The sequence below is a fragment of the Salmo trutta genome, chromosome 12 (assembly GCF_901001165.1).
Source record: "Salmo trutta chromosome 12, fSalTru1.1, whole genome shotgun sequence".
Lineage (NCBI taxonomy): Eukaryota > Metazoa > Chordata > Actinopteri > Salmoniformes > Salmonidae > Salmo > Salmo trutta.
In genome coordinates, this window is record NC_042968.1 from 16,012,576 (window position 1) to 16,245,221 (window position 232,646).

The 232,646-nt window shown below is 44.5% G+C and overlaps 4 protein-coding genes across 18 annotated transcripts; 1 reads left to right on the top strand and 3 right to left on the bottom strand.

The window, feature by feature from the left end:
* Positions 1-9,090: 9,090 nt before the first annotated feature.
* On the bottom strand, positions 9,091-85,924 carry LOC115203013 (CD276 antigen). Of its 3 annotated transcripts, XM_029767266.1 has the most exons (7): positions 85,683-85,924; positions 78,687-78,782; positions 67,853-68,203; positions 63,649-63,945; positions 38,109-38,243; positions 32,082-32,135; positions 9,091-11,894 (listed from the first exon to the last, which is right to left on the bottom strand). In XM_029767266.1, the coding sequence occupies exons 2-7, from the start codon at positions 78,730-78,732 to the stop codon at positions 11,863-11,865; spliced, it is 915 nt and encodes a 304-aa protein (XP_029623126.1). In that variant the 5' UTR covers positions 78,733-78,782; positions 85,683-85,924; the 3' UTR covers positions 9,091-11,862. The 3 variants fall into 3 exon arrangements, with proteins under 3 accessions (XP_029623126.1, XP_029623127.1, XP_029623125.1); XM_029767267.1 differs by lacking the exons at positions 78,687-78,782; positions 85,683-85,924 and adding an exon at positions 24,368-24,406 and having other exon boundaries at positions 67,853-68,267; XM_029767265.1 differs by lacking the exons at positions 78,687-78,782; positions 85,683-85,924 and having other exon boundaries at positions 67,853-68,267.
* Positions 85,925-86,753: 829 nt separating this feature from the next.
* On the top strand, positions 86,754-92,424 carry LOC115203012 (ubiquitin-like protein 7). Of its 3 annotated transcripts, none has more exons than XM_029767262.1 (11): positions 86,754-86,998; positions 87,313-87,493; positions 87,599-87,718; positions 87,847-87,929; positions 89,980-90,064; positions 90,164-90,221; positions 90,345-90,478; positions 90,724-90,773; positions 90,856-91,032; positions 91,142-91,255; positions 91,579-92,424. In XM_029767262.1, the coding sequence occupies exons 1-11, from the start codon at positions 86,891-86,893 to the stop codon at positions 91,717-91,719; spliced, it is 1,251 nt and encodes a 416-aa protein (XP_029623122.1). In that variant the 5' UTR covers positions 86,754-86,890; the 3' UTR covers positions 91,720-92,424. The 3 variants fall into 3 exon arrangements, with proteins under 3 accessions (XP_029623122.1, XP_029623123.1, XP_029623124.1); XM_029767263.1 differs by having other exon boundaries at positions 91,145-91,255; XM_029767264.1 differs by having other exon boundaries at positions 86,781-86,998; positions 87,319-87,493.
* Positions 92,425-99,684: 7,260 nt separating this feature from the next.
* LOC115203014 (SH2 domain-containing adapter protein F-like) lies at positions 99,685-212,032 on the bottom strand. 7 transcript variants are annotated; one of them, XM_029767269.1, is made up of 8 exons: positions 211,427-212,032; positions 190,536-190,677; positions 133,725-133,940; positions 130,223-130,321; positions 121,638-121,802; positions 111,246-111,423; positions 110,919-111,038; positions 99,685-101,796 (listed from the first exon to the last, which is right to left on the bottom strand). In XM_029767269.1, the coding sequence occupies exons 1-8, from the start codon at positions 211,823-211,825 to the stop codon at positions 101,610-101,612; spliced, it is 1,506 nt and encodes a 501-aa protein (XP_029623129.1). In that variant the 5' UTR covers positions 211,826-212,032; the 3' UTR covers positions 99,685-101,609. The 7 variants fall into 7 exon arrangements, with proteins under 7 accessions (XP_029623129.1, XP_029623128.1, XP_029623132.1 ...); XM_029767268.1 differs by having other exon boundaries at positions 133,713-133,940; XM_029767272.1 differs by lacking the exon at positions 130,223-130,321.
* A 1,692-nt stretch (positions 212,033-213,724) lies between these two features.
* LOC115203015 (G2/mitotic-specific cyclin-B1) lies at positions 213,725-217,507 on the bottom strand. 5 transcript variants are annotated; one of them, XM_029767278.1, is made up of 11 exons: positions 217,392-217,507; positions 217,200-217,234; positions 216,408-216,554; positions 215,887-216,015; positions 215,685-215,792; positions 215,298-215,489; positions 214,967-215,125; positions 214,642-214,878; positions 214,286-214,435; positions 213,995-214,105; positions 213,725-213,906 (listed from the first exon to the last, which is right to left on the bottom strand). In XM_029767278.1, the coding sequence occupies exons 3-11, from the start codon at positions 216,489-216,491 to the stop codon at positions 213,793-213,795; spliced, it is 1,284 nt and encodes a 427-aa protein (XP_029623138.1). In that variant the 5' UTR covers positions 216,492-216,554; positions 217,200-217,234; positions 217,392-217,507; the 3' UTR covers positions 213,725-213,792. The 5 variants fall into 5 exon arrangements, with proteins under 5 accessions (XP_029623138.1, XP_029623137.1, XP_029623136.1 ...); XM_029767277.1 differs by having other exon boundaries at positions 216,408-216,565; XM_029767276.1 differs by lacking the exon at positions 217,392-217,507 and having other exon boundaries at positions 217,200-217,381.
* Positions 217,508-232,646: the final 15,139 nt, after the last annotated feature.

Sequence of the window (232,646 nt, forward strand, 5' to 3'; positions counted from 1 at the left end):
CGAACCAGGGACCCTTGCACACATCAACAACTGACACCCTACGAAGCATCGTTACCCATCGCGCCACAAAAGCCACGGCCCTTGCAACGCAAGGGGAAACCCTACTTCAAGTCTCAGAGACAGTGACGTCACTGATTGAAACGCTATTAGCACGCACCACCGCTAACTAACTAGCCATTTCACATCGGTTACACTCACCCCCCTTTCACCGCAGCAACCAATGATCCGGGTCAACAGCATCAATGTAACAGTGTAGGTTCCGTCCCTCTCTTCGCCCCAACCTGGGCTCGAACCAGGGACCTTTGCACACATCAACAGCTGACACCCCACGAAGCATCGTTACCCATCGCGCCACAAAAGCCAATTGAAATGCTATTAGCGCGCACCACCGCTAACTAACTAGCCATTTCACATCGGTTACACCTGTGTGTTTTTTTTCCCGAGTTCCCACCATAAATCCAGAGAATGCCTTTGATGACAAAGTTTGATAACAAAATTTGCCCTCAAAGGACCACCGTGCCACCTTCATGTTTAAGTGAGCACATCACAAGCCAAGGTGAGTCCAAAAATGTCTTGTATGCTGCTGCATAAATTATGTAAAATGCAAGAGAGATATGTATACAGTAGCCAAGAAAGTAATAGTAAGTGTTTGTTGTGTAGTAAGCTGTTAGTAGCCCATGTACCTCACCCTAATAATTTGGGCTATTTTCACCTCTTAATTTCACCTAACGTTACTGTTCTGACTTGGTGGTGCTGCACATGTAGCCTATAACCTGTTTTTGAGAAATGTCATCATCTAATATTGGAAGACGTTTCATTGTCTGCTTATATGCCCCCTTTATTTATCCTACGGTTCTGACTTGGTGTACAGGGAGAATACTGTAAGAGCAGCCCATGTTCTGCATTCTGTTGCTGTACATTTCAAAAGTGCTGAACACAGTTATATTGACTACGTCCATCTTACTGTAGCTCGCTCATGAATCTCTTCATTGAAATTAAGGAACGCCTCATTCGCTCATCGTTCCCTTATGCCATAGTTTGTACATCTCAATTGTCAGTAAAACCACATTTGTTTAAGCAAGTCAGCCATATCAGCTATGCTTTTTTAAAGTCAGTAAATGAGGCTGAATGAACTGTTTCACTGCCAGACAAGGCTCTGCTGAATGCCAGGTGTAGCGGTGGTAAGGATTCACTCCATTGTGCTGGAAAGAAAGCTCTGCTGTTGGGACAGCTTTATGTAGTTCCTAACAGTTTTTGGGCACCACTTGTCACCGTTATAGTGCAATTAATGTATTGTTTAGTGTTGAGAGTCTTGTTTAGAGTCTTTGTTGGCATGCATCTAAAAATAATGTGTTGGAGTTTGCCCCACCAACATTGACATGCTAAAATCGTCACTGGGTTCTGGTACTCATTTTGGGTGTTTATATTTAGGTGCAGGAGCAACACAATACTTTTTAGCTAATATTCTATTAAAGGAATAGAAGCTCAAGCAGTAGAACATTTGAGGTGCCGGTATTCAGCTCCGGTGAGCTCCTGCCCAAGTCAAGCACTTGAATAGTCACCTGTACATATTGTTGCAGATTGATTAAAAAGTAATATCTAAATCACTGTTAAAGGCCAATCTTAAAGGCCAATCTTATAAACTAATCCTTGAATGAACCCACCTGAACTGACTAATTGCTGCAGACAACATAGACAACAACATTTAATTTCACTCCTTATTAGCAGTACCCCTTTAAAACCACCTCTATCAAATCATAAGACCTGATGTTGACAACTACTATCTTAAGGTTAAATAATAACTGTACAACTAGAGGAGAACTATCTGATTCATTTATTGAAATGGCACTAGGGAAACTAGACTAGAAGGGTGGCGATAACAAATACACAACCTCCGGAGGATAGAGACATTTAGATTGATATATGCATATTTGGCAGACAATTCCCATGTCAGAAAACAAATTAACCCCCAATCTTTTTTTGCAGACAAAAGATAACCTTGGGTCGACTCAGAGACCCCCTATTTCAGCAGCATTCAAGATAGTTCTATTCCAATTATTAGACGGTTGGTGAAGCATGATAAAACAATGAACCATTAATCATGGCCCGGTTCAGATATGACCAAGAACTACATCCAAGTGGGATATTGAACTAGGATACAACATTAACTTATCAGTTGGGGTTCGCTCTGTATCCTGTGGGAAAATATCCCCTCTGTATGCCAGAGAAGTATAGGCCTTCCACAAAAAAAGGTCGATTAACTATAAAATATGAACAGTCTACATTTCCCCTTTCAATTATATATATGCAGTGCATTCGGAAAGTATTCAGCCCCCTTGACTTTTTCCACATTTTGTTACGTTACAGCCTTATTCTAAAATGTATTACATAGTTTTTCCCCCCTCATCAATCTACACACAATACCCCAGAATGACAAGCAAAAACAGGGTTTTAGAAATGTTTGCAAATGTATTAAAACAAAAAAACTGAAATATTACATTTACATAAGTATTCAGATGCTTTACTCAGTACTTTGTTGAAGCACTTTGGGCAGCAATTACAGCCTCAAGTCTTCTTGGGTATGACGCTGCAAGTTTGGCACACCTGTATTTGAGTTTCACATCTGTATTGGAGTTTCTCCCATTTTTCTCTGCAGATCCTCTCAAGCTTTGTCAGGTTGGATGGAGAGCGTTGCTGCACAGCTATTTTCAGGTCTCTCCAGAGATGTTTGATCGGGTTCATGTGCAGGCTCTGGCTGGGCCACTCAAGGACATTCAGAGACTTGTCCCGAAGCCACTCCTGCATTGTCTTGGCTGTGTGCTTAGGGTCGTTGTCCTATTGGAAGGTGAACCTTTGCCCCAGTCTGAGGTCCTGAGCGCTCTGGAGCAGGTTTTCATCAAGGATCTCTCTGTACTTTGCTCCGTTTATCTTTCCCTCGATCCTGACTAGTCTCCCAGTCCTTGCTGCTGAAAAACATCACCACAGCATGATGCTGCCATTACCATGCTTCACTGAAGAGATGGTGCCAGGTTTCCTCCAGACGTGACGCTTGGCATTAATTTATTTTATTTAACCTCTCTAGGGTAGGGGGCAGTATTTTCACGGCCGGATGAAAAACGTACCTAAATTAAACGGCCTACTACTCGGGCCCAGGAACTAGAATATGCATATTATTAGTAGATTTGGATAGAAATCACTCTGAAGTTTCTACAACTGTTTGAATGATGTCTGTGAGTATAACAGAACTCATATGGCAGGCAAAAACCTGAGAAAAATCTAAACAGGAAGTGGGAATTCTGGTGCTTGTAATCCTTTCAAGTCATTGCCTATCGAACACACGGTGACTTAGGGTTCATTTTGGACTTCCTAAGGCTTCCACTAGATGTCAACAGTCTTTAGAAAGTTGTTTGAGGCGTCTATGATGAACAGAGAGCGAACAGAAGAAGTTGGAATTTGTTGACTCAGGAAGGTACTGGCGTTCATTGGCGCACATTCACGTGAGAGGTAGCTGTGTTCCAAAACATTTTTCAAGACACTGGAATCGTCCGGTTGGAATATTATTGAAGTTCTAAGTGATAAAGGCCCTAAAGATTGATGCTATACAACGTTTGACATGTTTGAACGAACGTAAATATAACTTTTTTTACTTTTCGTCGTGACGTTTTGGCCGCGCTTCCTACATTTGGAGTAGCTAACTGAACGCGCTAACAACAAGGAGTTATTTGGACATAAATGATGGACTTTATCGAACAAAACAACATTTATTGTGGACCTGGGATTCCTGGAAGTGCCTTCTGATGAAGATCATCAAAGGTAAGTGAATATTTATAATGCTACTTATGATTTTAGATGACTCCAAAATGGCGGGTATCTGTATTGCCTAGTGTATTTTTCTGAGCGCTAGCGTCCCACCTGCCCAAGAAAGGTTAACTAGGCAAGTCACTGCTTTTACTGAGGGGTGGCTTCCGTCGGGCCACTCTACCTTAAAAGGCCTGATTGGTGGAGGGCTGCAGAGATGGTTGTCCTCCTGGAAGGTTCTCCCATCTCCACATTGGAACTCTGGAGCACTCTCAGAGTGACCATCTGGTTCTTGGTCACGTCCCTGACCAAGGCTCTTCTCCCCCGATTACTCAGTTTGGCCGGGCGGCCAGCTCTAGGGAGAGTCTTGTTGGTTCCAAACTTCTTTCATTTAAGAATGATGTAGGTCACTGTGTTCTTGGGGACCGTCAATGCTGCAGAAATGTTTCGGTACCCTTCCCCAGATCTGTGCCTCGACATGAACCTGTCTCGGAACTCTACGGACAATTCCTTCAACCTCATCGCTTGGTTTTTGCTCTGACATGCACTGTCAACTGTGGAACCTTATATAGACAGGTGTGTGCATTTCCAAATCATGTCCAATCAAATGGATTTACCACAGGTGGACTCCAATCTAGTTGTAAAAACATCTCAAGGATGATCAATGGAAACAGGATGCACCTGAGCTCAATAGCAAAGGGTCTGAATACTTATGTAAATACGTTTTTTTTTTTTATGAATTTGAATTTTTTTTAATTTTTTAACTGTTTTCACTTTGTCATTATGGGGTATTGTGTGTAGATTGGTGAGGAAAATGTTTTATTTAATCCATTTTAGAATAAGGCTGTTACGTAACAAAATGTATATAAATAGCTAATTGTCATTTTCTGAGAACTTTCCTTTTCCACCTCAGTGCAAGATAGAAAAGCTATCATCTGAAAACAAATGGGCAAGATGTGGGATGGCACTAGAGGCAAATGGTTCTGAGGTTTGACAGCCCTGTGGCAATTTGTCAGTGTCATTTCCCACAAGCGTCTCTATGCTGTCCCAACAAACATTTCACACAGGAAATAATTCATCTGCATCCAGAAGAAAGGGTAAGGGAGCGCCATCGCTGAATTAGCTATGAGTTATCTCCTCTAACTTCTAATCAGACTGCTGCCGTTTCCTCCACTGTAAACAAAAGTAATTACAGTAGATGTGATGGAGGGAGAGAAGGAGACAGCTTCTGCATGCTCAGGACCAGTGTCGAGCTAGCTGGCGCTGTAGAGCTGAACACTTTAATTAGGGCCAGACTAGCCCAGCACTACTGAATCAGCCTGACAATAGCAGATGCTTCACTTTCTAAAATAAGGCCTGCTATGCTGCAGTTGTTACTTTTCTTTCTCATTTTCTCCCCAACCAATATCGGTCTTGAGATTCACTTCAACGAAAATGGAGAAACGCTGTTTGGGGAAAGGCTTGGAATCCTGTATCTTACCTGGTTCGATGTGATCATGATGAAGGTAAAGTAGTTGATACCAATTACTATTATTTACAAATTCAGTTCCAACTACACAACAATAACAAAATAGAACATTTACAAACAAAAAGCAAGTTGAAATAGGAAAAATATGATTGTTCATTGTTCAAATAGGGAGGACCAGTGAGTTGAAGTTTACTGGTGGCTACTGTAGTTGAACCAGTTTAGAGGTGCTGGGTGAATCGATGGCTCCTGTCTGAGTAGGGAGTACTCAGCTGAAGATGAATACAACACACATCCTATTCAGAGACCAATTTATTTGTGTTACTAAGATCTTCAGTGGAGTCATAGCCTCACTGAGAATGATGCAATACATCCTGATCTAAAACCAGCGGAGCATTTCTATGGATATGGAGAAAAGTAGTCGTTGCAATTGATCAAAATGTCCCGGCCATACATTGTGTTAGGAAAACAACTCGCCAGCCTACAAATAAGTCGACTTGGGTTTTAGGCCTGTCTAGCTGTTCCATACCCTGTCTGAATGACTATTTAACATGGAAGTAAGCATAAGTGATTAGGGTGTTGTACTGTATGCACGTGTCTAGCCCTTCTCATGACTCCAAATGCTACAGCATTGGAGTCATTCTACGTCCTTTTTGAATACCTGATGTAATTATTCAAGTGTGAAATACTCAATCTATAAACAATTCATCCCTGATTCTGATACGTTTTTGGAAACCTTGAACACTCAACTTAACCTAATTATCATCCAAAAATAACTTTCCAAATACAAAAGATACACTTACTGTTTTACCACATATTTCCACTGATGTTTTTTTTGTGTAACAGGTTCGAGCCACAGGTTTTTTTTTGTTCCCTCCCAAGTTTCTATTAGCTCAGGAAGTGCAACGCAGTGACTTGAAAGTAGAGTTTTCAATGTTCCCGAAACCGTATTGCACGCGGTTATTAGACACGGTTAGACGCAGTCGGGATAGCTCTACACATTGGTTACCCGCTGTGGTCAATTGTTAAACTGAGAACCCTATGGCTATATGGCCTTGGGTTCTCAAGAGCTGGCATGTTCCTAAGAAGACATCTTACTTACCAGGATCCAGGGCGAGCTCTGTCCTGACTCTCTAGTCCGCCAGCGAAAGCAGGTTGCAATGTTCCTAGATGGTGACCAAAATAATATTAATATATACAAAAAAACAAAAAGGAATTCCATAACAAAAAGGTATCAAACAAATAAGGGAAGACCCTGCTAGGCCAGAAGGCTCCTCAATCCACCTCTCCCTCTGCCATCACCTGCCAATCCCTAGTCTCTCACTAGACAGATGTGCCTCCCACAATGTACCAATCTTCTGGTTTACATGCCCCTGCCTACGTCACTGATTTATCCGCTTGTTGCTCACATCCCCTGGACACAAAATAGTAGCTAGCAAGATGATCACAGAGGTTATTTTTAATGAGTGCATTCTGCAAGCGGCTAGTTTGCATCATCTACCTTCACTAAAACAACTGCAAAGAACTTGCCTGCGAACTTCGGTTGCAAATTGCGATGTTCTGGCATGTCTGCCTCGTGATTTGTTGGGGGAGTTGTCTGTCTGAAGAGGACCTTCCCCGGAACAATTTTTTCAAAATTTACCAAGAGTCTGTCATTAATCCCAGATCCTAGTTACTGCTGTTGCCTAGGGTCTGGGTTTCAGGGATTTGCCAATACCCAACACATTAACAATCATCACGTCCTGGCTCTCTCAGCACCTTCCCTGGTTGCTGCTGCACCCTTGGGATGGGAGGTGTTCAGTGGTCTACGTAGGGCCTTCAATGCTTACTGCTTCTCTATCTCCGTGTGGTGTTAGTAACCCAGTTTTATCAGGATCAACAATCCTTTAATATCTTACATAAAGACTTAGAAACAGTCACAGAATATCTGGTATGGTTCTGGCATTGAGAAACTGATGAAGTTGTTTTTGGACATACTGACAAGAAAACAAAGGCATGAAATAAAACAAAAGCTTTTGATCTTTACATTTACTGGGATTGAGAGGGACAGTAAAAACACATGACAAAATCATACACTTTAAAGGATTTCTCATGGGTGTACTGCTTGGTAGCTAGAGACGAGTGACAGTAATACATTATTTTGATGCTGGATGAAATTGCATGCTTGACTCAATTATGATATGACATTAACAGTAAAATATCTAGGAAAAGCTTTGATGCATTTATAAAAATAAAAGATACATCAAAGGTAAATAAAGACAAGCAAATCATCCTATGATTGACAACTCTGCATTCCTTATGCTTACTTTATCCATGACATGCAATGTGCATTGATAAGGAGTCAAAGTTGGCGTATGTCGGCCTTTATAAATATGACCTTGCGCCCCTGGTCGTGTTCCTAATGTAACATAGCTACAAACTTTTATGTTGATACATGAATAAGCTCTTATTTAATTAGAAGCCAAACATGCTCAATGGAACATGGGCCTATTTTACAAATTAGCTGATACAATTGTTTGAAGTTCAAATATATATGAAGGTTTTTAAATGTTGAAAAAAACACTTATGCATGAGTACAGATTCAGAACGAGTGAGACACATTTCATACGAACCGATATTTATTGGCCAACTGGAAACAGTATAACGTGTTCATTGGCATAGTTTTTGCTGAGCATGTAAAACCCCTGACAGCTGAAATCTGTCACTTAACTCCCTCTTAGAATGGCTGTCTTTACAGACTTTGGAACATGAATGCCACAACAAATCGGGACATTATTACGATTCCACATCTTTGTCAGAGAGCAAATGCCGCATTTCACAATACTCTCAGATCAAAATGCCAAATCAAATTAAATAATGGCAGTTTTGCCGCATTTAACAATTGTCATCTCTGTGGTGCTTCTTCCTTCCATCCCTGTCCTCTAAAAATGAGGCTCTGTCATCTGTCTTCTGTAAAGCCTAGTGTCAACAGCACACGTCCAGTAAGCCTGCTTACCATTCAGAGGGGAACAGAGTAGTGTTAGCGATTCACAGGTGCTTTCAAACTTTTTTTCCTTCCCAGCATGATTACATACTCTTGAGGAATTTTTATCTGAGCCTCTATTGAAACGGTTTTGTCCTTCAAGATATCCTGGTCCGGAGGTAAAACACTAAGAAAGAACAAACTTTCCCTTTTGAAAATGGAAACAATAACAGCCTCTCTTCTATGTGAGCGTTCGGTAAACTGTGGAGTACCAATCTATCCCTTGAGTGACCTGATCACCTTTCAAATGACAACAACATTGATCTACTGTGACAGTACAATTCAGGGGGAAACGTTGCAACATAAACATGCTTTCAAACCTTGTTTTCATGTTTTGATTGATGAGCAGCGTTTTCGATTTGGTATTTTTCCCATCTGTTCCTCAGAGCTGTCAATGTCTTGACAATCCTGACAGTTTTCTCCATGCTGACTTATTTCCTAAAAGATGTAGAGGTCCAAAGGACGTTGATGGGTACTGTTTTTCCTTTTAAAGTCCTATAACACTTTTTAATAAATGTTACTCTCTGTCATAAATAATTACCCAGAAAATCAAAAGTATCAAATCAAATTAAATCATAACTATTAAGTCTGTCCAAAAACACAGGATTAAACTATGACTGGATAGTCAACATTGGCTTTTGGAAATGAATCCTCACAAATAGTTGAATCGTGTGTTTTTCTCTGTCTAGCAGTGGGTATAACACCCTGGAGCATGGCTGCTGCCAGTAGTTCTTCATCTATTATTGACTATATTGCACTTTTTAAGCACCATGTGCTAAAGTTTCAAAGACACTTCTCTCGTCCCTTGGTTACCAATGGTTGTTTTATTGATAGCTTTCTTTCTCCATACTAAATACACAACTCAACCCCCCTGGCGAGAAGAGAACTATACAGTTTCAAATGTCTGCTGTGAGTTTTACTCCATTGCTCAACAAACTGTGATATTCAGGTTAGACACTTATTCCAAACAACACAATAGAACAAACAATCTGGCTACAGACTCCAGACTCTAGAATAGCATTTGACGCAAATATGTATACAGAGAGTAATGTTGATTTGAAAGTGTCTCTACAGTACAGTACCCTCTGGGCACAGACATCAGTTCAACATCTAGCTTTGATTTACATTTGGTTGAGTTGTTAACTAATTGGAATTCAATGTGAAATCGACAACAAAAAAATCACCATGTCATTCTATTTCTGTTAAAAATTGGGTTATGTGACGACTTTTTACTAATCTAATTAGTTGTCCACGTTGATTCAACGTCATCACTTTGATTCATTCGGTTGAAATGACATGGAAACAACGTTGGTTCAACCAGTTTTTGTTCTCTGTTGGCACATTCAAAGAAACCTACTTCCCAATGAAAAGAGGCCATAATCTGACATGATGAGTTATATACTTGAGGACTGGGAATCTACATCAATACGAAGGGAAGTGGATCGTTTATAGGGCTAACAAGCCATTCTGATTGCCAAAAATCACAGAACCTACAGAGTGGAAGTGAAAGTGATTTGAAATTACAGCATTGTGCTATGCGTGACAGTCTTCCAAAGGAATGAGGGCTCAGTGTTTGGTCCACTTGTCTCGCTAGGATGATTTTTCAATCTCAAGGTGCAGCAACAGTGTCTGAAGAAGCAGTCAGTGACAGGACCAGTCTTTGAGTCTGGTGTAGAGTTCATGCTCCATCTCAGCTTGATGGAATTGATGGGAGAAGGCCAAACTTACAGAGACATTGAAGTCTGAAGACGTTTGTATGACATATATTTAAAAAAATGTATGAGTTTGGTTTCAGTTTCCCTTGTTCGTTACTCATTCTAGCACAGTAATCCCCACATGCCATCTGCCCCCTATTCCTCACCTGTAAGATTTAGAACTCCTTGCAGACATCCTGAATTTAGGGAGGCCAGGCAACATAGTATAGACTTTGAAGTAGAAACTGTTTCAAGGCTGGCATTTTCTTTCTTAAATCCCATGACATTTCCTCCCTGCTCCTGAATGGGAGAATGAGAGTGACACGGAGAGGGGGCAACCAAATAAACCCTTCCTAGGGGCCGAAGCCACTAATCTGTCATTTAATTTCAAGCGGGTGTCTGGGCCATGAGGACACATGGCAAGGTCAAGGGCTACTGTACAGAGAGGGATAGAGAGCGAGAGATGTGGATTTGGAAGCACAGCCTTGGGTTTGATCAACAGCTTCATCCAGCTTAGAGGGAATAGTGATGGGCTTGGGGTGGGGGTTGAGGTGGGGTGGCTTCTCAGAGAAAGCCAGCCTGTCTTTTACACCAACCCAACCGCAGCCACTTATTTCACACACGGCAGTAACAAATACTCCTGGAGGAAATTCATTATTCAAAACAACTAAGATGTTTGGGATGAATAAGCATCTGCAAGTCCCTAAGAACGTGAGAGCGTAACTGGAAATTTAACACGTCTGGCTAGATCTGCATGTAAATGGAAGATTTGTATTACTTTTCACCATTATTCTTGTTTTCGTCATTATGTAGAGGAGTGTAGTCTGCAGATAAATCAGCTTGAATGGAAAAGTGGAGGTATGAATTGTGAGCAGTGTGGCTAATCCCATGGGTAAGGAGATATGTGTAATAATAGAGTGGACCTTGTTCTCCATGAACACACATGCAGTGGCCCTGGAAATGGACGCAATAATTACCAGTGACCGCTCGGGAACATTTTCACCATGTCTCTTTAATGCGAATCGGCACTGGGTTATTTTATGGACGGCTTTGGCATTGATACGCACATGGACATTTGGCACAAGGACTTGGCACAAGGACTCCAGTACCTGTATACTGTAACAGAACCTATACCATCACCCACCCACCCTCCATCTTGAATTCATAAAACATTCCACCTTGGCAGTTAAGAGTATCTGAGAAGAGTCCATGTTCATTAAAAACCTTACATTTAACGCTGCTGTCAGGTCACTGAGAGAACCAGGGTGTATCCCATGCACCATTTGCAGTTTGTTCGAGCTTAGCTGGCATTCAATTTCAATTCCTCCAAGTTATTGAATATACGAGAGCGGTAGACACTGACAGGTACAAGTTACTCCACGGGCAACCATTAATTAGTGAGTCAAGGAGTAAATGGAGAGGTACACAGCTACACTCCGTCTCTGGCAGGCAGACAGCTAGGGAGACACCGATGGCAGCCTCAGCTGGGTCATCTCTTAAGCTGCTCACTTCCTATTAGAAATGAGATCCTGGGTCTCTCAAACTTCCTACCTCGATACACAGGGAGCCTGTCAAATCCAATGGCGTTCAAGTGGAGTTTCTCTCTAGCATATTGCATAGAAATGAATACGACTCCACATCAGCATTCATATACTGCAGCAGTCTTCGTTAACTGAAAGAGTAGCAGGGGCAGGGAAATGCATAGTGCTGTAATAGGATATGATGGGTTTATGTCTTTTTGAAACCCAGGAGGAAGTGGTCCTGTAGGGATGGGTATGATGGACTCATCGTCAGCTCAGTAAGGACTGGACACTGTGTGGGTAGGAGACAGTGGAACCAGTCTCTCCGTTGATGGATAGGTGTAGTGGGATTAAATACCAGACTCATCGCTGTCTCACAGTCTGCCTCCTCACTCCTGAAAAGAAAAAAAGATTGTGTTAGAGAGAGGGAGGTTGTCAGACCAAAACCTTATGGGGAATTGAGCTATGGAGAAAAAACATTACAGAGACACTTTCTTATTCCAACAGGACAATATTACGGTTTGTTCCTTTTGATTAGACTGCAACATCTGTCTTTATCCAGTTGACCTGTTTTCCATATTACAGCTAACTCTTCTAAACTTTTAAGGAAGTCTGCCCACTCCGGTCCCAATAGACCCCTCCACACCACTGCTAATGCTACCACAGCAAATGAAACTGCTCTCCCTGACTCATTAAACTGGTTGGAAAATTAACTCAGACACACAGGGTTTAATGTCACACATGAAGCTCTCCTAGTTTAAAATTTTAAAAAGCAATATAGCAGGGTATAACCGTAGAGGTTCAGGTTAGATATGTAATTATAGTGCATCACCCATAGCTACCTGAAACCTACTGCTCTGGACTTACAATTGAAAAGAAAATATAAAAAATATATATATAATGTTTTAATTTTTCAGTAAAATAATAATTTAAAGATGTACGTGAAAGGAAATATATTAAAACACAAAGTTTGAGGTAGAGGAATACTTTATGCATTATGACATTTTGCAGTAGCCTACATGCTCTGTGTTCCAGAAAGGCTTCATCTCTACTTCCTGTCCAAACCTGTCATGCTTATAAAGCTCCGTTTGATTCTGATCTGACTCGAAGGACTGAGATTGCAGACCGTCAGCAGATGCAATATTCTCAAGCGTGTGGTGAATGCTGTCTTGGTCACTTTGGCTGCTGCCACTGTATGGAAACCTCTCTATCACTTCTTAATCATTACATCTTGTCCCCTTACTGGATCTGTGGCACGTGAGATACAGTTGAAGTCGGAAGTTTACATACACCTTAGCCAAATACATTTAAAATCAGCTTTTCACAATTCTTGACATTTAATCCTAGTAAAAATTCCCTGTCGTAGGTCAATTAGAATCACAACTTTATTTTAAGAACGTGAAATGTCAGAATAATAGTAGAGAGAATGATTTATTTCAGCATTTATTTCTTTCATCACATTCCCAGTGGGTCAGAAGTTTACATACACTCAATTAGTATTTGGTAGCATTGTCTTTAAATTGTTTAACTTGGGTCAAATGTTTCGGGTAGCCTTCCACAAGCTTCCAACAATAAGTTGGATGAATTTTGGCCCATTCCTCCTGACAGAGCTGGTGTAACTGAGTCAGGTTTGTAGGCCTCCTTTCTCGCACAGGCCTTTTCAGTTCTGCCAACAAATTGTCTATAGGATTGAGGTCAGGGCTTTGTGATGACCACTCCAATACCTTGACTTTGTTGTCCTTAAGCCATTTTGCCATAACTTTGGAAGTATGCTTGGGGTCATTGTTCATTTGGAAGACCCATTTGATTTAACTTCTTGACTGATGTCTTGAGATGTTGCTTCAATATATCCACATAATTTCCCATCCTCATGATGCCATCTATTTTGTGAAGTGCACCAGTCCCTCCTGCAGCAAAGCACACCCACAACACGATGCTGCCACCCCCGTGCTTCACGGTTGGAATGGTGTTCTTCGGTTTGCAAGCCTCCCCCTTTTTCCTCCAAACATAACGCTGGTCATTATGGCCAAACAGTCCTATTTTTGTTTCATCAGACCAGAGGACATTTCTCCAAAAAGTACGATCTTTGTCCCATGTGCAGCTGTAAACCGTAGTCTGGCTTTTTTATGGTGGTTTTGGAGCAGTGGCTTCTTCCTTGCTGAGCGACCTTTCAGGTTATGTCGATATAGGACTCGTTTTACTATGGATATAGATACTTTTGTACCTGTTTCCTCCAGCATCTTCACAAGGTCCTTTGCTGTTGTTCTGGGATTGATTTGCACTTTTCACACCAAAGTACGTTCATCTCTAGGAGACAGAATGAGTCTCCTTCCTGAGCGTTGTGACGGTTGAGTGGTCCCATGGTGTTTATACTTGCTTACTATTGTTTGTACAGACGAACTTCATACCTTCAGGCTTTTGGAAATTTCTCCCAAGGATGAACCAGACTTGTGGAGGTCTACCATTTTTTTCCTGAGGTCTTGGCTGATTTATTTTGATTTTCCCATGATGTCAAGCAAAGAGGCACTGTGTTTGAAGGTAGGCCTTGAAATACATCCACAGGTACACCTCCAATTGACGTCAATTAGCCTATAAGAAGCTTCGAAAGCCATGACATAATTTTCTGGAATTTTCCAAGCTGTTTAAAGTCACAGTCAACTTAGTGTATGTAAACTTCTGATCCACTGGAATTGTGATACAGCGACCTGTAAGTGAAATAATCTGTCTTGTAAACAATTGTTGGAAAAATGACTTGTGTCATGCACAAAGTAGATGTCCTAACCGACTTGTCAAAACTATAGTTTGTTAACAATACATGTGTGGAGTGGTTAAAAAACGAGTTTTAATGACTCCAACTTAAGTGTATGGAAACTTCCGACTTCAACTGTATCTCTATAAAGTGGAGAAACTGTAAATAAAACAACAGAGACAACTTGATGAATTATATAAGTCAAAAGAAGTCAGACTGAGTCCTGACAGTTTCCTAGAGGTCTCTGTAAACTCGCTGGCTCTGGATTTCCATATGTATCAAACAGAAGCAATCCATTTGAAAACTAACTCCAGTTCCCACTTTCCTTGCCTCCTCTCAGAGGGCAGTGCAGCTGTGCCTCCTAATCCATCAAACAAATGAACACAACACAATATTTTCACACCTGCATGCTCTCATCGGATTCAAATCTACTTCTGGATATTCCCAATTTGGAAATGCATGATGTGTGTGTTCAAACAGGGGGTCATTCTTACTGAGTCCAGGACAGCAGCGTCCTGAAATGAATTTCAGAAATGAAAGACCACCCCAGACCTTTACCAAAGGCTATAGAGATTGTTCGGCTGTACAGTTGAAGTCGGAAGTTTACATACACCTTAGCCAAATACATTTAAACTCAGTTTTTCACAATTCTTGACATGCAATCCTAGTAAAAATTCCCCGTCTTAGGTCAATTAGGATCACCACTTTATTTTAAGAATGTGAAATGTCAGAATAATAGTAGAGAGAATGATTTATTTCAGCTTTTATTTCTTTCATCAAATTCCCACTGGGTCAGAAGTTTACATACACTCAATTAGTATTTGGTAGCATTGTTTTTAAATTGTTTAACTTGGGTCAAACATTTCGGGTAGCCTTCCACAAGCTTCCCACAATAAGTTGGGTGCATTTTGGCCCATTCCTCCTGACAGAGCTGGTGTAACTGAGTCAGGTTTGTATGCCTCCTTGCTCGCACAAGCTTTTCAGTTCTGCCCATAAATTTTCTATAGGATTGAGGTCAGGGTTTTGTGATGGCCACTCCAATACGTTGACTGTGTTGTCCTTAAGCCATTTTGCCACAACTTTGGTAGCATGCTTGGGGTCATTGTCCATTTGAAAGACCCATTTGCGACCAAGCTTTAACTTCTTGACTGATGTCTTGAGATGTTGCTTCAATATGTGCACACAATTTTCCTCCCTCATGATGCCATCTATTTTGTGAAGCGCACTAGTCCCTCCTACAGCAAAGCACCCCCACAACATGATGCTGCCACTCCCGTGCTTCACGTTTGGGATGGTGTTCTTCGGCTTGCAAGCCTCCCCCTTTTTCCTCCAAACATAATGATGGTCATTATGGCCAAACAGTCCTATTTTTGTTTCATCAGACCAGAGGACATTTCTCCAAAAAGTACGATCTTTGTCCCCATGTGCAGTTGTAAACCGTAGTCTGGCTTTTTTATGGTGGTTTTGGAGCAGTGGCTTCTTCCTAGCTGAGCGGCCTTTCAGGTTATGTCGATATAGGACTCGTTTTACTGTGGATATAGATACTTTTGTACCTGTTTCCTCCAGCATCTTCACAAGGTCTTTTGCTGATGTTCTGGGATTGATTTGCACTTTTCGCACCAAAGTACGTTCATCTCTAGGAGACAGAGCGCGTCTCCTTCCTGAGCGGTATGACTGCTGCCTAGTCCTGTGGTGTTTATACTTGCGTACTATTTTTTGTACAGACGAAAGTGGTACCTTCAGGCGTTTGGAAATTGCTTCCAGGGATGAACCAGACTTGTGGTGGTCTACAATTGTTTTTCTGAGGTCTTGGCTGATTTCTTTTGATTTTCACATGATGTCAAGCAAAGAGGCACTGAGTTTGAAAGTAGGCCTTGAAATACATCCACAGGTACACCTCGAATTGACTCAAATTATGTCAATTAGCCTATCAGAAGCTTCTAAAGCCATGACATAATTTTCTGGAATTTTCCAAGCTGTTTAAAGTCACAGTCAACTTAGTGCATGTAAACTTCTGACCCACTGGAATTGTGATACAGTGAATTTTAAGTGAAGTCATCTGTATGTAAACAATTGTTGGAAAAATGACTTGTGCCATGCACAAAGTAGATGTCCTAACCGACTTGCCAAAACTATAGTTTGTTAACAAGAAATGAGTTTCAATGACTCCAACCTAAGTGTATGTAAACTACCGACTTCAACTGTATATGCGACACACATACACTAAAAAACCCTCATATCTTCACGTCAGACTCCTGACTGAATAGACTGGGAAGTAACACAGACTATCCAAACTTGAAGAAAACTTTCTCTCTATCCAAGAGCTCCAGCAGACAGACATCAGGAGGACAGAACCATTCCATCCCACTTCTTCTTAGCAGGTTGAGATGCTGCATGCTGACGGACAGTTTCATTTACAGCCAGTGCAGGGGATTGCACACTAATTTACTCAGGTTATAGGAGACTTTTCCTTTAGAGCAGCAGAGTGCCGGGGTTCGTTCTAATGAACCACTGTAAATCCACACTGCACTCATTTCAGTCCTCATTTGCATTGAAATGGAAGTGCCATATTTCATTCTCTTCCTTGGTAACCTTCCACCACTTATTTATATATTTGGAGAACCCTGTACTGGGAGCCACGGGCACACTGTTTTCAGACATTGACATAAATGACAACAATCTGAGTCATTATCAGAGAACAACTCCAGGTGGGGGATGCTGACATCAAAACAGACATTTCCAGAAGTCAATATGCAGCCTACGCAGCTTTGGAGAGAACTTAAAACTGACAAGGTAAGACAGGTTACCCATAAGGCATTATGAAATACACAGAGTCCTTATAAAGATGCTCTACCTAGGTCTTATCTACTTCATTTATTGAACACTTCATTTGTATCATTTGTATAAATGCATGTGGTATATGCATTATAACATTGGTGGCAAGCACACCACAATGAATTATTACAAACATGACAATGATAAATAATACTCAGAGAAAACCATTCCGTCATACCCTCTGAGACGTCACAGTCACAGCTTCAGTGACTGTCACCTCAATGCAGCGTCATACATCACACACACGCCACATAAATGTCATATGTACATTTCCCCATATTTTATTATGTGGTGTGATTTCCCCCCTCCAATTTCCTCCAAGCCCCCCTGGTGTTAATTATCAGGCTTCTTTCCCCTAGAGCAGCCTTAGCTGTGGAAGTGCATTAATCTTGATTCTCCACTCCAGTACAAAGCCTTGTTTGTAGAGACTCCTGTGGTAAGCCCCAAAGGCGGAGTGATTCAGAGTCAGAAGAAGAGAGAGGAGAGGGAGAAAAGAAAAGAGTTGCAGATCTCTCTGTGTTTACACTGGGAAACTTGGCCGCCTGGCAAAGCAGCATGCAAACCATTCATCCCATTCTTCCTCAGTGTTATAATCATCATCTGTATGATGAATATCAAGCTGTGCATCTGTGATGACATCACAAGGGACCATGGGCTGTTATGATTTATTGATTTGGCCTGTGGTGGAATAATGAGGTCACTTTCATGTCATCATCCCATTCCCACTCAGTGGACTGATGGTGTTCTGGGGACTAACTAGGAGCTCTACAATTAAATGTGACCCCATTCTATGTTCCAAATTTTCTCTCCATCCATGTAATTTAATGGTCTGCTCTCATTGCTGTAGTGTAATTACAAGGTTTTCAAAACATGTTCCTTCGTTAAAAATGTAGTATATAGTGAGCCTTGGATCCTGTGCAGCTAGTAATTGGTGGCGAATCAATGTTAGTGAATTTTTTAGGCTACTATACTGTTCTGCAGCTGCTGGTTTGCTGTTGGCTGGTCACTCTGCTCTCTCTCATCTAATATGTCATCCACATCACTGCACAGATACAGACAGAGACAGCAGCACACTCTCTGACAGACACATCTATCGCCCTCACCAAGGATTTTATCTTTAATTAACACAGGTCAATCCAGATATTTCCGCCAACGGAAAGACAGAGATTGTATTATGATTTCCATGACAGGAAGTTGTTTTAAGCCTGCGCCGGGTCGAATAATCATTAATTGCACTGTCATCACTGTGGCTGAGTGGCAGAATTCATGAGAGCTCATTCATTTAAACAGTCGCAGTGTCTAGGTTGAGGAAGGTGCTCCTTTTGAAACCTTCTAGAACTGGAATTCAGAGGGCTTTTAATGGCAAAAAATGTTATGCCCTTGATTTCTTGTAAATCGTTAGTCCTCAGTTCTAGAATAGTTTCTCATTATGAAATCTTGTTCAACAGCATTGAGGCACTAAGCCCAGTTTGTCAACACAGTGTTACACATCTTTCAGCCCAGACGCCTTCCATTTGGAGCCATGTATTTTCTCACTGAGATTTATAACAGTGACTCACATAAAAAGACATCTTAGGCTGTGTTTACACAGGCAACCCAATTCTGATCTTTTTTCACTAATTGGTATTTTGACCAATCAGATCAGCTCTGAAAAAGATCTGATGTGAAACGATCTGATGTGATTGGTCAAAAGACCAATTAGTGGAAAAAATATAACAATTGGGCTGACTGTAAACACAGCCTTACCGTCTGCAAATCCAGCGTATTTGTGCCTATTCCCATTTGGGTATGCTAACTTCTCTGTATTTACATTTCTGCCTTCTGTAATTCTCTTGATGTTCTCAACACACACCTTTCCTTTTCTGACAATAGTTTAGCAGTATGTAATTAATTTAGTCAATTTAAAAGAACAGTGTTTCAACACAATGTTACCAGCTCATATTTGAGATGACATTTGTGAAAGGTGTAAACAAGTCTGAAGGTGTGCGCTACTGTGTACTGTATGCCAGTGGAGGCCTCTATAAAAGTCCCAACCCCAGTTGGACAACTCATGTGGCCAATGAGAGAAGAGACAACAGTGCAGGCGCCAGGCTCCCGGCCCTCTGCCCCGGCGGGGGTGATGGAGGACATGATGAATGCTCTGGAGGAGTGTCTCTCCATCCATGTAATGCAGGGGGATTGGACAGTCATGCCAGGCCAGGGGCATCAGGACAGCAGCAGCGACAAAGACCCTGAGCCAGGTATATTAAGTGTTGCTGACAGCCAGGTGACACCAGAGCTCTGTGATGTGTTGACTGCACATGACTCAGTACCATGTCACCATGATGGAGTGATAAACAGCCTTGAGGATCCATAGATCACCTGAGACGCTCTATATGTAATGTGTATATGTGCCGCTGCATGCATACCGCAGCCCACCGCACTGAACTGTCAAGGGGCCCCAAGGCAGTGGGTTGTAGGGAGGGAGGAGGGAAGGTGAGTGGTCTCCATGCTGTGTATTACATACCCAGGCTCTCATCTGGATTATGAGTAATCTATGCTAGTTAATTGAGCCCAGAGGCAGTTGGCTTCAATGAAGCCTCCTGTATTTTTTTGGTGCAAAATAGAAGAAAAATAGCTCTCAGAGGAGCGGGGCTCTCTGTCGAGAGGCAAACAGAGCAGAACTCCTGCCGTGTTCATTAGCTGTCATTGATCAGTGATTCAGTCCCCACACTCCCACTGCCTGCCACTGCACACTGATATTACCCGTTTCTTGTCATGAAAATCGTTATTAAGGTAAAAAAAAAAACAAGTGCAGCCAGCCCAGCAACTTTGGTCCTTATATTTTATTTTTCACTGCACTATTCTGATGCGTATGGCTCTGCGCCAAACCTCCCCAAGCAAAGCTACAAAATACTATGCAGTCAGTGATATTCTGAGCAGCAGAACTATCCATCCTAGACCATCCTCCAATATCAATATGATGCAGTTTTTTTGCACATCTCTTTATTGGCTTTTCCTCATCTTCCAGTAGCTGGTGCTTCTGTACAGTACAGTATTATATGGCTGCAGACTCATTATCCTGATAAATGGCTGAGACAATAAGCTAAATAATGCACATAGCCAACACCTCCCGGGAGAGCTCTAGCCCAGCGTAAGTGTCCTGTCTGACATCATCAACATCAGACGAGCCTCGCCGCGGCGCTGAGACAACAGTAACCCGAGGAGCCGCGTCGCCGCCTGGCGCCTGCCCTCTCCCCAGAAACACCCAAAGGTCCCAAAGACACGCCAGGCGGAGCTTATTCCTCACCTCACGCCAGCTCTCTTGCTCTCGGTGTCTCTCTCTCTCAACGACTAGCCACGGCACAGCAGCTATACTTTAAATGCTCTAGGAACAATTTCCCATTTTTATATCTCACTTTATTTCTTCCAGTTATCTCTTCCTCATTCTTATAAAAAAAGAGAAGAGTGGGGCTCCTCAAAGTGATGCGTCGTCTCTGCTCGCTAAAACAGGACAGAGACAGAATAAGCCCTTCGGCCAACACTGTAAAACATAACAATGAGATAGATTCTTAGAATGACAGTCCAGAGTTTAAGTGGATATACAGGGGAAAATTAAAATCAATATTTTAGAGCTCTAGTAGAAAAGAGGGTGGAGAGGGCCATTATGTAGAGCTAATTGTACCTATAGGGCCTGTCCTATTAGACGTATTAATATCTACTCTCTCATTGGAATTCAATTGTGGTACTGGCTGTTGCTGGATGACTAGGCCATATCTGTCTCTCTGCCTCTCCTCTCTCACATTCACACAGGATTTCCTTTATTCTCTTTGTGTCTGGCCTTGACAATACCTCCTCCTTCCATTGGCAGATATAATATCAGGGCATGTGTGCTGCAGCTCCCAGTACAATGGGATTCGGAGGTTCTCTTTGCATGACTCATTTGGAGTAATATGTCCTCCTGATTAACGTGGATCATTAAATTGTGTCAAACGTACACGTTTATACTGCATATCTCACCATGCTATAGCCGATAACAAACGCAATCGGGCTGTCTATTAGCCTTTCAGGTAAAAGCCTACTGGCAGACAAGGTGAGAGTCCTCCACTATGAATGACACTTCCCTCAAGGACACACAGTCCTCTGTGAGGAATTACAGGAGATGCTTCACCATTGTTCAATGTTTCAGCGAGCACTCACTACGGCTAATTATTAACCATGGCAACAGCTCTGGATGTGAACACAGTATGGACACGCAAAGTGAGTGAATTGCATACCCAGTGGCCTGCAGTTGTTGTATGAAAGATAAGAATAGAAAACAATAATGGATCACTTCTAAACAGATATATCAAGAAGGTAAAAGGTTTTATGAAAACAAAACGTCCCATGACACTAAAACAAGATAATCAGATGCACTGAACTTCCGTTATTTAATAAGACATGCTGCACTCTGCATAAATGAGGTAATCGATAAAAAAAATGGCCACAGAAATATTAAAATAATTGATTGGTGGTGATTCAGCAGGAGAATATGGTTTACAGGATATTGGCCTGCGACAGTGTTAGGACTGAATGTGAAGGTCAGGGCGTAGTAATGACAGATAACCTCCCAGACAGTGGCTCAAATGGCACCCTATCCCCTATATAGTGCCCTACTTTTGAGCAGGGCTTATAGGATTCTATAGGAAATAGGGTGCCGTTTTGGACTCAGACAGTGACTTGGTGCCTCTGCTTTATTTGGGGTAGTTAGAGGAAATGAGTTCCTCCACCCTCTGTCATCATGGTTGACCCTCTCAGCAAATTATATTTTTATGACTTGATCCAATCACTGTATAATAAAAACATACTGCGACCGTATATAAACGCACAATAAAGATATTGATATCACTGTCTTGACACCAAATAACTTTGCGTTATTACAGCAAGAGAAACATCTGTATTATTTGCATAGTAACATAATATGTGTGAGTTGACAAAGTGTGGTGGTGAAATGCAGTGTCAGCTCCTTCACTCCAGCTGGCCCTCGTGATTATTCTCCAAATGGGATGAATAGAATTATAGGGAAACTATCCCATCCTCTTATTAACACATCCATGTCTAGAACCCCTAAACCTGCCCAATGAAATCCAGCTATTTTATGGATGGAAGGAAAATAAAGAGGAGGCTCCCACACTGCTTCCTTTAATGTGACAGGTTCAATCTTAGTCTGGTCAAAATTGATGGAAAGCTTCTGAAACGCCTCTAAAAATATCCACGAGCAATATCAAACATGCTCATCATAATGAAAGAGGAAAATATAGATTTCACAGAAAAAGCTGTGGTGACAAAAATGTGCTTGGCCTTCACGGCTTTAACCTCCCTCTGTCAGCTAGTGAAGCTTTCCTAAAATAGCCACAACACGGTTCCCAACCTGGGCTTCCTGGCCTGGGCAGTCCTCTTCCCCAGGCCTAGGTAGGAAGGGTCGGACCAGGGGAGTGAGGCGGAGCCTGACACAGCCTCCCAATGCTTGGCCTGCCGATGGGCCAGCCCATCCCTCTCTCCAGACAGGCAGCAGACCAGGGGCCTCAGAGGCCAGGCTCCAGTCACCGGGTGATGGATGAGGCCTCACAGTCTGCCACTGCATTACTGCTGCTGTCTGTGCATGGTCCACCTGACCCTCACGACAGACAGACAGACAGACAGACAGACAGACAGACAGACAGACAGACAGACAGACAGACAGACAGACAGACAGACAGACAGACAGACAGACAGACAGACAGACAGATTATACTGCACTGGGCTGTTCTGGGAGAGGGAACACACCACACCATCCAAACACTCCATAAGTCTCTCTAGACAGTGTCGTTACACAGCTGCATGGTAGGCAACCATACTGTACATCCTCTTCAGATAGCAAGCTGAATACTAGAGACTGAACGTCAGAGATATTTCTCCAATAGTTAGATAGCTAGTTATTTAGTGGCTTGCTTTTTGAGCAAGCCATATGGCTACATGGCAGACAGGGTTCGGTAGGTTATTTTCTAAATGTAACCCGTTACAGTTACTATTTACCTGTCCAAAATGGTAATCAGTAAAGTACATTTTGGATTACCCAAACTCAGTAGTATAATTGGATTACTTTCAGTTACTTTTGGATTACTTTCCCCTTAAGATACATCACAAGAAGGCAAACAGGATCCATCAAATGCATTTGGTGGTCTCTGACTTGTAGTCAGAGAAAAAACTTATTTTGCGTATTTTCTCAATGCTGAATTGAATGTCATAACACAGAAAGGTGTCATAATGATTTTTTTCTTTTTCTCGCAAACAGCCTTTCTGGATTTTAACATAATCCAATAAGTAATCATCTAGTTTTTCAAAAGTATCTGTAATCGGATTACTGTTTAGAGTAAACAAATTGTAATCAGATTACATGTAACTGATTACATGTAATCATCAGTTACTCACCAACCCTGAAGGAAGTGTACTGTATGTCGGTGGGCTGAGCCGACAAGCATCATCCCTCTAAATGATTTATGCAGTCAAATTCCTCTCTTTTTTTTACATGTTAAATAAATACCGTGAGCAAAAGATTGGCGTAGTCAAATCCACTAAAGGGAGCAAATACACTGTAAGAAACAGATTATAAATAGAGTGACTTGTTGAGGTGACGGAGACTATTATCAACACCTACGTGTCTGTCTGGCTGGGAGAGAGAGAGAGAGAGAGAGAGAGAGAGAGAGAGAGAGAGAGAGAGAGAGAGAGAGAGAGAATGAGCGAGAGAGAGAACGAGAGAGAGAAAGTTGATGCTTCTCACTTTACAACCAGCCTCTTTTTTTAACCTCCTCCTGTAATTCTGGTGTCACTCCCGTCTCCCAAAGAGACACACAAACACACCTGGTGCTGGAAGCTTAATGAGTCATCGCTCCAATGATTAAAGGTCTAATGCGGACGTTTTTTTTTATCTCAATATCAAATCATAACATGCTATAATTGAGGAAAATCATGTGTTTGATGGCACTGGGCCTTTAACATTAATTGGACTTTAAGGGGGGTTAGGAAGGAGCTGGAATATTCAAAACCCACTTCTAATGACATTGCACAGAAATACATTTGTCATAGCAACCAATGACCCAAGACATTCCCAAATTCCTGATTGTCCTTCACAGAATGAATGCAGCCTGAGGCTCATTACAGAAGCAGTTACCCACAGCCTCTGCAGACCTTGGGGCCTCGAGAGCACTTACTGAAAATGACACACACAAACGCGCGCACACACACACATGAAGGATGTGTAATGATGTCATATTATGTGATTCCTACCTGTGTTCTATTGGCTTTAGCTTTTCAGGGGGGTCATGGCTGAAAGACAGAACAACAGAGAAATATGAGCTTCGTAATGCCAGTAAGACAATTAGGATGATAGAACAATACAACATTGTACAGTAGAACTGTTGGCTATTTGCAGCTGAAAGTGGTTCCCAGTAGCATGAGATGTGAACATGTATGTAGCCAGCCTTCATACCATCTTTGTAATCTGCTGGTAGGGCTGTTGCGGTGACTGTATTACCGCCACACATGAGCCACGTGACCGTTGAGTCACCGTAATCTCCTCTTATGCACTCTGGACATGCATTAGTAGTACCCAACTCACTAATGACCATCAGGTCGCTAATGGCCTGGTACTCAGGGCTCTATTGTCCCTCTAACCACTCTGACATTAATGCAAATGAAATAGAAAATCACATCAAACACATCAAACAGTATGTGCTTTTAAAACTCACCTCACTGTGATTGATACATTTGAAGAAAAAGGTTCAACAACAGGTTGAAACTGAGTGGAAAACATGGTCATTGTGGATGTTGTTTCAAAGTCTAACACAATGAAATGGTTTGTAAGGTGATGATTAATTCAAAACACCAATATGCATATTCGAGTTTATGCATACGCATTGGCTTGTGAGCCCTACACCACCCCCCTAAAAAAAAACTAAATTAAAAGAATGATTTGCCGTTTCTAGTAATCACCTTTGAGAGTGGACTGCATTATTATGCACACTGGATGGACTGTTTACCTTATGCTACACTCCAAACTTTATATCCATGAGCCTGGGAAAGAACTTATAGGCCTACGCAATGAGGTTGGTAAATTGATTGTGCAGGGCGGCTAAGCCTATATTTTCATAATTAATAGGCTGACACATTACCTTTAGCTACAGCATATCTCACCACCGTGCATTTCCACCTCCTCCTCTCTCCTTCATTACTTTCACGCAGAGAGAGGGGCTGTCAACAGTTTAATGAAATAGGTTTCGGTGTGAATACATGTTACTATCGATGTTCCTGATCAGATTTCACGAGGTTTCCCAAATGAAACACTTGGTAGCTGTAGGAACAGGGTTGGAGAGCCCATGGCATACAGAGTTTGGGTGGAATATCACCTGCATGCTCCTCAAACAGTGATTGATGCTTGGAGTGAAATAACCAGAGTGGCCTGAAAAACGAACCAGCAGGAAAGAGGCCTCCATTCATTATTAGAGTGCATATGGATGACCTGTCTTTTTCCCTCTGTCCCTGTTCCTACCCATTTAATAATGGGCTTTTCTAAATCAAAACAAATGTTACATATTAGTAAAGACGAGATTAAATTGAGAATAGTGAACAGCATGTGAAGCCTGAGGAAAGGAACAGAGCGCAAGATTTCTTTTACTACCTTCTCAAACATCAATAGCCTATAGCCAGTCGCATAATTTTGATTTCTAAGACATTCTAAGGTTTGTATCATTCACAACTAAAGTTGCCAAATAACTCTAAATCTAGTGTATCTGACCTGTTTCAAATCACTTTTACGACCAACATAGCCCCTTCATATGCGCACTCGCTCCGGAATGGGAAAAATATCCTTTCAATTTGATTCAGCAAAGTTAAATTATATTATTCTTACTATAAAATCATATAATATAAAATAAGGGCACAGGACTTATAAGCATATCTTGTAGCTAAATGAACAAGCCTACAGCCTATGGCATAGATAGGATAACATACAGTAGGACAACTCATATTCTGTTCTTCTGAAATAAAATGTCTTCATATCATAATGTTTCTTTAGACATGCCTAAAATAAACAACAGAATTATTGTGATGGTGTATATTACATTTTTTTTAAATATTTTTTTCCATGTAAACTCAGCAAAAAAAGAAATGTCCTCTCACTGTCAACTGCGTTTATTTTCAGCAAACTTAACGTGTAAATATTTGTATGAACATAAGATTCAACAACTGAGACATAAACTGAACAAGTTCCACAGGCATGTGACTAACATAAATGGAATAATGTGTCCCTAAACAAAGTGGGGGGGGGTAAACCGCTCATTTCTTCGACCATAAATGCAAATCCGACCATCACCCCCGACCATCACCCCTAGCACTTTTTGCCAGTCCTGTCTTGTCCAGCGACGGTGGGTTTGTGCCCATAGGCAACATTGTTGCTGGTGATGTCTGGTAAGGACCTGCCTTACAACAGGCCTACAAGCCCTCAGTCCAGCCTCTCTTAACCTATTGCGGACAGTCTGAGCACTGATGGAGGGATTGTGCGTTCCTGGTGTAACTCAAAGCAGTTGTTGTTGCCATCCTGTACCTGTCCCGCAGGTGTGATGTTCGGATGTACCAATCCTGTGCAGGTGTTGTTACATGTGGTCTGCCACTGCGAAGATGATCAGCTGTCTGTCCTGTCTCACTGTAGCACTGTCTTAGGTGTCTCACAGTACGTACATTGCAATTTATTGCCCTGGCCACATCTGCAGTCTTCATGCCTTCTTGTAGCATGCCCAAGGCACGTTCATGCAGATGAGCAGGGACCCTGGGCATCTTTCTTTTGGTGTTTTTCAGAGTCAGTAGAAAGGCCTCTTTAGTATCCGACGTTTTCATAACTCTGACCTTAATTGCCTACCATCTGTAAGCTGTTACTGTCTTAATGACCGTTCCACAGGTGCACGTTCATTCATTGTTTATGGTTCATTGAACAAGCATGGGAAACAGTGTTTGAACCCTTTACAATGAAGATCTGTGGATTTTTACGAATTATATTTGAAAGACAGGGTCCTGAAAAAGGGCCGTTTCTTTTTTTGCTGAGTTTAGATGTTCCAAAAGCACGCATCAGCGGCTTGGATGCATGGAGGCCTGGAGAAGCTAAACGTGTTTATGTTCATTAGCGGTCAAATTACCGTGAGACCAGCATTTTTTTGCATGACAATAACCGGCTGACAAAATTTCATGAACGCCACAGCCCTATCTGTGGGGTTATAGGTCCAAAACATCAGACCACTCTGGAGGCTCTCACATTGGTTTACAGTATTTACCCAACCTTATCATGACTCTCCCAAATGAACGAATGAGGCGGGATTACAATCTAACGGTTGTCTCTCTCTTTAACCCCCACCCCCCCACCCCCTGTCCCTCCCTCCCTCTCTCCTCTCCTGTGTGTGTGTGTGTGTGTGTGTGTGTGTGTGTGTGTGTGTGTGCACCAACCTTGCCCAGGCTAACAGGAAGCAGAGGGCACAGTGCTTTATTTAATTAGCCACTGCAGCGGAGTGCTCATGTGGAACCGACGCGAGGCCCTGGAACACGAAGGGGAGGCAGATCAGGGGAGTGAGATGGATTGACGACATGTCGCCTCCCCCCATGGGGGCTTCACTGGGCTGCAGGGGTACGGGTCACACGACAGGGAAGGGGGGGACAGATGACGTTTATGTACAGGAATTCATCCTGGGAATGCTTGTTGCTGTCCCCTAAACCCTGCTCGACTAATGGAGGGCCCTGCCCCTGGGTGTACAGTATACCTCTTCTCCCAAAGACACATCCGTCCTGCAAGCTCTTTGCAATGACTTTATCTAATATTCTGCTCAGTGCTACGTGACCTCAGTGGGCCTCCATGTTGTTGTGATGCAGAATGCTGCTGACTGCTTTCATTAGGTCTGACAGCGCTCATTATTCCACATGATTTAGGAGCAGCTATCCCTCCGCTATCTCTCTTATATTGTGACAAAGATCTGCTGGCCTTCTCTTCCCGGACCAACAGATAACCCTTGAGAAGAGGCTAAACCCTGCTCAGTACGCAAAGCACATGCCATTAACAGTTCAAAGAGGAGAGAGGGAAACCTTCTAGCAACACACTACCTAACAGGATCTGGCCCAGTAGTACGGTAATATATGAAAAGCCAATGAAATATCCAACACTGTAGGGACACAATTAGCAGAGTCAGGTGCTGGTCTTCTCATGTGTTTTGATTATAGGAAAGGTCCCACCCACAAATTATGCGTGAAAGTAGAACAGAACATGAACATGCCTGAATATTACAGTCCTCATTCTGATGCAATTGGCTTTTTACACCAAAACCCCATTCTCAGGGTGCAGTTTGATAGTGTTGAAGTAAACTCCCTCTTGAGGAAGGAGTGTACTGTACTATACTAGTGAGGAACACAAGCAGAAGCATACGAGTTATGCAGAGGAACACTTAGCCATGGAGCACAGGGACGTCTGTTAATTAGCTCTCCTAAAGTTCCTTCTGTGGCCCACATCCACTAATGAAGGAATCATAACGACTGTATTTACATATCTTTAAGCAGTATTATGTGACACGCTGGGACAGCACATGAGAAGAGGAGCACCGCAGACTACACTGGCTGCAGTGGCTGTGTAAAGAGAGGCCTGTCGGGCTTGACTGTGGCTGGGGAGAGAGGCTTACACTGGGGAGAGAGGATGGGGCTGGGGAGAGAGACTGGGACTAGGGAGAGAGGCTGGGGCTGGGGAGAGAGGCTGGGGCTGGGGAGAGAGGCTGGGGCTGGGGATAGAGGGTGGGACTGGGGAGAGAGGCTGGGGCTGGGGAGAGAGGCTGGGGAGAGAGGCTGGGGAGAGAGGGTGGGGCTGGGGAGAGAGGCTGGGGAGAGAGGCTGGGGTGAGAGGCTAGGGAGAGAGGCTGGGGAGAGAGGGTGGGGCTGGGGAGAGAGGCTGGGGAGAGAGGGTGGGGCTGGGGAGAGAGGCTGGGGAGAGAGGGTGGGGCTGGGGAGAGAGGGTGGGGCTGGGGAGAGAGGCTGGGGAGAGAGGGTGGGGCTGGGGAGAGAGGCTGGGGAGAGAGGCTGGGGAGAGAGGGTGGGGCTGGGGAGAGAGGGTGGGGCTGGGGAAAGAGGCTGGGGAGAGAGGCTGGGGAGAGAGGCTGGGGAGAGAGGGTGGGGCTGGGGAGAGAGGCTAGGGAGAGAGGCTGGGGAGAGAGGCTGGGGAGAGAGGGTGGGGCTGGGGAGAGAGGGTGGGGCTGGGGAGAGAGGCTGGGGAGAGAGGCTGGGGAGAGAGGGTGGGGCTGGGGAGAGAGGGTGGGGCTGGGGAGAGAGGGTGGGGCTGGGGAGAGAGGCTGGGGAGAGAGGGTGGGGCTGGGGAGAGAGGCTGGGGAGAGAGGCTGGGGAGAGAGGCTGGGGAGAGAGGGTGGGGCTGGGGAGAGAGGGAGGGGCTGGGGAGAGAGGGAGGGGCTGGGGAGAGAGGGAGGGGCTTGGGGGAGAGGCTGGGGAGAGAGGCTGGGGAGAGAGGGTGGGGCTGGGGAGAGAGGGAGGGGCTGGGGCTTGGGAGAGAGGCTGGGGCTTGGGAGAGAGGCTGGGGAGAGAGGGTGGGGAGAGAGGCTGGGGAGAGAGGGTGGGGAGAGAGGGTGGGGCTGGGGAGAGAGGGTGGGGCTGGGGAGAGAGGGTGGGGAGAGAGGCTGGGGAGAGAGGGTGGGGCTGGGGAGAGAGGCTGGGGAGAGAGGGTGGGGCTGGGGAGAGAGGCTGGGGAGAGAGGCTGGGGAGAGAGGGTGGGGCTGGGGAGAGGGTGGGTCTGGCTCTCCTCTAGACTCCTCTCACCTTCTCCTCATCAGTAGTACTGAGTAGATTGCAGCTGGACATTTTTCAGGACTTTGTGGTTCTACTAATACCTATGGTCATGGGAATATGACTATTTCATGAAAGGACACAAAACAATGTGTAATGTGTAATCTTGGTTCCCTGAGAAAAGGGAGGAAGATGTAAGCCTAACGTGAGAGATGGAGATGTGAGAGTTTCTCTATAAATAACGTGGTCATGCCTTTTCCCTTTCGTGACGTGGTCGTTGAACTTTACTTTTCAGGGTTGTCACGGTTGAAGAGATTAAACAGCTATCCCACTGAATTGTGGAGGCTATTATAAACACTGCTATGGGAATACACCAATACACCAACTCTGATGTGACTGAGTCTGAGGCAGCTACCCTAGCCGTTTCCTGTGCAGTGTATTAAAATCATCAAGATATTTAGGTTGATGAGCTATTGCACCTGACGCTCTAATGCGATTCAAGCAACCGTTATCCATCTTTCAGCTGTTGCCTTGGAGGATGGGTGACGTGGTCTCACTCTATGGTATCAGCATTATGGAGCATGACACTAGCTTGTCTTCAACCTTGACGGCACCTTGTCTCTGCAAGCCAGGTAGGAGGGTTAATTCACCTCACAAAGCGGAGACCATTTTCATTTCTCTCTGCCTCTTTCGGAGGGTGCTCAAATTGTTCTTTCTGATGTTGTTTCCCTCATGAAAGAACTGGGTCACGACGATGCACACTCTGCCAGTGCCCTGTTTCTAGGGCCTAGGCTAACTCCACAGAGCCCAGGATGCAGAGAGAGCAGAGAGACAGACAGGGGCTAGTGGGGCAAAGAGAGAGATTGCAGCCCACTCCAAACAGTGTGCTGCTCTGGGATTACTGCAGCTAACTCTAAACTGTGCATCACGCTCAGATTACAAAACTCATTTCAGAAAAGAGGTGAGGGTTGGGGAGTGGGGAGTGTGTGTGTGTGTACTGTATGTGGAAAGAGAGAAAGGGGAATGGTGCTGTTGGCTCACAAAGCAGCAAGCACATCAAGGATTTCAGGTCAGGCATCTTGTTTGTAAAGCGGTACCCTGCTAGCTAGCTGCTGTAACGCCCGGTGAGGGGAACACCTCCCTTTCCAAACGCAGAAGCCCAGGATGAGCCCAGGATGAGCCCAGGATGAGCCCAGGCTCCCAGTTATCACTGGTTATTGTTCTAATCAGGCTGGCTTTGAAAAGGGAGGCACGCTCTCCTCCGGACAGCTCATTAAGATAACACACAAATGCAGCTCCCCCCGTCATCCTGCATTTATTAAAGTGGCCTTCATTTCAGCTCCTTTGTCTCACACAGGAACCTCTCCCCTTGTCAGCGCAATTGGAGCCAGATGGCAAAACAAAGCCGCTGTCTGGAGTGTTTAAAAGAGATACCTCAGACGGCAGAAGAATGAGCCGCTGAGCCCCTCTTCAGCTCACGCCCACCACCGTACGCATGCGCACCACCGCCCGCACAGGTGTGGCTTTCAAGGAAAAGAGAAAGGTGAGGGGGTTGTTGAGGAGTCAGGAGAAAACAGTGGGTTGAGGTGGAGGGTCTTGGAGGTCTTCCTCCTCCTAGCTGCACCTGTAGGTATGGGGGCCACTATGGGTTGCTCCTGCCACTGGGCTGCAGAGTTCACTTCGAAACATTCACGAGACATGCATTAGGGAAAGGAGCCATTGTCCACTCTGCCCAGAGACCTTCCTTCACCTCTCGGCTTATTAAAATCACATAGCATTAACTGTGGTGTTCACAGGGAGGCTAAATAATTCAATCGCACTAAAAGAAGAGTCAAATGAATAACTTGAAAGACTAACGCTGGAGGGAGAGTCGTTCAGGCCTATACCTGGTATCCACCACGGCCTTGACTCAGAGCACAGAACTTGCTCTGCTTGCTAATTAAACAATTCAATCAGGACACAATATTAAGTAGTATCACACAATTGTGCTGAAAAACGTGCTCACTGACCAAACATTAGTACTGCATTTAGACATTGCCCAGGATGAAGCAGAAATCCATTCCATCTAAGTTCTTTGCAATTCAATTAAAAATGGAATTAGAATGGGGTATGCATTGAGGAGTAATTAGCCTGTAAGTGCATGGTGTAAAAATGTGTTGATGGTTGTTCCAGATGTGCCTTGGCTGACCTGTCTTAGACTGCTCCTCTTCCTGCAGTTCTTTGGCCTCTTCAAGCTCCTTGGCTGTGGAGAGAGAAGAGAAGCCATCAGACCATTAAACAGAAAAGACACAGGCACGCAATGCACTGTTCCTCTGGATTTCATAAGGCAGCAGCTCATTTAAACCTACGGTGTGCTCATGCTTCACGGCTCAGTCGGAGGCTGAGGCTGCATGTGGCACTGGACCACAGCTGCCCCCCTGGCCTGGCCCACTCACAAAGACAGTAATCACATTAAGCTACGGCCACTGGCCCTCCTCTCTGGAAACATACTGTCAACTGGGCCAGGCTGACAGAAACCACAGTGATGGGCACACACGTGCGCGTGGGCACACGGAGGCAGTAACAAACGTGCACACACACACACACATACACACAAGCGCACCTACACACACGCACGCACACTCCAAAAATAGACCAGGAACAGAGGACGGCTGATTTGAATTTCCTGACACCATCCTCAGCTCCATTGTGTTAGAGAGAGAGTCTGCATTTAGTGTCAGACACTTACTGCACGCCCAGATTCAACTGATCATTGGACCAAATTAAACGTGAAAGCAACAATATTGTCTCTGAGTTTTTTTGTATGTGTGCTGCAATTTACAAGACTGACAGAGAGAGAAAATCCTTGCAAAATAACAAAAAGAATTGCAGCAGTAAAAAGGTTGGTATGTTTCATTTAAAATATATATGCCGCTTATATTGTAGTATCCACAGTCCATCATACATCACACTATTCCATTTCCGTTCCACATTCCTTCAAGTCTATTTTGAAAACACCACACTCAGACAGTATGTGTATGCCTACAGGTTATAATTTCTCAGAGTGATTCATTCAAATCTCCAGCTTTTCAAGTGAGTTGTTTTCCCCCTTTCTTCGCATGGCATACCTACCTATTTCTGGATCCCTCCTCAGAATGATTATCTGGGAGGATTTCACAGGAATCCATTTGAGAAGGTCACATATTTGAGCAGCTGTCCTCCTCTAAATTCTGGTGCCAAAGGGACATTTAGTTTAAACAAACATTCACTAGAAACCTTTACAGCATTTGTGTTTTTTGTGATGAAGACAGAGGGAATAGAATCACCGACCTCCTCTCTCTCTCTCGCTCTCTCTCTCTGTCTCTCTCTCTCTGTCTCTCTCTCTCTCTGTCTCTCTCTCTCTCTCTCTCTCTCTCTCTCTGTGTGTCTCTCTCTCTCTCTGTCTCTCTCTGTCTCTCTCTCTCTCGCTCTCTCTCTGTCTGTCTCTCTCTCTGTCTGTCTCTCTCTCTCTCTGTGTGTGTCTCTCTCTCTCTCTGTCTCTCTCTATCTCTCTATGTCTCTCTCTATGTCTCTCTCTATGTCTCTCTCTATGTCTCTCTGTGTATGTGTCTCTCTGTGTGTCTCTCTGTGTGTCTCTCTCTCTCTGTCTCTCTCTCTCTCTCTCTGTGTCTCCCTTTACCTCAGCACTATGACGTCACACTCTAGCTCTAAAAGTTGGTTAGAAAATATGAATAATGAATGTGGAGTGTAAATGTTCTGTGAGAGACCTTGAGCCGCCTCTCCTCAGTTAACAGCCAACACTTCCTGTCCTGATGCAACAACCTCTGACACTATGGGAAGAACAGCCTCCAGGGACACTTCTACAGTACCAGGATGAACCAGGCAGCCTCTATGTCAAAGTCAAAATGGTGGCTGCCATCCACAGAGTTTGAGTGAAAACTGCTCTGGCAAGGGGAAGCGGCCATCATAAAACTCTGAGATGGATTTCAGAGTTTAGGTCCAATATAAGAAGGTTATTTAAGTGATTAGTTACATCCCATACGCATGCAGGGACAAAAACAAGTGAGTGCAGCAGCTGGATGAAGCACCTGGAAGACAGAAGCTCACAGAAGACAGATATTCCCTGTACCCAGGGGAGTGATCTGAATCATCCATGTCCCCACGATGACCTTCATCTATCAGAGGGCCATTCGTCCCATGTCACCTCCACATAACACACTCCACATAACACACTCCGAGGGTACGTCTGATTAAATCACAAGCTCATTTAAATGTAAAAGGAGCTTCAGGAATATGGTACACTGGTCCATTTACAGAATATGTTGGACATGTATGGTATACACATTCATTAGGCAAGAAAGAACGGAAGGATGAAAGGAAGGAAGGAAGGAAGGAAGGAAGGAAGGAAGGAAGGAAGGAAAAAAAGGAAGTAAGGAAGAAAGATGTGTACTGCAACAAATACTAGTATAAATTGAGCTTTCATCTCCCAGACTCCAATCCCACTTGCTGCTCTGCCCGGTTAGGATACACATCCACTGCTCCATATACATTATGACAGGGAAGAAAAATGGCTTACTATGTTTTGGACTAGTTTTGACCCCTCTACCCTCACTACCCAGAGTTTCAGAGGAGAGCGTCAACTTCAATCTGGCCAAACCCAAGAACACCATTAAAAGATAAGACAGCCTCAATTAGGTTGCACTTTCCTGCTTCCTGCAGTTCCAACAGCTGTGAATGTGCACTTCAACACATCTCCACATCTGTATTCATACGGTATCAATTTATCTGGGTGTGCGAGTCTGCGTGCTACTCGGCAAACAGGGATCATAAAGAACTTGGAAACATTCACAGACAGGGAACAGAATGAGACTTAACCTCTCATTTAGCTGAGTGGTGCACCGCCAGTTAATCAACCCTCTCTCTCCACTACTACTGGAGGAGCAGCCTGCTCCTCCTGGTTACTGGAGAACAGGTCTGAGACCCCACAAGACCTTTTGCTCATGGTATAGAATCAGTGTTTCCCCTAGGGTTCTTTTCAGCAGCAGCGGGGGGCAGAAAAATAAATATATTATACTTTTATTTGCATGTTTTATATTTTGCAGTATATATGAAATGAATATAAGGGAAACACTGGGAATGTATTGTAATACTCTCTCCCTCTCTCTTTCCGTTTCATTTTGATTTCATATGTTCCATCGAGCTATAATTATTCTTGCCTGTGCATGTGTGTCAGTTCCAGATATATTTTTAAACCCCAGGGACCAGTGCAGACACTGGCTGACCTTTATTTAAATGTCTCCTCCACTCGGAGCACATCTCATTACAGCCAGGCCACCGGCTCCCCACCATACATCTCAGCTCAAAACTTTAGTTCTCTCAGTCACTCCCTACTCTGCTTGCAAGCCGTCCACAGCTATTCAGTAGTGCTAATTATCAGACTCTTCTAAATGAACTTCCTGCAGACAGACGGGGTCACAGCATCTCTCCACAGCAGCAGATAATCATATATACATACAAACACTGTCTGGGTGTTAAGATTCGATTTTTAACCAGCTGTCCAAGACACTGGCACCTCATGTTAACATGTCATCACTGGTAACCACCACTCTCCTCCCGCTGTCATCCCTGGTAAACACCACTCTCCTCCCGCTGTCATCCCTGGTAAACACCACTCTCCGCCCGCTGTCATCCCTGGTAACCACCACTCTCCTCCCGCTGTCATCCCTGGTAACCACCACTCTCCTCCCGCTGTCATCCCTGGTAAACACCACTCTCCTCCTGTTGTCATCACTGGTAACCACCACTCTCCTCCTGCTGTCATCCCTGGTAACCACCACTCTCCTCCCGCTGTCATCCCTGGTAAACACCACTCTCCTCCCGCTGTCATCACTGGTAACCACCACTCTCCTCCTGCTGTCATCCCTGGTAACCACCACTCTCCTCCCGCTGTCATCCCTGGTAAACACCACTCTCCTCCTGCTGTCATCCCTGGTAACCACCACTCTCCTCCCGCTGTCATCCCTGGTAAACACCACTCTCCTCCTGCTGTCATCTCTGGTAACCACCACTCTCCTCCTGCTGCCACTCTCCTCCCGCTGTCATCACTGGTATCAACCACTCTCCTCCCACTGTCATCCCTGGTAACCACCACTCTCCTCCCGCTGTCATCCCTGGTAACCACCACTCTCCTCCTGCTGTCATCCCTGGTAACCACCACTCTCCTCCCGCTGTCATCCCTGGTAACCACCACTCTCCTCCCGCTGTCATCACTGGTGACCACCACTCTCCTCCCGCTGTCATCCCTGGTAACCACCACTCTCCTCCTGTTGTCATCTCTGGTAACCACCACTCTCCTCCCACTGTCATCCCTGGTAACCACCACTCTCCTCCTGCTGTCATCCCTGGTAACCACCACTCTCCTCCCGCTGTCATCCCTGGTAACCACCACTCTCCTCCCGCTGTCATCACTGGTGACCACCACTCTCCTCCCGCTGTCATCCCTGGTAACCACCACTCTCCTCCTGTTGTCATCACTGGTAACCACCACTCTCCTCCTGCTGTCATCACTGGTAACCACCACTCTCCTCCCGCTGTCATCACTGGTAACCACCACTCTCCTCCCACTGTCATCACTGGTAACCACCACTCTCCACCTGCTGTCATCACTGGTAACCACCACTCTCCTCCCACTGTCATCACTGGTAACCACCACTCTCCACCTGCTGTCATCACTGGTAACCACCACTCTCCTCCCACTGTCATCACTGGTAACCACCACTCTCCACCTGCTGTCATCCCTGGTAACAACCACTCTCCTCCCGCTGTCATCTCTGGTAACCACCACTCTCCACCTGCTGTCATCACTGGTAACCACCACTCTCCTCCCACTGTCATCACTGGTAACCACCACTCTCCTCCCGCTGTCATCACTGGTAACAACCACTCTCCTCCCGCTGTCATCCCTGGTATCAACCACTCTCCTCCCGCTGCCATCTCTGGTAACCACCACTCTCCTCCTGCTGCCACTCTCCTCCCGCTGTCATCACTGGTATCAACCACTCTCCTCCCACTGTCATCCCTGGTATCAACCACTCTCCTCCCGCTGCCACTCTCCTCCCGCTGTCATCACTGGTAACCACCACTCTCCTCCCGCTGTCATCCCTGGTAACCACCACTCTCCTCCCGCTGTCATCCCTGGTAACCACCACTCTCCACCTGCTGTCATCTCTGGTAACCACCACTTTCCTCCCGCTGTCATCTCTGGTAACCACCAGTCTCCTCCTGCTGTCATCCCTGGTAACCACCACTCTCCTCCCACTGTCATCACTGGTAACCACCAGTCTCCTCCTGCTGTCATCCCTGGTAACCACCACTCTCCTCCCGCTGTCATCCCTGGTAACCACCACCCTCCTCCCGCTGCCACTCTCCTCCCGCTGTCATCACTGGTATCAACCACTCTCCACCCGCTGTCATCACTGGTATCAACCACTCTCCACCCGCTGTCATCACTGGTAACCACCACGCTCCTCCCGCTGTCATCTCTGGTGACCACCACTCTCCTCCCGCAGTCATCCCTGGTAACCACCAGTCTCCTCCTGCTGTCATCCCTGGCAACCATCACTCTCCTCCTGCTGTGTCTTCCACATAATCTGGGCTCCAGTTTCACTATTATACAGATCATCTGCAGGCCTACTCTGAGGGTTTGGGAAAATCATTGGGACAGCCATTTTGCATTTGAACTAGTGTCCTCAGAAGGGTCTGAAAGCAGCACGGGTTGTGTACATTATTCACCTCAATCAATTCCTCACACAATAGAACAATAAAAAACACACCTCTATAATAATCTCTATTTTAATGTCCAGCGGTATTATATCATCAATGTTTCTCTCTCACTTTCATCACTTTTGGCTCTAATAACGTTTTCTCTAATGTTATACTGTTATGCTTATGCAAAGACGAAACAAAGCACCCAATCACACCCTTCTTTAACCTTGGAAGATTAATGTGGGATTTTGGGAGTTGTTTCTTAAGAAACATTGAAATGGGTGTTCAAGTGTAGTCTCTGCATGTGTTTATGGAACGGCTCAGTGTGTTCCTGTGAAAAGTGTTGTTCAGAAAGACAACAGAGCTGTTGGTGCAGTTGAGACAGACTGCAGAGTTGAGTGGACCTGCTTTATCCTCCTCACAGTTGTTCAGACAGACAGAGAGACAGACAGACAGGCAGACAGACAGGTACCTGCTCTGTCCTCCTCACAGCTCTCCTTGATCTTCCTACGGCAGACTGCAGCCAGGGCGATGAGCAGACCCAGCAGACACACAGCCAGGCCCACCGTCAGCCACAGAGCCACCGGGGGAAACACCATGTTCTGACCTGGGAGACGGGGAGAGAGAGATCGAGAAAGGGGGAGGGAGGAAGATAGAGAAAGGGAGACAGATACAGTTAGTAGAGAGGAGGCCACTCAACATGGTCATCACCATGACTACCCCATCATCACCACTGCTATGGCTGCCTATTACCATTCCCATAACCATCACCATCATTTCACCATCATACAGTTGAAGTCAGAAGATTACATGCACAGGTTGGAGTCAATAAAACTCGTTTTTCAACCACTCCACAAATTTCTTGTTAACAAACTATAGTTTTGGCAAGTCGGTTAGGACATCTACTTGGTGCATGACACAAGTCATATTTCCAACAATTGGTTACAGGCAGATTATTTCACTTATAATTCACTGTATCACAATTCCAGTGGGTCAGAAGTTTACATACACTAAGTTGACTGTGCCTTTAATTAAACAGCAAGGAAAATTCCAGAAAATTATGTCATGGCTTTCAAAGCTTTTGATAGGCTAATTGACATCATTTGAGTCCATTGGAGGTGTACCTGTGGATGTATTTCAAGGCCTACCTTCAAACTCTTTGCTTGACATCATGGGAAAATCAAAAGAAATCAGCCAAGACCACGTTCGTCTGTACAAACAATAGTACACAAGTATAAACACCATGGGACCACGCAGCCATCATACCGCTCAGGAAGGAGACAAGTTCTGTCTCCTAGAGATTAACGTACTTTGGTGCGAAACGTGCAAATCAATCCCAGAACAACAGCAAAGGACCTGATGAAGATGCTGGAGGAAACAGGTACAAAAGTATCTATATCCACAGTAAAACGAGTCCTATATCGACATAACCTGAAAGGCCGCTCAGCAAGGAAGAAGCCACTGCTCCAAAACCGCCATAAAAAAGCCAAACTACGGTTTGCAACTGCACATGGGGACAAAATTGTAATTTTTGGAGAAATGCCCTCTGGTCTGATGAAACAAACATAGAACTGTTTGGCCATAATGACCATCGTTATGTTTGGAGGAGAAAGGGGGAGGCTTGCAAGCCGAAGAACACCATCCCAACTGTGAAGCACGGGGGTGGCAGCATCATGTTGGGGGGGGTGCTTTGCTGCAGGAGGGACTGGTGCACTTCACAAAATAGATGGCATCATAAGGCTGGAAAATTATGTGGATATATTAAAGCAACATCTCAAGACATCAGTCAAGAAGTTAAAGCTTGGTCGCAAATGGGTCTCCAAATGGACAATGACCCCAAGCATACTTCCAAAGTTGTGGGAAAATGGCTTAAGGACAGCAAAGTCAAGGTATTGGAGTGGCCATCACAAAGCCCTCACCTCAATTATATAGGACATTTGCGGGTAGAACTGAAAAAGCATGTGCGAGCAAGGAGGCCTACAAACCTGACTCAGATACACCAGCTCTGTCAGGAGGAATGGGCCAAAATTCCCCCAACTTATTGTTGGAAACTTGTGGAAGGCTACTCGAAACGTTTGACCCAAGTTAAACAATTTAATGGCAATGCTACCAAATACTAATTGAGTGTATGTAAACTTCTGACACACTGGGAATGTGATTAAAGAAATAGAAGCTGAAATAAATCATTCTCTCTACTATTATTCTGACATTTCACATTCTTAAAATAAAGTGGTGATCCTAACTGACCTAAAACAGGGAATTTTTACTTGGATTAAATGTCAGGAATTGTGAAAAACGGAGTTTAAATGTATTTGGCTAAGGTGTATGTAAACTTCCGACTTCAACTGTATGTGCCCTAACCACATCATTATTGTCACCATATTACAGATTATCATCACCATCATCATCACCCTCCTTATATCATGCTTGTATCATCTGGATGTTAAGGAACATTTTCTTTATTTGAAATGAACAAGATGTGGTGATTCATCGAGATCCATTTAACAAACACTTGAGTGTTAAAAACATGGCCAGATGGCAGAAATAACTCAGCAGTTGGAGTACTTTGTGTTGTCTTTTTCTACCCAACAGCCTTGGCACTGCGAAAGAGGATGTGGGCACTAGGTATCCTCATGCCTTCTGCTGCGTTCACTATCTGTCATCTGGAGTAATGATGCCCAATGACATCACTCGGTTTTATCCTATTAATCAGAAATAGAAATAAAATATGATGTTGTATTTGTGTAATTCTGATGTTACACTGCCAACGTAAAAAAAAAAAAACAGAGGCGGAGCATTCTGACGGCTGTGAGGATGACTGTCTGTCAGACAGCTTAGCACACAATTCACTCTAGAGAGACAATGAAATATCAAAGTGAGAGACGGCTTCTTGACAAGATAAAACCAACAAAAATCTGGTCAGCAAGACAAAGATACTGCAGACGTCCCCAAATTTCCCCAGGGCATTCCAATGTAACGGAATAAAGCAGAGAAGGAAAAACAGCTTGAGACACTAAATAGCTTGAAGGCTGGCTATAATACAAACTGGCCTCCTTCAGAGAACCCACTCTGGGAAGATAATTGTAAAAAGTCTCGAAATTGACTAGCGTTGGGATGGAGAAATGACCAAGCATCTGTAAGGACTTGGCACAGGACAAACAGAGAGGACAGAGACACACTATTGCACAGCCAAGATGGAGGTCGATAGGAAGCCTCTCTCAGTATGCGGCCATGTGAGCCTTCATACGTATGTGATTATTGGAACACATTATGGGAAGCAAGATTATGCTTAACCACGTAATCCTATTTATGATTAACCACATTACATGGCTATTGTATGATATGCCATAAAGAATCATACACTATAAATATTTTGGCATATATTTAGGAGGGCTTATGATGCGATCCTGGTGCTATATTCAATCAAAAACAATTGGTTTTCAGAGGGACTGATAATGTTTAACATAAGGGTGTTTGGGCGGACCATAATCATCATTGAAACGTGACAGAAGTGGATGTGCAGGATGTGTTACTACAGATTGGCTTCTAATAAACTCTGTTCCAGCCCAAACCGATATCAACAGCAACTTGTCATATAGAGAAAGGAGAAAACCTAGATAGTCCATCTTGTCATTTTGACAAAGCAGTATATAGTTCCTTGGGCCATGACTGATGGGCTCCACTGTCTCTCTATAGAGCTCTTTGCTCTGTGCTATTTAAAGGATGACCACAGTAACCTTGTTAATACCAAATGCAAAGGCCAAATTACAGATGAATGTTAGGTAGTACGGTGCTCTGCTCGCTGTACGCTCTGATTCGTGCATGAAGTGTCCACATAGAGCTATAATAAGACAGAGAAGTAATGAATGTGTCTGGCACTTTGAAGCAGAGCAGAGCTGTGCTCTCAGCTTCTCCCTCTCTCTCACCCCTCCCTCCATTTTCTCAATCCCTAAGGGCAGGCTGATCAAGACAAATGTCGTAGTCGGCTATCATTTCAGCGCTGGGGCCCCAAAGGGCTGCAGGATCATATTTTTCTTTTTCTCTTGTTTGATGATGTGATTTTGTTTTCTTCAGAAAGAGATTTGTCTCTAATGGCTCTGTTTACCTATCGTCTCCTTCCCCTCCTCCCATTCCTTCTCTACTGGGGTGAGGATGGAGTGTTTTGGGCTGCCTGTCACATCATTGAAAGTCGGGAGACTGCAGAGCTGCAGTAATGGGGCCACAGAGGTGCAACTTCTGGGCTCTGCACTGAACTCAACACATACAGTTTTTAGAAGCAAAACACAGGTCTATTGATGTAAACATCACTTTACAGTAATTACAGTGAGATAAGACTTGGAGGTTGGACTGGACTACAGCCCTTAAATATTATCAGGCAGGTCGACTTGAGTGTAGGTGACGAAAGGAAGCGAAATAAAAAGGTAAAAATATATTTTTTTATGAGAGTGAATGGTAGTATGATTAAACACCACCTAGATATGGACTCTTACTCTTACCAAAAAATACATTTAACTTCCCAATCATTCTATAAGACACATAGGGGGCCTCACGCGGGCCAAGCTGTAGGTAAAATCCCAGATTGGCATTCATTTTCCTGGAGCCAGAGTGTTTTAAGTTCAGCCAGTGCCTACAGTGGAATAAAGTGCTCAGTCCTGGCCTGTCGTATCAGATTGTCTCAGTTCTACATCGTCATGACAGAGGAAGGATCAAAGCTGCTTTCTCTATCTGCGGGTGTCAGCTGAGTTTTACATTTACACGGGACAAAAAAACACCTCCTTAACTGGGACCGAAGGAGAATAATGTCCCCTGACAGACAGACAGACAGACAGAGAGAGAGAGACAGAGCGACACCCCACCACAGGCTAACAGAAGCCCCAGGGCTCATTCCAGGCAGGCTGGGGAATGAGGAGGAGCATAGAGGGGGTCAATAAGCTGCCTCTTTCATTGTGAGGCTAAACCAAAGGCCTGGCAGCCCCGGCCTTCAGAGCTGCTCAGGGCTGGTGTGATGTGAGAGGATCAGGGGACAGACGGTGGTTCAGTGGGGATGACAGGGAGGCAGGGTGGACTGGAGGATAGCCCTAGGGTGGAGGGACACTGAGGCCCAACCCTGCTGGAGGGTCTAGTATCCCCCATGGCCCAGGAGAAGAAGTCAAGGCCACACTGCAGAGAGGAAGAACAGGCATGAGAGAATGGACAGAGAGAGAGAGAAGACCCGCCTGTGCGTTAGGACTGAAAATAAAGAGACAGACAGAAAGACAGAAAGAGAGACAGAGAGTGAGTGCGAGAGAGAGAGAGAGCGCGCGAGAGCGAGAAACGAGAAAGAGAGAGGTCCACAGGACTGTTAAAAAGCATTCTGCATCTCTGCAATGATGAGTGATGAGTCAGTTAAAGGGGCAGGAGAAATTCATTGTGTGATTACACAGTATAACACAAGAGACAACGAAGCCGAGATGAACGCACGTAAAACCCATTGGGACAATAGACGAACGCACGTAAAACCCATTGGGACACTAGACGAACGCATGTAAAACCCATTGGGACAATAGACGAACGCACGTAAAACTCATTAGGACAATAGCAGCCAGTCGACCTAAATCACATTCACAACCCAGTCTGCTGTGTTCACACCTCTCTGGGAACAACAGCTCTGCAATCACCAATCAACAATCAATCAATCAACAATAAGCTGTCTGGTGATTTAAAGCTTTATTTCCTTCCCTTCATTTAGCAGTTGTGAGATCTGGGAGGACTGTGATAGGCTGGCAGTCATAATAACAACCGTGAAGGAAACAAGAAGCCAGAGCAGTGTCCGAGGTCAAGGCTCGGCCAGACTAGAAGACAGACAGAGAGAAGACATGATTTCTTTTTTTTCTATTTGGGAGAATAATTGAATTTAATGGCCGACTTTGCGTTTGTTTCAGACTCACACCCATTGTCACACTTCATCACGGTCAGAGAAGGTGATCAAAACCTTGCCTCCGCCTACAGCATGAAAGGGCTAGCTGCTAGAGGTAGCGCTGCCTCTCTGCCGTCTGTCCTCTGACTGTCCCCGGGTGCATATCTCACAGAAAGGGAGGACAAGGAGGAGCTCACCTCACCGGGAGAGGAAAAACTTGGCAAACTGAGATGGATGAGCACAGCTTTTTGTCCTGTCAGCAGCTTTGCACTGAGCATTCTCCCCCATTTCTTGCATTTGAATGAATTGCTTTTCGGCTAGATACCACAGAGCTGTCTTATTGGCATGCAGGGAGGGTATAACCGCCTCTCTAGGACAACCCAGCTCACATTTACTTATACAATTTGTTTGACATTATTGCCCTGATTTGATGCCGTGGTCTTGAGGAAAACACAAAAATATTATGTGCACGTGGGTGCATTTAAGACAGAATAGTGACTCTGCAGTTATTGGAAGAAAGTTTTCTAACCACACTTCTTTTCACAGTGGAACCCATAAAAGCCAGCTGGAGGTGGTGGGCGGTGTTTCGTGTGTGTGTGTGTGTGTGTGTGCACATGTGTATGTGTATGCCTCTGTGCATGTGTGTGTGTTGTTTGTTGTGGGTGTGTGTGACTGGGCTGCGATAGGAATAAGGCCTGCATGCAGTACCATTAGCCCACTCTCAAACTCTAAGCTGTCTTTCATGCACACCAGGAAGTAGCTTGTGACCGTTCTCCTGGGATGGATGCTTGGCTCTAGGTTCCCTGCCTTTACTTCACCATTTAGCACAACGCTGCTGAGAGTTTAGAATAGTGAGTTGCAGTGGGAGGTCACCTGCTCGCCTCAATGAGTTTGACTACTGATGTGATCGATTCAGACGTGAATACCAGTCCAGTGGTTCCTCCGACCAACCCTGCAGCCTTGCACCTCAATGGTCACGTTCCCTTGAGACAGCCTGGATTGAACATGGAATGGCCGGGTTAGGGGAACAATTGTCTGGTATTGGCTGTACTGAGCTAGACCTAGTCTCCAAGCGTAGGCAAGTCACACATATTGAGACATCGTCCCTATGGTCCTCTAGATTAACTTCTCACTAAGACACTAGTGTTTCACCCTGCATAAAGACTAACCTACAGACAGAGACAGAGCACTCACAATAATAAAAATGTACTTTCATCTCCAATCCGTTTCACTATAATTCAATACAATCTCTTTAAAAAAATCCCTCCAGATAAATATCCAAAATGTCTGACTGTGCTATAAAAAATTGCTTACAAATATAAAAAATAGAGCCATAAAGAAATTCCCAATCTTATCTAGTGTCTAGTGAAAACAAACTGTCGGCATCAGAGGTTTTGGTTTAATACTCTCACAGCTAGGAATAGTTTTCAGTGTAACACATCCATATAAATACTGATTTGGCCGTGCATTTAAACAGTGCGTGGGGAATCTAATCCTCAGGTAAATTCACTGGGGTGATTTCAAATCTCATTCCAGCAAGGGTAACACGATTTTCTCATCCTTAGTTTACAGTGTACCAGAAATCAGACTGTATACCCAGTATGTCGGCTAATTAAGCATGTTAGCATCCTAAGCATGTTTCAAACTGAGGGAGGGAATGAATGTGTGGCGGTGGAGTTGATAAAAATCAAATCAAATGTATTTGTCACATACACATGGTTAGCAGATGTTAATGCGAGTGTAGCGAAATGCTTGTGCTTCTAGTTCCGACCATGCAGTAATATCTAACAAGTAATCTACCAATTCCACAACAACTACCTTATACACACAAGTGTAAAGGAATGAATACGAATATGTACATAAAAATATATAAATGAGTGATGGCCGAACGGCATAGGCAAGATGTAATAGATGGTATGGAGTACAGTATATACATATGAGATGAGTATTGTAGGGTATGAAAACATATAAAGCAGCATTGTTTAAGGTGGCTAGTGATACATTACATCAGGATGGCAAGATGCAGTAGATGGTATAGAGTACAGTACATACATATGAGATGAGTAATATAGGTTATGAAAACATTATGTAAAGTGGCATTGTTTAAAGTGGCTAGTGATACCTCTAATTACATCAAGATGGCAAGATGCAGTAGATGGTATGGCGTACAGTATATACATATGAGGTGAATAATGTAGGTTATGTAAACATTATCTAATATAAATACTATAAAGTGGCAAGTGATAAATTGATTACATCAATTTTCCCATTATTAAAGTGGCTTGAGTTGAGTCAGTATGTTGGCAGCAGCCACTCAATGTTAGTGGTGGCTGTTTAACAGTCTGATGGCCTTGAGATAGAAGCTGTTTTTCAGTCTCTTGGTTCCAGCTTTGATGCACCTGTACTGACCTCGCCTTCTGGATGATAGCGGGGTGAACAGGCAGTGACTCGGGTGGTTGTTGTCCTTGATGATCTTTTTGGCCTTCCTGTGACATCGGGTGGTGTAGGTGTCCTGGAGGGCAGGTAGTTTGCACCCGTTGATGCGTTGTGCAGACCTGACTACCCTCTGGAGAGCCTTCCGGTTATGGGCGGAGCAGCTGCCGTACAAGGCGGTGATACAGCCCGACAGGTTGCTCTCGATTGTGCATCTGTAAAAGTTTGTGAGCGTTTTTGGTGACAAGCCAAATTTCTTCAGCCTCCTGAGGTTGAAGAGGCGCTGCTGCGCCTTCTTCACCACGCTGTCTGTGTGGGTGGACCATTTCAGTTTGTCCGTGATGTGTACGCCGAGGAACTTAAAACTCTCCACCCTCTCCACTACTGTCCCGTCAATGTAGATAGGGGGCTGCTCCCTCTGCTGTTTCCTGAAGTCCACGATCATCTCCTTTGTTTTGTTGACATTGAGTGCGAGGTTATTTTCCTGACACCACACTCCGAGGGCCCTCACCTCCTCCTTGTAGGCCGTCTCGTCGTTGTTGGTAATCAAGCCTACCACTGTAGTGTCGTCTTCAAACTTGATGATTGAGTTGGATGCGTGCATGGCCACATTCACTAGCCTAGTATGAGAAGAAGTGGGACTGGAACCACAGCGTCTCGTCCAGTCATACCCCTGCTGGCCAGTCTATCCCCCACCTCGACCAGCCCTCCTCAGCTCCTCGCTGCTTGTCAGCTCTGCCGAGACCTCCATTAAAAACTGCTCTGACGTCTCCTGTAGCTGACAGAGACTCCATCACTTCAGCATGCCCTCCTCTCAGGAGAGACTGGCATTAAGATGTCGGAAGAGGCAGAGTGGACTATCGATTTCTCACCACATCCATTTCGTTCCTCCTCCGGCCGTAACAGCTGAGGCAAACTTTAGGTTGCAATAATCAGTTTAACAAGTCTTGTTCTCTAAATTTTTAATTCGTTTTTCAAACAAGGGTCTGACTACAAGACGGCAGAAGATGTGTAGGAGGGAATCGCTAGTGACAGCTATCAGCATCTCTGCCGACAATCTGCCGGGCTGATCGTGTCTGATATGAGTGGATAGGCTGAGAGCAAATAGACAAGGCCGCACTGCAGAGAGGAAGAGCAGGCAGGAGAGAGAGAGGGAGACCATTTGAATGGCTACTGTCAAGTACAGCCCTAATCCTAACTCTATAGCCTCAATGTTTTACGGGAATAAACACTACCAACAGCCCCTCTGATTGGCTCTTGGGCATGCGAGTTCTTTACCAGGATCTATTTGAAGGTGTGAGAGTTAACACGCGACAGAGGTGACACCCCCAGAGAATATCATCATCATCACAGGCTCCACTATCTGATATAGTATAGCATGAAAGGTTGATGTGTTTACCACCCCCCCCCCCCCACCCCCCGCCTCTCAGCAATATCAACATTTGTAGACACCCACAACATTAAAGATCTTCTTGCATCCATCCTAAACCCTCAGTTGAGTGAGTTTGTTCTTTAGTATGCCTTCTCCTCTCTGCAGTATCACTAGGAGAATATATAATGACAGAATTTCTTAAAAAGACATGCCTCTGTATATCTTTGCCTAAAGCTCTCATTATAAAACAACATTTCTCATTTTGCTCTGCTGCAGTCTTTGGTGGTTACTGAAGAGATGAATATTCTTAGAGCACTCAGGAGCAGCTGGCTACGACCCTGCCACTGCCTCTGTATCAGGTCAGCTCTGTCTCCACCAACCACACAGCTGCACATCTCTAGGAGACTGCTACATATTCTCACATTCACTATAAAAATAGTCTTAATAAGAATGATTTAAACGCAAATATAGTGGGGCAATCAGTTGTTTCTTGTTTCCATAGAAATGCAAAGCAATGCTTTGGAGTAAAACATGCTAATTGGTGACTTCTACTGCATGAGTAATTTCCTGGTCTTAAGTACAGATTTTTGGGTGGGTGGTGATAATATGGATGTTTTCCTAACATAATGTAGCTGACAGGGACATAAGGTCCAAATAAGGTAGATAACAGAAGCCCCAGTTTGTCAAATTTACTTAAATTAAATTTGTATGTGCGTATGAGAGAGAGAAAGAGAGAGAGAGACAGAGAAAGAGAGAGAGAGAGACTTTAACTGCTTGGCAATTGCCATGCAGTTTGGCTGTGGATGTGACTTACTGGAGCCTCCTCTCAACTCAGATGGCAGAGTAAGGTGGAGGAGGTCTGTAACCTCCACTTCCACTCAGAGCATTACTACACTCACTTCTCCTTCACCCGACCTTCACTTAAAGAGCATGATGCTCCAGGCTGCTGCATTAGAAGAGACCACAGTATGGATACCAACGTCAAGCTAAATGTATTTTAACACTCTCCAACATTTTAACTTTAAGACCGTATGCCATGAGACTGCCCTGGATTTAAGGGCTCGGACACACCAATAACGTTTGCACTTCTAATTTGCGAACCGAGAGCACGCCGATTTTACATGTAGAATCGTGCAAAAATGTTGTCAGCTAGCCGTCCACCAGCGGGTGGTCTATAAAACACAGCGTGCCGAACGATTGGCAGACGAACACCAGATCAACATATGGTGCGATGTGTGCGAGCCTTAATGAGGCCTTTTTCTCTGTCATACTGAACAAGAACCAATACTTTAATTCAAGAACAGACATTAGAAGCATACGGCAATATGGCAAATATATGGCAATGTGAAATCTGCTCAACACAAAATCCCATTGACCATTATATTATGACTATGATGGTGAATTCTTGATTACTTCATGGTGATAAGTACGCAATAAAAGAAAGTATTGCAGGGCCATAACAGCCAATCATATTGCTGAGGCTTACAATGTGAGGGCAAATCTTAAATAGTGTGCTCCTGCTATTAAAAAAATCTGTTTTTCAGCAACATTACCACAGTGTCTGATCATTAGGCTACTGTATGGCTTCTGGGAATCAGGGCCCCAGGCCTTTGAAACCACTGGGAGGTGTTTTTTCTCTCTCTCTCGCTCGCTCTCTCGCTCTCTCTCGCTCTCTCTCGCTCTCTCTCTCTTGCTCTCTCTCTCTCTGCACTTCTCTAAATAGAAATTAACTGTGTCTTATGCGATGTTCCATCTTAAACACACACCCTCCAAATCCTTCATTAGCTATATAAATACCACACTGCTCCTTACTGTTGCATTAACTACAAAATATACATGGTTGATCTACTATTACCATACCCAGGGGCGCAACTTTCACTTGGGATGGTGGGGTCATGTCCCCCCCACATTCTGAAATTGCATTTTTGTCCGGCTGGATTTAGGACCGCGGACATCACAGAGTGGGCTAACAGGCTGCGTGAAGGCAAAGCTTCTGGAAGGCTGGCTGGCTGGACCAGCACGGGAGAGTTGAACATAGTTCAGTATGTATGTGTTGTGCTTTTTCACTGAGTTGTAAAAGCAATCAAAGTAGAAACTGGCTACTCTTTAGTTTGCTGATGTTAGCTGGCAAGGTAACTGCTGTTTAACTTAACAGAAACAAACTTGTGTTTATTCACAGTGCTGAGCTAGTATTGTAACTGACATGTAATATTAGCTAATGTTTCATCCCCTCTCAACTGAGGTGAATGAATTAGCTACGCTAGCTAGTAGCAACCACAGCCAGGTTAGCTCTAGCCTCTAGCTATCTGTCAGATAGCGATATGAGGTGGCTATTATTACTATCTAACAGCAGTTGTTTGTATAGAAATGTTTTGTAGCCTTTGTTTCAACAGAAGTAAATTAACTTGGCTAGCTTTCGCCAGTTGATGTACCAATAGAGAGAGCTGGCCAAAAGTTGGCTAACGTTAGCTATTCTTTTCGCCTGAATCAGACTAGACCTGAATCACATGATGAAACCATAAGCCAAACGATGTAAGATTAATATTCTGAATGTTTTCACTGCAATGTGTGTTTTTATTAGTCAGTATGGCAATTTAACGTCACAGTCTTCACTGTCAAGGTGCACAGTAGAGGTCTGGTGGGACCAATTTTGTCATCCCGCTACCACCCGCATCTGCAGCTTTTCATATCGCACTCCGCCCACACCCGCTGGCTTTCTGTCTGACTCCCACCCGCTACCGCAAGAACTGGTTCCAAACCCAACCGTAGTCCCACAATGTTAGTTTAGGTGTATGTGATGCAGCTCACATGCCAGCCATGGTCCCAGCAATTTTGCTCCCTATAGGCAATATCAAACGCACAAGCATAACTTAGGAAATTGTTTAAATTACCAGAGATTCTCATATGGCCCTTATATTAGGCTATCTGTATTACTGGGCTATATCAAACAATATGATAGATGTAGTTTGTAGAGAGCAGAGTAGGAGAGACTTGCACTTTCTCTTGAGCTATTTCTATAGCCTACCTTTAAGGAGTGGGAAGATGGGTGATCAATATCTAGGCCTATTTCCAGGCAATATAGTAAAGTATTTAGGTAGGACATTTCCTTGGAAAGATAACTGTCCAGTGCTTCTCCGCCCATGCATAGGCTATAGCCTACTCTATTTAATTGAGACCACACGCGCACCTGATCTCGCAGGTATGACAACTGAACTTGAAGCAGCAAGAATGACGACAGCGACACTTCCTATGTTTTGCATAGGCCTATAGGATATAGCCTACCTTTTAGGAGGACGATTTGCTGGCAGAGACAAATAAATGGGTTATCAATACTTATTGAAAATGAGAAGGCGCAACGCTCGCTCACCATAGTAGCCTAACCTATGCGCGCGTTGAGCCTTTTCCTTTCCAATGATGATTAAAGTTCTTGATTGCATTTCGACTCACGTTGGTTGAGCGCCCTCCACTTCTATCCATTATTTAATTTATTTCACCTTTATTTAACCAGGTAGGCTAGTTGAGAACAAGTTCTCATTTGCGACTGCGACCTGGCCAAGATAAAGCGTAGCAATTCGACACATACAACAACACAGAGTTACACTTGGAATAAACAAAACATACAGTCAATAATACAGTAGAACAAAAGAAAACAAAAAGTCTATATACAGTGAGTGCAAATGAGGTAAGTTAAGGCAATAAATAGGCCATAGTGGTGAAGTAATTACAATATATCAATTAAACACTGGAATGGTAGATGTGCAGAAGATGAATGTGCAAGTAGAGATACTGGGGTGCAAAGGAGCAAGATAAATAAATAAATACAGTATGGGGATGAAGTAGGTAGATAGATGGGCTGTTTACAGATGGGCTATGTACAGGTGCAGTGATCTGTGTGCTGCTCTGACAGCTGGTGCTTAAAGCTAGTGAGGGAGATAAGTGTTTCCAGTTTCAGAGATTTTTGCAGTTCATTCCAGTCATTGGCAGCAGAGAACGGAAAGAAAGACGACCAAAGGAAGAATTGGCTTTGGGGGTGACCAGTGAGATATACATGCTGGAGCGCGTGCTACAGGTGGGTGCTGCTATGGTGACCAGTGAGCTGAGATAAGGCGGGGCTTTACCTAGCAGAGACTTGTAGATAACCTGTAGCCAGTGGGTTTGGCGATGAGTATGAAGCGATGGCCAACCAACGAGAGCGAACAGGTCGCAATTGTGGGTAGTGTATGGGGCTTTGGTGACAAAACGGATTGCACTGTGATAGACTGCATCCAATTTGTTGAGTAGTGTTGGAGGCTATTTTATTGATGACATCACCGAAGTCGAGGATTGGTAGGATAGTCAGTTTTACGAGGGTATGTTTGGCAGCATGAGTGAAGGATGCTTTGTTGCGATATAGGAAGCCGATTCTAGATTTAATTTTGGATTGGTGATGCTTAATGTGAGTCTGGAAGGAGAGTTTACAGTCTAACCAGACACCCAGGTATTTGTAGTTGTCCACGCATTCTAAGTCAGAGCCGTCCAGAGTAGTGATGCTGGACGGGCTGGCAGGTGCGGGCAGTGATCGATTGAATAGCATGCATTTAGTTTTACTTTCATTTAAGAGCAGTTGGAGGCCACGGAAGGAGAGTTGTATGGCATTGAAGCTCGTCTGGAGGTTAGTTAACACAGTGTCCAAAGAGGGGCCAGAAGTATACAGAATGGTGTCATCTGCGTAGAGGTGGATCAGAGAATCACCAGCAGCAAGAGCAACAATTATCAATAGCCTATTTATTTACAGACACTGTAGTAAACTAGTCTAATCATATCTAAATTAATTTCATATGCATAAATATTTCATAAAGTGATTCTCCGCCCACGTAGGCAGCCTACTCTATTTCAACGAGACCACACTTGATCTCTCACGCCCAACCAGGAGAGGTAGGCTACTGATGTTGAAGCAGCGAATTGTGTGAGCGAATTGTGCTTTTAAAACAATAGGTAGGCTAACGCATAGAAGGCAATCTGTGGGACAACAAAAATGTTTTACATCCCGAAGTCGTCTGCCTGACCGCCCACAGCATGAAAAATGCCGGCCGCGCCACAATGATCTCTGTCGGGACCTGCTGGCTTCCCGCAGGAATGCAGCCCTCTAGTGCACAGTCAGTACACAACACTGCTCATCATGTCTTATGGTGACAGTGGTCCCAGCAGGGTCAGACAGCCAGGGAAGACCAGTCTACGGAGCTCAGGTGAATTTTGCAGTATATTAACAATATCAGTGAATGATTCAAAGTTCCATCTTGAATTGATGGGTAGACCTACAGTAGCTACAAGACAGCAGTTTAAGTTTAACGCTACAGTCTGGGATCTGGGAATAATGTTCATTTCAATTATTGAACCATTGATTCTATTCTTGGATAATATAATGTATAAATGTACACCAAGATAATTCTTTGTCATGCCTCATCTCAGGAGGATCAGATGGTGACAGGGGTCTCAGCAGGGTCAGGCAGCCAGGGAAGACCAGTCTGTGATGGAGCTGAGGTGAATTTTTGCAGATACAACACTTTATTATCTCTGCGCAGCAAACACTGGACAAGACAGATGCTATTTTAAGGCAGTCTGACAAACCTTCAAAGTTGATGTCCAAACTGTATCAAGGGTTGATAGAGGCTTCTCCAAATGACACAAAACATGTCAAATAAAAATGTGAGAAAGACCTATTGATGATGATGATAACTGGATACATATATGTTAGAATGCCCCATCATGTTCATATCATCTCAGAATGAAATTACTGCAGTTTAAGACCATCCAGTGAAACTGAATATCATGCACTCAGAAATGCATTCCTCTGCTTGAGGTGTAAAACACAAAAGGGTACATATTTGCATATGTTTTGGTCTTGTGAAGGCTGGCTGACTTCTGGCAAAGAGTATGTACTTTTATTTCAGCATGTCTACTGATTCTCCCTTCTCCCTGTTTTTGTTTGCTTGTAAATGTTGATACTGGTGGCTGTTATCTGAAGAACCTGTGTAACGAAGCTGTGTAGCTCAGTTGGTAGAGCATGGTGCTTGCAACGCCAGGGTCGTGGGTTTGATTCCCATGGGGAACCAGTATGAAAATGTATACACTCACTACTGTAAATCACTCTGGACAAGAGCAGCTGTAAAATGTGAAACATTTATAGTGGCTAAGAAATGTATTGCCATTCATTGGAAGGTTGGTGTTATCCTCCCACAATGTCAAGTTATCTATCATTTCATTTATTACAAGATTAAGGGTATACTGGGCAACTTTCAAAAGGTATGGATGCCTTATATGGAATACAATGTGACTAAAGGAGACTATATTGAAAACATGCCCACGTCTGGGGAGATACCTATTTAGGCAATCCCTGGCTGCGCATTCCTGGCCCTGGGGGTCTGCCTTCCTGTGGGTTGTCACTCTGGCCTTGGCGTAACGCACCCAAAACCAATAATGAATGTTTCACTAAGATCCTAAAGCTTAGTGGGATATGTTAGAATGTGACACTGCAGGGTGGTGGACACCTAGGGACAGGACGAGGTGACCCAGCTATATTGTTTACAAGTGGGGTGTATTAGACTGTACTATTAGGCCTATGACATTAATTATATGGAGGATGTACTGTTTCTGTTTGTTAATGTATATTTGAGGTGTATGTGTTTTTTTGTGTTTTTTTTTGTTGTTTCCAAACCTTTCTCTTGGGAATTAAAAAAAATTAAGGTGGGAACTGGGAAGGAAATTGTGTTGGGAGAGAGTTGAGTTATTGACTATAATGGTGGGGTCAGGCGTGCAGGCAGCTCGGGCGTTTTTGATATAAAGACAATTTGATATAAAGACAATCAAAAGTCTTAGTTTTGCTAGTCTATTGGTTATTGGTGCAACACAATATTTATTATTGAATTACCTTTGATCTAGTTCAGTCTTATTAATCATTTAAACATATTTAATAATGATAACTTACCTAGCTTAATGACTGTGGGCATTTTTGCTTACTTTTTGTTCTAAATAGAGACGGCATATTGGATTGTGTAAAAATGCAGGAAATTAGCTTTAGATGCCCCAAAGAATTATGGGGGAGGACCCCCAGACCCCCCCCGCCAGGTTATGTCCCCCCACTTCTAAAACCAAAGTGGCCCCCCTGACCATACCCCTCAGGTATTTTGAATCAAAAGGAAATGTTTCCATGTCCAAGTTAGTATAGCGTAGCCATACTATAACTATCACTGCCTCAGTCTCAGGCAATATCATGGTTGCAGATGCATGAAATGATGCATTTGTCTCCTGAAGGTAGAAGTGTATCACCACTGCAGCCAGGACCTTCACCAAGACTACACTGAGTGTACAAAACATTAAGGACACCTGCTCTTTCCATGACAAATACTTACCAGGTGAACAGGTGAAAGCTATGATCCCTTATTGATGTCACTTGTTAAATCCACTTCAATCAGTGTAGATGAAGGGGAGGAGACAGGTTAAAGAATACTTTTTTAGCCTTCAAACAATTGACATGGATTGTGTATGAGTGCCATTCAGAGGGTGAATGGGCATGACAAAAGTTTGAAGTGCGTTTGAACGGGGTATGGTAGTAGGTGCCAGGTGCACCGGTTTGTGTCAAGAACTGCAATACTGCTCACAGTTTCCCGTGTGTATCAAGAATGGACCACCACCCAAAGCACATTCAGCTAACTTGACACAACTGTGGGAAGCATTGGATGTCAACATGGGACAGCATCCCTGTGGAAAGCTTTCGACACCGTGTAGAGTCCATGCCCAAAAGGGGGGGATGCGACTCAATATTAGGAAGGTGTTCCTAATATTTGGTATACTCAGTATATGTGGCCATAATGTTGTATGCGCTTCCATTGGCTGCTGTGATATAATGAACAGAGAGGGCCTCAGTCTTTACCCAGAAGTAATTTAGCAGGTATGAACCTGGGGCCCTATAGGGGCCTCTAATCCTCTGACCTTCTTAGTGTGCTCCATTCGCTACTAGTCATTTATCTCATCCCCATCTCTATATCCAGCCAGCTAGCCAGCCAGGAGTCTAACAGAAGGCACAGCCTTTGGCTAAAGCGCAAAGGACTTGACTTGGTTAGCATTTAGCTTAGTTGGCATAGGGATCAGATATACACTGGTGGCTCTGGAAAGTCTATCAGGAAATTGTCATGCTCTCTGTATCTAATGTAGGATCATGCTGGAGCAGCAGTTTGAAATTCAAATGAAGTTGTATTAGTCCTTAAGCCTCGGGTCGGTTACGTACCATATGTTTTGTTACCATAGATATTAAACTACCTATCTTATTATGGATTTCATTTTATCTTGCTATTTCTCTCAAAGCCATTTCTGCTCCGGATGCCCGTGGTAATGTTTCTAAGGCAAACATAATGGAATTGCATCTTATTTGATAACGAGGGACATCTACAGTACACGGTTGAGGCCCCAAATAACCACAGACGTAACACTAACAATAGCATCAGAAACCTTCACTACAGCAGTAGACTACAGCTTTGCTGCTCATCCCCCAGCAGTACAGCAAGTGGCTGGAAGTAGGCAGACATACATTATAGATATGACAGGCAGTATAAGTCTGGGTCACTGAGATGTCTTGTGGCGTTGACGGAGATTTGCACTTACTGCAGACACATCCATGGAGGAGGACCCCCCCCCCCATCTGATGAAATTAAACACAGTTGACGAAATTAACAATGTGAAAGGATGGATTGAGTTCATTTCCCTGTGGACAGTTTGTCTGTTAATGTGACCTAAAGGAGATCCCAGCCCTCACAGCTTCCCTCTATCCACGCCAGTCACATTTGGCTATGTCAAAGATGGCTGCCATGTTCTAATCAATGCTTTCATCACAAATGTAGGAGCATAATATTTGGTTTCGAGAGTTAAAGGGCTGTGATGACACTGTCCCTGCAGATGAAGGCAGATGACTCAGACTGACTGCAGTACTAAATCCTGAGTCAAGTTGAGTCATTTCAGTCACATTTACAGACAGTAAACAAACTCTTTTGAGTGGTTTAAGTCCATGCTGCAGGGAGGTAAGTACAAAGAGTCCTGGGCCAGTAACACACCTCTACAGGGAGACGGCCACACTAGCTCCATGCTTAACTTTCATTAATTTCACACCTTGTAATCAATTACTGGTCTCTAGAGCTATCAGTGAGGCGAGCTACCTTTTCCAGGAACGGGCCCAAGTCTCTCAGCGCCTCCTAATTGAAAAGACATATCACCGCTAGACAATAGTCTTTGTGTATGGGCGGCCATTGATATGGGCTGTTTCAAGGCACCAGAACAAAGCGATTTACGGAGGTTGCAAACATCTTTTGTGGGACAACAATGCATGGTCTTATCTGGTTTAAGAGAGTTTAAGCATAAAATAAATGGATATGAATAATTAAACGACCAAGCCTTTGAAGGTATGCCCAACCGTTTTCTCTGGGCTACTCTCCGCCCAATGTCTCTCAAAAGGCTGCACCTAATATGATTTGAAATCGTAAAGCAGAGGCTGACGCCAGGCCTCCAGAAACCAATCCCTCTTACAGGATAAAACAGCAACTGTGTGAAATGTACACTGCAGGCCCCTTGGCTCAACCCCACTGATTTCCAGTCCCCCCTCACTGTGACTCTGGGAGGGAAAATAAAAAAATGAGCTTGATCAGTGACAAAATAGGGCTTTTGCACTTTTACTGCAGTCATAAATATAATCTGTCTTGAAGAAGAAAGAAAGCAGGAGAGGAGTGCAGGGCTTAAAGAGAGAGGTTCCCTTCAGGCTCTGTGCAGGCATAAAGATGTCACAGTACTCCACAGTGTGGAGAGGAGAGGAGAGGAGGCCAGGACGTGCCCGATGCCATGCCATGGTGGCCTGGGACTGGGGCCGTGGACACTTATAGAGTCATGTACTGGTGATGGCTCCCCTGTGGTGAGGGGGAGGACAGGACAGGACCACACAGCAGGCCCAAGCCCACACACCCACACAGACTACCAGACAGCCACTCACAATAGAGGTGTTCAGGCCGCAACGCTCCAACATTGTATTTTCAACTGCAGACATAAAATACATTTTGACATTCAGCCATCGCAAAGACCTTTTATGCCAAAAGGAGACAGTGAAGATGACAACAGTGAACAGGAACAGGAAGGCATAAATCCCCAACACAATGAGAGGGAGCTCATTTTATCGCTGTGATTGTTGAGATGCTATAAGAGCAATGCAGTGAGCAGGAACCGGCCCGGCCCTAATCCCTCATTCAACCCAACAATCCCTCAGAGCTGCAAACGGCAAGACTGAGAGCAAAATAATTCCGTGAAGCCATAATACAGGGATAAAACGTCCCCATGTTGAAGGCAAGGGAGGGAGGGAGGACATTCAAACAACTTAACAACTCAACATGGCAGTGACAGGAGCAAGTGGCCCCAGTTCAGAATCCTGAGAGGAAATAATGTGCTTACAAAGACTGCCATTGGCCTACCTGAATTTAGTTTAGACTGCTCCCTCCATTACTCCATCTCTCTATTTGGTTGTTGTTGTGCTAGGGGGTTGTTATAAGACAGTGTGTATTCAGGGAGGGATGTAAAGAGAGAGAGAGAGAGAGAGAGAGAGAGAGAGAGAGAGAGAGAGAGAGAGAGAGAGAGAGAGAGAGAGAGAGAGAGAGAGAAAGACCCGTCTGTGCGCTTGGACAATAATTAATAGTGTTCCATCTGGGGAACTGCCTGCTCGCTTCTCTACTGACAGCGGATTCATTTATACTGCTGTTTTCCTCTTTTTCCAAAGGCTTCCTTAATTGTATTTAAAGTAGCCCTGTAAAAAAGTTGAGTAGAGAACAAGGAGTAATACAGTGTTTTGTTTTTAGCTTGCTTTCGTTTGCTTACTTGTTTTTTTAGGCTTGCGTAAGCTTGGCGAGCAGGGCACTGGCAGGTACCAATTTAAACGGCAACACATGTCAGGAACAAGCCCCCAGAACAGATAATAACACCGTCAGGGAAAAAGGGAAGAGGCTAGCACAAACGTAATGAAGGAAAAACACAGCAAAGCTTTATGCTGTCTGCTCCAAATGGAATATATACTGTATATCAATTTTTTTTAAACCTTTATTTAACTAGGCAAGTCAGTTAAGAACAAATTCTTGACGGCCTACCCCGGCCAAAACCAGACGACGCTGGGCCAATTGTGCGCCGCCCTATGGGACTCCCAATCACAGACGCATGTGATACAGCCAGGATTTGAACCAGGGACTGTAGTGACGCCTCTTGCACCGAGAAGCCGTGCCTTAGACCGCTGCGCCACTCAGGAGTCCTGAAAAGGCAGTGCTAGGACTGCCCATTAGCACCTTTGTGACACTGTCTCTCCTGCCTATTAAGAGTAATGTTGGAGTGTGCATGGAGCTATTGAGGCGTGGATGTGAGTGTGAAAGGGAGCGAGATGTAAAGTGTGTGTTTGAGAGAGGAAGAGAGAGGGGGGTAGATAGAGAGGGAGAGGCTGAGAGAGAGAAAAACATGGAGAGCGCGAGAGCGAGAGAGAGAGAGAGAGAGAAAGAGAGAGAAACAGTGAGAGAGGAGGGGAGAAACATGGAGAGAGAGCGATGTATTGTAAAAAAATAAATATATATATATATATATATATAAATAATTCTGGTGGAGTGAGTTGGTCCTTTCGGAGCAGGGGATGAGGCGAGCAAAGCAGATTGGACGAGCTCAGCAGCACAGCTTGGGCGATCTCCCTCTGTCACCCTCTCTTCCTCTGTCTCCCTCACTTCATCCATTTACAATACCTTTACATTTGAGTCATTTAGCAGACTTTCTTATGCAGAACAACTTAGAGTAAGTGCATTCATCTTAAGATAGCTAGGTGGGACAGCTACATATCTCAGTCATAGTAAGTTAATTTTCTTCTCAATAAAGTAGCTATCAGCAAAGTCAGAGCTAGTAGGGGGAAAAAGTCAAGTTGAGAGTGTTAGTCCCTCCCTCCCTGTCAGTGACTCCATCTCCCTGCCTGCCTGTCAGGCCCTGGTGCCACGGCTCAGAGCTTAGCAAACACTCTCTGCTCTCGTCTCCATCTCCCTCTCTGTCATCAGCCCAACCCTCACTCCCCCTCTCCCTCTGTCCTCTCTATCTCCATCTTATCCTGCTGCTGGGAGCTGTGAGTGCTGTGCCAGCAGTGGAGTCGGGCGGAGAGACAATGGTGCTCTCATCCGCTGAGCAGAGAGACAGAGGGCCTGGGCAGTGACAGGCCTAAAGCCCCCACCGCCACCACAGCCATCTCTCATCTCTCATCTCCCACAGTAGGGATCTAAAGCTCTGCATTCTGCCAGCAGCGGTAAAAATGATATTAGACAGACAGCATGTCCATAAAGCTCAAAGGGCATTATTATTTTTTGAGGATAGCAAAGTGGCTGAGAGGGTGGGCAGGGAGGGGGAGCAGAGGTGGGATTTAGTCTGAGACTGAGCTGCTCAAACTGCCTCTGCTGCTTTCAGCCAGGAGGATGGTAGTATAGCCAAGCAGGCTAGGGAGGCAGAGGAGGAAGAGGAGGGAGAGGAGGCAAAGAAGGGAGAGGAGGCTGAGGAGGGAGAGAGGAGGTTGAGAGGAGGCTGAGGAGGGAGAGGAGGCTGAGGAGGGAGAGAGGAGGTTGAGGAGGGAGAGAGGAGGCTGAGGAGGGAGAGGAGGCTGAGGAGGCTGAGGAGGGAGATGAGGCTGAGGAGGGAGAGAGGAGACTGAGGAGGCAGAGAGGAGGCTGAGGAGGGAGAGAGGAGGTTAAGGAGGGAGAGGAGGAAGAGGAGGCTGAGGAGGGAGAGAGGAGGTTAAGGAGGGAGAGGAGGAAGAGGAGGCTGAGGAGGGAGAGAGGAGGGAGAGGAGGCTGAGGAGGCAGAGAGGAGGGAGAGGAGGCTGAGGAGGCAGAGAGGACGCTGAGGAGGGAGAGGAGGCTGAGGAAGGAGATGAGGGAGAGGAGGCTGAGGAAGCTGAGGGGGCAGAGAGGGGGCTGAGGAGGCAGAGAGGAGGGAGAGGAGGCAGAGAGGAGGCTGAGGAGGGAGTCAGCCTGCCTGGGTTCATACAAGGGCTGCTGCAGCTGCTGCCTCTTGTCATCGTCCATGGACGCTGGATGCCAGGCATCTCTTTGTGTCTGTTCCAAGTTGGATCCTACTGTATCCTGTTGCTACATCCATCAATATCCTACTACCAACACACATTGTTGTCTCTCTCCCAACAACTGTTGAACCAACACATCATACGGTCATTTAGGGCTCAAGCCTGACATGACCTCTTCTAACCTGCACTGAGATATTTCAGTTGTAAATGGCAGTATTGTGTATGTAGTATTCAGCCAGGCAGGTGTTGTGTCATGGGGGAGGTACTACTATTGACAGTGGTGCTAATGATGATGTCATGGTTCACAAGCATAACTTCTTAACCCATACCGTCTCAACACATGGCTTCACACGCGCCCCACACACCGTTCCGTACAGTTAGGGGTTCATTTTCTCCAAATTAACCTTGTCAAACTATTTCTTTTCCCAGGGGGAGAGTTGTATTACTATTGTAATTTTTCAATCAGAGATTGAGGAAAGTGTGAAATTTTAATGTGCTCTCTCTCTCTCTCTCTCTCTCTCTCTCTCTCTCTCTCTCTCTCTCTCTCTCTCTCTCTCTCTCTCTCTCTCTCTCTCTCTCTCTCTCTCTCTCTCTCTCTCTCTCTCTCTCTCTCTCTCTCTCTCTCTCTCTCTCTCTCTCTCTCTCTCTCTCTCTCTCTCTCTCTCTCTCTCTCTCTCTCTCTCTCTCTCTCTCTCTCTCTCTCTCTCTCTCTCTCTCTCTCTCTCTCTCTTCTCTCTCTCTCTCTCTCTTCTCTCTCTCTCTCTCTCTCTCTCTCTCTCTCTCTCTCTCTCTCTCTCTCTCTCTCTCTCTCTCTCTCCTATTGGGTGGGGAATAGTCCATTTGGAATCTTAAGCAGATTTCACCCCTCCCTGTAATAGGATTCTCAGCCTACCTCAGTCTGGTGTGTGGTAGGTGCAGTGCTGTGATCATCCAGTATATTTAGTATATAAACTCTGCTGGGCACACACTCAGAACAATTCTGCTAGGTCAAAATTAATTACAGAAGTTGTTAAGCATACAGCAGCTGTTGTAAACAAATGCAAATACATTTTCATATCAAACAAGCCCCTTGTATCTCGGCACACAAAAATAAATCTGCCACTTGTTTACTAACAAGTTAGGCCATCATCAAGCTGTGCTGGTTAGAGTAAGATAAATGAATATTCTCCAACTAGCCCCAGAGTGCTCAGATCCTGGCCACTCCATGGCTTTAATCAAAAGCTTTGCAGCTTTGTCTCTGGGTTTGTTCCATCCTTTCTCTCTCTCTCTCCATCTCTCAATCTCTCTCTCATTCCTCGGCCTCTCTTTCTTCTTGGCTGGTCTATTCTCTTTCATAGGTTGCCTCTGTTATTCTCCGTAGCCTGGTTTTTCTCTAGGACGGCATCAGAGCGTGGGTATTTCCTTTATTTCCACTGAGCTGAACAGATCACTTTTCGTTATCAGCGGGTTCCTGCGCTCGGCACAAACTGTCTCTCTGTGGAGAACAAAGGCTTTCCACTAGTCTAACAGAGCAGGTGTTCTGCTGGGTTCCGGGTTGGATGAGGAAGAAGTGCTCAGTCTGAGAGGAACTCTTCCTTGACACACCGACTGACGAAGATCACAACCATACCCAGTTCTCAGTTCTTTCATACTGCTTCAGATCATCGGTCCTATGTCCATTTCCTCGTCTGCTCTGTCAGGATTCACCTCCATCTTCTCCATCACCTCTATAGATCTGGACCACTGAAATAACTCTATGATCTGAAACAGTTAACCACCTGAGGCAACATCTAGAATGCCTTAGACAGGTACCTAATCAGCCTTACGTTCTCTATAAAAACAGATAGCATATAAGCATATCTATGTCCTTTACTAAAACTACAAGATGCAATAGTCTCCAGTAGTTCCACTTTTCTAAAGTCTACGGCAACATGTGAACAGTAATCGTACTGTGGGCTTAACAGCAACACTTGTTTACTCCTTCATGTCATGTCTCTTCCTACTGTGGATTTAGCAACATTGTAATACACCAGAGGCCTTGTCATGACTGTAGAGTGTGGAGCTGTGGAACAGGCCATCAGGCTCAGGGCCCTGCCGGCCCCAGCAGCACGGAAACAGCAGTCATTTCCCAGCCCAGCGGAGCAGCACTCACTGACCTGACACACACAACACACAGACTAACACACACACACACACACACACACACACAGACTAACACACACACACACACACACACACACACACACACACACACACACACACACACACACACACACACACACACACACACACACACACACACACACACACACACACACACACACACACACACTCCCTGACCCGGGCGTAGGGTGACCTCCCCCTCCCTAGCTCTGCTCCAGTAGGTCCCGGCCACCTCTTCTTATTTATGAGCCATTTCACACAGCCCTGCTCCCATTAGAGAGCCAGTCTTGGCCCGTCAGACACACTAAACACTCCACACGCTAAACATCACATACACCAGTAAGGCAGCCAGGGGACAGGGGGTCAGGGACTGGGGATGGGACAGAGGGGCCACCACACAAGGCCACCACCCACACATCCCAGGAAGAGATTACACCACTCACCCAAAAAGAGCAATGTCTGAAGATGACAACCATACCTAGCTACAGCCAATGTCTGCCAACCAGGAAGTGGGTCACACTTCCTGGTTGGCAGACATTGGCTGTAGCTTCAGCGGAGTGGCAAGCTAGCGCTAGGAGTCTGCTCTGTAGGCTCTACAGCTGCTGCACCACCATTTCTTCCACTTAGCTGTAATATTACTGTATATCCTTTATCACCTTCTAGCATTACCAAATGTCAGATGAGTAGTTATTTTAGTTTCATAGGAATCATCTGGGAAATAATTACCCACTGATGTGATTTAACGATGTGCGGAAACTGATGCTTATTGGAGCATAATTGAACATTTCATTGTTTTCCCTTCAGTTCTGTGGAGCTCTGAACAGCTGAATATTCAAGGCATAACATTTGACTGACGGATTGATTTACAAATGCATACAAGACTTTAATAGGCAGCCGTGCTCCTGTGTGACTGAAAACAAGATTATCCTGAACAGGCAACATTAAAACACGGAGGGAAGTCTCTGAATGTTAGCTGGTTTACTTTCCAGAGGCTAGAGCCTTTGTCAGGGAAGACAGACAGCAATGGGGAACACAGACACACAGATTGACATAGACACACACATAGACACACACACCTGTGATGGTGACGGAGGCGTGGCCATCCTCGCCCAATAATGGGTTGGTCAGTCTGCAGCTGTAAGTGCTATTGGGCTCCAGGGTGACAGTCAGGACACTGCGCATGCTGAACAGCCCCTCCTCATTGGCCACCAGGGAGGTGGTGACGTTGTCCGTCAGGTTGTGCCCGCCCCCGTTCTGCCACAGTACATCAGCCTCAGGGTAGCCACCGTACGCCACGCAGGTCAGCGCCACCTCGTCACCCGGCCGCAGGTTGGAGTCCGGCTCCAGGGTCACCAGAGGCTTGGAATAGGGGGCTGAGGGGGGGAGAAAGGAGGGGAGAAGAACAGACACACACAGAGTTTTAGCGAAGTCGCCAGAAGCTTGGAGTAGGGGGCTGAAGGGGTAGGGGGGAGCAAAGACATACAGAGTTTTAGTCAGATTATCAGCAGTGAGGGACACCCAGGGAACTGTTTGACATGATTCCCATTAAATTGTTAATTACATTTAGGGAGCTTAGCATAACATCAAGCTTAAGATCCCAGAGACATCATCTGCAGCATATCCTGGTGCTCCCTTCTGTCCTCCTTCATCTCCTCCCTGGAGGGAGCCATGGCTCTGAGCCAAGCCGCCTCACAATACAACGCAACCACCACAGCCTGGCCCGGCCCGGATGGGGGGCCTGGGGGAAATAGGCAAAGCTCAGAGAATTTGGGACTGCTGTGCTCTGTACAGGGGTTTGGCAGGAGGGGGCGGGCGGTGAGGAGGTGAGGGGGGTGAAGCCTCAGCCTGGAATGAATTCACTGCTCTCCAATCCCCTGAGCGAAAACACAACCAGAGAGGCGGCGGGCAGAGAGAGGAGGCTGTATTCCCTGAGCCAATCATAACACAGCAAACAATGGGGAGGACAGGGAGGGAGAAGAAGGAGATTAAATAACTTCATGCGAGTTGCCTTTTGAAAAGTGGGCTCTCTCGCTCTCTCTCTCAGCACTAAGACGGAATGTCAGCCTGCCACTAACCTCCCTGGCTATCCATTTGACTGACAGGCAGATTTCCACAGAGACCCGTCATTTTCTCAGAGCACTGTGGGAAGGGAGCTCTATGATGTTAACTGTAAATGCCAGCTAAAAATAATACATCTATGAATGGAATGCATGAAAAGGGGCCAATTTGTCAATGTTTGAGCTACTGTGTCATTTTTTTCCTTTTCTCTACCCAGACTAGCCAGCCAAGAGGAAAACTGTCGAACGTTAACGCTGCTTAATGCACATACATCCTTAGACAGGAAAGGACAAATTTAACAACAAAACGTGGAAATTAGTGGTGAGGGAGGGAAGGAGGAGTTCACCAACACTGTGTGTGAAATCATAAAGAATAATTATAACTAAAAGTGCAATCAGTTGTGATGATGGTCCTCTGATGGAACAACCAGCTTCATCACCGAGCTGCTAGTAACAATCAGTCTTGTCAGGAACCAATAATCAAAGCCAGTGATTGACCACAACCAGAGGACCACAATCAGGAAGTCTCGACCAAACATGTTATTGTGCATCCCTGACGGAACTAAGTGTTTTATGACCAATTTCTGTGTTGTGTTAGGATCCTAAAGGTCTCGCATGATTATCAAAGAAGGGCCTGTGATGTGTGACCAAATTGCCCTCTAGTGGCCTCATGGGTGGAATTATTTCATAATTGATGAACACGAATAAAAAAAATTAAAAAAGGAAATATTAAACGGTTTTGTTATAATTCAGTCTTCTGGACAGTCGTGGCCAAAAGTTTTGAGAATTAAACAAATATTAATTTCCACAATGTTTGCTGCTTCCGTGTCTTTAGATATTTTTGTCAGATGTTACTATGGAATACTGAAGTATAATTACAAGCATTTCATAAGTGTCAGAGGCTTTTATTGACAATTACATGAAGTTGATGCAGAGTCAATGTTTGCAGTGTTGACCCTTTTTCAAGACCACTGCAATCCACCCTGGCATGCTGTCAATTAACTTCTGGGCCACATCCTGACTGATGGCAGCCCATTCTTGCATAATCAATGCTTAGAGTTTGTCAGAATTTGTGGGTTTTTGTTTGTCCACCCGCCTCTTGAGGATTGACCACAAGTTCTTAATGGGATTAAGGTCTGGTGAGTTTCCTGGCCATGGACCTAAAATATCGATGTTTTGTTCCCCGATCCACTTAGTTATCACTTTTGCCTTATGGCAAGGTGCTCCATCATGCTGGAAAAGGCATTGTTCGTCACCAAACTGTTCCTGGATGGTTGGGAGAAGTTGCTCTCGGAGGATGTGTTGGTACCATTCTTTATTCAAGGCTGTGATCTTAGGCAAAATTGTGAGTAAGCGCACTCCCTTGACTGAGAAGCAACCCCACAAATGAATGGTCTCAGGATGCTTTACTGTTGGCACGACACAGGACTGATGGTAGCGCTCACCTTGCCTTCTCCGGACAAGCTTTTTTCCGGATGCCCCAAACAATCGGAAAGGGGATTCATCAGAGAAAATGACTTTACCCCAGTCCTCAACAGTCCAATCCCTGTACTTTTTGCAGAATATCAGTCTGTCCCTGATGTTTTTCCTGGAGAGAAGTGGCTTCTTTGCTGCCCTTCTTGACACCAGGCCATCTTCCAAAAGTCATCGCCTCACTGTGCATGCAGATGCACTCACACCTGCCTGCTGCCATTCCTGAGCAAGCTCTGTACTGGTGGTGCCCCGATCCCACAGCTGAATCAACTTTAGGAGACGGTCCTGGCGCTTGCTGGACTTTCTTGGGCGCCCTAAAGCCTTCTTCACAACAATTGAACCGCTCTCCTTGAAGTTCTTGGTGATCCGACAGCAATATCCTTGCCTGTGAAGCCTTTTTTGTGCAAAGCAATGATGACGGCACGTGTTTCCTTGCAGGTAACCATGGTTGACAGAGGAAGAACAATGATTCCAAGCACCACCCTCCTTTTGAAGCTTCCAGTCTGTTATTTGAACTCAATCAGCATGACAGAGTGATCTCCAGCCTTGTCCTCGACAACACTTACACCTGTGTTAATGAGAGAATCACTGACATGATGTCAGCTGGTCCTTTTGTGGCAGGGCTGAAATGCAGTGAAAACGTTTTTGGGGGATTCAGTTCATTTGCATGGCAAAGAGGGACTTTGCAATTAATTGCAATTCATCTGATCACTCTTCATAACATTCTGGAGTATATGCAAATTGCCATCATACAAACTGAGGAAGCAGACTGTAAAAATGTATATTTGTGTCATTCTCAAAACTTTTGGCCATGACTGTATATAAAGTGTAATATTGGGATGCAAACTCAAAATGTAATACATTTCAAGTCTATATCTGACATGGTACAGGTGTCTTCTTTTTTTTAAGCCCATAACCATGTGTGTGAGGTGTATACTTTCGTTTCAAAATAGATTTGTTTAAGACTACCAAGAAACACTCTGTGTGATCCTCATTTAGCCCACTGCAGTAAAAGGTTAAAGAGGGGACTCTACTTCTTGTATGTGAAGCCCTTCAGGTGTCTCCTTCTCCTCACCTCCTTCTCAACCGTATTGGAGGAGACAAACCAAGATCCTGATCCTCTGACCCTCTTCTCCAATGTATTTTGAGACAGGATTCGAGGAAAAATGTATCGAGAAAGATGTGGTAGCTGCAGGCCAAGCAGACCTATTTGTCCCTCTCTAACTTTAAGCACCAGTTGTCAGAGCAGGTCACAGATCACTGCACCTGTACATAGCCCATCTGTAAATAGCCCATCCAACTACCTCATCCCCATACTGTTATATTTATTTTGCTCCTTTGCACCCCAGTATCTCTACTTGCACATTCATCTTCTGCACATCTATCACTCCAGTGTTTAATTGCTAAATTGTAATTATTTCACCACTATAGCCTATTTATTGCCTTAACTTACCTCATTTGCACTCACTGTATATAGACTTTTTTTCTATTGTGTTATTGACTGTATGTATGTTTATTCCATGTGTAACTCTGTGTTGTTGTTTGTGTCGCACTGCTTTTCTTTATCTTAGCCAGGTCGCAGTTGTAAATGAGAGCTTGTTCTCAACTGGCCTACCTGGTTAAATAAAGGTGAAATAAATAAAAAATGGTTCAGCTTTCCCAGTCTGAAGTCGTTATTGTAAAACATAAAAGAGAATGTGTTCTCAATGACTTACCCGGTTAAATAAAGGTAATAAATGAACAGACTCACCTGCCACCTGGAGCAGTAGGGCTGCACTACCGTAGGCCTCCACCCTGACGAAGCAGGTGTAGCTACCCTCGTCGGCCACCCGGACCCCCCTCAGGAGGAGCGAGGTGTTGCCCGCGCCCAGCTGGGAGGGGTAGAGGCTGGTGCGGTTGGCGTAGCGCTCTCCCTGGTCTGCCAGCTGGTCCTGGCTGGCCCAGTAGCTGTGCACGCTGCTCTTGGTGTCCGTCAGCTGCCAGAAGACACTGAGGTCAGACAGGTTGAAGGGAGAGGCGTGGCTGAAGGAACAGTTGAGGGTGGTGTCCATGCCGTACAGCGCCACCACTGGCAGCTCTGGGACCTGCACTTCTAGGACAGCTAGAAAGGAGAGAGGAGAGAGAGTGAGTATGTCAATAACAGCAAACATAGACCTGTGTGTTTAGCCATGTGGTGGAGAGAGATGTCTAAATAAGCTTTAGGGAGATGAATGAACTGCAATAAAAAGGTAGCGCCTAAATATCCACTTGTAGCCAGTGGTGAGTTAATAATCTAGACAGTGGTCTGTCTGGTGAGAAAGAACACTCTCCATCTCTCTCCAGAGTGTACTGTCTCCCTCAACACAACACGGGGCTAAGCTGCTCAATGGTGAGTGTGATTTGTTTTGTTTTAAAGCGGAAACCCTCCTTAAGGCATCTGATCTCCACATTGCTTGTCTAGACTGGATGCTTCTCTTCTCTCCTCTTCTCTCCTCTTCTCTCCTTTCCTCTCCTCTCCTCTCCTCCCCTCCCCTCCCATGTCCTCTCTGCAGCCAAAAGCAGGCTTTGCATAATCATTCTGGCTTAGTAGCCATCTCAGACACCACAGAGAGAGGAGGCTATAGCTAAACCATTCACAATTTATTCCTCTCTCCACTTCTACAGGTCTGGTTGTGTGATGAACATCAGGACAGAAAATGCCATTCCAACACCTGGAATCCCAGTGAATCTAGTGTGATGCATCCTATACTAGACTGCTGCTATTCTTTATGAGAACCTCTTCTGTACTCGTGTCTTTCAGATTTAATAACAATCACACACTTCTGCATGAAATAGTTGTGATTGAGGTGTAACAATTGATTTCCCAATTATCAACAAACAACACTTTCATCCAAGTGCAATCTGTGGATGAGGACGCTCAGTCAAGGCAAAGATATTTTGGTAGACACATAGCCAAACCTCACAGGAGAGAGACCCCACATTCACCAATATTCCCCTGCTCATCTATAGGCACACTGCCACCTGCTGGATCTTCATGTAACTACAGGCCAGAGGAAAACAGGGCAAAATAGACAATTTGCCAACACCTCAACATCCAAAAATATACCATCCACCACATCTAGAAAACCATGGAAACAGAAGAACAACAAGCCCCAGTAACTAACAAACACAAGAATGTCATTCTAGGTGATGCACTGCCAACCCCAGTGAAAATCACTAAGCAGCTTTTTAATTTACTGACAACACAGTGGTGTGATGTTTTTCTATAGCCCCATAATGTGACTACACTTCCTCTGCTGTGCCACAGCACAGTCGACAATCCAATCCAGTAATCATGGCATACCATTACAGTAGCAGGATTTATTGTAGGGCTGTATGGCTGTCTACCAGACTAACGTTCTAGTAGTTTGTGTGCGTGAGTGTTTTTGTAGTGCTTTCTGGGTTAATGAATAGGCAACAGGCACTTTGGTAGGACTGGAGCGGAAGTGACGGCCCCCACAGAGGCATGCACACGGAGGAGGGAGGAGACACAGCAATTAGATCACTCCCAGAGCAGACCGGAATGACTCACTCCAATGGGTTCACAGAGGAGAGAGTGGAGGGAGGGAAGTAGGGGAGAGAATAGGAGAGGGGAGAGATGGGGAGAGAGGGAAGAGAGGGCAGAGAGGGGGGAAATGATGGAAGAGAGGAGAGAGGAAGGAGAGTAAGAGGGCAGCTTTGAGCGTGCACTTAAAGATAATATCAGGAAACAAGCCAGGAGGGGAGAGCACTGCAGCCCATCGCTAATCCCCTAACTCAGGACAGGGCCCAAGTCAGGGAAGAGATAAGTACTCATCCCTCTCTCCTTCGATCTCTTTCTCCCACCTTCTCTAACCAGTGACCCTCTTCTTGGTGCCAGTCTGGTGAGGGTGCAGCGGGACATTGGGGCAGCATGTTAACACACTGACAGACATACACAGACAGACCGAGAGCAGCAGGAGAGCACAGCGTTTCACATCCACTTCACTGCACCCAGAGGGGAGGGGCTGTTAGCTCTGACGTCATGGAAACTGTGAGTAAGCATCTGATGTCCTATTCCTTCAGAGGTGAAACACGGAGGAGGCAAACTGCTATTGTTTCTGCTTTTAACCTCTAGATATCTCCAACAAACACAACAACATACTGTAGTATTTGTGATAACTCCTTTGGTCTAGGGGGTTGTGGTTGAAAAAGTGTATTGTGAGAGGTGGTGTCTCCCTGTTTGAGGGAGGAGGGCTAAGGGCTCTCCCCGGCCCCTGAGAGGCGATAAAGAGATGCTCAGAGTAGAGAGTGGTGGAGGGAGGGACAGCAGGGCAGATTTACACCCTGCACTTTGTGTTTATGGGCCCGGCTCTGTTTGAGTGCCTGTGAGAGAGAGACAGAGCCGTGCACTTTCACAGCCGACATGAAATAAACTCATTAAAGCTCCATGAGCGCTGGCTGGCACTCTTCCCTCAGACTCCCTTCCCTCAGAGCGAAGCGCCACGCAGGCAGACACGCAGGCAGGGAGGCAGACATGGAGGGAGACAGATACGCAGACAGACAGACAGACAGACAGACAGACAGACAGACAGACAGACAGACAGGGAGGGAGGGAGGGAGGGAGGGAGGGAGGGAGGGAGGGAGGGAGGGAGAAAGAGGCAGGGAGGGAGGCAGGCAGGCAGCAGGCAGGGAGGCAGGCAGCAGGGAGGGAGGCAGCAGGGAGGGAGGCAGGCAGGCAGGGGGGAAGGGAGGGAGGGAGGGAGGGAGGGAGGGAGGGAGGGAGGGAGGGAGGGAGGGAGGGAGGGAGGGGCAGGCAGGCAGGCAGGCAGGCAGGCAGGCAGGTAGGCAGGGCAAGCCTGCAATGGCCCTGTCGAATATTTACATTGCTCACTCCACTCATCCCCTCCACTCCCATAATCCCTGGGCTGTCTTTTCAACCCCTACCTCAACTCAACATAACAGTGATGCTGTCACTGGGCCCTGTCTAGCCTAGTGCTAAGTTCACTAGTACAGATGCAGCCTCAAGCAGAGTGATGGGGGGGGGAGAATCTATACAGATTCATATCAGGATAGTAGTGTTTTCAGCACTTTTATTTCAAAACTATTTTTCACATGGCCCTCTCTCATCCCTCTGCAGCAGACACATGGTGAGCAATATGTTTGGACCATGGAATCATAATAAAATCACAGTATTGAATCGCAATACATATAGAATTGTGAGAATCGCAATACATATTTTATCGGCAGCTAAGTATCGAGATAATATCGTATCGTGAGGTCACTGGCAACTCCCAGCCCTACTCGAGAGCCACCGTGAACTTGTGAGCTTAGATGAATGGTTCGCTGCACGGATATCCCTGCTAGTACATATTAGCCCCGGCTAGTGCTAAGCTAATGTATACAGATGAGTGGAGCAGAGGGGCTGAGGGGCCTGCTGAGTGTGAAGCAGCATGGCAGGCATGGCAGGCAGCAGGCTGACAGGGGCTGGGAGGAGAACCACAGGCCTCATACATAGGCAGCTGACAAGGTGACACAACATGGCACTTGGTAAACAAATTCCTTAGCCACAGCGGCAGTGACATCTCACCTCAGTCCTCCAGACGCACCCATGCACACACGCACACACACACAGTCACACATGCACACACACACAGTCACACACGCACACAACCAGGCAAATGCAGACACACACACACACACACACACACACACACACACACACATACACACACACACACACACACACACACACACACACACACACACACACACACACACACACACACACACACACACACACAGGGCATTGTTATTCAGCTCAGTCCTGGCTCCCGACAGCTCCACAGCACTGTGAGAGTCAGTCTGAGACACAGGGCATTCTGACACTACAATATCCACTGTCATAGTACTGCTACACAACAGTCAGGTCCCAATCACCGTGTTCAGTGACACCCACACACACACCTACACGCAGGCACGAACAAACACATTAACATCTCACTCTGCTTGCGAGGTTCAATAGAATGTACCCCCGTATCCGCATCTAGTAGAATGCAATACATAGCCTACACATTCAGTGTTGATGTTCCATTCCCGTTCAGCTGACCCTGGTCAATGGGACACAACCCTAAACAGAAATACCTAAACCTCTAATAACCGGATCCCTTTAATAACCTGGGCTGTTAAACACAAGGACTTCAATAAGACCACAGCTTCCATCTCCCTCCAGCTCCAGAAGCAATAACCCACACTGTTCAATAACCCTGGTTCATAACAGCTTCTCCAATAACAAACACAGAATAGAACTCGGCTTCAAATGAACTGTGCTTAATAACAGTGAACATCACCCACTAGGCCAATAGGCACCTTACACAGAGGTTAAATTACCCCTGCTCGATAACAGACGGCAGAGCTACCAGTCGTATTGTTCATTAGAAGACGTTAGATACACATGTTCAGAGATATGGTAAAGTCGAACACGGCATAAAGGAACAGCCATGATAAGGGTGCACAGACATACATACACTGGAAGGCAAATTGCGGCGGTAATATTGACTTAACTAAGTAAACACACACAGGCAGTGTAGTTAGTGTTCTGTTAGTGACCTGCTTAAAAAGCTGTGGCAATAATGCCCCCATCGGGTGGTCAAAAGTACTGCAGCTCCAGACATGTTGGTCTTTGCATGAATGACCCACCTGAATATCTAACGAACAGGAAGTTCACAGATGCTTAGTGCCCTTTCACAACAGCTATTCTTTCAGTAAATGTCGTTGTTCAAATACGCCAACTGAAGCCTTTCTTTAAAGCGTTCCCAAGCCCAAAACCTTTCGAATAAGTCCAGGGGAACACAAATAAAATGCAACATCTGGAATACATCGAGAGATGTAGTGGTAGTTTCGACATGGTCAGCTTAACACTGCTCGGAATTAGCCCTCGCGACACATACAGAATCTATTCTAAAGCTGAGCCTTTCCTCCCGTCCTGCTCCTGAAAGAGAGACACAAAATGGAGGGGATTATGTAGGTCTCTGAGCCTTGAATAATGGGGTCACTCATGACATTTACCAATTTAACACTGTCTCTCCATATCTGGGCTACAGTCATCATAGAGTGAAAGCCATCTCTGTCTGTGAGAGATATATGAGGTGCAGGTAGCTAGTGGAGCAGACAGGAGCTCCGGTTGCTTATTTTCAGCAACGTAATAAATCAAGATGCACCACGCTTCCTTTCTCCTGACTCTGTCTGTCTATCTCTCTCTCTCCCGCTCTCATTTGTTGTTTATGCTCTCCCCATCTTCTTCTCTCCGCAGACAAGGCGGGCGGGTGCTTTATCAGGGGTAGCTGGTCTCATATCCCGTCAATAAGCTGTTAATGGGCTCTGACAGGCAGATAATGGGGGGCCAGTTGCAGAGGAGCTGCCTGGGAGATAAGGACAAGCCTAACCTTCCTCCACCACCTGCCTGAGAGAGAAGAGAGAGAACACAACCTGGGATGAGTATGAGGAGCGAGCCATAGGAGCAAATCCATCCCAGCAGGAGAGGGGGTGGGGTGGATTTGAGTTTGTGCAGCTTAATCCAAATGACTGGGGTTAAGGTGAGCCTATACGCTATGCATACGATTACAGAAAAGCCAAGCTAAGTTGATCAAACTATTATTGTAGGGGTGGCAAAGGTTTGGGTTCTAATCCCTCAGATAGAGGGTGTTTGACACCTGCTGGCCATGGTAATAACCAAAGCCATGTCTGGGAGGGCAGAGCCCTTGCTCAAATCTCAGGCTGCAATTCTGTTCTGCCTTATGAATGGGTCAGGGAGCAGTGGATGTCTGCATTAATGCTGGGGGTTAAGGGGTTATTAAAGGGTCAGGGGCTGTGTGTCTGGATGGTACCTTGAGCCCGTCTCCTCCTGAGACACAGTGACCTCACTCAGGACCCTGTAACCATGGCAACACCTGGCCCCGCCTCTCCGGAGACACAGTGACCTCAGTCAGGGCCCCGTAACCGTGGCAACGCCCGACCCTGCTTCTCCTGAGACATAGTGACCTCACTCAGGGCCCTGTAAATGTGGAAGCACCCGGTAACCGTGGAAACAACCTGTAGGTAACTGTCTCCTCTCTCTGTGTGTCAGGCAGGGAACCTTCTTCCTCAGCACCAAGCAATGACGCTGCTTTCCAGGCACAGATCAGAGCGGTGGTGGTGGGTCATTCATCCTGCTCATCACAGCCCACTAAACACAAAGATAACCTGCATATGGCTCCAGGCCCCAGCAGGCCCCGCTCAGCACTCCCTATGCAGAACTGCAATCTCTGCACGTTACCCACATCAATGTTTAAGCGATCCCACAAGATAGCTTTTTTAGGACTTGTTCAAATAATCATGAGGTGCTTGATGGGTAATGCACTCTGTTTAAATGGCTAGGGTACAGTGCAGAGTGAGCGGGGAGAGAGAGGGAGGGGCCAGCAGCTCAGTGCAGTAGCCAACCTGCTAGTAGACTGACTGGGCATTATGTATGCATCGCAGAGAAAGCAATCTTTGTCGAGCCTGTCCTCGATTGTTTTTAAAAGGATACTTCACTGGCCACAATCAAATTAGTAAGAACATCACTGATACGGGGTAATAACCCTAAATTGAATTTCTGCGTGGGCCAAAACGTCCCCTCTCTACAGAATCAATTGCTGTGAAGAGAAAAGGAGGACAGGGAGAGGGCATTCCTAGTTAGCAGACCTCAAAGGGTACACCAGAGATGCGGGCGTGAGCAGGATATTTACACGCTTCAGGGCCTTGCCATAATGTCTGCCGCTCTCTGACTGCCACACTAGATGTGATCTATTCAATTATGCTAATTAATTAGAATTACCTCCCAGCTCTCGTCATTAAAACTGAATCCAGGTCAGCTTGCCATTTTTGCATTTGCATGAATACAATTTCCCTTTTAACGTGGAGATGCTAAGAGCGGGCAGGTGGGCGCAAGCAGCAGCAAATGGCAGAGGCCTGGCAGGCTGGTGGCAGTGCTGACAGAACAGAGAGCATGACAACAAGCAATTAGCCAGACAGCATCCTGTTAATGCTTCTGCTTTACACTACTGGCTCTACTGCCTCTCAGCTGCTAATGCTGCTTATGGAGCCTGGATGCTAGGCCTACTTACTGTGCTGCTGCTGCTTGCCTGTTAACTTAGAGCAACCCCACTGAGAGTACTGCTACTAGTCTAGTGCATTAAAAGAACATGGAGTATACCAAACATTAGGGACACCTTGCTTCCCAATTCGTCGGGGCATGGACACTACAAGGTGTCGAAAGCGATCCACAGGGATGCTGGCCCATGTTGACTCCAATGCTTCCCACAGTTGTATCAAGTTGTCTGGATGTCCTTTGAGTGGTGGACTATTCTTGATACACACGGGAAACTGTTGAGCGTGGAAAAACCCAGCAGCGTTGCAGTTCTTGACACAACCCGGTGCGCCTGGTACCTGCTACCGTACTCCGTTCAAATGCACTTCGATTTTATGTCATGCCCATTTACCCTCTGAATGACACATACACAATCCATGTCTCAATTGTCTCGAGACTTGAAAATCCTTCTTTAACCGGTCTCCTCCCCTTCATCTACACTGATTGAAGTGGATTAAACAAGTGACATCAATAAGGGATCATACCTTTCACCTGGTCAGTTTGTCATGTACAGTTGAAGTCAGAAGTTTACATATACCTTAGCCAAATGCATTTCAAATCAGTTTTTCACAATTCCTGCCATTTAATCCTAGTAAACATTCCCTGTTTTAGGTCAGTTAGGATCACCACTTTATTTTAAGAATGTGAAATGTCAGAATAATAGTAGAAAGAATGATTTATTACAGCTTTTATTTCTTTCATCACATTCCCAGTGGGTCAGAAGTTTACATACACTCAATTAGTATTTGGTAGCATTGCCTTTAAATTGTTTAACTTGGGTCAAACGTTTTGAGTACCCTTGCACAAGCTTCACACAATAAGTTGGGTGAATTTTGGCCCATTTCTCCTGACACAGCTGGTGTAACTGAGTCAGCTTTGTAGGCCTCCTTGCTCGCACATGCTTTTTCAGTTCTGCCCAAAGATTTTCTATAGGATTGAGGTCAGGGCTTTGTGATGACCACTCTAATACCTTGACTTTGTTGTCCTTAAGCCATTTTGCTACAACTTTGTAAGTATGCTTGGGGTCATTGTCCATTTGGAAGACCCATTTGCGACCAAGCATTAACTTCCTGATTGGTGTCTTGAGATGTTGCTTCAATATATCCATATAATTTTCCTCATGATGCCATCTATTTTGTGAAGTGCACCAGTCCCTCCTGCAGCAAAGCACCCCCACAACATGATGCTGCCACCCCTGTGCTTCACGGTTGGGATGGTGTTCTTCGGCTTGCAAGCCTCCCCCTTTTTCGACCAAACAAAACGATGGTCACTATGGCCAAACAGTTCTATTTTTGTTTCATCAGACCAGAGGACATTTCTCCAAAAAGTATTATCTTAGTCCCCATGTGCAGTTGCAAAACATAGTCTGGCTTTTTTATGGCGGTTTTGGAGCAGTGGCTTCTTCCTTGCTGAGCGGCCTTTCAGGTTATGTCGATATAGGACTCGTTTTACTGTGGATATAGATACTTTTGTACCTGTTTCCTCCAGCATCTTCACAAGGTCCATTGCTGTTGTTCTGGGATTGATTCGCACTTTTCGCACCAAAGTACGTTCATCTCTAGGAGACAGAACGCTTCTCCTTCCTGAGCGGTATGACGGCTTCGTGGTCACATGGTGTTTATACTTACGTACTATTGTTTGTACAGATGAACGTGGTACCTTCAGGCGTTTGGAAGTTGCTCCCTGGGATGAACCAGACTTGTGGAGGTCTACAATTGTTTTTCTGGGGTCTTGGCTGATTCCTTTTGGTTTTCCCATGATGTCAAGTAAAGAGGCACTGAGTTTGAAGGTAGGCCTTGAAATACATCCACAGATACACCTCGAATTGACTCAAATGATGTCAATTAGCCTATCAGAAGCTTCTGAAGCCATGACATCATTTTCTGGAATTTTCCATGCTGTTTAAAGGCACAGTCAACTTGGTGTATGTAAACTTCTGACCCACTGGAATTGTGATACAGTGAATTTTAAGTGAAATATTCTGTCTGTAAACAATTGTTGGAAAAATTACTTGTGTAATGCACAAAGTAGATGTCCTAACTGACTTGCCAAAACTATAGTTTGCTAACAAGAAATTTGTGGAGTGGTTGAAAAACGAGTTTTAATGACTCCAACCTAAGTGTATGTAAACTTCCGACTTCAACTGTATACTCAGTGTATATGGATACTGAAACAAAGAAACCTGTCACCACCACAGAGTCCCTCTGCAGAAGACCTGAAACAGCTATGCTAAGCAACATTTTCTTCCTTTACGCACCAGGACAATGTTACACACCAACAGTTTAGACGGGGACTCTACCTCTGTACTCTACTAGAGGTTGTCTTGGGAGAGTGCAGCGGCAATGTGGCAGCCTCAGAGTGTAATCCTGTGTGGAGATAGGGGTATTTAATGGTGCAGCACAGGAGTGACACTGATACGGTTATTTAATGGCGGAGTAGAGGAGAGACACTGTAGAAGACAAGTGGGATTAGCAAGGGCCTATAATGCTAATCAGAGACCTACTGGAGACAACAGGCCCAGAGGACCCCAGGTCTCACACACACACATACAGACACACACACACCAGCACATACACACGTGCACACCCACTCACTACTTCCACATGACAGTTTGTCTCTTCAAAGCACATGACTTAGAGTATGAATTAAAACATGCTGTATAGGGTTACCTAATACTGTAAATCCTTAATTCAACAGTAAACTCCAGTAAGTAAAAAAAGCATAATCATATATTGTGAGGTAAAAACATTATTAACTACAACTTAAAGAGCTTCGCAGAATCAGTCCGAGACGCCTCCCTCCCTCCGTCCCAGCAGCCACCAAAGCCAGTAATTAGCAGGCCAGAGACCCATGAAGGCTGGAACTAGGCCCTAATGAAGCCCTGCTCCAAGCTCTCTCACTCTCAGAGTCTCTGTCTGACTGCTGACTCCAGCACACTGCCCTGAGCACTACAACAACCCTGCTGCCTAGTGCCCAGGCTACACCAACCACAACTCCCCCTTCTTACTGGAACATGAGAGGCTGACTCGCCCACCACACTCTCTGACTCACTGGAGAAAAACGACACTCTCTGCAAGTCTCTTCTCAGGCAGGACCTCACCCTACTAACTACCCCAGGGCCCCATTTTAGCTCTGGCTAGAGAAGGACAAACCCAACCAATTTTCCTGTCCAAATCTAACTTTCTCCTCAGTCATAACGTTCTAAATGTTCCCGTTCTGTAAAGTTTTCATTGTCTTTACTTTTTGCACTGTTAAGAATATTAGTTTGGAGAGTAAGTCTCATTTGAGCTGTTGTTTTGTCTTCCTTGTAATTTCTTTGAAGGGAATGACTAAAAACCCTGTTAAAGCGTATTGTTTAGATGACGGTGGAATTACACTTGGTGGTAGCTGTGATCTCTGGGTAATGGCGGGCCGTGGAGGGGGACAGGGGGACACCACCCACCGAGAGCTTGCACAGCAAGCAGCGTGGGCAGCAGGAGGGACAGCATGGTCTTCCTGAGGGTCTCTGTAGCGCGGGTCAGCCTCGTCAGACACAGCACTGTGGAAACAAACACAGAGACATGATCTGCTTCGCTCTGGCCCAAATAATTTAGATACAACATTTCAGACAAGAAATCATCCAAAGAAAGACAGGGGAGTGCAAACAGATACTGCTCATGTGAACTAAATCTAATGTCAACATTAAACCAGCGTGTTTGCTGTGGGAAATCCTGCAAGAGAGAAAGAGAGAGAGAAAGAGAGAGAGAGATAGAAAGAGAAATAAGAGAGAGAGAGAGATAGGAGAGTGAGAGAGAGGGAGAGAGAAAGGTGGAGAGAGAGAGAGATATTGTGACCTGTTGCCATTAGAAAGGTGCAACCAGTGAAGGACAAACGACATTGTAAATACAACCCATTTTTGTTTCACTTCTGTACTTCAACTATTTGCACATAATCTGACATTTGAAATGTCTTTATTCTTTTGGAACTTTTGTGAGAGTAATGTTTACTGTTAATTTGTGTTATTTATTTCACTTTTGTTTATTATCTACTTGACTTGCTTTGGCAATGTTAACACGTTTCCCATGCTAATAAAGCCCTTAAATTGACATTGAATTGCTAGAGAGGGAGTGATAGGGAGAGAGATAGAGAGGGAGAGAGAGTAAGAGAGAGGAGAGAGAGGAGGGGGGAAGAGAGCTAGAGAGCTGTACACAGTACAAGGCATTTATTTCAGGCCATTAGAGCTGAGTGAAGGGAACTTCCATTCTGACAGGAAACAGCCCAGTCATTCGCCTAGTGGCCTCAGGACACCCACCTGTGGGAAAACATTAGATGTAGTGAACTCTTTTGACTCCTACCACACAAAACTGTCTCCTGTCTGCCACCACTCTCTCGGTGGGAGACTGCAGAGACACTGTGTGTGTGTGTGTGTGTGTCAGGGTTTCCGTTAGCCGGTAAAGCCGGCTTTTGGACTTTTTTTTTTTTTTTTTAAAGCCCGAAAAATAAAATTGGCACCGGCTTCATCAGCACGTCACACACCACTTTGCAATGAGCTGGAGGCAGTATGCATTTTGAAAACATATAGCTACTTAATTGTTTGAAACCTGAACGTTTTACTACTTATTATGAGGCATGTTTTACCTTGCTTCAAAGTAGCCTAGGCAATTATTGTATAAAGACTTCCATATGTCATTGAAACCAGTAGCCTATTTCTCTCATGTTTTATTGGTTATCAACTTTCTTTCATCGTCCGGTAGCCAAGAGCACTTTTGCGTTGAGCCTACTGCCTTGTGCGTATTGCTGAGTTAATAATGTTAGGAAATAATAGTTTATCAACATTTTAAGCTAAACATTCTGATCTGCTGCATCAGATTCATTGCTTTTTAAAGTTGTGTTATGTCGCCTAGGCATAGCCTACTGGTTGTATCGTTCCACAACTGTCCCAGAGTCTGTTTGGGCTATTTCTTTCTGGACAAACTGACCAATAGAATAGGTCAACTTTTCTACTCTGGGGGGTAGTAGATTGACATATGCTCATAGGAAGCGCGTCCATAAGGCTGGAGGAAGCTTTCCCTAAGTAAATTGAATTGCCAAAATTATATAGGCTAATTAGCCTACTCCTGTCTATACCTAAATACATAAAATCATTCAAAATTGGTAACTAAAGCACGATTTCGCCACAGAAGATCATTAGCTTCCCCTAGCCATAAATAAGTTGTAGGTTACTTTTAAATCGCATTGCCTACAGTCGGAAGGAAAGGCATCACAGTTTGGAATGCAAATGGATATTGCTGTAAAGAGAAGACAATGAAAATACTCTAATTTGTCTTTTCATAATTTGTCTTTTCACTACTTAATAAATCCTCTTAAGGATCGGACCTTTTTTTCAATTTTCGCCGAAAATGACATACCAAAATCTCCCTGCCTGTAGCTCTGGACTTGAAGCAAGGATATGCATATTCTTGATACCATTTGAATGGAAACACTTTGAAGTTTGTGGAAATGTAAAATTATTGTTGGATAGTATAACACATTAGATCTGTTAAAAGACAATACAAACAAAAAAAACACGTGGTGTCTTTTTTTATTTTTTATTTATCATCTTTGAAATGCAAGAGAAAGGCCATAATACAATATTGCAGTTTAGGGGCAATTTATGTTTTGGCCACTAAATGGCAGCAGTGTATGTGCAAAGTTTCAGATTGATCCAGTGAAGCGTTGCAATAGTCTGCCCAAATGTGCCGAATTGGTGAATTGATACATTTTCAAGTACATAACTATAGAGAACATACAACAATTATTACAAATAAATAAAAAAATCGTCCGATTAATCGGTAGCGGCTTTTTTTGGTCCTCCAATAATCGGTATCGGCGTCGAAAAATCACAATCGGTCGACCTCTAATCCAATCTACTCATCACATTTCGAATAGTAAGCTATCTTACATAAGTTTGCATGGAATGCTTTATTATAAAGGTGCATTTTTATGGTGAAAATTTGCTTCCCCAAACTTGAAACTCATGCGCTGACTATACATAGGCTTGTGATTTGGCGGTTCGTTACTCGTGTTGTTGGCTGAGGAAAAGTAATTCTAACATCTTCAAAGTGTGCGATAGAAGGACACACGTCATTGCATCCTCGACTTGCATGTTCTGTTAAGATTAAATTCCGTAATCTAAATGTGATTTCTGTCATTCTGAGCACTGTGGATGGACGCCCTAATCAGGTTAAACATCCAATGCATATGGGCCAGGTAAATGTCTCAAATGTCCGGTAAATTAAAATGCTGCAGTTCAAATGTCCGGCGCCACGTTTTCATAACGGAAACCCTGGATTGTGTGTGTGTGTGTGTACACTACCCATGACCCACATAAAATTGGGTAAGGAAAATGAGAATAAACACTATAAAATGACAGCAGGGGCACAACAATCATGTGAATATAAACGTTTTGGGGATACTGTACATAGACGGGAGGGGTGGACACTGACCAACTAGTGAAATACTCCTATATAACCCCTGAAAGTACATGCAATATTAAAATAAAATACTAAAACTATCCAGTATACTGTAATAGCACAGACCTAAAAGACTGGATGATACTGACTATGATTAAAATAATACAGTCTACAAGAATACTGTCTACAATTGAATTATGTGTATAGTTATTATATTGCATATTGTGCCAGGAAAACAGAGATCTGTTTCCGCTCTGTTACTGTACTCCTCATTTCCCTTTGGCATACAGTATATCCTGTACTGTATTCTCCCTCAACACTCATGCCCTCTCCTGTCCGCTATTCTCTCTCCCTCCCTTCCTGAATCCTGACACAGCTAGCATACCCTACAGAGAGAGAGAGGCTGTGAGGGGAGGATAAGGACTATAATGGGTAATGCCAACTGGGGTCAACATGACGGCATGGTATCAGGTGGCTTGTGGGTAGGCTAGGCAGGCTACAACATAAGCAGACAGCACAAAAGGGAGTGGTACACTAAGAGGTATGGTTAACACAGTCTTCAGCTATGGTGACCAGATTGGTCTGTTCACAGAAATGAAAAGTAGAAGCCTCCGACACTCACGTCGGTTTGTACTGCTATAAACAACGTTACTGAGATAGAACGAAACAGATCCCCACCAAATACTCAATCATAACCAACGTAAACATAGCCTACTTCTTACAGTCAGAGAACTAAATGTGTTTGTCGTAAATTAATTACAAACAGTTTCCAACTATCCAGGTTTGTACATTGCCAAATGTTCTGAGTCACATCAACACTGCAATGGTCATCAGCTTCCTTCCTTGGCTTAGATGAAAACCTATGATGAAAGACTTTCCATGAAGTCTCCAGATGAGCTCAGCAGAAAGAAAGGATGTGGGTGGAAAGGTAACTTCCACACAAAGCTACTTCCATAATAGGACTGTCTGTCTCCATCTGGTCTGGACAGCTGTCCAGCAGGCAGCAGCAGCCAGCCTGCCCATAATTCATTTAGCATGCTAGGACTAGGGACTAGGGAGCTCGCGATCTAGAAATATTTGTCCTGCTCACTGGCTTCAAGATATTCATGGCAAGGCTGATGCATTGTATGTGTCATAACATACCCGCATGGCATGCATAGAAAACATTACGACATAGACAGATGACATACCTAAGAGTTCTTCATAGTCACAAGTCAGATTTCCTGACACATTGTTAAGTTCCTGTTTAATTCAGTTTCACATAGCTCAGCCCATATGAACTCAGATATTCTTGAGTACGATTGGTACGCAGTCAGTCGAGGCTGTCTGTGTCCCTTGTGGACAGACAGGACAGCACGAAGCGTTCCCATTGAATTACTCAACGTTATTTCCCTTCCCCCTGTCTACCTTCTCCACCAGGACTGGTAACTTTGTTCTCTCTCCCTGCACTACCCAGCTTATTTTGTCCAGCTTAATGTCAGAGGTCAGATCAAACTCATTTGACCACACCTGCAGCCTTAGACAGACATAAGGCAGGAATTATTTCAGCACACTCACGAGTACAATAATCTGTACTCTGTCTTCACTCAGATCCATTTACATGTGTTGTGGATTTATAGCTTGTGGTATCACGTACACAAATGGTATTACCTAAACGTAAGGTGTTTGCTGGAAAAGTCTGATATTGCTCGTGCTTTGCCCTCCATTTTAAGTATGAAGTATTTCTCTTGTCTTTCCCCGACGTCGGTTATAATTTCCTCTCTAGCCAGCTTAGTATCAAAGACTATCGTATCCCTCCAGGATGCTGTACCTGCCAAGAAAGCCCAGCTGCTCTTCTCTGACAGTTATATGATAGGCATCATCAGACCAGTGGTTCTGAAGCCCAGTCCTCCAATGCCGTACGGAGCTCAGAATAATAGCATAACATAAACAGCAGCTGACACCATGAAACTAACTCTACCCTCAAGGAGAAATAAAAAGCAATGCCTTATATAGAAGTTGAGACATTGAGATATGGGTCAAGAAATTATAATGGCATTGTAACCCTCGGTAAAACAACAATGGCATTACATTGGCTTGTTGAATTCACTTTTATTTGATAAAACCAAGTCCAGGGAGGCCCCCCTTCCAGCATCACCGCTAGTTATTCTGGACATTTCTAACAAGTTATAAATAGCTCTCTAAGGTCTGCAATGACTGACATGATAAGAGGAAAAGTGCTGACTGAGGAGTAAGTTGAAAGCCGGACTAAGTTCATTAAAAAGGCGTGGCCCCACAGTTTAAGAACCACTGTTCTAGAAGACCTTATCATACTTTATAATCACCCAGGTTGTTTACCCTATGTTGCCCTGGGCCTGAACATTTTTTCCCCTCCCATCTCTGTGATGGAGTAAGGCTGATATGTGTTCCAAGTTCCAACCACAGCGGTCCCAACAAATAGGAGACCACCCACTGGGCACAGATGTCAATTCAAAGTCTATTCCACGTCGCTTCAACACAATTTCATTGAAATGACGTGGAAACAAAGTTGATTCAACCTGTGTCTGCCCAGTGGGCAGTCTTTTGTCTAAAAGCAAGACAATCATGTTATTATCAAGCTTTACAGCCTATAATTAAGTTCTGAGCAGTGGATGCTCCTCAGAGGGGGAAGGGGAGGTCCATCCTACTCTGTGAATTTCAGATAAATAAAAATAGTGAAACATTAAAAAATAAACATTTTTAGATAAAACTATACTAAATATATTCAAGTTACCAAACAACTGATTAAAACACTGTTTTGCAATGAAGGTCTACAATAGCCTCAACAGCACTCTGTAGGGTAGAACCATGGTGTAGCCGGAGGACAGCTAATTTCCATCCTCCTCTGGGTACATTCACATTGACTTCATTACAAAACCTAGGAGGCTTAAAGTCCTCAACCCCTTCCATAGACTTACACAGTAATTATGACAACTTGCGGAGGATGCCCTCCAACCTATCAGAGTTCTTGCAGACATGACATGTTGTCTACTCAATCAAAGGATCAGAGAATAAATCTATTACTGAAAGCATAAGCTACTGTGGTGAGTAGGTGAGTGTGGTGAGTAGTTGACTCAAAGAGAGAGATAAAGACAATAGTTGAACAGTTTTTGAACAAATTAATTTCTTCAAAAATTAAGGAGAAGCATCAGAGAGAAAGTGAGAGATGGAAGCAAGCAGAACGAAATGGGGATAAACCTACCTGAATTTGTCCAATAAAAACTGTTGTTTGCAACTGTTTGGACTAATGGTTACACCCTAGATCAGCTAGTTGCAGGCAAGAGTGTGCAAGGCGGTATTGAATGTGTCACTGTCACCTTGATTACTCTAATTTGTCTCTCGACCTGTGCACCTACGTTATAAACTTTCATTCATAGGCTAGGTTGTAGCAACCTCACAATGGGTATAGGGAAAATGTCAGTATAACGTAGTAGCCTAAACTTATCGATGTTACATTGAGCTGATTGAATGGAAGATGAATGACAGTCATCCAGTATTCTGTAATAGAAATAAGGCCATGCTCATAAAAAATAATTGTCCTCCCTAATCTTAAACAGCAGCGACCGCCACTGGTTTGGAGTACTTATGGACAGGTATAAGTTGACTGAATGGTTGTTCCAATTTATTGTCGGGGGGTCTAGCTAAGTGCTTTGGTAAAATGTGATAAACAAAAACCGCCATTGGGACATTAACTTACTGAGACTTACATCGAAGTTACTTAACAGTGTATTTATTGTTAATGAGTTTCTTAAACGAGTCTATTGTCTTTTGTTCGAATAAGATGCAGTAGTAGCCGTATATCCAATCATGCGGCGTTTCTGCTTCATTCACTCCAGCTGTTGCTTACATCTGCAAGCAATACGAAATGTTCGCGTCTCATTCTCAAAATCAACAGAAAATCGAAACGACGCGTTATTACATGGTTACTACACCACGTCTCATGTAATTTTCTTTGACTAATGTAAATAAAAAATCATGTAAAAACTTACCATGTTTGGGGAACGCAACTTATGAATCACCAACCATCCAGCGTTAGTGATTTGTTACACAAAATCGCATATGATCTTATTCTGTTGAGTTTTGCATACCCTCTTTGGGATATCCTGACAAAATAAGCGCTAATAGTGTTCCAATGAACCCTTTTGACTTGAGAAAGTAATAGTTCGGCTACAGGAATTGAAAAACGTTACTTTCGGGAGCATTCATTCGATTCTAAGAAACCACTCCCATACGGTGCTTTGTCCAGTATGATGTCACGCGTTTGCCCCCCGACCCCCACCGCTGGGTAATGTTAACCCTTTATTTTTTATTTTATGATTTCATCTTTATTTATCCCTTTATGTTGAAGGCAAGCATACAGTGTATTAAACACATGTGGTGCTCGTCAATTTACATATTCTATCATGTTTTGTACATCTCACATTCGTCATACACAACTTTATAATTTTGAATATACTAAGGCTAATAATAATACGTGTAATACCTTGATTACACATTTTTGTCTGATGAAGGGTCAAATGCTTTGATGAAAATAACAAACTGGATAGGCAATAGTGTTGTATGAACTAGATGCCATTGTTGAACTGGACGTTTGCAATACATTTAAAACAAAGAGAGTTGGTTTTACATTTACACTGCTAACCATGTGTAGGTGACCAATACAATTTGATTTGATATGATTTTGATTTGATGGGCTCTGCTGAACTCAGCTGTGTGACAAATAATCCTGTATCCAAATAATTAACCATTCTGCACCTAAATGAATAACACAATCTCGCATCTGAATCCTGTCTTACTCCTGATGCTTCGCACCCCCCTGACAAGACCTTAGAGTCCAATACCTTACAAATTGTTATTTTCGTTTTCAATATCATATTTAATTGTTAAATCCTAACAACAACAAGGAACATTTTTATTTCAAATTCTGTTTTGATAAAAGTCTAAATCCGTTCAGTTTTTTTGTTTCATCTAATAATCATGTAAAATATGTTGGTAGTTTGAGGGTTAAAATAATTTGATAACGGCACAGAAAAGTTGGAAAGTAGGCTCTGCGGCCCAATAACTGACCAAATGTGCAACAAGGGGTGTGGAGTATCTTGAAATTGCTGTAGAAAAGGTATAGTAATTTGGTTAGATTTGCTACATCTACGTTGCAGTTGTTACATTTTGCTTCAGCAAGGACCGTGATAGCAAATGAATGATACATTATTACCGTCATGTATATTCCATTACTTCCGCCTTGGTCAGCGTGATTGTGGACCACGTGACTAAACACGGACATAACATCGTTTCAACAAAGCAAATCGTGAGTCTGCAGTACAATTTTGCATTGAGTTTCATGTGTCATTCCTGGATTTAATACGTTTTAGTTGCTGCCATACAAACGTTATTTTTGAAAAACGTAATCTTAACGGTCTTTACTTGCTAAAAATGTTAATGGCATTATAGCAGTGATAGCTAGCCTGCTAGCTTAGTGGCTACTGGCTAACGGTAACGTTAGCTGTGCATATCAGAAGATTAGACATCTAACGTTACTTTTCCAAACTTTAGCGAGTTTTAGATTCGTGAATGTGGGGCTGTTACCAATGTAGATTATCGTTGTAACTTGTTCCTGTCTAGCAACAGCTCATGATGTCGGAGTGGCACCTGTCATTGAAGCTGGTGGATCAGCCCAAATCCACCTTCCACTTCCCTGAGACGATGCCTGGAGACGTGTCTCCCGGCGGGTACCGAGTCTCTACTCTGAAACAGCTCGTTGCAGCACAGCTTCCTGATTCCCTACCGGACCCCGAACTCATAGGTTTGCATTGCATAGGTGAACAACTCACATGTCAACTAACGTAGCTAACTAATGTGCTGTATTTATGATTTGTGTCTACATTTTTATTTTTATTTAATATGGCAGAGCTGGTACACTGTGGTCGCAAGTTGAAGGATGACCTGACTTTAGACTCCTGTGGGATCCAGCCTGGCTCCACCCTGCACATCCTCAAAAGGACCTGGCCTGAACCAGAGATCAATCCAGGTGGGTTTTGGCAGACTAACTCGAACCCTCTTAGAAGCGCCATGTCACTAGACGTTTCTTTTTATAAGGTTACTTCTACAAAGAACCATAGTAATTTATCTCTCCTGTCTTTCTCTCTTTGTCTGTAGAGCCAGTGAACAGGACGACTGCAGCCAGGGAGTTTCGTGTGCTGCAGGCAGCCCTCCACTCCAACTCCACCTACAGAGACTCGGTAATAACTTTGTTATGGTTTTGAGAATGAAAATGTAGAAGGATGTCTTTATCAGAAATCCTATTATATCAGTTACAGTGGGGTCCAAAATGATTGACAACCTTGATAAAGATTAGCAAAAATGAATGTATAAAATACACTGAACAAAAATATAAACACAACATGTAAAGTGTTGGTCCCGTGTTTCGTGAGCTTAAATAAAAGATCCCAGAAATGTTCCATATGCACAAAAAGCTTATTCCTCAAATTTTGTGCACACATTTGTTTACATCCCTGTTAGTGAGCATTTCTCCTTTGCCAAGATAATCTGTCCTCTTGGCAGGTGTGGCATATTAAGAAGATGATTAAACAGCATGATCATAACACAGGTGCACCTGTGGACAATAAAAGCCCACTCTAAAATGTGCAGTTTTGTCACACAACACAATCCCACAGATATCTCAAGTTTTGAGGGAGCATGCAATTGGAATACTGAATTTGAATGTTGATTTCTCTACCATCAACCGCCTCAATGTCTTTTTAGAGAATTTGGCAGTATGTCCAACTGGCCTCACAACCGCAGACCATGTGTATGGCGTTATGTGGGCAGGCAGTTTGTCTACATTGTGAACAGAGTGCCCCATGGTGGCGTTGGGTTATGCTATGGGCAGGCATTCACTACAGACAACAAACACAATTGCATTTTATCGATGGCAATTTGAATGCACAGAGATACGTGATGAGATCCTGAGGCCCATTGTTGTGCCAATTATCTGCTGCCATCACCTCATGTTTCAGCATGATAATGCACAGCCCCATGTCGTAAGGATCTGTACAAAATTCCTGAAAGCTGAAAATGGCCCAGTTCTTCCATGGCCTGCATACTCACCAGACATGTCACCCATTGAGCATGTTTGGGATACTCTCGATCGACGTGTACGACAGTGTGTTCCAGTTCCCGCCAATATCCAGCAACTTCGCACAATCATTGAAGAGCAGTGGGACAACATTCCACAGGCCACAATCAACAGCCTGATCAACTCTGTGTTACGCTGCATGAGGCAAATTGTGGTCACACCAGATACTGACTCGTTTTCTGAGCCAAGCCCCTACCTTTTTTTAAGGTATCTGTGACCGACAAAAACATATCTGTATTTCCAGTCATATGAAATCCATAGATTAGAGCCTAATGAGTTTATTTCAATTGACTGATTTCCTTATATGAACTGTAACTCAGTAAAATCTTTTAAATTGTTGCATGTTGGGTTTATATTTTTGTTCAGTATAAATAATTAAAATACTGAGCTATATTTTATGCTCAAAAGAATGGGAAAGTTATATTATTTTATACTAATACAATTGGTCAAAGAAAGATACTTTGTTTAATTAGTAGTACTTTTTTTTCTCAAAAATGTAGTGGTCAAAATTATTGACACCCCTAAAAATTATTAGAAATGAAGTAGTCAAAAGTGTAGTATTTGGTCCGATATTCCTAGCTCACAATGACTACATCAAGCGTGTGACTCTACAAACGGGTTGGAAGCATTTGCAGTTTGTTTTGGTTGTGTTTCAGATTATTTTGTGCCCAATTGAAATGAATGGTAAATAATGTATTGTGTCATTGTGGAGTCACTTTTTAATTGTAAATAAGAATAGAATATGTTTCTACACACTTCTACATTCATGTGGATTATACCAGGATTACGGATAATCCTGAATGAATTGTGAATAATTATGTGTGACAAAGTTACATAGGGTCAAAGATCCTACCTCCAAAACATGCTAACCTCTCACCATTACCAATAACAGGGGAGGTTATCATGTCTTGGGGGTAAGATCTTTGACTCTCTGTAAATCTCACTCATCATTATTCATGACTGTTACTTGTTAAATAAAAATATTTATCTGGGCAATTGTATTAGTATAAAACAATATCATTTCCCAATTTTTATTTAGCATACACTAGCTCAGTATTTTAATGATTTATTTTATACAGTCATTATTGCTCTTCTTTATCAAGGGTGTCAATCATTTCGAACCCCACTGTATATAACTTAATTTGCTTCCCCAGGTGTTTAAGATGCTGACTAATAAGGAGTCTCTAGATCAGATCATTGTGGCCACGCCAGGGCTGAGATCTGACCCGGTAGCACTAGGCAAGTACTGATTAGCCCTGCCCGTTATGACATAACATCATCCTAACCATGTCACCAAGGAGGTTATGTCTTACAATGCTATTCTTCTGAATCTTTCAGGAGTGCTCCAAGACAAAGATCTATTTGTGCAATTCACAGACCCTAACATGCTGGATGTGTAAGTGTTTTTGTTCCATATACTGTAGAATGACATTGTCATACCATGTTGTGAATGAGCAACTATACTGTGGATTTGTGACATTAGGGATAATACAAAGGTTTTAAATGTTTTGCCTTGTAGGTTGATCAGTTCTCACCCAGCCTTGGTCAATGCCATCATCCTAGTCCTCCACTCAGTGGCTGGCAGCATGCCTGCTCAGTCCAGCGCCGGCTCCTCCCGCAACGTCTCCTCCAGCTCCTACAGTGACATGCCAGGTGAGTATCACACTGGTGGACACTACAGGGTCGTGTTCAATAGGTTAGACCATAGAAAAATGGTTTGCAACGGAAAACAAAAATCTCTGTTCTTATTGGACAAGGTTCAGGTAGCACCTCCCTGTTTCATTCTTTTTCAAACGTTTAGTCCCTACTGAACACGACCCAGTGATGGCCACATTGGTCTGTCACTCACCATCACTAAGACTGGAACATGTATGACGTTTGCGTTGTCTTGTCTGCAGGAGGGTTTATGTTTGAGGGCATGTCTGATGACGATGAAGATTTCCAATCGGTGAGTCAATCTGGCTGGATTGAGATTTAAAATGTAAATATAGATGTAGTATAGCTAACACCTTTGCTCTGTGTGTAACTAGGGCAATCAGGCAGGCCCATCCAACCGAACCGGGGGCCCAGCAGGAATGCGGCCTGTGTCCCTTGGCCATAGTGGAGCTACAGGCCCTCGACCCATAACACAGAGTGAGCTGGCCACTGCCCTGGCCCTGGCCAGTACTCCTGAGAGCAGTGCTGTTACTCCCATAGCAGGGGCTCAGGTAAAGAATGGCCCATCATCCTCCCTCAACACACAAACACACTCCTCTACCAGTGACACAGAGCAGACACTTGCCCTTCTAACTGCGTGCCCTTTGTTCTGTGTTGCAGCAGGACACCTCATCTGGAGTGCCTCCCACGCCAGCAGGGACTCCTGTCAGCAATGACCTTTTCAGCCAGGCACTGCAGCAGGCTCTGCAGGCCTCCAGCATGTCCTCTCTCCAGGTCAGTCTCTTCTCCTTTCCTCATCTCCTCTACTCTCTCATTCTCTCCTTTCCCTCTCCTCCTTTCCTCTCACTCTCTCCTCTCACTGTGCTACATGAGCCACGAGGACAGACCAGATCCACAGGTCTCGACCTTTAAAGGACAACACTGTGGATAGAAGCTGTGCTCTTAATCATACTGCCTGGAGCAATGGCACTCGCTGCGTTTCTATTTGGTCTTTCTCTAGCTGGAGTAATGACGGCCTAAGCTTCAATGTCTCTGACTTTGTATTTTGGTCTGTTTGCCAGTAGTTTTAAGGCTAGCTTTGTTTTACTGTCTTATAGGGGCGTTGGCAGTCCCAGCTGCAGCAGCTGAGAGACATGGGGATCCAGGATGAGGAACTGATGTTACGGGCGCTGCAGGCTACAGACGGGGACATCCAGTCAGCTCTGGAGCTCATCTTCGCTGGAGGGCCAGGACTCTGAGCCAAGCCAGGGCCCTGAGAGAGGAGAGTGCACAGGCCAAAGCTGATGGCTCTGGTCGTTCTGCCATTGGGCTGTGATATGGACACTTACATGGACACAATGCTTCAGACATGAAGACCTCATTACTACTCCTCTACCCTTTCATACACAGCCTAAATGGAACAACCTTTAAATGAGTCAGTCAGATTCAGTGGTAGATAAGGTACATGTTTATCTTTATTACAAGTCAAAAACAAAAATAATAAATGTTTTGCCAGCCATTTAAAGGAGGTTTGGTGCTAGCCCCTGAAGGCTTTAAACTCATCGCTGTGTTAATATATACATAATCAAAGAGGGCTGTGTTCTACCAGAAATCTTCATTTTGTTTCAGACGCTAACATTGACTCAGATCTGCTGTAAAATATGCATTGGAAGAAAGCAGTGTTGAGACTACCCCTTGAGTCTAATTGTAATTCATACAGTTGTACACTAGGTGGCAATGTATAACCACTTACCATAGTTCCTTTGCAATTCCATTCAATAGAGAAATAAGGAGTAGAAATTTGACAAATATGGCTAGCTAATGTTTGAAAGGATTCTGAAACTGGTTCAGTTGGGCTGCCAGATCAATAAACACATACATAATGTAATGGTTGTTTGAGAGTAAATGTAAATACCAGTATTAGACTATTTTGTGGTTTGATAAAAATATAAGCTCATCCAACATGTATGAGATTTATTACATTTTTACTCTTTTAACAGCTGACATTATGCAAACATTGTACTGTAGAAGGATAACCTTGTATCCATTCTAAGTACCATCCATTCAGATGTTATTGTGTCTGAGCTGAACACGGTCGCTACAACCAAATGGCTTTTCTCAATATTCAAATAGGCTTGCTCTTTACAACCAGACCCATTTTGTGTGCTGCTTTGTCTCATTGTCTCCCATCGGGGTGCTGTGGAAGAAGAGGACAAATTGTGTGCCCCCCTCACCCTACCGTTCTCAATCTTCAGTAATTGCCCTGCTTAGTTTTAGAACTGTGTCTTGTTGAATGTGGCTGCTCAATCAGTGAATGGCCCTTTCATGAGCGCAGCACCCAAACAGTGCTTTGTGTATTTCTGTCCCCATTACCATTTTATATGCAGGCCGTGTACACCTGCAGGCAATTTCCCTCTGAATATCTCCTACAGAGTTTCAAAGTGAGGTCTCTCACTGGACTCTTTAGAACTTCAAATTATGTTGTCTTCAATTGGTTAATACAACATTTGATTGCCTTTCAAGCTAATTGAAATAATGATGCACCATAGCAATTGACTTACTGTAGGCTAATTAGACAATATATTGGTCTTCTTTGTTTGTTAGAACACTTTAAAAGCATTACAGCAATGGTAGAGGTATTGTGATTATTAAACAGAAACTGTTTATTCTGCTGGTCGTTGCCATGTCAGACCTATCCTCTTAACTGCAGCATCACATCCTCAAACCTCCAACAATATACTGTCACAACATCCAGGGAAGTTGCCATGGAGACTCATTTATCTGATTCACATGGGGATATGTAATCACATTGCACATCTTCACATATTGCTGTCATTGCGCTACATTTAGGTTCCGCATGTTCTTTCTCTTCATTTTCTCCACTCGGAGGACAATGTAAAGACGATGAAACGCTTTCCTCGTCTGCCCCCTGACATCAAAATGGAGGTGAAAGAAGGTGCTGTATAGTGACCTCTCTCTCCCTTCTGTCCATGCAAACAGGCTTGTGTGGGACCTAGGGGCGATGAGGGTGCAAATAGGGTGTTATTTGTGGATGAAGACAATGTCTTGGCTGGGTAGGAAACGGCACTTAATCGGGTGAGTCACTAACGTTTGACTAAAACAGTAGAGGGACAGAATAAATGCAGTCATTCCTCCCATCCTTTCTCTCCCCATTACCCCTGTCCCCCAGAGTCTTAGGTCATTATAGCTCCTCTTCTCTCATGTATTCTGCTGCTCTGTGAATGCCCGACTATATGCAGACTTCAGACACAGCGACTCCACCCAGGTTCATAGCTGGTTCACATGGCCCTTTCATGAGTACAGCAGCTCCAAGCTCTGCACCACTCTGCTCCATCTCTCTTTCATCTAAATCACTGTTACGACAACATAGTTGGTTGGAAGAAGCTGTAATTCAAAAAGGAGGACAATAAATGACATAGAGACTGGTGGCTGGGTGTTTCTGAGTATAGTGGCTTTGCTCTGCAGCAGACAGAACAATCCACATTGACCAACACAACATTGACCTGTAGATTCAGGGGATGGATTAGGACAGTCCTACTTCATTATACTGTATGACTACACAGTGGAAAACTCTGCAGCCATAATAGACCATTTAAAGCAGAGTAAAAGCTAAGTTAATCTAACTGCCAGAGACAGCAGAATAATAACAGGTTTCACTTCGGGTCACCTCCTCACATGTGTCAGAAGGGAATTGGAGGAGAGTTGCTTTATTGTCTCCCCATTTTGTTTTTGTCTTTTTAAATGATGCAGTTCATGTGTTATTAGCATCAAGTCTGTTTACCTGAGATTGCTTTCTGCCAGGCATGACTGGGCTGAATATTAAATTAGTTGGTGATGGACAAGGGCCATTTTTTCTATCCGTCTGTGGAATGGATGCATTCATTGCTGCTTTCAAGCCATGTCTTTCAGGCCTGTGGGTGCTCTTTTGTCCACCAAAGGACACTTTGATGCATTTCCTCTCAGGTGGTTTAACCCTTGGTGGCTGTCTAATCCCTGGGAGAGGGTGATATCGCAGCAGTGGGAGAAAGGTTAGAAATGATACATCTCTCCAGAGCAGCTGAATGGACCGCCATGAAGATGCTGTGTGGTAGAGAACGATAAGAGTGTCTGAATAAGATTTATACCTTAATCTAAACAAAACGGCAATACCCTAAATCACCTTGGGTGGATTCTCAGGAGAGTATGTTAACACACTCCTGTTCAGGTATCAACTAACTAGTTCATTGCAGGTTTATGTCAACCTTGTGTGGAAAATATTTCTCCACATTTTCACAAAAGAGGTGGAAGTGGATCACACATTCCCTGCCTTCTCCTTATTGCTTTTGGTTGTCCGTGGTAACATCCATCTGTCTGTCCTCTGTCTCTTCATACAAGCTGTATGTAATAGAAAACACTGCAGACTTTATAGGCCAGCTTGGCTCCATTGTGAGGCTCTGAAAGGATGTTTACACATTGATCTAGCCCCACCTAACAATAGGAGGCAATAGGAGAAGAGCTGGGGAGAGGAGCACGCTAACTAACACTGCTTCCTTTTCAGGTGCAGAAAGAGCATCAAAGCCACGTGGTCAGAATCCCCAGGCTGTCTGGTCTGCTTGTTAAAAGCCACGCTGTGCGCTTGTGTTTAAATGAAGTATTCTCTAGCACCATCAAAGCCCAGGGTGTGTTCTCTGTAATCTGAACCGCTGTTCTCTGTCTCTCAGAGCTCTCCTGTAGTTGTTTATTAATTCATCAATTAAGTATGCTCTAGAAAGACACTAGAGACCGACTCAGACCATGTTTGGCTTATACAGCAATTAATACATTTCCTCTGTACAGATCTTGGGTTAGTTAATTAAATCACTATAATATCATGGCCGGCCGGTGTGCAGTGAGAACTGGGTTGGGATTGTGTGTGGAGCAGATGGCCATTCATTACTAGGTTGACGTCAGTGCCTTTATCCTACCCCGTCTTTGAATCAACCAACAGAGAGTAGCTCTATGGCACTTACCATTGAATAGACCCTTACCATGGTAACTGGTAATCACAACGGTATGGAATATTTACCAAACATCTTTTGGATTATCATTTTTTTTGTAACATGTTTGTTGTTGCATCAAGAAAGAGCCAACAGACAGAGGGTTTGGACTCATAAACTCTACTTTATTTAGGTTGAAACTTGATGCCTCTATGTCCCCATACAATACATTCAGTATATACATTTGGCGATGAGGGACTGTACAGATATGTTATAGTAGTGCATACATACATGGGAAGAAAATGTACACAAAAGCACTAAAACCACTTGACCTCAGAGTGGCTAGAGAGACACAGAGTAAGTCAATGGCTGATGGCAATGCGCACACACACACACACACACACACAACACTTCTCTGAGGGCGAGAAGGACTATTTCAGGTTCCCACAGAGACATTACAAAGTGAAGAGTGAGTCTGCTGATTGAGACAAAGCCCCTTCTTTGCCTTCCAGAGTCCCCTCCCTTCCTCCCTCCTTCTAGCCAGGCGAGGGGTCTTCCTCTGGGCAGTGTGGACAACGTACGTGGGACCTTGCCTACAGTAACATGCCTTTGTCAGCAGCACTGAATAAAGATCCTCCTCTTCTTTATGTTTCATCTCTACCACACAGGGACATTCTTAAGACATATAGTGCATTCGGAAAGTATTTAGACCCCTTAACTTTTCCCACATTTTGTTAACGTTACAGCCTTATTCTAAACTGGATTACACCCCCCCCCCCCCCAATCAATCTACACACCATACCCCATAACGACAAAGCAAAAACAAGTTTAGACATTTTTGCAAATGTCTGTATAAATATATATATATATATATATATATATAAAACATATCACATTTACATAAATATTCAGACCCTTTACTCAGCACATTGTAGAAGCACCTTTGGCAGCAATTACAGCCTCGTGTCTTCTTGGGTATGATGCTACAAGCTTGGCACACCGGTATTTGGGGAGTTTCTCCCATTTTTCTCTGCAGATCCTCTCAAGCCCTGTCGGGTTGGATGGGGAGCGTCACTGCACAGCTATTTTCAGGTCTCTCCAGAGATGTTCGAGGACATTCAGAGACTTGTCCCGAAGCCACTCCTGCGTTGTCTTGGCCGTGTGCTTAGGGTCATTGTCATGTTTGAAGGTGAACCTTCACCCAGTCTGAGGTCCTGAGCAGTCTAGAGCAGGTTTTCATCAAGGATCTCTCCCTACTTTGCTCCGTTCATATTTCCCTCGATACTGACTAGTCTCTCAGTCCATGCCGCTGAAAAACATCCCCACAGCGTGATACTGTCACCACCATGCTTCACCATAGAGATGGTGCCAGGTTTCCTCCAGACGTGACGCTTGGCATTCAGGCCAAAGAGTTAAATCTTGGTTTTATCAGACCAGAGAATCTTGCTTCTCGTGGTCTGAGTGTCTTAGGTGCCTTTTGGCAAACTCCAAGTGGGCTGTCATATGCCTTTTACTGAGGAGTGGCTTCCGCCTGGCCACTCTGCCACAAAGCCCTGATTGGTGGAGTACTGCATAGATAGTTGTCCTTCCGGAAGGCTCTCCCATCTACACAGAGGAACTCTGGAGCTCTGTCAAAGTGACCATCAGGTTCTTGGTCACCTCCCTGACCAAGGCCCTTCTACCCCGATTGCTCAGTTTGGCCAGCTCTGTGAGTCTTGGTGGTCCCAAACTTGTTCCATTTAAGAATGGTGGAGGCCACTCTGTTCTTGGGGACCTTCAATGCTGCATACATTGTTTGGTACCCTTCCCTAGATCTGTGCCTTGACACAATCCCTTCTTCGGAGCTCTACCGACAATTCCTTAGACCTCATGGCTTGGTTTTTTCTCTGACATGCACTGTCAACTGTGGGACCTTACATAGACAGGTGTGTGCCTTTCAAAATCATGTCCAATCAACTGAATTTACCACAGGTGGACTCCAAGTTGTAGAAACATCTCAAGGATGATCAATGGAAACAGGATGCACCTGAGCTCAATTTTGAGTCTCATAGCAAAAGGGTCTGAATACTTATGTGAATGAGGTATAATAATTCTTTTTTTTAATAAATTTGCTAAAATAAAAAAACGTTTTGCTTTGTCATTATGGGGTATTGTGTGTGGATTGACGTGTAAAAAAATATTTAATACATTTTAAAATAAGGCTGAAACAAACTGTTTAAAAAGGGAAGGAGTCTGAATACTTTCAGAATGCACCGTACATATGTACACACACACACACACACACACACACACACACACACACACACACACACACACACACACACACACACACACACACACACACACACACACACACACACACACACACACACATATACAGTACCAGTCAAACGTTTGGACAAACCTACTCATTCAAGGGTTTTTCTTTATTTTGACTATTTTCTACATTGTAGAATAATAGTGAAAAACATCAAAACTATGAAATAAAACATTTGGAATCATGTACTAACCAAAAAAGTTAATATATTTGAGATTCTTCAAAGTAGCCACCCTTTGCCTTTGACAGCTGTGCACACTCTTGGCATTCTCTCAACCAGCTTCATGAGGTAGTCACCTGGAATGTATTTCAATTAACAGGTGTGCCCTGTTAAAATTGTATTTGTGGAATGTATTTCCTTCTTAATGCATTTGAGCCAATCAGTTTTGTTGTGACAAGATAGAGGTGGTATACAGAAGATAGGCTTTTACCAAATAAGGTTAAGTCCATATTATGGCAAGAACAGCTCAAATAAGCAAAGAGAAATGAAAGTCCATCATTACTTTAAGACATGAAGGTCAAAAACTTTGTAAGTTTCTTCAAGTGCAGTCTCAAAAACCATCAAGCGCTATGATGAAACAGGCTCTCATGAGGACTGCCACAGGAAAGGAGGGCCCAGAGTTAACTCTAATTAAGTTATCCTCTGCAGCAGAGGTAACTGCACTTCAGATTGTAGACCAAATAAATGCTTCACAGAGTTCAAGTAAAAGACACATCTCAACATCAACTGTTCAGAGGAGACTGTGTGAATCAGGCCTTCATGGTCGAATTGCTGCAAAGAAACCACTACTAAAGGACACCAATAAGAAGAAGAGGCTTGCTTGGGCAAAGAAACACAAGCAATGGATATTAGACCGGTGGAAATCTGTCCTTTGGTCTGATGAGTCCAAATTTGAGATTTTTGGTTCCATCCGCCGTGTCTTTGTGAGACGCAGAGTAGGTGAACGGATGATATCTGCATGCGTGGTTCCCACTGTGAAGCATGGAGGATGTGTTTTGGTGTGGGGATGCTTTGCTGGTGACCCTGTCAGTGATTTATTTAGAATTCAAGGCACACAACCAGCATGTCTACCACAGCATTCTGCAGCGATACGCCATTCCATCTGGTTTGTGCTTAGTGGGACGATCATTTGTTTTTCAACAGAACAATGACCCAAAATGACCCATCTCCAGGCTGTGTAAGGGTTATTTGACCAAGGAGAGTGATGGAGTGCCGAAACACCCGACCTCAACCCAATTAAGATGGTTGGGATGAGTTTGACAGCAGAGTGAAGGAAAAGCAGCCAACAAATGCTCAGCATATGTGGGAACTCCTTCAAGGCTGTTGGAAAAGCATTCCTCATGAAGCTGGTTGAGAGAATGCCAAGAGTGTGCAAAGCTATCATCAAGGCAAAGGGTGGCTACTTTGAAGAATCAAAAATTCATTTTGATTTGTTTAACACTTTTTTGGTTCCTACATGATTCCATATGTGTTATTTCATAGTTTTGATATCTTCATTATTATTCTACAATAAAGAAAAACCCTTGAATGAGTAGGTGTGTCCAAACATTTGACTGGTACTATATATATGCATTTTACCAGTAGACCTATGGTCTCATGAGTCTTCTAAAGTACCCCCTGTGGATAGGCCAAGTACCCCTAGGGGTCCTAGTACCCATGGTTGGGAACCACTGGCATACAGTATATGACTCTTCATGACAGGTTTAGGAGCTTGTCTGTCAGTGTCATGATTAGACTATCCCACACCTTCATGACGTAACTCTGATGTTGCCAGAGAGGGCCATTGTATGTAATGGAGGGAAATTGTGCTCATATATGGTCAAATGCACATGCACATGAGGGGGTATAGTACTTCAGGAGTACTCCGGGCAGAGCAAAATTCAGTTGGTGGTTCATTAACTGAAAAAGGTTGGAAACCACTGCTTCTGTATGCAACCCTACTTTACTTGTTCCTTTAACTTACCAACAGAATCAATTCACCTCCAGCAAACACTTGTATAATTCTCTTAATTCTTTGGAAATGCCAATTGGAAAACAGCCTTAGATTTCCACATCTGCAATGATGCCACCTACTGGCTATGGGATTGCATAGCATGCTTCAGCACTCCTTATTAACGATAAGTTTAAAGTACACGTCTGTCCCTCTAGTTCAGGGGAGAAGTCAAACTCCAAGAACAAAGAGAGGCTTCAAGCAATGTCTCTAACCTCAAGGTCTGTACCTGAATAAGACAGGGTCGTGTGGGTAGAGAGGATAGAACACAGAGACAATGGAGGAAATCAAGAGTAGAGTGAATAAGAAACCAATTTTGAGATGTGTGTATTAAATAATTCGAACAAATAGAGGGGTTATGACAGACTGGAGGTCAGAGTTCATTTAGGAAAATTGAGTCCTCTGATTGGTCCATGGGGCTTCTACAGTCTTTATGTGAGGCTTGACAATCCCATTGGTCACGAGACACCATTACTCATCAGTGTCTCAGAGTCAGGCCACAGAGGCAGTTGGACACATGAAGCAGGACTGACTAAAACACATAGCGAAGCACCACAGTATATATATGAGGCCAGGCCCGGGGTATTCAAGCTCTGGCCAAACACGATCACATGGCAGAGAATAGTGAGGGCCAGGATGCCACGAGGCAGGCCTTCACAGAGAGGAGTAACACATCTGTAATAAGAATAATTACCCCAGAATAAATTACAGTCACAGAACAATCGTTGAAAGAAGCAGAACTCTAGGAATCGGCGGATCTAATCCAACTGATTCAACCCATGCATTATAAGGCATTAACCAAACATTTGTCACTGACATCACACAATTTCATAGTGACTATACATACAAATGCTGATCTGTAAAATGTAGTTTGAAAAAGAAGAACCAAAAACATGTGACTGGTTTATGCAAAAACATATTCTTAAACCGTAGATGCAATTTGTTGGGAATCGGAGTCGCATGGTGGGGGTTGGATCAATATCTGCAATCCCATTGTACCTATTGATCTGCAGATTCACGAATGAAATTGATTTTCTGAGGTAGACAATGCAGGCATATTCCATTCTACCCATGCAAAGATATTCTACGATGGGGGATTGGGAAGGTAATTTGGCCCATTTTGAAAGTAGGCGCCCATCTCTGGCTCATTTAGCCAACGGTGCTACTGCTGTGTAACATAGTGATCCATCTATCAGTCTGCTGACTGTCAAACCAGAGCTGTACTTACTCACCTACCAATGGGACACCCGTGGTGAAGGATATCAGAAAGACAGTCCCGGGAATAGACAGGCGTCAGTCTGTAGACCGTACAGCACTTAAACACTAAACTGTTCATGCACTGATGGGGAAAGTATTCACACAGTGCATGTTTATTGAGTTTGCCGGCCACTGTAGAGTGCCCATATATAACCCAAATCCAATACATGAATGTGCCTTCCCTGCTTCCTTTATAAGGACATTACAATCTTTAGGTTCCCCTCACTAAACAAACATGACACTTTCAGCATAACATGGAGCCAAATCCAATATGAACAGGTCTTGTGTGGAAGAGATGGGTACAAAGTGGTACCGTTGAGGAAGGGGGATCAGTGAAACAATGCTTGTCAGCAGATGATGTTTCAGTCAATGATGCAATGATAATGTTGTAGAAAATACAAAAAAAAAGTTAATAGCAGGTCTGGGATCAGGTAGGTGATGCCAGGTGACCTGCGTTATCCTCATCATCCCTGCCTCCTCCGCCAACTTGAACTCTGTCCTTCAGACCAATCAAACAGAAGGAAATAGGCAGAGCGACAGGGTTTCCCAGGGGAGGTGGCAGGAGAGGGCATCCGACCCCTGTGTGACCTTTGGGGAAGGACGTGTCACTATAGTGTCCTGATGGCCACGGGGTAGAGCAGGGACATGTGCTCGGCCCCCTTGATGGGCAGCTTGCGGCTGGAGTAGAAGTGGATGATCTCAGGAACACTGTCGAAGGGACAGCTGTTCTGACCCAGTATGTACTTGTTCTCCTTCGTCCTCGACAGCTTCATGTGCATGAAGCCCTGGCTGCTCCTAGAGAGAGAGAGAAAACAATATCAGCTCTAAACATTGAGTGCTTTATCTCCCAGCGGTACAGTGACAGATCATTCCCAGGTGATGCAGTACAGTTGGGCTGGTTTAGAACCCAGGTCACATACTGTACACACTCCTATATACTGTAAGTAGAGAGTGCTACTAGTCTAATGAGCAGCCAGGAAGAATCACTTAAGCTACACCAGTTAATAAATGCAGAGCAAATGAAAAGCTCCCTGGGCTGTGCTCCCTACAGTATTTCTAGGGCTGAGCCGGAGCCTTGGATCTGTGTGCTTTACAGCTCTTAAGTAATCTCCTGCTCTGGAGCCTTGTCTTAATGAGAAATGTGGCTGTATAAAACCCATTATGCTGCAGTGGACAGAAGCTGCAGGGAGGATGGCAGTGACACGGGTCTTTTATCACATACAAGGAGAGGGAGAGGAGGAGGAGAGGTCAAAGAGAGAGAGGGAGAGGGAGGAGAGAGAGAGAAGAGATGTAGAGAGAGAGAGAGAGAGAGAGAGAGAGAAAGAGAGAGAGAGATGATGAGGGACATGGTGAGATAGAGGGGGAGAAAGAGAGAGAGAGGAAGATGGTGAGGAAGAGGGGTAGAGGGGTGAAAGAGAGAGAGAGAGCGAGGTAGAGGGGCAGAAGGGCTAGAGGAAAAGTCCTCAGTAGACCATTTATCAGAAACCTTTTTTGCGACAAGTAGCCAAACACACAGCATCAGGTTAGTGTCAAGCACTGAGCACACACTGACTCATGGTCCCAGAGAATGTTTTTTCTTCTGTTTGCATTGTGCAATGCCCAAGTTACTGCAGAATCAGCTCACCCGGAGGACTTACACAGTTAGGAAAAGTATATATACAATATTTAGCAGAGCAGGTGTCACCTCTTCTGTCAACAGAAATAAAACTGTGGAATAACAGCCAGACAGTGATGGACTGCAATGACTTCCTGTTCCCATAAGCGGGGGATGGCATTCAAAGATGGAAATATGTTTTCTAAGCCATTCTGTGTGTGTGTGTGTGTGTGTGTGTGTGTGTGTGTGTGTGTGTGTCCATTATCAGCAGAAAGCACAAATTGCTGGGCATCTTCCGTTATCTTATAATTGCATTTGAAAAGCCTGAAGCCATATTATCTCACTAAGACACCAACAGAAACAAAGCCATGGAGAGAACATCAACATCAGGATCAAGGAGAATTTTAACAGGTTCAATTAAGGGACAATAACCATTAAAAATGACATTTCTCAAAACATCAGAGGCAAATACTTATTGTAAGTCAAATCTTTCATCAGTTCATGAACCAAGAGATAAAACCCTAGTGGGACACGGTGAAACTAGTAAGGACCAATGCAGATGAAGGACAGTCGACATGAATTCTCTCATATCGTCTCTTCAATACACTGCTGCTGTAAGACTGGCAAGTCACAGCCTTGACATGTATAGTTGCTGCACTAAAAGTATGGTTAGAGAGGGGGAGAGAGGAGTCGGAGAGAGGGAGACAGAGACCGTAAAAGAAACGAGGGCGATTGAGAGCATCTAGCGCGAGGAGAGGTGGATGATCGTTTTATAAGAGAGCTGAGGGAGAGGACCGCAGGGTTTCTCTGCTGCTATAATAGTGAAGTAAATACAGCTAGCTTCAGCCTCCTCCATCACTGAGTCTCATCACCCAGCCAGCTCCTCCAGTTGAATACGTCTCTGTCATTACTAGGACGTTCATCAAATCAACGTTTATTGGTTGGAGTAGATAAGGACAGATATCTCTAGTCATGCAGCCTGTTCACTGCCTACATCCCAAATTACACCCTGTTCCCCTTTTAGGGCTTAGGCCAAAAGTAGTGCACTATATAGGGAATTAGAGTGCCTATTTGGGAAAGGAGAGGAGAGGAGAGGAGAGGAGAGGAGAGGAGAGGAGAGGCCACTCTGAAGGTAAAGTGTGTTTGATTCATCAACAGCTTGAGGAGACAGGCCTTGGGTTACACGAGCACACCACTTAAAAAGCTAAACACATCAATAAGAACATTTTAGAAATCCCCCTAAGATTTCCTTCCCCGTCAGTGTTTAGCTACGCTTATCGCGTTTCAGCTCCGTGGAGACTCAGAGACAACGGTGCAACAGACCACTACTCACTGCTGTCTGATAACAGAAATGTAGGGCTATTTTTGACAAGACTTTTGTGTTTGTTATCTTATCCTATTTGCTTGTGCGCCTTTTTATTGTCTAATTGGGATTCATTTCACTCTGGAGGTCTGGTGTCCTGTTCACCGGGGTCTATGACTTTCACTTGAACCAGCTCATCCTTCAAGCAGAGAAATAGGATGACATCCATCATCGTTTATCTCTACCTCTCTACATATATTAGACTGCACCATAAATGATGCTTCAACGCAATAAATCCATGGCATCAGAGAAGCTAAACTCACCCAACAGAAGATAATCGGCGTTACTCTGGACCCTGATCTCTCTTTTGAAGAACATATCAAGACTGTTTCAAGGACAGCTTTTTAACATCTACGTAACATTGCAAAAATCTGAAACTTTCTGTCTAAAAATGACGCAGTTAAAATTAATCCATGCCTTTGTTACTTCTAGGTTGGACTACCGCAATGCTCTACTTTCCGGCTACCCGGATAAAGCACTAAATAAACTTCAGTTAGTGCTAAATACAGCTGCTAGAATCCTGACTAGAACAAAAAAATGTGATCATATTACTCCAGTGCTAGCCTCCCTACACTGGCTTCCTGTTAAGGCAAGGGCTGATTTCTAGGTTTTACTGCTAACCTACAAAGCATTACATGGGCTTGCTCCTACCTATCTTTCCGATTTGGTCCTGCCGTACATACCTACACGTATGCTACGGTCACAAGATACGGGCCTCCTAATTGTTCCTAGAATTTCTAAGCAAACAGCTGGAGGCAGGGCTTTCTCCTATAGAGCGCCATTTTTATGGAATAGTCTGCCTACCCATGTGAGAGACAGTCTCAACCTTTAAGTCTTTACTGAAGACACATCTCTTCAGTAGGTCCTATGATTAAGTGTAGTCTGGCCCAGGGGTGTGAAGGTGAATGGAAAGGCTGGAGCAACGAACCGCCCTTGCTGTCTCTGCCTGGCCAGTTTCCCCTCTTTCCACTGGGATTCTCTGCCTCTACCCCTATTACGGGGGCTGAGTCACTGGCTTACTGGTGTTCTTCCATGCCGTCCCTGGGAGGGGTGCGTCACTTGAGTGGGTTGAGTCACTGACGTGGTCTTCCTGTCTGGGTTGGCGCCCCCCCTTGGGCTGTGCCGTGGCGGAGATCTTTGTGGGCTATACTCGGCCTTGTCCCGGGATGGTATGTTGGTGGTTGGAGATATCCCTCCAGTGGTGTGGAGGCTGTGCTTTGGCAAAGTGGGTGGGGTTATATCCTACCTGTTTGGCCCTGTCCGGGGGTTTCATCCGATGGGGCCACAGTGTCTCCTGACCCCTCCTGTCTCAGCCTCCAGTATTTATGCTGCAGTAGTTTATGTGTCGGGGGGCTAGAGTCAGTCTGTCACATCTGGAGTATTTCTCTTGTCTTTTCCGGTGTCCTGTGTGAATTTAAATATGCTCTCTCTAATTCTCTCTTTCTCTTTCTTTCTTTCTTTCTCTCTCTCTCGAAGGACCTGAGCCCTAGGACCATGCCTCAGGACTACCTGGCTTGATGACTCCTTGCTGTCCCCAGTTCACCTGGCCGTGCTGCTGCTCAAGTTCCAACTGTTCTGCCTGCAGCTATGGAACCCTGACCTGTTCGCCGGACGTGCTACCTGTCCCAGACCTGTTGTCCCAGACCTGCTGGAACCCTGACCTATTCACCGGACGTGCTACCTGTCCCAGACCTGCTGTTTTCAACTCTCTAGAGACAGCAGGAGCGGTAGAGATACTCTCAAAGATCGGCTATGAAAAAGCCAACTGACACTTACTCTTGTGTTACTGACTTGTTGCACTCTCGACAACTACTATGATTATTATTATTTGACAATGCTGGTCATTTATGAACATTTGAACATCTAGGCCATGTGCTGTTATAATCTCCACCCGGCACAGCCAGAAGAGGACTGGCCACCCCTCATAGCCTGGTTCCTCTCTAGGTTTCTTCCTAGGTTTTGGCCTTTCTAGGGAGTTTTTCCTAGCCACCGTGCTTCTACACCTGCATTGCTTGCTGTTTGGGGTTTTAGGCTGGGTTTCTGTACAGCACTTTGAGATATCAGCTGATGTAAGAAGGGCTATATAAATACATTTGATTTGATTTTGATTTGATAATGATCCAGAAAGAAAGCCTTGAACTTAAGAAGCATTGTGGGACAGGAAATGTCCTGAATAGCCATTCTTCCGGTTTAATGCGTACTGCGGCAGCCACAAACAGAGTGTGTCTGCCTGGAAGGATCACTAACATGATCAGGACATGACCACACCTGTTCCTCGTGGTTTGGAGGGATTTTAAAAACAAGAATGTGGTTGGTGCTGCTCATTATAGGTCAACTATACTGTACAAAACACAAATCTGTGTTGTTGTGTTTCATTTGGGAACCATTCCAGTTGTGGTAATATCCAAGAAGAAAACATGCATTAATAAAACGCATTGAACTGTGCACTGAACTGCACGCACACTGAACCACACACTCCATAACAAACTAGAAGAGCCCTCACTAGGAGACCCCTGTGTCTCTCACAAGAAAGACAAAGAGAGGACACTTTTCTGAGACACTTTTGCCTCTCCGGACATGAGTTCAATTGCCAACGCTGAGAGCTTTTGTTGTTCTTTCTACAACTCCAAGGCTTTCTAGTTTCCCCATGTGTTATAGCATCAACACATTTTGATGCATAAATCTTTGTATTCCTCTTTCAACGGTTTATTTTCTACCTCAGTCAGCCCGTAAACCACCTCCCTGGGGGGAGGAGGGAGAGCTACACCTCTCAGAGACCAGTGAAAGGCTAAATGTGTTTTATGCACCTAAAAGAGCACTCATCTTCAGAGAGAGGAAGAGAGACAGTGACAACCCTCTCTCCCTGTCAAAAGGCTCTGCAGACTCACGGTTAGCGAAAGCCTGGGCCTTCATCAATGATGCAAAGCACAAACGTGCCGCCGATTTGGCCTCATGAATATTTCAGCAGCTCCAGACATGGAGTGTCTAAGCACAGGGTCTCCAGCCTCTGCCACAGAGGTTTCAGCATCTGCCAACATATATGGCCTACACACTGGGTCTCCAGCCTCTGCCACAGAGGTTTCTAGGAAGCAGGAGGCTCCAACATGAGCAGACTGAACTCTGTGTCACCCCCTCCCCACTGCCGACTCCATGAATCAACCCGCTGATTGTTTACTGGGTTGATCTGAATGACCCTACAGCCTCCTCTGTTTCCTACCAGTACTGCACAACAAACACAGTCATGCTGGCAGGACACAGGCACATGATCCACCACACCCCAGAGAGCTGTTTAAAAATATCTGCCTTCCTGCCTTTGCCCTCTGCCCTGTGTGGACGACATCTCCACTGATCTGTGCAGGAGGTCCAACAAAACAGCCTTTTACACAACTATGATTTATGGTTCACAAGCACACAGACACGGAACAATTCATTCCATCACTCCTTTCTGGAACTGACACAATTAGTCCCATTATTGGTGGACATTGGTGGTCCAAGACGCACTCAGAAGTCTATGTGTTTGAACTTTGAACTCAGAGTCAATATGACTTTCTTCCACTGTGACTGGCCATGGAGGCAGCCGGACTGACAGGGTCAGAGGTTCAGTGCTGCTGGCTGAAAGGTCACAGTGCGTGGGCTCTGACTGAGAAGGTCAGCTCCTACTGGAGATCAACAACACTCCTCTCCTCCACCCCCTCAGACACAGCATGGGACGTGTCCTAGTGGCCTCCCAAGTGGCCCAGCGGTCTAAGGCACTGCATGTCAGTGCAAGAGGCATCACTACAGTCCCTGGTTCGAATCCGGACTGTATCACATCCGGCCGTGATTGGGAGTCTCATAGGGCGGCGCACAATTGGCCCAGCGTCGTCCGGGTTTGGCCGGGGTAGGCCGTCATTGTAAATAAGAATTTGTTCTTAACTGACTTGCCTAGTTAAATAAAGTCTCCCCAAACAACCCCAGCCCTGTCTGTCCAATAAGGCCTACCAGCCTACTGCACCAGACAGTCCAGCCAATGGCCCAGCACTGTCTGTCCAATCAAGCCCACCAGTCTAATTCCCTGTGTGTCCCCCCTGGCAGGCCAGAGCAGAGTCCCAGAGCTCTGGTAATGAAATGAGCAGTCAGTCAGTGTGAGGAGCAGTGGAACAGCTCTGGACAGCATCATCTCCTCCTGCCAGCAGAGATGAGCCTAAAGCCGACTGACGAGGAGCGTCCTCAGCACCAGCAACGGTTTCCCCCCTGTTGCAATGTATCTAATCTATCACTGACTTTATCAACAGATGTGTGCTTTATTGTGAATAAGCAAAAAAAAAGCCAACGACAAGAGAGCACAAATGCCAGTTTGTATCTGAAGAAAGCTGACAATTATACTGTAGAACTGTCTTCCATGGCCATAACTCAAGCAGTTATCCTCTCTGCAGCTCATATCAGAGGCCCTTTCTCTGCCCCTGTTGTGAAATGGTTTTCTCAGCCAGGTATTGCTGTGTGCTGGTGAAACGGCAGCCCGCTGACACTCATCAGTTGGCTGGCTCCCTGCGGTAGTGTGAGCCCTCAGAGCCTCTGAGTCGATGGCATGTGACTGCCTTGCGGAGGTGAGTGCCAGCTGTGCAGCGAGACCCTTTCAGCTACCCTCCAGCCAAATGTCCGACCAGACTAAACCAATCAGGGACTCTCCACTGGCCAGGAGACAGGTCACAGTCAGGGGGCAGAGGTCAGCTAGGGGGGCATTATGAATTCAGTTCTGGGCAAGTCAGCGAATCAGAGCGCCAGCGGGGCCAGAGAGGTTACCTGGTGGAGGTGGGAGGGGAGGAAGGGGGGGCATCATGTAGGAAGGACAGGGTTCTTAAAGATGATGTGTATAACCATACTGAAGAGACAGTCAGCAGGTAGGTAGGAGGTGAGGAAGACTCCTGAAGGCAGAATAATGGTGCTGTACTGCGTGTTGAACTGGTACTCTATATTAACCCGTGAACACCCTCAGTGAAGTGTGTGTGTGTAAAATTGTATATATATATATATATATATAATTGTCAGCTTTCTTCTTTAAGGAATACCTGGGATAGGATAAAGTAATCCTTCTAACCCCCCCCCCCCCCCCTTTAAAGGATTTAGATGCACTATTGTAAAGTGTTTGTTCTACTGGATATTATAGGTGAATGCACCAATTTGTAAGTCGCTCTGGATAAGAGCGTCTGCTAAATGACTTAAATGTAAATGTATATTATATATATTTCCTTCAGAAAGAATTCATGCCCCTTGACTTATTCCACATTTTGTCGTGTTACAGCCTAAACTCAAAATGGATTAAGTTGATTTTTTTTCTCACCCATCTACACACTGTAACCCATAATGACAAAGTCAACAAAAAAATGGAAATGTTTGCAAATGTACTGAAAATGAAATAACACATTTACATAAAGTCAATACTTTGTAGAAGCACCTTCCATCTTCCATAGATTTTCAATGGGATTCAAGTCTCAGCTTTGGCTGGGCCACTCAAGGACTTTCACATTCTTGTTCTGAAGCCATTCCAGCGTTGCTTTGGCTGTATGCTTGCGGTCACTGTACTGTTGCAAAGAAAATCTTAGCCCCAGTCTAAGGTCATTTGCACTCTGAAGTAGGTTCTCATCAAGGATTTGACTGTATTTGGCTCCATTCATTGTTCCCTCTATCATTACCAGTTTCCCAGTCCCTGCCGCTGAATCACATCCACATAGTATGATGCTGCCACCACCATGCTTCACAGTAGGGATGAGGTTAGACAGGTGATGCGCTGTGCCTGGTTTTCTCCATACATAGCACTTTGCATTCAGGCCTAAGCGTCAGCATTTGTGGGTTCGATTACAGGCTCAAAATGGCCAGCAACAAAGAACTTTCTAAACTCGTCAGTCTATTCTGTTCTGAGAAATTAAGGCTATTCCATGCGAGAAATTGCCAAGAAACTGAAGTATTCATACAACACTGTGTACTACTCCCTTCACAGAACAGTGCAAACTGACTCTAAGCAGAATAGAAAGAGGAGTGGGAGGCCCCGGTGCACAACTGAGCAAGAGGACAAGTACATCAGAGTGTGTAGTTTGAGAAACAGAGGCCTCACCAGTCCTCAACTGGCAGCTTCATTAAATAGTATCCACAAAACACCAGTCTCAACGTCAACAGTTAAGAGGCGACTCCGTTACGCTGGCCTTCTAGGCAGAGTTTCAAAGAAAAAGCCATATCTCAGACTGGCCAATAAAAAGAAAAGATTAAGATGGGCAAAAGAACACAGACACTGGACAGAGGTGCTCTGCCTAGAAAGCCAGCATCCCGGAGTTGACTCTTCACTGTTGACGTTGAGACTATTGTTTTGCGGGTACAATTTAATTAATGAAGCTGCCAGTTGAGGAAAACAAGGACATTTCTAAGTGTCCCCAAACTTTTGAACGGTAGTGTATGCCTCATCACAATTCTCTCTCGGAGAGCTACAGACAGCTCTGACATGCACTGTCAACTGTGGGACCTTATATAGACAGGTGTGTTTTTCCTTCTAAATTATGTCCAAACCATTGAATTGGCCACAGGTGGACTCCAATCAAATTGTAGCGACAGCTCAAGGATGATCAAAGGAAATTGGATGCACCTGAGCTCAATTTGCAGTGTCAGCACAGCGTTATGAATAATATGTAAATGAGATAGTTCTGTATTTAATTTTCAATAAGTTTGCAAACCTTTTTAAAAAATGTTTTCACTTTGTTAATATGGGGTATTATGTGGATTAAATCAAAATGGATTCAATCTATACAATACATTTTGAATTCAGGCTGTAACAACAAAATGTGGAATAAGTCAAAAGAGTTACGAATATTTTCTGAAGGCGCTGCGGGTACTGGGTGCTATATACTCTCCAGTGTGTGAGAGGGTGGTGTGTCATCAACTGTACACTGCTTACTTGTGTGTAGTGGACAGTATGTATGGGAAGGGTCTTACTTGAGTGAGAGGGAGAAGTCGTTCTTGCTGGTCTCACTGTTCCTCACCAGGTAGCTGGCCTCCTTACACAGCCTCAGCAGAGACTCCGCATCCGTCCTGCTGATCGCTCCATGGTACCAGCTACAGGGTGGAGAGAAGAGGGAGGATAAAACAGAGCTTCAAATGGAGAAAGTGTCTGTTATCTAACGTCAAAAGACAATCAAATATCTCCACACAGCTCTACCTCAGAAGCACCAACACAAAAATACCAAATCCCTAGAGAGAATGACAGGAATAGAATTACTAGTCATTATAATTCTGTGGATAGAAAGACAGTAGGGGACTTACAACTGGCTCTCCAGGGACAGGGAGGGGTCAATGCGTTCCCCCAGAGCAGCACTGCAGTGGTCCAGAGAGCTCATCTTGGTGTTGACCAGACAGCAACTGGAGTGGATGCGGGGCGGACGCCCTCCTCTAGCCTCCTTGGTGGGCGACATTCTGGACTTCTCCACCCCTTCAAACTGGACTGTAAATGAAGGAGAGACCCGCAGCCAGATATGAGTATCACAATACAAAAGCATGTGAATAGAGGCCTTCCTTGAGACATGTCAAATATCAGCCTTGGAACATTGGACACCCCGCCTCGGTTTTTGTAAACAGCTAAGGGACGGGCCTCGAGTAATGTAACCACTCAAATTCATAGACAGAGCTATGGATGCAAGTACAGACCATCCATGACATCAAAATTATAGTTTAACTATGTTTTGAGGCTATTCAGTGTTTGCCTACATTTATACTGTTTACAAAATGAGTAAAAACAAGCTGATATTTTGGAGTCTGATGAGGTATGACAGTTGAACTCAGCTCATGAGACATTTACAAGTTATATACTTCAAGAATCAATGAGTATATATATATATATATATATATATCATTACTTTATAAGTCCAAAATGAATGTAGCAACTAAGGATTCTAGCTTTAACACACTGACCATTGAAGTCCATCTTGTGTTTCCTGTACTCATCAATTATAAGCAATTAAACTAAAGTGGCGTTGAGTTCAGAGAAGCATGTGTTCTAAACATCAGGCATATCTGTGAAAAACAGAGCTGCTTTGACTTATTATTCATGATTCCTTCTGGTCTTTCCCAGCTTGTATGTGCTGTGCTGCAGTGAAACGTGTTAAATGAGAGGAGACAACCATGTCTCAGTGTTTAAAAACGCACACACCGCCACTCTGTACAACACATCCCTCTCAAGGACCTTCGCAGAGCGAGACAGAAATCAATCCAGCCACACTGTGTACACAATGCCAGACGGGAGGGAAAACACAACATGCACAAACTAGTCCAGGTTAATCATTGAGCCAGGCCTTGAAAAGTGCCAAGGTCACTAACTGGAGAATAGACAGGCTCCCTTGGAGGTGATCCATCCAAATCGTGACACGACCCTGACTAACGCTAGAGGTCAGAGAGTTGCTTTTAGACCAATCAGAAACAAGCTACTCAATCTCCCTATTTACACAGTCTGATGTGAGAGCAGAGCGTGGGAGGGGACCAGGAGTAGAAGTTGAAACCTCAGAACTTCCTGGTTGTGGTCAGCGGTTAGAGGTCAGAGACAGTGACACAGGAGAGAGGGGGTAGGGGGGTGTTTTACTCCACAGCTCATTCCTGTAGTTGATGTCACACCATCCTTTGGAAAGAGACCCATTTCCAGTTGCCTTGGCCTTGCTACCCCCAGCAGTAAACTAAGGTCACCCTTCAACATCAAAACACATTACCACAGTCTGTCACTGCCATAATGCCGAAGACCGCTTTAGGACTTCAAGAGGAGTGGAGCAACATCAAACGTTGAGCCTCTGATGGAAGCAGTTCATTTAGCATACTCTTAGTTGTGATTGCATGCCCCCCGCCACCACTCATCTCAAGGGCTAATCTCACTCCAGGCCTGGCTTTAATTTCACTGAGTGGACATAGGCTCCAGACAGACAGGAATCACATGTCGATGGGGAGGAATACGCTTGTCTAGTCTAGACCACACCTTCAGTCAAAGGATAGAGTTTCACTTTCTGTGAAGCTATTGTAACATTGAGAGTCCTTACAGTCCTTCCACCATTATACACTGAACAAAAGTATAAAACGCAACATGTAAAGTGTTGGTCCCATGATTCATGAGCTGAAAATAAAAGATCCCAGAAATGTTCTATATGCACAAAAACCTTATTTCTCTAAAATGTTGTGCACAAATTTGTTTGCGTCACTGTTAGTGAGCATTTATCCTTTGCCAAGATAATCTAACCACCCGACAGGTGTGGCATATGGCATACAGCATGATCATTACAGAGGTGTACCTTGTGCTGGGGACAATAAAAGGCCACCAACACAATGCCACAGATGTCTCAAGTTGAGGGAGCATGCAGTTTGCATGTTGACTGCAGGAATGTCGACCAGAGCTGTTTCCAGTGAATAGAATGTTAATTTCTCTACTATAAGCAGCTTCCAACGTCATTTTAGAGAATTTGGCAGTACATCCAACCGGCCTCACAACCGCAGACCACGTGTAACCACGCCAGTCTAGGACCTCCACATCTGGCTTCTTTACCTGCGGGATCGTCTGAGACCAGCCACCCGGACAGCTGATGAAACTGTGGGTTTGCACAACCAAAGAATTTCTGCACAAACTGTCAGAAACGGTCGCAGAGAAGCTCATCCCGTCGTCCTCACCAGGGTCTTGACCTGACTGCAGTTCGGAGGCATAACCGACTTCAGTGGACAAATGCTCATTCAATGGCCAATGGCACGCTTCACGACTGAATCCCAGTTTCAACTGTACCAGGCAGATGACAGACATTTTGCTGATGTCAACGTTGTGAACAGAGTGCCCCATGGAAGCAGTGGGGTATGGTATGGGCAGGTATAAGCTACGGACAACAAACACAATTGCATTTTATTGATGGCAATTTGAATGCACAGAGATATCGTGACGAGATCCTGAGGCCCATTGTCGTGCCATTCATCCGCCACCATTACCTTCAGCATGATAATGCACGGCCCTATGTCAAAGATCTGTACACACTTCCTGGAAGCTGAAACTGCCCCAGTTCTTCCATGGCCTGCATACTCACCAGACATGTCACCCATTGAGAATATTTGGGTTGCTCTGGATCGACAGCATGCTTCAGTTCCCGCAAATATCCAGCAATTTTGCACAGCCAATGAAGAGGAGCGGGACAACGTTCCATAGGCCACAATCAACAGCCTGATCAACTCTATGCGAAGGAGATGTGTCGCGCTGCATGAGGCAAATGATGGTCACACCAGATACGGACTGGTTTTCTGATCCATGCCCCTACTTTTTTTTTTTAAGGCATCTTTGACTAACTGATGCATATCTGTATTCCCATTCATGTGAAATCCATAGATTAGGGCCTAAGGAATTCATTTCAATTGACTGATTTCCTCATATGAACTGTAATGCAGTAAAATCTTTGAAATTGTCGCATGTTGCGTTTCTATTTTTGTTCAGTGTGTAATTACTCTTAAGTGTATTAATACACGTAGATGTCTTCCAGAAAACAACTTCATGTAAATGCCTGACATGCACAACTAGCAGCAATTAACTGTCTGCTTGATGCTAAGCTACATACTGAACAGCAGAAACCTATTCTGAGCATCCCTGAAGCATGCACAGCATGTGCTTACCACTGGCAAATCTCCAGCATATATGATTGTGTTGTTCCACCACTGACCACCAGGGGCTCCCCTTAACCTAATTTCTATTGTTCATGTGAACGACATATCAGTACTACTAATAAGCTAAGGCTGCATTTACACAGGCAGAACAATTCTGATGTTTTGCCGAATTAATTGCCAAAAGATCTGACTGGTCAAAATACCAATTAGTAGCAAAAATGTTAAAAAAATCTGAATTGGACTGCCTGTGTAAACACAGCCTTAGTGAAACATTGCTGTAAAGCTCAAACCAGTTCCATGGCTTGGTTATACAGAATGATAATGGTGTTTTTGCACTCTTCACTTTTTTGCATTAATACATAATTGAGTCTGAAGATGAGACACATTGTATAATATAAATGAGAGCAAATTATTTGTTTTACTACTCTCCGTTGTTCCATGAAAGTCAAATATGGAGGATATATTCTCACACAAATGTCTTCCGTTTCTGTAAATGGTACAAGTAGCTCTCTTTGTATATGTTTAAGGTATATGTGTATGTGTGTGAGATAGTGTTTCCATGGAGACTGACCAGGTGGGAAAAGATGCGTGTTTGCAGCGTCCCACACCATGTCAGCCAAGACACAGCCAATCTGGAGCTCTGCAGCAAATCTTACCCTGAGTATGTGCTTGCGTGTGTTTGTGTGTAATAATGTCAGAGAAAGAGAGAGCAGGATAGGGACTGCTGTAGTCTGCTGTTTCCTCTTTAATTAATAAAACAAAACCCTATCTCTATAAAAAACCCTGTATCTCTGAACCAGTGGAGACTACCGAAGGGAGGACGGCTCATAATAAATGGCCGGAACAGAGCAAAGGGAACGGCATCAAATACCTGGAAACCATGTGTTTGGTGTATCAGCCTTTACCACGAGCCGGTCCTCCCAATTAAGGTGCCACCAACCTCCTGTGCTCTGGACGTATATGTGTATGTTGGCTATATGAGTGTGTCAGTGTGTGTTGTGAATGTGAGAGTATTATGAGTTGATCAGAACACGAGGAGTTCCCATGTGAGAAAACCTGTCACTTTTGGTCAGCTATCTGTCATCACTGTGGCAGACAGAACACGCTCTGATGCTATCAGCTATCACATACCAGTACATGACATTGGCAAATGTCTGCCTACATTCCAGGTCTATGCCTATGAAGGAATATGAACCAACACTAAAGTCTGTTATTATTGGTTTGATCGTGATAGTTTAGACTGACGTTCACCTGAGGCCTAGGCAGAGCTCTGAATTCCCACTTTAATTATGCGTAATACTTTAATTCCTAAACACTCAAAACACCTCAATTAAACTCTGATTGACATCTACAGTAACATCAGATCCACAAGGAACCAGCTCAATGTGATTAAATAATTGTTATTCTCTTGCTTTCGACTCCTCCACTTAGGCAGAGTGAATGGCAATCCTCAGCGGTGTTCACCACTTTATCGCCAGAACAGGCCCTTTTCAGAGGCAATACACATAGTAATGCCTCTTTGAAGCTAAGGAGTGAACCACTAACAACAACAAAAAGCTTTTTGTTTGAGTGTGAAGAGCCCGTGTCTTCTATGATTGCCAACCGTCTCCCCCACAATAGCTGGAGCTGCAGCGGTATTATAGTTTGGCTGATTCCTGGTGATATTCAGCCCAAACTCATTCCCTTTCATTCTCCACCACTCACACTCAGGACGGACAAGAGGAGATTGAAGAGACGATTGACACACAGGTAATGAGCCATGTGGGGCAGTCAGAGTGACATACAAGCACGTCATTCTGTGTGTCTGTCTGCCAGCCTGTCTAAACTACCTGTATTGTGGCGTGTAAAGCAGAGCAAATGGAATCTCGGTATCAGATTGAACTGTCAGTCAGACAGTGATGGATGGTTGAAGGGCCCACCCTCTCCAGCCTTCCACCTATCTCTACAGGCTCCCAACACAACACAGGCTGCAGGGATGGAGGGAGGGGGATGGAGGTAGAGAGGAAGGGAGATGGAGAGAGGGAGCTGATTGGCTGGGACGTAGATAAAGGCAGGCCACAAAGGTCAAAGGGACATCTGGAGGACCAGAACATGCCCAGAGCAGAGCAGAGAGAGGGGGGGAGAGAGCGAGAGACAAAGGAATTCAGCAAGCTGAAAACCACTCACTACTACCACCCACCTTCCACAGAGCACATTTACTTATTAAGCCAGGTAATTAGTTGTCATTTACTAATGGTACTTCCATCAAAAGAGTGAGTTCACTGGTCAGTGGGGAAAGCTGGAGATCTACTTCTGTATTACAGGGTTACAATTAAGAATTCCAGCTTGACGTGTGAAATGATTAACAGGTCTGAAGGCTCATTGAAATGCGTGACACATTGTGAGCATCAAACCATGAAACCATACACTGCCATGGGAGAGAACGAGCAGCTTGTAAAACCACTGCTTTCTGTTGACATCCAGAGTATATTGTGCTTCGGGAAGTCGAATAGGATCGGTTGAAAGGATTATATAGAAACTCATTTGCTGAGCCCAATGGTCTTATTCTCTGATGAGTTCAACATCAAGGCACGTTATTTTTCTATCAAATTCCAAAACGTGTTCTGACGAGTTTTCCAAAGACAAAGGAACAATCCTCCAAAGGCTTACATGCCTGCAGATTCCTTGAACAAAAATGAAATATTTTAATTACATTGTTTGTATTCTAGTGAGACAAAGGGAAGAGAAGGTAAGAGAATGGCCTGAACACCCAGACAATCAATTCACATCAGAAAACAAAGGCAAAAGCTCTTCATTACATCCAGACAAAGGAATTGGTCTTCTATTTATATGCAGATGTAATATCTGTACTGCCACGGCTGTCAGGCAATATTTAAATATGATAATGATGTTGAACTGGTGAGACAGGTTCTGTTCGGCTGTACTGGGCGCTGTTCCATCCAGGTCCATATCACACAGCTAATCATAACGGCCCTGGTAACACTTGTAGCCTGGAGACCTGGCTAGGGCCAGGAGGAGCAATGGCTTTTGCCCCTAACAGTTCTAGGATCAGATTAATCACCCTATCCCCAACTTTAACCATTAGGAGGATGTCAAAACATCTGACCCTGTAGCAGTGTTTTAGGAACAACTTCTACCCACTCTTACTATCTCCTCCTGTTTGAGTGGAGACTTGCCTGTAGCCAGAGGTGACAGGAGGTGAGAGACATGCACCTGTACTCACAGGAAGGTCAGAAAGCCCCCCACCCCTAGTCTCTATATCCAACATCTGACCCCTGTGATGTAATGGGAGTTCAGACAGAGAGAGGATCCTCTTTCAGCCAGACGCCACACTAAAACCCACTCATATCCCATGCATGGGGGAAGTGCAGCCATTCCCAAGGCATTATAGGGCATAAATCATCCATCCGTCTGTCCTCACCCTCAGAACACAGCCAGCTCATCTTACTGGCTCGCTGTCTGCTGATGGCTCATTGTAATGGCTGGAATGAAATGGATAGAACAGTTTGAAGGACATTAAACACATTTCCAATTTAAACCCCAGCCTCCACTGGTCTCTCTACAGTAGAACACCCCCTCTACACTACCAGGGGAGTATAGAGCCTCAGCCTGAGTATTAGTTCTGCTACACATGGCCCCTCTCCTCTCTCTCCCTGGATAATTAGTTACTGATTGTAGAGCTGTGGAAAAGCTGCAAACATCGGCAAACACACGGAGGCTTCTTAATAGGAAATGGACCAAGTCTCTATTATTCTAATCACAAGCAAGTCTCAAGTCACAAGGTCCAAGTCTCAAGTCAAGTCCAAGTTGTGCATTCTTAGAGGAAGTCAAATTGAGACGCGTTTTTTTTAAGTCAAGTTAAAATGTATCTATACATGCAATGATTAAAAATCTTTGTCTATTTATTGAGGCTACCAGACAGCCCTTTTTATAATTTTGTCTACAACACATTTAGATGAAGTAATTGTAAAATAGGGATCTTGTAGCAGTCGTCAGGGCATGACATCGGCAGAAGGCAAGGCAGGTTGATGTGCTCAGAGTGTAGATTTAATTACAGGTCTTGGTGATCCAATGGTGAAAGCACCATATAATACAAAATATACAAGTAGATTTACCAAATATACACAGCCCAAGCTTCTGTATGAGGCATAAACTGTCCTATCTGAACGGACATAGACTGTACAGCCTCCCCTTGGGAAACCAAATTGAATCCATCTAACAGGAGCTGAAACAGGTACACTACCGTTAAAAAATTTGGGGTCACTTAGAAATGTCCTTGTTTTTGAAAGAAAAGCACATTTTCTGTCCATTAAAACAACATCAAATTGATCAGAAATACAGTGTAGACATTGTTAATGTTGTAAATTACTATTGTAGCTGGAAATGGCTTATTTTTTTCTTTGCAACTCTGCCTAGAAGGCCAGCATCCCGGAGTCGCCTCTTCACTGTTGACGTTGAGACTGGTGTTTTGCGGGTATTATTTAATGAAGCTGCCAGTTGAGGATTTGTGAGGCGTCTGTCTCAAACTACACACTCTAATGTACTTGTCCTTTTGCTCAGTTGTGCACCTGGGGCCTCCCACTCCTCTTTCTATTCTGGTTAGAGCCAGTTTGCGCTGTTCTGTGACGGGAGTACTACACAGCGTTGTCCAAGATCTTCAGTTTCTTGGCAATTTCTCGCATGGAATAGCCTTCATTTCTCAGAACAAGAATAGACTGACAAGTTTCAGATGAAAGTACTTTGTTTCTAGACATTTTGAGCTTGTAATCGAACCCACAAATGCTGATGCTCCAGATACTCAACTAGTATAAAGAAGGCCAGTTGTATTGCTTCTTTGAACAGAACAGTTTTTAGCTGTGCCAACATAATTGCAAAGGGTTTTCTAATGATCAATTAGCCTTTTAAAATGATCAACTTGGATTAGCTAACACAACGTGCCATTGGAACACAGGAGTGATGGTTGCTGATAATGGGCCTCTGTACGCCTATGTAGATATTCCATTGAAAATCAGCCGTTTCAAGCTACAATAGTCGTTTACAACATTAACAATGTCTACACTGTATTTCTGATCAATTTGATGTTATCTTAAATTGACAAAAAATGTTGCTTTTCTTTCAAAAACAAGGACATTTCTAAGTGACCCCAAACTTGTGAAAGGTAGTGTACATACTGTACAAGCACTTGACCACTCCCAGGACAATACAATTACCCAATTGGCAATTACAGCCAATAAACTGGTTCTACAATGTCAAAGGCAATACCACATCCATTGTTACATTTCTTTTAATCAGACTTAATGACTATTCATTTCAAAACCATTCCTACATGGAACAATCGTTTATCTTATTCAACGTACTAACTACATAGCATGGCGCACAGGCCACGTAGCCTTTTCTATGTGCACTGGGGCACGCTCCTATTACACACAACCAGAATGACAGAGACATAGGACACAGACACACGGAACTCGGACATAACCCTGGAAATATGAAAAAAGGAAGCCATACATTGAATTAAACAAACAGAACTTCTACCTCAGGAGTCTTGCGAACGTTCCTGTGCACAATAAAGGTAAGAGGGTAAGAAATGGTAGGCTAAATTAAAGTGGACTGTATCAAACATGAAACAGAAATGCCTAAGTGTAGCAATAAACGGTACTGGACGGAATGATGAAACGCTAGCAAACATTGTAGGATTATATATGGAATATAGATTTAGCACATTAGCGCATTTAAACGTGTGAAAGCAAGAAAACAAAGACTCTCTGGCAGGAGTATGGAGAGTTCAAGTGGAGAGACTATGGTGTGTCCTCGTCACAGTAATAATTCCTTTTAACAAATTACAAATGCAAGCTTCATAAGTAAATTATCAATTTCAAGCAATTTTGTCATATTAAATGGCTAGTAGGCCTATACTAGTAGGCCTAATTGTTGCCTGATGCTCCATTGCTGGTGAGCTAACAAAGTAAACAGTCAATATTCTTGATCACAAAACTATTTTTGGAGCTGCATATTTATTTATTATGGCAACCCTCTCCCTACAATTTGCTGTTTGCGCTGCACCCGATCCTAAAGCTGTACAGCAAATCAGCAATCTGTTCACTAGTGCACCCGACCTGTGTTGATTGACAGTTTGCTGGTCCAATCAGAGGGCCAAGTGTGCGTTTCACTAGCCAATCTGTTGCATGTTTTTTTGCTGTTGCAAGGGCGACGCTGCGGCTACTGTCTCTTGCTGCATGGAGCATAATCCGTGGAGACTCTGACACAAAATGAGTGACAAAACGTTACAAAACCTGGCCAGATAATTTCAAGTCATCAGTCCAGAACTCTGGAAATAGGGTTATTATTTGGGCACAGAGCATTATAAGAGCAAGGTCAGACACTTTGTGCTACATGGATGTTCTCACCAAAATGAAGAGTAGTAAACTTTGGGATTTGAATGGGTTCTTAATCAAGGGTTTGAGAGAATGATCTATAAAGAGCAGCGGGCAGGGGGAACAGTTATGACTATGTTGACAGTAGCATTAGGGGTCACCTTCACTTCCAATTACCCATTCAGAAGGCAATTCAGTGCCATTAAAAGTAATGAGTCTTCGTCCACACAACCTGGATTAGTGCTAGCGATTTTCTGCCATATATAATCCAGATGGAAAAGGGCAGTTATTACAGAGATAATGTGAGCCGTCAAACTGATTTAAAGATACTGTAGAGCTGATCAATCACTTCCTTCTCACTCGATGAGGTCACACAGTAAACTGGCTGATACTGTTTTCATAGGTTGTCATAGTGAATGGAATGTTGTCTTACAACTGTATGGCATGTTGTCACCCACGCAATTTGTCATTTCTCAACTTTAACAGACAATGACAGTTCACCAGTACAGTATCCTATCAGGGAACAGGATGAAGAGGATGAGCACTGGAAATTAGATATGGTTATGGATATGGCAAGAGAGAGAGGCAAGGGGACATTGTTGATGAGGGGCGCTGGATGAGGCTCTCCGACAGTGGTGGGATGAACAGACGGGACAGTGACAACAAAACCCACCATGGTGGTGCTGGTCACAGGCAGTGTGCCCAGGGGAGTGCTGGGCTGGCTGGGGGGGCAGAGCGGGGGGTGACTCCACCCCTTCCAGCAGGGCCAGGGGAAGACTGTGGTTGAGCTGGCCGACAGGAGGGGGCCACGGCAGATCCTTGATCACTTTAATCTCTACTGCAGGCAGCCCAGGTCACCAGGACGGGAGCAAGAGGGTAGGAGTGGAAGAGAGAGAGGTAGAGGCAGAGAGATAGAGAAGAGAGAAAAAGCGAGCGAGAGAGAGGCAGAGAGAGATAAAGGGATAGAGAGGCAGAGAAAGATAAAGAGAGACAGATGAGGGGGAAAGGGGAAAACAGAAGAGGGCAGAGTAAGAGAAATGCAGGACAGTAGCATCCCATGCAGGTACAGGTCAGGTTAGTATAGCACAGCATAGTCAATGGATCAGCAGGGAAAACCAGGAGACAGCAGGACTGAAAAGGAAGGAATATTACTTTACCTGAGAGAGACAGACTCTGCTCTTTGACCTCTCCACTTTGCCTCTATGTGTTTCTTTGACGTTTTACAAGGAGTCAACCAGGGGAATTTTCAACTGCAGGTCAGAGTCATTAATTACGCTCTGGGTTTCGCAGGGAAAGTGGCTGAAGAGAGCTACTAATGAGGCTTTTAAAACACAGAATCAAAGACCTGAGTGGACCTGAGCATGACTTGGCTAGTGTGAAAAGCCTCACGGACAACACAAGCTCTGGTATGGCTCATAACGGAGTTACAAAGTCTGAAACTGCCTCCACAATAAGATTACGGGCAATATTCAAGATTCTCTCCTTGAGCCAGACACAGTGGAATGCATTGTAATGGTGGGGGGCACCCGGCAGATCTAGCCTGTCAGTAATGTATTGCTCATGTCCAGATGGGAGTATTACCAGAGTAAATCGAGTGCTGGTGCGCCGTCCCATCTTTCACTAGGAATGGACCACTTGTTTAATAGCACAGCAGGCTCCCTATCCACCAGGGAGCTGCTGGTCTGTTTGCTGCAGTGGCTAATAAAGAAACATGGTGCACCGGAAAACAGGACTGGCTTTGCAGGAGGGAGTTCTACAGCCATGAATGACATGTTGCCTGTCAAGTCTCATCGTTCTCTGGACAAACGAATAGTGTCCTGATGTTATGTTTCATCATTGAATTGCCCTCACAAAATAGTAGTAGTAGCAGTAAGATGCATTGTTGAAAGTAGAAAAGAACACACCACAGAATGGCTAGCTCAAATACATTCCGGTCTAACCACCGTCTGAAAAACAATGACATTCTTACCCCTATTCCAAAGAATTCTTATCCTCATGCCAAGTAAGCCATTCATTTAGAATCACCCACCTCAGGCGATGGAGTGACTGCTACTTCCACTACTGATGAAAAAAGAAAAGCTGGGAGTTTGTTGACTGTCGACTAGATGTCGGCAGGTTTTATAGGCTGCGAAACTTGCTTTTCTTCTGTGAGTTGAACGGACACATTATGGGCTTGTCCATGTTCTGGCCTGCAGGAAAAAGCTGGGGTGCAGAACATGCTAATGAGGAAGGGGGAATCAGCTCAGCAGATGAAGAGGGAAAACAGAGAATATTCAGTTGGACAAACAGTTAAAGACCACCACGGCCTTTGTGCCGTGGTGGCAGGGTGAGAGTAATGTTGCTGCAGGTCTATTGATATGATAAGGGCTCCTATGAGGATGGAGTCCTCACTATGAATGGCGTTCTCGGAATGAAGTGTCCTCACTTTAATAGTGTCCTCACCAAGGATGGTGTCCTTTCCTCACTATGACAGCCAATAGAGCTATCCCTGGTTCTCAGACAAAGGCAAATGAGACAGAGTTATAGGGTTGGGACAGAGGTCAGAGCTCTAGCAGCTAATATAATAACTTCCTGCCTTGGGATGCCTCACCACTGAGCGATTAAAAGTCGAATTCTCATTTCACATTCCAGGTTAGCATGTAATTGTTTTGGGAGTAGCAGGCGTTGCAGTGTTACGCAGCCTTGCTCTGAGGATGAAAAGCCAATTCTTACAGGTCGGTCTCAGCTCAGCTCTGCTCAGATGCACAGTGCAATAATGAGGTGAACGGTCACACAGCCACTAAAAGAAAGGTAAACTGATTCAAGTGGCAGAAGTACAGTGGCAGTCTTCAAACCTTCGGGTGTCTGATTTTCCCCTTACCCTATAACCTGTTTCAATTTTCTGTCAGCCCAAGAGCCTTTTCTGAATACATTATGGCTTGGATGTTATGTTGTGGCACGGATGAGTGCATCTTAAGGCCTCAACCCGTTGCTCTGAGACACAGTGTGAAGTGACCTGCCTGGGACTGGGGAGCAATGGGGGCCAATTCTTCATCCTACTTTTTCAGGCTGAGGTGATAAGAGAGGCTGAAACACAGAGGAGACATTTTTTAGTTTGATCTCTGCAGCCTCTATCCACAGCCTATCCAAGTCACACACACTGTGCAGTACTGTGTGCCAGATAGAACGGTCTGTGTGTGTATGACTGGGCTGTCACAGACAGGCGTCAGGTCCTTTAGTTGGTACTGCCTCACCAGTAACATGTCCCAACACTGATCCATGTGTTTTGCTTTGGGAAGAGGTGAAGGTTGTTCTCTTACTCAGTATGACATCCCGTGGGACTCCGTGACCGTGGAGGTGCCTTGAGCATTAGGAGGAAGACACAGAGCCCAGCTCACCCCATTCTACCAAACCCCCTGGGGTTTACTCTGCCCTACACGGTCTCTCAGTCACTCTACAACTATACAGTCCATTCTACCAATGTTCAGGACCTTATCTCTCAGTCAGGATGAATGTTGATGTCTCCAGGGCATATTGGATGGAAGTATTCACTGTAGTGTTTTTGCTGACTTTAATGTAGTATTTCACTCTAGTTAACTGTAAATACTACAGTATACAGTTCACTATAGCATAAATATTGTAGTATATACTAAAGCAATGAATGTAGTGTTTTTGCAGATTGTTGTAAACTGTAGTATTTAGTGTAGTGTTTTTGTTTTATTATCTTTGACTATCTTTGACTTGCCATTCCCTGTAGCTCAGTTGGTAGAGCATGGTGTTTGCAACGCCAGGGTTGTGGGTTCGATTCCCACGGGGGGCCAGCACAGAAAAAAAAATGTATGAAATGTATGCATTCACTACTGTAAGTTGCTCTGGATAAGAGCGTCTGCTAAATGACTAAAATGTACTTAGAAGTGGAGGCTTTCTGCTTGAGGAAACCTACTGAGCAAATGTTCCATAACCTGTAGGTAGGTAGTACTGAGGTCTGAACGGATAGTTCAAGCTTCTGCTCTTTTCTGTAACCTGTAGGGAACATAATATACGGTCTGTACAGGCATGTACGTTTCTCACTTATTCGAGGCACAAATTGGGATATGGGGAGGGGAATGAGCAGGGTACATGCAAATTAAACACTGTAGTATATAGTAAGTGTTCTTGCACAAGCCGGGATGGCTCATAGAAGCAGGAGTGTGAGGCAGCTTGATGTACAAGTACACCCCCTGGACAGGACACTAGTCTATATCGCAGGGTCTTACCCCCAATCTATCTCCTTAATGTTGAGTGTCAAGCAGAGACGCATCAGGTCTCATTTTTAACGTTTTTGGTATCACTCGGCCAGGGATCAAAATCCCAACCTTCCAATCTCGGGGCAGACACTAGTCACAAGGCCACTAAATTGCAGTATATACACTATAGTTTAAAAAAAAACAGTAGTGTTTTGCAGACTATAGTGTTTTTGAGAACATTACTATAGTATTGGCTACAGTGTTTTTTTGCAGAGAATGCTGTAGTACTACAGTTTACTACAAAATTCTATATTAAGTACCACAGATGATTGAGGGATACTACAGTTTAGTAGTCTAAAGTATACTACAGTTTGTTATAGAATGCTATAGTAAGTACTGTAGTATCTTATAGCCTAGTAAAGTAGTATTTTTCATGTGGGTATGCACAGGTGTTAAATTGTGCCGGGTCCTGCCGGTACCTTTCGCTTGCCTATTTGAATTATCTAATGAAAAACTGTTGTCAACGTTTAATTTTCCACAGCCAACAACATGAGTAGGCTACGCAACAGCAAACTCAGACAACCCCATAGTAGAATAGTTTACCTATTCAATTGTTCAGCCTGTCGCATTCAATGCGAAAAAAGAATATTCCTCTCGAGGCGCATTCAAACTGCGAGTACATGCCCAGTCACTGTAGCCTACACCGTTCTAAATGAAGTCGCGGGGGGAAAAACACTCATTTGAAAGCAGTCGATGGCCACTGTTAAAAGAGGAGGATCGCTGAACTTTCTAGTGTTACTCCTCTTATTCTCAAATCCAATAAATGAGTAAAATGCACAATTTTATTCACAATACGTCATCCTTGTCTGGCTGAGTGACAGAAGGTTTTTTGGGGGGGACATTCAAGTCATAATGTTGCTATAACTAGCAACAAGATAGCCTAATGTTTAGACTTTAGAGTTTGATCTAGCTAATGATTAGGCCAATGGGGTAAATGAGCAACACCCAGCCTATTTATTTATAGCTCGTGGGCTGCATCAGGTGATCATTATTTCTAAATAACATACCTGCCTGATCATATGGACTAATAAAGTTATATTGGGCTCATTTCTGGAGGGGAAATGATATTGTCAGCATCATTTTTATTTTCATTCATTTTGGAAAAGGATGTTTTTTTATGTCTCACAGTCATTTCCCCCCCAAATGTTGATCCATCCGCGACCTGTAATATGTGCTTTTGTCAGTTTATATCGAGGCTAGTATATTATACTCAACAAAAATAAACAACATGCAACGATTTCAAAGATTTTGCTGAGTTACAGTTCATTTAGGGAAATCAGTCAATTGAAATAAATTCATTAGGCCGCACAATTGGTCCAGCGTGTCGTCCGGGTTTGGCCGGGGTAGGCCGTCATTGTAAATAATATTTTTTTCTAACCTGACTTGCCTAGTTAAATAAAGGTTAAATGAAACATAAATACAATTTTAAAAAATATTATATCCCCCCACTCTCTGAACTAGGGACCCTCCACCACCTAAATACCAATTTAACCTCTGGGTATGCTTTACACACAGGTCATCATAACTACTGTATGTACAGGACTTGTCGACAGAAGGATATCTCTACATGACTGGTGTTTAAGAGGTATTTCACCAATATGCCATCTGCCTTTTACATAAGCTTTTCCGGTACACAAAACATTCTGTTGACACAGAGAGAGAGAGCTTTTTAGGAGGGAAGTTATCTTGTTGGGCCCAATCCCATTCTAAATCCACAAAGCATCAAACATCCAATTGACTGAACATTGGCCAGAGCCAGGACTTGTTGGATTCTCAGAATATAACGGTGATGACAGGAACAGGAAGACACAATGACATAGCTTCCTGTGACATCCTGCCCTGACAGCTCTGTGGAGTGTGGATTTCCGGCAATTCTGGTACTGTGTCAAGTGGAGTGTTCGGTCTTGTGCCAGTTTTGACTGGTGATAAAGAGCGTGAGAGACAGATGGAGAGAGAGAGAGCCCGAGAAAGACATTCCATAAAAGCTCCAGACTATTATTGTTAATATATATATTTATATATTTTTTAAACGTCTCTACAAGAGGTATTTGTTACCTTGTCCTTTGAATTAGGCAGCACTACTTCATCAGTGTAAACAGCGATGCCACATAAATCACTGGCCCACTTGTGCCATTTCATTTAGTTCTGCTTAATTTGCCCTGCTAATTGCATGCATATTCAAAATAAGTTGGTAGATTACAATATTTATGGCGTTTATTAGGAGCTGGAGGAGAGCTCAGAAAAACAAAAATTGCTTTTGCAGATGCTCTCATTTCACTATCACCAGAAGCTAGTAGTTCACGGCTCATTGTGGAAGAAACCGACAAATGCACGCTGTATCCATCAAATCACCATCCACCTCTCTCTATCCCTCTCTCCCAACACTTATCTGTTGTGAAGAAGAGAATCTGTTCCTATTAAATATGAAAGTGGAGGTGAGCGAGTGAGCGAGTGATGGAGGGGGAGATGATAGCGTGCCTGCTCTGCCTAGACTCAGCTGGACATCCAGCGGGGCTCCCAGAGGAGAGCAGAGCTACGGTCAGGTTGGAAGAGCGCCCGCTCTGTGCAGGGGGAGAGGAGGTGGGGGTTAGGGGTGGGTGTCCAACGTGTGTGAGTGAAAGATAACAGGCAGCGGGCTGAGCGTTCAAAGGCAGTGGAGCCATTTGAGTCTCATGAAAGAGGCCTGTCAGTGAGGTTATCAGCCGTGGAGCAGCGGAGGGGAGGCCAGAATGGGAAAGGGGGGGGGGGGGGGGGTGAAGCACTGTGGAGTGACAAGCCATCACAGGGGACAGGTCTTTCACAGAGTGAGAGACAGAACCATGGGGCCAGGGCATGGACCAGGCTCACCAACCACTCTGTTAACTCCTCTTTAAACAAACTGCAGCAATACTACTGGAACGAAACTGATTCTATGATTTACTTAAGAATAGAAGAGCTTTCTCTGGGTCATTAAGTCCTTGAAGAGTCATTAAAAACCCATAAAGCGGTGTGTGTTGTTCCTCAGGACCTGGCTCAGGGCTCTGACAGCATCTCCTGTTATCTCGCCTGCAGTAAGTGCACTGGGTTAGGCTGGCTAGCAGCCAACCTCATGGTGTTTAACAGCCAGCAACAGGGCCTACAGATTAAGTAACACTGGCTCTCTAGCCAGACACAATGAGGCACTACTCAGATTTCCAATGGCTGCCTGTTCAATGTCTGGGTGTATTAGTGTGTGTGGTGTGGAAATTGAACATGGACACACACACACACACACACACACACACATACTGTACATACACATCCAAGTGTGTGTACCCCCACCCACCCGCACACACACCCTCAACACACAAAATCCCCCACCACACATACCAACCCCTATCACACAGAGGCTCTCTTCATATGGTCAAATTTTGATGGATCTTCCTCACTCCCCCGGTCTCATCCATCACAAAGTCAATGCCTGAGTGGGAAGGGGGGGGGGGGGGGCAGCGAGGATGAGTGATTAACCGAACGGCATGTACACAACGTCCCAACACCCTAACAAGGGAGGGAATTTACATTCCATTGCATATCTGCCAAGAGAAAACCCAACAGTGAATAATAAGCGAGGACCTGTAAAACCAACAACATGTACTGTATGTGTAGATGCACTAGGCGGGGATGCAGGCAGCCCCACGCGGCAGGGACAGCTAAGGAGAGGAGGTGGTTTACATGCAGGCGGCATTACAGTTCTGTCCCTTATACAGCTCTAATGAAGACAAACAGCGCTTTATTCAAATGGCATTACAGCGTTCAGCTAGGGAGAGATAAAGGTAGCTACATTATGGTGCTTGTTTAGTACCTCTTATACACCCACTCTGCACACTTTATGGGGGTGCATTTTTCTTCATTAACCGTTAATATTTTGCGTGCCGACACTAATTCCGCATACAAACGTCTAAATATAAACAGAATCTATGTGGCATCTTCAAGCGGCTGAAATCTGCAGAGTGAACAACATCATTATTCATCTATGCAAATGGGGGTTTAAAATGCAAACAATTTAACTTCACCAACAGAATATGAAACACATCATATACACAATGTCTGAAGCTAGGTGGAAAGTACCTTCCTAACACACCCAATGGTAACAGACGACAAGTCATTAAGGTGACAGCCCTTGGCCTGGGTCGATGACCTGTCCTGAGTGATCAGAGACTTCTGGCTGAGCATGAGGTACCGGCTCATTCAACCCCCCATCTCTATCTGCAGTCGCCAGGGTCGCATAATGATGACACACTTCTTACAGTGCTCTGACAATGATGATCTAATCTTCAAACAGCCAGGATATAGAAGATAACACGTAAGACCTAGGTCTACCAGAGCTGTCACCTTTAAGACCTAGGTCTACAGACAGTGTTACAGCTGAGGCCCTTTTTATATAAAGTTCTTGAAATGTCTGCGCTTTTAGATGATCAAGATGTCTAGAACAGAGCCAGTTCACAGCCAGGTCTTCACACAAGCTGAGAGAAAGGGAGGGGCTTCTTCTTTCAGAAAGCATTGTTTTATGACAGATTGTGAGAGAAGTCTCTCTCCACCAAACACTGGGATATCATTATGGGCCGAATGGAACAGAAAAAAGGTTGAAGACAGGCAATAAATCAAAGCACTTCTCCAACCCCAGTCTTCCTCTTTGAAGGATAACTTCAGCACTCTTACCTCTGTTCTCCCACAGCAGACATCACTTTGACATCCCGAGCAAATGAAATGAATCACCATCAAAGGAAATAATGTGAGAGGACTGTATGTAAATAGCATCCTAAATAAACTTGTCTTAGTGCTGGATGAAAGACAAAATAATGAGGGGAAAATAAATGAATGAATGAAACCAACATCCATTTTTCCTAACAGCTGAAAGAGAGAGCACACATGTACTGCAGTATGAAACAGAGAAAGGTAGAAAAAGTAAATACGGACAGATAGAAACAGAGGGACAGAGACAGAGACCAGCCCGGGCGGTGTGTGTTAGTGGTACCTGTGAGTGATTTAGAGGTGTTGTCCTTCCTTGACTCTGGTTCTGATCCACTGCCACTTACAGAGCCCTTGTAGCTAATGCAGTCAGAACAGAGCAGAGCTGTTCAAAGAATACAAAAAAAGTCAAGAAAAAAGGAGGAAGAGGTAAATAAAAAAAAACCTTTAAAGGATTTTTAAATATTTGGTATAGTATAGTTTCAAATCGAGGAAAGGTGTTGGTTTTTCCTCCGCTCTTTTTGTTTGTCTTCTAAAACCAGAGTTTGTCCTGGAACGGCCCTGTTCAGTTATGGCTGTGTTAGCTATGCTGGAGCTCTCTGAACCACAGTTGACATTCAGTAACATTGAGACAGACAGATGCACACACAGTCGAAGTCGGAAGTTTACATACACCTTAGCCAAATACATTTAAACTCAGTTCTTCACAATTCCTGACATTCAATCTGAGTAAAAATTCCCTGTCTTAGGTCAGTTAGGATCACCACTTTATTTTAAGACTGTGAAATGTCAGAATAATAGTAGAGAATGATTTATTTCAGCTTTTATTTCTTTCATCACATACCCAGTGGGTCAGAAGTTTACATACACTCAATTAGTATTTGGTAGCATTGCCTTTAAATTGTTTAACATGGGTCAAATGTTTTGAGTAGCCTTACACAAGCTTCCCACAATAAGTTGGGTGAATTGTGGCCCATTCCTCCTGACAGAGCTGGTGTAACTGTGTCAGGTTTGTAGGCCTCCTTGCTCGCACACGCTTTTTTAGTTCTGCCCACAAATATTCTATAGGATTGAGGTCAGGGCTTTCTGATGGCCACTCCAATAACTTGACTTTATTGTCCTTAAGCAATTTTGCCACAACTTTGGAAGTATGCTTGGGGTCATTGTTCATTTGGAAGACCCATTTGCGACTGAGCTTTAACTTCCTGACTGATGTATTGAGATGTTGCTTCAATATATTGGGGCAGCAGATAGCCTAGTGGTTAGAGCATTGGGCTAGTAACCGGAAGGTTGCAAGATCGAATCCCCGAGCTGAATAAGGCAGTTAACCCACTGTTTCTAGGCCGTCATTGAAAATAAGAATTTGCTCTTAACTGACTTGCCTGGTAAAATAAATATCCACATAATTTTCCTGCCTCATGATGCCATCTATTTTGTAAAGTGCACCAGTCCCTCCTGCAGCAAAGCACCCCCACAACATGACGCTGCCACCAACGTGCTTCACGGTTGGAATGGTGTTCTTCGGTTTGCAAGTCTCCCCCTTATTCCTCCAAACATAATGATGGTCATTATGGCCAAACAGTTCTATTTTCGTTTCATCAGACCAGAGGACATCTTTCTCCCCATGTGCAGTTGCAAACCGTAGTCTGGCTTTTTTTATGGCGGTTTTGGAGCGGTGGTTTCTTCCTTGTTGAGCGGCCTTTCAGGTTATGTCGATATATGACTCGTTTTACTGTGGATAGAGATACTTTTGTACCCGTTTCCTCCAGCATCTTCACAAGGTCCTTTGCTGTTGTTCTGGGATTGATTCACACTTTTCGCACCAAAGTACGTTCATCTCTAGGAGACAGAACGCGTCTCCTTCCTGATCGGTATGACGTTTGCGTGGTCCCATGGTGTTTATACTTGCAAACTATTGTTTGTACAGATGAACGTGGTACCTTCAGGCGTTTGAAAATTGCTCCCAAGGATGAACTAGACTCGTGGAGGTCTACAATGTTTTTTCTGAGGTCTTGGCTGATTTCTTTTGATTTTCCCATGATGTCAAGCAAAGAGGCACTGTGTTTGAAGGTAGGCTTTGAAATACATCCACAGGTACACCTCCAATTGACTCAAATGATGTCAATTAGCCTATCAGAAGCTTCTGAAGCCGTGACATCATTTTCTGGAATTTTCCAAGCTGTTTAAAGGCACAGTCACCTTAGTGTATGTTGTCTTCTGACCCACTGGAATTGTGATACAGTGAATTATAAGTGAAATAATCTGTCTGTAAACAATTGTTGGAAAAATGACTTGTATCATGCACAAAGTAGATGTCCTAACCGACTTGCCAAAACTATAGTTTGTTAACAAGAAAATTGTGGAGTGGTTGAAAAACGAGTTTTAATGACTTCAACTGTACATGCACACATACACAACATGACCAAAGGTATGTGGACACCAGCTCGTCGAACATCGCATTCCAAAATCATGGGCATTAATATGGAGTTGGTCCCCCCTTTGCTGTTGTAACAGCCTCAACTCTTCTGGGAAGGCTTTCCACTAGATGTTGGGACTTGCTTCCATTCAGCCACAAGAGCATTAGTGAGGTCGGGCACTGATGTTGGGCGGTTAGGCCTGGCTCGCAGTCGGCATTCCAATTCATCCCAAATGTGTTTGATGGGGTTGAGGTCAGGGTTCTGTGCAGGCCAGTCAAGTTCTTCCACACCGATCTCGACAAACCATTTCTGTATGGACCTTGCTTTGTGTACGGAAGCATTGTCATGCTGAAACAGGAAAGGGCCATCCCCAAAACCACAGAATTGTGTAGAATGTCATTATATGCTGTAGCATTAAGATTGCTCTTCACTGGAACCTTACAGTTGACACTATGCATTCGGGCAGGAAGCCTTATCGTAGCATCCGCCAAACCCAGATTCCTCCATCGGACTGCCAGATGGTGAAGCGTGATTCATCACTCCAGAGAGTGCATTTCCACTGCGCCGACGCTTGGCACTGCACATGGTGATCTTAGGTGATCTTCAAGAAGGCCATTATATTGCCAATGTTTGTCTATGGAGATTGGATGGCTGTGTGCTCGATTTTATACACCTGTCAGCAATGGGTGTGGCTGAAATAGCCAAATCCACTGATTTGAAGGAGTGTCCACATACTTTTGTATATGTAGTGTATACTATATATGAAACACAGTCATGCTCCCTTAACCACCATACACCATAGGTCTCTCCCAAGCCACAGGTTGATGTTTATTGTTATGAATCTTCCCTGGAACTGATCGATTTCCGCTAAATGGGACAGCTGCAAAGTCAAAATTGGATATATCGTAAAAATGTCTGAAAACAAAAAAATTGCTTTTTGGTCTTAATTAAAATGTCCAGTTGGCAGTGTGGTTAAGGTTAGGGTTATGTTTAAAATCAGATGGTATGACTTTTGGTCACTATAGCTGGCACAGCCACACTCTGCAGAGCTGCCTCCAGGGCAAGATTCATGACAATAAATGCCCAAGGCTAGACAGACACCCAGAAAAAGTCCCCACTCAGCAGACCAGACACCTGCAAATTAACTTACTGTTATGCTCACGAGAGGGAAGGAAATGAAAATTAACAATGCCTTTCTGAAGATAAGATACCGGAAACCACGAAAGAAGCAGTAATCACATTGGTTAGTGCTGGAAAAGGGTACCAGGGCAATTAGTGGGATGGAGAGGGACAGCAGAACAGACACAGAGTGACAGTAATGTAGGGGACGTAGAGCAGGAGGAGAGGAGTGTTACATACGTGCTCTCGTACCTGCGAAGGCCTTGGAGATGCGCTCCTTCTTCCACTCCCAGGGCTGGTCGTACTCCTCCGGGGGCCTCTCGTCATCCTGCGGCAGCCGGCTCTCTCTGGGGCAGCGGGGACGCTCGCCGTCCGAGTCCCCTCCGTTCTCTGCTGGCTCGTAGGGCGTGTCGTACAGAGGCAGCGACCTCAGTGACCCCTCCTTAGGCCCCCGGCCACCGCGGATCTCTGGCAAAGGAGAAGAGGGAGAACAGGGGTAAGATTTAACAGACTGTCAATGTGGGTAAAACGATAAGGTAAAACGATACGAAGGGACTGTATGCGAATATTTATGTGAACAATCCAAGCAACATAGAGAAAAATAAGACCAGCTATTATCAGCAGTTTCACTTCCAAAATATAATGTTCTCTACAAACAACACTAAGACAGCCATGATCCAACGTAGGCTAAAGGCAGCTATCCTTGGGCAGTGAGATCCAGCTGTCTCTTTACGTACAGTTGAAGTCGGAAGTTTACATACACTTAGGTTGGAGTCATTAAAACTCGTTTTTCAAATCACTCAACACATTTCTTGTTAACAAACTATAGTTTTGGCAAGTCGGTTAGGACATCTACTTTGTGCATGATACAAGTCATTTTTCCAACAATTGTTTACAAGACAGATTATTTCACTTATAATTCACTGTATCACAATTCCAGTGGGTCAGAAGTTTACATACACTAAGGTGACTGTGCCTTTAAACAGCTTGGAAAATTCCAGAAAATTATGTCATGGCTTTCGAAGCTTCTGATAGGCTAATTGACATAATTTGAGTCAATTCGAGGTGTACCTGTGGATGTATTTCAAGGCCTACCTTCAAACACAGTGCCTCTTTGCTTGACATCATGGTAAAATCTAAAGAAATCAGCCAAGACCCCATAAAAAACATTGTAGACCTCCACAAACCTGGTTCATCCTTGGGAGCAATTTCCAAACGCCTGAAGGTATCACGTTCATCTGTACAAACAATAGTTTGCAAGTATAAACACCATGGGACCACGTAGCCGTCATACTTCTCAGGAAGGAGACGCGTTCTGTCTCCTAGAGATAAACGTACTTTGGTGCGAAAAGTGCAAATCAATCCCAGAACAACAGCAAAGGACCTGTTGAAGATGCTGGAGGAAACAGGGACAAAAGTATCTATATCCACAGTAAAACGAGTCCTATATCGACATAACCTGAAAGGCCGCTCAGCAAGGAAGAAACCACCGCTCCAAAACCGCCATAAAAAAGCCAGACTACGGTTTGCAACTGTAAATGGGGACAAAGATCGTACTTTTTGGAGAAATGTCCTCTGGTTTGATGAAACAAAAACTGTTTGGCCATAATGACCATCATTATGTTTGGAAAAAAAAGGGGGAGGCTTGCAAGCCAAAGAAAACCATCCCAACCGTGAAGCACAGGGTGGCAGCATCATGTTGTGGGGGTTCTTCGCTGCAGGAGGGGCTGGTGCACTTCACAAAATAGATGGCATCATGAGGCAGGACAATTATGTGGATATATTGAAGGAACATCTCAAGACATCAGTCAGGAAGATGAAGCTTGGTCGCAAATGGGTCTTCCAAATGGACAATGATCCCAAGCATACTTCCAAAATTGTGGCAAAATGGCTTAAGGACAACAAAATCAAGGTATTGGAGTGGCCATCACAAAGCCCTGACCTCAATCCTATAGAACATTTATGGGCAGAACTGAAAAAGTGTGTGCGAGCAAGGAAGCCTACAAACCTGACACAGTTACACCAGCTCTGTCAGGAGGAATGGGCCAAAAATTCACCCAACTTATTGTGGGAAGCTTGTGGAAGGCTACCCGAAACGTTTGACCCAAGTTAAACAATTTAAAGGCAATGTTACCAAATACTAATTGAGTGTATGTAAACTTCTGACCCACTGGGAATGTGATGAAAGAAATAGAAGCTGAAATAAATCATTCTCTCTACAATTATTCTGACATTTCACATTCTTAAAATAAAGTGGTGATCCTAACTGACCTAAGACAGGGAATTTTTACTAGGATAAAATGTCAGGAATTGTGAAAAACGGAGTTTAAATGTATTTGGCTAAGGTGTATGTAAACTTCCGACTTCAAATGTACCTACCCCCTGAGACTCAGGAGAGGGAGAGGAACCAAACATGAGACACCAACAGGCATGTTAATTATTGCTGTCTGGATCCTAATCAAACTCTATACCTGCTAATAGTGATTAGCGTAGCCAAGCAGCACACACAGACGTGATCAGGATAGACAGCTACAGATGCCTGTGTGTGACGGAGGCACGTCTAAAGGCATCTGTGATTAACAGTCTGTTTATGTTGACCACCCTCTGGCTTCATAATGTTAAAGCTCCAGTCTCAGACTATGACCCATAGTGAAGAGCAGTAGCTCCAGGTTAAGAGCTATAGGAGGGTTAGCAGGGCCTCCTGGGTGCATGTTGGGAGCTGGATGTGATGAAAGCCTGCTCTAGCTGATGATGAGCTGGAGAGGAGAGGAAGAGAGAGGAGAGGAGGCTGGGGGGGCCAGAGCACCTGTGATTGTGTAAGGCGTAGCCTGCCTGCCTGCCTGCCTGGCTGGCTGTCTGCATGCAGAACGGCGTCATCATCACTACAGCTAAACAGCCTGGGGTCCCACACACCACGGAACAGAACGACAGGAGAATGCCTTTCCCCATCTTCTCACCTATATCTCCCTCACCCTCTTAGTTCCACTCCATTTCCTCTCTGTATCTCTCCCTCGCTCTCTGAGACATTTCTGAATGACATAAGGCAGGGTATAAATGCAAATTCTATGCAGTGCTGTATAGTGTTCCCACCTATCCAGTGAGCGAAGAGAGCAACCCATCATGCCCTTGAGAATTCTCTCTCCTCTCTCTTACCCCCCCTCATCCAATCTCCATGTCTTTCCAGTAGTATGACGCCGTTAGCAACCAGCTCCTTTCCTCCTGGGCCGTATGAAGCTGTTAGCAGCAAACTCCACCATAGAGTAACGCAATGTGAGGAGAATGAAATATTATGCCACACCACTGCATAATTGCCTTGCATCCCAGGGGAGCTCTTGCGGAAAAATGAGAGAAGCATGGAGCCTAATGGGGCTACCCGGTGAGGGTTGCCAGAAATCTCCAATGTAATCATGCGCTAAGCAAACTCTCACCCTCTTTGATCTCACAGTTAAAAGTCTTGGCATTGTGAGATCCTAGAGTGATGAGTGCCCACCTCCTGCCAGAAGAATCAACAGGGAGAGGAAGGAGGAAAGTGGGAAGGAGAAGTGGTTGCCGGAGGACTGAGGGAGGATGGGGGGGGTGTAGTTTTTAGGGGTTTGGTGGGGAGTAAATCTTGCTTGAAGGACCCTTTAATTGGGAGCGCGTTGCCTTGGATAAACTGCCAAAGGGGTATTATGACTCCCCACCAGGCCCATGAACAAGGCTTACGACTACTCTGTGTGGGGGTGGGAGGGGGGCTGCGGCAACCGGCAGGAGCCTTCTGACACGTTGCCTCAGCGCTTTCCCAGCAGGACTGCATCCCTCCCACCTCCCTCTCGCCTTCCTTCTTTCCCTCTCCCCCCCTTCATCCCTCCCTCCATCCTTGTTGAGGCATGCTTTGTGAGCTGGGTGGAGTAACATCTGTCTGTAGATTACCGTGATTAGCTTGATGGCGGAGCGGAGCTACAAGTTGTTACGCAGCTGGAGCATAGCTTCCTCTGCCCTCTGACATCACTGCCTCCGCTCAGGGTCAGGGGTCACCCACCACACCCCCACTCCCCTTCTCCTCCCCGGATGTGAGAGTTCCTCTCCAGATGGCACCTCCTCTTGACCTCCTCCTGTCGGTTCGAGACCACTCTCACTACTAGGTAGTCCAGAATTGACATTTGACACCCTACGTTCCCCCAGTAGAAGACTTACTAAACTAGAGGACAAGCTGCTGTGTAGCAGACTCACTAAGGAGAACAGAGGACACATCTAACTCAGGGTGATTAATAACCATGCACTGCTGACTGCACAGACAACTAAACTCTAAGGTCAAAAGGTTGGCTAAATGCCTCAACTCAGGTTCAGAGCTAGTGACAGAGATGGAGCGAGAGAGGGGCGAGAGGGAGGGGCTGAGAATGCAGCATCTTCCTTCCTTTCTCTATCGTCTCTGGTTCGTGAAATAAAGGGATTCATTCTATTGGAAAGAGATCAAGATATTGCTTGCCATAAATCCAGCGAGGCTCCTGTTCAACTTACTGAAAGAGGAGCCCTCTGGGCATATTAGCATGGCTGTACGTGGGGAACGGGTGGGAGCAGGGACGCTGCTCTGGATTAAATCAAAGCTATTATCTTAAACCAGCCTGGCAGCCAGGAAACCTGACCCATCACCCCCCCCCCTCTCTCTCCAACCTGAGACCCTGAATACATTAGGCAGGAGAGGATCTTAGAAGTTAGCTAGCTACAATAGCATCTCTCTGTCTCTCTCTCAATCAAAGAACCAGGGCATCATGTCATCACATAAAAAAGGAAAGAGCAAACAGCCAATAGTCAGTCTCTGGCTGACTACTACCTGGACCGCCCCCGCTCCTATAGCTCCAGAGAGGATTTGCTGTTATGAAGCGCTTGGAAGGGCACAATCTATAACAGTCTATCTGGACTTGATTGAGGGGATCTTCTCTGCTCTAGTGAGGGATTAAATGCGATTGACTTTACACCCCTGGAAAACAATGGAGTGGAAGTACCCAGGCTTCTCTCAGGATTTAGTCTTTCGGCGAATCATTCATAAAGAAGTCTGATAGTACATCGCCTAGACTGGGATGTATGGTGCACTACCCACTAGTTACATTGCACAGTGTGTTCATTGCTTTAATTGTCTGATATTCCAGAGCAAGCCGATACTATTCAGTGTGCACGGGGATGAGTATTGTCAGGTCAGCAGACGGTCTTCACTAAGCAAGATTCTGCCGTCCCCCATTGAAGAGGCTAGTCAAGAGGAAGTGGTACCAGAGTAACAGACATATTGTATCCAACTCAGGTTGTTTTAAAGCAAGATGTACGAAGCCGGGAGGAAACTGCTTTCTCTTCCCAACAAGCCATTATTTCAGTCAAGTCTTGGCGTTCAGCTGCTTATGAACGCGAAGGAAGGATATTGAAGACTGGCCACCTGCAACACAGCATGCAGTCGAGCTTGTTTAGTGACAGAGACAGCGAGAGAGAGGTTGATGAAGAAAAGCTCCCGTGCCAAGCCGTGTATCCATCCAACCGTTGCCAGCGGATTTTCTACAGCGTCTCATTTCAGTTTTTCATATCGACGTGGCCTAGCTGTGAATGCTGAGCAGAGTATCAGACTATCAAGTGCTGGCAGTGGCACCGAGGGCTTTGAGTTATCTGTGTGTCACCCAGAGGTATTGCGTGTCAGGCTGAGAGCTGGCTGACAATTGGAGGTGTATGCTCCCTGACCCATGTAGGCACACTGCAGCGACGCGCTTGGCTTAGTCTGCTGTGAGCAGGGCTGTGAGAGCTACGAGGTCTCACTGCCTTTTGTTCCCCAGACCCCATAGAGAATAGACACATAATGAACTCAGTCTGGATGGAATGGAACCGGAGACTGGAATGATATGGAGGGAACATGGGCAGGGGGGTACAAGGGTTCAGTTGAAGAGGCAATGCATTATAACGCTTATAGGTTACACCAATTTGACTGCAATTTCATATATCTCTCATGATGTAGAATTACTGCAAATGATACATTGTCTTCGTCATACCGTGGTATACGGTCTGATATACCTGTCAGACAAATCAGCATTCAGGGCTCGACCACCCAGTTTATAATGTCTACTATCACATTCCAGAGGTGGAGCTAATGACAGAAGAAGCAGCTGGACCAACTCATATCTCCATGAATCTCTCCACAAGGCTGGTTTTTAATGTGCTCAGCGAAATCAGGCATGTCACAAATGAGCACGACTTGAACTTCAATCAACCTGCAACAGCCAACTACATAATATTCCATATCATATTGTGTGAATACGTGTGTGACCTCTGTAGCCAGCCCCTCTCTGTTTTAAAGGATCTCTGTAGGTAGGTGGTCCCCTTCTCTACACTCCACTGCCCTTGGGATACAATAGGAACACTTGCTAGACGTGTAATCAGTACAAAAGAAAGGGAGTGGAATTGGAGTCGAAATGTATGTGTCTCTCTGTCGGTCAATGTGTGTGTGTGTGTCTCTGTCTCTCTGTCGGTCAATGTGTGTGTGTGTGTGTGTGTCTCTGTCGATCTCTCGGTCAGTGTGTGTGTGTGTGTGTGTGTGTGTGTGTGTGTGTGTCTCCATCGGTCTCTCGGTCAGTGTGTGTGTGTGTGCGCGTCTCTGTCAGTCTCTCAGTCAATGTGCGTGTGTGTGTGTCTCTGTCAGTCTCTCAGTCAATGTGTATGTGTGTGTGTGTGTGTGTGTGTCTCTGTCGGTCTCTCAGTCAATGTGTGTGTGTGTGTGTGTGTGTGTGTGTGTGTGTGTGTGTGTGTGTGTGTGTGTGTGTGTGTGTGTGTGTGTGTCTGTAGGTCTCTCAGTCAATGAGTGTGTGTGTCTCTGTCGGTCTCTCAGTCAATGTGTGTGCGTGTGTATGTGTGTGTGTGTGTGTGTGTGTGTGTGTCTGTCGGTCTCTCAGTCAATGTGTGTGTGTGTGTATGTGTCTCTGTCGGTCAATGTGTGTGTGCGTGTGTTTCTGTTGGTCTCTCAGTCAGTGTGTGTGTGTGTGTGTGTGTGTCTCTGTCAGTCTCTCAGTCAAAGTGTGTGATTGTGTGTCTCTGTCGGTCTCTCAGTCAATGTGTGTGTGTCTCTGTCGGTCTCTCAGTCAATGTGTGTGTGTGTGTGTGTGTGTGTGTCTCTGTCGGTCTCTCAGTCAATGTGTGTGTGTGTGTGTGTGTCTCTCTGTCGGTCTCTCAGTCAATGTGTGTGTGTGTGTGTGTGTGTGTGTGTCTGTCGGTCTCTCAGTCAATGTGTGTGTCTCTGTCGGTCTCTCAGTCAATGTGTGTGTGTGTGTATGTGTCTCTGTCGGTCAATGTGTGTGTGCGTGTGTTTCTGTTGGTCTCTCAGTCAGTGTGTGTGTGTGTGTGTGTGTGTGTGTCTCTGTCAGTCTCTCAGTCAAAGTGTGTGATTGTGTGTCTCTGTCGGTCTCTCAGTCAATGTGTGTGTGTCTCTGTCGGTCTCTCAGTCAATGTGTGTGTGTGTGTGTGTGTGTGTGTGTGTGTGTGTGTGTGTGTCTCTGTCGGTCTCTCAGTCAATGTGTGTGTGTGTGTGTGTGTGTGTGTGTGTGTGTGTCTCTCTGTCGGTCTCTCAGTCAATGTGTGTGTGTGTGTGTGTGTCTCTCTGTCGGTCTCTCGGTCAATGTGTGTGTGTGTGTGTCTCTCTGTCGGTCTCTCAGTCAGTGTGTGTGTGTGTGTGTGTGTGTGTCTCTGTCGGTCTCTCAGTCAGTGTGTGTGTGCCTGTCGTTCTCTCAGTCAATGTGTGTGTGTGTGTCTCTGTCGGTCTCTCAATCAGTGTGTGTGTGTCTCTGTCGGTCTCTCAGTCAGTGTGTGTGTGTGTGCGTCTCTGTCGTTCTCTCAGTCAGTGTGTGTGTGTCTCTGTCGGTTTCTCAGTCAGTGTGTGTGTGTGTGTGTGTGTGTGTGTGTGTGTGTGTGTGTGTGTGTGTGTCTCTGTCGGTCTCTCAGTCAGTGTGTGTGTGTGTGTGTGTGTGTGTGTGTGTGTGTGTGTGTGTGTGTGTGTGTGTGTCTCTGTCGGTCTCTCAGTCAATGTGTGTGTGTGTGTGTGTGTCTCTGTCGGTCTCTCAGTCAGTGTGTGTGTGTGTCTCTGTCAGTCTCTCAGTCAGTGTGTGTGTGTGTGTGTGTGTGTGTGTGTGTGTGTGTCTGTCGGTCTATCAGTCAATGTGTGTGTGTGTCTCTCTGTCAGTCTCTCAGTCAATGTGTGTGTGTCTCTGTCGGTCTCTCAGTCAATGTGTGTGTGTGTGTGTGTGTGTGTCTCTGTCGGTCTCTCAGTCAATGTGTGTCTCTCTTCTGCCACACAGCTAGTGCGTCTCCTTTATCTGCCTCCTGCAGAAGGAACAAAAGCAGCCATGCTGTCTGTCCTCCCTCTGCTCCTCACTCACACCGTGCCAGGCTTGTGGTGGGTAGCCTACTCACAGAGCCCCTGCCAGCGCCTCAGACATACTTTTGGGAAGGCTGGAGGCAGATTGAACCAAGCGTCCTATTCATTGGCGGCCTGGAGAGGAGTGAGTATTTTGGGTCTTGCTGCTCTTTCGTTGTGCTGTGTGCTTCCTTGTAAACCTGCCTTGCTGCAACTGGAAGCCGTGGCCACTCATGTTTCAGCAGAAATATTACGGAATCTTCACTTGGCAATGACAGTTGTGGACAGAGAACTGCTTACCTAGAGAGTCATCTGCTTACTCACAGATAGGATATAGGCATTCAGAATGATGACACACTACGCATAATGGATCCTAACAGGGTGCTGGTGGAGAAAGAGAAATCATACCATGATCCTAACAGGGTGCTGGTGGAGAAAGAGAAATCATACCATGATCCTAACAGGGTGCTGGTGGAGAAAGAGAAATCATACCATGATCCTAATAGGGTGCTGGTGGAGAAAGAGAAATCATACCATGATCCTAACAGGGTGCTGGTGGAGAAAGAGAAATCATACCATGATCCTAATAGGGTGCTGGTAAAAAAAGAGAAACCATACCATGATCCTAACAGGGTGCTGGTGGAGAAAGAGAAATCATACCATGATCCTAATAGGGTGCTGGTAAAGAAAGAGAAACCATACCATGATCCTAATAGGGTGCTGGTGGAGAAAGATAAACCATACCATGATCATAATAGGGTGCTGGTGGAGAAAGAGAATTCATACCATGATCCTAATAGGGTGCTGGTAGAGAAAGAGAAACATACCATGATCCTAATAGGGTGCTGGTAGAGAAAGAGAAATCATACCATGATCCTAACAGGGTGCTGGTAGAGAAAGAAAAACATACCATGATGCTAATAGGGTGCTGGTGGAGAAAGATAATTCATACCATGATCCTAATAGGGTGCTGGGGGAGAAAGAGAAACCATACCATGATCCTAATAGGGTGCTGGTGGAGAAAGAGAAATCATACCATGATCCTAATAGGGTGCTGGTGGAGAAAGCGAAATCATACCATGATCCTAATAGTGTGCTGGTGGAGAAAGAGAAATCATACCATGATCCTAACAGGGTGCTGGTGGAGAAAGAAATCATGCCATGATCCTAACAGGGTGCTGGTGGAGAAAGAAATCATGCCATGATCCTAACAGGGTGCTGGTGGAGAAAGAAATCATGCCATGATCCTAACAGGGTGCTGGTGGAGAAAGAAATCATGCCATGATCCTAATAGGGTGCTGGTGGTGAAAGAGAAATCATACCATGATCCTAACAGGGTGCTGGTGGAGAAAGAGAAACCATACCATGATCTTAACAGGGTGCTGGTAGAGAAAGAGAAATCATACCATGATCCTAATAGGGTGCTGGTGGAGAAAGAGAAATCATACCATGATCCTAATAGGGTGCTGGTGGAGAAAGAGAAATCATACCATGATCTTAATAGGGTGCTGCTGGAGAAAGTGAAATCATACCATGATCCTAATAGGGTGCTGGTAAAAAAAGAGAAACCATACCATGATCCTAACAGGGTGCTGGTGGAGAAAGAGAAATCATACCATGATCCTAATAGGGTGCTGGTAAAGAAAGATAAACCATACCATGATCATAATAGGGTGCTGGTGGAGAAAGAGAATTCATACCATGATCCTAATAGGGTGCTGGTAGAGAAAGAGAAACATACCATGATCCTAATAAGGTGCTGGTAGAGAAAGAGAAATCATACCATGATCCTAACAGGGTGCTGGTAGAGAAAGAGAAACATACCATGATGCTAATAGGGTGCTGGTGGAGAAAGATAATTCATACCATGATCCTAATAGGGTGCTGGTGGAGAAAGAGAAACCATACCATGATCCTAATAGGGTGCTGGTGGAGAAAGAGAAATCATACCATGATCCTAATAGGGTGCTGGTGGAGAAAGCGAAATCATACCATGATCCTAATAGTGTGCTGGTGGAGAAAGAGAAATCATACCATGATCCTAACAGGGTGCTGGTGGAGAAAGAAATCATGCCATGATCCTAACAGGGTGCTGGTGGAGAAAGAAATCATGCCATGATCCTAATAGGGTGCTGGTGGTGAAAGAGAAATCATACCATGATCCTAACAGGGTGCTGGTGGAGAAAGAGAAACCATACCATGATCTTAACAGGGTGCTGGTGGAGAAAGAGAAATCATACCATGATCCTAATAGGGTGCTGGTGGAGAAAGAGAAATCATACCATGATCCTAACAGGGTGCTGGTGGAGAAAGAGAAACCATACCATGATCCTAATAGGGTGCTGGTAGAGAAAGCGAAATCATACCATGATCCTAATAGGGTGCTGGTGGACAAAGAGAAACCATACCATGATCTTAATAGGGTGCTGGTGGAGAAAGTGAAATCATACCATGATCCTAATAGGGTGCTGTAAACAAAGGCTGAATGACTTTAGTTTTTAAAGCAATATCAGGCTACTGTCTCTTCTACTAAGTTGGCCCAAAGACAAACATCTCTCCCAGAGCATACAATTGAGTTTTTATTGAGGTAAAAGTGAAGTTCCTTTCATATCCTAAAGTACAATCCATACTATATCATCCTACAAAGACATGAAAACAGCAACTCTAAATCCCTAAAGAAACTTTATTTGTTTTCCTCCACAGGAAGAGAAAACATATTGAATTTATATACTTCACCCTCAAACTGTTAATTCACCAAATACATCAGAGGACAAGTACAACCCAGGAGGGTTCACACAGCACTGACTGTCCAACGTAACACACTGCTGTAATTTCATCTAAAATCCTAACATCACAATCCATCCAGCACCACCAGAAACCACCGTCAGGTCAAATCCCCAACACAATACAGATAAGACAAAATGAAGCGTCCAATTACAATAAAATAATTGTTAGGCTTATTACAAAGCAACGGCACCAATCAGTAATTAGCTCGATCTGGGGTTAAGCATGGGATGATGTAGTGAATGTCAGAAGTACAGCGCTGCATTGTGGGGAAGACAACAAAACAGAACAGCACTACTGACGCCTCCCTGGCCTGTTTAACAGTCTGTCCCTAGCCCCCTTTATGCAAATGACTGTCCAGTCTCCGACCACAGTACGGACAGCAGCATTGATTCCTACATGGGGCACAGCGGCGATTACAGCTCGTTAGGACTGTGGTGAAGGCTCATTAACATGAGATGGATGGGATCCTGGGCTTGGAAAGGTGCCCTGTTTAGTCTACCTACATCAGGCTTCCCCAACTGGTGTCCCGCAGGCTGTGGTTTTATTTGCCCCCCCCCCATGTTTTCTGAGCAAAAATATATATTTTTTTACATTGCTGGATATAAAGGTCTAAAAACAGCAGGAATTCAGCTCCAAATGATTTTCATTTTGGAAATCTGTTCCAAAGTATTCCCAAGTATAATAGAGAGAAACATACAATCGTATACAAATGTAAGCAGTTTGAAATGATTATGTTTTAGTCAAATATTAGATCTGTTTGGGATTATTATGGTCAATTTCCAGTCTACAAATTATTTGTAATTATTTTCGGCCCCCCGACCAGCCGCTCAACAAAAAGAATTGGCTTCCGGCTACCTGACATACACACCCACAGGCATACAACCGCCAGATAGACAGTACTGTGCATCACGATATGGACAAAACAGCAGCAGGTACAGTGGTACCCTGACTTGTGTTTTGCATCGGGTTCATTGCGGTTGATTTGCTTGACTCCTCCACATGAAAAGGGATTACATTTTGATGTCAGTGAAATGCTGAGAAGCAATGAGGCGGGTTTACAGGGATGGAGAAACCAGGACTTATAGAGTCAGTGACAACCAGCCTGAGCCCTGAGGCAGCCTTGCTGCCACCACAATTTGTAGGCTCTATGGTAGCTGGAGTCATTTTGCAAAATTCTCCATTCTGAGTAACTGCAGGGGCTGCCTGCCACTCTCTCTGTGTCTATTGTTCCTGAGCTGAGATAAGACTGGCTCAGGATTAGAGGAGAGTGCACCCAGAGTTCAGCTCCTGTGAGAAGGCTGGGGTGGGACCAGGGAGCAGAGTGGAAGAGAGTAGAGGAGGAGAGGAGCAGATGAGTAGCTGTGACTAAGAGCAGTGTGAAGACCAGAAGTGGTTTTGCTTGCTAATCTTTCCCTGTGATCGGCCAGTGGAGGACAGGCCGGATGAAGACACGTGGACGTTGCTGTGATGAATAGCCACTCGACCCGCCCCCCTCTCCCCCTGCTGGGGGTCAACAGCCCATTAGTGGTGACGGCTGGGTTTCCAGCAACAGACAGTCAGCCCCCCCACCCCCCCCACAAAATAGAGAGACAGTGTGAGTGAGTGAGTGAGTTGAGTGAGTTGAGTGAGTGAGTGAGTGAGTGAGTGAGTGAGTTGAGTGAGTTGAGTGAGTTGAGTGAGTTGAGTGAGTTGAGTGAGTTGAGTGAGTTGAGTGAGTTGAGTGAGTGAGTGTGTGAGTGAGTGAGTGAGTGAGTGGTCTCTTCTAGCCCCAATCTCTAACGACTTCCTTTGACAATCATCTGCATCGCTCATAGCCAAATTAACCCAAACCCCAGCTGGACTCTAAATTGGATTCTCTCTCTCTCTCCTCGTCTCTGGCTGTGGCCAGGAAATGTCTATTCTTTAGCAATTGGCAAATGAAATATCTTTCTCCTTATTGTGTGCGTTAATCCAATAATCTCTGCCTTCAGCACAACAAAGCAGGCAGCAGAGGAGAAATCTGTGGGAGATTAAGCTTCGTCACCTCGGTACTGTGGCAAGCAGACAGACAGACAGACAGACAGACAGACAGACAGACAGACAGACAGACAGACAGACAGACAGACAGACAGACAGACAGACAGACAGACAGACAGACAGACAGACAGACAGACAGACAGACAGACAGACAGACAGACAGACAGACAGACAGACAGACAGACAGACAGACAGACAGACAGACAGACAGACAGACAGACAGACAGAGAGATAGACAGAGAGACAGTGTTGTCCTCCTCAGGCTGCCTGTCTCTCATTAGTGTAGAACCGTGGAAACGCTGCCACTCTTCACACTCGCACAATCACACACCTGCTGCTAGTACCCGTGGCAACAGGAGGAGCGGAACCACGCCACCACCTTTCTCGTGTCAACAGAATAACACTGACCTCCAGTCAGCTCTAATAATAGGTACCTCAGATGTAATGGCCCATACACATCACATGAGGAACTGAAAACAGACCACTGCCACGCCGCCATTCATGCCCTTTCTGAATGCTATTTCTCATGCTATCACACTCACGATACACAACAACACTAGGACGGAATTGGAACAAATCAGAAAAGTAACACCAGTGTCTTGCTCATTGGGCCACACCGTAGCAAAAAGTTTTAATGTTCCTAACAGAAAACAAAAGAGAGCATTTCTGTTAGTTTCAGAGCTTTTTCTTCCATTTTACCTACTGAACACAGCCCACTCCAACATTTAGGTCCACAATGAACCATCAGTGAAGCAGAATACAGGAGCAGCAGAACCCCGGAGGCAGATATAAACACAATGCATGGTATTGATCCCTCCCATTTATTGGAAAAGGCTTAGTAAACAACCAGTCAACAGTGACACCTGTTTACCAATACTTCCCCTGTAGAAAGATATAGGACATTGACGCCCTCAGGGGAACATGGATTAACAGAGCTCTCTGACAATACAAATAGTTACACAGCCAGCCATTCAGGCAATGACCTCACTCTAGGCTGAGTCGACCTTCAGCAGGTCATTTAAATACTGTGGAGGTGGATTACCACGGTAAGCTTCTTGCTGTGTTTCCATCATGATGTGATCTCCTTTGCCCTTCCCTTCGGCGGTATCAAACAAATCATGACCGCCAACAACAGATGAAACAGTAGGATACAACTGTAACAGTCTTTCTGGAGGTAGAGAAAGTGAAACATTCTCTGTGTGTTCAGCAAGTCCTGTTAGACTCACACATAACCCCTGCTACACTTCTTAGGGTTCTGTATCGGTCTGTTCTAGATTCTAGCTATGGCACCTCTCCATCAACAGTGGACGATACCGCCTTCGTCTTTATAACTGATACATAACACGCTGCCAGTCAAATGCCTCTCTTTCCATGTTGTTATTTTGGCTGCTGACAAGGGCCTGTCTTTTAACTGGACACAGTGGTGTAGTGTTGTCCCCTTCTGCTCCCATTAGATCAGGCCTGTCCTGGGGAGAGGAGAGGGGAGGATGGGGGAGTCAGGGCCCAGCTTCTCATCTCAGCCCAGCCTGATTGCACCAGACAGAGGAGAACGTCTCAACCAGGACTGGTACACAGGTGATTCACTGGGCTGGTACATTTGTACCACCAAACACTCAGACAAATCAGAGAAGGCACATAAGCCTGGTCCCAGCATAAAACCAAATGATGCCACACAAGATAAAGACATTGTAATCACAGAGGATAAGAAACTACAAGAAAATAACCGATGTTGATAATAATCAGAGAGCTTTAGGGCTTTTAGATTGCGTTGGGAAAATACATTCATCACTTACTGTTGTGCAACTCCCTCCTGAGGAGTAAACCAAACAAAAACAATCAAAAAGGAGGAATGCGTTTTTCTTTTGAAAAGTTGTGAAAGCAATTCACCACTTCCGACAGTCACTAATGAATTAATAACATGTTGTTATTGTTCTCCTTGGTGAGAGACCAGAACACAGTGACTCAGTTTGTTTGTAAATCAGCATGGGAATGGAGATTGAGAAGTGACGGTAGACTACAACTGAATCCAAAAAGAGCCGACAACATTGAGTAGACAACATGTCAGTCAAGTTCATAAAGGATGCCTAACCCCAGATTAACCTCCTTCCTCCTCCCACTTACATATTCACGCTATTTGCATATTGTTGGAATGAGAACATAAAAGAGAGCTCATTTTCCTTAATGAGGAGACCACAAAGCAATAGCAATAGTTCCCTATGCACAGAATGGGCTCTTCTTGTAAACAAAAGTCATCAACCAACAAATACCAGGCAAGTCCTATGTAAATATGAACATTTAACTTGACATATACCCAATGAAATATTATAGGCTAGACCTAACCCTTCACTATACTGTTTTAGTTGGTGTGACACAATGCATGTTTGTATAGTTCAATATACATTATAAGTGCAGGAGCAGTCCAGAGGTAGTTGATTGATTGGCTTGAGTACTGTACAGTCCAAATGACAGGGATTATAGCTAAAGATTTGTCTTATTCCTCTGTGACCAGGGTCAAATCACTTCCTGTCACTGCTGCCGTGCCAATCTGAGCCCCAAATGGAAAAGTCGTTAGCATTAGCATATTTAATTCAGCAGCCCATTACGTCATGGCTCTGCTTGGAAATGGGATAAAGCAGAGCAGGTTTACATTTACGAAGGCACTGTTAATCCTTAGCATATTTGTTTTTTTTATCCATTTTGTGATAGGATCTAATGTCAAAAAGCATAACATTAACATTATTCTGGTGTCATAGAAATCCTACCAAGCTAACAAAGTGTAGAAGCCATAGTATTGTAACAGTCTGCCTGTCAGGCTATGTTAAACCCCATGTGTTTTACGATGCCTCTCTGCCTAGCTGTCTGGGCACCATGGCTGTGGCTGCAGCCTGCCACGTGGGCTTTGTCCTCCACACTGCAGCAGGAGGCTGGAGCTCTGCATGGAGGAGAGCTCTGCCATTCATCAGCCAGCCCACCATTGACTTTTATAGCCCAGCTCCCCAAAAAAACACCTTAGTGAAAGTATGGGCCATTTGGGTGGGGTCGACTGTTCTGTTCTGCTGGCACGTTGTTTTGGAAAGGCGGTGTCACTCGGCACACTCATCAACAGCAGCCACATCCATTACCATCAGGCTTCTGAGTCACAGGGTGTTGAAACATCTTCCCCCTTAGAGGACCAATGAATCACAAACCAATAAAACAGAAACCCTATCAATAAACATGACCGATGCTGAGTGAATAACCTCCGTCTCATCCATTACTTACAATGCGGAAAAACACTGACGGAGACGAGACGCAATCGATGTGGAGACGTAACGTCAACGATATCATGGTGGTTGTTAGTGATGCCATTCATGGGTAGGATCAGGTAGCTTCATGGGTAGGATCAGGTAGCTTCATGGGTAGGATCAGGTAGCTTCATGGGTAGGATCAGGTAGCTTCATGGGTAGGACCAGGTAGCTTCATGGGTAGGACCAGGTAGCTTCATGGGTAGGACCAGGTAGCTTCATGGGTAGGATCAGGTAGCTTCATGGGTCAGGACCCGTTCGTGAACAGTATTTCCCTTCACCTCATTGGAAGTCATCCTACTTCTGTATGCCGTCAGTAATACACACTTCGCTAACTGGTCTCTCTCAGCCACTGCAGCTGTCACTGGGGGTAAATATATGAATCTGTTAGAAAAGAAACTCTCTGGAGAACGCTGACCTTACAAACTGAATCAGAATCGATCGTCTCATTGCGGTGTAAACCTGTCATTGAGACTGAACATGCAGAGTAGTCAGGGAGGAGAGCTGTAGTTGGGGCTGATCAGGAATGGACAGGAACTGCAGTCAACAATGATGCAGAGACTAATCACAAAACTTTGGGAAAAGAGATGGTAAACTGTCAGGAGTTATGTACCCAACCAGGTCTCTCTCTCTCCCACTGTATACACTGCTTGTGGCAGCAGTACAATCACCCTGCATGTGGTTTGGCCCACTGCTTCACTTCAACAGGGATGTCTCCATCTGTGCCAAACTGCCTTTCACAAAATGTAGATACAAGCAGAACCAAAAGAAAGACAGGATGAATAGAGTTTAGGTTGAGAGAGTACAGTGGTTGAGTAAGGGAATGCACATTTTGATTGAAGCTGTCCGCTGCCTACGTCATGATGCGAACAGCATACCACATGCCATGATACTACACACCCATCATATTATTCCATAATAAACTAACCCTAAATATATACACACACACACATGATAAACCCTTCCATTAGAGAGTTCTAAAAGACCATGCCATTGCCCTGTTGTCCTGACCTCAGAGAGGCAGGCTGTGACTGCTACTCGCCTGGTATTCAGTGAATGAGAGGAGTGGCAGATGGAGGGGGTGTTTTTGGATTCCTCACCAGTAGGTCTGGGCATCTATTCTCAGCTGGCCAAGGTCCCGGTGAAACAACCCCGCTACAACCACACACACACACAGTTGGAAAGGCAAACACACATGCAATCACACACACTTGCACAATCTTGGTGCACCCACACACGCCCTCCTCATTTCTCCACCCACAGTGTGCCAGGGGTGGGCTGACAAGACCCATCCCGCTCAGAGCTGCTTACTAACACATTCTTCTACCTGACGTCTCCCTCCTTCCCTCCCTCATACTCTCTCGTTCATCTATTTTCTTCGGGGGATGCAATAAATTCCATACTGGTGAGGTGCCAAAATATCTAATATTCCTAAATCAGAGCAGAGTGGTATGTACAGTTGTGTTTCTAACTATTGACCCATGTAATCCTAACTATGTTCTCTCATTCATAAATGCATAAACCACATTTCAGTGCGAGAAGGCCTCAAATAGCTGAGAGGAAATTATTTTTGATAGAAATACAAGTAGTAGCAGAACACAGTACTAAGGAAGCTCTGTGTGCCTGGAAGCATGTGCTTTTGATTCATGGTGAGTATGTATGACAGTGAATGTGCTTACTAGACTGCAGGTTTCACATGAAGGTTTAGGTGTGTGTGGTGTGTGTGTGTGTGTGTGTGTGTGTGTGTGTGTGTGTGTGTGTGTGTGTGTGTGTGTGTGTGTGTGTGTGTGTGTGTGGTGTTGGCTGGGCATCCAGTCCTGTGGGTGTGTAGATGAAAGACTCCACTGACTTATTGCACTTCCTACTGAGACACAGGAAGCTCCCAGATTCCTGTCAGGAAGGGGAGGAGCTAAACTCTCATGAATCCCAACTCAGATTCTCTCTCTCTCTGTATTCCAACAAAACCCCTGTCAAAGAAAATGGTTTCTTGCACCTGAGGGCACAAAGGAACTTTTTGTGAAACAGGTTAAACCTTTTACACAGTGTACCCTCGGCGTTAAATCTCCGAGGAGGTGCAGAGTGCCCTTGCCATCTGATTATCACGCTCCTTGTGTAATGACATTTTCCTCTCCTGTTGTCTGAATTCCTGTGGACACACGGCAAAGGATGTGGCCCCAGCAAACACAGTCGTAGCTGCTGAATGATGGTTGACCTTTCTCCAGGCAATATGTGAGACGTGAAGCCTCAGGATAGATGAAAGGGAAGGACTAGAGTGGCAAAGATCATTGGAAGTATTGATGATTAGGCCAGCCAGGGCTTCTCCTGAACAATAGCATGGATCAAAAGATGTGTGGTTCAGGTCTGGGTCTATTCTTCCCTCTATTTAAAGCGTGTTTTGTTCTTTTAAAAGAGTCTGGTTGGAATGACTGTCTCGTTGGATTCCCGCTGCACATTAATAACCTTCGATAGCTATTCAGGGTCCATTTGAACAGAGCGAAGACTGAAAATCTGCCGTCCCCTCTGGGTGAAGCACTGATACACTCACTGATACACTCACATGAGCCATGTAATACTGATACACTCACATGGGCCATGTAATACTGATACACTCACATGGGCCATGTAATACTGATACACTCACATGGGCCATGTAATACTGATACACTCACATGAGCCATGTAATACTGATACACTCACATGAGCCATGTAATACTGATACACTCACATGAGCCATGTAATGCAAACAGGGCAATTCAATTATGGCAAAGGCATTTGATCACTCTGAACGAAGAGGGTGGCTCGGTCCAAAAGGCACATTTATCACCATCAAGGACTGTCCTGTGACAATGGGGGAATTTGGTATCCTGACTGTTTCCAAGAGGTGACACATCACAGCTTCCTAGAAATATGAGTCATGAAGCTGATTAGAAACTCGCTCGAGAAGGAGTTATGCATCATAAGATAACAGAGATGACTTCTACTTTTTACTGTTTCCTCATTGAGCAGGACCAAGAGGGTTAGCAATGACCTTCACATCATCGTAGATCATGTGGTCTCATGACTGAAAGAAGGAGAAGACTATCTACATTTCCTTTTCAATCCAGCTCTAAGAATTGTTTCAGATTCATCACAACCGTTCAGTCAATGTACAAAGACAAAAAAGGAACAATCGTGTTTTGTCTACACTCCAGATTCAATTTGTACTGATGGAGACAGTGCCAGTAGACAGAAGGACGGGAGAGGAGAGAAAGAGAGTCACAGAGAGAAAGGGGAGGGAGGGAGGGTTAGAGAAAGAGTCACATAGAGAAAGGGAGGGCGGGAGAGAGAGGGAGAAGGAGAGAGAGCAGCCTTCCATATTGAGCAGCCCTCTGCCAATTGACCCACTGGCTCCCATTCTGGACTGTGACCCTCCGCTGCTCTCAACAGTACACAGGCACACAGGGTGATCTTGGGTAATTTGGATGCTTGTTTGTATAATCCATCATCTGCCACACTGGGCTCTCAAACCAAACACCAAACCATATGAGGACAGATTACAACGAAGCTGATTCAAAACAGACAGAAATAACAGAAGAACATTAATCTGCGGGAAAACAATTATATGAACACAGAAGGTTTAGAATCTTAGCTATAAGACAGTTAATGACAACTAGGCCTCATACATTCCGTAATAGCTGTAACGTTTAATAAAGTCATAAGTGAGCTGCTGTTATGAGACTGGGCTGTCTGCTTAATAGGCTTCTTTAACCATGTCATTACATCAGTATAGGACATGTGTATCGGTGTGATCCAGCAGCTCTCTCTCTCTTTATGCTGTATATGGAGGCCAATAACACTCCATCTTTTTTACAAGAAGCACGTCACATAGTTAAAGAAGGGAAGTCTATATGAAGATCTCTTTCTCTGGTACAACTCTTTACAACCTGCCGTCACTCAGTGAGTCAGTCAGCCGCTGCTAATTTCACACCCTGCTAAAGTGCCAATTAAATGTGTATAACATTATTGCTAAATATAGAAGGTGCACTCACTGGAGCTGCTCTTCTTCCATCTGATAAAAATGACAATTACGCTTGTGGGTTTCCTGTGACAGGAAAACATGGCTGCCTGCCAGGATGGAATCACCAGTGAAGGGAGTGATACCCTGGTATTGTTAGCTGATTTCACTGATGTCCCCCTCCTTCACTTCAATCCCCAGTTAACATTAACATGTCCTCTCCCACAGGGTTTATGGAGCGGTATGGAACGCGCACACACAGGTCCAATGCAACCTCGCTAAAAGAATGTTTGGGAACACGCTGCAGAATTGCAGGAAGTCAAACATTGGCTGGGGAGTTCAAAATGTGACACGGTAGTGTGAGAGTTAAGTGATGTAGTACGCTGCAGTATCACTTCTGAAACAGAGAGAGCTTTGATCCCATCATTTACACTGGGCTATACATATCCTGTTTGCCCACCCATCCATTACGGACTGTAGACAATTAACACAGCCTGTCCCTTCAAATCATCAAACACTACCTTCATCCTTTGATAACATAACAGCTTCAAACTTCTACTGATGATCAGGAGAAAAACCAGAGGAATTAGTCAGAGCAGTTTTTATTTTTATTTCATTTATTTCACCTTTATTTAACCAGGTAGGCTAGTTGAGAACAAGTTCTCATTTGCAACTGCGACCTGGCCAAGATAAAGCATAGCAATTCAACACATACAACAACACAGAGTTACACATGGAATAAACAAAGGGAGCGTTTGACATTGATGAGGGGTGGTCGTTTGGTCTCAGACCCATTACGGATGCAGGCAATGAGGCAGTGATCGCTGAGATCTTGATTGAAAACAGCAGAGGTGTATTTGGAGAGCGAGTTAGTTAGGATGACATCTATGAGGGTGCCCGTGTTTACGGATTTAGGGTTGTACCTGGTAGGTTCATTGATAATTTGTGTGAGATTGAGGGCATCAATCTTAGATTGTAGGATGGCCGGGGTGTTAAGCATGTCCCAATGTAGGTCCCCTAGTAGCACAAGCTCAGAAAATAGATGGGGGGCAATCAATTCACATATGGTATCGAGGGCACAGCTGGGACAGAGGGAGGTCTATAGCAAGCGGCAACAGTGAGAGACGAGTTTCTGGAAAGTTGCATTTTTAGAAGTAGAAGCTCGAATTGTTTGGGTACAGACTTGGATAGTAAGACAGAACTCTGCAGGCTATCTTTGCAGTAGATTGCAACACCGCCCCCTTTGGCAGTTCTATCTTGGCGGAAAATGTTATAGTTAGCGATGGAGATTTTAGGGTTTTTGGTCGTTTTCCTAAGCCAGGATTCAGACACTGCTAAGACATCCGGGTTGGCAGAATGTGCTAAAGCAGTGAGTAAAACAAACTTAGGGAGGAGGCTTCTAATGTTAACATGCATGAAACCAAGGCTTTTACGGTTACAGAAGTCAACAAATGAGAGCAACTGGGGAGTGGGAGTGGAGCTAGGCACTGCAGGACCTGGATTAACCTCCACATCACCAGAGAAACAGAGGAGAAGTAGGATAAGGGTACGGCTAAAGGCTGTACGAACTGGCCGTCTAGCACGTTCAGAACAGAGAGTAAAAGGAGCAGGTTTCTGGGCACGAAAGCATAGATTCAAGGCATAGTGTACAGACAAAGGTAAGGTAGGATGTGAGTACATTGGAGGTAAATCTAGGCATTGAGTAATGATGAGAGAGTTTAATGGAACGAAGTATGTACAATGAGTTTAGAATAGATATGTTGGGTCAATAAAAGGGTAGCTAAGCCACCTGGCCAAACCCAGTCATTTGTCTCTTCTTTTGCAAAGGTCAACTCAGCGAGCTCACCACAGAAGAGCATCGTTGATTATCATACCATGTGAAAATCCATCTCAAACTTCCCCTCTGCAATTCAGCAGTGATAGATCATGAATCATATGTTTGATTTGTTGCATTTTTATGCCTGGGGTCAGTTATACCAGTCACATGGGAAGCGTCACCTTTTGAGTTAATGGATATTGTAAGTGACCTTTAAGAATTCAGGAAATAACGTTCGGATTCAGAATAACCTCGTGGGAGTGCAAATGAAAGCAAGGACTGAATGATCAAGGATAGGAGGGGGTCTGTGTGAGAGGGAAAGAGGCTAGAGGTAAGAGCAAACGTCCACCAGACAGCTAGCCTTTCATTTTCCATCCTCCCAAGACTACGTGATGGGACCCATTTCACACACAGACAGAGGGCCAGAGAGGTGAAGCACACACTTCCAGTTCATAACGCTATACATGAGGTCCTCCCTACTTCTCCTCTATTGTGTTCCATTCTATACACTCTGTGGCTGAGAGCACGCTTTTCCTGGGAAGTGTGCTTTCAAAGAAGGCTTTGAAGTGTTCTTGAAAGTCACCATGAGAGGGCAGGGGAGGTACGGTATTGTCTAAAAGAAGGAAGTGATCTGTCCCAGTCACAGGTCAGTGCTGTGAATGAGCCTGGAGATGATGACAGCACAGGGGCTGAGGGGTGAGTAATTGGGAAGGAGAGTGGAGGGAGGAGGGTGTTGCCGGGTCGCCAGGCTGCCTGGCTGAGTACCACAGTACAGCCATCAAAACCAGTCATGAAGAAAACCATGTAGCCACAACCTCAATCTAATGACAACGACGTCTTAATATGTCTAGAGAAAGTGTGGTCATTTTTTTATGACAGCTGCATCTATAAACAGGTATTTGAGAAATGACATTTACATTTTTCAGAAAGTTTGATGTGTTTGAGTGATGATTGAGTTGAGGGCTTGGCTAGCGCTGTAGGCTACTTCAGGGACTAATTTAACACAGCTTGGACCAGTGCAGAATGAGCATCTGCAGAATAATGCTAACACAATCCCCTGAATGCTGGAGTGCAAATTGCTGTAATGAAGCTATTTCATTACCGAGACAAGCATTGCTGAATAAACAGGAAAAACAACTCGTAGTGCTTCATGAGCCATCTGTGGAGATGCTTTGGCAAAGAGTGCCGCAGTGTTTACAACACTGATGGCAGGAGGGACACAGAGGATGTCTACTGGAGTGGAATAACGTGCTGCTCCAACATCCCCCTATCTTACAACGTCATTAACGTAATGTAAATGCACAGTAGGGGTGGGAGTTGGACAATATTTTAAAAAATGCAGATACTGGATTAAGGCTAGATACTGGATTCATATACGTTCCAAGACAGAGATTTGCTGTAACCTGTTGCTCCTAATCCCTTGCTTTACCATAAACACTGTAAATGAGCTACACCTAATTCTGTCATCTGAATAACATTACATGGTTTGACCTTTTTTTTAACCTTCATTTAACTAGGCAAGTCAGTTAAGAACAAACTCTTCTTTACAATGACGGCCTACCCCGGCCAAACCCGAACAACGCTGGGCTAATTGTGCGCCGCCCTATGGGACTCCCAATCACGTCTGATTGTGATACAGCCTGGAATTGAACCAGGGTCTGTAGTGATGCCTCTAGCACTGAGATGCAGTGCCTTAGACCGCTGCGCCACTCGGGAGCCTATAAAGACCTAACATAACCTCCGCATCTACACAACGGACTTCAGGTACGAGACGCCAATCACGTCATCTAGCTAGGGAAAACAAATCAAATTGTATTTGTCACATGCGCCGAATACAGTGAAATGCTTATTTACAAGCCTTTCACCAACACTATAGTTGTGAGAGAGTTCACCTACACCTCTGTTGAGAAAAGGAGCCTGTCCAGACACATTAGTTAGGTATAATATATCTGCTGCAGTGTGCTGGATCACGTCCTCTGTGTGTAGATACAGTGGGGGGAAAAAGTATTTGATCCCCTGCTGATTTTGTACGTTTGCACACTGACAAAGAAATGATCAGTCTATAATTTTAATGGTAGGTTTATTTGAACTCTTAGAGAGAGAATAACAATAAAAATATCCTGAAAAACGCATGTCAAAAATTGTATAAATTGATTTGCATTTTAATGAGGGAAATAAGTATTTGACCCCCTCTCAATCAGAAAGATTTCTGGCTCCCAGGTGTCTTTTATATAGGTAATCAGCTGAGATTAGGAGCACACTCTTAAAGGGAGTGCTCCTAACCGCAGCTTGTTACCTGTATAAAAGACACTTGTCCACAGAAGCAATCAATCAATCAGATTCCAAACTCTCCACCATGGCCAAGACCAAAGAGCTCTCCAAGGATGTCAGGGACAAGATTGTAGACCTACACAAGGTTAGAATGGGCTACAAAACCATCGCCAAGCAGCTTGGTGAGAAGGTGTCATTTGGTGTGATTATTCGCAAATGGAAGAAACACAAAAGAACTGTCAATATCCCTCGGCCTGGGGCTCCATGCAAGATCTCACCTCATGGAGTTGCAATGATCATGAGAATGGTGAAGAATCAGCCCAGAACTACACGGGAGGATCATGTCAATGATCTCAAGGCAGCTGGGACCATAGTCACCAAGAAAACAATTGGTAACACACTACGCCGTGAAGGACTGAAATCCTGCAGCGCCCGCAAGATCCCCCTGCTCAAGAATACATATACATGCCCGTCTGAAGTTTGCCAATGAACATCTGAATGATTCAGAGGACAACTGGTGAAAGTGTTGTGGTCAGATGAGACCAAAATGGAGCTCTTTGGCATCAACTCAACTCGCCGTGTTTGGAGGAGGAGGAATGCTGCCTATGACACCAAGAACACCATCTCCACCGTCAAACATAGAGGTGGAAACATTATGCTTTGGGGGTGTTTTTCTGCTAAGGGGAGAGGACAACGTCACCGCATCATTTGACGGGGCCATGTACTGTCAAATCTTGGATGAGAACCTCCTTCCCTCAGCCAGGGCATTGAAAATGGGTCGTGGATGGGTATTCCAGCATGACAATGACCCAAAACACACGGCCAAGGCAACAAAGGCGTGGCTCAAGAAGAAGCACATTAAGGTCCTGGAGTGGCCTAGACAGTCTCCAGCCCTTAATCCCATAGAAAATCTGTGGAGGGAGCTGAAGGTTCGAGTTGCCAAACATCAGCCTTGAAACCTTAATGACTTGGAGAAGATCTGCAAAGAGGAGTGGGACAAAATCCCTCCTGAGATGTGTGCAAACTTGGTGGCCAACTACAAGAAACGTCTGACCTCTGTGATTGCCAACAAGGGTTTTGCCACCAAGTACTAAGTCATGTTTTGCAGAGGGGTCAAATACTTATTTCCCTCATTAAAATGCAAATCAATTTATCACATTTTTGACATGCGTTTTTCTGGATTTTTTGTTGTTGTTATTCTGTCTCTCACTGTTCATATAAACCTACCATTAAAATTATAGACTGATCATTTCTTTGTAAGTGGGCAAACGTACAAAATCAGCAGGGGATCAAATACTTTTTCCCCCCACTGTAGATACTTCCCAGCAGGCAGCTGAAACGCTGCTAATCCTTGTACAAATAAACTGACTTCCTTAGCATGAAACAAAGCCAAGGTTTCTTCTTAAGACAGGAAGCAAAAATAATCAAAAATCCCCAAACTTCTGACATGTCTGAAATACGCAGTCACACAGCACACACGACAGAGGTAGATTGGTGATTACAGAAGTCCAACAGATGTCCTTTGATAATTCAACAGAGAAAGCAGCCTTCATCTAGCTGATCAAGTTGAAAACCTTGGGATGACAAGATACAAGAAAAGCTGAAGTACACATTGAAAAAAGCCCATGTCCTGCTGGGTTTGTAGAATTTGCAGAGCGAGAAAATAGGACTGAAAAGTTGGCCCACTTACAGCACGTCTTCCAAGAAGCTATGTTTGAACAGAGGCCAAGGGAGCCTTAAAAGTGTATAATAATTTCCTTTACGGTGGGTGAATGCAGTTCATACACTTCAGATTGATGTAAAGGACATCTATAGGTGTGAGACATGTGTAACTTGTAATATTGTGAAATTTTCCTTGAGCTCTGACAATGACTTAGGATATGCCAGGCATTCACAAGAGTTATGGCGTTGAGTTTGACATCTGAGGGAGAAAGATTGTCAGCAAATTTAGCCCGCTAGCAGGAAGCAATCCACATTGTTGCGCTGAAAGGAGAAAGGGCCAAGACTGACTGACATTTCGTGCAGAAAGAATGACAGCCTTGGGACCAAACTTGAACAGCTAAAACTATGCGAGTATTTTTCCATCTGTATAAGTAGCACGAGTACGAGTCATAGAGCGATACAAGTGTTCAAAATGATGAAAGCAATAAATTCCCTCTATTATATTAGCTACTATTGTTCTCGGTAATACTACAGATATGCTCATTTTCATGCAGTGAATCACTTGAAGAATGACGAAATCAGCACCAGAGTCATGCTCTCCACACATGTCATAATGACTTGTCTCCTGACATTCATTAAGTGACAGGCTGATTTTCCTCCTCCTCAATTGGGCCTAATTGACCGCTTTTAAAAGCCAAGCTAGTTCCTCTATTAGCACAAAGCAGATGGCTAATTGCATCAGAAATGAAAAATGTGTGTGTGTGGGGGGGGGGCTCTGTTGATTGCGGTAATGGACTTGGGCAGCTTGTCTCACCCAAGCTGCCATCCCAGTCAGACTGATGGAAACCAGACTGTGGTGTGGCTGGTCACTCAAGCCCTCTTATCTCCCTATCTCACTGCTAATGATCCTACTGCACACAGCCCACCATTCTGTCCAACACTGAAGAATGATGTTCATCCACTAAGAAATGGGAGGACCGATACGGTTCTGTGTGATGCTAAGAGACGAAATGAGCGACAATCAAAACGCAATGCAAAATTAAAAAAGGCACCCTTCGGTTAAGTTTATTGCAGTTGCATTTTTCTGTGTTAGAATTCTGAGGGGAATATCACTTATTTGGCTGTCATCACTTAGTCTATTTGCAGTTTCAGTAGACTGATTGTTCCCATGCGTCTGTAGAAGAGGCTGACTAGGAGACCAGCAGGAGGGCTAGCGTCCACACTCCACAGGGCAGGTCTCTGCTAGGTTAAACGTCTGACTGTTGCCTGTAGGCTTCTTATTCACATGCCAGGCCAGGGACTGGGGGTGAGCTCCTGCTCCCCATGCCACCTGCAGCTCTCTGGGAGCAGACAAGCTGCTCTCCCCTCCCAGCACGTCCTAATCAGAGTAGATGAGCATCATAGAGAGGAGAGGACTGGCACTGACTACACACACACACACACACACACACACACAAATCATTGTCCTTTAAACGAGAATAGAACACCATGAGAGAGCCATGGGAAATTAGAACCCACTGACAAAGTCCCTCTCAAGCCATTTTGGGCAGAGGACTTTACTTCAATGGGCACAGTGCTGGTAGTATGCTTTGAGTAGTCCAACATGAACACATCCATAGACTCTGTTGATCTCCTGTTTTAAATAGCCATAAATACATGTTATTGGTGTGAATTCAACAATCAAAATGCACTGGTAGAGTTTGTGGTTTAGGTGAATTATATTGCATCCTGGTTAGAGACCGAGACTTTCCCTTCAAAATAGTTAATAGTTCTGCTTTACAAGCCAATAAAAGAGAATGTGAATATTCCCGTTGTGGGAAAGAATGAGCAATACCACTGAGGCTGACTGAGGCCAGCCTAGCCTACCATTTCCCCAAATGAGTCTGCTTTTATCTGTCAGCTTCATGGTGTTTAAATACTGATTACATCCAGAGACCCAACTCTATGGCACATCTGAATTAGACAATCCTCACCCAGATGATGTTAAAACCCACTCATTCTTTGTTTTGCCAGCAGGGGCCAAGTGCCATTTCTTCTCTCCCCTCCACACGAGTGCAGGCTTCAAGACAGTAGAAACTCAATCTCATTCATTTCAACTCATCTCAGCTCTCCGTTTTGTTGTGGATCCTTTTGTTCATTCAGAGCACCTGGCCACACTCATAAAGCGTATTAAAATGTCATTTTTACTGTAATAAAATACGAAACATTTTAATTAAATGTCAATTCACTAGATAGGTGCGTGTCATTAGAATGTTAAGTAGCTGAGGTTCCATTGCTTCTCTCAGACACGGTAATTGGAGTTTTAATTGACATGGGGTTGATGCTGCGAAAGGATGGAGGGATGGCCAGGGCAATGACAGTACCTTCCTTCCACTGCACACTTCTCTCTGTCCATGGCCTCTTAATATCCCACTTCAATTACCCCTCTAAGGTTGGGCCTACAGGTATTAATCTCCCGCAGAAATACATTTCTGCTCAATACATACTAGCTATATAAGTATATTTCTAAATACAGCCACGTGTCGTACAAGGTTTAGAGGGGATTCAGAGGTGTAGATTGGTGTTATATGGAGGCCCTAGACTGTGATTTGTAGCATTACACTGTCAGTTCCATGTTGCATTTTGTGGCAAAGCCAGTAAAATGTTAAATATCAGTCAGTTGAGGGTTGTGCCTTTTTTTTGCTTCATGACTGATATGTTTTCCCTGGCATATGTCTCAGGGAAGCAGAGCTGATGACATGCTATATTATCCCTCTAGTGGTGTGGGGTTATATCCTGCCTGTTTGGCCCTGTCCGGGGGTATCGTCGGACGGGGCCACAGTGTCTCCCGACCCCTCCTGTCTCAGCCTCCATTATTTATGCTGCAATAGTTTGTGTTGGGGTGCTAGGGTCAGTCTGTTATATCTGGAGTATTTCTCCTGTCTTATCTGGTGTCCTGTGTGAATTTAAGTATGCTCTCTCTAATTCTCTCTCTCTTTCTCTCTCTCGGAGGACCTGAGCCCTAGGACCATGCCTCAGGACTACCTGGCCTGATGACTCCTTGCTGTCCCCAGTCCACCTAGTCGTGCTGCTGATCCAGTTTCAACTGTTCTGCCTGCGGCTATGGAACCCTGGCCTGTTCACCGGATGTGCTACCTGTCCCAGACCTGCTGTTTTCAACTCTCTAGAAACAGCAGAAGCGGTAGAGATACTCTGAATGATCAGCTATGAAAAGCCAACTGACATTTACTCCTGAGTTGCTGACCTGTTGCACCCTCTACAACCACTGTGATTATTATTATTTGACTCTGCTGGTCATCTATGAACATTTGAACATCTTGGCCATGTTCTGTTATAATCTCCACCCGGCACAGCCAGAAGAGGACTGGCCACCCCTCATAGCCTGGTTCCTCTCTAGGTTTCTTCCTAGGTTCTGGCCTTTCTAGGGAGTTTTTCCTAGCCCCGTGCTTCTACACCTGCATTGCTTGCTGTTTGGGGTTTTAGGCTGGGTTTCTGTACAGCACTTTGTGACATCAGCTGATGTAAGAAGGGCTTTATAAATACATTTGATTGATTGATTGATCAAGTTGACCTTACAAGCAATTCAGCAGAGCTGGCAAGGTCAGACGTTCCCCTGATATGAAGCTATTGTTCCTATAGGCCTCACTCTGGAGCAGATCTCCTGTGTTGGTTTGGGGTCATTGCCAGCTGCTGCATTCAGAGTGGAGAGTTTGATCAATATTTTGTTTGTGTTGACACGTGATAGACAGTGTACCTCTCACAGTTGGAGAGTGCTGTGAGCTCAGGTTAGATACGTTTCAGAGAGAACAGGAAGACATCAACACCAAAGACTTTGCAATGCGGCTCCCTAAGAGTCTGTCACAGTAGGGATGGTTTCAGGCAGGAAAAACTAGTTTCACTCTCCCTCTCTGTGTGTAATGTACCTAGCAGTACACACAGAGATACGTGAGAAAAAGTAGGTAATCATTAACAAGAGAGACCACAAAGAATTTTGCACCCTTTTTCAACGGTTACAATGCTTCCTTGTTCATGCAATGACCATGAGATGTAAAAGCTCAAAAGGACTACTATCGAAATTGTGTTTATCAATCTCAAAACACAGCAATCACATACAGCTTCCCTTCAAGACAAACACACAGAAATTAAACATGAACATGTAAGGTCAGGTGACTGCAGTTCAGCAGAGAAGACTGTATATACAGTTGAAGTGAGGGGAGCTGCTGCCTGGCCAAGCAGCTTACATAAGGATACCATATGTCTGGCCAGGTAAGGTAGGGATGTGCAGACCATGTGCTTTCTCTCACACAAAGCAGCAGGAATGAGTGTGTGTGTTTGTGTGGTAAATAGCTTCGTAATCGCACACTATCTTCTGCTTATGGGACCTACCTTGAGTCTCAACCCTTGTGCTTTATCTGCTTTTGAACATTATCATAGGGAAGCTAGTCACCCTTTTCCCCCCCACTTCCTTCAATGTTGATATTTTCGTGAGACAGTGAAACTCAAGGCCAGCGGTATTAGGTATAGTCTTACAGGACTGCAATTCAGCCCCATCAGCACACTGTCTGAATCATAATATCTGAGCCTGTTGATCTGAGAGAGACAGACAGCCCTGTCAGGTACTGAGCCCTGTATACTGAGGCAAAGACAGAGAGACAGACAGACAGCCCTGTCAGGTACTGAGCCCTGTATACTGAGACTGAGGTAAAGAGGGAGAGACAGGAAAAAAAGCTGGGTATCTGCCCACTTGCCCCCATTTCACATCTGAACTACCTTTCTCCACCTCCCTTTCTTTAGGGTACTGCCAACATTTCAGCAAGGCAAGCATTTTCCTCAGAGCTCCATGCGACTCTGATCCAACACTTTGCAGTGTCGCCTTTAGATGTTAATTATGCATTAACTAGGGATCAAAGACAACTAATAGGCAGATCACCCTTTTGACTTTGCCAAGGCTCTTATAACCTCGTAGGCCCCCGTTTTCTCCTGAATAAATAATGTCTCTTTTGAATCTGGTGTGCAGTGCTGCTGTCCAGCGTCGTGTGTAGAGACTGATAGGACTGCTGATTGGATTACTGTCTACACTAAAAGGCACCTGCCCCTCTGGTCTCTGTGGACCTCTCTCAGTCTACAGCCCTGCAGCCATGCACTAGCTGCAGTACCCACATCCCAGAAGACCTGCCATCAGCTGCTCCCTATTAGTGCACATCAGACAGTGTGTTGGCAGAGATATAGAGCTCAGGTCAGGATATACCAGGAAGACCCTCACACGCATTGCCTTGGACTCTAAAAGCCAACGTGGATGAGAGGTTATTCTGAGGAGGCTGGATGGATACAGCCAATATTGTGGAACAAATGCTTGGTTGTATATCAGTATCAGTTAAGTCCATACTTAAAGTGTGTTACAGCATTATGCGTCAAACAGTCAAACGTTCAGAGCACATGATGTATTGCACAGTGTCCTGAAATGTACTTTAATTGCAACACCTGTCATCTCCACTCACACTAGCTACTTACATTGATAAATACACAGTATACATACACATCATTAGGCAACCTGGTGTGCACACGAACACATTACAAGAACACATAACGCAGCTGGGACTTTTCTACCACTCATATATACCCAATGTTTCACAGCACCATGGTTCAATGCTCCTGTTGTTTAGGTTTCTACACAAAGGGAGCAATTTACTGCACATTATGTCAGCAGCTTCTGTTCACGTCCAAGAAGTAAAGAAAATAATTACCTCGCCAAAATCATTACGGGAACTTTAGAGACAGGCTGTATGTCAAACTCTCCTCTTTCACATTGTTTTAAGAACCTGACCTATTTCCTCCACTGGCTTCCCTGTACATTTCGTTTTCCTTCCGCTGGTACATTTCCTTGCTTTCACAGAACGGGGACCTGAATAGAAATGGGAGTTTTCACCCCGGATCTACTTTTCAATTAAACTACCGCTTGCCAGAAGAGGTCTAGCGCTTATGTAATCACAAGAACAGGGAAGGTACGTGGCACAGAGAGACAGAGACCGAGAGAGAGAGAGAGAGAGAGAGAGACACACAGACAGACAGACAGACAGACAGACAGACAGACAGACAGACAGACAGACAGACAGACAGACAGACAGACAGACAGACAGACAGACAGACAGACAGACAGACAGACAGACAGACAGACAGACAGACAGACAGACAGACAGACAGACAGACAGACAGACAGACAGACAGACAGACAGACAGAGGGCGCGAGAGATAAATGGAGAGAGGAATGAAAAGAGAGCGAGTGGGAGGGAGGGAGGGCCGGTCCTTAGATGTGTCTGGCTCTGTCTGACCCTGTGAGTGTGCTTCCTTTATCAGGAAGCCGAGGGGGGCGGGGGCCTCTGCCTCTACCCGCCTGGGCCTTCAGTCTCTATTGACAGGCTCACTGACACAGGGACTCAGCCGCCTCGCCTCACGCCTCCACACAGCCCAGTAATGGTGCCATTCAGCTGGTTAATAAACGCTCTGCCCACCTGACTTCACAGCCTCATGCATTTCAATGGCCACACAGATGGATCCCTTGCAACAGTCACAGTTTCCATTTCCTCACAGCTATGGAGGCCTATGGGGGCCAGGCGGGGAGATGTGAGTGAGATAAGTCGCCCACGGCTGGAAAACTCGGACAACACTTTGATAACTATAGGACAATATTGATCTCTCCAGGGAGGCTAGAGTGGAAATACAGAACAAAGGAGAGCCAATAGGCCTGCAAATATACTGCAGTGGCTGAATGTAGACAAACCCTCCTCTTCTTCTTCTACACCCTCCCATCCCCATCCTCAAAATACACAGCCTCTGCTTAAAATAGTAGGTCATTCAGCCTTATACAGGCTTGAGGCTGAAAGCTCGAGACAAGAGTGGTAGTTTGTTACATTGTGGAGCATCAGTATTCTCGTCCCAGAGAGTCCAATTACAGTACTCTGCAATGCTTTTGCATGTTCCTTAGATTGGTAAGGGACTATAACCTAGACATGTCTGCACTAACAAATACGGGAAACCTTCTTTGTTGAACGCCAAAATAGATGTACATATATCTATATGAAAAACAAGTTACAGTTATCGCAATGATAAACTGAAAAGAGTAACTGCCCTAACCTAAAATGTCTAAGAAGGGAGTCACGCCTGAACCTTCCAAGAACAGTAGTGTCATAGAACTGAGACATAGACATGTCACTGTGGGTTGGCTGCAGTACAGTGGCTGTCTAATCCCTCCACACATACAACACATTATCTCTGCTGTTATCCTGCGATACTCTGCATAATCCCTACCTTCATGAAGAAATATTCCCACCTGAACGACCACACTGACTGGATCTCTAGTCTAGCGGGAGAGCAAGCAGGAGTTGCTGTTGCCAGAGAGAACAAGCTTCTAAGTATTCTGTGTGTTTCAACTAATAGGGAGGTGTTCCAGTACTGCAGAGGGGGTGGTGGTGGAGGGAGTGTAACGTTCTGTAAAGCACCTCTCCATTTCCTAGACATGCAGTAATGATAAAATACTTACTGTATTCTCCTGCAACTCCAAGCTACAGGATTTTGAGACGTGCATAAGTCATTTTCTGCTAAACCTTAGTATACAAGTCCTATCTTTGAAATGGCTTTAAGTGAAGTTATGGAGTAGAATTTGGGCAGATCTGTGAATGACAATTTCATAGCGTATCACTACTCATCAAATCCCCTTCAAACCCTCCCAAAGTCCTCCCCCACAGAGCTTCTATCAACCTTATCCTGACGTGGCTGTAACCTCCTAGCCAATCTCTATGCGTGCTTACTCACACTAAACAGCACAATGGTGTTTATGTCCTGGCCTCAGGACTTCTTTATTATTTTAAAAATGTACAGGTTCTCTGAGGAGCACTGCTAACTAACATGGGATGAGAGCTCAGTGTCATGCTAATGACTCTGCAGTAGTAGAGTAGCACACACTCTGATCACACACTACTCAGACCAGGAAATAACCCACTTGGTGCAATCAGACAGCTTACTGTGTTTGGGCCTGGCTGTAGTCTATAGAATGGGTTCTTTATGAGGAGGAGCTGTGAGCCTCGAGTGGATCAGACCCGGTGCCCTTCAGCGGACCCCTCGGGGGTCTGCAGCCTGCCTGACATCCTCTCTCCAGACCTCATCTCAACATGGATCAATGCACCACCGTGGCTCTATGAGCTGCTGAATGTACTCTGGTATGTTAGGGACAGGACTGGAGATGATGTAGGACAATGTGCATTAAAGGAGTCTATACAGAATAAGCAAACAGGGCCAATGGAGCGTAGTGCAGTGTTGCAATGTCGTTTTATCGTCACAATAGGGGCGGCTCCTTGTAAAACACTGTCATTCGAAGCAGTTTTTTTCTACCTGGAAATTGAGACCCGACGTATCATTCCTTGCGAAAACTGAGGGGCAGTACTGACTGAGTTTTGAAACAGAAGTCCCGCCCCTTTGTCTACATTACATATTTTCTGGTATCCCTTGTGGTATAAACACAGAAGAGATGGATGTTCTGCTACACTGGTGAGACACGGGAGAACCTTAACAACCCTTCGAGGAGGTTGTATTTGGACAAACACGCAAAAGACAACATCTGGAGGGAGACATCACAACATTTGAACACCGAAACTAATATCAGAGAAACATGGACAAAAGGGTGAAGGAGACGAGGAGTGGGGCTGCCGCTGGTGTGTGTGTCCCACCGAAACCAATAATATGCCAGATACGGTATGTACTCGTCATGCAGCCGAGTACTTTTGTACAGTGTGTGTGTAATCCTATGTTTACAGGTGTAGTTAGAACATGTGTCATGACTTCCACCGAAGTCGGTTCCTCTCCTTGTTCGGGCGGCGTTCAGCGGTCTTCTAGCCATCGTCGATCCACTTTTCATTTTCCATTTGTTTAGTCTTGTTTTCCTACACACCTGGTTTTCATTGCCCTCATTAAGTGTTGTGAATTTAACCCTCTGTTCCACCCATGTCTTTGTGTGGAATTGTTTGTTTTAAGTGCTTGTGCACATGTTTACTGGTGCGCGAAGGGTTTTGTACCCATGTTTGTTATTCTTTATGCCGTTGGTTTTGCAATTAAACTGTTCCGGCTATTACCAGTAAGTCACTGACTTACTGGTGTTCTTCCATGCCGTCCATGGGAGGGGTGCGTCACTTGAGTGGGTTGAGTCACTGACGTGGTCTTCCTGTCTGGGTTGGCGCCCCCCCTTGGGTTGTGCCATGGTGGAGATTTTGTGGGCTATACTCGGCCTTGTCTTCGGACGGTAAGTTGGTGGTTGTAGACATCCCTCTAGTGGTGTGGGGGCTGTGCTTTGGAAAAGTGGGTGGGGTTATATCCTGCCTGTTTGGCCCTGTCCGGGGGTATCATCGGATGGGGCCACAGTGTCTTCTGATCCCTCCTGTCTCAGCCTCCAGTATTTATGCTGCAGTAGTTTATGTGCCGGGGGGCTAGGGTCAGTCTGTTTCATCTGGAGTATTCTCTTGTCTTATCCGGTGTCCTGTGTGAATTTAAATATGCTCTCTCTAATTCTCTCTTTCTTTCTTTCTCTCTCTCGGAGGACCTGAGCCCTAGGACCATGCCTCGGGACTACCTGGCATGATGACTCCTTGCTGTCCCCAGTCCACCTGGCCATGCTGCTGCTCCAGTTTCAACTGTTCTGCCTGCGGCCACGGAACCCTGACCTGTTCACCGGACGTGCTTGTTGCACCCTCGACAACTACAATGATTATTATTATTTGACCATGCTGGTCATTTATGAACATTTTAACATCTTGACCATGTTCTGTTATAATATCCACCCGGCACAGCCAGAAGAGGACTGGCCACCCCTCATAGCCTGGTTCCTCTCTAGGTTTCTTCCTAGGTTTTTGGCCTTTCTAGGGAGTTTTTCCTAGGGAGTTTTTCCTAGCCACCGTGCCTTTTTCACATGCATTGCTTGCTGTTTGGGGTTTTAGGCTGGGTTTCTGTACAGCACTGAGATTTCAGCTGATATACGAAGGGCTATATAAATAAATTTGATTTGATTTGATTACCTAGTTCTGCTCTCATGCGTCTGACTTCCCTGCCACCAGTTACGCGAACCTTACAACATGTGAAATTTGCTCTTTTCTGAATGGGAGAAGTTGCGAGTGGGACATATTCAGTGCATGTGTTATCATGATTAGCAGGGTTAGTTCAAACATCTGAAAACAGTCACTTCGATGTGTGTTTAAAAAAAAAGAAATCGATTTAACCCTTATTACCCAGGTAAGTTGGCTGAGAACACATTCTCATTTACAGCAACGACCTGGGGAATAGTTACAGGGGAGAGGAGGGGAGATGAATGAGCCAATTGTAAATTGGGGATGATTAGGTGACTGTGATGGTATGAGGGCCAGATTAGGAATTTAGCCAGGACACCGGGGTTAACACCCCTACACTTACGATAAGTGCCATGGGATCTTTAGTGACCACAGAGAGTTAGGACTGAAAGACGGCACCCTACACAGGGCAGTCCCCAATCACTGCCCTGGGGAATTGGGATATTTTTGGGGGCCTCCTACTGGCCCTCCAACACCACTTCCAGCAGCATCTGGTCTCCCATCCAGGGACTGACCAGGACCAACTCAGCTTAGCTTCAAAAGCAAGCCAGCAGTCAGATGCTGTATGTGCTAATTAGATTGAGATGTTTATAAAATCTGTTATTTTGAGTAAGCACTCAAAAGGAGCCCATGGAGATATTTAAAAATGTATTGCAATGTATTCGCCATCTGCTTGTAGGTGTTGGGGGGGAGGGTTTGGACAGCACAGAGACAGATCTGAGCCCTGAAGGTTCCTCTACAGGTGGCTCAATGCCCGGCCCATCTTACCAACACCCAACACACCGTCCAGGCTCACCCATGCTCTCTGCCCTGCAACTCTGGATAAGAGCGTCTGCTAAATGACTTAAATGTAAATGTAAATGTAAACTCCATCCACCACCATCTCCCAAACCCAGGTCCAATGGCTGGAAGAGGAAGACTGCTGAAGATCCTTTGGACACTGACAATATGCAGCGGGTGGATGACTTAGAGAAACAGCAGGAGTTAAAAACAGCAGCTGTATCCAGCAAAAGGCTGTCTACGACAACATGGTACCATGGATGGTGTCTGGTCCTGCTGATCAATGTCTCCTGTTTGTCAGTGACATGATGATGTACTTTCACAGGACCATCGATCAGTGCTCTGTCCACTCTCCCGTGAGTCCTCTCCACAGAGCCCTGTCTCACCCCAAATATGGGTTCCCCAGCAAGCACTCTGGCCTTGGTAGCAGCAGCTGGACTACAATGAGTTGGGAGCCAAACTTGCTCACGACTATGAGCCCATGTCGAGCATGGTGAAGCCCATTTTGCCACGGAAGAATAAGCAACAAAATCCTCTTTCATGACATTATAGAGAGCGTGGCATACTTCCGTGACGATGGCACAAACTGTCAAGATTCCTAGCTTCTAACTTACAGCGATACTTTGCGGTGTCTGCCACTCGCCAAAAACCGAAGGGTCACAGACAGCCTTCCTGCAGCAGTTAGAGGCAAGCTGTGAGTTCTCTCGAGCGAGATGTGAGGGGCAAGCCGTTGAAGCAAGTCGTCAAATCTGGTAACAAACATCCGAAAGTATTGAAAATGTCTGTCCTCGTCAATGCTTCACATAGGTTGGACAAGACACGTGTACTCTCCATTGTCCCCTCTTGTAGTGTTCAATGGATGAACTTGCCATTTTCTCAGCTTTTTAAAATTCTCCTTCTGAGTGGTAAGAGCAGTTCAAGCACTTGCTGTTCAAACTCTAGCAATTGCAATTCATAAAGAGACATGTTTGCTTCTTAATGACTTAATGATTACCTATTTATTACACTTCTTATGAACAGAAAGTTCTTTATCTTTACCAGGCACCCATACTATAGGAGAACCAGATAGTACTCTGTACTGTAGCAATGGCCACCATCTCACAGAGCCAAGGGAAAGGCTGGCAACACATACATGCGTGGCAGTATACTGCAACACACTGGCAGCACAATGCCTACATATCATTTGAATATGAAAACAAAAACAGACTGCCAACACATGCAGAAACACATACAGCATATTAACGCACACAAGTCCTACTGCACCCCCCTACCAGTCAGTAGTCTATCCACTGTCTGTCTGTCAGCTCCTGCTAACAGTGGCCACTCCATCGTAAAGCAGTCAGTCATAGGCGTGAGATTTCTCTGCCATCACTGAGAGCACATAGTGGAGATGTCCCCAGTTCAGCTGCGGTGATATTTAACGTCCAGCCTTCACTTGTGTTCCTATCTATTCCCCATAGTTTTGTGTGCTTGCCAAGATGACCACTGTCTGCTCCCCTTCGCACACGGCCACATATAATCCAGTCTGACAGTGCTGCTCAACACAACTACCCTCCGACGTTAATACAGAGCAGAATGGCCTCATGTTCGTCCGACTATTCATTGTGTGTGTGTGTGTGTGTGTGTGTGTGTGTGTGTGTGTCCAGTCCTGCTTGCTCAGCTGCCAGTTTAAGTGGCGAGGTCCCATGTCCCTTCACTCGATGACTCAGCCAATAGATACTGTGCCTCTCTGATTTCACACGGCCAAACACACACACACGACGACATCAAACTGAACCATGTTTTCAACCAATGTGGAGTGCTCACATCCACAGGAGGGTGGTAGACAGTATTGTTTGTTTATCATGTCTGTGTTTTCTCTCTCTCTCAAAAATCAATACAGTCTCTGTTTTAGAAGGCCTGTCAGAAGGTATTATCTGCCTGAGTCTGGAAGGCTCCCCAGCACCACGGTGGTCTGGGTCTGACGCCAGCCCCCTGGGGCGGGGGTACAGGGAGAGCAGAGGATCCAAAAGACAGAGAGCTGATTTCCCCCTAGGAGCCTTCACACTCAGTCACTAACCCCCAGACACTCTCCATCCACCCTACTCAGGGAGGGAGAAGCTAGGCTACAGCCATCCCTGTCCACCATGACAGTCCAGTCACCAGCCATCCCCGTCACTATCAGATGAGAACAGCAGGAGATGGACACAGACCGACAGACACCTACCCATGACCTGCTCCCTCCCAACAGAACCAATATGGCCAGTGACATTTCCCTTGTTTGACCGATGTGTGGCGAGTGTTGGCTGTGGCCTAGAACAGGTTCATCCAGGGCAGGTCGCTCTGTGAGGTCCACAGCCCACCTCCAGGAGGCTGACACAAGGCTCCAGTCTGGGCCAGGCATCCTTAATCACTTTAACCAGAAAGTCAATACTGTGCATGAGTCAATTACCCAGAGAGGGGCCTGGAACCACGTGACCTGGGAGTCTCTCCTCCCTCCCTTATCCAGACAACCAATCTCTTGGACAGTCAAATCATATGCAGTTTATTAGATTCCAACCAGCAGGAGATCCTTACATTAATAGAGGCATAAATAACTTATGCTGCTCCCCATGGCTGTGTCTCGCTCTCCAACCTTCATGTGTCTCTTTCTCTCAATACTAGCAATGTAAAAAAACACACCGGCGCACAGTATGGGCAAATACAATGTTTGCATGGCTTGATAACCACTCACCTCTGTTATTGTTATTTCCCCCTCCCCCTCCCTGTTCTGGTCTAGTGGTGACAGAGTGTTGGTCCCCTCTCTCCCTCTCTCTGCTCCTGTCCCCTAATGACCCGCTCTGTCACACCACATACAATTAACAGTCGCTATGCAGAAAGCGATTACAGATCAGCCCCACCAGCCAGGCCCGGGCAGCCTGCGCCTCACCACGCCGGACCGCCCGGCATGCAGGCTAACTCCACAGCTATTGATTGATAAGATGTTCGGCAAACACAGGAGAATGACTATTTGACTACTTCCTGGTCTCATTCTTGCTGGCATCAAAAGTTTAAAAGTATTAGTAGGAGACAGAATGCGATCAGACCACCATCTAATTTGCCTCCAAATAACTTATACAGAATTTTCACGTGGACAGGGATTGACAGGTTTAAATGTACGTTTAGAGGCCATTCAATACAATACTCACCATTAAAACAAAATCAGTTGAGGTCAAAAGAGAAGACTAATTAACCTCAATTACCTCGACTGCACATTGACTCTGTACCGGTACCCCCTGTATGTAGCCTCGCTTGTTATTTTACCGCTGCTGTTTAATTATTTGTTACTTTTATTTGCAATTTTTTACAAAAAAACTTATTTTTATTGTTGGTTAAGGGCCTGTAAGTCAGCATTTCACTGCTAAGGTCGACACCTGTTGTATTCGGCGCATGTGACAAATACAATTACATTTGATATGAAAGAGGAAATAACAGTGCAGGTAGATGGTAATGGAAACTGAGCTAGAGGCTAGAGGTCAACCGATTATGATTTTTCAACGCCGATACCGATTATTGGAGGACCAAAAAAAGCTGATACCGTTTAATCAGACGATTTATATATATATATATATATATATATATATACACTGAATGAACACTTTTATTTTAACTTATTTCAATTTAGTCACATATAAATCATGAAACATGTTCAATTTGGTTAAATAATGCAAGAACAAAGTGTTGGAGAAGAAAGTAAAAGTGCAATATGTGCCATGTAAAAAAGCTAACGTTTAAGTTCCTTGCTCAGAACATATGAAAGCTGGTGGTTCCTTTTAACATGAGTCTTCAATATTCCCAGGTAAGAAGTTTTAGTTTGTAGTTATTATAGGACTATTTCTTTCTATACCATTTGTATTTCATATACCTTTGACTATTGGATGTTCTAATAGGTACTTCAGTATTGCCAGCCTAGTCCCGGGAGTTGATATGCTTGAAGTCATAAACAGCGCAATGCTTGAAGCATTGCGAAGAGCTGCTGGCAAACGCAGTAAAGTGATGTTTGAATGAATGCTTACGCGCCTGCTGCTGCCTACCACCGCTCAGTCAGACTGCTCTATCAAATCATAGACTTAATTATAATAACACACAGAAATACGAGCCTTAGATCATTAATATGGTCAAATCCGGAAACTATCATTTCGAAAACAAAACGTTTATTCTTTCAGCGAAATACGGAACCGTTCCGTAGTTTATCTAATGGGTGGCATCCATAAGTCTAAATATTGCTGTTACATTGCACAACCTTCAATGTTATGTCATAATTATGTAAAATTCTGGCAAATTAGTTCGCAATGAGCCAGGCGGCCCAAACTGTTGCATATACCTGACTCTGCATGCAATGAACGCAAGTGAAGTGACACAATTTCCCCAGTTAATATTGCCTGCTGACATGCATTTATTATAACTAAATATGCAGGTTTAAAAATATATACTTTTGTGTATTGATTTTAAGAAAGGCATTGATGTTAATGGTTAGGTACATTCGTGCAACGATTGTGCTTTTTTTCGCAAATGCGCTTTTGTTAAATTATCCCCCCGTTTGGCAAAGTTGGCTGTCTTTGTTAGGAAGAAATAGTCTTCACACAGTTCGCAACGAGCCAGGCGGCCCAAACTGCTGCAAAGACCCTGACTCTGTTGCACAGAACGCAAGAGAAGTGACACAATTTCCCTAGTTAAAAGAAATTCATGTTAGCAGGCAATATTAACTAAATATGCAGGTTTAAAAATATATACTTGTGATTTTAAGAAAGGCGTTGATGTTTATGGTTAGGTACACATTGGTGCAAGGAGAGTGCTTTTTTCGCGAATGCGCTTGTTAAATCACCCGTTTGGCGAAGTAAGCTGTGATTCATCGATTATATGCAACGCAGGACAAGCTAGATAAACTAGTAATATCATCAACCATGTGTAGTTAACATAATCACTAGTTAAGATTGATTGTTTTTTATAAGATAAGTTTAATGCTAGCTAGCACCTTACCTTGGCTCCTTGCTGCACTCGCATAACAGGTAGTCAGCCTGCCACGCAGTCTCCTCGTGGAGTGCAATGTAATCGGCCATGATCAGTGTCCAAAAATGCTGATTACCGATTGTTATGAAAACTTGAAATCGTCCCTAATTAATCAGCCATTCCGATTAATCGGTTGACCTCTACTAGAGGCACGAAATAGGTTAGAGGAAAAACAAAAAGGATTGGAGGAACTTATTCAAGAACGATCAAGTGTAATTTTTTTTTTTTTTAAAGTGAATTGGAAGGAACATTTTGAAAAATGCACTATAATTTCCTGTGTGAATGCCAACTTACGGAGGAGGAACTTCTTGAGGCAATTAAATATTTTCAGTCTGGAAAATCACCAGAGCTTGAAGGTAGACCAGTAGAGGTATATCAGACCTTTTTAGATGTACTCAAAGATCCATTTTAATCATGTTTTATTTACTCCTATAAAAATTATAGACTTTCAGGTACTCAACAAGGTCTGATTTCATTACTACTGAAACAGGACCCATGTCGTAAATATAAAGATCCAGTCCATTTAAAAAACTAGAGGCCTCTTACACTTCAATGTTGTGATGCGAAAATCCTGGCGAAATGCATAGCACATAAAATAAAAAAGATTTTACCAGATATTGTTCATCCTGATCAGACAGGTTTTTTACATGGATGATATACAGTTGAAGTCGGAAGTTTACATACACTTAGTTTGGAGTTATTAAAACTCGTTTTTCAACCACTCCACAAATTTCTTGTTAACAAACTATAGTTTTGGGAAGTCGGTTAGGACATTACATTTACATTTAAGTCATTTAGCAGACGCTCTTATCCAGAGCGACTTACATCTACTTTGTGCATGACACAAGTCATTTTTCCAACTATTGCTTATAGACAGATTATTTCACTTATAATTCACTGTATCACAATTCCAGTGGGTCAGAAGTTTACATACACTAAGTTGACTGTGCCTTTAAACAGATTGGAAAATTCCAGAAAATTATGTCATGGCTTTCGAAGCTTCTGATAGGCTAAATGACATCATTTGAGTCAATTGGAGTTGAACCTGTGGATGTATTTCAAGGCCTACCTTCAAACACAGTGTCTCTTTGCTTGACATCATGGGAAAATCAAAAGAAATCAGCCAAGTACTCAGGAAAACAATTGTAGACCTCCACAAGTCTGGTTCATCCTTGGGAGAAATTTCCAAATGCCTGAAGGTACAACTTTCAGCTGTACAAACAATAGTACGTACTTTTTGGAGAAATGTCCTCTGGTCTGATGAAACAAACATAGAACTGTTGGCCATAATGACCATCGTTATGTTTGGAAGAAAAAGGGGGAGGCTTGCAAGCCGAAGAACACCATCCCAACCGTGAAGCACGGAGATGGCAGCATCATGGTGTGGGGGTGCTTTGCTGTAGGAGGGACTTGTGCACTTCACAAAACAGCGAACATCATGAGGAAGGAAAATGATGTGGATATATTGAAGCAACATCTCAAGACATCAGTCAGGAAGTTAAAGCTTGGTCGCAAATGGGTCTTCCAAATGGACAATGACCCCAAGAATACTTCCAAAGTTGTGGCAAAATGGCTTAAGGACAACAAAGTCAAGGTATTGGAGTGGCCATCACAAAGCCCTCACCTTAATCCCATAGAAAATTTGTGGGCAGAACTGAAAAATCGTGTGCCAGCAAGGAGGCCTACAAACCTGACTCAGTTACACCAGCTATGTCAGAAGGAATTGGCCAAAAATTCACCCAACTTATTGTGGGAAGCTTGTGGAAGGCTACTCGAAACATTTGACCCAAGTTAAACAATTTAAAGGAAATGCTACCAAATACTAATTGAGTGTATGTAAACTTCTGACCCACTGGGAATGTGATGAAAGAAATAAAAGCTGAAAGAAATCATTCTCTCTACTATTATTCTGACATTTCACATTCTTAAAATAAAGTGGTGATACTAACTGACCTAAGACAGAGTTTTTACTAGGATTAAATGTCAGGAATTGTGAAAAACTGAGTTTAAATATATTTGGCTAAGGTGTATGTAAACCTCCGACTTCAACTGTATATGTAACATGTGTGTATATGTAGCAGAAAAGCTGTAAAAACAAAAAATTGTGTCCTCCGAAGATAAAAACACAGCGGAATCAGGACACAGAGAGATGGAGAGAACTGGTAGAGGAGAGCGAGAGGGAGAGACTGAGTGAGGATACACTCAACTGAGTTCTCATTTAGCCTTCAGAAGTCAGTCAAACTTTCCACCGTTTAATTATTTCTGATGGAATACGCAATGAGGGGACAAAGGCCATGAATTACTAATACACACACTGTGCATGATGCTATGAGTCACTGCCTATTGCCCAACTGCTCCTAGTCATTGAAACCTCCAGTAGGGTTGTGATCTCCTCTGTACTCATAAAGTAGGCTTTCACTGAGCTGATTCATTAGCTAGCAGAATGCTAAGCATAGTCGCTTCAGGAGGACAGAGATATGAGACCAATGAGACACGCACATATTCATATAATGGGTGCGTGTCATTTATGTTCAATGACTGGTGCTGTCAGCAATAGACTGTTACATATTTGTGTGTATTTTGTGACGGTCCTGAATTTGTCTGAACCGTCTCAGTACTTCTCCTTCCAATAGGGCGCTTCCCCTTTAATTCCCTATTAAATAGCCAGCATCAGCGGCGCAAAAGTGGGGTTGTGATGGTGGTGCAAATGAGGATGTGTTCAACCCTCAGTTCCGAAGCTTCTTTACTCCGTTTGTTTTGTTGTATTTTAAAGTGTGCTTTGTAGCCTTGTCGCAAGTTTAACCAGGACCGGACCCCACTCATTGCTTCCTTTGGACTACACAGATCTGTGGCGGATTGGATTGTCTGACTGACCGATTGACTACAACTATTTTGCATATGGTATTTCATTTGTTTGAGTGTGATGTATACCATGATTATTAATGTGGTCAGTTGTAGTTGAAGACTACTGAGATTTGATACTCTTTATGGTCGTGTGGTAAAAGAGTTGATATTTTGTTTGTGTGATTGAGACTGGGTTTACGCTACACTTTTATGAACCGACAAATATTGCATGACAAAAGGTCAGTTCCCTGAACTCCTTTACCGGGCTGGACTCGTTTAGGCCCGAGGTACGGGACTTTTCTGGAGGAACCAGAGCTCATTGTTTGTTATATTATTATGTGTGTGATCATTTATGTTGGTAATACAACCCACGCAAAAGAACACATTTGTTTTGAAGTTATTTCCAATGTTTTAAGGGTTTATGAAAACTGTATTTCCATACTGACTTTTACATGAGTCCTTTGTATTGGTGTAGACTGGACGGACCAGACGGGACGCATTCCCTTCCAAACAAAAAGGAGAAATCAATATTTTCTCTGGTAGGCACAACCTACCTGGCACCCCTGCAAACAATAACCTCAAGTCAAAACCGTTTCAATGTGTGTGTGTGTGTGCGTGCATGCGTATGTGTTATTGCTCATTGTAGAGATGCCTATAGAGAACAGAGAAGGGTAAATGTTTAAATCTAGTTGTGTTTTCCTTGAGAGACAAGGGCAGAGAGGCAAACAGAGAGAAGGTCAATAAATGTCATAGATACATTTGCTCTGGGAGGGAGAAAAGGCCTCTAGGGTTATTTTACAAGACAACAAGACTTGTATAAAGAAGTCATTCTATCACAGCAAGCCTATCACTCTCTGGCTCCTGTACAGAGCAAGTGTGTTTGTGAGAGAGGAGAGAGAGCGAGGTGGGGGTGGAAAGAAATAGAGAGAGAGAAAAAGGAAGAGAGTGAGCAAGAGAGAGCGGGAGGAAAGGAGTTAGAGGGATTGGGGGAGAGGGCGAGAGGAGGAGTTAGAGAGAAAGATTGATTGGGGGAGAGAGATGGAGAGTGAAGAATAGAGAACAATTAATTTGGGGAGAGAGAGGGAAAGAGGAGAAGGATAGAGAGGGATTGAGAGAGCGAGGGCGAGGATAAGGAGTTAGAGAGATGATTCAGGGTTATGATGACAACTTCAGTGTGTTTGGCCCTTAGACTGCCGTCTCTGCTGCATTACGCGCAGGCAGGCAGGCAGGCAGGCAGGCAGGCAGGCAGGCAGGCCGACTCCTTTAGGAACACTCTCCTCCTCTCCACTACAGTTCACTCAGAATACTCTCCACCACCGAGGCCCATCACACACACTGGGGGTCCCCAGAGCACAAAGAAACAAAGGGCATTCTGGGTGAAGTGAGGGGATCAAATTTGGGTTATGATAGTCAAAAGCAGCGTCTTGGGATTAAATGGATCCAGGGAGGATATTGATCCTATGTCTTGCTTTTAGAGTGCCTATTGCAGACTGAGCTGCAGTAAATGTTGCAGTAATGGTATAGTTCTGCCATAACGCTGGCAGAGAGCCCAGCATACTCTCAGATGTCTGGGAGAGAACACGGTTCTGCATTACCTCCGTCCGACCGTCTGTCCGTCCCTCCCTCCCTCATGGTCCTCGACAGCTGTAGCTCTCTCTAGCCCTCTCCACACAGTCACACCTAATAGAGTTTGCTCTCACACCAGAGTGCCAACAGTCCTGATTTCCTGTGTGGATATGCAGCTTGACCACCACCACCGCAGAAACACAACATTCCATTCAAACCAACCAGGACAAACCAGCTCCTTCACTCAGCAGCTCAGCCTGCCAGATCTGAGCAAACCGCCCCATCAAGTTAAACTATCAGACTGCGATGACTGTGGGCCCGTCAGTATGACAGAATGGGGAAATTGATACTTGACACATCAAATGACCTGCAGCTTCTCTTTCAGACTGTTTGGTCTTTTAAAGCATGACTGAATAAAGTCACATTGTCTGTTAGGCAGACAGGCAGGGCAGACAGACAGGCAGAGGAGACCGTAAATAGCGGGTGTAAATCCTGCCGGTGGCCGTCCTCTCCTCTGCAGTGGCCCTGACAGGGATTAAAGGAGCCATTCATTTTAGAGAAGAAATGAATGACTTAAAATACCATCAGCCTGCACTGGAGTTGCTGCCCGTCCCACCTAGCACTGTCTCTACCCACCCAGGCATGACGGATGGTCGCCCAGCCTGCCAACCCAACCATCCATCCCTGGCACCTGGCACAGTCTGCCTGCCTCACCAACACAGCGGGGCCTTTTTTATATATTTTGTTAATTGTTTTATGTAACCTTTATTTAACTGTGGCAGTTGGCTACCCACCACTTCCTCTACTTGCATCCTGGTATTACAGCTCAGCCAGCCCCAGTGTGTGAGTGTGTGTGTGTCCTAACAGGCCAGTGTAAATTCACAGTGTCACCAGCACCTAGTCAGGGAGAGAGGCTGCTTTTACGCCCGATGGACACGGAGTGAAGGGGAGGAGGAGAGAGGATGAATGGGGAAGGTAGAGCATGTAACCAGCCCTCTGTGGTTTGGGGCTGTGGTAGAGAGGCCACATGGTGCTAGGCTGGTGAGGGGGCATGGCTCTGGTAGGAGTGGTAAAGCATGGCTCTGGTAGGAGTGGTAAAGCATGGCTCTGGTAGGAGTGGTAAAGCATGGCCTGCAGTAGTCAGATGTAGCTTACCTCTCCCCAGCAGTTAGTGAAACCAGACACAGTAGTCCAAACTAGGGCTGTTACGGCGACCGTACTACCACCACACTAGAGGTCACGAGTCATGACCACAGTCAAATCCAGGTGGCCATTTCGTCACGGTAACTAGGCTTCTTCAAGCTCTGATGCTGATGGTCATTAGTAGCCTGCCAAACTTGCTCACTGCCTGGTACTCAGCACTCTGTTGTCCCTCTAACATCAATGCAAATGTAATCAAAGATCAAATCAAAAGACTTCACGACAGCCCATGAGCTCATGTTGCGCAACATTTCTTTCGGCTATGCAATTGCGTGAGTTTTGATGGCCTCTTAAAAAAAGAGGGGGAAAAAAATCAGCTTTCTATAGGCTAGGCCTACTATATTTATTTCTCAAATTTCCTGATATTAAGCACATTGCTTCTATTTACAACAGGAGTATAGCCTACCTGTCTGACATGAAAATGAACCACGGGAAAAGCCTCAAGTTCACTATTTAAGTGTATTGACATGTATTTATTTTACTTTTTCAAATCATAATTGCACACCTCATAGGCCTATTTGTTTTTTAAAAATGTTTTTATAAGATTTGTTTAACAACTAAAGTAGCCAAATAACTTCTTAAAATTAAGCACATTAACCCGCTTTACAACCAGTGTAGATCCTAACTGGCATACATAGGCTGCGCGTGAGTTTCAAGTTTGGGGAAGATACTTTTCACCATAAAAATGCACCTTAATAATAAAGCATTACGTGCATAATCACACTTGAGATCACTTTTGAGAATGGTGTTTTCCCGCTAATTGATTACATTTCAGAACATTTGGCTTATAGTCTACTGCCGTGTGCACATTGCTGCCCATATAATGTGAAGAAATAGCCTAATAGTTTATCAACATTTAAGCTAAACATTCTGATCTGTTGCATCGGCCTCATTGCTTTTAAAAGGTGGTGGTTGCATTAATTTGGGCTCTATCGCTTCCCACAACTGTCCCAGACTATGTTTGAAATAATTAATTTCACACAGAAGGACAAGTTGACCAATAGAATAGGTACATGTTTGTATTATGGGGGATAGTAGAATGACATAGGCAAGTACTTTGCTGTTCGTTAGGCCTAGTTCTTCTAACATCATCAATATGAATTCTATAACAAGGACATGTGCAGTTGGTCCCCGATGTGTCTGTCTTCACTTGTAGCCTACTTCGAAGCTGAGACACTGGTGAGAATGACTCGATCACGTGACAGGCATTGGCGAATAAGAATGGAGATATCTGAGAGAGCCACGAAAGTAAGAGGTGCTTCGGAGCAAGGCCATTAGCAGCCGGAATACGGCAATTATAATTATTATATTCAGCCCAAGGGCACAATGGCCACTGGCGGCAGAAGGCATGGATTTTTTTAGGGGGCATTACAGCCACACAAGGGGGATACCGCCAGGAAATTCAAGGCATCAAGTGTTGGTCAGATTATGAATGAGAGACTGATGAAGTGTGTGCAGCCTGCACATTAAACAAAGCAGAGCTCATGCCTTATGTTACTTTTTTCAAATCATTAAAGTCTCATCATGCAGCATTAGAATGTATTAAAAGTCGAAATATATAGCCCAACGTTTGTATCACAACTGTTTCATTGTTAACTGCTCAACATAGAATAGATGCACGTGCGCACTCCCTCATAAATCATTTGGAGAAATTATCCTTTCTATGTTGATTCAGCTATGTCCAATTGTATTCTTCATACTATAAAATAATGCCACGGAATTCTAAGCAAAATCTTATCTGCTAAATGAACTTGTGTAGCCCACAGCCATATGGCATAGCCAGATCAGGGCCTAACATAAGGACAACTCAGAGTATACTATTCTGTTCTTCTTCATATCATGTTTCTTTAGACCTGTCTAAAATAAATAGTGGATTTATTGTGATGGTGTAGGCTATATTACATGGCTTTATTAGACTTCTTAAAATAAACATGTTCCAAAGATCTGCATTAGTGGCTTGCAGGCTATGCGTGGAAGCCAGGAGATGCTAAACGTGTTTATGTTAATTAACGATCAATTACCATGAGACCAGCAGTAATTTTCTTGACAATCACCGGCTGACAAAATGTAATGATTCTCAGCCCTAGTCCAAACCAACAGATCCACTCTAGGAAACGTTACAGGACTTGCCTTTTGAACACATGCAGGTGTAGATGGAGCTTGTGGAAATCCAAGATGTCGCTGTTGAAGGAGTGATCATCGGCTCAAGTTGCTTATGTATAAAAATGAATCAGGATCTAATCCACAGAACCAGATGGAAACCTACACCCTTCATTACCAAGAGACTACCACTATAATTTCATCTCTCCAACTATGGCATCAGGATTCAACGTAAATGCCATGGTGGATATTAAATGAGTGATCGGCCGTGTATAAAATCATAGAACAGCACATTGAGCCAGCGACAGTAAGTGAGTGGGTGGTGCTGGGGGGTTAACGGCTTGCCTGCCAGCGCGAGACCTCTCATCTCATCAGTAAGTCGTCAGTCCTTCTGCCTGGACGCCGCTCTGCCCCCCACCTCCCGCCTCCCACGCTTCCTGTTCCCTGGCCTTACTAAATTACCCCTCAGCACCAAGGCCACAGAACGGTGGACTACACAGACACAGCAGCATTAACCCTTTCTACACTACAAGTCTAGTCTGAAACCAGGAAGAAAGAAAGCATTGTATTTGTGACAGCTGTGTACTTTAAGTACCAGGGCCTCTGTACCGGCAAGACAATTATCCTGACAAGCTCTCAACATTTTGCATGACACCCATCAAAAAAGACAGCAATGTCAAACTCTGGAGGAGAGGATAATGTCAAAATAAACACCATGAAATCAGAAAACACAGATAAGCTCAAATCCCCATTTCCATACAATCAGAACACATCATAGTGCAAAGCTGAGAAAATCCCCCTTTCAAGAGTTTAGCACTGTCTGTACATGTCCAGGATATACCTCAAGTTTCAGCTCGGAGCAAAACCAGCTTATCGGCCAAGAAATGTGCAGACACATGTACTAGCCTGGCTCTCATAACCCTGAGTCAGTTTCCCCCCATATGAAAAAGCTATTGGAAACCACTCTGCATAGCACTCTTCCTTTCTCTCCCCTGTAAGTGGCCCAATAAATAAAGCCACAGGTAGGGATGTACTGTGGGGAAACACCCAGCAGTGTGCAGGTATCCCATTCTGATATATAGCCATGCCAGCAATATCTCTTGCTGTAAAACAGTGCACTCCTCCTCCATAGAGCTGAGTGGGTAGTAGTGAGCCACACCATTGTGTGTGTGTGTGTGTGTGTGTGTGTGTGTGTGTGTGTGTGTGTGTGTGAGTAAATGGATTAATATCCCACACTAGGAACCACAACACATCTGGTTGGCATGGGACGCTTTAGTGCCAGCATTAGGAAACTTTTCCCAGCAGCACTGAGTGAGTGATTTGAGCATGTTCCAGTTGGAGCTTTATGAGCAGTAGGTGAAAGCAGGTACTGGGGTTCTTCTCCCATGAGTCAGCTAGGATGGTGGAAAAAGCCAGGGTTTCTGCTTTACTCATGGGTTAATGTCCACTAGATAACTAGGAGGGTATGACTGGGAAGTGAGGATGAAATGATCCGGAAAGACACACTGTACAGTGAGGCTGCTTTGGTTGTCACAGTGTGTCGTAAATTCACCACAGAGACTATTTCACACCTGCGGGAACAGTTCTGTCATGGTCCTTAGGCCCAGGGCCTTGGTTTCCCCTCACCTGAGGTGATGTGGCTTGGCCCTGTAGCAGCCCAAGGTTCAGGGTGGTGGTGGGTACTGGACACGGCTGCCTGTGTTTGCTCATCACAGCCCAGTCATGCCGGTTGTTTGCACAACGCCTCCCACACACTGTGGGAAAAATCTCATATGGCTGGCGGATTGGGCTGGGAAGGATGGGCCCCTGTGTGTGTGTGTGTGTGTGTGTGTGTGTGTGTGTGTGTGTGTGTGTGTGTGTGTGTGTGTGGTGTGGTGTGTGTGTGTGTTTGCCCACGCACTCAGGGAGTGTCACGTCTATTACTGGAGTCGTTGAGAAATGGCCTGAAGAGTAGAGCCCTGCAGTATAGACTCAGCTCTCTCTGTCTGTATGGCCCTGACTGCAAGTCTCAACAAATACAACAATATAACAGAGAGGAAAGGAGAGAGGAAAGGAAAGGAAAAGAGAATCCGCAAAATATGATTATTCCGTCTTCCGCCAGCCCTATCTGTAATTAGCTGGTGGTGGTGCACGTGAAGAATGGCCCAGCTGATAGCTTAGAACGTGTGTGCGCACATGTGTGGGACTGTGGGGTCTGCTGCACGGCTTGCCCATACACTCACACACGAGCACACACACACACACAAGCACACGCACACACACACACACGTGATACACAGTATCTCTGCAGACTTCCGCAGGCCCTGCTGTAAGCCAAGCCAGTAAAAACAGAGAGGATTATGGATCAGACTTTACAGGTTAGTAAGTCATGACAAGCACCTCCAGCAGGTTCATAAATCAGATGGGGAGACTCCATGGAGAGAGGGCTGAATTACACTTACACACACACACACACACACACACACACACACCTCTGTCAGCGTAATCTTTATGAAAATGCCTATGTAATAACCTACTCTTTATCCTAGGCCACACATCATACATTTCACACCGTGTGTGTGTCGCACAAGTCAAACATAAGGACTATGGCATTACAAATCCAGCAAACATATATTTCTTATTAGCCCACTTCAGAATTAGTCATCACCATTTTACCCAAAACCCATGAAATCACAAACTAAAGACAATCCACGAAAACAAGGACTGTAATAATGTACGCTCACTCCTACAGTGGTTATAACAAACAACCACTTGAGGCAAACAACAAATGTCTTTGATAATTGCGTAGCACTAAACACTGAGCAATCTGATTCCTAAATGCCAAACAATCAACAACTCACAAGGCCATTAAATGAACAAAACTTTTTGTCCCGCCGTCTGTTGAAGACAGAGGTTAAAACTACTTATCCTGCAGCAAAAGTACAGGCATTTAAAATATAGAAGACAAAGTTGAAATGAAAGCAGAGTTAAGTTAGCAATACAATGTAAAGGGCTTAGAGTTATTAAAGTATGTTTCCGCAGACACACTGAGCACAGAAACCAGGGCACAAGCTAGCATCAGAGGTGGCATGGAAACATTCAAACCACTACACGCTCATGGCCACAATGGTCTTCCTGGTGCGACAGTTTCCTGTCCTCGTGGTTATAAGAAGGAATCGAAAAAGAACATTCAGAACGGTCTAGTGCTGGGCAAACACGCCATAACAAACACACACTAGTATCTCAAAGCGAAGAAGACTAACAGGCATAGTTGGAGAAGGCAGAGTTTGTCAGTGCAGGAAATTATGAATCTGATGGTGAACTTAATGAGGCATACGAAAGCCGTTCTGAATGGATGAGAATGGATGTACACATGAAGACCAGAACTGCAGAAAACAACCAAGTGGTGTCTACCACCCCAGGGAGAAGACGACTGTACAGACTGGCTGCTTTGGGTCTTGGGTTGATGTGTATCCTACAAGCTACTCTCACTATCACCCTGCGTCTCCTCTACAGAGACTCTTCAGAGACTAGCTACATCAACATGACCAAAGTAAAAGACCAGTTACAGGTTGAGAGAGATGGTCTTCAGACAGAGCTCCCTGTCCTGGAGTTGAACAAGCCTGGGATGGAGGCGTTTTAAATCCAGTTTGTACTACATCTCTACTGAGAAGAGAAACTGGGTGGAGAGCAGACAGGACTGTGAGGAGAGGAGCTGACCTGGTGGTCATAAAACAGCAGAGAGGAACAGGTATTTGTCAACGGATTCTGGGAAGTCTGGATTGGTCTGACGGACAGAGATGAAGAGAGGATCTGGAATTGGGTGGATGGCACACCGCTTACCACTGGGTACTGGGCAAGTCGACAGCCTAATAGTCATCTAGGACGGGACGAGGACGAGGACTGCGCTGAACAATGGCCACGTCCTTTGATGCACCAGGCAGCGAAGTGCATTTCTGGTCCTGTGAGAAATCGGCCTAGACGTAACTAAAACTTCAAACCCAACTAAAGTTAAACTCAACTGCTCTCGGACAGGACGTCATTAACAAAGACATCAGTGCTAGTGCTTAGTTACACAAATTAATAATGCTAATTATTTGTGCTTAAACATGCACTGTCGATTTCACTTACCGTATTGTTTATGTTCTCTTTCTCCATTTGTAGTCATGGAGTGTCAAAACTGTCATTTTCAAATTGAATTAATAAACTGTATTTCAAGTTGTATTAATAAACTGTAATACTGTATAAGTTTGTTCCTGTGAGTCTGTGTGGCTGTGAGTCTGGTGCGTGAAGAGTCTCCGGGTTTGAGTGGTACAGACAAATTCAATCTATGGAAAAACCTGAGACTGCAGAGAGGCTGGAGTCGACAAGCAGAGAGAGGGGGGAAGCAATAAACCAATATTAATAGAAACCAGTCTGATTTATCAATGATCCAGTGCCTCTAATTAATTAGATACACATTTTATATGAAACTACGATTCACACGCCTCTGAAGGTTTAAACATTACAGTCGCTTTTATGTAGCGGTAAGCCCAATGCTCTTCAACAGTCTATATAAATGTGGTCGGTGTGAATTAAAAACGTGCTCTGTTGGAAAACCATAAAAGGGAGATCTAGGAGAGTTGTTGATTTGAGTTACAGCCAGTCGATGCACATCAGTGAGGTCCAGTACTAGTGGACTGAGACGACAGAGAGAAAGTCAGGCTCTGCTGTTAACAATGCAGAGGGTAACACTGCCGGGGAAACCTATTTCAGCCTGGACCAGGAGGGAGGGAGGGAGGGAGGGAGGGAGGGAGGGGAGAATTTCTGACCAGGCTTCACTCCAGTAAATCCCTCCACTGCCATACTGCAGAGGTGTGGGCAGTGGCTCGTCTCCCTCTCCTTCTTCCTCTCCCACCACAGAATTGTAGGACGCGAGCCTGCCAAATATGCTCAACACTGCAAGTGCCAGAGCTTTGGCAGGACATTGGTCAATCAGGGGGAACATAGTAATTACACTGTCCATAGACAGAATACAAGGAATGGGGCCAATACAGCCATTTCAACCATTCAGTGTAATCCTCTGTGTGTGTGTGTGTGTGTGTGTGTGTGTGTGTGTGTGTGTGTGTGTGTGTGTGTGTGTGTGTGTGTGTGTGTGTGTGTGTGTGTAAATCAAAGTGTACTATTTGACACTTGCTTGATGAAACAGAGTGAATCCGTCTTTCAGTGCTCTGCTAGTTTACTGTGGTTATCAACAGGACGGCAGAAGTGGGCTGAATAAATCCAGAAAACAGCACCATTTCAAAATGCTCCCTGACAGCTCAGTCAAAACAAGAGCAAAACTAGAACTGGCAATCAATAGAATAAACTACAAGGAATACGCCAGAGTCCCTGAACACAGCAGAAATAGACATGGCCGTCAGTAAAACTGTATGATCCTTACAGACAGGGAGCTTGATTAATCGTGGCGGATATCTTCTGATGAGTGAGAAAATGTAAATGTATGTCAAAAGGATCTCCAATCTGATGCAGATCTGATGATGTACACAGACATGAGTTACACACCGAGGACATTCATACAGATATTTACTGATGTAAAGTTTATTCGTGTTGTGTTATTATGTCTTACAATGTGATTACGCTGATTGCTCGCAATCCACATTCCTATCAACCTTGTTGATTGGCAATAAAAGGTTTCCAATTCAAATGCAAAAAAAGGGCTTTACAGCAGAAGCCTGGCAGGGTTATGACCCTGTTTCATTACGGCCCTCTAAGCTTCATCCACATGGGTAGGAAAGACCATAAGCCAGAAGTCTCTGGTCACATTAAACCTTACTATCCAGCAGTGAGAAAAGGTCAGGGTTGAAGGTCAAACCAGTGAAACTGACGAAGACGAAAGGGTGTCAGGAGGGCCATTAAGTCCTAGCTTGTCGTCAAGGTATGGAGCAGAAGAGAGGAGGGATGGCCACAGTAAAGTGGTTCTGCCATTACACTGGGGAGAGAGGGCGGGTGAGCGGACAGGGAGGAAGACGGAACCCAACATGAGAGAGGTCAGGACCTTCTAATCTCTTATAAAAACGCCTCGTCTTCTGAGCCTTGACATCCCTAATGGAACAGACCGCTTGGTGACTGGTCCAAAGCTCTGGAATGTTCAGTGAGGGAATATGCTAACCGCAAGATTCTCCTTTAAATATCTTGGAATTCTGTGCTTGTTTTCTTCATTCTTTGTTGACGTTGTTCTGTCTTCGCACACTGCATAATCATGTTCATTTTGACAAAGTTGTGGTGAGTAGGGTTTTTGCTGAATCCTAGCGTTAGCAGAGCTATTGTGGTCTCAAATCCATGTCTTCCTTCAGAGCAGCACGGTTGTCACCGAACATGACTAGCTCAACAACAAAAAATACATCTAAAGGCCTGTCTTTCCTGAAGATGTATTTACTGTGGAGGTTGTTTTCACATTACCTATCTGCTAGTAGAATGTATTCTCTGTCTATTTAAGAGCAAAACAACTGCTTTCAATTCTATTTCTGATACCCAGCTCTCCACAGAATCATTTTGTGGTCTACCGCATCCGTCATGTAGCATGCCACGTGGCCAGCTGACCAAGTTAATTAGTGGCAAGCCAACAAACACAAGGTCAAGTGACATATGGTCAAGTGACATGCTAATTAATTGTCAACAAAGAAGCAGCTTCCATATGCAGACATGATGAAGACTAAGATGCATTACTAGACATGTAACATGTAATTCCACAGAGAGGCTGAGGTTGAATGGAAGGCTAATCCAAGACACCAGACAGTTGACCAACAAATACAGTCTGGTAGTAGTCATATTAAACACCACACTAAACCCAAACAGAGAGGTGAGTTAGTAAGAGGTAGCGGGTAGCATTGCTTTGCACTGCTTAGATTTTCTTAACTTTGCTCTGCTCTGCCTTGCATGTTACCTCAGAGTGTGACGCCTCTGCCCTCGGGCTCAGCTGGCTCTGGCTGACAGCACCCGGTCAGGGCCCCCACCCAGGGTTACGGGAACATTTAGGGTAGGACTGGGCACTCTGGCGGCCAGGCAGTCGCTCCAATTACAAAGCCACAAGTCCTCAACGGCTGACCAGGGGGATACACGAGTCCCATCTTCCAAACGTCTGGAAAGACGAATGAAGGTGGCAACTGATAACTGACGAAATTGTATGCACTCACTACTCACTCGACAAGAGCGTCTGCTAAATGACTAAAATGTCAAATGTAATGTGCCGAGATTTGAAGAGCCCAGGGGAGAACAGAGTACTGATCTACCTGCCATCATCTTCTGGGCCTCATAGGGCTCCATGTAGCCATCGTTCTCTGTGCTGGTCTGGGTCACCTTCTCAGTGGTGGCCTGGGTCCCCCCGTCCTGCTCCGCATCAAACGGGTCTGCATAATCATCCAGGATAATGAGCTGGAGAGAGAGAGAGAGAGAGAGAGAGAGAGAGAGAGAGAGAGAGAGAGAGAGAGAGAGAGAGAGAGAGAGAGAGAGAGAGAGAGAGAGGGAGGGAGGGAGGGAGGGAGGGAGGGAGGGAGGGAGGGAGGGAATGAGAGTAGGTGAGAAAAGATTAGAATACATTTAACTGCTCTGTTTAAAACCACAACACATTCCGGAGCCCAGGGAGTTACATTTTCTCCTCGTCTCCTGCCTCTGCAATGTAACTGGAACCTTAGGAGAGGAGGTGACCGTATTAGTGGTAGTACCCGTCTGGGCTCTGCAGGAACATGTGATCTCCACACGTCACAACACCCAGACAGAAGATTAAGAGAGAGAGAGACATAAATAACAGTCTCTTCCTCCGTGTGTCTCAGTTCCACCATCTCCTCTTTAGACTTAGTGCTCCCTTCTACGTCTAATTATACCGTGGCACTCTGACAGTGCCGGCTTTTCAAAGAGCGGGGAGAAAAAGAGGACAGCCCGCAACTGGTAAACTGTCTTAAAGAGAAACAATTCTGCAGATGTACAGGGATTTGGCTGCGAGCCATGGCTAATTGCAGTCTTGCTCTCTTTACTAAGAATGTCTTGCAGAAGCTGGCAATTAAGTGGACATCCTGTCCTGAGCCCCAGAAATACAGCCAACTCTTAGGGTATCAAAATGACTGTCCACACACAGTTTCAGCATCTCTGGCCAGAGCATTTTCCTGAGGCCCAAGAAAACTGCTCCCCTTTACATACAGAATTCTCTTCCAGATAACAAAGTAAATATTTCAAGTTCTCTCCCATCTGCCATGTTGGACAGGGACTCCAAAGAGAGAGGCTGACCAAAGGGGGTTTGGACCAGAGGGGTGTTGGACTGGATACTACCAGTACCAGGAGGTGAACATGCATGGGCTATCTTCAATTGGGACTCTTCAGAATCAATAGTGGTGCCAATCTGTTCACCCAGCGGGCAGACAGACGGACTGGAGGAGTGGGGGGTGCTGGGTCCAAAATCTGAGAAACAACTCAATTGAGACCTACCCTGACTAAGTCAACACACACACACACACACAAAATGTGCAGACAAGCATACTGTACATTGACAATCACACACAGGACACATTTGCACAGACAATCACACACACGCAGTCAAGCACACACACGCACACACAGGAAAGGAGTCGATTGGCACTACACCCCATGAGTCATACATTAGCAGGAAGGGGTTGGTTTTCACTCTAAATAAGCTCTTCAGTCATCTAGTGGACAGAGCTGGGCAATCCTAGGGTGAACTAGGCTAACGCATGTCATGGCTGTACCGCCAACCAACCAACTGTCCTTAAACATAACCACAGCCCTTCCTCCACACCCTTCTCAGGAATACAGCCCACAGGGGAAGACACCTGCCAAGCCTCGCAGGTGGGGACTTTAAGGGGAATTGAGGAATCCAGTACAATACAATCCATTTCTAAAGCATTTCCCCAACTCCAGGTTTTGACAACACCTGGGAAAGCACCGTTCTTCCCCTTCTGATCCAGTTTTGATTTTACTGAGCAAGATAAGATACGATATACAAAACTGAAACCTTTCAAAGTGCAAAGCATTAAAGAGTGAAAGTTCACCTTGGATGATGCAATGCTGCGTAGGGTAAGAGGAGCGGATGATTTATAGGAGGTAGGCGGCATATGCTCTAACAGATCACCTACACAAATCGGTAGATTAGTCCCTAGGCAGGTTTAAAAAAATACCCTTAAAATGTGCTTCATACTGGCTACAGTGTGTTATACACCGATGGCCCGCCTCCTGCTTTTCCATCTGTTTTCAGGACATAACATAACTAGGACTAGTTTGCCACAGCGTAATTATGGGTTCCTCCTCTGTTTTTCTTCTGTGATATTAAAAGAGGAAATGCATCCAATGCAAACACTCTTTTGGCTTGTTTTTCTACCACAAATATAATGCATCTCACGCACAACTTTAATTCAATTCAGCCAGTCAGGTTAAAGATGTTCCTGTCCCTGACACTGAAGTATTCAACGGTTACAAATGGCATGTTTCCGTCACATGGAGTATCTTTATCCACCTCACACTATATACCACCTTCGGTCTGTGTCCATGTGGATACAGTAGCACAGCCCAAACCAGATACTAAGTAATCCTGACCAAAACAGGGGAGAGTGTACTTACAGCCAGCCCAGAGGACTGGCAACCCAGTCTGACTGAACACATTCCATGTGGGAGAGAGCAAGAGAGAGAACCTCAGAGCGTTAAGCTGCCTCTGTAGGGCAGGCAGCAGTGTAGGCAGCAGTGTATGCCAGGAGCTGTCTGTTCGTCCACGTGGTAAACCCAGCAGAGAAAGCCTGGTTTAGTAATTAAGGGAAACTGTGCCTTATGACTGGCATGCCTTCAACCCCATACTTACTATATCTTAGTGTATATGAAAGTAGATCTTCAACGACTCATGTCAGTGCCCTCCTCAGAGAGGGCACGATACCTGTCAGCAGGACAGTTCTACTCTACGTCCTCATTCTACACCTTTCCCTTGTTAGTGTACTGCCACAAAGCTGTAGCTAGCTTAACGACGGATGGCCGCCATGCCCACAAACATTATATTGGATTGTGTGGTCCTGTCATCAAACAGCAGGGACCAAAAAAGATTTATGTATTAAACAAAGTGGAAAAGAACATTGCAATCAAGCCAGACATACTGTATATTTAGCCCTGTGACTGGTCTTGTTCGCTCAATCATTTGCCACAGTCAGCCGATGAAAGCTCTTTTTAGCACGTGGTAATGTTGCTGCTGCTGAGGGAGAGAGGAGAGCCATTCTGCTTGTCCTCTGGAGCCTGAAGTGGAGGATGATACTGAGGCTGGTTCTGGATGGCAGTGTCCTGCCTCCCACCACCTCTCCTTATCACTTAGTACTAGCTACCCCACCAGATTTTCATATTTTAGAACTATTTTTTTTCCAGAGATTTTAATTTGTGTCGACAGCGATTTCTCTGCCTAAGATGCCAAGAAACAGCCTTAAAAAAAAAACGTAGAAAACAAGCAATGGAATGGGCAAACTACATTCCATTTGACATTTCTCCACATCAATCTTACAGTTCCATATCCATTATTCAGTAAAAATGTATTTAGGGGAAATAAGCAAATGAAAGTAAAAGTTGGCAGTTACCACACTACGTGGGTGTTGACTCCCCTGCCTTGGGCCACATCTAAAAAGTATTTGGGAGGAGGGGTTCAATTAGTCTGAGTGTTTTTGGGAGTTACCCCTTCACTGTAACGGTCCCGCCACACTGCACTAATGCTACCCAGCTGGAAGAAAAGGGAACATGGAGAGAGGGGACCATCAGAGACGAGGCTCTGCCTGCATGCCTGCCTGCCTGCTTCCCTACCTGCCTTCCCGGGGCCTCCCTGCCTACCAGTTTCCCTGCCTGCCTCTCTGCCAGCCCGCCCGCTTCCAACCCTCCCTGGCGGCCTGCTTGCCTGCGGACCCACCATCTGTCTGCTGGCATGTCAGGGTATGTCAGGACCACAGCCAAGCCACCACATGAAAGTCAAATTCACCCACAGTGAGTGCAATACTGCAGTGCTTCTATATAGAGTGCTATACTGTATGTGAGCTTTTCTAAGCAGAGATGTAAGCTGTGAGTAGCCTAACAAAGCAACCCTGTAGACTTATGACATCTCGCCCCCCCCTGGAAGCAGTCAGGACATATCACTACACTGCAGCAGCACAGACAGAACATACTTAATGACTCCCAGCCTGGTGTCGTGCTGAGCTACCAGGTTCACCAGGTCTTACACCTGCAGCTGCTTAGATAGCCAGGCAGCCATAGTAGGAGAAAAAGCCCCACACTGCTTAAAATACATTGCAGCTCTCAAGGAATGAAATCTCTTTCGAATCAGTGTGAGCCTAGTGAGAGCATTATCTTAGGAGAGAGAGTGTAACAGGCACCTGCCACTTGGCATTCCACACAGTTAGCAGAGAGAGAGCTTCTGAGATTACAATTCAATTGGGCTGCAGTCCTCCATTATTTATTCATGTATTTATTTATTTATTTAACCAGGTAGGCCAGTTGAGAACAAGTTCTCATTTACAACTGCGACCTGGCCAAGATAAAGCAAAGCAGTGCGACACAAACAACACAGAGTTACACATGGGAAAAACAAAAGTACAGTCAATAACACAATAGAACAATCTGTATACAGTGTGTGCAAATGAAGTAAGGAGGTAAGGCAATACATTTTCCAATAGTGGCAAAGTAATTACAATTTAGCAATTTACACTGGAGTGAGATATGCGCAGATGAGGATGTGCATGTAGAAATACTGGTGTGCAAAAGAGCAGAAAAACAAAAACAAATATGGGGATGAGGTAGGTAGTTGGTTGGATGGGCTATTTACAGATGGGCTGTGTACAGCTGCAGTGACTAATAAGCTGCTCTGACAGCTGACGCTTTAAGTTAGTGAGGGAGATGTAAGTCTCCAACTTCAGTGATTTTTGAAATTCGTTCCAGTCATTGGCAGCAGAGAACTGGAAGGACAGGCGGCAAAAGCAGGTGTTGACTTTGGGGATGACCAGTGAAATATACTTGCTGGAGCACGTGCTACAGGTGGGTGTTGCTATGGTGACCATTGAGCTGAGATATGGTGGAGCTTTACTTAGCAAAGACTTATAGATGCCATTGAGCCAGTGGGTTTGGTGACTAATATGTAGCGAGGACCATCCAACGAGAGCATACAGGTCGCAGTGGTGGGTAGTATATGGGGCTTTGGTGACAAAATGGATGGCACTGTGATAGACAGCATCCAATTTGCTGAGTAGAGTGTTGGAGGCTATTTTGTAAATGACATCGCTGAAGTCAAGGATCGGTAGGATAGTCAGCTTTTACGAGGGTATGTTTGGCAGCATGAGTGAAGGAGGCTTTGTTGTGAAATAGGAAGCCAATTCTAGATTTAACTTTGGATTGGAGATGCTTAATGTGAGTCTGGAAGGAGAGTTTATAGTCTAGCCAGACACCCAGGTATTTAAAGTTGTACACATATTCTAAGTCAGAACCGTCCAGAGTAGTGATGCTAGTCAGGCGGGCGGGTGCGGAGAGCAATCGGTTGAAGAGCTGCATTTAGTTTTACTAGCATTTAAGAGCAGTTGGAGGACACAGAAGGAGTGTTGTAGGGCATTGAAGCTCGTTTGGAGGTTTGTTAACACAGTCTCCAAAGAAGGGCCAGATGTATACAGAACGGTGTTGTCTGCGTCGAGATGGATCAAAGAATCTCCCGCAGCAAGAGCAACATCATTGATATATACAGAGAAAAGAGTCGGCCCGAGAATTGAACCCTGTGGCACCCCCATAGAGACTGCCAGAGGTCCGGACAACAGGCCCTCCGATTTGACACACTGAACTCTATCTGAGAAGTAGTTAGTGAACCAGGCGAGGCAGTCATTAGAGAAACCAAGGCTGTTGAGTCTGCCGATAAGAATACGGTGATTGACAGAGTCGAAAGTCTTGGCCAGGTCGATGAAGACGGCTGCACAGTACGGTCTTTTATCGATGGCGGTTATGATATCGTTTAGGACCTTGAGCGTGGCTGAGGTGCACCCATGACCAGCTCGGAAACCAGATTTTATAGCGGAGAAGGTACGGTCGGATTCAAACGGTCGGTGATCTGTTTGTTCACTTGGCTTTCGAAGACTTTAGAAAGGCAGGGCAGGATGGATATAGGTCTGTAACAGTTTGGGTCTAGAGTGTCTCCCCCTTTGAAGAGGGGGATGACCGCGGCCACTTTCCAATCTTTAGGAATCTCAGACGATACCAAAGAGAGTTTGAACAGACTAGTAATAGGGGTTGCAACAATTTCGGCCGATAATTTTAGGAAGAGAGTGTACAGATTGTCTAGCCCGGCTGATTTATAGTGATCCAGACTTTGCAGCTCTTTCAAAACATCTGGATTTGGGTGAAGGAGAAGCGGGGGAGCTTGGGCCAGTTGCTGTGGGGGGTAGAGAGCTGTTGGCCGGGGTTGGGGTAGCCAGGTGCAAAGCATGGCCAGCCGTAGAGAAATGCTTATTGAAATTCTCGATTATCGTGGATTTATCAGTGGTGACAGTGTTTCCTAGTCTCAGTGCAGTAGGCAGCTGGGAGGAGGTAATCTTATTCTCCATGGACTTTACAAATATGCCATAACTTTTGGGAATTAGTGCTGCAGGATGCGAATTTCTGTTTGAAAAGGCTAGCGTTTGTTTTCCTAACGGACTGTGCGTATTGGTTCCCGACTTCCCTGAAAAGTTGCATATCGCGGGGACTATTCAAAGCTAGTGCAGTATGCCACAGGGTGTTTTTGTGCTGGTCAAGGGCTGTCAAGTCTGAAGTGAACCAAGGACTATATCTGTTCTAAGTTCTACATTTTTTGAAAGGGGCATGATTATTTAAGATGGTGAGGAAAGAACTTTTAAAGAACAACCAGGCATCCTCTTATGACAGGATGAGGTCAATATCCTTCCAGGATACACGGGCCAGGTCGATTAGAAAGGCCTGCTCGCAGAAGTGTTTGACAGTGATGAGGGGTGGTCGTTTGACCGCGGACCCATAATGGACGCAGGCAATGAGGCAGTGATCGCTGAGATCATGGTTGAAAACAGCAGAGGTGTATTTGGAGGGCAAGTTGGTCAGGATGATATCTATGAGGGTGCCCATGTTTACGGATTTGGGGTTGTACCTGGTAGGTTCCTTGATCATTTGTGTGAGATTGAGGGCATCTAGCTTAGATTGTAGGACGTTAGAACTAGGAAAATAGACCAATCTTCTTTCTCCCACACCATCACATGCAGACCAAGTGGATCTAACAGGCAATTATCATATAGAGCATCTGGGGCCATAAAAGGGAGAACATTAAAGTCTTCGTTTGTGGTCATCGTATAGGATGATAGGGTTTTGGCAGTATGCTGCACCAATGTATAGCTTCCCCCCCCACATCCAAACTTTATTGAGTTAACTATGCCATTCCGTCATTGACATTTTATAAGCAAAATCCAACTCCTCAAGCAATAAACACTAACAAATAAATAATAACAAAAGTAAACTACCATTGGATGCACCAGATAGTCATGTGTGTGCGTGCGTGTCTAATATGACAGCCAGCGGCCCTGCCAGCCATCTGAGTAGCCACCTGAACGACTGGTGACAGTCATGTACTGTGGAGACGTTACACGGAAATGTGACAAATGTCACAGCTTGTCCAGAAAGGATGAGGGATGTCAGAGCTACTGGGGGCTGAGGGGAGGAGGAGGGGAGGGGGAAAAAAGGGACTGGCATTTGTGATTTATGTCTCCACGCCACAGGGAATTTGAGCCACTGATAACCTAATACAACTCAGGGCTTAGCTGCTCGATTGAATTAGGGCGTTTCAAAGGGCTCTTTTTTGCTGCCATAACTCTTTTGTTCTTAAGTTTGAAAAAATGATATCAGAACTGTTTACACTCCAGCATGTTTACACTCCTGTTTAGACAAATATTAATTTAAAAAGGGAAATTTAACAACAGATAACATCACACTGCCTATTGCTGACTGCTCCAACTTACCTTCAACTAGAAATACAGGATACATGCAATCAGCTCAGTTCCAGTCATCTGAAGCTAACAGCTTGGCATCAAACATTGCCACACGGCAATTTACTAAAGCAGAACCAATTGCAACCTCTGTTGTTGACACAATACAGCTACTATCAATAAGATACTTGTATGATTCACAGATGGGAGAGGAAATCTGGTTAGGACTCAATGGAACCCAATTGAGAAGCATGACTCCACCTGGGGGCTATATTCCTCTCAAACGAGTGAAAAGACTGTATAGATGGAGCTTTCCCAATATACAGCTCTGACGTTAATGAAACTTTATTACAACATCTCCTAATAGACCAGGGTTGTTGGCCTGGGAATCAGCATGTGGCTCTATGGGCCTCAACAAGGACGTGGCAACGCCAACCCTGAATGCCTACTTAAGAGCCAGGGAAGATAGCTGCTAGCTAATCAAATGGATGTTTTCCATGAGCACCCATTGTTTTCAATCAGCCACAAGCAATAGAAGCTACAGTAGAGCAATGCTAAGTGGAGGAGAGCACTTCTCATAAGTAAAGTGAAATCATGTTTGTCTCCTTGCAGCTGAATTAATTTGTCAGCTTTGCTTTTAGCCTTATTAAAGCACTCTCAGGCTCAATGTTCCGAGGTTAAAGCATGTTGCTTGTTTGGTAAAGGCTGAAAAAAAAGAGACAAATATTAATGGCAAGAGAAGACCTGTAGAGAAACAATTTAGAGAAAAGCACACAAAGCGTTCAAGAACCTATTCTGCTGTTCAGATTATAGATAATTAGTACATGTGGTGACACTGGGTACAAAAGAAAACATATTTAGACCTCCCTTCTCCCCAACATCTCCCAAACATGCATTTCCCCAGTCATAGATGACTTGCTTTAAGGGAGTGAGGATTTAGGAAAGAGTGCAGCACATGCTACTTCAACCAGCATGCTCCCTGTGGTGAGGGGATCCGTTCTAGCATCTCCCTTCTTTACACTCCAATGTGTTCAGCCATCACTCTCACGTGTCTCTCGGTCTTTCCCCCAGTCAGACATCTGTGTTGTTCAAAGCACAGCTCACACTTTTTCATGTTAACCTATTTATTAGGTCTCGTTAAAGATTCAGACCACATAAAACAGGCTTCTGTAGATCTCTGGGCTGCTGCACATGTGGGGCGGCTTTTCACACGCCAGCCGGGAAAAGCCCGCTCTTTTGGCACATGGAGAAGTGGTTTAGTGCGTCATTGATCATATACTTTGCATGGGAACACTTCTAGACGCAACGACAGTGACACCAATACCCTGCAACACAGGGCAGTGTCACAGCGAGAAAAACATCAGAGCTGCATTATAAAAATGGGAGAAAAGAGAGCAGCACTTGACACTTCGCCTTGAGATAAGAGGTACATCACACCGCTGTGTGCAGTGTTCCCCTCCTACACCTGTGAGTGGGATATAGGTTATGCAGCAGGCAGGGCTATTCAGACCTCACAGGAGTCATGTTTTCCTACACACAGGAAGGACAGCCACACTAGTCACACTGTAAATCATATTGATCATCTGCGGAGGGCTGATACGCTCATGATAATATACTTATACTGAAGATCTGTACCTTCATGTCACGCTGATGATCCCTTCAGAAAAAAACAGGATTTTCCTGCTATGAACAATGCATTCAACATTTGTGAGGATGTTTTACCAATGCAGTTGAAAGTTAGTGACAAAAGAATGTTACACTGACAGTCTGCCACAGTATCAGCTTTCCGTATTTTCTCTTTATCCCTGAAGTGAGAGTCAAGGTCGCAAGTCGTTGCTCTGACAATGGCATATGGGTCCTCAAAATGTTACCAGGGAGCTGCCGCACAAACTTGTTCTGTATTGTTGTTGTTTTTTTTAAAAGCACTTTCTATTCTCATTCCAAGGTTTTAGAAACCCGAGTGACACAACACATATTGCGTAACGCCGAGCCAAGAGCCACGTGGCATGAACAGGAAAACAATTTGGAAACCAGAGCAGCAGGCTACTCACTGAGGCTGAGCCTTAAAAATAATAATAACAATAACAATAATAATAATAAATAAATGAACCATTTTCATTTCATTTGAGCTTACTGAGCCTGAACAGGTGCTTCTCTACTTCTAATGTAATATCACCTAACGTCAGGCCAGAAACCCAGACGCAATGTTTCACCATCCTACTAGTCTCACAGGAATACCTGCTGTACTCTACCTTTTCTGTACAATCCCCTATTTTATTCCCTTTTTTAGCCGATCATCCCTTTCTATGAAAGAATGTCTCTTCAACTCTTTCAGTTCTCTGTGCATTCAAGTGTGACTAAGTCCCACCTTCTCCCCAGAGAGCCCTTATAGCACACAGAGGACCTTGGCTGGAGGGTGGCTGGCCCACATTCAGGCTCTCTTCATATTCAACAGATATTCAAGATTAACACTTGAGGATACGCTTGACAAAATCCAATTTCCTTTCTCTGCTCTCTTTCCCTCTGAAATAGACTTATGACTCTTTGAATTTAAGGAAGAGGGACTGGTGGTTAAGTTGTGAGGAGGAATGGGCCCGTTGTTGAACATAAAAGGCTGAGGCACACACACACACACACACACACACACACACACAGACACACACACTTACAGTAGTTTTGTTTGCAAGAAACAGCCTTTGGTAAATTGTAGTTTGCTATGCTAGGGAAAGAGACAGGAGACAAAAATGACATAACTACGAAAAGTAACGCTTGACATAAAAACAACAATGTGAATCCAGTGGGCATGACCTTTTGATTTGGGTGTGTGATTTATATAGAGTAGGGAAAACAAAACGAGGCAGGCCCAGGAGCCAGCAGTTCATAAACAAAGCAGGGAAGTTTGATGTGAGTAGGATGACTTGATTGCGGTCGGAAGCGACGTGGCCTCAGATAGCCTTTGTGTGGTGAGCGTGTACAGAGAACGCGGCACGTCAAACCCAACAGCTCAGAGACTGTCAATAGAACTTGCAGGCAGGCAGGGTGGAGTCTGTCACCCTGCCATCGCTACGGGGCTTTCCACCTCCCATAGCAGAAGAGAGGGGAGAGAGGGAAGGAGTCTTTACACGGAATTCACTGCAGCCTGACCTGACTAGGAGGTCCCTAACAGAACACGACACCACAGCTTTGTATTGACAGTACAATGTCACAATCACAAACCCCTTGCCAGTACAGTTCTCAAGCTGCAGCATGAGGAAATATTAACCCTGCCTGGTTATATTTTAGCACAGATGCGAGAGCAGAGTCAACATTCCCAGACTGTTTGAGAGTGGCGAGCTAGCGGAGACTTGCCCAGCCCCAGTCAAAAGGGAATGTCACCAAGTTGTAAACACTTCCCGTCAGGAAGGGAGCACTTCCTTAATCCTGGAGCAACCCTCTTGTTCTTTATTTTCCACCAAACAAAAGCAGACAGTCAGTGGCCTGGTTGCTTTACCTTTGGTCCAATCACTGCACCAAGCAATTTATATGGTGGCTGAACTATATTAGGCCTACACCTAGAGACAGAGTAATAAAACAGTGTTACATGTCATACAGTAGTAACTATAGGATATTACGGAAGGGAAAACAGCAGGGCAAACTCTCTAACCTTACCCCTAACAAGATCTGTGTCCTACGAAGCCCTGGAGAGACATCAGTGCCCATTCAGTCTATAATGAGAGGTTTGGCCAGTTCCCCGGCGGTGCCTGTGGCTATGGAGACCACGACCCCACTGGCACACACACATACACACACACATACTCCAGCCTCAGCACCTGTCAGTGAGCACAGGTCATAGGTCAGCTCCACTGTGAAGGAAGAGCTCCACTCTACCTCCCGGATAGTAAATAGAGAAACAGTGCAGCTTAACTCCCCTCTACACTACATCTAAAACACCATGGGATAATGCCTATGTTCTACACACAGAAAACCCAGCAAGGGTCAGATATGGCTAACTACATGGGAAGACCAGCAGTGTTTGGTGTACTCAGAGTTGAGGTTAAGGGCCGTCCTACTGTTAGCCACCAGTGGGGCGGTTAAAGATACCAGTGCTTCACACAGGCTTTCTGTACGTGCCCTAGATGGAATGAAACCTCAGGGCTCAATTTGGTTCCTTTAAAATCAGTGTCTGACGTTGTGCTCACCAACCAGGGCTTCCCTTACAGGCTCTACTACACTGCGTCATTAAACAAAACAGTGCCATGTGTCCACAGACAACTCTCCTGACTGCAGTGGCCAATAACTGCCTGCATACAGGCCAGGCATTATGTGACCTGTTGGGTTCACATGAACCATGCAGGTTATACAGCTGAAAGCCTAGAGAAATACACAGTGGAACAGCTACTGTAACCCTCTTTAGGGAAAAAAGAGAAGGGAAATGTCTTAATGCAGGTAGCCTAGTGGTTAGAGCGTTGGGCCAGTAACCGAAAGGTTGCAAGTTCAAATCCCCGAGCTGACAAGGTACAAATCTGTCATTCTGCCCCTGAACAAGGCAGTGTTCCTAGGCCGTCATTGAAAATAAGAATTTGTTCTTAACTGACTTTCCTAGTTAAATAAAAATATATATTTGGGGGGTTTAATTCATTAAAACTTTGCCATTGTGTTAAATTGGTTAACATGTCATCCCGTCTCAACAAGATGTTTTATTGTGACTTACAACAGATAGGTGCAGTGAAATGTGTTGTTTTACAGGGTTAGCCATAGAAGTACGGTGCCCCTGGAACAAATTAGGGTTAAGTTCCTGGCTCAAGGGAACGTCGACAGATTTGTCAGCTTGGGTATTCGAACCAGCGACTTCTTGGTCACTGGCCCAACGCTCTAACCGCTAAAAGCAGGTGAAGACTCCTCTTAACCTATTGTAAACCTCTAGTCATACACCATATGCTACTCAGTATTTAGAGAATTAGGTATGCTATGCATCATTCAGCTTTCAAAAACAGTCAATTCATGTCATTATAAAGTTGTATAAACCTCTACAAACAGTCCACATCAGTATCAATGCATTATCTCTTTCCTGACCAGATCAACATTTCACAACTGAGTTTTGTCCTCATGTGGTTCCTCCATGTGATCCTGTCGTGTTGTCATCTTCCCCATGCGGAATGACATCATCCTGGTGGGTTGAGGCGGGGTGTAATTAAAGTTAGCTGTGTTGGCCCAGCACCAGCAGAGCTCTAGGTTCCTTCCTCCTAAAGAACTCTTCCAGGATTCCTGCCTTGGCCATAGGAATCTAGAAAGCATATCCTAACTGATTCCCTGTGCAACTGTTAAGGACAGAATATGATACACCCATAAAACATCACAAAAGGGTATTGTTGTTTGGAGAGAAAAAAAAACATGGCTGCCTAGCATGATCTGCTTCTGGAATACAATAGTGGCAGTTGCCAAGGCAGCTGGGATACCTCGAAGAGTTCAACAAATGGATGGCCCTTTTGGACACTTCAGAAAACAATAACATGATTGATAACTACCCAACAGTCCTCTAACTGGACTACAAGGAGATGCTGCGCCAAAGCAATCATTTTAGACCAGGCTCAGCTGGGATTATGGGGCAGCATATCCATAGCAACCAACAGCTAGTTTTTTTTTAAATAAATTATCATAATGTGGAAAGTATTCATTTTCTTGTGAAACATACCAAGTGAACATATCAATAAAACATTTATTGTTAATCTTTAATGAAAAATCTAAATGTTGTACCCCACCATGGACCTAACTAGCTTTCATATCCACATAGTATCGCTATCTAGGCTCTCTGGTCATCATGAACTCATACTTGTTTTTTAAACTGTATAGTTAGTGTTCTTAAAACTCCTTTGAGCGTTAAAAGTAAAGGGTCAGCATGTTTTAACTTCTACTGTACTCTGTGCCCTCTACTCTGTTTGACTGGACCATATTCCATGTGTACCAGAAATATCCCTTTAAGAATGAAAGAGAACATTTAACCTCCCATGGGTGTTATATCTGGAAATGACTTTCACCGAGAAGACAATTAAGCAGCAATTACAACCCCTTTCAGGTTTGACACTTAGAAAGCAATTCCTTTCAGACTTCTTCCTTGGCGATACAGTGTAAGTAAACAGGCGTGTGTTTGTGTGGAGGTGGGAGTGGGAGGAGAAGTGCACTTCCTGTAATGCTCTGACATTCAGCTAAAGCCAGCTATCAGAACCTGTCAGCTTCCATCCGATAGTAAAACAGGTATGAGACTGCTCATACATCTAGAGACACCCACGCAACACATGATGGATTCTGGTGCCTGTCCAGGAGGTCAGATGCCCGGGTAGTGTTTACGTCTGACATTTCTCCTATCACTACAAGGACTGAGAGAGGAGCAGAGTAGAAAACAGAGCAACAAAGAGCTACCCGCATTCCCTGAAGAGAGGAATGCCAGAGTCAAGGCTTTAAAGCAAGGCTTTGAGATAGTGAGGGAATGAAGATGAGGAAAGTTCAGAACACCAAGCACTGCTAATCTATAGGCCAGTCAAACAGCCTTGATTTACACACACACACACACACACACACACACACACACACACACACACACACCTGCTGGAGGGAAAACACACACAAATTCAATCAGACCATCAAACATCAAACCAGATTAGAACAGATAGCGAAAGACAAAGGGACGCGCGGTAAAGCCGCAGCATGTTTATTCCATGGGAAATTAAAGAGCGTCGGTTCAAACCCCCACACGCTGTTGAGACGCTACTCGTAAGCTAATTACACACAACTGTCCCTTCAAGGACTCGGCTAAAGAACACCTGATTGGCTCACAGCGCCTGCTCTGATTCCATTATCTGAGACGTGATCTGGGCTGGGGAGCGTTGGGGAGGTCCAGGCAGCTGAGATGTGATCTGGGCTGGGGAGCGTTGGGGAGCCTCAGGCAGCTAAGATGTGATCTGGGCTGGGGAACGTTGGGGAGCCTCAGGCAGCTGAGATGTGATCTGGGCTGGGGAACGTTGGGGAGGTTCAGGCAGCTGAGATGTGATCTGGGCTGGGGAACGTTGGGGAGGCTCAGCCAGCTGAGATTTGATCTGTGCTGGGGAACGTTGGGGAGCCTCAGGCAGCTGAGATGTGATCTGGGCTGGGGAACGTTGGGGAGGTTCAGGCAGCTGAGATGTGATCTGGGCTGGGGAATGTTGGGGAGGCTCAGCCAGCTGAGATGTGATCTGGGCTGGGGAACGTTGGGGAGGTTCAGGCAGCTGAGATGTGATCTGGGCTGGGGAATGTTGGGGAGGCTCAGCCAGCTGAGATGTGATCTGGGCTGGGGAACGTTGGGGAGGCTCAGGCAGCTGAGATGTGATCTGGGCTGGGGAATGTTGGGGAGGCTCAGCCAGCTGAGATGTGATCTGGGCTGGGGAACGTTGGGGAGCCTCAGGCAGCTGAGATGTGATCTGGGCTGGGGAACGTTGGGGAGCCTCAGGCAGCTGAGATGTGATCTGGGCTGGGGAACGTTGGGGAGCCTCAGGCAGCTGAGATGTGATCTGGGCTGGGGAACGTTGGGGAGCCTCAGGCAGCTGAGATGTGATCTGGGCTGGGGAACGTTGGGGAGGCTCAGGCAGCTGATGCCCACTTGTAGCAGTCATCATTCCAACACGCTCAAATATACATGTAGAGAAACGCCATGCGTATGCAGGGCAAGACAAAGCATAGAAATGAAAGAATGAGTAAAAATGGGATTTTGAGATGAACAACCGAGATTGGCAATTGAGACAGGAATAGGTCTCAAGGACAGGAATAAAAAATGTAAACGACAAAACAAATAAGCCATGGTCTCCCTGGCTGCTAATGCATCACTTGACTTTATGAACCGCTGAGTCAAAGGCTGTTGAAAAGTACATGGAAGGAAAAGGAAACAACCACGCAATAAATCTGTCAAATCTAATGTCTCAGCTGGCTGTGGGACAGCTGCCTTTATTGTGTTTATGATCCTATACTGTATGATTCTACACATAGTGTACGGAAACTGGCTTATGGACTCAGAGGCCCCATTCACTCAACGGCTTCAGTGGGCCATGGAGGGAACTATAACGTGGCTAAAACACTGCTGCATAGGGTCTCAAGGCCAGGGCAACCCTGGTGTCTAGGACAGTTTAGGAATTCATAAAGCCACACAGCAACATGACTTTACAAGGGAGACTGTTATGCACTATTATTTTTGTTGACACATTTCATAAACTGTGCCTGGCATCACTTTCATGTGCCCTTGAGAAGTTAGTTAGTGCAGAGTCGAGTAGAGCAGACCATGCCAGGGGGAAGAGCGATGATGATGATGAGAGTATTTAATTAGCTGGATAATAACAGATCATCTCCCTCTACTCACTCTACCGTGAAGGTCTTGTTGTTATAAAACAGGAAAACAACACGTTAAAAATAAACTATCAAGCTGGTGCTCTTACCTGCGGCTGGCTCCTACGTGCTCGTCGTCATAAGAGTACATCAGAATGGACATAATGGGGCAGGCCTAAGTCTCATGTAGTCACCATACATTGATGAACTAAGGCTTTCACTCCTCCCCCCCCCCCCACACACACACACACACAATTTGAACTGAATGAAAAAACTTTGGAGGGTTGAGATTAGACAAAACACTAGACAGTATGGACTCTGCTATTGGCAGCACAAGCATTAGATAAGCAGTTATATAATTAGCATCCACTAGTCAAGTAATTAAAACATCAATGGGGCTGGGTCTGTAACAAGACAGACCTCTCTTCCTAGCTCTCGCTCCTCCTATAGTCAGCATTCAAACACTTCACTCCAGCCAGTACAATTGACTAGCCTATTAAGTTCCTGTATAGTGTCCATAAATAGGATTGTGAGATCTACTATAGATCATGTTCAGTGGAAGAAATGCAATTAAGATCAGAATCCTAGCATTCTTTGATGTATTGTAGGCCTAAACTAAGAATAATACATGCCTTGATATGCCACTACGTTACAAACTGCGAAATATCTTAATAAATAACAGCTCATGTCAGAACAAGGCTGTTTGGAAATTCAGCATTATCATCAGATGAAACTGCCTGACACTCAAAGCCTGTCTCCACCACCCCTCCTCTGTATCTGAACAGAGAACACATACCGGTTACCGTTGTACCAGCTAAAAATCATATGTTCTCACAGTAAGGGTGCAGCAAGGATTTTACACATCTGGGTTGTTGGTAGGGGGCAATTCCACGGTAACAGAGTGATGCTGAGACTCCAATTTTTCACTTTGAAATGTATGTCAAACCAAAACCTTTGGTTGCAAAGTTACACAAACCATACAACTCTATGCACAAGGACTACTTTGAACAATTAACAGAAAACTTTACAAAAACACATTTACTTGAAGAACAGTGCAGTTAAAGTTTGGTAACAGTGATGCTTTGTTTTGTAATTCCGTTACCAAAAGATGAAGAACAGTCTTATCATCAGCTGCATTTTGACAAGGGCAGAGGCTAGTGCTATTATATTAGAAAATCCTCACCATCAAAACTGACAAAATTATGTTGACCGTCTTCGAAAAACAAATCCACAACAAGTGGAATACTTGTGTAGTACATACAGCCTAGTTGCTTCTACAGGTAGTTCTACTGGAAAAGGAATAGGCTATTCTACATGTCGTTTCATAACCATCACACTTGGGGTCTCTCACTACACCAACGTCAGTTTTGCATCTCAGCAGACAGACCCTACAGGGGTATAGACAATAGATCCTTCTGGAACAGTACCTGACAACATTACCTTGGCCTGTCTGTCGGAAAAGCCAGCATGTGTAAGGTTGAAGGCCTGTGTTGCCTAGTGATTAAACTCTCGTAGGGACTGTCTGCTCTCTTTATTACTTAGCCCCCGCCCCTCACATTTCACCACAGTACTAAACAAAAATCCAGTCTTCTGAATCAGAATACTTCTAACTCACCCACCCTTCACATGGATGTGATACAATTTCAGCATATCATCATGTTCATGTTTGAGAATGCAACATTTTTAAACCATGTTACAGAACAATCTGCCTGGCTGCCAGCTCCTCCAACATGTGCCCAGTGCCCATTGCAAAAAAAGGGGGGGGGGGGGGAGACAGAGGCAACAGTATTTTCCTGCTTGAGAATGCCATCCCTAATTTACAACCAAGATCAAAATAAACTCCAATTAACAGGAGACAGCGATAATCTGTTTAATTAGCCAACAGCAGTCAGTTGCTGTGAGGAAACAGTCTTCAGTTTCCTGTTATTTTAATTTGGTCAGCTCTGGAACATTGTTTATCATAAAATCCAAAAACACTGCATTGTTGAATGTGATGACAACTGCATACGAGAAACTACTTTCAGAAATTAAAAGACAATTTCTGAATACACAAATCACTGTCCAATTATTTATTATATGGAGGTTTTTCAAGCTTGCCAATTGGCATGTTCCTTTGCTGTACGACACTGCTTACTGGCATATTTTATGACCACTAGTTGAACTGAAACAGAAAAGCTCCTATGGAATGGCAGGCAGGCACCCTCAACACTGAACAGACCGAACCTTACAACAGGAAGTGTGGAAAGAGGAAGTAACCTGTTTAAGGGACTACGGAATTTCATAACAGAATTGTAAATGTGCAGCACTACTTTGCATACTTGCATAAGGTTTTGGCTGTGCTCTAACTAAACTACTATGATATTGTCTGACGTAGTAAGCTTGAGTAAACAAATACCTGGCAACAGGTGATTAGTTAGTGTTTCAGAACAGGGAGTAGTAGACTGAGTTATGCAGAATGGGTGTTGGCAATGTTGAGAAATACTTCTGCACTTTTTCTCACACACACACACACACACACACACACACACTTATGCTTTTCCTGGGTCCTCCTCTCCTGCCAGCGCTGGAAGGGGAGGCATGTACATTCATAAACAGAATCACACTCTTACTTAACCTCACTGACATTGAATGTCTCAGGTTTCTTCCAATGAACCAGTGTGTTCCTAAAAAGCAGTAGGCTTCAAGGCACGTGGTGTACACTGACTGACTGCATAAGAATTCTTCCCATCTATCTCTGGACCACACACCATTTCTGTTGATGACAGGGACAAGAGTAGACTAGGGTAGAGATGACAGAGTTGTAAAAGTGTAGATGTTGCTTGGTGAGCAGAGAGTTGAATGAACCTGGTCTGGATTATTTGAAAACGTGCACTTGGACATCTTCACACAGGCCCAGTTCAAAGGTGTGAGAGAACAGTGAAATATACACTGTGTACTTCTGCCGGTTTCAACGATCCATTCCCTGTTTGAATAAGTCCCCACATGATGGAACATGTACATCTGATCTGTAAGCTGAAAATGCCCCAGTTCTTCCATGGCCTGCATACTCACCAGACATGTCACCGATTCAGTGTATTTGGGATGCCCTGGATGGACAGCATGTTCCAGTTCCCGCAACTTCGCACCACCGTTGAAGAGTAGGACAACATTCCACAATCAACAGCCTGATCATCTCAATGCGTAGGAGATAAATTGTGCTGCATGAGGTAAAAATGGTTGTCACACCGGACACTGACAGGTTATGATCCACACCCATACCTTTTTTTGTGGCCAACAGATGCATATCTGTATTCCCAGTCCAGTGAAATCCATAGATTAGGGCCCAATTAATTTATTTCAATTTACGGATTTCCTTACACGAACTGTAACTCAGTAAAATCTTTGAAATTGTTGCATGTTGCGTTTATATTTTTGTTCAGTGTACTTGATGTAGGCTCTTTCGTTTCGGGTAAATAAATGGTTATGGCCAATTTGTACACCCATTTTATGGCACCGGAATGTTTTGTTAAAGGGATTTTATGGCATTGGAATGTTTTTTCATACTGGAAGCAGAGACATTGTAAATAAGAAATTGTTCTTAATTGACTTGCCTAGTTAAATAAAAATGGGATCCACGTGTTCATCTGACTGGGGAAGATGATGATTAAGGGCTTCTTTGCCAACATCCAGAACGATCCCTTTCACAGAAAGGTTAGAGTTTAAAATATTGTAATAAATGTCATACGTGAAGAAAGCATGCATCTTCCTTTCACCTACCTACATGCAGGCTACTGCACTTCTTCATCCAATATAATCAAATGCTCAGTAAAGAGTTTCATGTATTGTGCAGCTGCTGTCTGTCCGACTGACCCAGCCATTGATAAACACCTGAAAGAACTACACTGAACAAAAATACACCTAAAAGTGTCGGTCCCATGTTTCATGAGCTGAAAAAGGATCCCAAAAATTCTGAATACGCACAAAACAAATTTTGTACACAAATGTACTTTATATCCCTTAGTGAGCATTTCTCCTTTGCCAAGACAATCCATCCACCTGACAGGTGTGACTTGTCAAGAACCTGATTAAACGGCATGATCATTACACAGGTGCAACTTGTGCTGGGGACAATAAAAGGGCACTCTAAAATGTGTAGTTCTGTCACAAAATACAATACCACAGATGTCTCAAGTTGAGGGAGTGTGTAATTGGCATTCTGACTGCAGGAATGTCCACCAGAGCGGTTGCCAGAGATTTTAAATGTTCATTTCTTTACCATAAGCCGCATCCAACATTATTTTAGAGAATCTGGCAGTTAATACTCATACTCAGATATGTCACCCATTGAGCAAGCTTGGGATGCTCTGGATTGACATGTATGACAGTGTTTGTGTTCCAGTTCCCGCCAATATCCAGCAACTTCACACAGCCATTGAAGAGGAGTGGGACAACAATCAACAGCCTGATCAACTGGAAGGAAATGTGTTGCGCTGCAAATGGTGGTCACACCAGATACTAACTGGTTTTCTGATCCATGCCCCTATTTTTTAAAAGCTATCTATTCCCAGTCATGTGAAATCCATAGATTAGGGACAAATTTATTTATTTCAATTGACCAATTTCCTTATATGAACTCAGTAAAAATCTTTCATTGTTGCATGTCGCACTCATATTATATCCACCACTTTCAATGGTAACAAATGCGTTTGAATAGTGAAAATACCCACATCACATAACTATTGAACCATCCCTTTAAATTGAACCTAGGTGGATAGATTGTAATTTAGACTTGTTCAAAGTTGTGTAGGCTGATGGAACATAGGCTACAATGTTACTGGTGTTGGATATTGGAGAGGTAGGCTAAAGGCAAAAATACATTTTTAAAAACGTACCTTTTCTTTATTCTCATTTTCAGGAGGCGGTGACGTGGGAGATTTAACGTTCCCAACAGCTTGGGCAACGATACCGCTGCCAGGAGCAGAGTTGCTTTTCTCAATTGTTTCCACCTTTATCAGCCGGTGCTTTGGTGACACATACTTTATGTCCGGTGACCCCCCACAGCCCAGACCAGTTCCAAACGAAATATTTCCTCCCGTGTACGGATCTTCGAAGTCCAGTTCCTTTTGTAGTTTGTAAGCAGCAAGAATGTCCGGCTGTGCGGGGCTTGGATGTTGGTAGCCAGGCGTACCGGTCACAGCGGCGTGACAATGTCTGTAGTCCGGTTTTGGGGGCGCCGGAGGTGGTGCTTTGGTAGTTTTGAATCCTAGGTGTTCCCTGAACCATCTGGCCATGCTGCCAGTGCATTGCTCACAAGTCTATTTAAATATTTCGTTGCACCTTTCCGGACAATAACCTCTTTTCCTGAGCGTTGTATTTCTATAGGTCACCCCGACTGGCTTGTGAACTGTTTCTACAGCGCCTACTCTGTCCGTTGGGTACTGCGCTGACCAAGAGAACACAGCCACATGGACTTTGAGCTCCGGCAACTAACACTCGCTCTGACAGCAGAGCGCTCTTGGCTGTGGCGAGTCCTCTCCGCTACGCAACATGGAGAGCGCTTTTGCAAGCATGGGATACGTTTCCCTGTCCTCATACCCGAGAACATCCACTGCCACCTACCGGACTGATGTTAATTTAGCCTACTAAATGCTTGGTTTTATTTCTAATATCCGTGAGGTCGTTACATTGTCCTTGTTTGTTTCCTAATATATGCTGCAGCAGTGGATAACTTAGTCAAAAGTCCCGAGCCACTAACATGTGGGATTACAAATGTTTAAAAACGCGTGCAAAACTGATTTTTAGTGGTAGATCTTGGTTGGGTCTTCTGCCCCTTTAAAAGCAACAGAGAAGAAAAAAAGAATTCCATACAGGCAGACCTGATTACTGTAGCATAATTGTTCCAATGTATAAACAGCGAGCATACCAAGAACTCCATACCTGTGCATTCCTACTTCCTGGTCACCTGTGTGCCAAGACATGTGAAAAGTGACAGTGACCCATCATACAGTGCCAACTAGTGTACAAATGAAGTGCAATACACAATGACAAACTGTAGACTACAACCACAGGGACAAAAAGGTTCCTTCAATGATTAACGTGGATAAGAATCATGTGAAGTACAGGGAGGCTGCCTTCATTCAGTACCATGGGAGTTCCTTGTCTCTCTTCATCCCCATTGGATCAAGTGTCCATGTGTATGCAAGACCAAGTATTGTTCAATTACAGTACAGTTGGACTGAAGGGTAAAATGCCATACTCATGCAAACTGCTTTCATCTAGACTGCTTTCATCTCCAGATGGCCATTGAAGCCTGATCTGATTGCATTGCAAATTACCAGTGAGGAGAAAGGTTAGTGCAGGCACTACAGTCTCGCCACAAATCCCTCCCCTACAGCAAAGTTTATCTAGAGCATTGGGCTACGCTCCCACAAACAGAGGGGAAATTCTGTAATTAATATAATCTGTAAGAACCAGTATTTAATGAAAACTGAAACTCCTAAACTATCACACTGTTTGGAAATTTCATTCTGTGTGTACTTGTCTGGAACTGCATCGCCAAAGGATCACTGCCACCACCTCACTTTCCAACCAAGGTCGAGGAATTGAGGAGCAGACTGAAGTATAGGGGTAATTCAGCATTACTTGGAGGACAATGGAATGAATGGAACTGCATTACCACAAAACAGGCAGGGAGAGATCGCTTTCTAAGTCTCCAAGGTCTGCTGCCCCGTCAGAGAGACCTTGAGATCATGTGGTAAACTAACTGACTTTGCAGTCAGAGAGCAGACAAGTCTCATTTCCTTTAGATGGCGACGCATCACAGCAACAGCCCACATTAGCAGAAGCCCAGGCTGCAGCAGTGTTTTTTATGAAGCAATATTTCATAACTCCACACCCCCAGGCAAGGAGCACAATGTGCAGCTAGGAGTTTAACCCTGAAAAGGCCCCTGGGAGAGGCAGCAGCGCCATCCACTGAAGATCTATTTTAGTATTTTTCCCCTTTGCTGAAATCTTGCCATACACTTTGAAGGCGGGTGGAGTAATTCCTTTTATCCCATCCGTTTCACTTTGATCACTCGTTTTTAGTTAAACACCCCCCATGCATGAGTCTGCTGTGGATGCCAATGTGGTGCTTACCATGACAACATATTACATACATTAATCTTGCTTTTTAAAATCAAGACAAGCCATTGAAAAACTAAAGATTTATTTAAAAATAGTTTATAAAGTGCTAAAAACATGGGGTAAATCAATCGTGTCAACAGTGAGAGTTGGACAGTTTGTTAATATAGGCGTAAGCCCTGGTAGATGTCAGCTCTGGGAGACAGCTGACCCTGAGTAGCTTGACATTGTCATACTTCTGCTTGATTGACTGGAGAAAAAAAGGGTTTGAGTTAAACATTGCCGTGTGGCCCTACAGTACATCACTGGGCTAGAAGTCATCTAAAGGCTGGGCTCACCAACTGTTTCATGCTGCCATCACTCAAGCGCTCCAGCATCTTGGCAATGCATTGTATCACAGGTAGCAGAGAGACCTCTGTGTAGCCTGTGTAGTGCTGCAGGGCTGGGGTCTATGGAGCAAACGTTAAGTATCAATTCAGTGACAACTTCAACACTGTTCTGTTGACACATCACTCCATAACTGTACCTTTCAGGAATCATAACCCAAAGAGATCTAATGATTATGGGTTAGAAGTGTCTAGTTTCATACACTTTCACATAAGTCAAAATATTCATTGCTCATAACTGACCCATTCATAACCAGCAGAATCATGAAGGATCCTGGATGATAAAGCAAGAGCTGCTGCAGCAGTCAGGGATGGTGGATAGTGAACTGAGGCATAGTCCAGAAGGGTCAGCTCCAGCAGGTATTTAGCCAGCCCATAACCAACAGGCTGAAGCTGGAAGATAAATGTACTGGCATGCAATATCATTTGTTGCCATGTGGCTCTGAACCAATGGTCACTTAAATAGCTGGTCAGAAAGTACAATTAAGGAATAAACAAAAAGGTTGTCAGCACTGGAAGTAGGAATGCACAGCATGAAGCAAATTGGGTGAGTTCGCTTCAGGAGAGCTAAACAATGTGTATTACATTTTCAAATTCACCTTCCCAACCTTGGCGGCTCTCCTTAGAAAGTGAACTGGTGGTGGTCGTCCCAGTTCATAGTTCAAGGCTTTCAGAATCGTCATTTCCATCAAGCGTATCTCAGTACAGGAGTAGGTGAAGTCTGTTGTATGGGCAAAGTCCTTGACCACGGGAGGAGCGATTTCCTCGTACTTGGAAGCGATGAGCATCGCAGTGACACCAACCAGTTGCAGAGACTCCTTTGGCACTGGATAGTCCTGAGCAAAAGAGAAAACAATGGATAAAAAAATAAATACAAAAAGTAAAACAAATGTATCCGACCATCAGAGGAAAAACCAGCCTTACCTGGAGAAAGCGGTCGATGATCCCAACAGTCATGTAGAGAGTCTCCTGGTGCAGTTTGAACTGCTTCTGGACCTGTACCAGCCAGTCAACTAGAATACTCCGCATGCTCCCAGTCACATCACAACCCTCCAGATAACATGGTTTTATAGCCATGGCAACCTGTCACACATTAAGAGAGGGGTCTGTGGCAAGACACAGGACCTTGACTAATAATGGTTAATGTAGTAAAAAAGGGAAACCAGTGCTGCCTCTTTATGACAAACCAAATAAAATCACATGAAATTGAATTAGGCTCAGAACAAACGAGAGATAGTTGAAATTAGTCCAAAACCTCCAGGTTCCTTAGATGAGCGTAAATGTCCTTCACATAGTCACTGCACAGCGAGGAGTCGCCCGCGTCTGCAGAGTCCACATCTGGGATGCTGAGCAGGGCATGTGAGAAGGCCTGTGGCACATTGAGCCCCTCGTCCCGAGTGGCCTCTTGGCTTGGAGGCTCCTCAGGGGCAGCTGGAATGTGCTTGGCCTAAAGAACAACAAGATAGAAGTGGATGGAATTCTCTGTGAAGCTGAACTACAGACAACGAGTGCACAACATCCATGAAGAGATGACAACTCTGATTTTAGCATATTGGATTAACATGAGACTTTTACAAAGAGTAGTGAGGTACATCTAACTACAGCCAAGCCCAGCTTCAACCTTCTCTCCTTAAAATCTCACCTGTCTGACCAGATCACAGTTGCCAGCCCCAGTGTTCTCCTTTGAAATAACATGGACTCTTTCAGTGGCGCTCTGCTTACGTTGAGCTGGTTTGACGTGAACAGCCGTCTTTCTCAGGAAAATAAAATGCAGATAATTATTCAAACATTGCACCAAAAACTGAACCACACCGTAATGAAAATGTATTAATAGAATTTATTACATTTGTTTTAATCCCTTTGGCGTTGTTCAGTTTGCTTGCTACATTTCCCAAAGGCACCCTGGACCTCAGGCCATATGAGATGACAGGTTTTCCTGGTAAGGAAACATTCTCCTCTGACTTGGTCTGGACCTCAATTCAACATTTAAAAACACAATTGTGAGTTTATTTCAGTCCAACAGTAGGCCATCACTTGGCTTGTTATTAAGTATTTTTACAAATTCTAAAATAGCAATGTATATTTTGGGTTAAGATGTGGAAGACGAGGCATTCATATTCTTCAATAACCAATGGGCATAAATTAAGTGAAATGTCTACTGAACAGAAGGAAATATCCAGGCTCTTGAGAACCTAAGGCCATACATATGGGATAGAAATATCCCAGTGTGCCTTCACAGTAGCCAAATAAGAATGGTTGATTGCCTCAAGATGAAACTGCCACATGACAAATTACAACATTCTTGTACCCCAGTAAAACCAACGACAGTTCACTATTACCATAAATATCAAAGCATCAGTCATACCTTCACCTTTGGAACTGCACATTTTTCCTGATAGGTAGGATTGGTCACATTCACAGGCAATTTGGACCTCAAGTTGTAAGGCATTGAGACGACAGGTTTTGCAGTAATAATGGTCTCTTCTGGCCTTGCTTTTCTGGTTAGGGCCGCCTAAAACAGATCTATAGAATATGTATCCTTCTTCAGAACATAAAATACGCTGCACCTGTCCATCAACAACAAAGTTGATGGAAACCCATAAGCTAATCACTGACCTGGACTCAGGGGTAGACATAACGATATAGTAAATCTGTCTCCATTTAGTATAACACATTTCGTTTCATTTGGTATGTATTAAAATTGTGAATGTCCATCTATTTCGTACAATGTTAAGTATTTGCAACATGTATGATGTCACAAATTCTAATTTGTAGGGCTTAACATTAGCTAGGTGGCTAACACTAATGTTAGCTAGGCTATGAATTAAACTTAAGGGTTAAGGTTAGTTAACATGCTAAGTAGTTGCAAAGTATCTAAATAGTAGTTGCTAATTAGCTAAAATGTTAACGTTGTCTGAGATTCGAACACGCAACCTTTGGGTTGCTAGACATTCCCACACACCCTCCTTACAATTTTGCCTTAAGTAAACTTGTCTTATGGAGCCATACCAAAATGTAACATAATTTGAGTGTCCCGGATTTACATTTACTATGGTACGTCTAGTCTATGACAGCAAACACTAGTAGCAAACTTCGCACTGGCAGTAGCCGACTGCAGCAAAATATGTGTATATATAAATCATTGACAGTGGCTTACCTGCGTTATTCTAGAAGCCACAGGGAACAATAACCCTGCAAAAGAACAGAGAGCGCTGTGTTTCAACGTCCCTGAGATTCAATGACATTTACAGCTGCCATGTAGTGAGTTCACAGCAACAGCTGTGTTCAATGACATTGATTAGAAATGGTCAGACTCATGCTAAGTTCGTGTAACCATGTGGGAATTTACCACATACGACTGGGAAAGATCCACTTGAACGGCCCTCCTACTGATAATTACTAGTGGGGAAACTCCTCTATAATCCTGATGCCGCGTTTAAGTACTAGTCGGAACTAGGAAACTCTAAAATGTTCAACTTGCTTACTGGTTGTAGTTATACACGTGCAATATTTAACCAGTCAGCATGTCAGAAATTGAGTTTTTCTAGTTCGGACTAGCACATGAACGTGGCATGAGCTCCCACTTCTCCCCTATGCTGACCTCTGACATCACCTATTAAGGAAATTACCGCGATAATATCATTTTTTGCAGTTAAATGCAGAAACAAAACATTATTTATAAAAGGCAATCTATTAAAAAATATATGTTAACACTCATTTATTTACAAGCATGATAGCTGTACTTTTAGTTTTCTGGTTTATGCAGCTGGTTGGCCATTAGCCAATTGGCGTTTCTCAATGAGTTCAAAGCACGCGAAGCATTTACGACTTCACAACTGGTAAATTCCCACCTCCTACTTCTTTATGAATGCAGCATAAATCCATAATAAAAAAACTATTATCTAGGGCTAAGCTACTTCAACTGCGCTTAGACAAGCAGCCCAATTCTGATCTTTCTTCCACTAATTTGTCTTTTGACATCAGATATTTTTCAGAGCTGATTTGACTGGTCAAATTTGGCAAATTAGTGAAAAAAAGATCAGAATTGGGCTGCCTGTCTAAATGCATCCTTCTAGCTTTACACACAGGACCTGATGACAGAAAGGCATGTAGGACAACTTCCCGTTGCCCCTGTTCTCTGGGCCACCGGCTGCAGACCCATCATAACATAGTGGGCTAGTTTATGAAAATTAGATCATTAATATGATTCACAGTTTCATAGAGTATATTTTAGAATTTCAGAGATATTTTCAGAGACCCCCTATGAATCTGTAAAAACATGTTTTTGATTGCCCTATCATTTCTACCACTGTACTTTTGAATTAGTCATAGGTTACCTGTAACACTTGAAATGTGTTATGAATGGGTTTGCATTTAGATGTTTTAAAAATGGATCAAAATTAAAATCAATGGTTTTGCAGTATTGAGTCATTATGACACACAGTTTATGCTTTTGTTATTAAGCTCCTCTGTGAAGCCCCAGTGTTCACACAGATGTGAAGGTAAGTGGTTGGAGAAGTCAGAGGGAGAGGGAGATTACAGTACAGAGCCTGCTTTATGTTGATAGGCTTCATATCTCCTGCTACAAGAACACACAGGCATGCAGGCGCGCGCGCGCACACACACACACACACACACACACACACACACACGCACACACACTGAATATCAGACTGTTTTCCTACCTAGAGTACTTGGGTATTGTCGCTGGCATTTCAGTTTCAAGTCATGCAACAACATACTCTTATTTAGCAAACTGAGCTCTTTGAGAAACATCAATAATTCAAACATTTCTATATCAGGTCAACACTGAAGCCTACAAATTTCACTCCACCCTCCACTGGTCTGACTGCATTCATACAAACAAGAAATGAGTACTGGGTCAAATAAGGAACTGGCCACCAATATCTACCACTGCTAAGCCAACCCAGAGGCCACAAGGTCTTGACCAGTCTCAGTCAGCTGAGATCTGTAACCAGCTTTTGTTATGTAATACAGTAATGTAAGCTGCTTAGCAGATGCTTTTATCCAAAGTTAGTTACTGTGCAGTGAGTACTTACATGTGTACTATGTATTTGTGGTCCCAGCGGGATTTGAACCCATGACGTCTGCATAGCTAGCACCCCACTCTAAACATCAGTCATGGAGAGGAAGGGAGCATATGGACAGTCTATATTCTCCAGCTGTCCATATTCTCCATATTCTCTGTACAAAGTCTGCCTCAGCAATCAAGTCAGGCAACTGAGGCTATGAATATAAACATGATATAAACCTGTGGTTCCAACTTCCAACCTAGCACAGCATACATAGAGAGGTAAGAGTGTCATATGGGTGGCAGGTAGCCTAGTGGTTAGAGCGTTGGACTAGTAACCAAAAGGTTGCTAGATCGAATCCCCGAGCAGACAAGGTAAAAATCTGTCGTTCTGCCCCTGAACAAGGCAGTTAACCCACTGTTCCTAGGCCATCATTGAAAATAAGTATTTGTTCTTAACTGACTTGCCTAGTAAAATACATTTTAAAATTCTCTTTGTCTGCTGTTTCCCCAGTAAAACATCAATATTGCAGTGCAGTTCATGTCTCTTATTTGATCCCGCTGCAGGCGGATACGTCCCCCACGTCCGCTTTCGCTGTTTGATTGCATTGCTTTGTTTGCTATCCCATACCTGTCAATCACCGTGGAGACCAGAGAAACACAGACCATCACAAGCTAAGGGCAGAGGCAGGTGGCTTCAGCAGTTCATTCAACATCACAGTGGCTGTCACCTGTGGTCACTAGTTCCATAGAGCCACCTAGCAGGTGAGATGAAATGCAGTATTAATGTTTCCTGTTCCGTGAGGGCGGACAGGGATAGATTACTACTCTGATTCATGTGTTGTTCTCTGCCTGGGCCCAGCTGTACATAGGTATGAGGAATGAGATACGAGTATATTCATATATAGTTTATTATGGAGTCATCTTAGATGTGTTCTATATACAATGAAAACAGGTGTTGCTTGGCTTGACCTCCTTCTTGGGAAAGTCCTTATGTTCCTAATGTGAAATAATGGTATCGAATTGAATTGTCTGTAGCTTGAGTTATTCCACTAGTTAGTCAGTCTTTCTTTGTTCTCAATGTGTACTCTGTTTTCATGGGGCCACATCACAGTGCCAATGCATTATTTTAGGTGGACCGTCTGAGATGCAGACCGTTCTGACCCAATGACTCATGGCAGGGCCGCGATGTCCGTCTCTCAGTTCTCCCCTCAGCCCTGTTAGTCTTTTATCCCATTTGACCTGATGGCTTATTCACATTTATGAAGGCCAGCTGGGTAATGGGGGTCTGAATTTAGAAACTGCTCTGAATATGGTTATTCTTCATGTTTTCACCACTATCTGCGAGGTTCAATATGATCCAGAGGCACACAATGTTCTAATGACAAAATCCTCTCCCATCTTCAATAAGGCTCCTCTCTTGAAGATTTGCGTGAGAAATCTCCCTCACAGTCAAATATTATTCCTGAGCCTCTCTGCAATCTAAAATGCTTCAGATGTTTGCTTTTTGAAGTGATAATCCCATATGATAGACCTAAGTAGAACACTAGGACTACCTGCTGAGATGGCCTACTTTTTCTGAGGGGAATTAGGGTGCTTCTCAAACACCCTCTAAAATCATATAGGCCTATCATATGAAAGGAGTACAGATCATAAAACAGTGTTATTTTAAGGTAGAATCCGCAGGGTGACTCACTTAGGGGGGGGGCTCTCCATTTGCTTGTGTGACATTGTACAGGGTTGACTCTCCCTCTGCGGCAGCTTATCCTCCCCTAGCATCACTCTAAGTTCTGGTTTTGTCTTGTGATCAAAATTGCATCTCATTGGTAGTTGGTGCTGGATTAACAAACAAACAAGCAAACAGGCTCTATCTATTTCTCTCTTTGCTCACTCACTCACTCACTCACTCACTCACTCACTCACTCACTCACTCACTCTCAATTCAATTCAAGGGGCTTTATTGGCATGGGAAACACATTTACATTGCCAATGCCATTGAAATGGATAAACAAAAGTGCAATAAACAATACAAAGTGAACAGTAAATATTACACTCACACAAGTATCAAAAGAATAAAGACATTCCAAATGTCATATTATGTTTATATACAGTGTTGTAGCAATGTGCAAATAGTTAAAGATGGGTTGTATTTACAATGGTTTTTGTTCTTCACCGGTTGCCCTTTTCTTGTGGCAACAGGTCACTAATCTTGCTGCTGTGATTGCACACTGTGGTATTTCACCCAACAGACATGGGAGTTTATCAAAATTGGATTTGCTTTCAAATTCTTTGTGGGTCTGTGTAATCTGAGGGAAATATGTGTATCTAAAATGGTCATACATTTGGAGGTTAGGAAGTGCAGCTCAGTTTCCACCTCATTTTGTGGGCAGTGTGCACATAGCCTGTCTTCTCTTGAGAGCCAGGTCTGCCTATGGCAACCTTTCTCAATAGCAAGGCTATGCTCACTGGGTCTGTACATAGTCAAAGCTTTCCTTCATTTTGTGTCCGTCACAGTGGTCAGGTATTCTGCCACCGTGTATTCTCTGTCTAAAAGCATTGTAGTTTGCTCAGTTTAAAAAAAATTATTTTCAATGTGTCAAGGAATTATATATATTTTTTTCTCGTGATTTAGTTGGGTCTAATTGTGTTGCTGTCCTGGGGCTTTGTGGGGTCTGTTTGTGTTTGTGAACAGAGCACCAGGACCAGCTTGCTTAGGGGACTCTTCTCCAGGTTCATCTCTCTGTAGGTGATGGCTTTGTTATGGAAGGTTTGGGAATCGCTTCCTTTTAGGTGGTTGTAGAATTTAACATTTATTTTCTGGATTTTGATAATTAGAGGGTATCGGCCTAATTCTGCTTTGCATGCATTATTTGGTGTTTTACGTTGTACACTGAGAATATTTTTGTGAATTCTTGGTTGGTGAGCGGACCGCGGACCTCACAACCATAAAGGGCAATGATAACTGATTCAATTTATTTTTGCCAGATCGTAATTGTTATGTCAAATTTTATGTTCCTTTTGATGGCATAGAAGGTCCTTCTTGCCTTGTCACTCAGATCATTCACAGCTTTGTGGAAGTTACCTGTGGCGCTGATGTTTAGGCAGAGCTTTCCGGAAGACTGCTTCATCTGACCACTTTTTTATAGACCGAGTCACTGGTGCTTCCTGCTTTAATTTTTGCTTGTAAGCAGGAATCAGGAGGATAGAGTTGTGGTCAGATTTACCAAAGGGAGGGCGAGGGAGAGCTTTGCACGCATCTCTGTGTGTGGAGTACAGGTGATCTAGAATTTTTTTCCCCCTGGTTGCACATTTAACATGTTGATGGAAATTTGGTAGAACTAATTTAAGTTTCCCTGCATTAAAGTCTCCGGCCACTAGGAGCGCCGCCTCTGGGTGAGTGGTTTCCTATTTGCTTATTTCCTTATACAGCTGACTGAGTGCGGTCTTAGTGCCAGCATCTGTCTGTGGTGGTAAATAAACAGCCACGAAAAGTATAGCTGAGAACTCTCTAGGAAAGTAGTGTGGCCTGCAATTTATCACAATATACTCTACTTCAGGCGAGCAAAATCTTGAGACTTCCTTAGATTTCGTGCCCCAGCTGTTGTTTACAAATATGAACAGACCCCTCCCCCTCGTCTTACCGGAGTGTGCTGTTCCATCTTGCCGGTGCAGCGTTTATCCCGCTAGCTGAATATCTATGTCGTCATTCAGCCACGTTTCCATGAAGCATAGGATATTACAGTTTTTGATGTCCCGTTGGTAGGATATTCGTGATCATACCTCGTCTAGTTTATTGTCCAATGATTGCATGTTGGCGAGTAGTATTGACCGTAACGACAGCTTTCCCAGCTTTCCCACCATGTTCCCGGATTCTTCCGATGGCATTGAGGAGTACACTACATCAGTCACTGGCTTTATCAATAAGTGCGTCGAGGACGTCGTCCCCACAGTGACTGTACGTACATACCCCAACCAGAAGCCATGGATTACAGGCAACATTCGCACTGAGCTAAAGGGTAGAGCTGCCGCTTTCAAGGTGCGGGACTCTAACCCGGAAGCTTACAAGAAATCCTGCTATGCCCTGTGACGAACCATCAAACAGGCAAAGCGTCAATACAGGGCTAAGATTGAATCATACTACACCGGCTCCGACGCTCGTCTTATGTGGCAGGGTTTGCAAACTATTACAGACTACAAAAGGAAGCACAGCCACGAGCTGCCCAGTGACATGAGCCTACCAGAAGAGCTAAATAACTTCTATGCTCGCTTCGAGGCAAGCAACACTGAGGCATGCATGAGAGCATCAGTTGTTCCGGACGACTGTGTGATCACGCTTTCCGTAGCCGCCGTGAGTAAGACCTTTAAACAGGTCAACATACACAAGGCTACGAGGCCAGACGGATTACCAGGACATGTGCTCCGGGCATGTGCTGACCAACTGGCAGGTGTCTTCACTGACATTTTCAACATGTCCCTGATTAAGTCTGTAATACCACATGTTTCAAGCACACCACCATAGTCCATGTGACCAAGAACACAAAGGCAACCTGCCTAAATGACTACAGACCCGTAGCACTCACGTCCGTAGCCATGAAGTGCTTTGAAAGGTTGGTAATGGCTCACATCAACACCATTATCCCAGAAACCCTAGACCCACTCCAATTTGCATACCGCCCAAACAGATCCACAGATGATGCAATCTCTATTGCACTCCACACTGCCCTTTCCCACCTGGACAAAAGGAACACTTATGTGATAATGCTATTCATTGACTACAGCTCAGCGTTCAACACCATAGTACCCACAAAGCTAATCACTAAGCTAAGGATCCTGGGATTAAACACCTCCCTCTGCAACTGGATCCTGGACTTCCTGAAGGGTGCCCCCAGGTGGTGAGGGTAGGTAGCAACACATCTGCCACGCTAATCCTCAACACTGGAGCTCCCCAGGGGTGCATGCTCAGTTCCCTCCTGTACTCCCTGTTCACCCACGACTGCACGGCCAGGCATGACTCCAACACCATCATTAAGTTTGCAGACGACATAACAGTGGTAGGCCTGATCACCGACAACGACGAGACAGCCTATAGGGAGGAAGTCAGAGACCTGGCCAGGTGGTGCCAGAATAACAACCTCTCCCTCAACGTAACCAAGACTAAGAAGATTATTGTGGACAACAGGAAAAGGAGGACCGAGCACGCCCCCATTCTCATCGACGGGGCTTTAGTGGAGCAGGTTGAGAGCTTCAAGTTCCTTGGTGTCCACATCAACAACAAACTAGAATGGTCCAAACACGCCAAGACAGTCGTGAAGAGGGCACGACAAAGCCTATTCCCCCTCAGGAAACTAAAAAGATTTGGCATGGGTCCTGAGATCCTCAAAAGGTTCTACAGCTGCAACATCGAGAGCATCCTGACTGGTTGCATCACTGCCTGGTACGGCAATTGCTCTGCCTCTGACCGCAAGGCACTACAGAGGGTAGTGCGTACGGCCCAGTACATCACTGGGGCTAAGCTGCCTGCCATCCAGGACCTCTACACCAGGTGGTGTCAGAGGAAGGCCCTAAAAATTGTCAAAGACCCCAGCCACCCCAGTCATAGACTGTTCTCTCTACTACCACATGGCAAGCGGTACCGGAGGGCCAAGTCTAGGACAAAAAGGCTCCTCAACAGTTTTTACCCCCAAGCCATAAGACTCCTGAACAGGTAATCAAATGGCTACCCGGACTACTTGCATTGTGTGCCCCCCCCCAACCCCTCTTTTTATGCTGCTGCTACTCTCTGTTTATCATATATGCATAGTCACTTTAACTATACATTCATGTAGATACTACCTCAATTGGGCTGACCAACCAGTGCTCCCGCACATCGGCTAACCGGGCTATCTGCATTGTGTCCCACCCACCATCCGCCAACCCCTCTTTTACGCTACTGCTACTCTCTGTTCATCATATACAGTGAGGGAAAAAAGTATTTGATCCCCTGCTGATTTTGTACGTTTGCCCACTGACAAAGAAATTATCAGTCTATAATTTTAATGGTAGGTTTATTTGAACAGTGAGAGACAGAATAACAACAAAAAAATCCAGAAAAACGCATGTCAAAAATGTTATAAATTGATTTGCATTTTAATGGGGGAAATAAGTATTTGACCCCTCTGCAAAACATGACTTAGTACTTGGTGGCAAAACCCTTGTTGGCAATCACAGAGGTCAGATGTTTCTTGTAGTTGGCCACCAGGTTTGCACACATCTCAGGAGGGATTTTGTCCCACTCCTCTTTGCAGATCTTCTCCAAGTCATTAAGGTTTTGAGGCTGATGTTTGGTAACTCGAACCTTCAGCTCCCTCCACAGATTTTCTATGGGATTAAGGTCTGGAGACTGGCTAGGCCACTCCAGGACCTTAATGTGCTTCTTCTTGAGCCACTGCTTTGTTGCCTTGGCCGTGTGTTTTGGGTCATTGTCATGCTGGAATACCCATCCACGACCCATTTTCAATGCCCTGGCTGAGGGAAGGAGGTTCTCACCCAAGATTTGACGGTGCATGGCCCCATCCATTGTTCCTTTGATGCGGTGAAGTTGTCCTGTCCCCTTAGCAGAAAAACACCCCCAAAGCATGTTTCCACCTCCATGTTTGACGGTGGGGATGGTGTTCTTGGTGTCATAGGCAACATTCCTCCTCCTCCAAACACGGCGAGTTGAGTTGATGCCAAAGAGCTCCATTTTGGTCTCATCTGACCACAACACTTTCACCCAGTTGTCCTCTAAATCATTCAGATGTTCATTGTCAAACTTCAGACGGGCATGTATATGTGTTTTCTTGAGCAAGGGGACCTTGCAGGCGCTGCAGGATTTCAGTCTTTCACGGCGTAGTGTGTTACCAATTGTTTTCTTGGTGACTATGGTCCCAGCTGCCTTGAGATCATTGACAAGATCCTCCCGTGTAGTTCTGGGCTGATTCCTCACCGTTCTCATGATCATTGCAACTCCACGAGGTGAGATCCTGCATGGAGCCCCAGGCCGAGGGAGATTGACAGTTCTTTTGTGTTTCTTCCATTTGAGAATAATCGCACCAACTGTTGTCACCTTCTCACCAAGCTGCTTGGCGATGGTCTTGTAGCCCATTCCAGCCTTGTGTAGGTCTACAATCTTGTCCCTGACATCATTGGAGAGCTCTTTGGTCTTGGCCATGGTGGAGAGTTTGGAATCTGATTGATTGCTTCTGTGGACAGGTGTCTTTTATACAGGTAACAAACTGAGATTAGGAGCACTCCCTTTAAGAGTGTGCTCCTAATCTCAGCTCGTTACCTGTATAAAAGACACCTGGGAGCCAGAAATCTTTCTGATTGAGAGGGGGTCAAATAATTATTTCCCTCATTAAAATGCAAATCAATGTATAATATTTTTGACATGCGTTTTTCTGGATTTGTTTGTTGTTATTCTGTCTCTCACTGTTCAAACCTACCATTAAAATTATAGACTGATCATTTCTTTGTCAGTGGGCAAATGTACAAAATCAGCAGGGGATCAAATACTTTTTTCCCTCACTGTGTGCATAGTCACTTTAACCATATCTACATGTACATACTACCTCAATCAGCCTGACTAACCGGTGTCTGTATGTAGCCTCGCTACTTTTATAGCCTCACTACTGTATAAAGCCTGTCTTTTTACTGTTGTTTTATTTCTTTACCTACCTATTGTTCACCTAATACCTTTTTTTGCACCATTGGTTAGAGCCTGTAAGTAAGCATTTCACTGTAAGGTCTACACTTGTTGCATTCAGCGGACGTGACAAATAAACTTTGATTTGAGGTATGTATCGTTTTTTGTGTGCTCTAGGGCAACGGTATCTAGATGGAATTTGTATTTGTGGTCCTGCCGACTGGACCTTTTTTGGAACACTATTATTTTTGTCTTGCTGAGATTTACTGTCAGGGCCCAGGTCTGACACAATCTGTGCAGAAGATCTAGGTGCTGCTGTAGGCCCTCTTTGGTTGGGGACAGAAGCACCAGATCATCAGCAAACAGTAGACATTTGACTTCAGATTCTAGCAGGGTGAGGCCAGGTGCTGCAGACTTTTCCAGTGCCCTTTTCTAGTGCCCTTGTTATAGAGCCAAAAAGATTGGAGAAGTGGTTTATCCACACATCTCCGTTTTGGATAGATAACTCTTCGTGTTGTTGTTTGTTTAGTGTTTTCCAATTTTTCCAGAATTGATTAGATTCTATGGATTCTTCAATTACATTGAGATGATTTCTGATGTGCTGTTCCATCTTTTTCTGTAGTGTATTTCTGTATTGTTTTAATGATTCACCATACTGAAGGCGAGACTCAGGTTTTCTGGATCTCTATGTTTTTAATTGGATAGGTTTCTCAATTTCTTTCTTAGGTTTTTGCATTCTTCATCAAACCGTTTGTCAGTGTTGTTAATTTTCTTAGATTTGATTGGGAAGCTGAAAGGTCAAATATTCTGTTTAGGCTTTCTACTGCCAAGTGTATTACAGTGAAATGTTTTATCCAGGACGTTGTCTAAAAGGGATTGAATTTGTTGTTGCCTAATTGTTTTTTGATAGGTTTCTACACTACTTTCCTTCCATCTATAGCATTTCTTAATATTGTGCAGTTCCTTTGGCTTTGATGCCTCATGATTGAGTATTGCTCTGTACATGTAGACTGTGATTTTGCTGTGATCTTATAGGGGTGTTAGTGGGCTGACTGTGAACGCTCTCTCTCTCTCTCTCACACACTCACACACTCTCTCTCTCTCTTACCCTCTTTACATATCAGATGACAGCAGCAGTGTCACAGTAAAACTTCAGTCTAGTCAATTATTTAGAAGATGTCTCCCTATTGACTGATCATCGTACCACCAGATGTGGGCCAGGACTCTATTCTCCAGGCACATGGAACACAGAGGATGACGTGTTACCTATTGAACCCTCCTAAGTATGTCACCCATTTCCACAGGATTCAGACAGCAGACATATCTCCCTGTCAGTAGTTTCTCAGCTGTGTGGTTTACAGGCTGGCAAAAAAATGGAGCATTGGGAAATGTGGTATCTGTATTTCTGAAGAGCTGAAATGAAAAGAACAGGGGCCCATTTGAATATAACCTGCTCCAAGAAGACCACGGCTCTTAGATGTACACCTAGCATCTATCTTTGGAGAGAGAACATTGACCTGGCTTTAGTGACCTGAGTGTAACTCCTGGCTGATGCTACCATGTGTCTGAGTATTTCTGTGGGAGCTCCTGATGCAGCTGTTATCGTGATGGTTCAAAGCCCTGCCTCCCCACTCAGACTGACAAGAGTCAATAGCCACTGACAAAAGAAAGTTTACAGGCAGCTCAGATCTCTCTCTCTCTCTCTCTTCTGTTCTGTTCCGCCTCCTTGCCCGTCCTCTAATGCACGGCTGGTATGCATCACCATATTTACACCCCATACGGGGGTCACAGCTCTGCTCATCTCTTTGAACCTGCTAATGGACTAGCTAGTTTTGCATAATCTCCATCACTTGTTTTTTACTCTCTCTCTCCCGTGCTCATATCAACAAAATTATCATTATGTCGGTCATGCCCCACCTTGAGCACAATTTAATTTATTCAGAAACGTAATTATCAAAGTCAGAATTGCCGTTGGGTTGGTTAGATTCATATTGATTGTCTTGCAAGACAGACACTGTGATGAAGTGAATCACCCTCTTCCCCTTCATTCTCTTTCAGCTTAATTTGCTGTAATGCATTTTTATGATGGCAACAGTCCCGGACAGACAGTCCAGGTAAACTGAACTGTGTCTTTTGAACGATCAGGTCAAATCGTCAGTCTTTACCGCCAGTCTGTGCAGACTCACAGCAGAGTTACAGCACTACTAGCCTATCTGAGATGTTAGCTATGTTCCGAGGGATGCAGGAAAAGGATTTAGTGTAGTGGATGCTCTTATGGAAAGCCATAGAGGGCCACTATGGAGTGTCTCAGGGGGCCTTTCTAGGAAATGGGCTCCAGCTTCTGCAGTTTTGGGGCAATAGAAAATGAGAAATGTGACCCTGTTGTTTTGTCTCAGTCGTATCACTGTTATTGTCATGCTAATGCATCTGCAGTGTCTCTGCACGTGCCACGGCAGACTGGGCTGATTGGGGTCTTCAAACAGTGTTGATATCAAAAGCCATTAAAACAGAGAGTGCAGTACTTTCCATTCCCTTGAGACTGAGATCTTTTCACCCTAATGTCAACCTATTTCCTTCCCTGAGTGTGCTTCTGTTGGAATGGAGGCTGGAGTGAGGAATGGAGTATTCATGACTCTGGTGCTGCTGAGACACGCCGACCATCCCCATCCAGCCCCTCCAATCAGTCCCCACGTGGGTGTGAAGCTGACAGGATGATGGCAGAGCCAGTGATAAGCAGACATGGAGAAAGGAGCAGAACTGACACACGTTTGGAAGGCTTTCAAGCCACTTTAGAATTAAGTTAGCTTTTTGGTTGAGACCAAATCCTCTACCTAACCAATATCTGACAAATGATGTTAACATTATGTGGGGGGAAAAACATTTGTTTTTTGGAATGTTTGTGACTGTTAGGGTGGCCACTGGGGGTTAGGGATCGCTTACTCTGGTCTGTGATCTTATTCATTATATATCGATTTCTCACTTGTGTTTTAATGTTCTGGTTGACCAATTCTCAGCCACCTTTAGTATACTATCAATACCTTGTCTTTTAATTGCATATTGATTCAGTGCATTTAATGAGGCTGTTAGTCTTGTTTTTTTTTTAGGCAAAACCCCCAGTTAGACTGAAAGTAGACGATTGCAATCTTCATTTTCCTTCCAAAGTAAATGAAAATATTGATAACCCTCCTGGTAGAGAAATATTATTGGAGTCTATCTGGGATCTGTCCAAAGTTCTAGAAAATGATGTGTTGAAATTTCATTTGCTACCCAGGCTTCTTGGGTACCTCTACCACATATCCAGACAGCCCAGTAGTATTCAACAGGCCTCACCTCTGGGAAATTATCAAGGCAACGTGCTTCTCATCCCAGTTTTGTGTTCCTTGGAAGAGACAAAGAATAAAAGAAAAAAAAGAGAATTCTGAGACCCCATCTAAAGACTAAGAGAGACAGCGAGTGTTCACTAATCACCCAGCCGTAAATGATAAATAAGTCATTTCCTTGCGGGTTTGTCAACGCACGGGAGCGGATCCCTGAGACTCCATAGAAGCGTCGTTTTTGGAGAGAAGATTAGTTGCTGAGGATGATGGATGTGTGAAGTGTGATCCGGGAGACGGGGGGGATGTCAGGGATGTCCGGGCCGCTCGGCGGCTGATGCCTCGCCACTAGCGACCATAACGACAGGCTCATTACACACACAGCACAGGCTAAACTTTTTATCTTATGACTTGCACAGCAGATAGGTGATTTCACTAGTCCTGCTCAATTTACCACCAACTATCACAGGCCACCCATTAGATAGAAACACCTAGGTTTGAAAATGTGTTAAAAATTCAAGTGGAAAAATCATGTAGCTTCCTGAACCTGTATATCTGATGGCATGTCGTGTAGAATGCCAAGTAGGATGTTTGCCAAGTGTGCAGTAGATAAGTGTTTTAAACCATACAATTTTATGCCTCACTGAAAGCACTCAGTGAAATGGGCTCCAATGATGTTGCAAAAGCCAGCATTTACAGCAGTTTATACAGATGTGCAATAAAAGAGTAGCCACTGGTATGGTAACATTGAGAATGAAAGTGTCTTGCTGTAAAACAGTGTACTGCTTATGCAGTGAGGAAACCTACCCTGTCAATTCATCTCTGGCAACTTCGGAACCTCTCAGAGGAACATTTATGTTAGAACTATCGACTTTACTTCCCAGAATTGCTAGAGAGTCTTTGGAACAGAAAATGGAAACCTGTTTTGTGGTGGAGTAAAGGCATTATTTCTGTGAAAATTTGAGATGAACCAGGCACCTTTTCTTGATGACTGTAATCCTGAGGCAGTGACCTGTGACTAACTGCTGACCCTCACCGACCGGAGAGTATTTCCTCAGCAGGCTATTAGATCTCAGGTTCCTACAGAGAGAGAGAGAGAGCGAGAGAGTGAGAGAGAGAGAGAGAGAGAGGGAGAGATTTGAGGCAGTGAGCTTCAGTGCTGGATGGAACCAAAACAATCCCAACAACACCTAAAAGCAACCACAATACACTCCTAGAAGAAAAGGTTCAAAAGAAGTTCTTTGGCTGTCCCCAAATGAGAACCCTTTTTGGGTTCCAGGTAGAACCCTCTGAGGAAAGGGTTCTACCTGGAACCAAAAAGGGTTCTGCCTGGAAACAAAAATGATTATTCAAAGGATTCTCCAATGAGGACAGCCGAATAACCATTGTAGATTCAAGATAGCACCTTTTTATCTAAGAGTATACATGACAAAGGGTAAAGAGGATATGGCAAAGAGCATAGCCGACTACGCCAGTTGATTGGTAAAAAGTTGTTGACAACCTGCGTAAAACCTTTTTCTATACTGTTCATGTGTGGGTGCCCGTTGCCTGAAAACACATGAACACACATTTATTCCTCTTTCCTCACTGCAAACTAGGTCTAGTTTTACTGGGGAACAGCCACCTCAGCCATAACTTGCAGCATTTATTAGACGTGAGCAGTAAAGACCACAGAGCTCCAGGCAGTTCTCACCAGTGACTGAGCTTTGCCTCAGACTCACATCTCTCTCTGAATACTGACTAGGGGCTGCTGTAATTCTAGGCCTGTTACACCCAGTCAGAGGATACCTGCATATTTTCTATGTCAGCACACTGAGTTCCATAGTTAAGGTTTACAATTGTATCCATTTTTCTCTTACAAGTCCTTTTCTATAGAGGAGACCAAGCATAGAAAGTGTCAGAAGGTCTGTATAAAATGAACCTATAGCTAATTACAGCAGCAGACATTCTGGATTTTACTAAAGGTAATACTCGGCTTCAGTTCAAGGACTGTGTGCGACTTTACATACATAGTATATGAGGAAAAGAGCAAGATGAAGACCACAAATGTGTGTTGACTGGCTTGACCTTCACACAAGACAGTTAGACAGACTGTTACACAGAGAGAAGGACAAAAACATGTCCTCTTCCCCCAGGAACTAATCTATGTGACAGACAGTTCCCCATACTGTAGTTCTGTGAGACTACTGTCTGACACGCCACTATTAAACACTAAAACAGTCCGAGAGACAGACAGACAGACAGACAGACAGACAGACAGACAGACAGACAGACAGACAGACAGACAGACAGACAGACAGACAGACAATCCAACCCCAACTAACCCCATGATTATGTCCATATAGTGTGCCCTCTATAGGGAGCATAGACCCTTTACTTTACTCACTCAATAGAATCCTCCACTGCCTTTGAGAACAGAGCCAACCTGCTGTCCTGAGGACACAACCCCCGTCCTCTCTGAGTGAGCGCAATTAGCACTCAGTGAAAGAAATGATCCCCAAGGGAGCTATCCATGCACAATATATTTAATTGAACTAGATGATATAAGGGGATAAATTAAACGTTAGTAATACTGAGCTTCCCGGAAAAAGAGTT

Coding starts and splice junctions, on each gene's coding strand:
- LOC115203013 (XM_029767265.1), bottom strand. CDS start 68,252: ATGTTTGCTGTTATTGACATACTCACTCTCTCTCCTCTCTCCTTTCTA. Junction 32,136..38,108: donor CTGTGAGGAGGACAGAGCAG/GTACCTGTCTGT, acceptor CTCTCTCCACAG/CCAAGGAGCTTGAAGAGGCC. Junction 11,895..32,081: donor AGAGGAGCAGTCTAAGACAG/GTCAGCCAAGGC, acceptor TTTTCTTTTCAG/GAGTGAGGAGGCAGACTGTG.
- LOC115203012 (XM_029767262.1), top strand. CDS start 86,891: ATGATACATTATTACCGTCATGTATATTCCATTACTTCCGCCTTGGTC. Junction 86,999..87,312: donor TCGTTTCAACAAAGCAAATC/GTGAGTCTGCAG, acceptor GTTCCTGTCTAG/CAACAGCTCATGATGTCGGA. Junction 90,774..90,855: donor ACGATGAAGATTTCCAATCG/GTGAGTCAATCT, acceptor GTGTGTAACTAG/GGCAATCAGGCAGGCCCATC.
- LOC115203014 (XM_029767268.1), bottom strand. CDS start 211,825: ATGGCCAGATGGTTCAGGGAACACCTAGGATTCAAAACTACCAAAGCA. Junction 133,941..190,535: donor GGCCCAGAAGATGATGGCAG/GTAGATCAGTAC, acceptor CTCCTTTGCCAG/AGATCCGCGGTGGCCGGGGG. Junction 121,803..130,222: donor CACCTCTAAATCACTCACAG/GTACCACTAACA, acceptor GGCTGCCTGCAG/TAGAGATTAAAGTGATCAAG.
- LOC115203015 (XM_029767278.1), bottom strand. CDS start 216,491: ATGCCTTACAACTTGAGGTCCAAATTGCCTGTGAATGTGACCAATCCT. Junction 215,793..215,886: donor CCAAAGGGATTAAAACAAAT/GTAATAAATTCT, acceptor TTCCTGAGAAAG/ACGGCTGTTCACGTCAAACC. Junction 214,879..214,966: donor TCATCGACCGCTTTCTCCAG/GTAAGGCTGGTT, acceptor TCTTTTGCTCAG/GACTATCCAGTGCCAAAGGA.